The sequence below is a fragment of the Linderina pennispora genome (genome assembly GCF_002104995.1).
Source record: "Linderina pennispora strain ATCC 12442 chromosome Unknown DL89scaffold_3, whole genome shotgun sequence".
Classification (NCBI taxonomy): Eukaryota; Fungi; Kickxellomycota; class Kickxellomycetes; order Kickxellales; family Kickxellaceae; genus Linderina; species Linderina pennispora.
The window spans coordinates 51,674-305,908 of record NW_024468251.1 but is presented as its reverse complement, the minus strand read 5'-3'; the positions used below and the strand labels follow the sequence as shown (position 1 = coordinate 305,908).

General features: G+C 53.2%; 105 protein-coding genes and 1 non-coding gene across 106 annotated transcripts in view; 44 read left to right on the top strand and 62 right to left on the bottom strand.

The window, feature by feature from the left end:
* DL89DRAFT_221587 (GroES-like protein) overlaps window positions 1-191 on the top strand; it is a gene marked incomplete at both ends in the record, with an annotated part of 1,069 nt that extends 878 nt beyond the window's left edge. The window contains one exon of the mRNA XM_040884527.1: window positions 1-191. This exon is cut by the window's left edge and continues 79 nt beyond it. Within this exon, the coding sequence (XP_040745318.1) occupies window positions 1-191 (191 nt within the window).
* A 60-nt stretch (window positions 192-251) lies between these two features.
* On the top strand, window positions 252-973 carry DL89DRAFT_103235 (uncharacterized protein). Its single transcript, XM_040883017.1, has one exon. It carries the CDS (start codon window positions 465-467, stop codon window positions 837-839), a length of 375 nt encoding a protein of 124 aa, XP_040745317.1. The 5' UTR covers window positions 252-464; the 3' UTR covers window positions 840-973.
* A 981-nt stretch (window positions 974-1,954) lies between these two features.
* Window positions 1,955-2,371, top strand: DL89DRAFT_255612 (uncharacterized protein; the record flags this gene model as incomplete). The annotated part of the gene is made up of 1 exon (XM_040885373.1): window positions 1,955-2,371. One exon carries the CDS (start codon window positions 1,955-1,957, stop codon window positions 2,369-2,371), a length of 417 nt encoding a protein of 138 aa, XP_040745316.1.
* Window positions 2,372-3,033: 662 nt separating this feature from the next.
* On the top strand, window positions 3,034-3,783 carry DL89DRAFT_274195 (ras-domain-containing protein; the record flags this gene model as incomplete). The annotated part of the gene is made up of 3 exons (XM_040889153.1): window positions 3,034-3,047; window positions 3,185-3,607; window positions 3,630-3,783. The coding sequence occupies 3 exons, from the start codon at window positions 3,034-3,036 to the stop codon at window positions 3,781-3,783; spliced, it is 591 nt and encodes a 196-aa protein (XP_040745315.1).
* A 381-nt stretch (window positions 3,784-4,164) lies between these two features.
* DL89DRAFT_103176 (uncharacterized protein) lies at window positions 4,165-5,053 on the top strand. The gene has a single exon (XM_040883016.1). The coding sequence runs from the start codon at window positions 4,518-4,520 to the stop codon at window positions 4,998-5,000; it is 483 nt and encodes a 160-aa protein (XP_040745314.1). The 5' UTR covers window positions 4,165-4,517; the 3' UTR covers window positions 5,001-5,053.
* DL89DRAFT_103156 (uncharacterized protein) lies at window positions 5,054-6,198 on the bottom strand. The gene has a single exon (XM_040883015.1). It carries the CDS (start codon window positions 5,946-5,948, stop codon window positions 5,106-5,108), a length of 843 nt encoding a protein of 280 aa, XP_040745313.1. The 5' UTR covers window positions 5,949-6,198; the 3' UTR covers window positions 5,054-5,105.
* On the bottom strand, window positions 5,962-7,146 carry DL89DRAFT_265600 (chaperone J-domain-containing protein). The gene is made up of 6 exons (XM_040886740.1): window positions 7,024-7,146; window positions 6,963-6,998; window positions 6,522-6,924; window positions 6,386-6,490; window positions 6,286-6,347; window positions 5,962-6,263 (listed from the first exon to the last, which is right to left on the bottom strand). Exons 1-6 carry the CDS (start codon window positions 7,060-7,062, stop codon window positions 6,042-6,044), a joined length of 867 nt encoding a protein of 288 aa, XP_040745312.1. The 5' UTR covers window positions 7,063-7,146; the 3' UTR covers window positions 5,962-6,041.
* Window positions 7,147-8,668: 1,522 nt separating this feature from the next.
* On the bottom strand, window positions 8,669-10,555 carry DL89DRAFT_265599 (uncharacterized protein). Its single transcript, XM_040886739.1, has 8 exons — window positions 10,021-10,555; window positions 9,949-9,995; window positions 9,722-9,837; window positions 9,476-9,662; window positions 9,361-9,441; window positions 9,229-9,320; window positions 9,111-9,203; window positions 8,669-9,088 (listed from the first exon to the last, which is right to left on the bottom strand). The coding sequence occupies exons 1-8, from the start codon at window positions 10,520-10,522 to the stop codon at window positions 8,836-8,838; spliced, it is 1,371 nt and encodes a 456-aa protein (XP_040745311.1). The 5' UTR covers window positions 10,523-10,555; the 3' UTR covers window positions 8,669-8,835.
* Window positions 10,556-11,706: 1,151 nt separating this feature from the next.
* DL89DRAFT_282080 (uncharacterized protein) lies at window positions 11,707-12,364 on the top strand. The gene has a single exon (XM_040889666.1). The coding sequence runs from the start codon at window positions 11,921-11,923 to the stop codon at window positions 12,272-12,274; it is 354 nt and encodes a 117-aa protein (XP_040745310.1). The 5' UTR covers window positions 11,707-11,920; the 3' UTR covers window positions 12,275-12,364.
* Window positions 12,365-13,151: 787 nt separating this feature from the next.
* DL89DRAFT_265597 (oligopeptide transporter 2-like protein) lies at window positions 13,152-15,685 on the bottom strand. Its single transcript, XM_040886738.1, is given in 5 exon segments — window positions 13,152-13,467; window positions 13,487-13,511; window positions 13,539-14,620; window positions 14,724-15,170; window positions 15,220-15,685. 5 exon segments carry the CDS (start codon window positions 15,532-15,534, stop codon window positions 13,198-13,200), a joined length of 2,139 nt encoding a protein of 712 aa, XP_040745309.1. The 5' UTR covers window positions 15,535-15,685; the 3' UTR covers window positions 13,152-13,197.
* A 600-nt stretch (window positions 15,686-16,285) lies between these two features.
* DL89DRAFT_265596 (uncharacterized protein) lies at window positions 16,286-17,544 on the bottom strand. Its single transcript, XM_040886737.1, has one exon. It carries the CDS (start codon window positions 17,083-17,085, stop codon window positions 16,339-16,341), a length of 747 nt encoding a protein of 248 aa, XP_040745308.1. The 5' UTR covers window positions 17,086-17,544; the 3' UTR covers window positions 16,286-16,338.
* A 614-nt stretch (window positions 17,545-18,158) lies between these two features.
* DL89DRAFT_291167 (uncharacterized protein) lies at window positions 18,159-18,680 on the top strand (the record flags this gene model as incomplete). Its single annotated transcript, XM_040890170.1, has 1 exon — window positions 18,159-18,680. One exon carries the CDS (start codon window positions 18,159-18,161, stop codon window positions 18,678-18,680), a length of 522 nt encoding a protein of 173 aa, XP_040745307.1.
* Window positions 18,681-19,469: 789 nt separating this feature from the next.
* On the bottom strand, window positions 19,470-19,980 carry DL89DRAFT_291165 (uncharacterized protein; the record flags this gene model as incomplete). Its single annotated transcript, XM_040890169.1, has 2 exons — window positions 19,470-19,559; window positions 19,594-19,980. 2 exons carry the CDS (start codon window positions 19,978-19,980, stop codon window positions 19,470-19,472), a joined length of 477 nt encoding a protein of 158 aa, XP_040745306.1.
* A 1,424-nt stretch (window positions 19,981-21,404) lies between these two features.
* DL89DRAFT_265593 (MFS general substrate transporter) lies at window positions 21,405-23,281 on the bottom strand. The gene is made up of 9 exons (XM_040886736.1): window positions 23,181-23,281; window positions 23,075-23,158; window positions 22,994-23,041; window positions 22,676-22,972; window positions 22,577-22,651; window positions 22,521-22,543; window positions 22,480-22,495; window positions 21,787-22,418; window positions 21,405-21,697 (listed from the first exon to the last, which is right to left on the bottom strand). Exons 1-9 carry the CDS (start codon window positions 23,247-23,249, stop codon window positions 21,655-21,657), a joined length of 1,287 nt encoding a protein of 428 aa, XP_040745305.1. The 5' UTR covers window positions 23,250-23,281; the 3' UTR covers window positions 21,405-21,654.
* Window positions 23,282-24,600: 1,319 nt separating this feature from the next.
* Window positions 24,601-26,842, bottom strand: DL89DRAFT_265592 (MFS general substrate transporter). Its single transcript, XM_040886735.1, has 2 exons — window positions 24,994-26,842; window positions 24,601-24,907 (listed from the first exon to the last, which is right to left on the bottom strand). Exons 1-2 carry the CDS (start codon window positions 26,395-26,397, stop codon window positions 24,716-24,718), a joined length of 1,596 nt encoding a protein of 531 aa, XP_040745304.1. The 5' UTR covers window positions 26,398-26,842; the 3' UTR covers window positions 24,601-24,715.
* Window positions 26,843-29,645: 2,803 nt separating this feature from the next.
* On the top strand, window positions 29,646-30,581 carry DL89DRAFT_265589 (uncharacterized protein). Its single transcript, XM_040886734.1, has 3 exons — window positions 29,646-29,849; window positions 29,945-30,186; window positions 30,209-30,581. The coding sequence occupies exons 1-3, from the start codon at window positions 29,670-29,672 to the stop codon at window positions 30,534-30,536; spliced, it is 750 nt and encodes a 249-aa protein (XP_040745303.1). The 5' UTR covers window positions 29,646-29,669; the 3' UTR covers window positions 30,537-30,581.
* A 372-nt stretch (window positions 30,582-30,953) lies between these two features.
* Window positions 30,954-33,662, top strand: DL89DRAFT_282071 (uncharacterized protein; the record flags this gene model as incomplete). Its single annotated transcript, XM_040889665.1, is given in 5 exon segments — window positions 30,954-31,922; window positions 31,942-33,085; window positions 33,127-33,218; window positions 33,278-33,439; window positions 33,468-33,662. 5 exon segments carry the CDS (start codon window positions 30,954-30,956, stop codon window positions 33,660-33,662), a joined length of 2,562 nt encoding a protein of 853 aa, XP_040745302.1.
* A 1,811-nt stretch (window positions 33,663-35,473) lies between these two features.
* Window positions 35,474-36,464, bottom strand: DL89DRAFT_265587 (membrane-associated progesterone receptor component 1). The gene is given in 2 exon segments (XM_040886733.1): window positions 35,474-36,158; window positions 36,170-36,464. The coding sequence occupies 1 exon segment, from the start codon at window positions 36,018-36,020 to the stop codon at window positions 35,544-35,546; it is 477 nt and encodes a 158-aa protein (XP_040745301.1). The 5' UTR covers window positions 36,021-36,158; window positions 36,170-36,464; the 3' UTR covers window positions 35,474-35,543.
* Window positions 36,164-36,465, bottom strand: DL89DRAFT_265586 (uncharacterized protein). The gene is made up of 2 exons (XM_040886732.1): window positions 36,399-36,465; window positions 36,164-36,376 (listed from the first exon to the last, which is right to left on the bottom strand). The coding sequence occupies exons 1-2, from the start codon at window positions 36,426-36,428 to the stop codon at window positions 36,170-36,172; spliced, it is 237 nt and encodes a 78-aa protein (XP_040745300.1). The 5' UTR covers window positions 36,429-36,465; the 3' UTR covers window positions 36,164-36,169.
* An 813-nt stretch (window positions 36,466-37,278) lies between these two features.
* DL89DRAFT_265584 (uncharacterized protein) lies at window positions 37,279-37,975 on the bottom strand (the record flags this gene model as incomplete). The annotated part of the gene is made up of 2 exons (XM_040886731.1): window positions 37,279-37,633; window positions 37,768-37,975. 2 exons carry the CDS (start codon window positions 37,973-37,975, stop codon window positions 37,425-37,427), a joined length of 417 nt encoding a protein of 138 aa, XP_040745299.1. The 3' UTR covers window positions 37,279-37,424.
* A 591-nt stretch (window positions 37,976-38,566) lies between these two features.
* DL89DRAFT_265582 (uncharacterized protein) lies at window positions 38,567-39,611 on the bottom strand. Its single transcript, XM_040886730.1, has one exon. The coding sequence runs from the start codon at window positions 39,518-39,520 to the stop codon at window positions 38,612-38,614; it is 909 nt and encodes a 302-aa protein (XP_040745298.1). The 5' UTR covers window positions 39,521-39,611; the 3' UTR covers window positions 38,567-38,611.
* Window positions 39,612-40,039: 428 nt separating this feature from the next.
* Window positions 40,040-41,128, bottom strand: DL89DRAFT_255595 (uncharacterized protein; the record flags this gene model as incomplete). Its single annotated transcript, XM_040885372.1, has 1 exon — window positions 40,040-41,128. The coding sequence occupies one exon, from the start codon at window positions 41,126-41,128 to the stop codon at window positions 40,040-40,042; it is 1,089 nt and encodes a 362-aa protein (XP_040745297.1).
* A 278-nt stretch (window positions 41,129-41,406) lies between these two features.
* DL89DRAFT_265581 (uncharacterized protein) lies at window positions 41,407-42,289 on the bottom strand. The gene is made up of 3 exons (XM_040886729.1): window positions 41,720-42,289; window positions 41,551-41,678; window positions 41,407-41,472 (listed from the first exon to the last, which is right to left on the bottom strand). The coding sequence occupies exons 1-3, from the start codon at window positions 42,236-42,238 to the stop codon at window positions 41,469-41,471; spliced, it is 651 nt and encodes a 216-aa protein (XP_040745296.1). The 5' UTR covers window positions 42,239-42,289; the 3' UTR covers window positions 41,407-41,468.
* Window positions 42,290-42,955: 666 nt separating this feature from the next.
* DL89DRAFT_265580 (cytosolic branched-chain-amino-acid aminotransferase) lies at window positions 42,956-44,455 on the top strand. Its single transcript, XM_040886728.1, has one exon. The coding sequence runs from the start codon at window positions 42,962-42,964 to the stop codon at window positions 44,063-44,065; it is 1,104 nt and encodes a 367-aa protein (XP_040745295.1). The 5' UTR covers window positions 42,956-42,961; the 3' UTR covers window positions 44,066-44,455.
* Window positions 44,456-46,128: 1,673 nt separating this feature from the next.
* On the bottom strand, window positions 46,129-47,625 carry DL89DRAFT_221403 (cytochrome P450; the record flags this gene model as incomplete). The annotated part of the gene is made up of 1 exon (XM_040884517.1): window positions 46,129-47,625. The coding sequence occupies one exon, from the start codon at window positions 47,623-47,625 to the stop codon at window positions 46,129-46,131; it is 1,497 nt and encodes a 498-aa protein (XP_040745294.1).
* A 12,365-nt stretch (window positions 47,626-59,990) lies between these two features.
* DL89DRAFT_255591 (uncharacterized protein) lies at window positions 59,991-64,264 on the bottom strand (the record flags this gene model as incomplete). Its single annotated transcript, XM_040885371.1, has 2 exons — window positions 59,991-63,244; window positions 63,400-64,264. 2 exons carry the CDS (start codon window positions 64,262-64,264, stop codon window positions 59,991-59,993), a joined length of 4,119 nt encoding a protein of 1,372 aa, XP_040745293.1.
* A 2,774-nt stretch (window positions 64,265-67,038) lies between these two features.
* Window positions 67,039-69,651, top strand: DL89DRAFT_255590 (Mak10-domain-containing protein; the record flags this gene model as incomplete). The annotated part of the gene is made up of 1 exon (XM_040885370.1): window positions 67,039-69,651. One exon carries the CDS (start codon window positions 67,039-67,041, stop codon window positions 69,649-69,651), a length of 2,613 nt encoding a protein of 870 aa, XP_040745292.1.
* A 49-nt stretch (window positions 69,652-69,700) lies between these two features.
* Window positions 69,701-70,678, bottom strand: DL89DRAFT_274190 (hydroxymethylbilane synthase; the record flags this gene model as incomplete). Its single annotated transcript, XM_040889152.1, has 1 exon — window positions 69,701-70,678. One exon carries the CDS (start codon window positions 70,676-70,678, stop codon window positions 69,701-69,703), a length of 978 nt encoding a protein of 325 aa, XP_040745291.1.
* Window positions 70,679-70,865: 187 nt separating this feature from the next.
* DL89DRAFT_102675 (uncharacterized protein) lies at window positions 70,866-71,875 on the top strand. Its single transcript, XM_040883012.1, has one exon. It carries the CDS (start codon window positions 70,955-70,957, stop codon window positions 71,837-71,839), a length of 885 nt encoding a protein of 294 aa, XP_040745290.1. The 5' UTR covers window positions 70,866-70,954; the 3' UTR covers window positions 71,840-71,875.
* On the bottom strand, window positions 71,787-72,554 carry DL89DRAFT_102654 (GRIM-19 protein). The gene is made up of 2 exons (XM_040883011.1): window positions 72,527-72,554; window positions 71,787-72,366 (listed from the first exon to the last, which is right to left on the bottom strand). Exon 2 carries the CDS (start codon window positions 72,324-72,326, stop codon window positions 71,913-71,915), a length of 414 nt encoding a protein of 137 aa, XP_040745289.1. The 5' UTR covers window positions 72,327-72,366; window positions 72,527-72,554; the 3' UTR covers window positions 71,787-71,912.
* A 646-nt stretch (window positions 72,555-73,200) lies between these two features.
* On the top strand, window positions 73,201-73,591 carry DL89DRAFT_265568 (uncharacterized protein; the record flags this gene model as incomplete). The annotated part of the gene is made up of 2 exons (XM_040886727.1): window positions 73,201-73,404; window positions 73,427-73,591. Coding segments are annotated over 2 exons (321 nt in total), but the record flags the coding sequence as incomplete, so codon positions are not given.
* A 907-nt stretch (window positions 73,592-74,498) lies between these two features.
* DL89DRAFT_277579 (uncharacterized protein) lies at window positions 74,499-78,917 on the bottom strand (the record flags this gene model as incomplete). The annotated part of the gene is made up of 8 exons (XM_040889454.1): window positions 74,499-75,419; window positions 75,538-76,390; window positions 76,440-76,602; window positions 76,667-77,222; window positions 77,260-77,415; window positions 77,447-78,406; window positions 78,476-78,592; window positions 78,642-78,917. 8 exons carry the CDS (start codon window positions 78,915-78,917, stop codon window positions 74,499-74,501), a joined length of 4,002 nt encoding a protein of 1,333 aa, XP_040745287.1.
* A 678-nt stretch (window positions 78,918-79,595) lies between these two features.
* On the bottom strand, window positions 79,596-80,903 carry DL89DRAFT_265566 (uncharacterized protein; the record flags this gene model as incomplete). The annotated part of the gene is made up of 5 exons (XM_040886726.1): window positions 80,538-80,903; window positions 80,239-80,497; window positions 80,119-80,210; window positions 79,873-80,087; window positions 79,596-79,850 (listed from the first exon to the last, which is right to left on the bottom strand). Coding segments are annotated over exons 1-5 (1,142 nt in total), but the record flags the coding sequence as incomplete, so codon positions are not given.
* A 1,147-nt stretch (window positions 80,904-82,050) lies between these two features.
* Window positions 82,051-82,871, top strand: DL89DRAFT_265565 (thioredoxin-like protein). Its single transcript, XM_040886725.1, has 2 exons — window positions 82,051-82,352; window positions 82,375-82,871. The coding sequence occupies exons 1-2, from the start codon at window positions 82,129-82,131 to the stop codon at window positions 82,775-82,777; spliced, it is 627 nt and encodes a 208-aa protein (XP_040745285.1). The 5' UTR covers window positions 82,051-82,128; the 3' UTR covers window positions 82,778-82,871.
* Window positions 82,872-85,407: 2,536 nt separating this feature from the next.
* DL89DRAFT_102571 (uncharacterized protein) lies at window positions 85,408-87,295 on the top strand. Its single transcript, XM_040883010.1, has 2 exons — window positions 85,408-86,505; window positions 86,596-87,295. The coding sequence occupies exons 1-2, from the start codon at window positions 85,747-85,749 to the stop codon at window positions 87,166-87,168; spliced, it is 1,332 nt and encodes a 443-aa protein (XP_040745284.1). The 5' UTR covers window positions 85,408-85,746; the 3' UTR covers window positions 87,169-87,295.
* A 2,241-nt stretch (window positions 87,296-89,536) lies between these two features.
* Window positions 89,537-90,905, top strand: DL89DRAFT_291143 (uncharacterized protein; the record flags this gene model as incomplete). The annotated part of the gene is made up of 2 exons (XM_040890168.1): window positions 89,537-89,869; window positions 89,925-90,905. 2 exons carry the CDS (start codon window positions 89,537-89,539, stop codon window positions 90,903-90,905), a joined length of 1,314 nt encoding a protein of 437 aa, XP_040745283.1.
* On the top strand, window positions 90,668-91,861 carry DL89DRAFT_265563 (NAD(P)-binding protein). The gene has a single exon (XM_040886724.1). It carries the CDS (start codon window positions 91,042-91,044, stop codon window positions 91,798-91,800), a length of 759 nt encoding a protein of 252 aa, XP_040745282.1. The 5' UTR covers window positions 90,668-91,041; the 3' UTR covers window positions 91,801-91,861.
* Window positions 91,862-92,441: 580 nt separating this feature from the next.
* Window positions 92,442-92,591, bottom strand: DL89DRAFT_211896 (GATA-domain-containing protein; the record flags this gene model as incomplete). The annotated part of the gene is made up of 1 exon (XM_040884212.1): window positions 92,442-92,591. A coding segment is annotated over one exon (150 nt), but the record flags the coding sequence as incomplete, so codon positions are not given.
* A 2,465-nt stretch (window positions 92,592-95,056) lies between these two features.
* DL89DRAFT_102313 (uncharacterized protein) lies at window positions 95,057-95,809 on the bottom strand. The gene has a single exon (XM_040883007.1). It carries the CDS (start codon window positions 95,556-95,558, stop codon window positions 95,103-95,105), a length of 456 nt encoding a protein of 151 aa, XP_040745280.1. The 5' UTR covers window positions 95,559-95,809; the 3' UTR covers window positions 95,057-95,102.
* A 592-nt stretch (window positions 95,810-96,401) lies between these two features.
* On the bottom strand, window positions 96,402-97,821 carry DL89DRAFT_102323 (uncharacterized protein). The gene has a single exon (XM_040883008.1). The coding sequence runs from the start codon at window positions 97,664-97,666 to the stop codon at window positions 96,491-96,493; it is 1,176 nt and encodes a 391-aa protein (XP_040745279.1). The 5' UTR covers window positions 97,667-97,821; the 3' UTR covers window positions 96,402-96,490.
* A 1,474-nt stretch (window positions 97,822-99,295) lies between these two features.
* Window positions 99,296-100,045, bottom strand: DL89DRAFT_277577 (ADP-ribosylation factor-like 1-like protein; the record flags this gene model as incomplete). The annotated part of the gene is made up of 3 exons (XM_040889453.1): window positions 99,296-99,724; window positions 99,833-99,942; window positions 100,042-100,045. 3 exons carry the CDS (start codon window positions 100,043-100,045, stop codon window positions 99,296-99,298), a joined length of 543 nt encoding a protein of 180 aa, XP_040745278.1.
* A 219-nt stretch (window positions 100,046-100,264) lies between these two features.
* Window positions 100,265-101,168, top strand: DL89DRAFT_102393 (uncharacterized protein). The gene has a single exon (XM_040883009.1). It carries the CDS (start codon window positions 100,511-100,513, stop codon window positions 100,967-100,969), a length of 459 nt encoding a protein of 152 aa, XP_040745277.1. The 5' UTR covers window positions 100,265-100,510; the 3' UTR covers window positions 100,970-101,168.
* Window positions 101,169-101,784: 616 nt separating this feature from the next.
* On the bottom strand, window positions 101,785-102,669 carry DL89DRAFT_255576 (uncharacterized protein; the record flags this gene model as incomplete). The annotated part of the gene is made up of 1 exon (XM_040885369.1): window positions 101,785-102,669. One exon carries the CDS (start codon window positions 102,667-102,669, stop codon window positions 101,785-101,787), a length of 885 nt encoding a protein of 294 aa, XP_040745276.1.
* Window positions 102,670-103,438: 769 nt separating this feature from the next.
* Window positions 103,439-104,204, bottom strand: DL89DRAFT_291139 (uncharacterized protein; the record flags this gene model as incomplete). The annotated part of the gene is made up of 3 exons (XM_040890167.1): window positions 103,439-103,520; window positions 103,560-103,801; window positions 103,833-104,204. The coding sequence occupies 3 exons, from the start codon at window positions 104,202-104,204 to the stop codon at window positions 103,439-103,441; spliced, it is 696 nt and encodes a 231-aa protein (XP_040745275.1).
* A 362-nt stretch (window positions 104,205-104,566) lies between these two features.
* Window positions 104,567-107,302, bottom strand: DL89DRAFT_255574 (uncharacterized protein; the record flags this gene model as incomplete). Its single annotated transcript, XM_040885368.1, has 6 exons — window positions 104,567-104,755; window positions 104,781-105,053; window positions 105,095-105,497; window positions 105,553-106,324; window positions 106,359-106,867; window positions 106,902-107,302. 6 exons carry the CDS (start codon window positions 107,300-107,302, stop codon window positions 104,567-104,569), a joined length of 2,547 nt encoding a protein of 848 aa, XP_040745274.1.
* Window positions 107,303-107,610: 308 nt separating this feature from the next.
* Window positions 107,611-108,993, bottom strand: DL89DRAFT_265560 (AB-hydrolase YheT). The gene is given in 4 exon segments (XM_040886723.1): window positions 107,611-108,146; window positions 108,184-108,685; window positions 108,705-108,869; window positions 108,904-108,993. The coding sequence occupies 4 exon segments, from the start codon at window positions 108,972-108,974 to the stop codon at window positions 107,742-107,744; spliced, it is 1,143 nt and encodes a 380-aa protein (XP_040745273.1). The 5' UTR covers window positions 108,975-108,993; the 3' UTR covers window positions 107,611-107,741.
* Window positions 108,994-109,608: 615 nt separating this feature from the next.
* Window positions 109,609-113,172, top strand: DL89DRAFT_282043 (cytochrome P450; the record flags this gene model as incomplete). Its single annotated transcript, XM_040889664.1, has 3 exons — window positions 109,609-110,088; window positions 110,111-110,555; window positions 110,641-113,172. 3 exons carry the CDS (start codon window positions 109,609-109,611, stop codon window positions 113,169-113,171), a joined length of 3,456 nt encoding a protein of 1,151 aa, XP_040745272.1.
* A 178-nt stretch (window positions 113,173-113,350) lies between these two features.
* Window positions 113,351-115,055, bottom strand: DL89DRAFT_244322 (general substrate transporter; the record flags this gene model as incomplete). The annotated part of the gene is made up of 1 exon (XM_040885060.1): window positions 113,351-115,055. Exon 1 carries the CDS (start codon window positions 114,872-114,874, stop codon window positions 113,351-113,353), a length of 1,524 nt encoding a protein of 507 aa, XP_040745271.1. The 5' UTR covers window positions 114,875-115,055.
* A 451-nt stretch (window positions 115,056-115,506) lies between these two features.
* Window positions 115,507-115,839, top strand: DL89DRAFT_265559 (uncharacterized protein). Its single transcript, XM_040886722.1, has one exon. The coding sequence runs from the start codon at window positions 115,602-115,604 to the stop codon at window positions 115,755-115,757; it is 156 nt and encodes a 51-aa protein (XP_040745270.1). The 5' UTR covers window positions 115,507-115,601; the 3' UTR covers window positions 115,758-115,839.
* Window positions 115,840-120,516: 4,677 nt separating this feature from the next.
* On the top strand, window positions 120,517-122,032 carry DL89DRAFT_265558 (uncharacterized protein; the record flags this gene model as incomplete). The annotated part of the gene is made up of 2 exons (XM_040886721.1): window positions 120,517-121,459; window positions 121,542-122,032. 2 exons carry the CDS (start codon window positions 120,517-120,519, stop codon window positions 121,943-121,945), a joined length of 1,347 nt encoding a protein of 448 aa, XP_040745269.1. The 3' UTR covers window positions 121,946-122,032.
* Window positions 121,992-123,223, bottom strand: DL89DRAFT_265557 (mRNA capping enzyme alpha subunit). Its single transcript, XM_040886720.1, has one exon. It carries the CDS (start codon window positions 123,170-123,172, stop codon window positions 122,066-122,068), a length of 1,107 nt encoding a protein of 368 aa, XP_040745268.1. The 5' UTR covers window positions 123,173-123,223; the 3' UTR covers window positions 121,992-122,065.
* Window positions 123,224-123,390: 167 nt separating this feature from the next.
* DL89DRAFT_265556 (uncharacterized protein) lies at window positions 123,391-125,317 on the top strand. Its single transcript, XM_040886719.1, has 2 exons — window positions 123,391-124,330; window positions 124,437-125,317. The coding sequence occupies exons 1-2, from the start codon at window positions 123,423-123,425 to the stop codon at window positions 125,149-125,151; spliced, it is 1,623 nt and encodes a 540-aa protein (XP_040745267.1). The 5' UTR covers window positions 123,391-123,422; the 3' UTR covers window positions 125,152-125,317.
* Window positions 125,318-125,584: 267 nt separating this feature from the next.
* Window positions 125,585-127,268, bottom strand: DL89DRAFT_265555 (uncharacterized protein). The gene is made up of 2 exons (XM_040886718.1): window positions 126,477-127,268; window positions 125,585-126,433 (listed from the first exon to the last, which is right to left on the bottom strand). Exons 1-2 carry the CDS (start codon window positions 126,985-126,987, stop codon window positions 125,835-125,837), a joined length of 1,110 nt encoding a protein of 369 aa, XP_040745266.1. The 5' UTR covers window positions 126,988-127,268; the 3' UTR covers window positions 125,585-125,834.
* Window positions 127,269-129,167: 1,899 nt separating this feature from the next.
* DL89DRAFT_265554 (uncharacterized protein) lies at window positions 129,168-129,485 on the bottom strand (the record flags this gene model as incomplete). Its single annotated transcript, XM_040886717.1, has 1 exon — window positions 129,168-129,485. A coding segment is annotated over exon 1 (166 nt), but the record flags the coding sequence as incomplete, so codon positions are not given.
* Window positions 129,486-131,897: 2,412 nt separating this feature from the next.
* Window positions 131,898-132,233, bottom strand: DL89DRAFT_255565 (uncharacterized protein; the record flags this gene model as incomplete). The annotated part of the gene is made up of 1 exon (XM_040885367.1): window positions 131,898-132,233. The coding sequence occupies one exon, from the start codon at window positions 132,231-132,233 to the stop codon at window positions 131,898-131,900; it is 336 nt and encodes a 111-aa protein (XP_040745264.1).
* A 690-nt stretch (window positions 132,234-132,923) lies between these two features.
* On the bottom strand, window positions 132,924-134,541 carry DL89DRAFT_102139 (cytochrome P450). The gene has a single exon (XM_040883006.1). The coding sequence runs from the start codon at window positions 134,421-134,423 to the stop codon at window positions 132,984-132,986; it is 1,440 nt and encodes a 479-aa protein (XP_040745263.1). The 5' UTR covers window positions 134,424-134,541; the 3' UTR covers window positions 132,924-132,983.
* Window positions 134,542-144,032: 9,491 nt separating this feature from the next.
* Window positions 144,033-144,300, top strand: DL89DRAFT_265552 (uncharacterized protein). Its single transcript, XM_040886716.1, has one exon. It carries the CDS (start codon window positions 144,037-144,039, stop codon window positions 144,205-144,207), a length of 171 nt encoding a protein of 56 aa, XP_040745262.1. The 5' UTR covers window positions 144,033-144,036; the 3' UTR covers window positions 144,208-144,300.
* A 191-nt stretch (window positions 144,301-144,491) lies between these two features.
* Window positions 144,492-144,935, top strand: DL89DRAFT_265550 (uncharacterized protein). The gene has a single exon (XM_040886715.1). The coding sequence runs from the start codon at window positions 144,496-144,498 to the stop codon at window positions 144,712-144,714; it is 219 nt and encodes a 72-aa protein (XP_040745261.1). The 5' UTR covers window positions 144,492-144,495; the 3' UTR covers window positions 144,715-144,935.
* Window positions 144,936-144,975: 40 nt separating this feature from the next.
* On the top strand, window positions 144,976-145,047 carry DL89DRAFT_t42. Its single transcript has one exon. It is a non-coding gene; the product is annotated as a tRNA-Glu (tRNA).
* A 2,572-nt stretch (window positions 145,048-147,619) lies between these two features.
* On the bottom strand, window positions 147,620-148,402 carry DL89DRAFT_209850 (ribosomal protein S2; the record flags this gene model as incomplete). The annotated part of the gene is made up of 2 exons (XM_040884171.1): window positions 147,620-147,917; window positions 148,002-148,402. Coding segments are annotated over 2 exons (699 nt in total), but the record flags the coding sequence as incomplete, so codon positions are not given.
* A 249-nt stretch (window positions 148,403-148,651) lies between these two features.
* DL89DRAFT_102024 (uncharacterized protein) lies at window positions 148,652-150,628 on the bottom strand. Its single transcript, XM_040883003.1, has one exon. It carries the CDS (start codon window positions 150,561-150,563, stop codon window positions 148,734-148,736), a length of 1,830 nt encoding a protein of 609 aa, XP_040745259.1. The 5' UTR covers window positions 150,564-150,628; the 3' UTR covers window positions 148,652-148,733.
* Window positions 150,629-150,674: 46 nt separating this feature from the next.
* On the bottom strand, window positions 150,675-153,013 carry DL89DRAFT_265545 (MFS general substrate transporter). The gene is made up of 2 exons (XM_040886714.1): window positions 152,575-153,013; window positions 150,675-152,542 (listed from the first exon to the last, which is right to left on the bottom strand). Exons 1-2 carry the CDS (start codon window positions 152,982-152,984, stop codon window positions 151,018-151,020), a joined length of 1,935 nt encoding a protein of 644 aa, XP_040745257.1. The 5' UTR covers window positions 152,985-153,013; the 3' UTR covers window positions 150,675-151,017.
* DL89DRAFT_291127 (bola-like protein) lies at window positions 150,709-151,011 on the top strand (the record flags this gene model as incomplete). The annotated part of the gene is made up of 1 exon (XM_040890166.1): window positions 150,709-151,011. The coding sequence occupies one exon, from the start codon at window positions 150,709-150,711 to the stop codon at window positions 151,009-151,011; it is 303 nt and encodes a 100-aa protein (XP_040745258.1).
* An 822-nt stretch (window positions 153,014-153,835) lies between the features above and the next one.
* DL89DRAFT_265544 (uncharacterized protein) lies at window positions 153,836-156,002 on the bottom strand. Its single transcript, XM_040886713.1, has 2 exons — window positions 154,663-156,002; window positions 153,836-154,588 (listed from the first exon to the last, which is right to left on the bottom strand). The coding sequence occupies exons 1-2, from the start codon at window positions 155,687-155,689 to the stop codon at window positions 154,071-154,073; spliced, it is 1,545 nt and encodes a 514-aa protein (XP_040745256.1). The 5' UTR covers window positions 155,690-156,002; the 3' UTR covers window positions 153,836-154,070.
* Window positions 156,003-156,034: 32 nt separating this feature from the next.
* DL89DRAFT_265543 (uncharacterized protein) lies at window positions 156,035-156,544 on the bottom strand. Its single transcript, XM_040886712.1, has one exon. The coding sequence runs from the start codon at window positions 156,345-156,347 to the stop codon at window positions 156,183-156,185; it is 165 nt and encodes a 54-aa protein (XP_040745255.1). The 5' UTR covers window positions 156,348-156,544; the 3' UTR covers window positions 156,035-156,182.
* Window positions 156,545-158,136: 1,592 nt separating this feature from the next.
* On the top strand, window positions 158,137-160,852 carry DL89DRAFT_265542 (uncharacterized protein; the record flags this gene model as incomplete). The annotated part of the gene is made up of 5 exons (XM_040886711.1): window positions 158,137-159,281; window positions 159,313-159,446; window positions 159,472-159,775; window positions 159,816-160,111; window positions 160,155-160,852. The coding sequence occupies exons 1-5, from the start codon at window positions 158,265-158,267 to the stop codon at window positions 160,849-160,851; spliced, it is 2,448 nt and encodes an 815-aa protein (XP_040745254.1). The 5' UTR covers window positions 158,137-158,264.
* Window positions 160,853-160,934: 82 nt separating this feature from the next.
* Window positions 160,935-162,884, bottom strand: DL89DRAFT_265540 (uncharacterized protein). The gene is given in 7 exon segments (XM_040886710.1): window positions 160,935-161,128; window positions 161,163-161,185; window positions 161,240-161,444; window positions 161,480-162,214; window positions 162,234-162,503; window positions 162,555-162,630; window positions 162,775-162,884. The coding sequence occupies 7 exon segments, from the start codon at window positions 162,837-162,839 to the stop codon at window positions 161,072-161,074; spliced, it is 1,431 nt and encodes a 476-aa protein (XP_040745253.1). The 5' UTR covers window positions 162,840-162,884; the 3' UTR covers window positions 160,935-161,071.
* A 435-nt stretch (window positions 162,885-163,319) lies between these two features.
* On the top strand, window positions 163,320-163,802 carry DL89DRAFT_255557 (uncharacterized protein; the record flags this gene model as incomplete). Its single annotated transcript, XM_040885366.1, has 1 exon — window positions 163,320-163,802. The coding sequence occupies one exon, from the start codon at window positions 163,320-163,322 to the stop codon at window positions 163,800-163,802; it is 483 nt and encodes a 160-aa protein (XP_040745252.1).
* A 935-nt stretch (window positions 163,803-164,737) lies between these two features.
* On the bottom strand, window positions 164,738-166,684 carry DL89DRAFT_265538 (uncharacterized protein). Its single transcript, XM_040886709.1, has 6 exons — window positions 166,216-166,684; window positions 165,467-166,122; window positions 165,210-165,411; window positions 165,142-165,177; window positions 165,013-165,107; window positions 164,738-164,980 (listed from the first exon to the last, which is right to left on the bottom strand). The coding sequence occupies exons 1-6, from the start codon at window positions 166,639-166,641 to the stop codon at window positions 164,764-164,766; spliced, it is 1,632 nt and encodes a 543-aa protein (XP_040745251.1). The 5' UTR covers window positions 166,642-166,684; the 3' UTR covers window positions 164,738-164,763.
* Window positions 166,685-167,039: 355 nt separating this feature from the next.
* DL89DRAFT_265537 (Prp18-domain-containing protein) lies at window positions 167,040-168,178 on the top strand. Its single transcript, XM_040886708.1, has 2 exons — window positions 167,040-167,387; window positions 167,444-168,178. The coding sequence occupies exons 1-2, from the start codon at window positions 167,086-167,088 to the stop codon at window positions 168,138-168,140; spliced, it is 999 nt and encodes a 332-aa protein (XP_040745250.1). The 5' UTR covers window positions 167,040-167,085; the 3' UTR covers window positions 168,141-168,178.
* On the bottom strand, window positions 168,164-170,028 carry DL89DRAFT_265536 (amino acid transporter). The gene is made up of 2 exons (XM_040886707.1): window positions 169,305-170,028; window positions 168,164-169,279 (listed from the first exon to the last, which is right to left on the bottom strand). Exons 1-2 carry the CDS (start codon window positions 169,971-169,973, stop codon window positions 168,209-168,211), a joined length of 1,740 nt encoding a protein of 579 aa, XP_040745249.1. The 5' UTR covers window positions 169,974-170,028; the 3' UTR covers window positions 168,164-168,208.
* A 5,862-nt stretch (window positions 170,029-175,890) lies between these two features.
* On the bottom strand, window positions 175,891-176,153 carry DL89DRAFT_265534 (uncharacterized protein; the record flags this gene model as incomplete). Its single annotated transcript, XM_040886706.1, has 1 exon — window positions 175,891-176,153. A coding segment is annotated over one exon (173 nt), but the record flags the coding sequence as incomplete, so codon positions are not given.
* Window positions 176,154-177,766: 1,613 nt separating this feature from the next.
* DL89DRAFT_265532 (uncharacterized protein) lies at window positions 177,767-178,132 on the bottom strand (the record flags this gene model as incomplete). Its single annotated transcript, XM_040886705.1, has 1 exon — window positions 177,767-178,132. A coding segment is annotated over one exon (196 nt), but the record flags the coding sequence as incomplete, so codon positions are not given.
* A 1,683-nt stretch (window positions 178,133-179,815) lies between these two features.
* DL89DRAFT_101925 (uncharacterized protein) lies at window positions 179,816-180,461 on the bottom strand. Its single transcript, XM_040883001.1, has one exon. It carries the CDS (start codon window positions 180,266-180,268, stop codon window positions 179,900-179,902), a length of 369 nt encoding a protein of 122 aa, XP_040745246.1. The 5' UTR covers window positions 180,269-180,461; the 3' UTR covers window positions 179,816-179,899.
* Window positions 180,462-181,905: 1,444 nt separating this feature from the next.
* DL89DRAFT_265530 (POP1-domain-containing protein) lies at window positions 181,906-184,301 on the bottom strand. The gene is given in 6 exon segments (XM_040886704.1): window positions 181,906-182,159; window positions 182,200-182,214; window positions 182,234-182,275; window positions 182,310-182,477; window positions 182,509-182,880; window positions 182,921-184,301. 6 exon segments carry the CDS (start codon window positions 184,271-184,273, stop codon window positions 181,947-181,949), a joined length of 2,163 nt encoding a protein of 720 aa, XP_040745245.1. The 5' UTR covers window positions 184,274-184,301; the 3' UTR covers window positions 181,906-181,946.
* A 931-nt stretch (window positions 184,302-185,232) lies between these two features.
* DL89DRAFT_255551 (cytochrome P450) lies at window positions 185,233-186,460 on the top strand (the record flags this gene model as incomplete). The annotated part of the gene is made up of 3 exons (XM_040885365.1): window positions 185,233-185,638; window positions 185,685-185,882; window positions 185,940-186,460. The coding sequence occupies 3 exons, from the start codon at window positions 185,233-185,235 to the stop codon at window positions 186,458-186,460; spliced, it is 1,125 nt and encodes a 374-aa protein (XP_040745244.1).
* Window positions 186,461-187,349: 889 nt separating this feature from the next.
* On the top strand, window positions 187,350-188,910 carry DL89DRAFT_255550 (cytochrome P450; the record flags this gene model as incomplete). The annotated part of the gene is made up of 5 exons (XM_040885364.1): window positions 187,350-187,605; window positions 187,641-187,935; window positions 188,040-188,130; window positions 188,193-188,366; window positions 188,440-188,910. The coding sequence occupies 5 exons, from the start codon at window positions 187,350-187,352 to the stop codon at window positions 188,908-188,910; spliced, it is 1,287 nt and encodes a 428-aa protein (XP_040745243.1).
* A 311-nt stretch (window positions 188,911-189,221) lies between these two features.
* Window positions 189,222-190,912, top strand: DL89DRAFT_255549 (P-loop containing nucleoside triphosphate hydrolase protein; the record flags this gene model as incomplete). Its single annotated transcript, XM_040885363.1, has 2 exons — window positions 189,222-189,679; window positions 189,787-190,912. 2 exons carry the CDS (start codon window positions 189,222-189,224, stop codon window positions 190,910-190,912), a joined length of 1,584 nt encoding a protein of 527 aa, XP_040745242.1.
* A 444-nt stretch (window positions 190,913-191,356) lies between these two features.
* DL89DRAFT_221119 (ubiquinone biosynthesis O-methyltransferase) lies at window positions 191,357-192,220 on the bottom strand (the record flags this gene model as incomplete). The annotated part of the gene is made up of 1 exon (XM_040884493.1): window positions 191,357-192,220. One exon carries the CDS (start codon window positions 192,218-192,220, stop codon window positions 191,357-191,359), a length of 864 nt encoding a protein of 287 aa, XP_040745241.1.
* A 28-nt stretch (window positions 192,221-192,248) lies between these two features.
* Window positions 192,249-193,410, top strand: DL89DRAFT_101801 (uncharacterized protein). Its single transcript, XM_040883000.1, has one exon. The coding sequence runs from the start codon at window positions 192,388-192,390 to the stop codon at window positions 193,126-193,128; it is 741 nt and encodes a 246-aa protein (XP_040745240.1). The 5' UTR covers window positions 192,249-192,387; the 3' UTR covers window positions 193,129-193,410.
* A 142-nt stretch (window positions 193,411-193,552) lies between these two features.
* DL89DRAFT_221153 (Metallo-hydrolase/oxidoreductase) lies at window positions 193,553-194,990 on the bottom strand (the record flags this gene model as incomplete). Its single annotated transcript, XM_040884498.1, has 3 exons — window positions 193,553-194,176; window positions 194,454-194,696; window positions 194,850-194,990. 3 exons carry the CDS (start codon window positions 194,988-194,990, stop codon window positions 193,553-193,555), a joined length of 1,008 nt encoding a protein of 335 aa, XP_040745239.1.
* A 2,463-nt stretch (window positions 194,991-197,453) lies between these two features.
* On the top strand, window positions 197,454-198,320 carry DL89DRAFT_255545 (uncharacterized protein; the record flags this gene model as incomplete). The annotated part of the gene is made up of 1 exon (XM_040885362.1): window positions 197,454-198,320. The coding sequence occupies one exon, from the start codon at window positions 197,454-197,456 to the stop codon at window positions 198,318-198,320; it is 867 nt and encodes a 288-aa protein (XP_040745238.1).
* A 192-nt stretch (window positions 198,321-198,512) lies between these two features.
* DL89DRAFT_233101 (snare protein YKT6) lies at window positions 198,513-199,475 on the top strand. The gene is made up of 2 exons (XM_040884932.1): window positions 198,513-198,644; window positions 198,746-199,475. The coding sequence occupies exons 1-2, from the start codon at window positions 198,541-198,543 to the stop codon at window positions 199,230-199,232; spliced, it is 591 nt and encodes a 196-aa protein (XP_040745237.1). The 5' UTR covers window positions 198,513-198,540; the 3' UTR covers window positions 199,233-199,475.
* A 440-nt stretch (window positions 199,476-199,915) lies between these two features.
* DL89DRAFT_291115 (uncharacterized protein) lies at window positions 199,916-204,325 on the top strand (the record flags this gene model as incomplete). The annotated part of the gene is made up of 1 exon (XM_040890165.1): window positions 199,916-204,325. The coding sequence occupies one exon, from the start codon at window positions 199,916-199,918 to the stop codon at window positions 204,323-204,325; it is 4,410 nt and encodes a 1,469-aa protein (XP_040745236.1).
* Window positions 204,316-205,362, bottom strand: DL89DRAFT_265527 (Scramblase). Its single transcript, XM_040886703.1, has one exon. The coding sequence runs from the start codon at window positions 205,084-205,086 to the stop codon at window positions 204,373-204,375; it is 714 nt and encodes a 237-aa protein (XP_040745235.1). The 5' UTR covers window positions 205,087-205,362; the 3' UTR covers window positions 204,316-204,372.
* Window positions 205,363-205,429: 67 nt separating this feature from the next.
* Window positions 205,430-206,330, bottom strand: DL89DRAFT_265526 (uncharacterized protein). Its single transcript, XM_040886702.1, has one exon. The coding sequence runs from the start codon at window positions 206,255-206,257 to the stop codon at window positions 205,589-205,591; it is 669 nt and encodes a 222-aa protein (XP_040745234.1). The 5' UTR covers window positions 206,258-206,330; the 3' UTR covers window positions 205,430-205,588.
* A 258-nt stretch (window positions 206,331-206,588) lies between these two features.
* On the bottom strand, window positions 206,589-207,316 carry DL89DRAFT_265525 (uncharacterized protein). Its single transcript, XM_040886701.1, has one exon. It carries the CDS (start codon window positions 207,257-207,259, stop codon window positions 206,672-206,674), a length of 588 nt encoding a protein of 195 aa, XP_040745233.1. The 5' UTR covers window positions 207,260-207,316; the 3' UTR covers window positions 206,589-206,671.
* Window positions 207,317-208,545: 1,229 nt separating this feature from the next.
* Window positions 208,546-210,309, top strand: DL89DRAFT_311102 (uncharacterized protein; the record flags this gene model as incomplete). The annotated part of the gene is made up of 1 exon (XM_040890975.1): window positions 208,546-210,309. A coding segment is annotated over one exon (1,764 nt), but the record flags the coding sequence as incomplete, so codon positions are not given.
* A 58-nt stretch (window positions 210,310-210,367) lies between these two features.
* Window positions 210,368-211,227, bottom strand: DL89DRAFT_265523 (uncharacterized protein). The gene has a single exon (XM_040886700.1). The coding sequence runs from the start codon at window positions 211,177-211,179 to the stop codon at window positions 210,424-210,426; it is 756 nt and encodes a 251-aa protein (XP_040745231.1). The 5' UTR covers window positions 211,180-211,227; the 3' UTR covers window positions 210,368-210,423.
* Window positions 211,228-211,922: 695 nt separating this feature from the next.
* DL89DRAFT_101721 (uncharacterized protein) lies at window positions 211,923-212,999 on the bottom strand. Its single transcript, XM_040882999.1, has one exon. It carries the CDS (start codon window positions 212,665-212,667, stop codon window positions 211,948-211,950), a length of 720 nt encoding a protein of 239 aa, XP_040745230.1. The 5' UTR covers window positions 212,668-212,999; the 3' UTR covers window positions 211,923-211,947.
* A 301-nt stretch (window positions 213,000-213,300) lies between these two features.
* DL89DRAFT_217853 (uncharacterized protein) lies at window positions 213,301-213,504 on the bottom strand (the record flags this gene model as incomplete). Its single annotated transcript, XM_040884339.1, has 1 exon — window positions 213,301-213,504. A coding segment is annotated over one exon (204 nt), but the record flags the coding sequence as incomplete, so codon positions are not given.
* Window positions 213,505-214,392: 888 nt separating this feature from the next.
* DL89DRAFT_291112 (uncharacterized protein) lies at window positions 214,393-214,756 on the bottom strand (the record flags this gene model as incomplete). Its single annotated transcript, XM_040890164.1, has 2 exons — window positions 214,393-214,548; window positions 214,586-214,756. 2 exons carry the CDS (start codon window positions 214,754-214,756, stop codon window positions 214,393-214,395), a joined length of 327 nt encoding a protein of 108 aa, XP_040745228.1.
* Window positions 214,757-215,522: 766 nt separating this feature from the next.
* DL89DRAFT_255534 (uncharacterized protein) lies at window positions 215,523-215,912 on the bottom strand (the record flags this gene model as incomplete). The annotated part of the gene is made up of 1 exon (XM_040885361.1): window positions 215,523-215,912. The coding sequence occupies one exon, from the start codon at window positions 215,910-215,912 to the stop codon at window positions 215,523-215,525; it is 390 nt and encodes a 129-aa protein (XP_040745227.1).
* A 777-nt stretch (window positions 215,913-216,689) lies between these two features.
* DL89DRAFT_101668 (uncharacterized protein) lies at window positions 216,690-218,887 on the top strand. The gene has a single exon (XM_040882998.1). The coding sequence runs from the start codon at window positions 216,729-216,731 to the stop codon at window positions 218,766-218,768; it is 2,040 nt and encodes a 679-aa protein (XP_040745226.1). The 5' UTR covers window positions 216,690-216,728; the 3' UTR covers window positions 218,769-218,887.
* A 990-nt stretch (window positions 218,888-219,877) lies between these two features.
* DL89DRAFT_265519 (uncharacterized protein) lies at window positions 219,878-220,138 on the top strand (the record flags this gene model as incomplete). Its single annotated transcript, XM_040886699.1, has 1 exon — window positions 219,878-220,138. A coding segment is annotated over one exon (173 nt), but the record flags the coding sequence as incomplete, so codon positions are not given.
* A 1,091-nt stretch (window positions 220,139-221,229) lies between these two features.
* Window positions 221,230-221,751, bottom strand: DL89DRAFT_265517 (uncharacterized protein). The gene has a single exon (XM_040886698.1). The coding sequence runs from the start codon at window positions 221,589-221,591 to the stop codon at window positions 221,391-221,393; it is 201 nt and encodes a 66-aa protein (XP_040745224.1). The 5' UTR covers window positions 221,592-221,751; the 3' UTR covers window positions 221,230-221,390.
* A 317-nt stretch (window positions 221,752-222,068) lies between these two features.
* Window positions 222,069-223,775, bottom strand: DL89DRAFT_101655 (Ribophorin I). Its single transcript, XM_040882997.1, has one exon. The coding sequence runs from the start codon at window positions 223,529-223,531 to the stop codon at window positions 222,110-222,112; it is 1,422 nt and encodes a 473-aa protein (XP_040745223.1). The 5' UTR covers window positions 223,532-223,775; the 3' UTR covers window positions 222,069-222,109.
* A 118-nt stretch (window positions 223,776-223,893) lies between these two features.
* DL89DRAFT_255530 (glutamyl-tRNA synthetase) lies at window positions 223,894-226,344 on the bottom strand (the record flags this gene model as incomplete). The annotated part of the gene is made up of 2 exons (XM_040885360.1): window positions 223,894-226,214; window positions 226,299-226,344. 2 exons carry the CDS (start codon window positions 226,342-226,344, stop codon window positions 223,894-223,896), a joined length of 2,367 nt encoding a protein of 788 aa, XP_040745222.1.
* On the bottom strand, window positions 226,306-228,407 carry DL89DRAFT_265515 (uncharacterized protein). Its single transcript, XM_040886697.1, is given in 3 exon segments — window positions 226,306-227,151; window positions 227,183-227,444; window positions 227,464-228,407. The coding sequence occupies 3 exon segments, from the start codon at window positions 227,927-227,929 to the stop codon at window positions 226,572-226,574; spliced, it is 1,308 nt and encodes a 435-aa protein (XP_040745221.1). The 5' UTR covers window positions 227,930-228,407; the 3' UTR covers window positions 226,306-226,571.
* Window positions 228,408-229,689: 1,282 nt separating this feature from the next.
* DL89DRAFT_291108 (glycoside hydrolase) lies at window positions 229,690-232,266 on the top strand (the record flags this gene model as incomplete). The annotated part of the gene is made up of 8 exons (XM_040890163.1): window positions 229,690-230,166; window positions 230,213-230,574; window positions 230,613-231,027; window positions 231,068-231,310; window positions 231,339-231,593; window positions 231,622-231,990; window positions 232,068-232,172; window positions 232,216-232,266. 8 exons carry the CDS (start codon window positions 229,690-229,692, stop codon window positions 232,264-232,266), a joined length of 2,277 nt encoding a protein of 758 aa, XP_040745220.1.
* A 358-nt stretch (window positions 232,267-232,624) lies between these two features.
* DL89DRAFT_274174 (alkaline phosphatase) lies at window positions 232,625-234,043 on the top strand (the record flags this gene model as incomplete). Its single annotated transcript, XM_040889151.1, has 1 exon — window positions 232,625-234,043. One exon carries the CDS (start codon window positions 232,625-232,627, stop codon window positions 234,041-234,043), a length of 1,419 nt encoding a protein of 472 aa, XP_040745219.1.
* Window positions 234,044-234,859: 816 nt separating this feature from the next.
* DL89DRAFT_291106 (acetyl-CoA synthetase-like protein) lies at window positions 234,860-236,526 on the top strand (the record flags this gene model as incomplete). The annotated part of the gene is made up of 7 exons (XM_040890162.1): window positions 234,860-235,255; window positions 235,290-235,454; window positions 235,498-235,572; window positions 235,634-236,044; window positions 236,088-236,201; window positions 236,262-236,440; window positions 236,496-236,526. The coding sequence occupies 7 exons, from the start codon at window positions 234,860-234,862 to the stop codon at window positions 236,524-236,526; spliced, it is 1,371 nt and encodes a 456-aa protein (XP_040745218.1).
* Window positions 236,527-238,571: 2,045 nt separating this feature from the next.
* Window positions 238,572-239,315, bottom strand: DL89DRAFT_221550 (P-loop containing nucleoside triphosphate hydrolase protein; the record flags this gene model as incomplete). Its single annotated transcript, XM_040884526.1, has 1 exon — window positions 238,572-239,315. A coding segment is annotated over one exon (744 nt), but the record flags the coding sequence as incomplete, so codon positions are not given.
* Window positions 239,316-241,577: 2,262 nt separating this feature from the next.
* Window positions 241,578-244,935, top strand: DL89DRAFT_265511 (uncharacterized protein). Its single transcript, XM_040886696.1, is given in 2 exon segments — window positions 241,578-242,413; window positions 242,432-244,935. The coding sequence occupies 2 exon segments, from the start codon at window positions 241,582-241,584 to the stop codon at window positions 244,780-244,782; spliced, it is 3,183 nt and encodes a 1,060-aa protein (XP_040745216.1). The 5' UTR covers window positions 241,578-241,581; the 3' UTR covers window positions 244,783-244,935.
* Window positions 244,936-248,483: 3,548 nt separating this feature from the next.
* DL89DRAFT_101482 (uncharacterized protein) lies at window positions 248,484-248,986 on the top strand. Its single transcript, XM_040882996.1, has one exon. The coding sequence runs from the start codon at window positions 248,575-248,577 to the stop codon at window positions 248,923-248,925; it is 351 nt and encodes a 116-aa protein (XP_040745215.1). The 5' UTR covers window positions 248,484-248,574; the 3' UTR covers window positions 248,926-248,986.
* Window positions 248,987-249,588: 602 nt separating this feature from the next.
* DL89DRAFT_221165 (glycoside hydrolase) lies at window positions 249,589-251,697 on the bottom strand (the record flags this gene model as incomplete). Its single annotated transcript, XM_040884499.1, has 1 exon — window positions 249,589-251,697. One exon carries the CDS (start codon window positions 251,695-251,697, stop codon window positions 249,589-249,591), a length of 2,109 nt encoding a protein of 702 aa, XP_040745214.1.
* Window positions 251,698-254,235: the final 2,538 nt, after the last annotated feature.

Below are 254,235 nucleotides of genomic sequence, written 5' to 3'. Positions count from 1 at the left end.
AGTTCCTGCTTATGAACCCGGATGGCCGTGCTCTTGAGACGGTCTTTAATCCGCTGCTCACCACCGGCAAGATCAAGCCCATGATTGCCAGTGTCTACCCGTTCACTGACGATGGTGTTAGAAAGGCGTTTGCCGAGCTGCGTGATGGCCATGCTACCGGCAAGATCATCATCCAGGTGCGCGACGACTAAACCTCAGTATATCTTTCCCCATACCTCACCATCCAACTTTCCATGTCTTGGAGTTACGTTGCTGCTTTTCTTGTGTTCCATAGTAAACGTATCTTTCTCGTATACTTGTGCACAAATCCATGGAGCTAGTAAAGTGGCAGTTTCGCAACCCCTACCACGACGCGCAGCACGACTCTACGCGGACATTTTTATTCGGCCCGCACACCGTCACGCTCTCCCAGCAGCCTGAGCTGCAGATTGACCGTCACCACAACACCGGCTTCCTGGTCTGGGATGGCGCGTACATTCTCTCCACATTCATCCACCACCACCTGCAGCTCTCTGCCAAATCCTGCCTGGAGCTTGGTGCTGGCAACGCCCTGGTCTCCATTGTTGCCCGCCTCAAAGGGGCCGAGCGCGTCATCGCCACTGACCTGGACGACTACCTCGATTTCATCAAGGGCAACATTCAGCAGAACCCGGTCCCTGCTGGCGCTCCCTGAGATCGAAGTCCGCCATCTCAGGTGGGGTGATGACCACCAGGGCATAGGGAAAGTCGATGTGGTGTTTGGATCTGAGATCCTGTACCTGCGGGACCTGCACCAGGCGTTGTTGGCGAACACTGCAGCAGCTCATGCACAAAGACTCGGTTGCATATTTCATTTATAAGGATCGCTCACTCGGCGAGCACGCATTCCAGGCAGCCGCTGCACACAGCGGATTCAAGATTGTTGAACTTCCAAAGGCTTTTCTGGACAGCGAGTTCCAGGACGATCCCGTACCATTTGCTGCGCCTGCAGCTTTCATAGAATCGATGAATATAACTCTAGTTCTGTGGCGATCCGAAAACCACATTTGGCCTGTAATATCACCACCTATCGGAGCCTTGTCGATACTGGCCAGACGCAGGGGTACGTTAACCACCTGGTAGTTGGTATCAGAGTTCACACGCTTCGCTTATTGATTTCATTCTGTTTTGATACACAGGCATAAACTGCGGGCATTGGCAGAGCTCCTGTCTGCAGGCATTTCATCTAAATGCCAATTTCCTACGCTAAGACATCGGCCTTAGAACCACAGTCTTGTTCATGTGGGATAGAGCTGCATAGTAGATAATCACCTTATTACTGAAGAACTGGACAAAGCTGGCCATGACCACTGCTGAAATGCACTCGTCTGCATTCAAGAGCCGCTGAGTGATGTTTGGGTTTGCTGCACCAAGTAGATAAGGGATCTACCAGTATGTCACTTCTAGCTTCATCAGGGCGGGGAGTGCGGCTGCGTGGTTGGCAATTCTTTGCTTGGCCAGTTCCGATCTTTTGTTTATGATAGGAATTCTAAGCCATTTCTTGGCAGCCAGGTATATTTTGCACTCACAGAATATAAAGCAGCCCAAATGGTGAACCCCCTGTCGTGAAAACAGCCTTTTGCACATTTTGCAAAAAGTGGTCTGACTGTTTCAAACCGCAGCTCCATGAGCCATACGTTGATTCGCCCCATCAAGTGATCTAAGCCACATCGGCATCACCACCGACTGATGTCTATAACCGATGGTGGCCATCTGTGGTGCACAAAGGACAAGCTGCGGTTTTGCCGCTCATCACCAGGTGGCAATTATGAATAGATAAAACTCCCAGTCAAATTTCTCGTCATGCAATGATATCACCAAATACGACATCTCCATGCTGGCGAATTTGCATGTACAAAACCCTGCTTCTACTGCTCATCTGGTGGGAGTGGCCCTTCCAAGTTCTTGATTTCTAGACTCACCGTGTACATTTCGTATGATTTTGCATATCAACAATCGATCCGACTACCCGCTGTTTGTTCTGCTGGCAAGAGAGGTTAACGGTGCACACTCTCCATGGATGCAAGTCAGCTCACACTATATGGCACTGCTCGACCCCACACCGTATGTAAACCCCAGTCTGCAAGGGTATATCCTGATAATTGCTTCAGCAAGGCACTACCACCGTATCATCAGAGGAAAGGCGCAGCTAGACATTGAGAATGACATGTTGGTCTACCGCACTGAGGAACTCGCAAGCGGTGAAAAAGTCATGATTACCGACATGATGGGCGATGACCCAAGCACAGATGGGATCACACAAATGGGATTAGACACTGGCTATCCTGCAATTTTACCGCATGACAAGGCAGAGCACATACATCCACGAGTCCACCAGGATGTAGTGCCATAGGCGCAAATCGAGAATTCAGTGCTGGCACAGCATGCAACACACTAATCCTGTACGCCTGGGAGTGATACCTGGATCCCTTGATTATATGCAGTGGTACCTAGTTCCATTTCATATGACTGTAGCTCTTAGCAACACCAGAAAAACAGCCACTGCAAGAACCAGGTATACTGGAAAAAGCCCATGTCGACATTTCTATAGCACTGGGTTGCTATTCCATTTCTCATATACAAACCCACTACTTTCCAATGGTGCGAATCAAGGCTGTCCCTAACCAGGCGTCATGCGGACGAAAAGTGGTGATATAACGCATCATGGAGTCACTACATATGTCGCCTTTCGCAGCATGTGCATATGCAGCGCAAGGCCAACGGCGAGGCCAGCAACGGCGAGCTGGCCCTGTGCAAGGCCGTACTTCGACTGTACCTGGCCAGCGTGGCCAGCGCTGTCTTCCATAGGTCACGTGGTTTAATTTCTGGCGCAGATCCGTGATCAGCTACCGGGCGTGATGCCGAGTGTGCCACGACAGCAGCCAGCTGATGGTTTGCGCTTTTCCCACCACCTCGCATTCCTCTTCTTCATTTCGCCAGCACACTTTATTTCTTTTTGTAGTTTGTCCATTCCCTTCTTGTACACGACTCGCAATCTACAATTCCATACATACAATGAACCCCGAGTAGTAAGTGTCTCGCAGACAAGTGTGCCTTTTTTATTTTCCTTGCCAAGACCTGGAGTGGGAGTCCGAGAATTCGCACCCACATCCCGCAGTATTAGGGTGTACTAAGCAACCACTCTATACTTTGTGTTTTTCTGTAGCGACTACCTGTTCAAGCTTCTGCTCATTGGCGACTCTGGTGTCGGCAAGTCGTGCTTGCTGCTGCGTTTCGCGGACGACACGTACACCGAGAGCTACATCTCGACGATTGGAGTGGATTTCAAAATCCGCACAATTGAGCTTGAGGGCAAGACGGTGAAGCTTCAAATTTGGGACACTGCGGGACAGGAGCGGTTCCGTACGATCACGTCGTCGTACTACCGCGGTGCGCACGGCATCATTGTCGTGTATGACGTGACGGACAACGAGACGTTCGGGAACGTGAAGCAGTGGCTACAGGAAATCGACCGGTACGCGTCGGAGGGCGTGAACAAGCTGCTGGTGGGCAACAAGTGCGATTTGGCGGATGCGCGCCAGGTGGACTATACGGCAGCGAAGGAGTTTGCGGACGGGCTGAGCATTTCGTTCCTGGAGACGTCGGCGAAGGACGCGACCTAATGTGGAGCAGGCGTTCCTGACCATGGCGAAGCAGATCAAGGACAGGATGGGAGCGTCGAATGTGCAGCAGCAGCAGCAGAAGAAGCAGGTCAACCTGTCGCAGGCGCAGAATGTGCAGCAGAACAACGGCGGGTGCTGCTAAGCTGGCTCCCAGTCCGGAAGAAGACATCTGGGGGGAGCTAATTTCCAAGCTCTTGGCGCAACTCCGCTTTTCTCTTTCTAAACCCCTCGTCGTTTTCTTTCCAACTTTCCTTTCTCTCGAGTTTTTATTTAGCCCAACAAACAAACATTTTTATAAAATTCAGGCTTATGTATCGGTCAAGACATGGAACAGATGATACACGTTGTCGGCGTCCACGACCCCGACGCTTGTGCCGCACTCGTCGCAGACGACAGCCCGGTAAACGTCGCTTGGCCTGGCTTCCCTCTATGCTGTCGATCCGGGTCAGACCCTTCCTTTTGTACACAAACAGCTGGCTCGCGTCGATGTGGCAGTGGACGATCGACAGCGCGCGGTACTGGCCAGGAAATTTCACATGGCTCTGACACGTAAAGCACACCTGGGTGAAGCACATTGGGCAGCTGAGCACAGCGTCGGTTTTGCCCGGGTGCGTCCTGGCTGACGTACTGGGCGTCCTGGCTCATCTGCCCTGTCATCATACATCCAGTCAGTAGCGGCCGGGGGCTGTGGGGAACTGTCGCCGTCCATGAGAGACAAAAGTGAAAAGTACACGAATATCTGGACACCTGCTCGGGGGAAGAAATGCCGCATAGTTTTGTTTGTGCTTGACTTCTACGACGCTTCTGGGTCTGCAGGCAGAAACAAAAAGCAATCAAGGTGCTGCAATTGGTTGCGCTGCCTAGAGGGCTGCATAAATGAATCGGCCATCTGCGAGCCTTTTACGCTTTGGCTATCTGCCGCGCCTACCGGATGCAGCCCGATTTCTGCCGCGGTTCTGCCTCCTGCCTGTAGGAGCTGGCTTCAGCCTGCTTTTCCGATATGCTGTCGCTGGGCGAAGACCGCCGGCGGCCTCGAGGAGAAACGCCGATCGGCGGATGGACTCCCATGCTCTGACGCACTTTGCCAGCCAGGCGCCCTCTGCTTCCAGCGGCCTGCGCTACATACATAACGGCGCGGCGCAGCTCCTCTATGCCATCATGGCTTTCACGCGGAGCGCCGCCGTGGCTGGCCATGCATGCTTCGTCCCAGGAAACCAGCGACCGGGGGCTGTGGAACGACGGATACAGGGAGAACTGCGGGTCGGCCCACTGGCGCGCAATCCTGGACATGCGAGTCCACCGGCTGCTTGGTGTCCAAGCTGCCCAGAACCGTTACATCCGATACGCGGATACTGGTGAGGCGCTCGTAGGTCAGCGCAATCTTTTTCTTGTCTACCGCCGCGCCGCAGGACAGTGGTGCTATGGCAGTTCACAACAATATGCAGAGCGCAGCCGGTGGCCTTGTCAGCTGCCTGTGCTGGTCTGGAGGGCGGGCGGAGGCCCGGGATATTGGGAACCATGTCGGCTGCACTGGCCAGGAGCTGCGCCAGCGGCAGATTTGCAGGCTGGCGCATCGGTGACTACCAGCAGCGTATCGCAGATCTGCAGCATCAGCGTGGCCAGCTGCAGGTCGTTAGCGTAGTCGCGCTTCTCCTCGTGCTTGCGTGCAGCGTGGCATGCCTGCCGAACGCACCCTGGAGGCCAGCATCGGCGGCGTATCCACCAGCAGCACGCCGGCCCCTGCCACCCAAAAGTCCACGCCCAGGGTCCTATCTGCCCCGAATATGCGGCTCGAGTACGGCCCGGCCAGCCTGCGCCATCACCAGGGACTTGCCCACGCCCTGCATGCCAATGACGCCCACCTGTCGAGCTGAGCTGCACTGACCCCAGATACTTGCGCGCTGTCTGCAGGTCCAGCCGCCCGGACGCCGAGATAAGCGGCTTCTTGCCGAGTGCGCGCTCTGGAAACAGCTTCTCTGCGGGGACCCTAGGTGGAGCTGGGCGCGGTTGCCCGCTGGTGCTGGTGGCTGGCCGGGTCGGTGCTGGTGTCGCCGGCACTGCCTGGCTAGATGGGGCGCTGTGCTGACGGACTAGCAGCTGGACTGGCCGCGAGGCACCGTTGCTGGCGGTAGTCTTGGCAGGCGCGTCGGCTGGACGGGCCAGGATGGTCGGCACTGCAGGCGTGGCCCTGTTTCGTCTGTTGCTGGCCGGCTTCATCGTGCTGGTAGCTGGGTCAAACAGCTGTTTCTTGCTGCCCGAGCCTCGTTGTCGCGGCGGTCGTTCGTTTTCATGGCCCGATTTGTGCATTACCGTCAAACAAATGATTGAAGCGTCGCATTTAGAGGAAAAATTGCAAAAAGTGAAGAGAGAAGAAAAGTGCCCCTGTGAATGTGCGTGTTTTTAGACCACCGGCATGCGGCGACGGCGTGCCTCCAGCTTCTTGGCCTTGTTGGACGCCTTCTTGACCCTGGCCTCCAGATCCTTGCTGTCCATATCGTTGGCGTTCTGCGCTGCCAGTGCATCGCCGGCGACCTGCTGCAGAATGTCCTTGCCCGAGCGGCCATCGGCAGTCGTCTCCGATCCGCCGCTCACCACGACTTCGTCATCGTCCATCGTCCTCCTCTGCAGGCTTGTATAGGCCTACAGCACCCAGCACAGTCTTCGCGACCCACACGGGCAAGCGCAACAGCCATGACCCGGCGGATGCTGGCAGGCTTGACCGCATAGGGGTTGATCACGCCAACCTGTGTTGATCTGGTTCGCGTCCAGCTCGTCATTATTGCCCTCAAACCCCGAGTCCTCATAGTCAGTGGTGGGCGGCGAGCCGCGCTGCTGTCTGCGCATCACGCCTGTTTGTCTGCTGCTGCGTCTGCTCGGCACGCACCTTGACTCTGCCGCCGCGCTTCCTCTGCTCCTCCTCCAGCGCCTTGATCCGCTCCTGCGCGCGCCAGAACGACAGCTTCTGGAACAGATACTGCATGGCCGAGACAAACACCACCAGGCCGGTCACCACGGAGCCGAAGCCCGGCCGCCACCTGCTGTACATGTAGCCGGTGCCGCGCCACATGGGCACGCCGTTCTTGCGGAAGAAATCGTACCGCTCGCGCGCGTAGCTGTCGCGCAGCACGCCGACCACCAGGCCCATGCGCTCGAACCGCTTCGTGTCCGCCTCGGTCAGCTTCTTGGCGCTCTGCTTGCGCTTGTCCGGGTGGTACTTCATCGACAGCTTGCGGTACGCACGGTTGATCTCCTTCAGCGATGCTTTTGGCTCAATGCCCAGGAGCTCGTACCAGTCAGGATGTCGCCTCGTTGCGCTTTGACCGAGTCGTAGAGCTCAAAGATCTCGTGGTCGATTTTCTCCCATGCTACCGCCGCCGTGGACCAGCGCCAGGAACGCCAGAAGCACAAACTTTATTCTCATTGTCGTGTTTTTTCTTTCTTCAAACTATGTAATTGAGGAAGGCTACGAAATTCCTGAACAGAGATGAGCAGAGAAGGGACTGAATTCGTGCTAGCCTGCTGATTTTTCCCTTTGATGAATCCCAAACTGATTTTCCATTTTTAGCAGCCTGGTTTAACCGTGAGACCGCCTGGTAGTAGCACTGCTGATACTGCACATCTGGTGTTGTCGCCGTTGCGCCATCCTGGAATACACCGCTGCTAGTCTCCACCCATGGGTGAGCTGCAAGACCAACAGGTGAAAAATAGTTCAATACGTCGATGTCGCCAAGGCAGTTACGGCGCTTACCTACCACCTCCACTTTGAAGCTGAAGTTATCGCTGGACTCCTGCACCAGATTGCTTGCACTCAAACCACGGCTAATGTAGAGAATTGTATTGTGCTGCTGGCATATATTCCAAGACAGTATGACCTCAGCTCTCCTGGTATTAGCATACCCGGAAGGGTGTGCTGTTTGAATATGTAAACATGTAGGGGCCATATTTGATGATACGCTCCAAAACGAGGGTGGCCAGATTTACAGCTATTGATAATTGCAGAGGATTGTTGCGCCTGTCCTCCGGGCAGTAATGTTCAACCTATGCCACTTGGCTGCACGAACTACTGACCCTTCTCGCAATGAAACAGATAACTTGGCTTGGTATATTGTGAGATATACAGTCAATAGGCCTATAGATGCCCAGGTCGTTATTGCCATCTCCTTTTGCCGCCCTCATGAAGGTGGTAGAAACCATTCATGCTTTATGATATAGTCCGAAAAGTTGATTTGTTTGTTTCTGGATCTGCGAGTATGTATGTAGGTTTTGTAAAGGAGGCTTTACTTCAAGAATATCCTCAATTTAATGTATGTTCGAGAGGTGGCAGGCTCTATATACCTTGGAAATACAGACAGCTCTTCTTGACAGTGCGCCTGTGCTGCCGGTGCTTGTGAGGAGGACAGAAGGAGGGTGCAATGCTCACTAGCACAAAACAGCTTGCAGTGACTACGGAGCTTTATTCAGTGGCAATTCCAAGAACTGTGCCTAACACGCCGACAGGTGCTATTTGTGGGGGCAGGATGTGGCCAAAAACTTCGTCCAGCTCCTGTCTGCAGTAGCATCATCGGCCAGTAGATTCTCGCAAAGCACTCCCTTTACACAAAAGTCTCGCCCTCAGCATTCGATGCTGCTGACCACCGACACATTTTAGAGGTTGGGACGATCACTATTCACGTTGCACATGTGAACACTCGGCATCCATTCACAAAGGCACCTCATGATCAAGGCAGAGTCGGCCAACCCACCTCATCCATGAAACCACTTCATATAGGTTCTACCCGGCTACATGGTAATAACCATATTCGTTAGGCGCTTGACCAAGCGAATGCGATTACCTAGGCCTAGTCAAGTCCGATGCTAATATAATGCATTTACGTGGTGCTATACACATTGTACTCTTGGGCTAATGTCTCGAGCGTGAATTAGATATAGTGCAGGACTCCTGTCTGCTAGCGTTTTGTCCAAACAAGGGTTCCCAACGCTGTTTATTAAAACGTAAAGAAATGCAATCTAGAAGTGGGGCAAATGGGCTCTCCTTGCATGCCAGGCAGTGGCTAATATATCCTTGCGTCTGCCGCACAGTAATATCATTCGGATCCCCGCATAACTACAGCCACATTTATCCATGTGTCATGTACTGGTGCATTACTTCCACCAAACATCGGTTCAGGTGGTCATATTATAAATTACCCTTTCACTAGCCAAGAGAAAACCACGAGCGAACAATAGCTGGGACGTATCTTTGTATGATACTTGAGTGCGAACTTGTCGCGTTGGCCAATGCATCACTGCGGCTCTGGAGGAGATGCCCGTAGCGGGGAACCACTGGCCTCCAAATGTAGATGTTTTTCCCTTCTCTCTCAACAAACTGGACAAACTCATTGGAGTATTCCACTGGCAGGTCGAGCTTCAACAGGGATGGGGTTCGGATGATGAGCTGCCGGAGCCAGCTGGTGTTCATAATAGCTTGACCACAGGCAATTGATTGTGATTTTGAGGTGCTGGAGGGTCGTGCTAATTGGGGATGTGGATTGAGCAGTGTCGGCACTTGGATAATCCCAGTTACTTTGTATACACCCAAATTGAATACTGGACATTAATGTGGAGGTACCAGAGTCGTGGAAGCTGCATGAGAAGGCAGTCGATGTCATGGTAAGGGATATCTCGCAAACCCAACTGAAGCTTTTGGAGGTCTGGCCAATTGACAGCTTGGCTAAAACACTGACTCGAGCGAAACCAGTACTGCTGAGCGAACAGGCGATGCTATGGTCAAAAAAGAATTGGAGAGGCCCGTATCTGTCCTCTGTCGGTTCCAAGTATCATCGAAGAGCAGTCACCTCTAGAGTGTACACGCTCTGTATAAGTACAGGCTGGATATACGGCAGGTTGTGCGTTCTTTCCGATACTTGCAGACAGCATAACGGCATGTCAAGGAAGGGCTTGTAAAAGTCCCGGAAGTGGTCGAGTGCATTGTATGCGCAAAGCCTCTGAAGTTTAGGAAGGTGCAGATTGCATTCAGCAAAGCTGTGGACTGGCGTTTGGAATTTGGGAGCAGCTAAATTTCAGCGATAGCTCTCCTCAACTCCGGAAATACGATGGGCTTGCCTGCAGGATGCTGGAATGCTGACCACATAGCCTTATCAATTTGGCCAGCGATGCACAAGGTCCGTAGACATGCCACTGGGACGTTCCTGGCAGCCTGTTAAAGCGGCTATGCTCTGAGCACCAACATCAAGACGTGTTATACTTGCAAACTTTTCAGGGAGTCCTGTCCAGCGAATATGGGCTGTAGGCAGAATATGCCTCTAACTGGTGTGGATAAGTGAGCGAGCAGTACGTATATAAACCTGGCTTTGTCTGCCTTGGTGATGAGCTATCTCACCACAGGTGATCCTAGTGAGGGCACTCAGATTCTGAGCTAGACATGCGAGTGCATCGTCGTGCGGGGTTCTCCCAATAGCCCCGATATGCAGTGTTTTGATGCTGTCCCAGCTGCTCGCACTGAACTGAAATTCCTCCAGTGCTTGAGTAAATGATGCGTTCCATCCCTGGCTCCCGTTATCGATGAGAAGACTAGTGGTCTCTCGTGACATTCCCGCTGATGCAATGAATCCAATGTTTGTCACCCATTTGTACCTGGTGGCAATAGCACCGGGAAGGTATTGGTCCATACGCCCCTTACAAACAACAAATGCCGTACGACACATGGGCTTTTTTAAGCACTCCATCCACTGGTGGCATATGGTAGCAAGCTTGAAGAGCTCCAGATATGAGTCCACGGCCTGGTCGTGGCACAGTGGGTACATGGCGACGAGCTGCTTCAAAATGTTCTCAATAATGCTGCCTCCCGCCAGGCTATTGATGGTCAAGGAAATAGTGGACATCGTCGTACGGGAAACGGTATAGTATGTGCAGAAATGGTAGAGTGGAAAAGAACTGGGTTTTGTTTTGACATCTGCCGCTGCAGCCCGATAATCGAATGCACAGGCCGATCCATTTTCGAGGATCTATCACATTATGTGATCAATCGATTTGCGGACATGGGCGCCACCCAGGTATTCTGTGGCAAATAGCACATATGCACATCGGCAGTAGCCTCCAGGAAGATCTGGACATGGGAGACTGACAAGTCGCCAGAGGGGCTTTGGTCTGCTCGGCGACCACTACGTGACGACAGAACTGCAGCCTAGAATAGAAATCTGATTGCCGTTCCGCAGGAAATGCCGCGCCTGCCCAATGCCAAGTCGCAGCCAAAGGAACGCAGAGAAAGGGAGACAACAATGGGGGACAGATTGGCGGCATCTAAAAATCGTGTGTTGCCACATGTCACTGAACGCTAGGCCTGCTAGCTACTCCCCCAAAGCTCCTTATCTTTCGCGACCATCTCTGCTCTTGGTATTTGCCAGCAGCCGCAACCCAATAGCCTGGGCTGAACGCTCTGGCCGATCTCCGTCGCCCAACTCTAAGGCGCGCTGTTGAGGCAGCTGTCTTTTTGTCCGCTAGTGGACTGGCCTATAACAGCACGCGCGGCTATGTAAAGGAATCCTACGCTCTGGCATAATGAGGTCATGGCGTGAAGACAATCACGCATGTGCTCCATCTCATATGCGGCTGCTGTAATGTGGAGTCCGTAGATGCTGTCAAGGATATGCGCTAACTTCAGCGTCGGTATTAGCACCCTCACGTCATTCATAGCGCCGCATAGCCGGTGATTGGGCTGCGGGGTCAGTGATCGAGCTGTTCAATTCGCTGCACTGAAAACTGTCCCTTCTATGGCAGTGTCTCACAACTAATTGGCTGGGCTCTGGAGCTGCGCACGGCCCAAGCTCAGATGAACACAAACCACCAGCCCTTGAAGAAACAAAAAAACAAATATCGCGCACTTGATTGCCGCTTTATCTGGCCCGAAAGCAGCGTTCCACTACGGCTTTTCCATATACACCCCTGACGTCATTTTTTTTTTTCATTTCACACCAGAAACCGGCTTCTTTCCACTGCCAGTCAGCTGGACCTCTACCTATAAATGGGCGCCTCCGTTCCCCCCGGCCTGATCGTTCGTCCATCCTTTTTTCCCTACGCAAACTTTAATCCACCCCTTATTCCTGTTTCCATTTTCGCTATTATTATTTTGTTAAAACCTGTTGCTGTAATTTTTCCTGTTGCATTTAAGCCCTCTATGAGTGCTCCTTCCGATAAGCACCAACCACCACCACACCCAGATATTGAACAAAACATTCTGTCGCTGCAGACGGGCACCCCTGGACACAGCTCAGCACCCGCGCATGAAGCAGCGCGCAGACTCGGCCTACAGCGAGATGGAGATTCCCAACGGCCTCCAGATCGAGCCGACTGCGTCCCCGGCATCGAGCGAGCTGAGCAGCAGCGCTCCCCACGCCTACTGCAGTGACATGGACCCGCTGGTGAAGCAAGCACTCGAGAGCGGCGACCGCATGAAGGAGCGGCCGCTGTCGATGGGCGAGCCGGGGGATTACCTGGACAACCTCGACCGGTTCCTGCAGACAAACTACGAGTGCTCGTTCTGTCCGATGGAGCAGCCGACGTTTGAGGACATGCTCAAGCACATCAAAATAAAACACCCGTGGTACGATCTCAAGATTCACAAAAACATCCGGTAGCCTGTGCTAGAGGCACCCCTCACCTACACAAACCTGGTACTCTTTCTGTCCATTATTCCGTCCTTGTAAATTTGAAAATAAAATACTCCCACTCTTTTTCGTTCACCCGCTTGCGCTCCATGCCCTCCCCCACTCTTGCTCTCCGGCTTCTTTTTACGTCAGGATGATGCGCACAACCCACGGGGCTTGCTGTTCTTGCCGACATTGCACTTTTGAGTGCATTACAAAAAGCACAAAACAGAAACGGCGAAAACAGGTTTATGCACATGAGATGCATACAAAGCGCCCGCACAATGGACAGCGACACGCAACATGTGTGTATCCCATGTGCACCCACATCTTGCGATGACGAAGAAAATTTTTCTCCTGATACTGTAGCCACATCGTCATCAGCTGCAGTTCCTTTATCTCTTCGGCACCTTCTACTCTGTTTTGTTTGCCAGAGTCGCAGTGGAGGAGGATCGGTAGGGGGCACAGTCAGCCTTTGAGATCATTTGCTGCTGCTGGCTGACCACTCAAAAACTGGCTACTTCAGTGTGGACAAAGCCAGCTGTTGGTGAAGACTGTCTGCCCCTGCTCAACCCGCGGCAGAAATCTCCCAACCTCCCAGTGAAATTAATTGCTACTATCTGCGCTCCTGGCCGTTGGGCTACTCGCTACGCACAATGCGGGCGAGCGGGGAAGGACGGCATAGCGCAGGTATGCCTCCGTTTTTTATTGGAAGATTCCGCCCATCCCGCCACGCACTTCACACAGGGAAAGCAACAATGAGACTTGTTTTTGGCCACCTTTTTTGTCCCACACGCATATGCACTGCAGCCCGGCCGATCAGAACTGACAGGTACCGATATGGCCCTACCCATCTGCACGTATTACGTAGAGCACAATAGCTTGCATTATAATCTAATATTCAGTTGAAATTGCTAGGAATTGGGCCGGTTGAGGAAACCACCGGAGGCCGCCAGCGGACAGTGGTTTGCCTCAGAGCCCCAGTACTTGGGCATGGTCAGCTTGGTGAATAGGCCGAATTGCACTATTCCCGAGATTGCAAGGCCGCTGTCGAGACCCGCCGACAGCGAGAAGGCGTACTTTTGCCACCAGGCGTTTCTGTAGCGGTGGAGGTACCAGTTGAACACAAATGCACCAATAAACCAGTTGACCACACTGGCGGCAGGCATCGGCGGCATGGCCGCCTGAGATGGAGATGGCAACAGGGATGTTTATGTGGCGCCAGGCGCTGTTCGGATAGCGCTTCTGCATGTACCACACCGGCACGGGTAGGATCAGTCCGACAAAGAACATGTACAGCATTGGGTGGTACGGGCTGCTTGATCCGAAGAGCTTGCCGGGTCCGATGAGGCCCCAGAGTACCGAGGCTGAATAGAAGGTGTTGGCGCCAAGGCAAGTCCAGGGGTAGCCTTCTGGCGTACATATGTTTTTTATGCTGTTCATGAGCCAGAACGCGACAGCCAGCTCGATAAACGACGACAGGACGGTGCCTGCGAGCTGCACGACAAACATGTGCTTGGGAGGGATCTTCATGTAGTGGCCCAGCTTGAGATCAGAGACTAGGTTCAGCGCCTGTGTCATTGTGATGTAGCCGTATACCTTGAACGTGACGTTGGCAATGGGGTTGCCCGGCATCCCGTAACCGATGATGAACTCTGTGATCACGTTGAGCCCTGGCTGCTGATTGCTGATAGCCTGGATGATGCCAATGGGGATGGTGAAGACGAGCGGGACGATGACCGAGACCAGGACCCATGTCCAGGGCATCATGTGGTAGACCTCGCATACGATGATGGTCGCGGTAAAGGTCACAGCAAACAGCAGGATGTACCACCACTTGGGCACCTCGTCGTATTTGCGCATCAGCTTGGCGTGGATGTCCTCGTCCATTGAGCGCGACTGCTTCATGCGCATGAGGATTTCGCCGCCATGGTGCAGGCCAATGTATACAAGCAGACAGATGATGGCGGCAAAGCTGATGCCGTACGACATGGCAAACTGGAAGGTCATGCGCACAGGTCCGTACGCGGCATACCGTGCCGCATCAAGGTGCTGGTCCTCGCTCATGATCTTGTGGATGTCGTAGGCTGAACCGTTGGTCTGGAACAGGTGGGACGTGTAGATGGGCAGGTTGCCTGATCCCCAGGTGTTGGAGTAGTAGCCGATCGGCGTGATGATCCACATTGTGATCACAAAACCAGCAAACAGGTTGCATGCCATGACCCACGGGTACGCGATAGGCGAGCCCATGTTGCTTGAAATGGTGCTCCAGTCCAGTGTAAACGTCATCATGCCGAGCCCGTTGTAGGCATCACCGAGCTGCTGGGCAATGACGCTCTTGGGGGCAATGTAGCACAGCAGCGTGATGTATGTGAGCGCAGGCATGATGAAGTTTGGCACAAAGAACCAGATGAAACTGCCGATGAAGCAGATCCAGAACATGCGCGTGCGGAGTCATCTTGCCGCCAAAGTTCTGCACCTCGTGGAACGTGCGGAACAGCGTCACGCTGATCAGCGTCGACGGCCAGATCATAGCCGCCGGGTACACCAGGAACTCGCGCGTCAGCCCGGCAAACGAGTAGCCCATGATTTGCGACGTCAAAATGAACAGCAGACTGGCTATAAAGCCCAGGTCGGATTTGTACCAGATCTTCTTGATCGTGACCACGTCGATGGCGTATGGCGAGCCCGAGGACGCCGTGGCGAAAATCGAAATGAGCACGTGCTCTTTGATATTAAACGGGCCCGGGTTCATGGTCCACTCGAACCCAAATGTGCGGAATGTACGTGTTGGTAGCACGCGCGACATGACGTAGCCGGCAGGAAACGCCAGCAGCTGCACCACGGAGCCGCCCAGCGAGAGCTGGTTCTGGCGGTAAAAAAAGAACTGGTTGACGAAAGACAAGATGCCGGTGAACAACATGCCCAGAACCCACACACGGAAAGTCAAAGGAGTACATGGACGGGTCGTCCTTGTTGGACACAGAGCAGCGCACGAGGTCGTAAGGGGAGTCCTCTTCCTCCTCCTCCTTGTCCAGTGCCGTCTCGATGTCTTTCGGCTGCTTCTCGGATGCCTGCATCTCGACGGGTGTCATCTCATCATCGGGGAAAAACTGCTCGTGACCACCGTCCTGCTGCAAGTGGCCGGCGGTTTCGGGCGGAGTCATCCATTGTGCTGAATTGATGTCTGTGTAGCTTTGGGCGGCCAGGTCCTGGATACTTGGATTGGCAATATCGGTCGCCTTGGTCATCTTGTTTAGGAAAAAGTGGCGAATGTAGTAGTAGAGGCGAAGTAAAGGAAATAAAGCGAGGGACGAGGGCGAAATGTTAGTAGAGATAAAATAGGAAACAAAAGGTTCGACTATCTCAGAAGGCGTGGGGGGAGGTGGGAGGGGAGGGAAGTATAGAAGAGGCGTTCGGATACACATTCACGGCAGAACATGGTTGGGCTGGGGAGAGCAGAAATTGCGACACTATTTATTGCCTGAAGCGCCTCCGTTATCTTGGAAAGCAAAAAGGTTCTCCACCACATGCTGATTGTATGCGCTGCGTTGTTTGACTTGTCCCCATCACCCGGACAGCCAGAGGGACCCCTCACTAAATTGCAGCATTTTTCTTCTATCGGGACATTCAATGCAAATGGTGGCCCCGTATATCGGGCAAAAAACCCATGACAAAAAAGAACGGCCGAGACTGACCAAGGGACAGCCATTTCGTTCACTTTGGCCATTGAGCCATTTGCCGAGGCCTATACATTCAAATGGTGTCTCGCAGTTATCATATGATCGGCAGTATGCTAATTTTTAGCCGTGGTTGGACAGGGCAGGGCGGGTTCATGGCTGGCCCCCTCTCTCCTCTACGACGACAGAGAAATGGCGACTATCGCAAGGTCTAGAAGGCACGCCAATTCATTTTACTGTGGACATTGGTGGAGAGTCCAAAATAGACCCTGCTGTTCAGAAATGGCTGGTGCGCTGCAAGAGAAAAAAAAATCATGGTGTGGGGAAGGCAGGCTTTTACACGATGCTAAATATTGAAAAATAACTACTCCCGCTTTAGTTGTCGCTGTGCGCCGGCGACTGGTCAGCGGCGTTGTCGTCGTAGGAGTCGTGGTCCTGCTTCGGCTCGACATCATCGCGGCCATCGTGCGCCGGCTCATCCATGCGCTGGTCATTCACGGGCGACCGGGAGCGCACAGGCGAGCGAGAACGCGCAGGCGAGCGAGAGCGCACAGGCGACCGGGAGCGCACGGGAGACCTCGACGAGCGGCGCATGGGGGACCGGGAACGCACGGGAGAGCGGGAGCGAACCGGTGATCTGGAGCGGTGGCGGCTGGTGCTGTACTGCCTCTCCTCGTCGCGGCCACCACGGCCGCTCGTGCGCTCGCGCCTGTAGTCGCGCTCCGCGGGGCTGCGCGAGTAGCGGCGACTGCGGGACTGACGGTCGCGACGCGACGGGCTGCGGGACCGGGAGAACGAGCGCGAGCGCGACCGGCGGCGGCTGCTTCCACCACGGCGACGCTCCTCCTCCTCATCGTAGCGCCACGAGCGGGCAGGCGGGCGCTTGGCCCACTGCACGGAGATGCGGGCGCCATCAATGTACTGGTCGTGCATGCGCTCAAAGGCATCCTCGGCGTCGCGCGAGTCCTCGTACTCGATAAAGGCAAACCTAATGCAATGTGTAGAGCCATGCAGGAGGCCCAGGAAAATTAGGAAAAGCGTGATGATGATCTCCAACGGCAGGATGCAGAGTTCAGAAACTGATGTGTATTTGGTGGTAATATAAGACCAAGGCAATGGCATATCAGCAAAACTACGCACAGGGAAGATTTACGCCCGACATGGGGAGAGATAGCCGCCAGCAGTCGTGACATTTCGCGGCTGGCGAGCGGGAATGGCTCCGGAAATACCCACTATCCCTCCTCAAAGGTCGCAGTAGAGGGAAAGGCAGCGTGGCAAGCGCTTGGGCGTGTATTGTGTTGGTGGCGAAACGGGCGGGTTTGAAAAGAACGCACAGCGTGAGAAATATCGAAGGTCGACAGATTGTTGCGTTTTGGTAACATTCATAACAGCAGCGAAGCCGCCGAGATTGCATGTGTGTGACAGGGAGAGAGATGCCGAACGTACGAGCGAGCCGTGCGTGCGTGCGAGCGACGTTTATTTGCGTCGGGATGGAGGGGGATGGAGGGTGAGTATACAATAGGCAAATCGCTCGTCAGTACGTGTACTTACAGCTTGTTGGAGTCGCGGCGAGAGGCCGGAATGTCGCAGCGAACCAGGCGTCCGTAACTAGATCAGAGGTAGGTGATGTGCGCATGCCGGTCAGCGAGCAAGTGTTTTTTGGGCGGACACGCCAATGCGAATCTCAAGATTCCGCAACTGTAGAGATATTTGTCAGCTTACCGCTCAAACTCGCTGGCCAGATCGCGGGCGCGCGTGTTCCGGCTGAACCCAGTGGCGAACAGAATTCTCTTTCCCATTGCTAGCAAGAAAGTGTAAATAAATGACAAGGGCGTGGTGGATAGAGGAGAAAAAGGCACCGCCGAACTGCGTTGTTGTGGCTCAAGAGTGAATGCGCCTCGCAAGCGACACCAGCGATTTTTTGTTGGGGAGTCGCGGCTCGCCAGCACGCAGGAGGTCCACGAGCCGTCCACGGGTCAGAATGGGGCTTGAGAATGTGTTTCAGCATCAAGCGAAACAAGGCGCTAATTTTCTTTTTTTGTTTTCTTGGCGATGCAGTGCGGATTTCCCCTGTGGAAGCATCCAGCATGAGTCAAACAGGCCTTAAAAGCGTAGCTGCCATCCCTTGCTCAAGCAGCACAAAACTCTTTTCCACATCCCTCATCTGTCCAATTCCTCCCTCGCCCAATATAACAATGTCAGACACGAGGCCGCTGCCGCCCAACTACATCGCACAGTTCGACGAGCGCTACAAGCGTAGCTTCTTTGTCAATACCGCCACCGGCCAGTCATCGTGGGATGACCCGCGGCCCGCATACTACGCGCAGCAGCAGCAGGGTGGCACGCGCGGCATGGGCGGACCTCCTCCTCCCTCCTACTACCAGCAGGGCCCTCCTCCCCAGCAATACCACCAGCAGCCGCCCCCCCAGCAGTACTACCAGCAGCCGCCTCCACAGCAATACTACCAGCAGCCGCCTCCACAGCAGTACTACCAGCAACCGCCCCCGCAGCAGTACTCGCAGCCGCAGGCGGTTGTGGTGCAGCAGCAGCCGGAGCAGAAGCAGAGCTTCTTCAAGCGCAACCCGATGATGACCGGCTTGGCCGCCGGTGCTGTTGGCATGTTCGCAGCCCATGAGATCGGCGAGCACTTTGAAGAGGAGCGCCAGGAGGCGTATGACGCTGGGTTTGCGGACGGCGCCGATGTCAACGAGTGGTAAACTATACTTTTATGATACCTTGAATAGATGTAACATCTGTTATGATGCGTTTTGCTGGCGCTTCTGGGTGTAGCTCAGGGGCTGCTAGTGCGCAGCAATTTCTATTGTGTATCGACAGCGCTGCATCCACTTGCATGCTCTGCGTTTAGCCTGCGGGCGATGCAGGCCTGGTTGTCGCAGCCGGCATTAGGGCAGAGCCAGCAACAAGCGAAGAAATTGCGATGCAAGGCGAAAAGAAAACAGGGGGCTGGTGTCCAGTGCACATGACTAGGGATGATGACCACTGCATTCGGTCAACAAGAATGATACGGGCGGGACAGCCGGCAGGTAGCAAGCATTGGCCAGGTATAAATGGGTACAGCGGCGCAGAGGAGGCCGTCGCGTGTGCTGCTCTATCTTTCGGAGAAATAACTCTTCTACTCCTCCAGCAAAATAAACACCACTAACCACATGTTCAACTTTTCAGGACTCCTCGACGGCAGCGTCTTTCTGCGTCGCCGCGAGATCGAGCGCCGCCAGCAGGTAGAGCTTCGAGGCACGCGAGGCCGACCGCAAGCACCGCGAGAAGGGCGCGCGAGCGCAAGCTCAAGGCCATGCCGCGCGACAGCCAGCTGCCGCCGCGGTTCCGCCGCAACACCATCAACATACCCGTCATCATGCGCACCAGCAGCTCCGACAGCTCAGGCGTCCGAGGAGCCGTGCAGCCCCACCACCATCCGCTGGGCCGACTGAAAAAAAAAAAAAGAAAGAAAGGAGAATGCGTATATGTACTTTACTAATAAACAACTATCAGACGAGCAAGGCAGCAAGCAGCATACCAAACACTAGTGCCCTGCCTGCAGACAGGGCGGATGGCGCGCGCGAATAGCTAAAGCCGTCCTTGCGCACATACACCGAATACTTTGTCTGGCACCGGGCTCCTGCGCTTGTACGCCTGGCTGCACTCGGGCGACTTGCCAACCTTGACATTGCATCGCTGTGTATTCTCGCGCAGCGCTGCATCCCACACCCAGCATGTGGCCGAGTCCTCGCCCGTCATCACGCACTGCGCCTGGCTGTTGGCGTCAAGCACCTTTGTGATACCCGAAAAGTCGTGGGCGTTGACTGGTATCGTGTTATTGCGGATTACCACCTGGCTCAGACTGACGCCTTTGAACTGGTCGGTTTTGTTTTGAAGCGCAAGAGCGTCGCATGTGCCGCTGTCAAAGCCGGTGCCGTCGTACACCCCGATGCAGAGGTCTTCGGAGAACTGGTACTGGCCGACCTTGTATACGACCACGGTGGAGTCGATGTCAGACATGATATATGCAGTAAGAGGTGGGAGATGGGAAGTGGAGCGGTAAAGGGCGGGTGAGAAGAGGGACGTGCTGCCTGGAAAAGCCCCTGGGCCTGGCTGGAGGTACCTGCTGGTGCTTCTAGCGACGTCAAACAGAATCGCAAGTGCCCTTTTGCGCTGATTTTCAGGCGAAATCTGACAACCCCTCCGCCTTCGGCCCTGCCTATTAATAGCGCGGGTCTAATTGGCGGGGCAGATTTGATTTATGCATGGCCGGCAGCAGGTGAGTAGGCGACAAGAGCACGCGAACACGGGACACAGAACCCACACGCGGTGCCCAGTCGGCGTTGTTCTATTCTGGGCCACTGGTAATGACGACAAAATGCCTTCCCACACAAATCAGGTGCCCGACACGCCTTCCCTGAGCTCGATTCCTCCAAGGCAGTAGCAGCCCGCCGCATATATAAGTGCCGTCTCTGTTCCCAGCTGCCGCCGAGCTCCTTACCCCCACCGCCCCCTCTACCTCCCGTCAGTTTTTCCTGCTCTTTTGCCTTTCCGGTCCTGCTTTACCTCTATTCTTACAACCTCGTCTCTCAGCAATATTCCTTTACCCGCCACCTCATCTCTTTCTACCACCAACGCTTTTTTTTTTTCGCTTTTGAGCAAACTGGGATTGCATCTGCAGCATCCCAATACCCCAACATTACCTCATCCTATACGCATCTTATCCACCGTCACACACCCCCATTCCATACTTATCCCATCACCCTACGTTATCACACAGCAGAAATGAGTTACGCCGGTTCCTGCTCGCATTGCCCATCGATACATCTCCCTCCGATGAGCCCCACCGCACCACACCCCCAGCTATACTACCACAAGCAAACACGACACCCGTCTCATTCTCATATATGAGACCCACCGCCACACCACCGCTGGCCCGTGGCATTCGGCCAAGGGATGTTGGGCGCTGTGCCCATTCCCCTTTCTCGAGTTTGCCTGCTCCAGCCCCTGCCATGTGTAACTGACAAGCTGATTTTATCCTTGCACGCATGGCCCCATTCCCCTCAGGTTTCCCCGCCCGCGGCGCCAATATCGGCAGTCCAGGATAGAGCGCACCCATAACAAGGCTTCTTGTCCGTACATGCGTTCCTATGCGTTTCCTGTATGCATGCTACTGCCACATCCCGTTCCACATCATGGCATGTTAACGACACACACTTGCACACTCACAAGTTCCAAATACTCAAGCGGCCATACCCACACACCTGCACACAATCAACCGCAACACCACGTCGCCAGTGCCCCAAGTCCTCTCGACCGCCGTTTACGAACCCTCCTCCCTTTCATGTTGAAATTACGTTCTTTCCCTTCTTCAACCCCCCTTACCCAATAAACCGCATAATTGTGTCGCGCCGCAATAGCAGCAAACGTATTCCATTGTTATCTCCAATCGGCTCGAGTGCCAAGAGCGCGTTATAGGTCCAGCAGGGAGTGCGCTGCAGACGCGTGACTTCAGGTGATAGACTGCATTGCAGTGCATGTGCATCCTTTGGGGAGGGGGCAGGGACGACATGTACATCACGACACCAGCTATCGAAGCTGATCAACGCTATGCATGCTGCCCCTTGATTTAAGCCCAGCGGCATTGACCTGGTTTAAATAGTTTACATTTTGAACATACCATCGCAAGCGGGTCTAATAATACTCTTCGCTCTCGTCGCAAATCTCCTCTAATGTCCTTGCCCTTGCTCTCAGGAATCCAGAATGTGACTCCCAGGCCGATGAGCATGAACAGGGCAAAGATCTCGAGCAGATGGTTCGATCCACGCGTTCTTGCCACCAATGTCTTTGAGCTGCAAGAAGCCGCCCTGCGCAACAATGGCGCCAAGCTTGCCAGCAGCCGCTGAGATGCCGTGTGCAGTTGCACGGAATCGTGTCGGGAATACCTCACCAGGGATGACAAATGAAGTAACGTTGGGGCCAAAGTTCTGGAAGAACTGGGCAAATGCAAACAAAACAATGAAGGCGACGCTCGAGTTGTCCAGTAGCCGGTTGTAGGCGAAGCCGAGGATAACGTACAGAATCGTAAGCATAACGAATCCCAGAATCTGGATCTTCTTGCGCCCAAGCCGCTCGATTGTGAACACAGAGACCCAGTAGCCAGGCACGGAGCCGAGCATATTGATGATGATGTTGCCGACGCAGTTGCGCGTCAGGTAGTGTGACGGGGTGTCCTTGTCCATGTCGCCAGCGAAGCCGATGGCATCGATGACCACGGACGAGTTGAGGTTGATTCCGTAGAATGCGACATCCAAGGCAAACCAGGCGATGGATGTGCCCAGGAGCACCTTCAAGTGCCTCCACTCGCCAAAGTACATCTTGAATGTCTTGATGCGGCGCTGTCCACCCACGTGTCCTGCGGGCCGAGATGCCACTGGTACAGCAGTCTCGATGGCGTTCTCGATCGCTGCCCATATCGCCACCAGCATGGTGCTGCTTGGCCAAAAGCTTCTCCTGCACCGTGTCCTCCTGCGCTCTATTGGCGGCATTTTCCTGCGGACTGCTTTTGGAACCGCGCCGACTCCTTCATTGTCAGGCGCCAGTACAGAGTGGAAACGCCAGGAATGCAGCCGAGGCCGATAATCAACCGCCAGACATAGTCGAGATTCTCTACGTCCTCGTCAATCTTGCCCTTGAAGCATGCAATGAGGATAACCGACACAATCGGAGCGAGCACGTTACCGAAGCCCTGGAACGCAAACACTGCAGCCATGAGCTTGCCGCGGTTGTGTACGTTGGCGTACTCAGACACGATGGTAGCAGTGATAGGATAGTCGCCACCAATGCCGAAGCCGAGCAGGACACGCCAGATGAACAGGACGCAGAACACATTCATTCCCTTGACCATGCTGTTTGAAAAGGCGCTGGCGATGGTGGTGAAGATGGCGATCATCAGCGAGGCCGCATACACCGTGGTGCGGCCGATCTTGTCGCCGAGACGGCCCATGACAAGCTGGCCGAGAAGACATCCGACCTGGACTGCAATCTTGATCAGCGTGTCCCACTTTTGCGGGACCGTGTTCTTCGCCGACCCTGTTGCGTCATGATAGTATACAAACCCCATGATCATTGCCACGATGTTGATGGCGAACATGTCGTAGGCGTCGTTGAGGAATGCAACGCCACAAACTGTCAGTCTCTTGATCCATCTCCCAGTTGACTTTGGTCGCGGCATCGAGCTCGGCCAGCTCGCGTTGCCGGTGCTCGAGATCGGGATCATGGGCATCCATGTTCTCGCCGTCGATGGGGTATTTTTTGTCTTCCTTCTCGTCGTCATACGGGGTGATTTCTGATGCAGTTAGACTGCATCGCCATATTGCCATCCCCATATATCTCTTGGATACCCCGCAAATCAGACATGGGAAAAAAACTATGAGCTGCTGTGGAAAGTGGTCTGAATGAAGGAAGGGTGAGGAGAAAGAAAAGAAACGCTAGATGGGGGAATTAGCTGATGGCTAGAACGCTTAGCTTGAATGCATCCTGCCATCCCCTGCCCGCATTTTATACACTGTCGGGAGACACAAGTCACCCAAGATGCAGAGGTGGTAATGCTAAGAAATCTAGGCGAGTGAGAAGAGTTTTGGCCATCGGACATTATTCAAGCTCACGAGGTTTTCCGCCGCACCGCTCTGCCTCTGCCTGTCCCCCCAAAAAAAATGCACCGGATATAGCCGGTGAGCGGCAAGCCAAGCACACAGTTCTAGGCACGTCCTCTCGCTTCACCCGTGCCCATCACGCCTATGGCACCCCTCCCTGCTCGGATGTATTTCGTCTGAGCGTTCTAGTGCCTTAATCAAGACTGGTGTAGCGAGTCCGGGTTACTTGCGGAGACTTCCCTGCCCCTCTTGTGCTTCTCCGCGCGCGGGATCGCTGTGCGCCCATTCCCAACTAGCCAGCGACTAATCTCAACTAGTGCAATAGGCGCAGCTCGTAGGCCATCACGAGACATTTTGCCAGTATGGAGAGACTGGTCCTCCTGTGGTGCCAGATGGCACTGAGCGTACTGATGCTGCCCTAGCAGGTCCTCAAATCGGCTCAAGAGGCTGTGCACACGCGCGCCTTTCTTGCCTGTGTACTGGCCAGGCCCCTTATTCCTAGCCGTCCTCCCCCAAGGAATATGCAGTGGCTGGCCTGCGCATTATTTTAGCAGAGATGCAACCGCACTCTAGGCTTCACGTGGCGGGAGGATCTGTTTCAGCACACACAGGTTTCTCATTCCGCTTGGCAGCAAGTGCATCGCCAAGAACAGGCTGTCTGCCGCCACACTCCGGCGCCGCGGCCAAGGGGCTGTGGAGGTAAGGGACACGTTCCCAGGTCCAGCCAAGACATTTGGGCATGCGGTGTATAGTAGCCAGCGCATCCGGGTGACATGTTTGGACAATTGCGAGCGCCGGGGGCTCAAACAACAAACAAATGAGCCTCGCATCGGCAAGGTATTCCTGATGGAAACACAATTTATGGGGGGCTATACGCCATACATTTCAAAAAGTCCCCACAGGGGACCTGGCTTCCCTCACGAGATCTGAAGGTGGCTGGAGTCAGCAGGTCGCGCTTCTTTGTTGCTTATAAACGCATGTGTCGAGGGGCTGTATGGATGAGTAATGTATAGTAAAGATATTGAAATAAAGGCTAGATAACAAGGTTGGAATGTAGTAGTTGCAGAAGGCAGGGCGATCCTTTTTGCGGGCATGAGCGCTTAGTAGTACTCCTCGCTCTCGTCACAGATCTCCTCGAGGGTCTTGCCCTTGGTCTCGGGAATAAAGAAGGTGAACCCAAGACCGATCAGCATGAACAGAGCAAAGATCTGGAGCAGGCGGTCAATGAAGGCGTTCTTGCCTCCACGGTCCTTGAGCTGCATGAAGCCGCCCTGCGCGACAATGGCACCGAGCTTGCCAGCAGCAGCCGAGATGACCGTGAGCAGTCGAGCGGAAGCGCGTCGGGAACACCTCGCCGGGGATGACGAAAGGTGGTGACGTTGGGACCAAAGTTCTGGAAGAACTGGGCCAGGGTGAACAGCACAATGAAGGCAGCCACCGAGTTGTCCAGGATCTTGTGGTAGGCAAAGCCGAGGACAACGTACAGGATGGTGAGCATGATAAAGCCGACAATCTGGATCTTCTTGCGGCCGAGCTTCTCAATGGTGAACACCGACACCCAGTAGCCAGGCACGGAACCGAGCATGTTGATGATGATGTTGCCGAGGCAGTTGCGGATGATGTAGTGGTAGGGGGTATCCTTGACGATGTCGCCGGCGAAGCCGATGGCGCCAATGACCACAGACGAGTTGAGGTTGATTCCGTAGAAGGCAACATCAAGAGCGAACCAGGTGATGGAGGTGCCGAGCAGAACCTTGAGGTGCTTCCACTCGCTGAAGTACTGGGTGAAGGTCTTGGCGCGACGCTGCTTGACCGGGGCGGCTCCACCAGCATTGTACTGAATGGCATCCGTGGTCTCGAGCGCAGCCTCGGCATCCGAGCCCTCGAGCAGGCGCTGCTTGGCCATGTACTTCTCACGCATGAGGTCCTCGTCGGCGTTAGCGGCAGCAGCCTTGGCAGTCTCGAGCTGGAAGCGCTTCGAGTCCTCCATGGTCAGACGCCAGTACAGAGTGGCGACACCCGGAACGCAGCCGAGACCCAGGATCAGACGCCAGACGTAGTCGAGGTTAAGCACGTTATCCTCAATGGGGCCCTTGAAGCACGCAGTGATGATAATGCCGACAATCGGGGCAAGCACGTTGCCGAAGCCCTGGCACGAGAACACGGCCGAAATGAGCTTGCCGCGGTTGTGCACGCTCGAGTACTCAGACACAATGGTGGCAGTCAGCGGGTAGTCACCGCCAATGCCGAAGCCGAGCAGGACACGCCAGATGAACAGGACGCCAAACACGTTCATGCCCTTGACCATGTCGTTGGAGAAGGCGCTGGCGATGGTGGTGAAGATGGCGATCATCAGGGAAGCAGCATAGACAGTGGTGCGGCCGACCTTGTCGCCGAGACGGCCCATGACAAGCTGGCCCAGCAGGCAGCCCACCTGGACCGAGATCTTGATCAGCGTGTCCCACTTCTTGGGCACAGTGTTCTTTGCCGAGCCGGTGGCGTCGTTGAAATACACGAATCCGAGGATCATGGACACAATGTTGATGGCGAACATGTCGTAGGCGTCGTTGAGGAAGGCAACGCCGCAGACCGTCAGCTTCTTGATCATCTCCCAGTTGACCTTGCTGGTCGAGTCAAGCTCCTCGAGCTCGCGCTGGCGATCAAGCAGATCCTGGTCGCGCGGGTCAATAACGCCGCCGACGATGGGCTCTGTGGTGGAGTCAACATAGGCCTTCTCGAGCTCCGAGATGCCGGTGTTGCTGGCTGTGTTTGAGGTGTGCATGGTGAAATGCGGTAGCCTTGATTTCGCAGCAGGTAGATGGAAAGCCTGGAATATACACCAACGGGTATGTGCGCGTGGTTGGCCGGTGCACTCTGCTGCAGCTGAGGATACTAGATGAGCGTCTGGACAGAAGAAAGAAAAAACCGGCTGGAAGGCAGTTCTTCTGAAGAAAAAACGTAGGAAAAACGGAAGGGCAAAGAAGCACTAGTAGGAGTTGCAGGAGAGAGCACACGTTGTCTGTTGGTGGTTCAGAATGAAAGGAACCCAGCGGCCGGCACTTCATTTATACTCCCTGGGAAAAGAACGAACAACCGGCTTTTCTTGCAGGAAGCTTCCCATCGCTTCGTGCCCCACATTGACACTTCTACTACCGAACCCCCTTTCACTATACGGCGGTTTGAAAACGGGGCACTGGGTTGGCTTGGTTGAGAGATGTGCGCTTGAGCTCGGTCGTATATGGCGATTGCACAGAAATGCAAAAAGCGGAAGGGCACGGCTGCTGTAGGAGGAACGTGCTCCAGAAACTGACCACGGTGGCCAAACGAGTGGCCAGAAATCGTCCTCGCCAGCCTGTATCTTTCCAGTCTGATCGCCAATCCTTTTGAGCGGAAGGAGCCGATGTTTTACTCGCCTTCCTCCTTTCACACTTGGGCACATCTGCCACTGGCTAGCACTCGGTTCACTCCGCCTGCTTGTCCAACAGAAAAAGTAGCATTTCTCTCAACCCATGAAAAATGGACGTTTCACGCAGAAGCTTTGGGGGATTTTGTTTGAGCAGGTCGCGAGTGGTCCACATCGGCTCTGGAGCTTCTCCAGGGAAGGTGTTTCTCAGACACAGGACCTTTTTCTATTTACGGGCCGTTACTATCGTACGGTGTGGGTGTTTGCCATGCTATGGCCCCAAACAACATGGGCCATAGCATGGCAGAGTAGTAAACAGCATGCTGCGCTGGCTGATGGAAAAGGAAACCGGCACATCTGCATATCCCAATCAGCCTGGAATCGCCGGTGAACGTGTACCAATCGATTCACACATGCCCTCAGGAGTCCCTTTTTGTATGGTTGGCAATTGTTCCCTCGGCCGGTCCTCTGCGCTGTCGGATGCAAAGCTGCAACGATCGGACCCATCCATCCTGCAGCCAGGGAGGGTTGATGGAAGGGGGATGCGCATTGTCAACACACATGGGGAGTCAGGACCCAGCTTCATGCTCGCAAGGACAGCAGCAGTGGTCGCGAGGCACAACACGCGACCGGTATCCTCCATCCACTTGACATTTGTGCCACACAGTTCCGCCTGCATTTTGGCCACCAGAGCTGTGGGCCTATGCGCTTTGTCTATCAAGCCCCGTCGTCCGACCACCCCCTCTCGGGGGAGCTGTGCACTGGCTGAAGGCTAGCCACCTGTAACACCTTGTGAAGTATCCCTTATATCCACTTGTAGTTGTCCTTCCAATACACGCGGTTCGGCCATTTATTTCATGTCCAGTGACACGACGTGTGCAATGGCCCTACGCAGAGGTGTCACCAAAACATCCCACCGCAGTGCTCCAAGGAATGCTGGGACAAGGCCCATGATTTTTTCGTTGGCTGACTCGAACCGCAGGTCCATTCACTGACGTCAGATACACATGCAGCCAGGGGAAGCACTGCCATCCCCACGTGTGCCTTCGTGTGGAGCTAGGACGCACGAACCAATTCGCAGCGAACTTTCGGGATAGACATGTCTATGCAAGCAGCAGATGCATACGGCATTTAGTGCACATCATGTGTAGGCCATGATCCGCTGTTTTTTTGCTCCAGGCATTGGTAGCAGCAGCCAGAACATTTGCATCAGACATGTCGATTTCCTTGCCCACTAGGCGTATGACATGGCCCATCCGGCCGGAATTAATTGGAATTGCACCCGATGCCGACCTCAAGCCGTGGGTGGCAGACAGAAATAATGGCACTACAGACTCCAAATCATGTTTGAGCCAGCGGCCACGCCAATCGTGCTGCAGTGCAGCAGAAGAATCTTCTCTTCAGAACAGTGCACCTGGGCACTACATGGTAGCAGAACCTCCCCGGCTTGGCGCTTGCCCAACTAACGGGTAGCGCCAGCTCCAACTAGTTTTCCGTAGACCTGAGCTAGCTCCTCACCCTTGGCTGGAGCCGTTCTGCAACCCACATTGTGATGATTTGCGAGAAGCGCTTCGCAGCCAGCCAGCTCCCTGCCCCTGGCATTCTCCGCCAAAAGATCCCAGTCAATAAGCGATGGGTTTTCCCGGAGATTGACACGGTGGCAACGGCTACGCCAATCTATGGATTTGCCTAGCACAGAGTCAACCAACTAGGCATCTAGCAGGGTGCCTCAGAGAATCCACGTGTCGCACCCTGTCGCCTGGATTCGATACGTGGGCTCTACACGGCTGAACCAGTGGATCCATCATTGACTCGGCGATACAGCATGTTATTGAGCCTGTAGGTGAGGCCCCACTCGTCGGACATTAGCATCGCAGCCGCAGTGAATATCGTGGCTGCACTCCGCTTCCGTTCTCCGTGTCAGTCCCACTAGTCACGGCGCACACCGAAATATTGGCTCTTTTGAGGAACATGTAGAAGAGGGAAGTTCGTTCCTATTATCTCATGTTTTGAATGTAGTGTGAAACCAGCCTCGTTTGCCACTCTGCACCAGTGGCTAACGTGGCAGCTGCAGCACAGGCACCATGTCGCACTACTACTCCAAAACTGATTTATATGGTCCAGTTATCACGTGGCTAAGAAGCTATCTTCCAAAGGCGTGCCATATGCAACAGGCCGATGAATATTGGACTGCAAAGGGGCTGTGGAGAGGAGATATTCCAGGCTGCCTTCGACAGCAACGGACACCCGACGTCGCCAAGGCTGTGCGCAGTCTGTGATACGGCAGCCTGCCAAACTACAACGGGCAGCCGGATTGTGACAATCCCAAGTATACGCTGCCTGCCACAGGCCAGCAGGGCTTCTGATAGCGCAGCACACGGCCGAGTATGCCAGCGAGTGGTTTTTTGCGGTCTTTTGGGGGACAGCGCAGACCGAGCAAGGGTGCGTAGGCGCGGGGGTCGGGTTGGCTACGACGGGTACTGTTCTGAGCTTTGGTGTGCCACTAGATGGAATCAGCTCAGAGTGATCACCAAACAGACAATTAAATCCCGAACCGCTATAATTTTTTCCAAGCAAGCAGTCTGGCGAAGCCAGCCTTTTGTTGCTTCTCCACAGCACAAGTTTATTCCATTTTATTTCGAATTCTTACCATGGGAAGAAAACGGCAGCACTCTGACGATGAGGCGTCAACCAGGGACATTGAGAACAGCGACAGCGGAGCCAGCAGCGGCCCGGAGAGTGACTTTGAGAAGGACCTGGTGGACGTGGACTTTGAGTTCTTTGACCCAAAGCCAATCGACTTCCATGCGATGAAAGCGCCTACTGATTTCGTCGTTCGGCGACGACAACGAGGACTTCAACATCAGCGAACTCGTGGATCTGATCCTGGAGCAAAACACGATCGGATCGACGGTCAAGGTGGAAGGGGGACGACGACCCGTATGCATTCATGACGGTGCTCAACATGGACGTGCACAAGGACAAGCAGGTGATCAAGCAGATCCGCGAGTACCTGCTCAAGAAGGCAGAGAAGGCGGGTAAGGGCGGCGATTTGCTCGATGTGCTTGATGGCTCCGGCGATGTTGGACTATTGCTCAACGAGCGCGTGGTCAATATGCCGCCGCAGGTTGTGGCGCCAATGCTGGCCATGTTGATGGAGGAGCTCGAGTGGGCCATTGAGGACAAGGAGCCGTACAACTTTCGACTACTATCTACTCTTGGCTCCCACATACAAGGACACAGCGGCGGTCGAGGATGAAGACGGGTCGTCGTCGCGGCGGCCGAAGGATAAGGAGAGCCTGATTGACGCATATCTGCATGCGGAAGACGAGTTTATTGAGGAGTTCGCGCAGGTAAAGTTTGACTACAAGTTCTCCCGGTCAAAGCGCGTGTCAGAGTCTCGGAATTCGTTTGCAGAGACGGGTGTTGCGCCAGCCCGGCGCTGTCTGATCATCCACAAGAGCAAGATCCGGGCACTGATCGACCGGTTACAGTCAGCACTGTCGCCATCCAGCTAAATGCTATGAATACACCTTTTTCGAACAAGCTATTCGTAAACCCGGTATTATTGCCGACATATCCTCCATATGTGGGACTGAACAGCTAGTGCCAGTAGGCAATGGATGTGGCAGGCCGAGCAGCCCTTGCTATGCATGTCTGCGTGCCCTCCTCATCCGCCTACGTTTTAGACATCAGTTTCAGATGTCGACTGTGATCATTTAATCACCTATCACGCTTCTAACCAACACCATGCTGATCAAGGTATATGGGATCTGATTATAGCCCTGGATTTAGCCCGTGAATTTTTTTCCCTGTGCATTAAGGGCCGCAGGCCGAGTTGGCTGAGCTGCGCTCCCCTTTCGCTTCTATTTCAACAGCAGGCGCCTTTTTGCTGTTCTATTATTTTCATATCTACCTTCCCTATTTGAATTAACATGTCTCAGCAAACACCCGACTTTGCGCAGGACTTTGACGCAGGCATCAAGGCAGCGTTCGACTCGCTGGCCAAGGCCACAAAGGCAGCGCGGCGACTGCCAGACGACGTGGACTTCCACCGCGCGCTGGACGAACAGCTGGACGCAAAAATTGCCAATATCTCGCAGCGCACACTCAGCCTGGCGAATGCGCTCTGGGCGCCCACTGGCAGCTCCCGGATCCAGAACATCGAGGACATCGCAGTCAAGGGCGAGAAGGGGTGGGAGATGGGACCGGGGTTCCGCTCGGTGGTGGACACAGTCGACACACTGTTGGAGAAGATCGATGTGGGGCTAGATGAGGTTCTGCGGACGCCCGCGCACGGGTTCCGCAGTTCGGTAGGAGCGCAGAGCACGCCGATGATTGCAGCGGTGGCGACATCGGATCGGCGGCGGACGGAGGTGGATGTGGTGCATGCGCGCAATGTGCCACGGCCACAGATCAACTTTGCCGACAAGCCCGACAACTCGGCCAGCACGCCGTTTGTGTGGAAAATCCGCTCCAAGCCGCATGCACGCGTCCCGCTGGACTATGGATTGCCCGGAGCCGATGTGGTCGGGACGCCGCTGGGGTCGCACCTGGAGGCCATGGGTATCTCGCGACCGACGTCTCCGGGAGAGTCGGCAGCAGCGACACCCAAGGTGGCCATGAATGTCGCGCTCAATGCGGAGGAGCTGGCCAGAGCCATGAGCACAGCCGAAGAGAATGCAGTGGCCTTGCCGCACCCGTACGAGTACGAGATCTCCCATATCAACTACCCGCGCCAGCTGTTCGAGCAGCAGGAGGCGCAGGAGCCGCGTAGCTGGGATGAGACGCCGTTTGTGTTTGTCGATACGCCGCAGCAGCTGGTGGAGATGGTCGAGCACTTGAAGACGGCGGGGGAGATCGCTATTGATCTGGAGCACCATAGCTACCGGTCGTTCCAAGGGGTTCACGTGTCTGGTGCAGATCAGCTCGCGTTCCCGCGACTACGTGGTGGATGCGATTGCACTGCGCAGTGAGCTGCAGATCCTCAACGAGGTCACGACGGACCCAACCAAAGTCAAGGTGTTCCACGGAGCCGCCAGCGACATCCTGTGGCTGCAGCGCGACTTTGGCGTGTACATTGTGGGTTTGTTCGACACGTACCATGCGTCCAAGATGCTGGCCATGCCCGAGCACTCGCTCAAGTACCTGCTGGCCACGTACTGCGACTTCCATGCCGACAAAAAGTACCAGATGGCCGACTGGCGCATCCGCCCGCTGTCCAAGGAGATGATGCACTATGCGCGCGCCGATACCCACTTCCTCCTGTACGTTTTCGACCGCATGCGCGACGCGCTGCTTGAGCGCGGCAGCGAATCGCTGGGCCATGAGATTGCCAATCCATATGTGCGCCAGTCCGAGAAGAACTCTGGCACAATCCTGATCTCCGAGCCCACACAGCTGATGAGTGTGGCGCTGGAGAAGTCGGCTGAGACTTCGCTGCGCGTGTACCAGAAGGACGGGTACGATGCCGAGTACGGGCTGGGTGCGGGCGGCTGGGCCAATTTGCTGCGCAAGTGGAAGCACCCGTTCGACACGGTGCAGCTGGCAGTGTTCCGCGTGCTGCACCAATGGCGCGACGCCAAGGCACGTGAAGAGGACGAATCGACCGGCTACGTCCTGCCCAACCACATGCTGTACGCCATCTCCAACGCCATGCCCGAGGACGTGCCGTCACTGCTGGCCACATGCACCCCGGCGCCGACGCTTGTCCGCCTGGAGGGTGCCGAGATCGTCCGGCTCATCGTCCAGGCCAAGCGCACCACCGAGGCTCGGCTTGGTGACATGCATGAGCTGATCAAGCAGGCCGAAGAGGAGGCCGTTGGCGTGCGTCCTGCGCACACGCGGTTCGAGGACCACGATGCCGACGCGGATGGCGACCAGACTATGGACCAAGTGCCCAGGGTCGAGGACGACGTGCTCAGTGGGCGAATTGCTGGCAAGCATCGGCGATATGGTGGCTGCCGAGTCCGCGCTGTTCGGCGCTTCGGTCATGCCTGGCATGGCCAAGGCGGGGCTACCGGTCACGCCGGAGGCTGCCAGGGCCCAGGAGATCCGCTCCACGCTGGTGCTGGCCGTTGCTGTGCCCGACCAGGTGCTTGTTGGCAGCCAAGACATGGATGTCGACGAGGAGCCCGCTGTGGAGGAGATTCGCCAAGCCTAAGCCGCAGCCCACTGGCCCGGTGGTGCTCTCCGAGACCGTACGCCAAGTACAAGCCTGAGGCGCAGCAACGCCAGCCCACCTTCCACCCCTCCGCAGGCCGACAAAACCGCCCTGGATCTGCCAACCATCGCCCTGGGCGACATCGACGACAGCGACGACAGCGATAAGGATTCTGCACCAGTCGCCAAGCGTCCCCGCAAGAGCCGCTCGCGCAAGCACGTGGACATGTCCGCAGTCAAGCCATTCGACTACGACAAGGTCCGGCACTGCTGATGTTATCGGCCAGTCAACCGTAAATGTCGAGGGCGGATCAAAGAAGGCGAAGAGGAACGCAAAGGCGCGTGACCGCAAGGCCGCGAAGGGCAAGGGCGGCTTTGACCCCTACAGCGAGATGGCCTTGTCGAGGGATTTGGCGAAGCGACCGAACAAGACGCGTGTTAACACCAACTCCGGAAACCGCTCCATGTCGTTCAAAAAGTAAACTAGACTGTCCTTTATTGCTTTTTCTTGCCCATGCTCGAGAGTTGCGAAGAAAATTCATGGTTTCTCCCCTCTTACATGTTGGAACATGTCAATCCCTAACGTATGTGGCTTGGTGGATGTGTGTGTGCGCGATGTGTTATCGAAGGTCGGTTATAAATGCGCAGCCCTCTCCCAGCTATCTGATTGCCTCCTTATCTTCACTCGACCTGGCTTTATTGTATCTTTCACCAGCCATGACCTTCGATATCTCGCAGTACCTTGACGACAAGGATTATGTGAACTCCAACCACCCGATGGCGCGCAAGCACGCCCAAGGCCACACCAAATTCTTCACCCTCGACGGAAGCCCCCCGCCTCCGGGATATGCAACCACGTTCCTAGCCTGGACAATGCGCTGGAGATCCAAGTGCGGCGATGCTCCTGTCAGCGACGCCGTCCTGGCTGCTGTGCGCCAGGCACGGTATGCGCTCATGGACGATTATGAGTACTGTCGGATGCGTGAGCGTGAGCTCGACTTTCACTGGAACGTCTATCTGCGGATCCAAGCAGGTACGCTGAGGCTTTCGGACGACTCGGTGCTTCCTGCGTTCCGCAACGACCTTAAAGGAGAGAACCTGATGAGCATTTCGCAAGCAAGAGCTGTGTTGCTTACAAGTACTCCCGTGAGGACCCCGAAGTGGCGATCCAGCGCGTTGCAGATATGCTGCGCTAGGCAATAGCAGGCAATCTGACCACACCCACTTTCGTAAAATTTTTGTAATCGCTGTACGAGCAGCCTTGTAGATTTGTATTCTGCTCTTGTAATCTGGGACTAATGCTGTTTATTGGAATAAGCTCGATTTTTGCTATTTCGCTTGCCTAGCTCTGCACCAAGATGTGGGTACCTCCTGGCACAAGGGTTAAATATATTGTCCACACATCGACCCACGAAATCCGCAGCATCTACTGGCAAAAAAGATACTGCACACATAAAGCAAAGCGCGAATGGTATGAGCTAGGAAGCGCAAATCACAGGGCATTAGGAATTCAGCCATCTGGACCCTGGTTGATGTAGTTATATCGGATTCATTCCTTCCATATACGTCGGTGCTACAAGTCTAATTCCCCTGCGGATAGAAGTGGTATGCGTGCTTTTTGTGCGTTTTTGGCTAGGCATCTGTGTATGGTGTGAGAGGTTCAGTTCGATTTTAAATGGCACTGTCCTTTGCAACACCTTCAATAGCTTTGCCTCTACCCGATCTCACTCTTTTCTTTTTCAAGTCGTGGCAGCCGATATCCAATCCTGATCTCGACAAGCCGGATCTCAGAGCCGGTGGAATATCCAAGGGTGGTGCGCGGGCGCACGGTGTCTAAGGGATACTACACATTGGACGGACCTTCCTCCACCAGCCAACTACGAAGCGGACATTTTACATATGGATGGCAAGGTACTTGGACAGCCACGGTAATATGCCAGTCAGCAGGTGTCATTTTGGCTGTAGGCCATGATATGCGTTTGAATGTTTACTTGTATAATGTGTCATGAGTGCTGCACATGGAGGACCTGATCCACAAATTGCTCCAATTTGTGGAGAGCAACAGGAGGGTGTTGGGCCAAGGACACATCCATAGCTCGCAGCTCAAGTATTTTGATGATTGTGCAAAGGAGCTGGCGCCCCGCAAACTTGGTATCCATGTCACTGAGACCTGCACAGCGCTCCGAACAGGCCATGGTGCGTGTCAGCAGCCTGCTGCACTAAATACCATTGCTTGGATAGCCCTAATTATGCCTATATGGTCTGCAACAGGCCATGTCTCCCACATATGCAATGCTGCGTATCCTGTTCATTTGTAGAAAAAAAAAGCTCGTATTAAATAAATCCAGTTTTCCACGCTTTCACTACTCTTTGACTGCCAGGTCCGCTGCGGTGGGCTCAACCAGCTCACCCACACACAGATACTTGACATTGAAAAGGCCTATATACGCGTCCATCTGCTCTAGATCATCCTCCGTCAGCCCCTCCAGCTTGTCAATCGGGGCATCGAGCTCCTCCTCTGTGATGCCCTCATCAAACGACTGCGTTGCCAGCAGCCGCGACGCATCACGGCCCGCAAACAGATTGTAGGGACCGCCTGGGCCATAGAACCCGCGGCCGGCCGATACGTCATACACCTTTCCGGCGAGGCCGATAAGAACCGGCGTGTTGTTTTCGCCCGTGAATTGCGACAATTCGCGCTTCGTGTATTTGCGGTACGGCAGGGGCGCACGCCTGCGCGACTGGTTCTTGGTGTCCTTTGTCCAGAGATAGCACACGGCCTTATAGCTGTAGTAGAGGGCAATGAGCGCCACGACTGTCTTCACTGTCGACCCGGCCATTTGGAGAGAGAAGAAAAAGGTTGCGAAAATGAGGGGTAAAGTCGAATTCACCTTCAACAAAAGAAATAAGAAAGCAATATCCGTCAGCGAGACCGCTTTCTGCTGCCTTATCTCCAGTGCTGCTGCCGACACCTATTCCTGCTTATTGTTCAGTTGTCCGAAGATCCACGCGCCTCAACAGGCCGGTCGCCACACTGCACCTTTTCGTGCCACACGCACTCCATTAACTCCGTGTCGAACAGCAGGTCGCCTGGGCAGTCCTGCAGCCACCCGAATCCGTTGGCGCACGAGTAGAACCGTGAGCACGATCCCTGGAACACGTAGTTGCCGTCGCCGTTCTTGACGCAGAACTGATTCTTGCCCTAGGGCGAGTCCAACAAGAGAGAGGATGATAGCTGAGCTGCGCATTGTTTTTTACCTTCAGAGATGCACAGCTATTTGAAAGATGCAAGGAATGGTGCTGCCGGATGGGCAGGATAACATATACAGGGCAAATATATTGTTCGTTTATTGGCAACAGGTCATAGCCGCTAGAGGTGTGAAGGTTTCGGACCGAGCCTTTGGCAGGCTGGCTTTCTCCCTCTCAGTTATTTGGGCCAGGTTTTCACATCATCCACATGGGAGGTGGGGGGAGTAAAACAAAGATACGCGGGCACGGGTTGATACATGGTTACATTGAGGTTCTAATGTGAGCAAAACTGGAGACCAGCTTAAGAATACAGCTTTTCGGTAATGTTTAGAATATTCCCCAGCATATCGCGGTTCCATTCTGGTCTCGCTAAGGACGGTTTCCTGGAGGTTATTCAAGTTCACCACTCATGCCATTGATCGGTATCAGTCAGCTCTCGGCGCATGTCGTGGTGGCTGAAGCGGCCACTGCTTCCACCAGCGCTTATTCTCCTGTGGAGGGTATGTGCCTAGGGGTTTCGGATCTGCTGGACGCCAGTCGATGGACTATATGGCCAGTCCTATATTGGTAAGTCGCTGTGTTAGGAAAATCCTGCCTTGGCGACTCACCTGACTATGTAATGCTAAGCAGTTCTCTGAAGAACTCTCTTCTCTTTCTTTTCTTTTATCGGTTTAGCTGCTTAGCATTTCTCATGTCGTATTCTAAAACGCCGCGTATAACGCCTGTTTACTTTAGTAAACGCACATAGTACAAATGCTGTCCATGTGCTAGAGGATGCAGCATAGTGCTATTGCTGTTGATGCTCCAGCGTGTAGTGGTTGGATTCAGTTCACAGCACATTTACTCGGTCATTTTTATGACAAAATCCTATGCTCTACCATTGCTAGTGCTTTGTTGGCACACCTCGGGTAAGTCAAAACTATGGCAGCAAGATGAGACTATCTAGCCTACTTCATTTACTTGATGCCTGCTGTTCCACAAATAGGCATGTTCTTTTATTGCTTGCTAGTCTTGGCTGCGTGCTCACGTACGGTTTTTTGGTAGGGGTCAGGGATAATTTTGAGTAGCTTCTCAGGGAACTGGTCAGCGTGCTCTATGAGCTCCTTCAGAGTATCCTCAATAATCTTGTCGGCCTTCTTGAGCCCATGTGAAACTGACCAGTCCTGCATCGAGCTCATCTGCTCTACATCCTTCTCAGCAGCGTCTACAGTATCCAAGGTGCATCATTCCATGCTGTATATGTCAGTCACTGCCAGCTGCTGTTACATACAAGATGTGCTACCAAGCGGACGCATTACGATGCTTGTGGCATCGCTCTTTATCTCCGTAGCAACCTACCCATTAGCTTTGCGATCTCATCCTGCGACTTGCCCACCGAATCCTCCTTTATGGCCCTCCTCTTGCGTTCGATGTCTGCTGCCTTTCTCTCGTTAAGTTTCTCCTGATTTCCCAGCTCCATTACACGCTGGAAGTGGCCCGTTCTGAACTTCACGATCAGTTCGTAGAGGTCATTGTATGAGAGGGCGGGGCTAGCATCAGTGTCCATTGCGCTTCCTAGGGGTGCCAGTTAGTGTAGGATAAAGCTGCGAGAATAGAGAACAAAGGGCACAGGTCGAAGAATCAGCAGCTGCACCCATTTATTGTCCTCGGCCGGCAGGGGCGCTGACGTACGCGGCCGCCGCGATTTAGGAACCGGGAACGCAGATCCATGCCGTGGCGTTTTTGCGTTCATTTGCTACAGCAGGCGCTCTTTCTGCAACTCGGATATTCCGCGCTGTGCGGAGCTTCCCATGTAGCTACGCACCATCGCATCCACGATCTCAGTCCCCTGTATTACCGTCCCGTGGATTACCCTCTCGTGCCTAAAGAGTCCTTTTTTAGGCAGGTGATAGTGTGTTGCAAGCCACCTGACAACTCGAGGATCTGGTACTGCGCAGTGACCTGACCTGACCTGACCTGATGTTCCCCTCAGCTCGGATTTTAGGCATTTATTGGGGGACAGGTTGGCGATGTGCTGCAGCTGTGTGCAGTGCCATTATCTAGCAGAATCCAAAAGGCAGTTGTTTCCTCCAGTCTGGGAAGCAAAAAAGTACAAGGCAAGGGCAGACATTCTTGCATTGTATGATTAGAAGCTATTGAATATATTGACAGAATCCAAAGAGCATCAAAGAGAGCATGCATCCTATGCAGCGGCTTTTAGGACATCAACGGTCAGCCCCTTGAGATTCTTTATTGCGCACTCCTTGCCAACGCTGGCACTCTGTTTCTCAAGGGGGAACAGGAGCTTGAGCGACCTGCGCCTGTCTATAGTTAGACTCATGTGCTTGCCCTTGGCTATCTTCTTCGACTTGGTATCAAGATTTGTGCAGCTCGAACTCTTTAGCTTGTTAGGGTATACCATGTTTGAGCGCATGCACCGGGTACGCACCGACTCGCGGTTGACATCTGTTGGCCTCACTGCATACATGACGCATGCTGGGTGGTCGACAGAGTGCGACAGTGATACACGACTATAAGGGCTACGCTCGTCACGCAGAGCAGAATCCATCCATGCCTGCACGTTGTCCTTGGGCAACAAAACAAGCGGCGAAAAGTACTGCGGCCGTGCGCCGTCCACATCAATGACAGTCATATCAGACTGCTTGCTCAGTTGGCTACTCTGAGTAGCAGGATTATTGTGGATAGGGTTGCATGGTGAAAACATGTCCACCACATTAAGGAATGGCGTCGGTGGGACACGCAGGCCGTAGGTCGGCAGACACGCTGTAGCGATCCTCATGTAGCAGAGGCATGGCTTCAGTGTAAGTGTTAACAAGAATCCGACGCAAGGGATCATACCGAGAAACAGTATGCTTGTGATTTTGAGGTAGACCAGGAGGATCTCAGAACCAGGGATCACAAACAGGCTATTCACAGCATGCACAAACCGCAGGGTGTCGATAAACACCATGATGTTGCCAGCAATAGGGACCAGCTGCCAGGTCGGGTGCTTGGCAAACGGAAACCACAGCTGGTACTGGACCCGGTCGTTGTCGTCTGCGCGATGAGTCAGCTCGTTGGCCTGAAGAGCGACGTCGCCGTTGAAGGGCATGAGTCAGAGATGGGGGACTGAGTGAAGTAAGTGAATCGGTAATGAAATAGGGGAAATGCAATAATGGATGAGGCTATGGAATGCAGAGGAGTTGTGCCATAGGGAGAGACAGGCCGTGGTCGTGCAAGGCACTCGTTCTTTATAAAAGCGGATATGGATGCACTGCTGTGGAAATTAAAACTGGAATGAAGCAGCTCCGGTATAGTTTGTTTGCAGCAGGATTCGAGACCAAAAAGCAGAATGTCACTTACAGCCTATTTTTGCTACATTAGCAGAGGGCTTTCAGTTGCTATTGTAACCCGGACAAAATGCTCTGCAGAAAGGGCAGTCGTGACTTTAAACAAAATAGCGCAATCGCAGGCAGTCACGACGTAGAAAGCGGGATTCATTGAACCAGGCGCTAGCGAATTCACTATGAATCGCGACCATGTCAAGAGCTGATGTAGACTCGGCGCGCATACTATTTCCGGCATGTGTTTTCATGCTTGTTGATGCTGCTGTTTATTAATGCACACTTATCTAAGGTGACGATGGTGGCCACAAGTACGAGTAAAAGTATTGCGCCACTGCAAATGGGGCGCTGGTCCAGCCTGCAGGCGTAGGTGTGCTCGATGGTACTCGCATACCCCGCTTTTCTAAAATCCGGACATCCTTTCTGTGAAGGCTTTCGGCAGACTGCTCGCGCCATTGGCCCAGCTCGTGATCTGATGTGTCGCTTTCCGGCGTGATTTCTAACAGCGGGGTTGGCATACCCTCGCGCATCTGCGAAGCTGTGACGCTAGCTGCGCTGGGTGTCTGCCGGCCAGTGCATTCACTTACCACTGTAGTTACACGGACCACGCGTGTAGCGCCCGCGGATGGTGCTGACCATGGATTACGGGATAGCTCGCTGGTGGCATCCTCGTAGACGCTATCTCCACCTGTGCCGAGTTCAGATTGAATAGACCTAGGCATGCTAATATCCACGCTTACAGCCGTGTTAGTAGGCGGCGTTCTGGTAGGTTTGGTTGCCGGCTTGATTTCGTGTTCAGATCCTGCCAGTGTCACATCTGTAGACGACCTGGACTCGCAAACATCTACTACATGCGTCAACCAGTTGCTCTCTTTGAGCTCCATGGTCGCATTGGGTCCATATCTCGCCGGGCGCTCGTACTTTGGACAGCTATCAAACAGTTTCTCCACATTCCTCGGCAACGGTACATCATCAGGCGGACTCGTGGTACCAAACAAGAACCTGCACTCCTCTTTGCGCAATGACCGCTCGACCAGCCGCATATTGCGCTGATTGCATCTGAACTTGCGCGTCCACAGCACATTGAATATAGGAATGAAGCCAACTGCAGCTGTTTTCAAAAAGTTGCGGAATATCTTGCGCTTGGTTCGTGTGTGCGTGTGGCCAAACTTTTTGAGTTGGTAATATTGCCGGGCGTTGCGAATGATCACGATGGGGTTGAATAATGGGCAAATTAGGAGGTATTCGTTTAGAGTGAGCGGAAGGATGCCAATGCGGGTATTGTCAAGGAGCTCAGTGCCCTTGCGCAGTGCCTCAACCGTATGCTGCTCGTCCTTGCTGAGGTGTTTGTAGACATAGCCCGTGATGTCTGCCATCTTTGATGGGAAAATATGAATAGTGTGCAAAGTACTGGAGAGAAGACATGCAAATGGACTCGAGAAGAGAAAAGTAAACGAGCAGGAGGTTTGTATTTTTAAAGTGCCAACGTCACTGCTTGTATGCGGGGGTGGGTGCCGGTGCATTAAGAGGAAGGTGGCTCTAGAGCCCGCCGCAAGGCCCTTTTTGCCGACTTCCCTAGACTTGGAGCCGCTCGATAAACGCTTTCCAGGATATCAGATGCATGGTTTTGTGGCTTTTGACATGTTTTTATTGCCACATTTTAATACAGGGAATTGTTTTTCTTTGTGTGAAGGAAGCCACGAATGGTTCGCATTTTCAGCTACGCTGCTTGAGTAGACCTTTTAGCCCTCCGCGCGATTCCTCAGAGTGCGTCGGTGAATGTAGGTCGAGAAAGCACTCGGGGTGTGCTTTGCGCCCCATGCCCTCCAGCTTGGTCATGGTAATGGCATGGCTAACAGACCGCGAAGCAGCAGTGGAGTTTGTCCAGGAAGTAGTCGGCGTGCCTGAACCGGTATCTCCAAGGTACTTTTCGTCCCCGGGAGTGGTAGAGGGTGGGGCATGTTGACAGAGAAATGCGTGAAGTCGCTGTACTCATCAATGACCGCTGCCAAGTCGTAATGCTCTGCCACACCGCTCTCGACCGCATCCTCCTTGGACACAACATCAGCCGTATGCGATGGATACTCAGCTTGCATGCCTCTCGTCGACGGTCCCGGAATAAGATTAGCCTCGTCGATGGCCTTGCTAAATATCAGCCACGCCCTGTAGATTGGACGCAGCTTAAACGTAGCCCAGACACCTACAAACGGGATAAAACCTAGAACGAAGACCACCAGAATCACCGGCAGCATTGACCAAATTGGGTGTCTCTGGAAGCACCTGAAGTGCAATGTGCGAAGCGCAAAACGCATGGACAAACCAAACACGACTAGGTTGCCGATAATTGGGATGCACTGGATCTGGGCGATTTTGGTCGCCTGCGGACACACGCTGTCAAGCGTGGCACACAGCGGCAACATGTGGTCGTCATAGTGTCGGGCCATCTCGCTCAGCTCAACGAAGCACCTGTGCTCGTCGTCGAGCATTGTGCGTGTCGGCAGAAAGTCGCGGGGGTTGACTGTAGAATTGCTTGTCGCCATTGCGATGCTATTATGCTTTTGTATGTATGTGTAAGATGACAATAAGTTATTGTGGAGTAAATGTGCTATGTGCGACAGGAAAAGGTGGATGGGTATTGTCTACAAAGTCTTGGAGTGCGCATTCAATATATACATCACCAGAGCTGGCTAGCGTTCAGCCAAGCTTTGGCACACGTCTGTTTCTTGAATTAGAGCTAGGCGCCCTTTTCGAGCTTTTCTTTGCACACTCTTGGCAAGACTTTCCCTCTCCCCTGATCATGATCCGCTGTGTTTGAGTCTGCTTTGTAGAAACACAAAGCCAGGCTTGCAAGGAGTCAGCTGGAATGGATATCTGTTTACAGAGCTTCCAAGAGATGAGAGAGGCACCGACCCCGCGCATAATCACCAATCAAGGCTCCATATGCCTACGTCAGCACCGAACGATTGTGTTGGCACCGGAAAATGGAAACCCCGGCCAGGAACCCGCCAAAACCAGAGAAAACCACGCGGCATTAAATGTGAATCATTTACCACATGCCTTCCACCGTATAAATGGTGGGTGCCTCTTCCAAAGCGTCGCTTGACTCTTCTGAGTATTCGTCCTTCGCTTTCTCTTTCTCCGCTTGAAGGCCTTGCTTTTTGCCACTCATATCTCGTACTTCGTAGATAGACAATCGTGAATCTGTAACCATGGCGAACGGCACTATCGACGCCTCCAAGCTGACCACGACGCTGACTACGACGCCGAAGACGATTCCGGCACTGGACAAGCTGAGCTTCGGCAAGAACTTCACAGACCACATGCTGCTGATCCGCTACAACGAGGAGACTGGCTGGCAGGCACCTGAGATCAAGCCGTACGGCCCCCTGGAGATTGACCCGGCGGCCTTTGTGCTCAACTACTCGGTTGAGGCCTTTGAGGGCATGAAGGCCTTTCGGTCCGCCGACGGTACAATCAATCTGTTCCGGCCCGAGAAGAACATGCAGCGGCTCTCGACGTCGTCACAGCGCATCATGCTGCCCGAGTTCGACCACGAGCAGCTCCTGCAGTGCATCAAGGAGCTGGTCAAGGTCGATGAGCGCTTTGTGCCCAACGAGTACGGGTACTCGCTGTACATCCGCCCAAACTTTATCGGTACTGAGCCGAACCTCAATCTGCAGTACTCGCGCGAAGCCCTGCTGTACGTATACCTGTCACCTGTTGGTCCATATTTCCCGCGCACCGTGCGCCTGCTGGCCAACAGCAAGGAGGCACGTGCGTGGCCTGGTGGTGTCGGCAACTACAAGCTGGGTGGCAATTATGCGCCTGCCATGCGCCCTGCAATGGAGGCAGTGAAGGAGGGCTTCGACCAGATTCTGTGGCTGCTCGGTGACGACCTCTATATTACAGAGGTGGGAACTATGAACTTTTTTATCTTCTGGGACAATGAGGACGGCGACCGCGAGCTGGTGACAGCGCCTCTGGACGGAGTCATCTTGCCTGGTGTTACCCGCGACTCGCTGCTGGAGCTGGCACGCAAATGGGGGGAATTCAAGGTCAGCGAGCGCCGCGTGACCATGCCTGAGATGATCAAGGCGCTGGAGGAGGGACGCCTTGTGGAAGCCTTTGGCGCCGGCACTGCATGTGTCGTGTGCAGCATCGAGGACGTCTCGTATGAGGGCAAGGTCTACAAGATTCCCGTTGACCCGAACAACCCTAAGGCAGTGTTTGGCCCCCTAGCAAAGCGTCTGCATGCCGAGCTCCTGGATATCCAGTATGGAAGAGTTGCGTCGCCGTGGCTGGTACCTGTTTAAGCCAATGCGAATATATTCCACACATACACCAGCAACACAAATGAATCATAAAGCTATACCAGAATTACTCTGCTCGCGATGCGAGCTCGGCTGCTAGCCAGCATGGGTTGACACGTCGATAAGAGTATCACGGCGAACCGGCCATTTGAACGTGTCGGATGGCTGTTGGTGCAATGGCGATCATGGACATCTCCCACCTTGGTGGCCTGCTCAGCGCAGGCGCTTCAGTGCTGGTTCGTTGCTGCTAGTAGCAGAATCGCCTGCTGCTGCACGCCTCTTGCGCGGCCTCTTTGTAGCCGGAGTGGTGCCGGAAGCATCGGCAGCAATGGCTGTAGAACGACAGAGCTGTTCAGGAATACTGCCTGAATCACAGAGTGACTGGAAAATGAGCCTGAAGTTTAGAACTGCTGCGAGATCGCGGTTCAAGAGCCGAGATGAATAGGCTCGCCTGAATTGTGCCATGGCCTGCTTACATGACTCGCTTGTACAGCGGAGAAGGCCATGGCACTTCACAGTTGGGTTCTTCGATCTCTGGTAGGGCCGCGGGTTGGGAACATGCCGGAATGTCTGCAGCGACTTTTCGCAGCAGAACGGGTACATCGACGATGTCCGGAATTCGTCGATCAGATAGACTTCAAAGCTATGGTGTTTGAACTTGTCGCGCCATTCCTTGCCACGAATTGGCGCATGGTGCCGGGCCATCGGCGCACTCCAATTGCCCATGATCAGCACTGGATCTGGACCGAACTTGCTCCGGAGTTTTGCGGCAAGCCTGTGGTCTGCACGGGCCTGGTTCATGAATGAATCAAGGCGCAGCTTGCGGTGAAGCGGGTACACCTTGGGACTGGTCCCGACACCCGGACGGGCCTTCCAGCGCCTCTGGTGCTGCTTGTTTGACTTAGTGAGTTGCTGCTCTGGTAACCTTCGCGCTGTCATTGTGCTGGCATAAAACGGTGCTAGGACACACCGCACAGATGCACGGGCAGCAACGCAGGCACGGAATTTTGCTGGGCTAAGGGTCCGGCAGCAGTGCTTGGAAAGCTCTGCCTCTGCTCTGCGGACAGCATCTTCTGGGACTTGATCCTTTGTAGCCTGACGAATCCTGTCGTAGTGGCGCAGCTTGAGCTCCTTATTGCGCTGTTGCCGTGTGTAGCGGTAGAGCATCTTTTCACCCTCCTTCCCATTGCTGCTATTTTCGTGCACCATATACAGTAAATTGCCCCGATCTGGATCGATGAATACACAGCAGCCTTTCAGATTCTGCAGCTCTGGCTGTGGGATTTGGTAGGCGTAGTGACAGTCAGCTGTAGCATTGCCTGCTGTAGGTCTAGAGCACATGGTGGGTGATGTAGGGCAAAAGGAATAAACAAATAGCGAGTAACGAAAAATACCTGGTATATGAATGTGTAACTTTCGTGTAGCGCGAATTCTGAACAAGCCGTTAAGCGATGGCATTGCAATCCAGAGATGTGCGAGCGGTGTGACCATGTCAGCAATAGAGATTGACAGAGTCAAGGGATATATATTGATGAAGAAAGCTAAAGAGAAGTAGGAAGGGAGATGCGAGCGCAAAGGTTTTACACCATCGCTCAGGTGGCAGAGCCAAAAATAAAATAAAATAAACAACAGGATGAAAAACTATGTAGTTCACGGTAGTCGGATCTTGAGATTCTAGCGTTTGTGGCCACTACAATAACAGCGTGTTACCCTAGTTTTTTGATCTTGTGCGGCATCTGACCTCATGTGTAAGAGTTTACAGAGCAAGTCACCCAAACTTGCTTTGAGGTTTAGTAGTCTTATTATTTAACCAATTATAAGGGTTCTAGCGGATGGTAGGACACTTTTTGGACTATAAAATCTTGTATATAGGTAAAGACAGTGTGTCCAGTGATCACAGCCATCCTTGTGTGATATGTACCAGCTCTGTTTGTGGAATATAATGCCCATGCAGATACTTAGATTCCCGCTGTTCCTTGACCAACCAGCATCACAGCCTCGTGCACGGTATGTTTATATTACCAAACACAGTAAAAAGTTGTGACAGCCCCTTTAATGAAGGCGACTTAGCTGCTGTGCTTAGTCACAACGATATTGCAATCACGGTCTGGGTGCCATGGCCCGGCCGTGAGCCTGTGCCTGCGCGGCATGGGGATCGGGTTTCCGTTGTCATCGAGTCTGTCGGGCCCAAACAGCGAGCCCTCGGGCAGCTCAAGGTCGTAGTCCTTGAGAAGGTTTGCCAGGATGGTGAACATTTCCATATAGGCCAAGTTCCGTCCAGGGCAGATGCGCACACCGGTACTGAATGTCATGACATTCTGCTTCAGATCTGGGCTATCAATGAACCGCTCTGGCGTGAAGCGCTTTGGGTTGGCCCAGACGCTGGTGTGGTGGTTCAGCCCAGCCACGCTGGCACAAACCACTGTGCCTGCTGGCAAGAAATGGCCCTGGAACCGAGCCCCTCCTGCAGGCACAATGCGAGGCAAAGTAGTCCCGGACACAGCCCTGATGCGCAGCACTTCGTAGATGCAAGCCTCCAGGTAAGGCAAACTGGCGCGGCTCTCGGCATAGGTAACCAAGTGGTCGGGCGAAAAGGCTGCACGCACCTCCGCCGTGGCGCGCTGGTAGCACTCGGGGTAAAGCATCATAAAATGGACGAACCAGGTCATGGTCAGCGACGTTGTATCCGTTCCCGCGATCAAGAAGCTGACGTTTTCAGCTGTGATCTCATCGGCCGATAGCTTCATCTTCGAATCTGGGTCTTCAGCGTCAATAAGCGCCTGCAGAATATCCTTTGGGTGTCCCTTTCCAGCCTGTACCATCTGGCGGCGTCCGTCGATGATTTGGTTGTTGAAGTCGATGAATGCTTGGTGGCTCTTAGTCAATGCCGCGGTCAGCAGATTCATTGGGTACCGCCGGGCAAATGGCAATAGTTGCGTGCGGATAGCAAGCTTGATAGTGTTGTCGACCCACTGGATTATCTTCGAGTCGTTGTTCGCCAGCGCGTGGAACTGCTGGCCAAACCCAAGAGCGCTGATGACGTCGAAAGTTGCTAGGGAAAAGTCCTGACTAAAGTTGATGACTGCTTTGCCGTCGCCCTGGTCCACCTGCCTGTTCCATTTCTTCTTGATCTCGCCAATTCCGCACTCCAGCACCGTTGACTCCATCTGCGCAAGATATCCATGCGTGAACATGGGTCCAAACTGCCTGCGCCGCATGTTGCTGACCTCAGGCTCAGAGGTGGAGAACATGGTTTCACCAACCTGTGCAAAGAAGCTGTAGACCTTTTTGTTTTTGCGGAACGCGTGCGAGCCAAGCACCCGCCGGCAATCGGCAGGGTTTGATAACACAATGACGCCGGGGCCAACTGCGTAGATATCGCCATACTTGTCATAGTATTCTTCAGCCATGTCCGCTTGGTATCCGCGTGCTGCTCGCGACCTATACATGAGTATTGTGAACCTCGCCGACAGGTCTCCGGGGATACGACTTTCAAGCGAAAAGAACATCCGATAGACAAGATATACCGCTAATGACACTGCCGAGACGAGTCCCAGGGCCATCATCTGCGAAACCTCATAATCAGCAAATGCTTTGTTGATAATGTTTACAACTACCATACTCGTCGCATAAAGAAAATACGTCTATTTAAAAGTGGGTTAAGGTCAGAGAAGAAAGGAAGAATAGGCGGCCTGTTTTATATCTGAGCATTCTGCAAACATGGGGTCTTTTTGCGGAGGAATAAGCAACGGTATCTGGAGAAGCTTTTTTTTTCTCGTTCAAGCGGAGCATCATTCTTGGCACTCGGCTTCACTCACAGTTATCTGCCGAAAGGCAGCCGTATGCGGTGGTATTTTATGCCAAGGAGGGGTTTCATGTGCAGCTGCGTGACAGGGCATGTTGGGCGCACATGCCCGGATTTTCCATCTTTGGGAGTGTCGGCTCCAAGGCAGTGCGAGAGCGATTTACACAGCTCGTTCTGCTGGTAAATCCGGATATCAGAGCAGCATCATCGCATTTGACTGTACAGCGGACTATGGGGCAACACAGTCGCCCGTGGTCGCACATACAGTGTTCTGCTTGCATTTAAAGAGACATATCAGTGTATAAAAGTGATGTCATCGGCCAACATATGGCAAATTTTACCACCACTGTATTCGCTACCAAAAGAATGTTGCAGGTCTAGAGCACACAGTAGGTGGTGTAGGGCAAGAGAAAAAAAGAAACGATAAATACACATTCATATGTGGTGCCAAGTGCCTTTCTTCTGTCAGCACTCATCGTAGCCCACAAAATATACTTAAATAAGACGGTACGTGCCTATTACGACCTCGGTCAAATGTCAGGGAAGAAGATACTAGGTAGCGTGTTCTCCTAGTGATGACAATAAGAGTACTGATGAAACCAAAAGCGTTCACAAAAATATATTGGAAAAACTAGGAGGAATCCCCGCTGCTAGGAGCCAGCAAGGGGTATTTAAGCAAGCGCCGAGTGCGCATACTGAGCCCTCATCTAAGCTGCGTACGGCCTTGGATAAAGCTGCACTACTCCCAGTGAGTAAACCGCCTTGGGTGAGTCGGAACCACCCTAGCGGCATGACACATTATGTATTTTCGTTATTAATTTTTCGCTCCTTTTTCCTCTTGCCCCACACCACCCACCGTGTAATGGGTAAAAAGTGTTGTAGGTCTAAAGCACACGGTGGGTGGTGTAGGGCAAAAGAAAAATAAGAAACGAGTAGCGAAAGATACCTTATATATGAGTATGTGTGTAGTTTTCGTGTAGCGCGGATTCTGAATAAACTGTCATGTTATGGTATCTTAATCCAGAAATATGCGAGCGTTGTGAGCGTATCAGCAATAGAAAGTGACAAAGTTAAGGAACATACATTGATGAAGAAAGCTAAAGAGAAGTAGGAAAGGAGAAGCGAGCAAAAAGGCTTTATACCATCGCTCAGGTGACAGCCAAAAAGAAGAAAAAAGAAAAAAGAACAGGATAAAAAACTATGTAGTTCACTGTAATCGGATCTTGAGATTCTAACATCAACGCCGCAGCCTATAATAATCGGATCTTGCTGTGCCAAAACACCCTGTCTAAGCATTGGCTCGAATAGTTTGCGGTGCATATCGCTGACTTTGGGTGATGTATTTGAGACCATATTTTTATCGATAGTTTCAAACACTTGGTACCTACTCATTTGAGAAGGAAAAAGAATGGTACCAAGTATGCACTTGCAATTGGCAGGATCGGGAATCGCCACAGCGTTGAGGCTAGAGAAGTCAGTATCGCCAAAACAATAATAATTGTCTTCGCACCTGTCACCACGATATCCAGGAGCAGTTATAGTCCTCTCGTAGTAGGATGTAAAGCGAGCAAGGAGGTGACCAAGGAATTAACTGCCAAAGGAGAAGAATAGAGTGAAGATTACATAGCCTACAAAAAACTGCCGCTGTCGCTGTGACTGTACAAGTGGATAGCAAATTTTCCAACTCAAAAGCCGAAATGATACCCATAGCCAGCGTTAGAAATGGGTTGATGGAATGGGGCAGAGGAATGGGGCGTATGCTTTCCGATGAGAGAGTTTCAGTTTGGGCTATGGGCTCGCATCATTTTATATTCATGAGGTTGGGGTTACTGATATAAAACAAATGAATATGAAAAATACATAGAAACATAGAATGCAGTCCGTCATAGCACTACAATGCCATTTACTTTTGTACAATGTCATTTGAGAGCGCACAGATATTAATGCTGATCGACACTAGCGACGATAGTGGTAATTTTCTGACCTGGTACTTAGACTTGACCTGAGCTGGCTTGCAGCTGATTCGATTCATCTTGATGATAGCCATGTAGATTACATGATGCATAGGCAATAATGAGAGATAAGCATGAATGCGTTATATATAGCCATCATGAGATATCTATGATGTCATTGAAGGACCATCTTGCTGTTAATATCACATTAACTGAATGTCTGCTGCTGTAGGTCATTGTGCTTTTGGCCACCAGTATTGCCATTATTAACAATATAAGTATCAATGTCACGAATATGTAATTGGCGGGCACTTGGCAATTGCCACTTTAATATAATAGCTCACTACAGTTGAGCGTTGGTTGACATGTTGAATATTATTCCAAAGCGCCATCTCAAGTTTGCACTGCAATCAAATGGCCCACCAGCATACCCCTTTGTCCTCCCTTACTCTGTGCCAATATTATTATTATCCTTTATAGCTATGAATTTTTCAAGCCTGACATTCATCCTCGCATTCTCTGCGAGCACCTTAGCGGCACTGCTGCCTGATGATGTGATATCCTGTCCAGCTGGATACCACATAATTTGTACAAGCAAGCGGGTGTGCCACTGCGTTCCCAATTAGCGCCATTATTATAAACCAGTTTAAATAAATTGTTGGCATGGTACTAGTGTAGCTGGGTCGATAAAAACGGTTCAAGTAGCCTAGAAATAGCAGCTGGATCCTGCACTACCCGTGGACCCACTTGTGCCCGACCATGATAATCTGATCCCAAGTATTATGATCCATACTGGAGACATTATCAACAAAAAGAGGGAGCACATATGCACGGTGCCAATTTCTAGCTGCCGAAAATGCACATGTGGTAATGTTTCTGACAACCACCCTCCCGTTTTTGTGGTTAAAAATAGGGACCGTGCTAGATGAAAATAATTCCCACCCTGCCTTCTTCACAGCGGTCGTCAACCATGTGCCTGCAGGATATATTGGACAATCATTGCAGTTTCTGATTGCGGACATAATTTGGAGGGACCGCTTTGGACGATCCCCCTTGTCACATTTGCTATCAGCTCCTTGAGTGAATGACCTTTCACATCCTCCCTACTTGCGAAAGGAGTATTCAGCAGCTGGTATTGCTTCTAACACGTGTATGCTCTTTGCAAAGAAGACATGGCAAGCCTTAGGAAACTAGGATATAAAGCGTGGAGCTGAGCCCGCACCATACATCATTCATCAACACATCATCTTTCCTATCCTCTAGCCCTCGCAATGAACTTCGCTGCCCTCTCTGCTCTTATCGTCTCTGCCGCCGCTGTTGTCTCGGCCGGCGTTATCGAGCCCAAATACCAGTGCCCGCCGCCCCTGAAGTGGGCCTGCCCCGAGCCCAGGATTTGCGGCTGCTACTACGTCGGATAAACCTGCCGAGGTGATCCATTGCTAGACATTGATCACAAGCAAATTGGTTTAATAAATTACATTCTCATGTATTGGATTATATTGCAACCGGACATGATTGGGTCTGCAGCTGGTTCTACATCCGAAGGAGCGTGAGGAAAAACACATGTAGTCTGTAACCCGACACCAAGTGTCATGTGCCGAGGGGTTGTCAAGTTGGAACCTGGCTCGTTCTGGGAATGGGAGGTCGATCAACCACGCACTGCGGAGATGGAAACAAAAACATGTATGGCCGACACTCCGTCCACCCCATATATCCCTGGCTGCTAAACTGATTGGCTCGCTTCTCCATCTGCTGGATGTGGATTATCCTCGAGACAATTCCGAGCACAAATAACTGTGGGAACCAGCACATTCCCATTTTCGAGCACTCCACAGACACGCAGCCAAAGGAATGCACATAGGGGGCATGCAGCCCAGACCTTGGCACTGCAGAGCGTGGTATGTTCTCTCACGGCTGCAGCTACTCCAGAGATCTGCACTGCAGAATCTACTTCTGCCCATATAAACAGTTTTTTGACAAAGAGCGTGTAAGATTGCATCTGGCATATCGGGGCATCAGTTTTATCCCAAAAAAGGAATATTCACTGCATTAGCCAAAAGTAAAATGTATGAAGAGGGGTAGACGGAATTGCTCTATGACCAGCGTCTGCGAGAGACAGGTATATAATGCTACGACTGAGCGGACTATCCAATTCACCATTATCATTGCTTCGTATATTTTTCGACTAGCCTAGCTTTTTCTTTCGCCATGAAGTCATTTGCCATCGTCATTGCCGTAGTTCTCGCGTCCGCCGCATCCGCTGCTGTCGTCGCGCCCCGTGCTGCCTGCCCTCCTGGGTGGTATCAGGAATGCACGGGACCCCACCAGTGCAAGTGCTATCCTCGCTAAGAGCACACCAGAGATTCAATTATTCTCCTTTTTTGTTTGCTCTTGTTGTGTCTCGGGTACGATACACTTGGATAGACAGCCTCCTGCAACTGTCTAGAACACGTTTACTTTTCGAGCACCTTTCCACGACGTATATTGAACGTATGAAATATGCTGTATGAAAGAAGGAAGGAGGAATCACCAGGTGAAAGGGCAGGTGCCCGTCTAAGTAGTGGCGCCGGTCGCCCAGAATAGTATGGCCGGCCATTGTGGCCTAAAGGTCTTGATCCATGGGTTCCTAAGATCATAAGGATTTGGAACCACATCTCTCTCCGCTCAGCTTGGAGCCTTGGCTCGCGTAGTCAGGAACCGGCTTAATGCGCTCAGGATTCCTTTTCTCTGCGTAGGGTTGCACGTCTCTGCATAGGCCGCGATGATTGTCGGGTCTACGAAGTGTTTGATGGGTTCCCATGAGTCTTCATTATCTGATTGGCCCCGCCAGTGCACCTTGAACTGCCACTGCCTGTGGCGTTGGCGATGCCCGTGGATGTAATCGATCTCCTGGTGACCGTCTTGCGGTGCTGGGTCGTCCTCCAGATGGACTAAGTGTTTTGGTGGGACCCGCCGGGTTGGTGGTTCTGGCGCATCGTAGCCCTCTGCCTTGGTTAATTCGACTGCACCACTCGGGGTCACTTTATGGACAATGAATGGTCCTTCGAACTTGGGGGCTCCCTTGGGTGGTTGCGGCATGATGCGTGCCAAGACCTTGTCTCCGGGTCGGTATACTGCTAGCGGTCGCGAGTTGTCAAATGTCGTCTTCAGGCGCGCTTGGTACTCCGATAGGTTACGTGCGACTGTCGGGTGAATCACTGCATCTCTAAAATGAGCTAGCTGTTGGATAGTGAGTTCATCTGTCAGTTGGTTTTGTTGTCTCGTAAGAATGTGCGGGGATAGCAGGTCGCGGCCGAACATCGCCATTGCTGGAGTCATTCCAATAGCGCGGTGGAATCGGGCATTACATGCGTACTGGACCAGTGGCAAGTGGGCATCCCATTCGGTCATTGCGCTAAGGCCCATGGCTTGAAGACGTTCCTTGCAAATGCGAACTGCTCGTTCGGCTAATCCGTTCGCTGATGGGTTATATGGCGTTGTTCTCCTGTGCTCAATCCCTGTGGCCTGTGTTAGGAACTCGAGTGTTGCATTCACGAATTCACGACCATTGTCCGACTGTATGACTTTCGGGAAACCAAAGGATGAGCCTATGTGGATGAGTACTCTTGCTACTGATACCGCCGTCTTATCTGGTAGTGGATATAAGAACATGTACCGTGTGAATACATCCACTCCAACGAAAATGAAAGTATTGCCTGCCTCAGTTATCCGCATTGGGCCCGCAAGGTCAACGGCAATATGGTCCATCGGTCGCTTCGCTGTGACTGGTATCAGGGGCTGCGGCCTTGGGTTCTTTGCTGAGAATGCCTGACATATCTTACACCGGTCTGCTGTGTCCTTACACTCCTTCTCTAATGTAGGCCAATCGTAGCCATCGCCCCGTACTGCTGCAGCCATTGTTGCGCCTTTGAAGTGACCCAATGCGTGCGCCTGCCGTATGATCTCCTCGCGTAGTTCACGTGGTGGCATGGCAGTAATGGTGTCTGTCATCAGTGCTGTGACATCTGTTGATCCGAAACCATTCACTCCCCTGGTGGTCCCGTGGAGCTCCTCTAAGCATGGGACTGCCGTTAGTGATGTGACTGGTGCCAGCTGTTCGAAGAGTAGCTGTGCAATACGCATGCCCCGGTGGATGCGGAATGGCTGAGTTGTGGTATTGATCATAAGCACAATGATCTCACCACGGTATGATGAGTCCACTACTCCTGCTGCGATGTCTATGCCCTTTGAGGCTAGTCCGGATCGTGGAGCGATGCGGGTGTAGCAAGATGGGGGTATCTCCAGGAATAGACCCGTGGGTACCTTACAGCGTTGCAGTGGGGGAATGGTGGTATCCTGAGCTGCTGATATATCCCACCCAGCATCTCCAATATGCCGTCTCGTTGGTAATGCGATATCCGGGTATCTCTGGAAAGCACGCACTGTAAAGGCAGAGGATGTGTGTATCGCTGCTACCGTTGTGTTTGCGAAGAGGCGAGAGAGGGCATCCGGGAGTATGTTCAATATGCCGGCACGGTGCTCGAGCCTAAAATTAAACTCCTGCAGTATGGTATACCACCTGGCAAGCATGGGCGTAAGTTCGTGTTGCGAGTGTAACCATGTCAGTGCTGCGTGGTCAGTTATCGCAGTGAAATATCGGCCGTAAAGGAACTCACGAAAACGGGTAAGTGCAAACACAAGGCTCAGTAGCTCTCGCTGCGTGATGGGGTAACGCTGTTGGCTCGGGGACAATGCCTTGGCTTGGAAACTGATAAACCGCTTCTGTCCCGCTGGTGTTTGCTGGTATAGTACCGCCCCAATACCTCTGTCAGATGCGTCCGCTGCCACGAATAGTGGCCACTCGGGGTGAGGGTGGAACAAGGCTACCGACTGGGCAATAGCTTGTTTAACTATGGTCACAGTGTGCTTGTACTCAGGCGTAAGCGCTAGTTTATCTCTGCCTTTCCCTGTGCGCAGGTCGTCGAGTGGTGGCAGAAGTCGGTGCAAGAATGGTATATGCTCACGGATATAGTTGACAGTGCCCAAAAATGAACGTAGCTCTGTGCGCGTCGTTGGCAACGGCCAATCAAGTAACGCTTGAACACGGTTTGGGTCAGATTTGCGGCCGTCACCAGAGACTATGAAACCAAGAAGTTTGACCGACTGCTGGGCAAAATGACACTTGTCAATGTTCAGTGGTAGTAGTGCCGATGTGAGTAATGCTACCACCTGACGCACATGATCAATGTGAGATGTAAGGTCTGGTGAGAATATAACGATATCGTCAATATATGCACGTGCGAATGTGCATCTGCGCAATAACCGTGAAATGACGCGCTGAAATTGGGCTGGCAAGTTCTTTAACCCAAAAGGTGCTCGTGCGAATACATACTGCTCACCGGCCCAAGTGAACGCCGTTTTTGGCTGGTCAGCCTCAGCGACAGGGAAACGATGATATGCCTGTGTCAAGTCAAGGGTGGTGAACAATGTACTGCCTGCCAGATCTTGAAAGATCTCCTGTGGTGTGGGCAGTGGGAACACATCGTCACGTGTTAGCTGGTTCAATGCCCTGAAATCAACAACTCCACGTTTTCCCGTCAATCGCCCCTGCAGGTCCTTCTTCGGCACGAGGAACAGCATCGAGTTGGAGGTGCATCCGGGTGGTGCTTGGACAATGACCCTATCTGTTAACCATGCTGTCACCTGCGCATCACAAATTGCCGATTCGGCTGGTGCAAAGCGTGGCTGCCGTCGCTGGTTGTGTGGGTTGACAGTCGTCGGTATATGTACCACTGCATCAGGTAGTGGGCACGGTTGTGACCGATCGAACCTAGCATTGGCCTCCAGTTCATTAGCGAGTGCAGCTTTGACTTTGACAGCAGTCTCAGAGAGCGGCATCGGTTCTGGATCCGGAATGTCTGGTAATTCTGATGCTATCAGCGGGTGGTCGCCTCTGTCCTTTGTGACCGCCATCAGCTCCTGTAATCCATAGGTACTGATAACATCCCGGCCGATAATGACTGGTGGTGAGCAGGAGCCTGGTAGGACCTCGACCATGAGTGCGATGGTATGCTGAGTTGTCTGCAGTGTGATATTGGTAGTGCCGAGTCGTGGAACACTTGACTCGGCCACAGCCAAAACGATGGTGCCACTGGCTGGGGCAATCTCACAGGACAGCTCTTCCGCTAGTGCTCTCGTGATGCATGTATGTCGTGCGCCTGTGTCAAGTAAACCCTGTGTGTGGACCTGTGCTGAATGCCCTACTAGTGTGATGGGGATGATATATGGATCCAGCTTGGTTATAGTTGGCAATGGAGGTGTTACCCTATCCGCTGTAGCTACTTCAACATCAATCATGAACAGGTCGATGGAGTCGTCGTCGCTGGCATAGTCCACATAATCCTCCTGTGCCTCTGTATCGCCCACATCTGACTCGTTATCATCCAGGTCATCGCCAGAATCTGTCCGTAGAGTCTCGCTAGTGCTGATGTCCATGTGCTTTACATGTACATGCCTGGGTGTCGTCGGGTCATTGCGAGGTCGCTGGTTAGTGGTCCTGGTGCGATTGGGTGCATTTGGGCGGGGCGTCCTTGCTGCGGCACTCTGTTCTGGGGTCGGCATATGCTGGCCAATCCGACCTTGGTTTTGTTTGTACTGGGTCATATACGTGGACTGGTATGTGTGACGCTGCTTCCATTCCTGGCCAGCGCGTCCATGTCCAAGCATAAGAGCAAAGTCGGTCTCGGACTCCATGACAAACTTGTAGATCTGTGAGAGGTCCTGGGCATCAGCGGGTCGGGCATTCATAAAGTTGAGTGTTAGTCCACGTAGCTGCAATGGTAGGGCCTCCAAGAAGAGCTGAATGGTGCCTGGTTGCGAAGCACGGTATAATGCTGTCAGGCGCAGTTTCTCAAATTCATCAATGAAATCAGCGAATGGCTGGTAAATGTCCAATCGTAGCTGTCTGATGACCTCCTGTGCATATGTGGGTGTCAGCATTGTCGGGGATGTCTCTAGCAGTCGCAGTTTAGTATCATCCCATGAGCGTGCCGGGTTAGTCCGTAAGGCATCGAGGAACCTGCGCTGTGTCGTGGGTTTCAGGCCAACCAGAATGGCACGTGCGCCCCAGAACTGTAGCGGGTAGTTATTACTGAGCAGGATTGTCTCGATTTCCGTTAGGTAGTCAATGGGGTCGCTCACAAAGTTCCTATCAGTAGGTTTCATTGATGGCAACTTATCAGGCAATTTGCGACGGTTCGCATCAGGATCGAATGGGAGGACCTGGTTCAGGTCACCAACTGCAAAACCACCAAGGAGTGCACCTGTTGCCCGGAGTGGGGACTTGTGCTGACCAGTGGGTAGCGGGCTCGAAAATGGATTGGATCTGTCATCCATAATCACACCATCACTAAAGTGGGTTGGCTGGCTCGGGTGAAAAGGCGGGGCCTGGGCTGGGGTGTACCATGTATCCGGTTTGTTCCCAGCTTGTCCTGAAAATCCCTCAACACCACCCGAGTTCATACGGTCTGGGGATGCATAGTGCACAAAGTGCAGACGATGGGCCCCACGATGGTAATCTTGGTAGTTGACTTGGCGGTCACGCTGGTTGTTGCGGGAGGGAGTGCCACGTACATTGCTTGCAGCTTGATTGTCAGCAGCATCGTGCTTGTAGTTACGGACATCATCGGACTGTCCTCGGTTGCCGTTGCGGTAGGTTGCTGGGCGTGCTGCCGCTAGTGGACTGGGTGGGGTAGGGGCAGTTTCATCCACAATGTGCGTACGGGTCTCTGTAATGTCCGGAGGCTTAGTGTTATTGTCGACCTCATTGGGCTTAGCATCTCTGCGAAAGTCATCCAGTGCCTCCGTAATTTGCTGGTGGGTGGCGTCGGTCACTACTCGTATCGCTCCATCCATGGTATCCCTGACATGGCCTACCTCGCTCTCCGCTCTTGCCGTACGCTCCACAAGCAATGACACTTGAGTCACTAGCTGCGATATCTGGCTAGAGTTTGTTGCTAGCATCTGCTGCATATCGCTGATGCGGTGAGTAAGCTGTGCAATATTCGCAGTGGTCTTAGCAGACTCGACATTCAGCGCCTGAATCTCAGTGGTGTTCATACCAGTCTGCTCTTCTAGGGCCATCATGTGCTCCCTTGATGTCGTCGCGAGTTTCTTAATGCTGTTTTCAAGGTCGTCGAGGTCCTCGCCAGTCTTACGGCGCCAGTTGGTCAATGCTCGAGAGTGTTCATCAACCCTATCTGCCGTACGCTGCATGTCTCCAGCCATCTGGCCTAAAGCCAAATTCATCTTATGGACCTTCTCAGCCGCAGGTACCTCATCGTTGAGTGGGAAAATGAATGATTCGAGCTCCTCAGTGTCCGGTACTTGGGCTTCAGGGACAGTTGCTGTTGGGCGCAAGCGGTGGTGGCTAGCCTGGCCACGTTGCTTGTGACTGGTGTTTGGGTGATCAGTCATAGGAATAGCAAAGGGAAAATGCCAAAAGCAAAATAAAGAGAAAAAATAAAATAAAATAAGCAGTATGCTTCCTCCGGTACTCGGTAAGTAGGGGGAAGGTGAAAAAATATGTTGTGTCTCGGGTACGATACACTTGGATAGACAGCCTCCTGCAACTGTCTAGAACACGTTTACTTTTCGAGCACCTTTCCACGACGTATATTGAACGTATGAAATATGCTGTATGAAAGAAGGAAGGAGGAATCACCAGGTGAAAGGGCAGGTGCCCGTCTAAGTAGTGGCGCCGGTCGCCCAGAATAGTATGGCCGGCCATTGTGGCCTAAAGGTCTTGATCCATGGGTTCCTAAGATCATAAGGATTTGGAACCACAGCTCTTAATAAATCGTGAACCCATCGCCGATGCATCGCAAAATGATTATTGTACACATTTTGGTCAATGTTGAGATTGCCGATACACCAACTACTCTACTACATGAAGTCCGTTAAAAGGGAGGAGCCTCGGAACGGGGGACCGTCCACAAATTGATTTTCGTTCTCAAGGCAACGGAATTCAGAGACATGTGTCCGATAGAAAACAAATGGGGCCGGGTATATGCGGCCAAGACATCTATTGTTAGATTCACCTATCGACGCCGGCAATACATTTACATCTCTTCCTGTAAATTGTACCTAGAGCAAATCCAAACCTCGGACATTCTCACGATACACCGAGACCAGAAGGGACTGCCAAATTCGAGACCTTCCCATGAGCGTTTGGCAAAATTGCTTTGCTTCAGTATGAGAGCACTTGTTTGCTGCTTCGCAGGATATAAAAGGGCACGCGTGCTTCACAGACAACAAACAATTGTATCGTCAAGAATTCCTTCGAGTTCCCCACATAGCCAAATGTATCTCAAGACCGTCGTCCTTCTTCTCGTCTCTGCTGCTGTCGCCTCGGCCGATCTTGCGCCCAGGGCCAGATGCCCTCCTCGGTTCTACTGGTCGTGCGTGGATGGCATCTGCGGCTGTGTCGCCGTCGGCACTGGATAAGGCAGTCCCATGCCATTGTACTGCCACATATATGTGCTGCACCTGTCCACCATTATTTCAGCTCTAGCGCCTTTTATTATATTGAAAAATATATTCAGGAGTTGAAAAAATGCCATGAATATGCTGCTGAGATACGTGCCTGAACGGCGACTGATGATATCGGATTGAAAGTAGGACTAGACAGCCCTTGCTCATGCGCATTCGTCACAGCGAAAAATATGACTGTTGAGAGTAATGGCCGCTGCTGCCATATATCTGGAAAGGGAGTTGTGTGATGTGAGACAGGTGGTGGCAAGGCTTGACGCTATTTCATCATAACTGCGTGTTTGTGGAAAGTAATCATAACTCAACACCATGAATATGTGCGAGTGCAAAAATCGCCAAAATGGACTTGCTGATTAGGCATCGGAACCACCCCAGCACCAAAGACGACCGAAAGAATGCATCAGATGAGCCAGGATGCAACCGACTACGACTATCGGAACTGTACATCGTATTTTAGCAACTGCACGGATAAAGTGTTCCACATGACACACTGCCGCCAGGGCGATCAGCGGTCGTGGCCTCACTGACAATAGCCCACATTACAGAAACACCCACCAAATAAGAGTGTATGTAGTAGGCTGATGATATGTGTTCTTGGCAGTGTCAAAGATTGGAAATATAACTAGGGGATGGGAGTGCCATTTCAAACATTGCTCTCCTCCTCTTCGTCGGCATGGTAGCCATGACGGCGCATCTCGGCAAGCCTCCTCCTGGCAGCAACCAGATCCTTCTCGAGCTTCAGGATCATGACCTGCTGGTCCATCTCCTTGCTCTTGAACTCGAGGTTCGACATCTGGTCAAAGTCCTCCTGAGCGCTCTGCTGCTCCTTCTCGCTGAGACGCTGGGTGGCACGCACCAGGTGTGCCGAGGCTTCCGTCACCGCCTTGGCGGCCAGCTCCAGGCGCTCCTGGGTCTTCGAGTACAGCTGCGACTTGACGCGCGATGCGGCCACAAGCTGCACAGTGGCCGCCGACACCTCGCGCGCAGCCACCACCAGGTGCTCGATGGTCAGCGTGCCCTTGATCACGCCGTCGGCGGTCTCAACCAGCATGTTGGTGGCCATGGCCACAGCCTTGGCAGCCGAGATCAGACCCTCAGTCCACCGGTTGTTCTTCTTGTAGAACGCTGCCTTTGAGCTCGTGCCGCGGCCCTGCGCGACGATCTCCTGTTGCGACGCGGTTGCGGCGCGGATCAGCTGCGCGATCGCGTTGGTCATGGCCATGGACGAGTCCAGGATCGCGTCATGCACCTGCACCTGGTGGTCGGTCAGCGACGAGTCACGTGGCTGGTTCGCCAGTGCCTGCAGGCGCGCCACAGCTTCGTCAATGGCGCGTGCGGCATTCAGCATTTCCCGCTCGACCAGATCCGACACGTCCTCGCTGGTCGTGGCCACCGACACGCGCGACGCGTCCTGCGGCACAAGTCCCTCGGCCAGCGCCGTCAGCGTGCCCAGGCTTTGCTGCAGCTCGCGGTTCGTGTCGAGGATCACGCCAGGGCGCTCGGCAGCCAGCAGGCGCTCCATCGCGGGCGACTGGCCCTTGATGAAGAACTGGCGAGCGACCAGCGCCGTCTGGCGCGCAGCCTTGACAATGCGCTCGACGGTGTCCTCGCCACTGGCCAGCCGCGACACACCCTTGATGTTGGCCAGCAGGTGCTCGACGTCATTGGCCAAGCCCACCGCCGTCGAGATAACCTGCGTCTGGTCGCCGTCGGGGTTGGCCAGGTACCCGGCAAACGACGCTGCCAGCGCATTGCCTAGGTCGTGGACCTGCTCGATGGTAGCCAGAACGTGCTCCACTGTCGCTGTCATATTGCCGGCGTTGCTCGGATCGTTGAGGCTGAACACTGCCTCGTCTGCCGTGTCTGCGCATGCCCGCAGGATCGAGTCCAGGATGCGGCGCAGCTTCTGTGCGTGCTCGGCCATCACCGCGTCCAGCCGCCGCTGCAGGTCGCCCTGGCTGCCGTCGGCCTGGTTCTTGAGCTTGGCCATGGCCACGATGCTCTGGTCCATGCCCGCCTGCAGCACAGCGATCTCGTCGTCCTTGGTCTGGCGCAGATGCTCGTGCTCAGCTCGCAGGTCGTCGAACCGCTTGCGCGCACCATCTGCCTCGCGCAGCTTGTCATCCAGCAGCCGCTGCAGCGCGTCCTTCTCAGCATTGAACTTGGCCAGCATCTGCTGCACCTCGGCACCCTTGTTGCGGCTCAGCTCGCGCACACGGTCCTCGCTGTCCTCCAACTCGCGCCGGAGCCGCTCCAGCTCCTCCACCTGCCCGTTCTCCATGCGCTGGAGGTCGGCACGCGCCTTGTCGCGCTCGCGCATCATGTCGGCCAGCTCCAGGTTCTTGCGCTTCATGTCGGCCTGCAGGCGGTCCATCTTGGCCATGACCTCGTTGGCGCTGTTGGCCTTGAGGTTGACGGCCTTGAACTTGGTCAGTAGCTCCAGGTGCTCCTGCCGCAGCTGGGCATACAGCTTGGCCAGCGCCTCGTATTTTTGCTTCCACTGCTCGATCTGAGCCTGCAGCTGCCGGATCAGCTCGTCCTTGCCCTGGTCCTGCTGCAGCTGCAGCAGCTGCAGCTGCCGGATCTGCTCCTCCAGCGCTGCCACCCGCTTGTTGTACTGGTCGATGGTGAGCTGGTCGCGCTCGTGCTGACCGCGCATCATCAGCATCTGCTGCTCAAACTCCTGCATCTTGCCCTGCACCTGCCGCGACAGCTGCTCGCGTTGCAGCTGCTCCAGCTGCTGCTGCTCGCGCTCCCGCTGCTGCTGCTGCAGGAGCTCAAACTTGCGCTGCTCTTCCAGCCGCTGCTGCTCCATCTGCTGCTGCAGAAGAAGCTGCCGCTGCCGCTCCTCCTCCTCTTGCTTCAGCCGCAGCGCCTCTGCTGCCTGGCGCTCGGCCTCCAGGTCGATGGTCGGCTCAGCTGGTGGCGGCGGCGAGGGAGCAACCGGCGAGGACACATCCCGTGCCGACTCGGGGCGGTCAGGCAGTGGCGGCGGAATGTAGTCGTCGCCAAACAGGTTGGGCGGGTCCTGCGGCAGCCGCGGCACCGTGATCAGACTCGTCAGGTACCGCAGGTTTGAGCACTCGTAGTAGAACTTGCGCAGCGCATAGTGCTGGCCGTTGTACCGCGTGCGCAGCGGCTCCAGCGCCTCCTCGGCGCCGTCCACACGCTGGTGCATGGCAATAAGCATGCGCGTGGCGAACTTGTAGATTCCATACGATTCCTCCACCAGCGGCACCAGTGATGCAATGCGGCACTCGTTATTGGACCCGGGCTGGAAGTTGCGGAACACCAGCTTTTGGAACTCGTCCAGCCGGTCCTGCAGGCTCATCAGGTCCGCGATCGTCTCGTAGCCCTCGTTCGGGTCGTTGGTGCCGCGCAGGCTCACGTACTCTTCGTAGTCGAACATGCCGTTGAACTCGGGGTGCAGCCGGTGGTACTCCAGCTTCGCCAGCAAAAAGTTCACGTATGCGCGAATCAGCACGCTGTAGTTACGCCACCCGCTATACCCGCCGGTGTTGCCTGCACGCTGCCCCAGTGTCTCCAGGAATGCCGTCTGCGTCAGCGCCTCAGGAATGCACACCTGGTGGCCCTCACGAATCATCTTGTGCAGCGAAATAAGCGCCTTGTAGCACTGCACCTCGTCGGCCAGCAGCGGCTGCGCCTTCAGGCCCTCCCACACCGGCACCGACGTCTTGAAATCCCAGCTGAACATAATCATCTTTCTCACATGCTTGCGCTTCGGTGACGTCTCATCTACATTCGTCGCCTTGCGAATTGACACGAGCAGCTCCTGCTCCGCCTTTGCACGGTCGCCCACGCGGAGCGAAAAATGCGACAGATTCATGGTGCTAAGGTTTAGAAAATAACTGAATTGGAGGAAAGTGAGGAGAATGCCTGGTCGTCGCCAGCAGCCAAAGAAATATGCGCTTTGGCCCTCCCCTACTCCGCATGCACAAAGCGGGCACTGACAGCCACAGCACTAAAACGAAAACTCCGCCGGTCATGCCAAGGGCTGGGCAAAGCAGAAAACACTGCTCACTTGGACGCACGCCTGATTGCTCCCGCCAGCGCCGCCTCCGTCTCATCGAGCTCGCCAGCGCCTTCATCGCTGGGCGCCAAGTCACTGTGGGCCGGCACCAGCGCCAGCGCCTGGAACGGCAAGTCCGCATTTATCTCTGCCATCATATTAGCCCCAGCTCCCACATTGATCGGCTCACGTTTCACCGCCGCGTTCTTGCGGATGACCTGCAGATGCCCCTGCTCGTCGAACGCAAGCGGTCGCGGCTTCATATGCAGCCGCAGATATAACCCGCAGGCATTGCACAGCATCGTACCGGTGTCCGGGTGCCGCCGCCAGCTCGGCGTCTGGGCTGCCCCGCAGTTGCTGCAGCACTTGAGCGACCCATCCTGGTTGATCGCCGGAATCACATACTTGCTGCCTCGTCTCTTTCCGCTTTTCTTGGTGATCCCGCCAGTGCTCCGGCTGCCGTGCAACTTGGCTGCCAGACGCAGCTTGCGCGGGCTGCTATTCAACGGCTGATTGGCACTCTCAAGCTTGCTGACGGCCGATGGCTGCGGCTGGCTGCCAGTGTAGCTGGAATGCAGCACAGAGGCTTCGGGATTGTCGCTGTGTTGCTCACTTACCCCCGTAAATCCGAGTCCATCGAATACGGCGAATGTGGAAGGCATCGCATTGTCCTCCACAAAGGGCATCGGGGTGATCGGTGAGCGAAGGCTAAAATCCATATCCGATATGAGGATATTCGTCGGAAGCGGTAGCGGTTCCTCCAGAGTAGGCTGAGACAGTGCGCTTGGCATGCTCGCGCCAGGTGACAGTTCCGCTATAGCCATCAAAGCATGGTCAGAAAACAACGCTTCGGGGCTTGGGCATCTGTCTGCGCGGTCCTGCTGCATGGCTATACAGGCCGAAGTAGAATGTTTTCAGCCGGTGACTAAGCCGTCGGCAAAGTTGCTTGTGAATGGGTTTCTGATGTGTCGGTTTTGTTGGGCAGTGCGTAGCCAAGTTGGAGCGGATGTATCTTCAGTGAAGAAAAGGTGAGGTTGTGCTCAGAAGCAAAGCCCGGACAGGCTTTATATCTGCACTGGTATCGGCCTGGGAACGGAAACTACAAGTACATGGGAGTACAGAAGGAAGAAGGTTTGATATACTCTTCTGCCGTTACCCCTACGCATTTTGCCCAGCAATAAAAAATATCAGAGCCTCTATAAATGCTTCTTTCGCTCAGTACCGACTCGGTACAATCGGCCTACATCATACCTGTTCCCATACCCTTGATACTGGCTGTCGGCAATAGCAAATACCTGGATACACTGAAACTGATATATCACCTGTCCTTTTGCTTTAATCTGGGCTATTACCAAGCCTAGTGTAATCACCACTATTGAGTTGGGACATAATTGCGTGGTATTGCGCGCTGCTGTCTCTGAGTAAACAGCCGCCTGGCTGCTAGCAATGCGCCAGCTGATCTTGCGTACTTGCGTTTGGTAGCTGATATAGCAAATAACCTGCGTATTCACAATGTTTTCGTAGCTATGCAGTTTATTTGGCTCAAGACATCGCCTATCACAGTTGAATATTCTGCAAACCACGGGTTGACTGTCCGATAGTTTATGTAGGGAACATAAGAGAGCTGGAACTAATGGCCAGCATGTGTGTCGCATCAATGAAGTATCAAATACTATTGACCAATGAGCTCTTTTGCCTAACCCTTCAAACATGTTATGTCCAGTTAACCGTATTGATTGGGTACAGGTGAAGATACCATTTCAACACCGCAATTCCGATGAAGCAGGTTGAATTCCTAGCTTGTCGCAAGCTGGTGAGGAGAGCGTGCTCACTAAATGGGGGCAGCTCTCTATTGTCAGTAAGGCTGTAGCACTTTACTCCTGCTCTTGTGCAATTTAAAAATCAAGAGCTGAACTGCAGGCACAACTCGGGCCAGATTTTGCATGGTGTTTTCGCAACTGCGATTGTTTTCTATAGAAATGCCAGCAGCCGCTACCCATGCCGCCTGTTTTGGTTAAAATGTGGAATCCTGTACAATATCAGTTTGCCCTTTTCGCACACTTTTGCACCAGCCCATGTAGCTGGGCGGTGGCAGCTCCGCAACCCCTACCATGACACGCACCATAGCTCCACACAGACATTCTTCGTTGGCCCGCACACCGTCACTCTCTCCCAGCAGCCCGGTCTGCAGATCGGCTGTCGCTGCAACACCGGCTTCAAGCGTACTGAACTCTCCAAGAGCTCTCTGGGTACCAAGGTTCAGTGCTATCTGTACTATTTGCTTCGCACGTAACTTTCATAGGTGATGAATACAGTAATAGTTGTATCCTGCCTCCCGCGCACCGGCCTTATACAAAGGCCAGAACCACTTCCCTATGCCAGCAACACTGCAGTCGGCAAGACGCAAACTACAGCCGCCAGCACAGAAGCCGGGTCCGCCCTTCACCTAGGGGCGTTTTACGCTACCGTCTGGAACCGATTCCTGTCGGAAGGCTCCAGTCAGCTTAGGGAAATCGGGAATGCCATGACGGCATGCCCATGCAGGACAGGTTGTTGCTCTAGCGCGCCAATGACTCAATTTGAATCGATAAAACAGCCAGGAAAGCTGCTGTGCCTCTAAACTCATGCACGAAAACAACCTCCTCACCACACCCACCAGCTCCTCATCGAAATGAGGACCGGCCGGCGGGCAAAGAGCTGCATCGCACAAGAATAAAACAAAGCACCAATTCAAGATCTAAGGAGCACGCGAAATGAAGAGAAAAAGAGCTGGCGCCGCCCGACCATGCCATCCTACAAATTTATACCTAATTTTTTCTCTGGGTTGAGTACCTGATTTTATTTCTGTAAATATCTAGATCTGGTAATATCTAAATCAGGGCTAGCGCTGTAGCCAGACTGGTGTCTTTGGCCCAGCAAAGTTTGTATTGTGGCCACTCCTGTTTGGACCAGCGACTTGAGGGGAGCAATGCTATGCTAGATATATCTGGGATGGAGTGGATAGACGATGCCTTGTTTGACTGCTGGTGCTTTCATATAGCAGGTGCACACCACAACCTAATGCATACTAAGTGGGAGATAACGAATAAAAGTGCATTTATACCGTTATGCGAAAGCAGGCGACTCCTCTTTCAAGCTGGTACGACACTTGGTAGACCATCTACAAGGTAGGAGCACTGCACTTTAGTTAGCCGCAGGCGGATAGGAATGCTATTTTGCGTTTAGATGATAAGCACGGTGATAAGCACTCGACATGCTCACTGATATTGTCAATATACATTCAGCATAAAATTATACCTGTCTCTGGCATGCTGGACTGTGCTGTTACCGTCTTGTACATGATATATGTGGTATCAGTGCGTCAATAGCACCAATGCTAGCAAAGAGAACCTGGTGTCGAGGACAGGAGAAACGCGCTGCACAAGCCTACTTTGTGTGATTCGCTGATGAGTTGCTTAATCAGGCCCAGTCTTGCTTCCTGCCACTGGGACAGACCACTGGCACAATGCCCGTGACAGCTTTGCATGACCATGGCGCCGATTCTCACAGTGTAGCCAAAAGCCTTTTCTTTCCTTTTTCCTTGTCTTGAGAATCCGCCTCATTGAATTTCTGCTTGTCCGATTCAGCAGTTGCCAGGGGAAAGAGTTTGAGGAATCTGGACATGTCCAATACAGACGACGCTGCTACCGCGACCGAGCACTTGGCTCAGCTCTCGCTGTCTTCATCGAGCCCACCTATCGTGCACGACGAGTACGGCACAGAATGGCTCGATATAACCCAGCTCATGCAATCCACAACGGCCGAACTAGCCCGGGGCGAGCTGATCCGGCCGCAGACTCTGACGCTGTTCGACGCCATGACATCGATAGAGGTCATGGACCCACGACTAGACATGGGCATGCTGACGGAGCAAGACGAAGAAGAGATCGGCAAATGGGATATGGAGCGAGTACTGACAATGCGCGAGACGCTGTGGATTATTGAGACCATGTTCCAGTGCGAGATGACGTGGCAGGCCAGCGCGTCGCTCCTACAGACCATCTATATGTGCCGGTACTTTAGCCAGGACGATATGCCTGAGACGGCAGGCAAGGAGGAGACAAAGAATCCGTGTCGTGACCTGGTACTGTATCCGTACTTGATCGCGCTGGGGCGGTGCTGTCGGCTTGTGTGGGCAGAGTACATGAGAGAAAACATGTACAGCGAAGAAGATGTGTATTTCGGGTCGTACGTGTCAAAGTTCTTTGACGAGTTCTCTCTCGCCGACGTCATTGCGCTCATGGGGAAGGCAACCGCGTTCCTGGACGGCTGGCTTGCTGACAGCGGTGTGAATGCCGACGAAGACGAGCGCAAGGCGGCTCAGCAGATACAGGACCATCTGGCATTGCGGGACTCGTGGCTCAGCACTCTGATCCACACTTCGGTCGACTACCTGCTAGAAGACCCGTCGGCGCTTAGGAAATCGGGCGAGGAATTGGCCGAGCTGCGGTCTCTGCACACGTCGATGCAGCAGGCCAGCACCACACAGTCGGTTGCGGTGGAGGTGCCCGGTGTGTTTGACAAAAAGTGCATGCGCAACTACCCGACCATGGCGCCCATCAAGCCCAAGCCATTGAAAACCTTGGCCGAGTCGCATTCCTTCTTTAGTTCAGTGATCTCTGAGCTGGGACTTGTACAGCAGCTCATGGATGTCGACAATGTCGAGTCGCTGCTACACCTGACACTGCAGTTTGCGCAACGTACTCCGACAGCATCGCCACTGGTGCGGTCGCTGGTGGCTTCGCTGTTTGTGTGCGAGAACCGGATTCTGCTTCGCCAGCCGATTATTGCGTTTACTGAGAGAGCGATTCGCGAATGCACCGGCCCGTATATCTGGAACATACTTGAGGCTGGTGCTGGACAGTTGGTTGGGCCGCCAGGCAAGGCCATTCCGAAGGCAGATGATCTGGTAGGCGCCCGACAGCGAGTAGGCGAGTTTGTTCAGGAGGCAGCGAGAATGGTGATTGACTGGGTCAAGACACAGTGCCAGAATGCCCCGCGTCAACGTCGCATCGCTCTGAAATACCTCGGCGGGTGGGACTCGCTGCAGGGCGAGGCTGAGCAGCTCGATATCTGGCTGTTCACAGTGCTGAACCCGCAGGCTCAAAGCGGAGCTGACGATCCGAAGCACAACCCGTTCTGGTTCAGCTCATGGGCGTACCACATGAAGCTGCTGATGATGGAGATCAGTGTCATGGCGGGGATGCGCCTGGATGTGTATTTGGAGTACGAGTTCAGCCAGGTCTTCTGCAACGCAACGCAGGTATTTGAGGCGCATTTTGCCCACCTGACTCGTATGGAGACAATGCTGGCATCCAAACAGGGCCAAAATGTAGGTCTTGTTCAGCCAAAGGCACCGCCTGCTCTGCCGGCGCTGTGGACGATGCGACCGGTTTCGGACACCGAGTGTCTGGCGCAGATTTCAAGGTGGAAGCTGCTGGTCATGGCGCAGAAGGACTTGGCGACGGCCATGTGGCTCGTGACGCATGCGTGTGAGCGGCTCGGCGTGTTCAGGGCGCCATGGGCTCAGAGGCGCAACATCCTGGCGCTGACGGCATGCAAGCAGCAGGAGACGCCAGAGGCCCATCTGGCCCGGTATGCCCTGCGCTTCCGTGTGTTCCAGCGGCTGAACTCGCCCACACCCCTGACATTCGACGGGTGGCAGAACACAACGCAGCAGCTGGACGGGTACCGGATCTGCGATCTGTTTGCGCACGCAGCCCAGATCCTCGCTGCCACCAAGAACTCTCTTGATAGCGGCCGGAAGCAGGTTGTCAAGAACGGAGAGCACGGGCGGCTGCTGGCGCTGTGGGAGAAGAGCTACAGGTCGCTGTACTTTGTTGTGCTGTCAAATACTCTCAGTCTGGCAAAGTTGGCAGCGGATCCTGCCATGAACTCGTTGGCTGCCACTACCACTGGCCACGACGCGCTGGCATTCCGTGCCCAGATGCTTGACGCCGACATTGCTGCATTATCGCCGACCCCTGCTGGAAACGAGACCCAGCCGGCTGTAGCAGCCCCAAAGTCCAAATCCAAGGCGAAGCGCGACAAGCAAAAGAAGCGCAAGGTGGCGATGGCTGCCAAGCACGAATCCAGTGTCCTGGCCAGCGCCAGAGAATGGAGAGCCAGCGTCGACGAGCTGATGAAGCCGGGCAAGGCCCTGGATGTTGTGTGCAGGTGCATGGCCGACAAGCATCCAGACTGGCCGGTCTTTTCGTTTGGCCCGTCAAATTAGACACGTTTTACGTGGGAACCACCATATATAGATTTTTTGAAACCTCTAGCTAGTGCTCAATGGCGTCGAGGATCTCGCCTGCGCCCTTCTCGCGCATGGCCACCGACAGCTCTCTGCCCAGCTTCACAGCCCGCGCATCCTCTTCCTCGTCAGATCCACCCAGCACACTCGCAGTCTGCTCCGCCTCAACGGCCTTCTTGCCATCAGGCGATGCCACAATGGCCTTAAGCAACAGTCTGTCCTGGCTCCACGTCGTGCGCACGCCAATAGGCACCGAGCACCCGCCCTCCAGCGCCCGCATCAGCTCGCGCTCCGCCAAGCACGCAAGCCGCGTCGGCCTGTGGTTCAGACACTTCACATACTCCAGCGTCTGCGTGTCGTCAGCGCGGATCTCAATGCCCAGCGCGCCCTGGCCTACTGCATGCAGCAGCTCGTCGAGCGGCTGCGAAATGCGGTCGGAGAATCCGAGCCGCTTGATGCCAGCCACTGCCAGAATCAGGGCCTCGTACGGCGAGTCCTCGGCATCGAGCTTCGCCAGCCGCGTGTTGAGGTTGCCTCGCACGTCCTTGAACTCCAGGTGCGGGTACAGGCGCCGCAGCTGTGCTACGCGCCGAACCGAGCCCGTGCCGATGACGCTGCCGGGCGCCAGGTCCTTCAGAACCTTGCCGCGGTTCTTCTGGCTCATGATCAGCGCGTCGCGCGGGTCCTCGCGCTCGGTAATTGCCACCAGCTGCATGTTCTCGGGCAGCGCTGTCGGCATGTCCTTCAGCGAGTGGACCACCACGTCGATGGCCTTGGCATCCAGGGCCAGCTCCAGCTCCTTGGTGAACAGCCCCTTGTCGCCGATCTTGTTCATGGCCACGTCCAGGATCTTGTCGCCGATCGTCTTCATTGTCTCGAGCTCGGTGGTCACGCCAGCATGGGACGCCTTTATCAGGTCGATGACGTGCTCGGTCTGCACCAGCGCAAGCTTGGAGTCGCGAGAGCCAACGCGCAGGACCGGCTGAATGTCTGTGGTAGTGGGCATTTGAAGGGCGTATTTGGGTAAGCAGAGAAAAATAAAACAATGGCTGTGAATATGCAGAGGGAAGAATGACCGTATTTCAACGATACGGCGATGTTTCCGCATAAGCTGCATGGGTTCAGATTAACTAATCAGCAGGGTTGGCCACAAGCTGGACACTGGACAGACCACGCTTCCTAGCCCTCACTCCTTCAGCAGCCTTTTCTAACCCCTCGCGTTTTTTCCCATTTTTATCCCTTAGCCGCGTATATTCTTATAATTCACATAGTACTAGTAATAATGGACCCCTCGCACAGCACCCTTGGCCGGTCAGCCCGCAAGAACGCCCCAGCATATCGCGGCTCACCGCCGCCTGGCTCACCACCGTCGCAGCCATCACCACCGCCGCCAGCATCCCTAGAAACCACGACCAATACCAACAGCAGCAGTGACTTAGACGATAACGAGGAGGAGGGCGATATCGATAGCGAGACAGCGCTCAACACAGTCTATAATCTCCTCAGCGAGCTTGGCGACCTGAACCGCAGCAACAGAAAGGCAGCCGAGCAGCTTGCCGAGCAGTTCAACGCGCTGCAGGCCCAGGTGGCAAAGGCTGAGACTCATGGTTCAGAAAACTCGTCATTAAACCATGGCATGGATGAAACGCCAGACGAAGCCCTGCTGCCACAACCACCCATCACGCCGTCCCAGACCACGCCGCTGAGCACATCGTCGTTTGCAGATTCTGTGTTCCACACGCCACCGCTGGCCCCAAGCAGCGACATTTATGAGCACATCCAGCCGGCGCGTGTGCAGACCGAAGACAGGGATACACAATCTGATATGTGCGGCAATGAGATCGGTGCAATGGCGGCGCGGATAGCGGAGCTGGAGAAGGAAAACGGCGCGATGCGCAGAGACGTGCAGCTCCTGGTTGTCTCGCACAAGGAGCAGCAGATAATGGCACGCGACTACGAGGCAGCATTAGCAAAGGCGTTGCGTGCATTGCGAACCACGGTGTTGGATCGCAGCAAGGGGATCGTCGAGGCACAGGCACGGTACAAGGAGCTACTGGCAACGGAGCAGGAGCTGACAAAACGGCTACAAGCAGAAAATGCCGATTTGAAAGACGCCTTGAGCAATGCTGCCAGCGCCATCCGGCTGACACTAGCCGACAATGCCTGATACATGTCTCGGGAGTTTGAAATGATACTTATATAGTGGTAGAAGGAAGCGTGTGATAAAATAAGGATCATTCTTAGTCCTTCTTGAAGCCTGGCTGCTGGTGCAGCGGGACATTGGCAATGACATCCGGTACATAGCGCTTTCCGTTGTACACGCTCTTGCCGGCCTCCCAGCCAGGAACGTCCTTCATGATCTCGCGCTCGCGCTCTACCGCCGCCGCCTTCCTGCGGTACTCGTCGCGGTCAGCCTCGGCAATCAGCATCGGAATCAGGTGGATACGCGACCACGCGTTCTCGCGGTCCAGCTCGCGGCGCTCGTCCAGACCCTTGTACACCTTGTACCAGCCGTACGCCATGATACCACCACACATGGCGAACATCGCCAGACCGCTCGGGCCCTTCTTGGGCAGACGCCGCTCGTAGTGGATAGTCGAGTATCCGCCCTTGGGCGGCAGGTCCTGTGTGGCTGTCGTCGTGTTGTTGCTCATAGTTTCTGTTTTCTTTGGTTTGTGTTTTGCGTGTAACTGCCTATGTGAATTGAGCCCGTTGTTCACCAAGTAGGGAGAATTGAAAAAAGGGGAGGTTGATTTCCGAATTAGTCCCAATGCAGTGCTCTGTTGCTGTTGATTCCGCTTTGCTATCGCAGGACCGTCGTCGCTGGGTCTCACTTACTCAAGGTGCAATATACAGAATAGAATATGCGCGATTGGGAGAACGGAATAAAAGGCGTAGCAAAGAAACAATGCGCGTCTAGAATTCAAGGCTAAGGTCACGCATCAGTAGAGGGAAATTTGAATTGCGCTCGTCAAACATATGGCTCTATCTGGCGCTGATTATCTCTGCTCCGATATTTGGCAATCAGCTAATCGGCGATTATGCGTGATTAAAACCGATGATAGGCATATGTGGACCAGCCTCCAGCTAGTAGACTTGGAATGGCCAGCCAGATATTTTAAAAGTAGCACCCTCGAAATACCGCCGGATCATGGCTTGCGTGGATGGGCAGCCCTGCAACCGTTTTGACCGAACGTTTTCCATGTCCCAAAAATACAGTGAAAAACAGCCGGCAAACGTTGGGCTGCCTTTGTAATCGCGGTGTACTTGCATTTCCTGCGTTTTCTCTGGCTATTCCTCCGGATTATGTGTGGAGAACGCAATAATTCGATCGGCTGGTACACGTGTGGCAGTAAATCACCATTCCCCAAATGCTGCGCAGACAAAACTGCGTAGACACATATGGCCCCTTTTTTTGCTGCGCACAACCCTCCTCATCCGCCGCCATATAAGATGGGCTTTGAATAATGCCAACCACACCAGCTGCACAGCAACAACAAGAACAGCAACAAGTACTTTTCAACTAGCATATTCTCCATCCTGCCCACTACCTCCTCATGCGTACCTCAATCTTTCGCTGCCATCTTCGCCACTGCCTTCGCTGCCGAGCGCCTCCCTCCCAATGACCCCAGCGTGACTGTCTCATGCAATCCCCAGCAGTGGCAGCCGCGTTTGGCAGGCCGTCGCATCGTCGAGGAGCATCGTGAGGGCTGGCGCGGAGATTTCAACAACGTATACTTTGTCCAGGACCTAGCCCACCCTCCACCGCATTATCAGGCCTGGTGACATGACCACCCTGGACTACCGTCCAGATCGCCTTACTGTGCGTATCAATGACAAGGGCACCGTAGTTGAGGTCAAGTGCAACTAAGGGATTTGCAACAGCTGGTCTTGTCTGAATCTTTGAAATAAAAACGCGATATGGATCGTATCGATATGCTGCTATATATCAAGTGTGGATTGAACCATATGTCTGGATATTTCCTCTTTGCCTCGGTTCATCAGTGACTGGAAAATCTCAAGAAACAAGCAGCTTATAGATCACTACAGAGCACAGGTCCGGTATCTAAAAGCATGCACTGCATCACCACAATCCCTAAACGCAGACTCCAGCAAGCCAGCCAACATATTTTTAGCAATCCGCATCATTGTTCGCACTGAGTGATTCTGTCATCTACACAAATCAGCTAGAATTGTGGAGCTGAATAGAAGCGCTGTTCCTGGACGTCAGTTTTCGTGAGCTCCTTCTTTCCCACTCTTAGTCCGTTCTGTTTCCCGCATAATGCCCTCTAGAATCGAAAATCATACAGACTATCCGCTATTCTTCACCTTGTGTCGTGGAAAGAAGTATACGGAAGTAAAATGGTCGATAGTCAAGCGTAGGCATGTAGCAGAGATTATCATCGAGCCATTTGTCGACCCAGAAACCGACACTTGCGACATAGTTATAGCTGGCAAAAGTTTTTACTCCACATTCATTAGCCCTGAAATAGCCATCGAGGTTGATGACTACATGGTTGTCCACAAGAAGCGGCAGGCCAGGGGTAGGATGACCTTGATTGAGTCTAGGGTGCTTGGCGACGCAAGGAGTGAGACAGCGATGATGGTTCTTGGCACCAATTTTGATACAGTTGAAAAGTACATCACTCGGTCACACTTTATGAAATTCTTTTTCGAGAGGATGCAGGGCCAGGATAAATATTATAGCGACGATAGCGACTGGTAGCGAATGAGAGCATGCTGTTAGTAGAAAATTTCCATCACCAATAGTCACAAGCGCTTTGAAGTGAGCTTGATAATGGAATGGAAAAATATGTATATTATGTTCAGCGCTTGTTGACCTTGTATACGCGGACCATCAAGACAGTAAAAGCAATGTTGAAGATAGCATATCCGGCGAGAATGCCCCAGTTCCTCCAGCGGTGATCAAAGGACCAGCTGAGCGTCTTGTAAAAGTCGTCGCCATCCTTGAACTGGCAGTACTCACAAGAGGAGGTGGCATTCGGGTTGTTGATGTAGCCAATGGCCTTGCTGACCCACAGGCCAGCGTATTGCTGGCAGGTCATCCTTGGCGGGGGATTAAAAATGTGGTGCTCGTGGGGCTTGCAGTGCACTGGGGAGCCGTGCAGATCGTTGACGACGACAAGCTCGATGTAGTAGTGGTACGGCGACAACCAATAGAGGAACTTCCAGAACTTGGGGAACTGCGAGAAGGGAATTGCCACACCGCAGAACATGGCAGAAGGGACAGTAAAGATGGGGTTGAACAGACTGACAACCACGTCATTCGGCGAGAAGGAGGCGATGGCCTGGCCCAGCGTCAGCGAAAATATGCCGTAGAGCTGGTACGACAGGTAGAAGCACCCAATGCGGCTGCTGATTGAGTTCAGGCCGACGGTCCAGTAGAAGCACAGGAAGAAGACGGTGTTGGCAACGATTGCAAACGGCCATTCGGTAAAGATGATTGCGAATGCAAACGCCTTCCAGCTGTATTGGTTGGATGACGACTCGCGACCAAAGGTCAGCCGCTGGCGGAGGTACTCGGGCTGGACCTGGTTGATAACGAGAACACCAAGAATCGAGGTAAGGAACACTGCAAACACCTTGTTCTGCAGATCGGCTGCACTGTCGCTCAGGTTGATAAACGAGAAGCCAACCACCAGTGCACAGACAACCTGCAGCGCGATACGAGTCAGATTGTACGATGGATTGCGCCAATATGACAGGAGCATGCGTTTGGTGACCATCTTCACCTTGGTATCCCAACGATCGAGCATAATCCTTTGAGTCGTTCTCAGAGCCATGGTCATTGCTGTGCTCGTGCTCCAGTGCGTTGATACGGTCGATCTCGTTCAGCTCATGCACCTTCTCGCTCGAGTCATTCCAAACCTGCGGCCAGTCGATATTGAGCGACCTGTTGCCCACAACATCGAGGATATACTCGGCAGGGTTGGCGGAGTCAGAGCATTTGTCCGCCCCATTCTTTTCGAAGTAGCCGGTCAGCGTTTGCGAGTCATAGCCTAGGTTGCCAAAATAAACAGTCTGACCACCGCGGGCGAGCAGAAGCAGCCGGTCGAACTGCTGGAACAGCATCGACGATGGCTGGTGGATGGTGCAGAGGATTGTCTGGCCTTCGGCAGCCAGGCGACGCAGGAAAGAAACAATCGTAAACGAGGCCTGGGCATCGAGACCTGAAGTGGGCTCGTCTAAGAACAGAATCTTGGGCTTGGCCACAAGCTCCACACCGATGGTCAGGCGCTTGCGTTGCTCGAGCGAGATGCCCTCACCACTATCAGGCAGACCAACCATGCAGTCAGCAATACCAGACATGCCGAGCAGGCGGATGACATGCTCGACATCGTCATTCTTTTGCTCGTCAGGTACCGAAGCAGACTGGCGCAGATAGGCAGAGAAACGCAGAGCCTCGCGCACAGTCGAGTGTGGGTTGTGCACGTCAAGCTGCTCAGCATAGCCTGTAATACGACGGAAACTGGCAGACTGCTGGGCGCCATTCATCAGAACCTCTCCCTCGAGCTTGCCGATAGTCTTGCGCATGGCCAATGAATCCAGAAGAGTGGTTTTACCGGCACCCGAAGAGCCCATCAGCGCAGTCATGGTTCCGGGTTTGACGTAACCAGAAATGCCATCTAGCAGCTGGCGCTCGCCACCCTTGACTGGAACCGTGTAGCTGACATGCTTCCAGGTGAAGGACAGTGCCCTTTAGAATCTGATCGTCAGCGGGACCGCTCTTGGGGACCCTGCCAAACCCTATCGCCTCCTTTGTCATCTCAGTATCCTCGTCGTTGACTGTGCTGACCTGTGGCAAACGGCGCTTGTAAACGTTGATCGAGTAGCCAGCGTTACCAAACTCGATGAACTCCATTACAATAGCAATCGCGAATGTGAACAGTAGCCAAAAGCACAGCACTGCTACAAAGTCCTTCCAACGATCCTCGACATAGAACTGGAAGTTAGGCGGCCAAATACGCCTTACCAGAGATGTAGTCCTCACCTGGAACCGCACCAAGAATCGTGCACACCTGGTAGTTGCGGTTGGTGAACATGGGTCCGGAGGGTGCAAGCTGGATACCAGTGCACTTGAGGCTCAGAGACCTAAACTCGTTGCACATAAGCGACTTGAAGCTGTAGGCAAGCGGGCTAATCCAGTACACCCACCACAGGTATCTCTTCATGGAGCGAGGCGGGATCAGATAGCCGGCATAGAGACACAGAAACAGCAGCGAGATTCCTGCGATCGTATGAGCCACATCCAGCGACGCCGAAATGTTACCAACCAGTCTGAAGAACCCAGTCAGACACATCGCACAGACGAAGAGGTAGAGGATGAAGCAAAAGAAGTTGTCTGCGCTCGAGTAGAGCCCAACGGTGAAATACAGAATTGACGAGAACACGATGACTTGGAACAGCATGAACGGCAGATCCATGATCGTTTGCGCAAGCGACAGTGCAGCCGGATGGTAGAGGGCAAAGGCTTTATGCTTATACACCACCTCTCGACCACTGATAGCCTTGGGAACCTCGGTCATTGCCTGTGAACGAGTTGAACAGCAGGGCAAAAAAAATTACTCCACCACGTGTAAACGCGCTACTCGAATCGTCGGGCAGATTGATGAACAGAGTGCCGACGATGATGGCAAATGCCACGTTGTAAATAAACTTGAACACAAGCAGCCTCACATTGTGGATGAACATATCGATCTCTCGCGCGAGCAGCAGGCTGAACTGGTAAATGAAAGTCGTCGTATATGGTGACATACGGCGAATCCTGCTTCTCTCCGTGCCCATTTTTGGTCTGGTCAATGAACTGGCGGATCTCCTCGCTGCGGTTGTCGGCGGCAACCCGCTTCTCAAAGCTGGCCACTTGGTCCCTCAGATCCTGGTACTGCTGCGATTGCCTCCATGCAGCCTCGAACTCCTCAACTGTCTTTGGCGCCCTCTCTTCCCAGCCTGGCAGAACTGTGCGCTCGTGCAGCTGTGTGACGCCAGTCAAAAAGTCCGATGTCGTCTGGCGAGGTGGCTTGTAGATACCAATCGAGGCAAAGTACTCAACAGCCTTGGTGGCTGGGCCAAAGTAGAGCTGGTGACCATCTTCAATGACCATGACCTTGTCAAACAGATCGTAGATGTTTTCTGATGCCTGGTACAGCGATGCCACCGTGGCCTTGTGCAGAACATCAGCTGAAATACGCAGGGAGCGCACATAATCCAGAGCTGAGCTCGAGTCGAGACCACGCGTGGTACCGTCCCATATATCAACAGAGGCACCAGTAGCAACCTGCTCAGCAATACTGACACGCTTGCGCTCGCCACCGCTCACACCGCGCAGGAACGCATTACCGACAATGGTATCAGCACAGGCAGACAAGCCGTACATCTCGAGCAGCGTTGGGAGCATCTCGCGCTGGTAGGCACCGCTGTCATGGACTAGGTTCTTGTTTGGTGTCTTGCACTTGATGGCAAATTCCAATGTCTTGCGCACACTCAGCGAGGGGAAATGCATGTCCTCCTCCTGACTATAAGCAACCTCGCCACGGTAGTGCTTGGCGACCTCCTCGGGTGTCAGGCCGCCGTATGAGACAGTGCCCTCAATCCTGCGGTAGGTGCCACGACGATCGCCCAGAACACGCAGCAGTGTTGAGCAGCCAGAGCCGGGCTGGCCAAGAACAAGCAGCATTTCGCCATCCTCAACAACACCGGACATGCCGTGCAGGATCTGCTTTGGGTTACGGTACTTCTCGAGCAATGACCGAATGCCAAACCCGCGAAACAGGCTCCTGCCCACCTTGTAGAACGGCGTAATCACTGTGCCAATGTGGCGGTTGGAAGTGTTGTCGCCATAGACAGAGAGGTCGTTGAACACAAGCCCCACGCGCTTGGAGAACGGCGGGCTGTGCACCTCCTTGCAGCCACTCAGCCAGCCTGGCCAGATCGAATCCGCCGGGACCTACGCTAGCTTCCTCTTCGCCAGCATCGCGTGGCTTGCTTAACGAGCGTTGGATCTGCTGGAAACGCGATGTGGCACGCGAGATGCTGACGTGCAATGGTTCGCCAAACGAGGTTAGCGCTTCGGGTGGATCGTTTGTTTCGCTCGAAACCTTTGACGAAACGATCTCTCCAGGGTCGCTCACAGTAGGTGAGCGGATAGGATCGAGTTGGGGACTATGTGTGAGTGATAGAGCATCGGCTTTATTGCCAGACGCTCGCCCATGTTGTCTCGAGTCCATATTGGCAGAAATGTGCAATCTAGAAATAAGAAATAAGGAATTGAGTTACCATTGTCGGTCCAGTTTAAATCCTTAGGATTGGCCCTCCTGAACCCTAGGTGCTTTCAAACTTACAGATATGCCTAAAGTGCTAGCAGTAATGGATTTGTGGAAAATTGATGGTTGAATCTTGACTCTGCCATGTTGCCTGGTGGCAGCAACTTCTTTTATGCAGCTTCCTTGGCCCTGGCTTGTAGCATCTCCGCCGTATTAGCAGCGTACCCAGTAATCCATATTTCATGAGACTGCGGCCCGCCTCGGCTCCCTGGCCAAGCCGAGTATGGAGATAAGCCCGCTAGGAAAAGGAGAGAAAATAGGTCACCCCATCTGGTAACTGGTGGTCTGATCACACTATCAGACGAGTTTTTTCTCCCTCCGATTCCTGCGAGGACCTCGGGTATGACAGCAGGGGCACAGCCATGTGGTTGTACACTCTGAAGGCGATTGCTTAAGTGAAAAGAACAAGATAGTGCTTTTTTATAGAAATTGTGTTCGAGGTACAGTGTCGTGAGTGCTGATTGCCGCCGCCGGTCGCGTCGGCCTGCGGCTATGGGCGCAAATTCACATGATAAGAATTTTCATATACAAGTGTGTGTAACTTGGAAGGAAATGCGGAGGCGGCATACGTTTATTGTCAACTTGGGATATAATTCGAAGGTAGGGGTCGGGGTGGTCAGCTGCGAGATCGGGAACAGGCGAGTGCAAAGTGCAAGTCTGCAGGCCACCTTACCACTGCTCTGACACCAGCATGTTCTGAACAAGCGCTTAAAATTAGGGCCGCCATTTATACTCACGCAGAGGCTGTACGAGCCATAGTCCCAGGGGGTTGGGGCAGGCGGGGTGGTAATCGGATCGATGCTGGCAGAAAGTGGTCTCGTGAAGGTCGGGGCCACACTGGTGCTGGCTGATGTTTGACCGGCGGACCAGCGGCGGGGGATCACGGGTCCGAGGCTGTTCTGTTGATATAGGGATATTGCTTGAGATGTGCGGTAGTGGGGGTGGATGCGGACAGTTCTTCATAGTGCAAGCAACCTCACCGTCGTAGCCGCAGATGCACAGATTGCAATCAGCGTAGAATGTCCTGGATCCGTCGTGCGCATCCAGACATTGCTCATAGGTATCATATGTGAGCTTCAGGCCGCCTGAAGACTTTCCCTTCAACGGCTCCTGAAAGGCGAACGTTGTTGGTACGGAATTTGCTACCCATGTTAGAAGTCTCGGGGGTTGGGTTGTGCGCCAGAGGAATCCATTTTACTAGCCTCTTATCTCGTGGGGATAGCACAGGAAGCAATGCGGCCCCTGCTACTGGGATCTACTGCAAGCACGCTCCTCGTGCACACTTTGTTCGTGCACATTACAACGCCATCCTGCCTGCACACGCAGCGGTTGCACCCACGCAAAAACACTCGGCTGTGGTTCGCTCTGACACATGCCTCATAGTTGACATAGAGGCCAGGAGCACGAACACGCATGCTGTTGGACTCAGGCATGTCCTGCGACGAGCGCTTTGAAAGTCTAGGCGCCATTGCCTTTCGCAAAACCTCGGCAGCATCATCACAGTCAGGTCTGAATACATCCAACGCGCTGAGTGTTGGGTAGGCAGAAGCACTGGCTGCAGACTTTCTGTGGCGGCTTGACTCCGCCAAAGAGTGGCAACCGGCTGACATCAGGGCCCGTGGTTTCTGCCCACTGGTCACGCCCGTTGTGTGCCATCTTGCATAGCAAGTAGTTTGTCTGCTGGCGGTCGTCTGTAGTGAATGCTGGCTGGCGATTGTACCAGATTGGGGCTGTGACATCTGCTGGCTGCAAGGTCGGCTGGGTGTCGTCGATACCGCGGGTTGTTGTGGTAGTTCCACTCGCTCTGGATGTGACTATAAGCGCGAGCAAGACAGCAATATTCATTTTCAATGCTAATAGTACGAGATAATACACAGAATGCAAACAGAATTAGAAAAACAAGGCATGATGCAGGGTAGAGCCACGCTGGGTGTGCATACATACTGGGTGGTTATAATTCTCTTCAGCATCGTTTACGAGCAGAGAACTACTATCAAAGAGAGATGAGGATGGCTTGCACGCCATGCAGAGAACCACGCATGTATCACAGATGTGGTATATTACTGCTTGGGAATCCAATGACGCCAAGACTGCGCAACAAGGAGGGATGCCTCGTAAAAAGAAGTGAGGATTAAGTATTGCTAAATATTTATTTCGGCTATCACCAGATTTAGGAGCAGGTCCATGACGTACATGCCGCGCTTCCGCCTGGGATGCAGTACGCAATAGTTGCAGGCGCTCTTGAAGAAGTGGCTATTGTGCTCGGCCACACACTTGCAGTGCGTTCCCGTGGAAGAGGCTCCCGAGTGTGGTACACTCCTGTTGGGAGGGCACATCCACAATGGTTGCTGCACTGATCGAGGCAGCAAACAGGAAAAAGGCAGCAGAATTCATTTTAAAATCTGAATATAGGTGGGAGAAACATTAATATCCTATATAGCCACAGGAGCAGCAGGTATGATACACCTTTTTGGGAGCAACGGGCCGGATATTCTTGCATGCTACGCAGCCGCGCCGACATTATATTGCTGGTGCAAGGAAACTATTAGGCGGCTCAGCCCTACATCTTGATATGCGACAGCGTAGCAGCAAAGATGATATAGCGGATCAAGAGACCTGTTATAGGAATGTGCAGCATTATCAAGCTGAATAAACGGCTGAGAGTGGGTGCGCTTACATACGCGCATGTGGGTGGTGTGCAGGACTCATTGGTGATCAGCCGAGCCCGGCTTAATCACAGCTCAGGCATATCGTCACACGCAGAATATCGGTAAGAACTCCAGTCCAGTGGCTAGTGGCCGGACAGCTCAACCGGTGGCCCGCCGGATCCGGCTTATCGGCCGCTGCCCCTTTTTATTTCGGAGCGTGCCCGAATTTACACCTGCCCCCGCACGCGTGAGTGGCCGTGGGGTCTCATTATTACTAGTCGCTACATGTGATTATCCTATGCCGCTCGCAAATCGCTGCCCTAATAGTTCGCCGCACTGGCCAGTGCCAAAACTATTTAATCGCAAACACTGGCATGACAGTAGCTAGCCCAAGCCACGAAGCACCTTCTACCTCCGCATTTCTTTACTCTCAGCAGACATTCGCCTTGTATTTTTTATCATCACACATGGCGGTCCCGGAGATCATCTTCTACTTTGAGTCGGCGTCATCGTACAGCTACATTGGTTTCGAGTTCATGGAGCGGTACAAGAGGCTGTGGGACGTCAAGGTCGACTACCGGCCATTCAACCTGATGCAGGTGATGGCCAATGCTAAGAACAAGTTCAGCCCGTACAAGCTGCCGTTCCTGTTCACTGACCTGAAGCGGACATCGGCGATCACAAAGATCCCGTTCCGCGGCACCCCCAAGCAGTACCCGTATGATACCAACGACGGCGCTACGCACGCTGCAATTCATTAAGACGCAGCAGCCGGAGAAGATGCCCGAGGCCATGCGCAGGCTGTGGAATATGGAGTACGTGCAGCTGGTTGCGCCGGCCACGCCCGAGCTGGTCAAGCAGGCGCTCGAGGGCGTGGTTGACCCGAGTGTTGTTGATGAGGCTCTGAAGAGCGAGGACACGCTAGAGGCAGTGGTGCAGAACACTGAGGCGGTCAAACAGCTCAAGGGATTCGGTGCGCCGACGATTCTTGTGTCCAAGGGCGATGGATCGAAGCCCCAGTTCTTCTTCGGCTCGGACCGGTTCGAGCACATTGCCATTTACCTGGACAAGGAGTTCCTGCCCAGCAAGCAGCTGTTTGCGTCACCGCGCATCTGAGCCGCCCCTTGCTTGTCTGCACGCTTTCTGTCCGCCAATTCGCCCCCACTGCTTTGATCAGATCAGATCAGATCAATATATCCATGTCGCCTATCTGTACATATCTGTGCCGCCCATGTATCAGCTTCTGCTATTGCCTTTTCTGGACATGTCATGGGGGTTGTCAGCGCCATCACATGGACAAAACCTGCTTCGTTCTGCTGGAACAATGCATGTATTTATGTCACGCTGCTGTTCCATGGCAATGTTCTCTGCCGCCGGATTTGCGAGACACCCGTGTGGCTATATCCAGCCCTATGAAAATCCTGAGATCTTTTGTGAGGACAAGGGAGGTGGAGAACAACCAGAATGTGTGTGTCGAGGGCGGTGCTATTTTTGAATTTGCTGGTTTTCCTTGTACGCCATGCCAGCGCGTAGCGTTGTTGCTTATGCACGCCTGGGTGCCCTGGGCACCTCGTTTTGCAGACATGGGCTTTGCAGCCTCATACGAACGAGCGGATCAAGACGATCATTGTGGCGATCGCTATAGATTCATCCATATCGCTTCACGCGATGGATCAAAAACATCTGCCAAAAATGGCAACCACACAGCTTAATGTTGTAGTATTCCAGTGCAAAACGTGGTCGCACAGGCACATGCGGTTATGTAGTAGACCCATCACATACAGCGACGAAAGAGGGAAAAGACGGAAACGCGTGGAGGGAGGTGTGTGCCGACCAGTATGAATGGATGGATGCAACGCTGGCATGGCAAGGCCGCATTCTCAAACGCATGGCAAAAGGACTGAGCGACAGAAAAAACAGCACCAATGGTTGGGTTTGTTGACATGTTCGCTCCCTATAGGTGCTATTTTGTCCGCATGTGTGGTTTGCCCGCGTAGATGAACATGCCATTGTACTGTGCAACATATCTTTGCCTTCGCGTACTTTGCGGGATTCATGCGTGCATTGTGCTGCCAGTGTGCCAAGTGTGCCAAGTGTACCATAGCAGCAGGAGCAAGGGGAGGGACGGGCAAGACAATATGGCCATAAATATCTCTGTGCACTCGTGAACGGCCATGAGGCGCATGTGGATGTACAGCTTGAATGCTTGAGGACAAGCGGTGGGCATGGGTCAGGCCAATTCGGATATCGGTGTCCAAACAGGCAGAGCAATAGGGCGAATGGCTGGTTCTCTTGCAGGCAGGTATCCGATTATCACAACTCCGCAAGCGGCTGCAGCAAGAAGCGAGGGCTCGGGGCAAGATGGGTGAAATAGCTTGTCAATTCAACTTTAATTCCAGCTACGTGAAATCTCTCCACCAAGAGCATTTTTTGGGGGAGGGATGTAGAGCAGAATGCACCAGAGCAGAACTGCGGATGTGGATCTATGACTCGGAGTAAAGCGTTTGGACATCAGCGAGGAGGTTAACCTGCCAAGAAAAACGAGCCAAGACGCCTGACAGAAATAATGCCCGTGAAGAAAATTACGCTAGCACAGGTGGGTTTTTACATGCGGTCACACATCCTTGACCCACGCAAGGCTGGTCACTCGCCGGAAACTAAGTTTTTTTGGGGAGAGTCTATCTGTGCCTGTTTGCAAAAAACACCCGTGGTGGCTGCAGCAAAAGCAGAACACGCCCCACCACAGCCCAGCCGAGAACAGAGACGAAATGCTGACATGTAATGCCACCTACCCAGCCACTTACAAGGACGTATCCCACGCCACGGATGATCCATACCCATGCTCCACTGGTTGCAAAATAGCCTGCTGGGATCGCGGCCAAGTCCGCATTCGCAAGGGCACCATGATAAAACCTATGCTCTTTAACCAACAGAGCGGCACACGCTTATCGATCGGCTCTAATCCACAACGCCAATGCTCGCCATGCGTCAGAACGCAGGAGCAAAAAGGGGGAGGAAATCAAGAGCGGTAGAGGATGGTTGTGTCAGCTGCAATGGGGTGGTGCATGCATGTCGCATACTTTGCTTTTTTGACATGCCACTCACAATTCAAGCGTGTGGGTGGGTTTGTGGCCCAAAAGTTCTGGCGTGCAATGGTTGCGGATGTGCTTGCAATAACTGGGGGAGGGAGCGAGCATTCCACACTCTTGAGCATATATCTGCTGCCTGCTGATACCCCCACGATGCCAGTTTTTGTTCAGCTGCACCTTGCCGTGCGTAGTGCTGCTCTCTACCCAGGGCTGGGGGTTGGTGTGGCCGCTGGAACAAAGTGTCAGCCTGTCACAAAAAGAAAAATAGGTGTGCTGGCCAAAAAGATAAAAGCATTAAGGATAAACCAGGCCAAATAGACAGGCAGCAGGGTAGGGCGGGGGTCATGGCACCACCCCCCTTACCCCTGAACTCTGCTACACCAGGCATAAGGATGACATAGCTCTTCTGCACCAGATAGGAGAGGAAATCATTTTGCAGTCAATTTTTCATCCACTTTTTTGACCAGAACCACTCCAGCAGGTAGATGTTATGCTGGACATATCGGATACTGAATAAATAGCGGCCATTGACCTGCGCTCTCCCAGCTCCCTTTCTGTTTTTCAACTTCCATTCCTCTTTAGCCAGACACTTATTTCCAAAAAAAATCCTCTTGGCCATTCTGCCTCTACGCAAAAAAGCCTAGATATACCCATCTGTATTTAGTTTGTCTCTTATCCACACTCTACGTCTATTGCCTACCAAACACAAAAACACGCGCTCTGGCGTCGTCTTTCCTCATCTTTGTATTTGAAGTCCGACAAAAAAGGCTTTGTGTTAATTAGTAGGCATACATCAGCACCGCTTTCTACCCTCCACATCACAGCACAAGTATAGTAAAAAAATTCCCTCTATTGCTCACTTGGCCCTTATACTTTGGGAATCCAACCCGCGCGCCATATTTCATATACATTTTTTTCTCAAAAGTCGGCCACCCCTTTCCAGCTCCCCCTTTCAGCCCCATTTGGGTTCATAATTCATTCTTTTTACCAAGCAAAATGGATCCCAACCAAGGATACGGATACAACTCGTATTCAGGATACCGCGGGCACGCGCATGCCGAGCAGGGATATGATTCAGCCCAGGCCAGCTCCTTCAACGCGGGGGATCTCAGCACACAAGACGGCGGCTGGGGGTGCACCGGGCAGGACTCAGACAGGGACTTGGAGCGGCGTCTGCATCTCTCGGACGCCAACAGCGCAATGCTGGGCTTGGGTACCAGCATGGTAGCAATGGGCGCGATGGTGCTCAAGGGGGCATTCTCCGAGAAACCAAAGTACCGCCCACCTCAGCACATTCAGCATCCGGACTACTCGCAGACCTACCATGGTCGGTACGAGGACTATCAGCATGGGCACAACCCAAACGCGCATCTGATCTCGTCTCCCAACACGTCGTATGAGACGTGCGGGTCGACGGCAGCTACATACAGCGGCAGTGTGCAAATGCCCAGACCGCAGCCGGTGAAGCCGCAGAAACAGCGGCCCAGCAAGCCTAGCCCAAAGCTGATGAGCGCCAGTGCGCCGGTCATGGAGTCAAAGTACGGTCTGTACAATTCCAGCAGTGTGCAGAGGCCGCCCAAGCCGCGCCCGAATCTCTACCAGTCGGTGCCAGCCATGGGAGCGCACCAGGCAGGATCTGCGGATGCTGTCTACCAGGGGTTCAGCGCCAGCGGGCCGAACCAGCCGGTGACGGGGTCAGTTCTGGCCCCCAGCGCCCACCAGGGCATTGCTGCTGCGGCCACCGCAACATCAGCAGCCGCAGGGCCAGTGCCTGGGGTTGGAGCACATGACCAGGGGGTTGCCGCATTTGGCCAGCCGCACGGCTACGTCAGCCAGCCCCAGCAGCCAGGACCCCACAGCCCTTACTACCAGAGCCCGCCGCATAACCAGCACCATGCCGCGCCACACGGGCAGAGCTGGTCAACCGAAGCGCACGCCACAGGCCTGCCCCAAGCAACCTTGTCTATGCAGCCGCATGTTCCAACCCCGCAGCCCAGCGACACCATCAGCATTTCGCCCAGCGCTCTGGCGCACGATGCTGCCGAAGCCGGCTTCTTCTCTACCGCCAGCATGTACCGGCCGGGGCAGCGGCCACGGCGCCAGAGCGCATCCCCGCGCATGCAGTCTGACCACAATGCCGGCAACGAACGGCTTGGAAATACCAGCCATGCCATGGTCGCACCGTCACTGCTCAGCACGGTGTATATGGAGACGACTATTGCCACACAAAAAAATGAGGCCAAGAGATGGCAGCAGATGGAGCAGCTTGCGCAGAGCTCTCCAGCAATCACGCAGCAGCCGCTGCATGCTCAGCAGCAGAACTCATACCAGCAGAACTCATACCAGCAGAACTCATACCAGCAGACGGGCCCAATGAGGCGGGCCAAGAAACAGGTACAGTTTGCCTCTGGCGTCTGACATACGAGCACCATTTCACATTTCCCCACCACACAACTACATAGCATCCTTGGTACAGAGCACATAAACATTGAACAAAGCACAGTTGGAAATATCAATATCTTTATTTGTTGCAAGCAAGATAAAGAGGGGTGCATATAAAGTAAGCTAAGGAAATAGTTGATGGTACATTGGGCAACGCTATACATAAACCACACACCACTCTAAAAGATTTGGAGCGGGGGGCCGCAGTCAGAGAAGAAGATGGTCCATGCTCACAGCTGGTCGCCGAGCAGGCTGATGAACAGGTCTACTTGGTCCGAATTGAGCTTGGACACAATCGCATCGATGTCAAAGTCCATCTGCATATCGCTGGTCGGCGACCCCGGGGCATCCATCGCCACATGGTCGCTGTCCTGCACCGGCAGCTGGGGCTGGAGCGGACACGAGTTGCTTGAAATATGCTCTACCACGTCCTCCAAGCACTCAAACATGCGCGTGCACGCCAAGCACTCGATGCCGCGGGGCAGAGCAGCAGCCTGAGTATCCGTCGCCATGATTTTATGTGGTTAGAGTAATGTACAAGAAAGATAGAATGCGGATAGAAAAACGGGGGCGATTTTTTTAGTGAGGAGTGATCATTGAAAGAGCTTTGCTGCAGTTCTAGTTTATGCCAAGAGATGGGAGGAGGCGACTGGGGGTTTATATGCATTCTGCCTGGCTTTTGTCACCCAGGATTAGCTTTCCTAACTGCACTTGCGCCTGCGGATTCCCAAAGCAAGCGCATAGGGAGGGGAGGAGACGCAGCAATGCACAGGTGGGGGCTTCCAGAGATCGGCAATTGGGCTAGCGCATTCAAAGAGAGAACACCTCATGCTGCGCAACAATAGTGCGGCACAAAAAGAATAAGCAAGGTTCTATCCCGCCAGTCGGGCAAGCCGAGAATGGGGTGAGGACATTGTGAAGAAATCAATGAACGATGACGAAAATAAAATTTGCGGATTCCAGAGCGGACTTATTTTTGGAATTCTGCACACGCAGCTTGCCGGCAATTGCGAATGACTAGCAACAATGGCCATTGTTCTGCTTGCCCCTTTCCTCCCCGCGGCCAAGCAAGCGAGCCTTCGCTTTTCTCTCTTTCTGAAAGGCTGCGAATCCGTGCCAGAACATCTATGACAATCCTCCAGAAAGCTGCGGCCAGTCAAGTGAGCAAAAAATTTATGGTGGTGTTTATAGCGCGAAAAATATGCCGTGCGAACCAGTTCTTGCCACAGCGAATGCTGAACGCATGTGACTTTATTCCGCTGCAAATGTGCGAGTCTGGAGCCTTTGTGCTCCTGAGGTCACTACCGCGAATGCCCCATGTAAGCTCTGCGACATATGCACTTGCTATTGGCAGGGGAGATGCGAGTGCTGATGTTCATGTGACATGCGGCAAGCAGCGATAATTTATTTGGCTGGTGGATTAGATCTGCAGCCGTGTGGCTTCTATACGGCTTTTTGCTGGTTCGACAAATAGGCTGCTGGCTTTGCAGCCCGGATTTGGAATTTCGGTTTGGGCGCAGCGTCGCGTATTCACTTGTTCTCTTATGCACGATTGTTCCTCGAAGCAGCAGAAAATGGAGCACAATAGACGGGCCAATATATGAAGTATTGCCAGGCAGTTTGCTTCTCTTGTGTGTGTGAATCACATGGACTGCTGTAAAAGGCACAACAAACAGCAGCGCCCGGGTCAAGTCAGCATATATGGCATAAGGTGGAGCTTTGGCAAATAGGTTATATTGTCATCTGGGCGTATTATTTTGCCAGTGGTTCTAGCAATTTGCCTGGCTGCAGGGAGGTGGCAACAATGGGTATTCTGCGGTAGAGGTTCAGTAGGGGTTATGCAGACATGTACGGCAAGAAGCTGCTCTACTAACGAGGGGAACTGCGTGGACCGGAGGTAAATCTGCACCGACAGGGTAAGCAGAAGAGGTAAACAAATGAACAGAACATGGTTGAGGCGATGTACAGGCAATGTTTACTTTGTCGATCAGCATGCTGGGTGTTTGGAACTAGAAAGCGTGTATCCTGTCTACTCTGCCGGCGGCTTCTCATGATGAATCGCAGTCCTGTCCAGCCAGGTCCCCCCCCAAGATCATTGCAGAGCCACATGCATGTAAAAGGGACAAACGAAGAGTGGGAGCGCCACCTTTGTCCCGGCAGGCAAAGGGCGGCAGCTATTTTATCCATCGACAGAACATCCTTTCATCAACATCTTTTTTGCATTAATACACTTTTCAACGTCTTCCTTACCAGCAAGGAGCAACAAAACGCATCAACAGGATCCATGCCAGATACAGGGAGCTCAGTTTTGCCATCCGGCATGCAGACGATCAGTATATCCAGCATGGAGCGCACGCAGGGCAGCGATTCAGCAGAGACACAGGCAGACAGCATCGTTTTCGACCACGTCACGGTCAAGCAGCCGGCTGGGGTGCACCCGCTGACGCTGCGCATCGACCGCGGTCAGCACACGCTGGTAGTTGCACCCACATCGCACCACCGGCACTTGATCAGGCTTCTGGTCGGCACCGACCAGGCACAGCAGGGCGTCTTGCGGGTGCCCAGCGGGGCCGGGGAAATCGCCTGTGTGACCAGAACGCCCTACATCAAGCCGCACAGCGCGCTCTGGGACCAGCTGGTGTTCCCGCACGCCAAAGCGCAGTCCCTGGCACGCAACGTGACCGAGCAGCACCTGCACTTTTTTGCTGCGATCGCTGGGGCTGGACCGCGAGCTGCTTGACGCGTGCGAGCACGACTGGGGCCGCGCGTGCGACTGGGCGAGGGTTCTGTCGGCGCATGGGCTTACGGCATTGGCGGTTGCGCGGATGCTGTATTTGGCGCCCAAGTTTGCGGTGGTCGAGGACCAGGCGCTGGGGGTGCTGGGGGAGGAGGCAGTGGGGAGGCTGGCGGAGGTGAGTGGACAGCACCACGTAACCCTGATCATCCTGGCTGCGCCCGGCTCGCACGCATACCAGCCGCTGCGCGGCGCCCTGGCGCGCGTGCTGGAGATCCACGACGACGGCTCGTGGCGGTTCAGCGGCGTGGGCGGCGAGCACCGGGCATTCGACGTAGACGAGCCAAAGCGAGCGGTCTGGGGCGAAATGTCCGGGCAGCTCGTGCGGCGGGCGTCGACACTAAGCCAGTGCTCGACGACCGAGCGGCGCTGGCTCCTGACGCCGGAGGTTCACGCGAGTCCTGGGCGGCAGTCGCCTGCGCTGACCAGCAGATCAAGCGTGTCGGATATTTCCGGTGATCTGGCGCGTCTATCGGTCAGTGAGCGGGTGGTGGTTGCGGTGGTTGCGGAGATGCGCGCGCCTGAGGAGGAGCAGCAGGACAGGACGGAGGTGAGTGGAATTCCGCGGCCCGGCCAAAAGGAGCCCGACAGCGATCCACAGCGCGGCCACCGGCAGTACGCGCGGACGCCGCGCAGCTACGCCCGGCCGGGGTCGCGCACGGAGCGAGCCGCGCCGAGCCGCCCGTTCAGTCGCGCCGATGGCGAGTCGCCCGAGGTCGTGCAGGAGAGCGCATTTGCGCAGGCGCTGTATGCCAGCCCGACGCGCATCCCGCGGCCGTCGGCCAGGCGCCAGGCGGACAGCGCCAGCATCAGCAGCGTCAGCAGCAGTGCCAGCAGCACACGCCCCACAGCCATGGCTCCCCGTGTGTATGTGGCGAAGAGTGCGATCCGCGCTGACGACATGCTGGCGCTGCACTGAAGCCCTCGCCTTCCCTGATCCTAAAACAAACGCTATCGTTAAGCCTGACTGAATAGGCATGGTTTTTTTTTTTTGAAACAGAGACTATGTTTTCTCCCTCTCCCTCTCCTATCTCCCCACCACTTAGCAAAAAGCCATGAGTAGCAAGGGTATCGTTATTGTCACCGGCGCCTCGCGCGGCATGGGCAAGGCCATCAGCGAGTTTCTGGTCAGCCAGAACGTAACGGTGGTGGGCATTGCCCGGTCCGCCAGCCATCTCGCAGCCCTGGCTGCCTCCCTGGGCCCGCATTTCGTGCCGCTCGCGCTCGACGTAACCGACGACTCCAAGCTCCCGCAGCTGGACTCTTTGCTGGCGCAGTTCCCCAGCCAGCCCCTGCTGGCGCTGATCAACAACGCGGGCGTGCTGGCGCCGCTGGAGAAGCTCAGCGATGCGTCGCTGAAGGATTGGCAGCGGAACTTTGACGTCAATCTGTTCAGCGTGCTGGCGCTGACGCAGCTGTGCCTGCCGCGTCTGCGCGCAGCCCATGGCCGCATCATCAATGTCAGCTCGGGCGCTGCCGTCAACGCCTACAGGGGGTGGTCTGCGTACTGTGCGTCCAAGGCAGCGGTCAACATGCTGACGTTGTCGCTGGCGGTCGAGGAGCCCGAGATCGTCGCCGTGGCGCTTCGTCCGGGGGTCGTCGACACGGATATGCAGGGCGAGATCCGCACCGACGGCGGGAGTGCCATGGGCGATGTCCACGCAAAGTTCCTGACCTACCACGCGAACGGTGAGCTGCTGGCGCCCGAGGTCCCCGGCAATGTCATCGCACGCCTGGCTCTGGGCGCTGGCAAGGAGCTGTCGGGCAAGTTCTACTCGTGGAATGCGCCGGAGCTTGCAGCCTTCAGAGATTAGTTTCTGTAGTACACGCAGGACAGCTGAATTAACAAAACAAACAAAAAATGAAAGCGAGAGAATAAACAGGAGCGGGTTGTGGAATGTATGTGCAGGGAGGAAGCGGACACTGATCGATGAGAGGAAGCAGGAGCTGGTCTGGCTTAGTTGGAGGGTGGCTGGTGGTGCGGCATGCTGCGCATTGTCTGGGCCATGCCGGGATGCGGGCGCTGCTGCTGCTGCTGCTGCTGGTGCGAGAGCAGCGGGCTGTTGCTGCTGCTCGCTGGCATTGTCATCGACTGCTGCATGTGCGTGCGAGGCCCTGCAGCTCCACCCACAGGCATCGTGGGCGCATGGGCAGCATTGGGCCGCGACAGCGTCACCGGATGGTGGATTCCGCTGTGCTGCTGGGGTCTGCTACCGGGCGCATAGCGCTGCTGCTGCGGCTGGTGCTGCTGTTGCGGCTGCTTGGGGACATGGCTGCCGCTGGGCTGCATCTGCATCTGTTGTTGCTGCTGCTGCTGCTGCTGCTGCTGCTGCTGCTGCTGCTGCTGCTGCTGCATGGGGCTGGCTGCTGGCTGCTGGAGTCTATTCTGCTGCTGCGGTGGCGGCTGCTGCTTGTCGCCATTGCTGCTGCTGCTGTTGTTTTTCTTGGAGCCATTGCGGTTGCGCTTCTTGATCACGTTGGTCTTCAGGCTGAGCGGCCTGGTAACGCCATGCAGCTTGTAGAACAGCCCGCACGCATTGCACAGCGGCTTGCCCTCAGGATCGCGTCGCCACAGCGGCGTGGTTGTGGTTGAGCAGTTGGAGCACACAAGCGGGTGGCCGTTCGAGTTGCTGGCTGATGCATTGCTGCTGCCGCCTGCTGCTGCTGCCCCTGCCACGTGCTTGCCATTGGGAGTCGGCGACTGCCGCTTGACTTCCCTTTTCGCCTGCTTCTCCTCCTTCTTTGCCTGCTTGTCGCCGCCAGACACCTTGGTGCGCTTGTTCTGCACTGCCGCCGGCCCCGAGTCGCTTGCCGCTGCCGACGCCGACCCGCGGCTGCGCTTGGCTGGCTTTTTCATCCCCTCCTCTGACGACGCCGTCGCCGGGTCCACCTCCATGGGTTGGAACGCCAGCTTGTTGTTGCTCAGCACCGCCTGCTGCTGCTGCTGTTGCTGCGCGGGCATGTCGATGGCGCTCGGGTCGATTGTGCGAGGCACGTCGGCGCCATAGAGCGACGACTGCGCTCCGGAAACCCCCGCCAGCGCCGCCGAGGTTGGGATCGAAACCGAGCCCTCGCTGGTGGCTGCTGCTGCTGTGGTGGCCATCTGGCTAAAGTACAGCATCTGCAGCGCATCGGTGCTGGGCTGCTTACTGCCAGCGCTCTGGCTCTTGTCCTTGCTGATGGCTGACAGCATTGAGCTTAGGTCATGCGTCTCCGACACACGTGCTGCGCTCTGCACATCGTCGCCCGGCATGGCCATCGAGCGCCAGCCGCGCGTCAGCGTCGCATCTGCTGGCACTGCTGCGGCTGCCTGTAGCCCGGCAAACGACGGGTTGACGAAGCTCTGTGCCTCAATGGCCTTGACCAGTGCCGAGTCCATGGCCGAGGCCACCGGCAGCTGCGAGCCGAGCCCGAACGCGCTGTAGAACGCGGCTGTGATCGGGTCGCTCTCGTGCGCTGGCGCCTGGCCGTTGCCTGCCAGCATGAATGGGTTGGTGTTGGGCACTGCCGTGGCTGTGGTAAACGGGAACCCGCTGCCCAGCGCCCCCGATGTGCCTGCCCCCAGCGCCCCCAGCGCCGAGCCGCTGAACCCGAGTGACCCCGTGGGGCTCGCCAGCAGGTCGCTGTCCAGCAGCAGCCCGCCGCTGACTGCCGTCGGTGCCTGCTGCCGGCTCGCTGTCGACGACCGCCGCCGCTGGTGCTGCTGGTGCTCCTGAGCCGAGTCGATGTTCTTTGCTGTGACCCTTGGCTGCTGCAGTTGGTGCTGCTGCAGTTGGTGCTGTGCCTGCTGCTGCGCAAACGCATCAGGGCATCTCGATGTCCTGCTGCTCCTTCTGCACGTTGCTGTTGCTGCTGCCCGAAGCAGCGCTGGACCGCCGCCGCATGCTGACCTGCCGGGTCAATTGGCCGCGTTGTCGGCGACGTGCGCTCCTGCTGCCGCTTGACGTGCATCCGCAGGAATCTTGTGAATCCGCCGTCGTCAAAGTACATCCCGCTCGACGTCGCAATGTGGTTTGGGTCCACAAAGAATATGTTGCTGTGCTCGTCGTCATCAGACTCGATGTGTGCGCGCTGGCCCTGCTGCTGCTGCTGCTGGTTCTGCTGCTGCTGCTGCTGCTGTGGTGGGCCGGCTTGTGATAATGTAGTCTTTTCTGCCGGCTCCTCGGTGCTGCTCTCCTCGCTTTCCTCATCCAAGGCTGCTGCTGCCCTGTGACGGCGATGCTGACCCTGATGGTGACTGGCTTGCTGCCCTCTCATTGTCGTCCTGCACTGGCGAGGTCCGTCCCGACACCATGGCCGATGACACTGCTGTCGAGATTGGCCGCGACTTGATCGCCGACGCAATCGCCACCGCTGCTGCCAGCGATGGCCGCGTATCCCGCTGGTATTCGTCCAGCAAAAACAGCGCATTGGACGGCGCAAACACCGACGCATCCGCAAATAGTGTCTCGGTCGCGCTCATCGAGAACGTCTCGGGCCGATCCGACGACTGCACCACGAACGATTCGGGGTCTGGAACCGAGTCCTCGTCATCAAAGTCAAGCTCGTTGTCCGGACTCGCCCAGCGGATCACGTCCGCTTGCCTCTGCAGGCTCTTTGCCGTGCGCCGACTCGCGCAGCGACGAGATCAGGGCATATGCGATGTCTGCTGCTGGCTGGTGCACGGCCGACGATTGTGCGAGCAGTCCTAGAAACATTGTGCAAATGGGGGGTTTCGGATAATGTAAGTACGCAGGGGGGTGTCTGAATAGCGGCAGTAGTGGAGTTAGAGTTAATTTAGAAGTACAAGAACAGGAGCCGTATGTGTTGCAAAAGGAGAGATCTGTGCGGAGCAATAATAACAAAATAACTGAATAGGAGAGGAGAAGAGAAGAAGAGCTGGTATGTCTGTTCTGTCTTGTCACCGCAAAGCACACATCCACATCAACAGAAAGAGTCTTTGGAGAAAACGACGGGTGCGGGAAGGATGGGAGAGGATGTGGATACTAGAATCGCAAGTCTGCGCACGGGCGGTGGCAAAAAGAAAGAGGAAAATGGGCGATACTTTTAATATGCGGGCGACGCAAACACGCAAAATGAAAGAGGTGCGCCAGGCGCGCCCCGCCCAGTCAGGCATTTAAGGACTGGCCACACGAAAGAAAACGGTCGGGAAAGGCAGGAGGGGCGGTTGCAAAGAGTGGAAAAATTTGCCGCTGAGAATATTTTCACTGTGTGAATCGGGCAGTGGGTGGGCTGTGTGGGGAGGGGTCCACGGCCGGTTCTGGAACCCCGCCCGCCTATAAGCGCGCTTTGCGATCGAGGGAAACAAAATTTTTCGATAGCTGCAAGGAGCAGAGGCTTTTATCCTGGACCCACTGCTGCTGGCGCCGGATATAAGCGCACTTTTACTCGCCACAGCCGGCGCCGTCCCCGGGCAAAACGCGAGTTCCTTGGAACCGCACCCTTTTTGGGGCTTGTGAAAGCCGTCACAAAGGCGACGGACCTTGTGCAATTCTGTGTGCCCGGGCTGTGCAAGCGCGGCTGTGTGCGAGGAGGCAAGAGAAGCAGAGATCCAAAACAAGCTCCGAACCATACGTGGTACGCCAGACCGGTGAGCCAATGGTGGGCCGGGTCCGGCAATACGAAGAAAAAGACAGCGCACTGACTCCCGGTGTCCATTGGACGCAGCTCCGCAACCGATACCAAGGCAAAGAGAAGGAAAAAGCGACAAAACTGGAGTGCCAATCGTAGATCACAGACACATCATACCACATTCTGTGTTTGTGCGCCCATCCCCTCCTCAGGCACTGCCGTAGAGCGTAATCACAAGCCAGCACAAGCCAGCCAGAGCAGCCCGCCGCGCCAGCACGCCTTCCGCCCGGGCCCATCGCCCCTTTGGTGGATGACCCGTGGTGTTCGGCGCCGCCACGTACGCGGCAGCCCGGGGCGGTGAATGAAAAAGCCCAGGAGAACCAAACAAACACGGGGCCATGTGCTTGTGCAATGCCAGTGGAGGACGGAATCACCCCCGTCACTCGGTGGCTACCACATTGTGCTGGCCAGGACATGAAACCAGAAAAGCAGTCCCCTCACCCGCAGACCCAGGCGGGCATTGGATGCGCGTCGTTGCGACAGAGATTGTGCTGCTCCGGCTAACGCATGCAATGCAATGGCGGGCATGCTCGGGGATGCGCCCGGGGGAAGATTGGGGGTGGGTGCGAACAAACTATAGCTTTCGTGCGATAATCTCTGCTCCTTCCAGAGATAAAACACCAGTCCCAGACATCATGTCCGCACGCATGGCCGGCGGCGGTGATGTTGCTGGCGGCAGGCCAGGTGGTGGATGATAGGGAGGGGCCACGGCCGAAAGCCCGCCCACATGTGGCCAAGTCACAAGCAAGTACTAATTTCGCCATGCAGGAGTGGCCCGTCCTCTCCGCATTTTCCTCTTTGCATAACCAGCGCTGCGTATCGTCACAGCCCTTCCGGATCAATCCGCACTCACTCACATAGCAACACTTACCTTCAGCCTGCTTCTGCACGGACGACGACGGCGGCGGCGGCGGCTGGCGATAACGTCGCCGGCTCGGGGCGGCTGCTAGCTGGGCCGCAGCCATGGCTGGGCGTGGACCTACTGAGCCCCATGTGTGGTGGCTGGTGCATCGACGACCCAATGCCCACTTCGGCAAACCTGTGGCTCCGGTGCTGCTCCAAGTCCGAGCCGCCGCTCTGCTCCTCAGACCAATGCAGCGGCACAGGCGATTGCAGCGGGTTACTCGACAGAAGCCCGGTCTCCTGGCCCCCGCTACTGCTGGTGCTGCTGTCGCCAGGCTGGGCCGCAGCCTCGGACGGTGTGCTCTGACCCAGTGCTGAGGCGCGGGCATCGATGAACCGCGTGTCAAAGATCGTGCTGGTAATTGCGTCTAGCCCGGGTCCGCCCAGAAGGGCGCTTGGCATTGGGAATCCAGCAGATGTTGGCCAAGTCTGTTGCTGGGCCTGCTGTTGCTGTGTCTGCTGTTGAGGGCCAGGAATGGCTGCTGACTGTGTACCTGGCATCATAAACAGCGAGGCATCGAACGGCGTTGCGCCCCACAGCTGCTCCAGCGGCCTCGCCAGCTCCATATCCAAATCAAAGTCCAACAATGACCCGCTGTGGTTCTGCATCAGCTGCTGCTGCTGCTGCTGGTGAATCGCGGCGAACGCACTCTGGCTATGCTGCATCATCTGCATAGGCTGCTGCTGCTGTTCGCCAGCAACAACGGTCTGAGACGATGCCCTCCGCTGCATATTCCCCAGCTGCGGGCCTTGTGTCCCGTACATCGCCGCAGCAATCGGATTGTTGACCAGCGTGGCCACGCTGCTTTCGCGCCGATCTGAGCGACTATGGCCGATGTCCATATTCGCCGCTGCCAAGGACTTGTTCTTGCGATCCATTGCCTGTCTTGCGCGCTGGCGCTTCTGATTGAGAGCCCGCCGGGTGCTCATCCGCCACAGGATGTTGCGTGTCCGCTTGCCGTTGGGCAAGAGCGACTCGGAGCGGTTGTACAGCTGCATGAGTGCATCAGGAGAACACGCGGGATTCTCGTCGATCGGGCAGTGCTGTGGCCCGCTACGCCGCGCCTGTGCGCCTGCTGTGACTGCTGTGTAATCCATTGTGGAACGCGCCAGGGTATCGCCCGCCTGGGCTGGCGGACGAGGCATCTGGTCTGCCAGCGGACCAAACTTTAGCACTACACGGGGAAGGGGGAACGCAGCATTGCCAAATACGGCATAAAGTCCACCAGCGCTGCTTCGTGGTCAGTGTTGACGAAAGTCCAGACATTTGCACTGCACACTGGCTTTGGAGGCATAGGATCCGATATCCAGAACAAGTAGCAATATGTGCAATACACGCTGCGTGCGCCTCCTGCCCCATTCACATGGCCGGCTTTGTTGTTGCTTATGCACTGCCAATGCCGGCAGGACCCCCACTTCATTTCAGGCATCCCCAAGCCGGTCCCTGTCGTGGCATCAACGTGCTATGGCGATGTCTGCCACCAGACAATGCAGACAAAAAGCCAGAAAAGGAGGCCCGCATCGGCGGCACTGGCAAAAGGCCAGATCCGGCGCCAAGCTGCCTGCCCCTCTCTTCTCCATGACACAAGACACAGACACACGACTATTTTCTTGTCGCAGCAACACGTGAAACAACATACCTTGGTCCATGATTTGCGCCAGTGATGTGTATCCCATGTCCACAGGCTGCTGCTGCTGCTGCGGCGGCTGCTGCTGATGAGCTCTGTTGACCGGCGACATCATGGCAGGGTGACTGACCGCATGCGCGTACGCTGCCGATGTGGGTAGCGACGGCGTCGGACTATGAATCTGCACGCTCGGACCGCTGCTGGAGGGCACGGAAAGAGCATTGCTGAGCCTGGGAAGAGCACGTCGGTTACTGAGCGGCCGCTGCTGTTGTTGATCATTGCCAGACTTTGCGCTGGTGGTGCTATGTGTGGTTACTGCTGTGCCCCGAGAGCGATTATGTAGAGCACAAAGGGGTGGGCGCACCAAAAGATACACCGCTAGGGTTAAAAAGAGAAAAAGAGAAGTAATACGTGCGCTCGGACTATATGCCCTGTCTAGGGATATGCGCTTCGCTGCTGTGTCCAGGAAAGAGAAGAAATAAGCACCGCAGGGGCAGCTGGTAAGCAATAAAGGCTGTGGCTGGCGTGGGCCTCCGTCCTAGTTATATGGGAGATAAGAGCAGCGGCGAGGTTTGTGGCCGCAGAAATGTGTAGAGAGGAAGAAAAAATAAAACGCTCGAATTGACGTGCAGGTGGAGAGGGGAGAAAGAGCTGCTAATTGATGGCAGCCGTTAACCGCCAGCTGCTCTGGATAAAAAAGCGTGACTGGCCTTTCATCTGCGCCCAGGTTTTTCTTTTACCCATGGAATGCACGGGCCTTGCCCAATGGCGTTGGACCAGCTGCTGGCCCCGGCTGGGCTGGTGTGTGCGAGCGCGCCCGCTTTTCGCTCTTCCCTGGCGCTATACTCCCGTCTGCGCGCAGACCGGTTTGCTTGTGTTCTGCTGCTCCCACCACCAAATACCCGGCCCGCCGGGGTGCTCCTGGATTGGGCACCCGCCCCTCAGGCCAGGCACAGAGCCAAATACAGGCTGAACTGGTCTGACTCATTTCAGGCTGCCCGCCCTTGATCCGTAGAGCCAAATCGGGCGAACCTGGCTCAAACCAGGAGCAGCGGACAGCGGAGATTGCCGCATTTTCGCACAGGATTCAATGGAAGCACAAGTTTTTTTTCTGGTTCCAAGAAGCGATTAAAAATGGCAAGAGGCTTCAAGTGCCCTTGATCGCGTTGACCAGCCAGTCCAAGCCCTCGTCAAGACCCTCGCCCTTCAGCGCGCTGGTCCGGTATATGCTCCACTGGCGGTTCTTGAGGCGCGGCAGCCCCAGGGCCTCCGACACCTCGGCTGCGCTCATGGCGCCCTTCATGTCCTGCTTGTTGGCAAACACCAGCAGCACCGACTCCTTGAGCTCCTCCTCCTGCAGCATCGAGGCTAGCTCGTCACGTGATGTGCCTATCCGGTCACGGTCGCAGCTGTCCACCACGTAGATCACGGCATCCGTGTTCGCGTAGTAGCACCGCCAGTACGGCCGGATGCTGGTCTGTCCGCCCAGGTCCCACACCTGGAACTTGATGTTCTTGTATGTCACCGTCTCCACGTTGAACCCGATCGTTGGGATTGTCGACACGACCTCTCCGACCTACGGGGGACACGTTGTGCAATGAGCCCAGCGATTCTGTTTTTGCCAGAGATCACGCCGTGCGCCCGCCCACCGCCGCGTGCGGAGGCGGCTGATGTGTATCCTTACCTGCAGCCGGTACAGAATCGTCGTCTTTCCGGCGCCGTCGAGTCCGAGAATCAGAATCCTGACCTCCTTGTCGCCCCACAGGTTGCTGAACAGCTTTGTAAAGTACTGGCCTACAGCAAGCTTGGTGGAGCAGGGTAGGCATTAGCCACACGGAAAACGCTGGGTCATCTTTGCATGCCTGCTCACCTCGCTGACAACAGCAATCGTACCCATCTCAGAAATGCAGAAAATGTAATGCTCCTGTCGCGTCCTTGTCGCTCGATTCGGCGGTGTACCCAGGGTGCAGTGCAAATAAAAAGGGCAATTGAAGGAAATAGGAACGCGGGGTGATGAGAGAAGAAAAGAGAAGAAAAGAGAAAGGAGAGACAAAAGAGCAGTTAATTTTCGTGCTGTGGCTTTTAGCAAGACACCGAAAACGCCGCACCATGCCACATAGCAGAGCTTCACATGTCGTGTATTGGAAAACGGTTCGATACTTGGTAAATGTCTTTATGTTTTTGAAAGTCGCGCTCGCTTGCACTGCCTTAGATGTGGGCCGGCGTGTCGGCAACCTTGGTAGGCAGGAAGGTGATGCTGGACTCGGCATCGGCGTCCTCGGTCACCGAGGGCAGCTCAAAGTCCTTGATCTCCTTGGCGTAGTACTTGAGCAGGGCGTCCTTGGCCGCGCGGTGCTCGGCCATGCGCAGCGAGCTGCCAAAGCCGTTGCCCACCATGCGCGTGCCGCTGAAGATGCCCACAATGAACACCGGCGACGCCGTGAACCGGACCAGTCTCCTTCAGGATGCGCGCCACAGGGAACTCCATGCCCTTGCGCTTAGTCAGCGCAATCAGCATGCGCTTCGGATACTTGATCTGCATCACGCTCTCGACGTCCACCGGCTTGCTCAGGATGTGCTTGTGGATGAACTGCTTGGCCGCCTGCTGCGCCCTGGTCGTGGTAGATTGCGCCCACCAGCGCCTGCACGCCCTTGCCAAGCACCTTGGTCAGGCCCACGTTCGGCGCCTCCTTGCTTGACGCCATCCACCGCATCGCCGGCTTCATGCCAAAGTGCTTGGCCACCTCCGCCAGGCTCGTCAGACCAAAGTTCGCGTGCTGCACGTCCTGCAGCGTCTCCGTCGGCAGGTTCGGGTACTTGACGTGCAGGTACTCGCCACATACAGGTTCAGCACCCGCTTGCCCATCCACTCCAGCCGCTCGTTGGACGGCAGCCGTCCGTTCTCAAACGACTTGTGTGTGCACACCTGCTCCATGAGCCCGGCGTCCTTGAACTTGAGGTTCAACCGAGCCTCCAGCGCCGCAAACGTCGTTGATCCAGCCTCTGCCATCACCGGCTGCCGGCTGCCCTCGCCCTTGGCTGTGGCCAGGAACCGCACCGATCCGCTGATCGTGGCGGCGCCGTTGCTGCTCAAAAAGTGCTGGCCGATCGAGGCCGCCAGCCGCCTGCGTGTAATCGAGGTTGCGGAGAACATCCTTGTAAGTGAGGGGTGGTTTCTGGTAGTAGTCTGAATCAGCCGGTCAAAATAATTGGCTGAATTTATCTGGGTCTCCTGCGGTTAAGGGCACGTCCGGGTCTTCTGCTTATACGCCTGGGGCAAAAACAAACGAGGCAAGGATCAGGAGAGAAGGAGGCTGCGAATGCGTTGTGTTTGAAATGTAAAGGAAAGTAGCAAATTGGAGTGCACCGCGAGGGGAGAGAAGGGGTGTCGGAGCCGGCTTTATCTTCAGCACTGCGATTTCGCTCATCAAAATGCACCAGGCACAGCGAAAAAATATCAGGCGGGAGATCAAGGACCGGTGATCGATCACGGATGATCAGGCACCTATTGCCTGCTGCTTGGCGTTTGCATTGCGTGTCCTGTCTACAACGTCCATGGCAGATGCCATATATATATGCGTCCATTATATTTCAAAGCCTTAAACATGCGCATGAAATAGCGACCACTATCCTGCCTTACGCCGTGATGATGCTGTTGAACACATTCCAGTACTGCCTGCGGGTGTCAGACATCGACGTGCCAATACCGTTTACAATGTAGTCCTCGAAGCTGGCCTCGCTGCCCTCAATAAGCTTGGCCGGGTTGTTGTAGAAGCTGCTTGCCTTGTGTGTCAGGAACCAGAAGCCGGAGGCGAAGCTGTCGTCATCGTTGAGGACCAGCTCGCGCACAGCGTTCTTGGTGCTATCAGACGGCTCACCGCCCGCTCCCAGCAGGGCGTTGGCCTGCTCAGGATGCAGGGACTTGGCGTACTCCTCGACAAAGTTGTAGAACATCATGTTGCGCGTGCCCTGGCCGGGGCGTCCAGGCTCGGGATAGTGGTTGATATTGAACATCCAGTCAGCCGACTCCTGGGCCATCAGCGAAAGAATGGCCACGGCCTCGCTGCGACGCGTGATGTTGTACTTCTGCAGCGCCTTGTTGATAGCGGAAAGTGCACGCGCGTTTGACGCACACTCGGTGGGCCGGGCAGAGCAGTTTCCGTCGCCAACGCGAGCCGGAACAGCACGGTCAAGATCGGCTGCCTTCACCTGGAAGACGCCGCTGGGCACCGACGACGGCACTGCCGTGGTGTAATCGCTACCGGTGCTGCTGGGCGGGACCGACACAGCACTGCTCGTGGCTGCTGCAGTGGACTCGGCAGCGCTGGTGTACGCAGGAGTCGGAGCACTGGTGGGGACTGCGTCAGTGGTGGGAGCAGAAGCAGAGTAAGCGGGCGTGCTGCTGTATGCGGGGGCCGAGGACTGCGACGAAGCAGAGGAGGCAGGTGGCACAGGGCAGCGCCCAGCAACAGTGACCTGGGCAACGAGGCCGAGAAGCGCGATGGCAGAAACAAACTTCATTGCTGAGGGTGCGAAGCTATGTCAAGGTTGCTAGCGATTTTCGTTAGAAAGAGATGAAGAAAGAGTCCTGCTCTATCTAGAAGAGTAAAAGGGTGCAATGCTGCTTTGGAGAGATGGGGTGAAGTGGAGGGAGGAGAGACAATGCGGTCCGGCAGCTGGTCATGTCTTTATATGCGCACGCTTGCAGGGAGCGATGTCTTTTTTTTTTTTTGCGAACGCTGAATAGGTTCAAAAATAAACGTAGCCTTTGGCTCTTTGGTCGGAAAAGAGTATTGTTCCTGCACCTGGGATGCCTGGTCCAATGGCGGATTCGCGCACCGGTTTTTGGGCTTGCAAGCGCAAAGAGCTGCACCGGTGTTTTGTGGATTTTCAGCAAAGGCGGAGACAAGGCGAGGCAAGAGGGATTCTGTCCACACAGGTGCAATCAATGCCATTGCCTCCCAGACCCGGAAGCCAACAGCATGGCTGTTTGCCGCCGATCCGAGAAAGTGTCGACAATGCCACCAAGGCTGGCGTGTTTGCCAAACCCATGGCCGGCTTCACACCAGGCTCCCAGCCGCACCGGCTGTCCTCCAGCTTCATTAGCTGCATTGTTTGCGCAGGCTGTCTATTTAGCCTGCACTTTCGAATTCCTGGATTATATACGCCTATTTATAGCCAGCCTGTTCCGAGTATAAACATGATTTTGCAGCATTGAGGGTGCCATTCTATTCACAAACCCCCTCCCTGGACCCCCCAAAAATCAGCAGGTGTCTGCTACTGGCTGGTTTCAGGAGAAGGAAGGCAAAAGTGCTGCAGCTGCGATGCAGGCAGTGGCAGACCACGACGCGCCGATCCAGCGAGGCGGGCCGCTTGCAGCGCTGCTGCCCCGATTTGTAGTTGAGGCTGACAGGGCATCAGCAGCGGCCGAGATGGGCTCGACTTCGATCAGTGATAAGACCGCGTCGTTGACCGCATTCCACGTGACATTGCGCGCATCGTCCCAGGACGCGCCCACGCCATTGACTATGTAGTCCTTAAAGTCCTGCCACTGGCCGTCGCGCAGCTTGTCCGGGTTGTTGTAGTAGCTGCTTGCCTCATGCGCCAGGAACCAGAAGCCGGAGCCGAAGCTGTCGTCATCGCCGAGGACCAGCTCGCGCACCGCGTTCTTGGTGGCATTGGACTGGACTCGACCCTGACGACTCCAGCAGCGCGTGGGCCTTGTCTGCATACAGGTACTTGGCGTACTCCTCAATAAAGTTGTACATCAACATGCTGCGTGTGCCCTGGCCGGGACGTCCAGGGTCTGGAAAGTGGTTGATGTTGTACAGCCAGCTGGCCGACTCGAATGCCTCAAGCGCAAGCACAGCGACGACCTCGCTGCGTCGAGAGATCCTGTACTTTAGCAGCGCGTGGTTAATCGCCTCAAGTGCCTGCGAATTGGTCGCGCACTCGCTGGTCGCGTTTCTGCAGGAGGTCGCGCTAGCGCGGCCCGGAACTGCAGCATTGAGCTGCTCGATGGTGATGGCCGACTGGGCGTGCACCATACTGGCCATGGTACACAGAGCGCCGAGAACGGCGAGTGCTGAAGCCATCGCTTTTAGAGGAGAAAAGAGCATGTTGGAAAAGTGGATAGCAGCAGAGCAGCAAGGAGCTGAAAAGTGGCAGAGGGCATGAATGCGGGCTTCTCACTGCCGGCGTTCCTTCTCCCACAGACTGACATCGCTTTTAAATGCCCAGGGTGGCCCACACGTCACTGTCCAGGCTAGGAAAAAAATTGACAACCCCTCTCAGATCTATTTTCGACAAATGTAGATCTTTGGAGTGCAAACTGCATGTGTGGAAGACGAGACCAAATGCTGTCTTGCCATCTACAATAGGCGAAAGTAAGAATAAAAACAGACGCCAAACGGCATATCTAAAAGCTCTCTAGCACCCACTTGGCGTCAATGCCACCACCGCGCTTCATATGCCAGCCAGGCATGTAGTGGTCGTCAGTGCGGAACTTGCGGACAAAGACCTGGCCTCTAATGTCGACCAGTTTGAGCTTGACATCACACCCAGGAACCGTAGTGACACGTCTGCCAAGTCCTGTCGGCTGCAACGGCTTTGTTGAATTCAGAGCTGCTCACGGTCAGCGTGCGGATGATCCTGATAAGGTCGTCGATGGTTTCAACTGCCTCGTTGTTGAGCTCGGTGATGAAACCACCACTGCTAACGGCCACATTCTCGCCTGGCGAACCGCATTTATAAAACGACGTGAAAGCTGTCGACGGGATCGAGGCTGATGAGCGGTACGCAGACACATATGGCTCCTGAATGAACAGCCCTGCCCAGTACAAGTAGCGGCGAGTATTGGTCTCGCAAGGATGGGTGGTGCTGACAGCGACAGCTATCTCCTGGCCCTGCCGCAAGACGGTGAGGTCGGACGCTTCCCTTTTCGTACAGAAATGGCAACATCATCGATCCGGCGAACAAGATTGTTGCCAACACTCAGGATTATGTCGCCAACTTCAACGCCCGGCGCCTCCACCGCACCCGGAATGTCCAGCTGCTTGACCAGGAACACAGAGCTTTCGCAGTCTGCAACTGCCAGGATTCGCGCAACCCATTTGTCAGAAAGCCCGTATCCTCTGGCTTCGGCCAGCGAGATCCTGGAAAGACGGGCATTCAGCGTCCGTACAATGTCTGGATACTCGCTGCTGGATCTCATCCTCTCAGCGAGCTTGCTGATATGAACCAGATCAACACCAGTGAATACCTTCGGATGGTGGTCCTTGTAGCAAAGCGGTAGCTGGATCCAGAGGCCGAGTACATGGCCGTCCGAATTGCAAATGGCACCCGAGGAGCTGTTTTCGCAGTTGCTTGCGCAAAGAACATCGATGATATCGAAAGTTGAAATACGTGGTAGCGTCATGTTCCTTGCAGGATTTATCGCCCTCGTAGAGATACCGGTCAACAATCCGACTGTAGAAGACCTGGGGCTGCATAAACGGATTGGTGCCAAGAACCGTGATCTCCTGGCCAACCGTGAGGCGGCTTTCCCCGCACCAGTACTTAGTGTCGACTGGAAGATCGGAAACCAGGGCATCTGCAGCGGGGCCGAGATCAGAAGGGTCGTACTTGAGGAGGATCAATGGGTACAGCGGATGGACATAGACAACCGTTGCAGACACCTGAAGGGTGTTGCGTATGGTAATCAGCACATTTGCTGCCGATCCGTGGAATGCGCTGGCACTGCACACGACGATGCCAGCCAACCTGTCAAGCACGAACCCTGTATCTGACGCGGCTCCCCCACTGCAGTTATCAGCAGGGAGACATGCTGCTGAGGTAATACGGACTATGCTCCTCCAAACACTGTGCAGATTGGCGTGGGCGCTTGACAGGGCACGCGGGATAACATCAGCTGTTGGTAGCAATAGCGCAGCCTCTGAAGCATTGCTGCCAGCCTCCTTGCATCGCATCTCGACGTCTTCCACCGACCAGAATCCGCTCTCCATGCTCCATGTAAACAGTCTAACAGGACCCATGTTCTCGGCCAGGCTCGTCGTAGCCACAACATAGTCGAGTGTGTTCTGATAATTAGCAACCTTCATTACCACGTGTTGGCCACCCGGAGCAGAACGGAATGCATCCAAGAGTGCCGTGAGATTCGGTGTGGGAGTCCCGTTTACTGACAATATGAGACGGTATGTCTTTTTATCGACAGTGGGCAAGGAACATGGTAGTGCTTCCTGCAATAAAAACCCCGGTGAGCACAGACGAATGGCTTAGAGCCAGCGAAAGGGACATGTCATGAAGCGTAGCCAGTGCAAAGTGGAGTAGCCGGGTAGGTGTGGCGTCATACATGTCTTGCACACAAACAGTGACAGGAACCAGCTTGCCCTTGCGCCAGACGACAAACTCAACAGTGCAGCCAACGCTGGCATCCAGCACCGACTCCAAGCCAACGAAATCGCAGATGGGCTTGCCGTCCATGTCAATGACAATGTCGCCGACTTCCAAGGCCCCGTCTGCAGGGCCCTTGTGCAGAACCTTGTCAACAACTATCATGCCCTCCGACTTGGGGTTGGCCAGGCGAGACTCTTCGATTTCCTGCTCTGGCAGTCCCAGACGCTGCGCCTCCTGGTACGACTCGAATAGAAACGCTGTCTGGATAGTCCCGCGGGGGGTGCGTTCGCCACGCCTCACATACTCCGAGCGAATACACCACTCGCTCAAGCGGCAAGAAGAAGCTAGAGTTTTCGTACCGAGATACTGCTGCACTCAGCGCTATGGCATTGCCGCCGATGTCCAAGAGCGGCGAGCCAGAGACACCACCTGTAGAAGTGGTTGATGCCTGGCAATAAAAGGTGTTTACGTCATAGCCGTCAGTTAGAATAGGCGGATTCCGGTTGACCTGGGATAGTGTGCCTGCGCACACCGTCATCTTCTCCCCGGCTGCATTGCCAATGAGCTGGAATGGAACACCAGGTCTAGCACCGTCGGGAAACAGCCTTATTGCCTTCGGCTGGGTGTGCTTCAATGCTGCAGGGTCATAGCGGAAGAAGGCAAAATCATGGATCGGGTCGTAATGGACTGGCTGGAGGTAGACGTATTCGTTCGTGTCAAATGTGGCCTTGTGGATACCAGGGCCGGACTCCAAGGACATGCCTGTTCGACAGAATAATCCCAAGGTCGCAATCTACAACGAAGCCAGTTGCAAAGTTGCAGGCGGCAGTGGTAAGGCTGAAATCGAAAGGGAAGACTATCTCAATGGCCACGATAGAGTTGCGGACCTCGAACATGGACGTCTTCCCACCTGCGCTCATGCCCCTGGACTAGATGTGGGCGTGCTCGACGGCTGCGGGTGCTCGGTGATGGTGTCAATAGTCATGGATATCTCTAGAGAGCCAAAATCAAAACTGTGCAAAGGCTGGAGAAGAAGAGGTGACATCTGCTAGACCATGACGGGCATTGCTTATGTAGTCGTTGGCGATGGTTGGGAGAGCCTGCAAAATCAAGCAGGTCACGTTTGATTTGACAACCTGGATGACTGCCAAGACATCGCTCAGGGCTTTCTGCTGCGAAGCGTGCATGTCTATTCGTAATCACAAGACACCGCTTTTCCTGCCGGCTACTGCACCAAGGGCAACAAACTCCGCAACCGTGTCCAGATACCAGATCCGAGGCTGCCACCCTGTCAAGAACCCGAGGTGGCCGCCATGCTCTGTCAGCGCCAGGACTGTGTTGGGGTTTGCCTTGAACTTGTCGAATGGAATGCCTTGAACCGGCGTGATCTGGTCATCCAGACTGTTGATGGAGAGGTACGGAACGCCGATGCGGTCTATGTAGTTGGCACTGCAGGCTGCATTATAGTACTCGTCGCTGGTTTTGAACCCAGCGTCCTTGAGGATGAATATGCGCTCGACGTCGGCCATGGACTGGCAGTTCCTGATGGTGTCTGCATCGAATCCTTGATCGCCTGACAGAATGACGTCCTTGTTTCTCTCAAACTGGCGAAGCAGCGCCCGGCGGATGAGTGGCTTGAACAGGTAGGTATTGAGAATAGGTTTTTGCGTTGAACATGCGTCTGACCACCGTCAGATCGAACGGGCAGCTGATGGCGATGGCGGCAGTGAGCTTGCATGTGTCGCCCTCCTCGCCAAGATACTTTGTGAGCAGGCTGGCACCCAGTGAGAAGCCAACTCCAAAGACCGGCGCTTCTGGGAACCGCTCGCAGATCGAATTCACAACCTCACGATAGTCGCTGGTATTCACTGCGTCGTTCTGTCGCCGGTTAGTGAGCAGGGTGCGCGCGCACCCACGGAAGTTCATGCACACAAACCGACAAGGCGTGGCTCTGTCACAGGCGACGCGCTTTGCAACACAGCGAACATGGTATTCTTTGGAGCCACCTGCAATGCCCGTCATGGCGACAACAATCGGTGTTGATCTGCCACCGAATGAATCTGGCCCCGGGTACCAGTCCAGTGACACGGTGCCGCCATCGCTCAACACAAAGAGCTCGCGATTGTACTTGATGTTGCTGAACCTGTCACGCCGACGCGCACAGAGAATGGCTGTACAAGGACTGCATCATGCACGTGTAGAGAAACGGCGTTGGAACCATGCGCGCTAGACGCTTGTCCACTAGTGATGGGCAATATGTGTTGAGCAGCTGCCGCATCGAGCCTGCCCTGCTGCCAACGGATTTGGCATATCCATATTCGACTGCACTATTTTCAGCCATAATCAGCCTAATTGACCCACCTTTCGGCGAATCGGTTGGCAAAGTAGACTGCAACCACGGCAACGGCAACCAGAATTAGAAAGTGCAGCATGGGAGGTGCGCGTCAACTTCGGAGACGAGGTGCTGGGAGAGACAAAAATGGCAGCGCATTTCCAGGCGAATTCCGTCTACAAAACTCCGGAAGAGCGATGCAATTTGCATACTTTGAGAAGAGCTAACCGGGCCTTAAAGCCATGGCAGTATCAGGCCATTTCAATTTCGTTTGCCGCGCATTACTCCGAACTGTGGATAGCACAGACATATGTGTTAGCGCGGAGCCGTCGCAGTAAATCTCTACTGTGTGTGCCTGAGACTCAACGCTAGCAGCAAGCTGGAGTTTGGAGATATTTTCCTTTTTTAAAAATTGCCCATTTCAGTCACAGGGTCGATCACAGACAGATGGTTGGTCAATGAAGAGTATTAGCCAAGCTTCGACGGAACGGGCAGGTTTCCTGTTGACCTCACACGGTGATCCTATTCCACGGAGTTCAGCCTCGCTGTGCGCACATGTGAGAGCACGGCCAGCGTCGGCGGTAGCGCGGTTGAATCTCTCTATAAGGCGCCCATCGCGGCCGCTTAGCCAGCAGTGGGTCTGCCACCTAGCCTTGCTTTCTTTCACATACACTTCCTATCGGTGTAATTTCCAAACAATCCGGAATCGCATATGACAACAGCCGAATATCCAGATGCAGCTGTGGACAGTGGCGCAATGGTGTGCCCGGCCATGCATGGACAGGGCCGAAGAAGTAACGGCATTTGTGGTTGTCGTCGAGCAGGGCAAGTCGGTTGAGGAAGGCGTCATCGTATCGTTCGGCAGCAATTCGTCAATGAAGCAGCTGCGCCAGTCTGTTGCTGCAAAGCTCAAGATTGCCGACGCCGATGGAATCACGCTTCTCAGCAGCCAGGAGGGCAGCGAGGTCACCGATGTGCGCCAGCTCCTTGATCTGAAGGCCACCTATGTGCAGACCGCATCTGTGCGTCGCGCAATCCCCTACATAAAGGGCTACCCGGTGGTTGGGATCGTGCCCATGATTATCCGTGACACGCGCGAATGCCTATCTGCGCTGTTCGGCGACCATGACACGATCCAGTTCTATGTCTTCTCTACACACGTGGTGGCCACCCGCGATCCGGCCGGTGGTCAGCTTTGCGATCAACGACAGCGAGTATTTCTACAAGAAGGTCCAGTTCCCGTTCTCCGAGGTTCGCCAGGTAGGCGGCACCGGCTTGTTTACCAGTTCGTCGACTGATCCCCAGTGGCAGCTGGCACACCGACTGCTTATGCCCGCGTTCTCGGTCAGCGCAATGAAGATTTACAACGAGGAGATGGTGCAGGTTGCGCTCGACACCAACAATCTCGTGTCGCAGTATGCAGCCAACGAGCCTATTGACGTCATGACGCTTGCAACCAACATTACCTTCCAGACCATCGGAATGGTCGGTTTCGGCTACGATTTCAAGTTGCTGGAGAGCAAGGATGCACCTATGAGCCCATTCCTGATCGGCATGAACTACTGTCTGGGCCAGGTCAAGACGCGCATAACTCGCACGGCATACTGGAAGCACCTGCCGCTTGCCTCCAACTACCGCTTCGACGCTGAGATGCAGGGCATGAAGGGACACAGTGCGCCAGGTGATTGAGGAGCGCCGAAAGTCGCTGGATGCGACCAACATGAAAAAGGACCTGCTCGGCTTTATGCTCAATGCCCGCGCCCCAGATGAGAATGGCAACCTGGTTGGTCTCAGCGACGACAACATCTACGATCAAGTCATCACACTCGGCATCGCTGGAAGCGAAACATCGGCCAACACGCTCGGCTGGTGCCTGTATTTGCTCGACAAGCACCCGAAAGTCCAGGACGCGGTGCTGCAGGAGATTGTTGACCTTGGGATCAAGCCCGGTGTTCGTCCCGAGGCAAAGCAGCTGAACAGGCTAAAGTACCTGACGCAGGTAATCAAGGAGACTCTGCGTCTTTTCCCTCCTGTCAACAACATCGACAAGTACTGCGAGCAGGACTGTGTCCTTCCGGGCGGGCACCTAATCGAGGCTGGGACCATCATTCGGCTGCACGCGTGGAGTATCCACAGAAACCACCGGATATATCGCGATGCAGACAAGTTCGATCCGGACCGTTTCAACGAACAGAATATCAAGGACATCCCGTCTGGTGCTTGGATCCCGTTCTCGTCGGGCCAGCGGGCCTGCATTGGCCAGTCGCTTGCGCTGATGGAGCTTCGTGCTGTGCTGGCCATAATGCTGTGCAAGTACAAATTCAGCACCGTTGGCAACAAGACCATCGATTACGACCCCAGTGCTATCACTACTCGTCCGCTGGACCTGTTCATGACTGTCGCCCAGCGCACCGAGTACCCCGAACCCCGCACCGACACGTCGGCTGAGCTAGCAGTCGGTCTTGATGCTTCGTCGCTGGACGTTGGCAAGCTTTCAGCTGCTGCAATCGCGGGTGGTGATTTGCCCAATGTCACTGTCGCGTTCGGATCCAACATGGGTGCCAGCGAGGATTACGCAGTGCAGATGACTGAGCAGCTGCAAAAGATGGGCTTCCCTCAGGTGACATTGACGACTCTGGACGATTGGGATGTTGCCGCCGCTGCACCGTCGGGTGATGCCAAGCGCCCGCTTGTTATCGTCATTACCAGCACATACAACGGTGTGCCACCAGACAATGCCGGCCAGTTTGCCAAGTTCCTTGAGACAGAGACTCGCACTGACGTTCTGGATGGCGTCGACTACCTGGTGTTTGGCACGGGAAACTCGATGTGGCGCACGTTCCAAAAGTTCCCCCGCTATGTCTTTGCGCGTCTCGGCGAGCTGGGTGCCACATCTCTGGGCGAGTTCCAGTTTGGCGACTCCAACGAGGATCTTGAGGAGGACTACATGCAGTGGTCATTGCGTACATGTGCTATGCTTGCTGCCAAGTACGGGTCCAGCAGCGAGGGCTATGCCGAAGCAGTTGCTGTGCCCAGGTCGCTGCCGTTCAATATTACCTTGGTTGACAGCACTGCCGCGGCTCCGTTCAGAATCGCTTCAGAAAATGCCACTATCAAAGCCAACCAGGAGCTGCAGGATGTCGGCAAGAGCGGCCGTAGCACTCGCCACATCGAGATTGTGCTGGACCAGTCCTCGGGCATTCAGTACCAGACCGGCGACCATCTCAACGTGTACCCAGTCAACAAGCCCGGTGTGGTGCGTGAGGTCTCAGCAATCCTGGATGTGGACCTGGCATCAGTTGTTGAGCTGGAGCAGACATCGGATTCCTCGCGGTTCAGTCGCTCAGCTGCCGCTGCCATGCAAGGGGCATCGTGCTCGGTGTCTGACGCACTTCAGTACGTGTGTGACTGGAAGGAGGCGCCCTCGCGTGAGCTGGTTGTTGCGCTGGGTGAGGTTGCTGGCGACGATGCTGCATACCATGTCCTGCGCAAGGCCGCTGACGACGTCAACACGCTGGGCAAGCAGTCGCCTGGCTGGAGCGGGTTCGTTTCGCAGACTCGCACAGTGCTGGATGTGCTTCGCCGCTATGCCCCCCTTGTGCGACAGGTTCCGTTCGGGTCGATTCTGCACTTTGTGTCAGCCATGACTCCTCGTCGCTACTCGATCGCCAGCTGCCAGCCCGTAGTTGGAAACGAAGTACATCTTTCGGTTGCAATCGTCGATGACATCGTCAATGGTCGCTTGTATGGCGGCCTGGCAACTGAGTACCTTGCATTGCTGGAGCCCGGTTCCCGTGTTTCGGTTTCTCATCGTCCTGCCCAAGCAGCTTTCCACCTGCCATCCCCACCGGGTGTCCCAGTCCTGTTCGTCGGTGCCGGCACTGGAGTCGCGCCGTTCCGCGGCTTCCTGCAGGAGATGAAGCAAGCAGGTACTGGCGATGCCACACTGTACTTTGGCTGCCGCAGCCCAGAGTACGATTACCTCTACAAGGACGAGCTCGAGCAATATGTGCAGAGCGGCACACTGGCCAAGCTACAGCCTGCGTTTTCGCGTGTTGGTAGTGAGCGCAAGTATGTGCAGCACCACATTTGTGCCGATGGTGCCAAGATCTGGGATCTGCTGGACAGTCAGAAGGCGCATGTTTACGTGTGCGGCTCTGCAAGCAAGCTAGCCAAGGACGTTGTCAACACCATGCTTGACGTATTCCAGACCCATGGCCACCTCTCGTCCGACGATGCGAGCAAGTATCTTGCTGACCTGGTCGCAGCTGGTCGGTACGTGGAGGACGTTTGGTAAAAACTTGTCTTCAATACCCTGGTCTGCGGCGTCTGCCATTTCAGTATTTTCTATCCAACATATCTGCTACAACACCCGCATGTGCGTTTGCAGACGGAGCAAAATGTGGCCGCTTACGGAGCGCAAGTCCGCTGGGATATGTAGAAATTCTCCTTTTATGCTATAGAACGGCTATGATATTACGCGAATTCGCTAGACTTGGCAACCACTTGGGTAACCTTGTCTTCAGACAGCACATCGTATGCACGAGTGCGTTTGCCCAGCACAATGTGGAAACCGGTCGAGTGCTCGGCAACAACATCCTCTACCCTGCGGCCCTTGGTCTCGGGCAGGAAAAGCAAGCAGAAGAAAAACGCGGCAATGTTGAAGCCCATGAAGAACACGAATGTGTAGTCGCCCAAGCCATCCTGCATTGGCGGGAAAAACACTCCAATGGCGAAGGTAAAGGCGTAGTTGACTGCACCACCAATAGCCGCCATGGCTGTCATCGCGTAGGCCGGAGTCATCTCAGATGCCGCCGCCCACGGCAGCGGGCCAACACCAAAGTTGAAGAAGATGTTGAACAAGAACACCATGGTGATGACAAGAGCGTCGACGCCCTTGATAGAGCCGATGGATATCAGCAGGCAGAACAAGGCCATTGAGCCATGTGACACCAGCATCAAACTGCGGCGGCCGAAGCGAGCGCCAAGAAGCATGCCGACAAAGGTGAAGACGGTAGCGACGATCGAGATGACGCAGGTCAGGATCTGTGCTGTAGTCGGAATGTCTGCAGGATTATCCTTGGTAGTGCGGTTGAAGATTTGCGTCGAGTAGAAGATGACTGCGTTAATGCCGGACATTTGCTGGAACATCATGATCATGCAGACAACAATGAATTGGTGGCGCAGGTTGTCTGGCGTGCGGCCAAGCACAAGGTCAAGCACATTGGCCTTGGGCACCTCTTCCGCCTGGGCCTTGGTCTGGGCGTCAAAGTCGAGCATCTCCTGGAGCTCCAGCTCGATGTCGGCGCCTCTGCGCAGCCGGGCCAGGGCATGCCGGGCCTCCTCGACACGGCCCTGGGCCACCAGCCATTTGGGCGACTCAACACAGACCGGGAACAGTAGCGTGGTCACAACTCCAATAACACCGGTAATTGCAAACAGAATGCGCCACAGTGGGGGTCTGGAAAGCCCGAGCGAGATTGTCTGCGACAGCAGAATTCCAACGTTGGTGGCCAGCTGGAGAGTTCCGCCAAGAATGTTGCGCGCTCTAGGCGTGGTGATTTCGCCGACATATACCGACAGAGCGCCGTTGCAGAAACCAGCGGCGAATCCGACGAAAATGCGGCCAATGATGAATTGGGCCAGTGTCGTCGTCAGCGACAGCAGCAGCGCTCCGCCCAACGCCAGCAAAGGCCCCCAGGTCAGAACAAACTTTCGGCCGTACTTGTCAGAAATGGGATTGCCAGCAACCGTGCCGACAAGCGCGCCTAGCGCGAAACAGCCCACGGCCACGCCCCACACGGTGCCGCCGGTTGGGATGCACGAGGGGAAGGGCCCGTCATAGTGTTTTTCGCCAGTGACGCAGTTGGCAATGACATCACCAGGAATGTTGATAACCCCAATGTTCCAGCCAAAGTTCACGCTGCCCAGCGCGGCCATCATTGCGCAGAAACACTGGTACCTTGTGACCCCGAGTGTACGCGAGTCGGTCGTCATCATGCTGTGTAAAGAGGAAATAAAATGAGTCGAGATGAAGGAGAAAAGTCAGGATGTGTTGCAACAGGAAGGTGAAAGAGATGGGAGCAGCGCGTCAAATATGAGCTCGGTTGCGAAACTTTCAGCATTGCCTAAAACCAGGGGGCGAGCGTGGACCATCTGCCGCGTCTTCGGCAGTAGCTGCGTCATTGTCCGGATGATATAGAGATAGAGGGTGCAGGTGTCAGATAGCGGGCCAGCCGAGCCTACTGCCGCACCAAGGCATGCGAATAATGCCCGATTGTGCTCACCTGTCTTCATTCCCAGATGGTCAGCAGCGCCAGCAGCAATTGCGGTGGCGGACGCCATATCCATTGTCTGTGGCTGCGCCTGACAAGTACGCAGTGGCTATGGGGCCAGATGCAGGCCAGGAGTTTTGAGAAACCAGCTTGCTGCTATTTCCGCATGGTGGTTTTCGCGCAACAGCACATCCGGGCCACAAAATGTGCCCGGTAGTTTCACTCTCATTTCACGAAATGTATGCTTTTGTGGGGAGACAGAGATGGGGATGGATCATACATGCAACATGTCTTTGCATCATAGAGCCATAAAATGGCAGTACCAGGTGCCCTACTCATCTCGCGACCGATACCACCCCGCAAAATAGCGGGATGGCGCCAGATCGTCAGCGTCACCCTCCACATGTCTCCCCACACCTACATGGAGTAGTGCAGGGTATCCTGGGTAGAACATGGGGAAGTGCGGCGCACATCTGGCACTTGTTAGTGTCTACCTCACAGCCTTGGCAGGCGCGACACTTAAACCATTTAGCACGTCCTTCTTTTTGGACAAAAAGAAACCTGTTGTTTGTTCGGCATCTGCTTTTCACGATCATCATCGGCATTGATACTCATCATCCCTGGATAATCAGCTACAACATCTTCACATTAAATACTCATAGCCATCTATCTGAGCCCAATACTTGCAGCTACAAGGGAAGGCTAGTTTTATAGTGCTTCATCGTTGCATAAACTTTACTACTACTACTATTATTGAACTTCTTTGGATCAGGTGCAGTTCCAGACTTCATGGGATTGTTTGATAAAAAGAAGGACGCAGCAGGCGACCCGGCTGGCGTAGGCAGCATGGTTGGTAGTGGAGCCTACGACGCAGCAGGCTGGGGCAGCCACTATGATGAAAACGATGGCAGCCGTGGCATGCAGGCAGAGCAAGGCGATCCGCGTTACCGGAGCAATCCATCGACAAGCCAGGCCAGCCCATCGCGGGTGACAGTCAGCCGCGCGCTTGGCGACAACGACACCGACGACGACATCGTCCTGGGTGCTCACCGCATGAGGCAAGCCAATGCTTCACGTGCACACACTGGCCCGCCCAGCATTGCACAAATGTCCATTGCAGCTGGCAGCGAGCATGCAATGGGCGATGCAATGACACCCGAAAAGGTGGCAATGTCAGTGGCAGCGTGTTTTGCCAATGCCGTGCCATACTACCGCCTGTCGTCGTCGATCCTGGTCGCGTGCCCGTCGGAGCAGGCCATGTCTGGCGAGCTGTTCTCTGAAGAAGCAAGCCTAGTCTACAACGAGGCCTGCTACCAGGGACTGAACTTTGCAGCGCGGGATTCGCTTGAGCCGCACGTGTTTGAGCTGGTCTCCGATGCCTACGCGCACATGCGCCGGCTGACGCAGGACCAGCTGTTCATCCTCAGTGGCGCTAGCGGCAGCGGCAAGTCCGAGTCGGCCAAGTTCATCAACGACCAACTCTGCATCCTGGCGTCGCATGCGGGTCGGCACAACACGCGCGCGCAGCACCAGCTCAGCCATGTGACAGCCGTCGTCGAGGCATTCTCGAACGCTTTGACGCTCGAATCGCGCAACTCGACCCGAGTCGGGCTGTGGCAGGAGATCCAGTTCAACGAGCGCGGCCGGATTTCGGGCAACAAGGTGGTTGCGTTTGGACTGGACAGATGGCGAGTCAGCACGCGTCTGGCAGGCGAGCGCAACTTCAACATCTTTTACTACCTGCTGCACGGAGCAACGTCGGCTGAGCGCCAGAAGTGGCAGTTTCGCCACAGCGGTGATGAGTCGTGGTTTACGTATCTGAGCTGCGAGCGTGCGTCGAAGAAGCTGGTTGCCCAGCACGTGATCAAGGCTGCGCCGCCGCCGCCCACGCACTATGCGACAATGATGGACCAGCTGCGCATGTCGCTGCGTGCCTGCGGCATCACGCCGCGCATGCAGAACTGCATCTTCCAGGTGCTTGCTGCTATCATGCACCTGGGCAATGCCGAGTTTGCCGACGCTGGCGACAAGTCGGAGGAGGCGGCCACTGTCAAGAACATGGAAGAGATCGACTTTGCTGCGCAGTTCCTGGGCATCTCCACTGGTGCTCTGAGCGCAGCACTGACGTACAAGACTACCCTGGTCAACAACGACCTCTGCACTGTCTTCCTGAACAGCCTGGGAGCGCGCAACCAGCGCGATGCGCTGGCCCGCACGCTGTACCACCTGGTGTACTACTGGCTCATCGATGCGGTGAATCAGCACCTGAGCGACCCCGATGCCGTCAACCACATTGCTGTGCTGCAGATGTATGGGTTCTCGGGTCTAGCGCTGACCAAGCCAGGCGCAGCCAGCGGCACCAAAGCAGCCAATGCAGGCTCGTTTGAGCAGTTTGCATTTAACATGGCCAACGAGCGCCTGCAGGGCTACGTGCTGCGTGAGGTGCTTGGTGACGACTGCGGCATTTCGCAGGAGCTGCACGATGACTCGGTGGGGCAGCTGTCGGTGCCTTGGGTGCACCGCCTGGACTGCATGCGTATGCTGTGCGGCGAGTACACTGGGCGCCGCGGGGGCATAGTCGGCGCGATTGAGGAGCATGCTGCTGACGACGAGTTCTCCCACGACGACATCCAGCTGATCAACAACCTCAACCGCAACCACGGCCGCAGCGCCTGCTACGTCCCGGGCCCGCCGCCCAACAAGAGGGAGAAGAGCCCCCCGCTGTTTGGCATCCGCCACTTCATGGGCACAATGTCGTACAGTGTCGACGGGTTCTGCAAGCACAACATGGACCTGGAAGTCAGCCCCGACTTTTACACGCTGTTCAAGGAGGCGAGCCACAGCAAGTTCGCCCACAAGCTGTTTGGCATCACACAGATTGCGCTCGACTTCCACCCCGAGGAGGAGTCGACCATCGTCGGCACCTTCCTGTCGACGCGTCCTGCCTCGTACCCGTCGGTGCGCAAGCCGTCGCAGCTAGGCTCGTCGCTCAGCGACCCGGTCGAGCTGGAGCCCCTGGACAACGCCGATCCTGCCAACACCTTTATTGGCGAGATCAGCAGTGCGCTCGAGGACATCTTTGCTGCTGCCGACTACTGCAAGGCTTGGCATGTTCTGCACGTGCGCGCCGAGGACCCAGCCAGCATTACCAGCCAGCCGGGCGTAATTGACCATAGCTTTATCCAGCGACAGGTCAAGGCCATGGCAATCGTCGAGATGGCGCAGCGCCGCGGCCCCAGCGAGTTCAGCGTCTCGTTCACGTTTGAGCGCTTCATCGACAAGTACAGCCCGATCATCAATATTGCTGTGTCTGACCCGGCAGCAGTGGTAACTGCGGCGACGCTGGTCCCGCAGGTGGCCAGTGCCCGCGAGTGGGTCAGCGGCGTGCACTATGTGACGGGCCACCAGAAGATCTTTATGACCGAGCGTGTCTGGCGCAGCATCGACATGGAGCTGCGCGCGTACGAGAAGCAGCGCCATGAGGCTAGGCGCCGCGGTGGGATCATTGCCGACTCGGAGATGTTTGAATCGCTCGACGGCCAGCTGCCGCCGCCGCACATCCCCTTCGATGATGCTGCCAGCTCGATCTTTGGCAGTGAGGGTGGGGCCGAGAGCCGCGGCTTCGTGCCTGAGCGCGACCTCTATGCCGACGACGATGGCAACGAGAGCGACGACATGATGAGTGCTGGGTATGGTGGCGATGAGAAGGGGGACTGGGATACCAACACCGAGTTTGGCGAGCACTGCGACCGCGATGGCAACGGCAACGGAGACAGCGAGAACCGCGGCGTCAAGGGCGAGCGCGAGGGCCTGGTCGAGGAAATCGACACGTCCAACTCGCGTCGCTGCTGGTCGCGGACGACCAACTGCCTGACATTCATGATCCCTAACTGGCTGATGAACTGCTGTGGCATGAAGCGCGAGGACATCCGCATGGCGTGGCGAGAGAAAGTGGCCATCTGCTTGATCATCTTCTTCATGTGGTGCTTTGTGCTGTTCTTCATCATCGGGCTTGGGTGGCTGATGTGTCCGAAGCAGTTCGTGTACAACCTCGATGAGGTCGGCGACCACACCGAGCGCGATGACGCCTACGTTGCCCTGCGCGGCAAGGTGTATGACATTACCAACTTCCTCAACCAGGAGCATGGCAAGAGTCGTGGTGGTGCTAGCCCCGAAGACATGCTCATGTATGCTGGCCAGGATGTCAACGCGTCGTTCCCGCTGGCGCTGCGCATTGCCTGCCCCGGGCTGATCACCCAGCGGGAGGACCCGAACTGGCTCATGTACCTAAAGTCCGACCCCGAGACCGAGACGCAGTATCCGTTTGTGCACAAGGCCGGGTCGCTGGCCAACTCCAAAATGATGATGCGGCAGGACTTCTACTTCCGCCACGTGCTGCCCAAGATGAAGCTGTTCCAGATGGGGGATGTCGTATGGGAGCTAAAGTACATCAAGAGCATGCACCACAAGGGCGGCGCGTACTGGCGGGTGATCAACGGCGAGGTCTTCAACCTCAACTCGTACTTCATGACGCGCGACTCGCCCGAGAACGTGGACATCAAGAAATGGCGGTTCCTGCACCGCCTGGTCGAGTCGATCTTTGAGGACGCGGGTGCCCGCGACACCGACATCACAAAGTACTGGAGGATGCTGCCGCTGACCAAGCAGGTGCGTGCTGCAAACTACCATTGCCTGAAGAACCTGTTCTACGTCGGCAAGGTCGACTCGCGCCACAGCTTCCGCTGCCTGTTCCCCAACTTCTTGCTGCTGGCCGCCGCCTGTCTGCTCATGGTGGTGATCGGCATCAAGTTCCTGGCATCGCTGCAGCTGTCGTCGCGTCGCAGGCCGCAAAAGCACGACAAGTTTGTCATTTGCCAGGTCCCCTGCTACACTGAGGGCGAGACATCGCTACGCCGCACCATCGACTCGCTGGCAACCCTTGGCTACGACGACAAGCACCGGCTCCTCTTCATCATCTGCGACGGCAACATTGTGGGCTCTGGTAACGACCGCCCCACGCCGCGTATTGTGCTCGATATCCTGGGCGTCGATCCCAAGCTCGACCCGCCTTCGCGCTCGTTCCGCTCGATTGGCGAGGGCGGCCAGCAGCACAACATGGCCAAGGTGTATTCGGGGCTGTACGAGTACGAGGGCCACGTTGTGCCGTACCTGGTTGTTGCCAAGATCGGAAAGCCGACAGAAAAGTCCCGCCCTGGCAACCGAGGCAAGCGTGACTCGCAGATGCTGCTGCTGCATTTCCTGAACCGCCTGCACTTTGAGGCCCCCATGTCGCCACTTGACCTCGAGATCTACCACCAGATGAAAAATGTCATTGGCGTCCACCCGTCCCTGTACGAGTATGTGCTCATGGTCGACGCCGATACCGAGGTGTACCCAGACTCGCTGACTCGGCTGGTTGCCTGCATGGTGCACGACGCCAAGGTCATCGGCATCTGTGGCGAGACGCAGCTGACAAACGAGGACTTTTCGTGGACAACCATGATCCAGGTCTACGAGTACTTCATTTCGCACCACATGGCCAAGGCGTTCGAGTCGCTATTTGGCTCGGTCACCTGCCTTCCTGGCTGCTTCTGCATGTACCGTCTGCGCACGCAGCGGGGATCCCCGCTTATCATCTCCAAGAACGTCATCGACGACTACGCCGAAAACCACGTCGACACGCTGCACAAAAAGAACCTGCTGTCGCTTGGCGAGGATCGGTACCTGACCACCCTGATGATGAAGTACTTCCCGCAGTACAAGATGACGTTCACCGCCGATGCAAAGTGCAAGACCACAGCCCCAGACACGTGGTCGGTGCTTCTTTCGCAGCGCCGTCGCTGGATTAACTCGACAGTGCACAACCTGGTTGAGCTCGTGTTCCTGCCTGAAATGTGCGGCTTCTGCTGCTTCTCGATGCGGTTTGTCGTGTTCATCGATCTGTTTGGTACGCTGACCATGCCCTGCACGCTGTTCTACCTTGCGTATCTGATCTACGTCGGCGTGTCGAAGATCAGCGACATCGGCTACATCTCGCTTGTCCTCATTGGCGCCATCTACGGCCTGCAGGCCGTCATCTTCATCTTGAAGCGTCAGTGGCAGCACATTGGCTGGATGATCATCTATCTGTTTGCCTACCCGCTGTGGTCGTTCTTCATCCCAGTCTACGCCTTCTGGCACATGGACGACTTTTCCTGGGGCAACACACGCATTGTCGTTGGCGAGGACGGAAAGCGCCAGATCTTTGTCAAGGACGAAGAGCCATTTGACCCAAGCGAGATACCGATGAAAACCTGGGCCGAATATGAGAGTGAGATATTTGAGCGCCAGCGCCAGATGCAGGATCTCGAGGCAGTTTGCACAGGCTATCGACGAGTTCGGAATGGGCGGAGTGAGACCCGTCAGCCGCTTCACCCAAGTCACCGGGCTGGGCGGACAGACGGCGATGGACAAGGCGCAGTCGGTGATGGGCCAGAGCTTTGAGAACCAGACCATTCAGATGCAGATGCCTCGACTTGGCACGCCCGTGCAGTACTCGTACTACAGTAGCAGTATGCCCTCGCCACAGCAGGCCGCAACATCCAACCACAATCTGCTGCAGATGTCGGGCTCGCAGATGCCGTCTGACGAAGCCATTGCTGCCACCATCTCCAACATCCTCGACAACTCGGACCTGTCTACCATCACTATGAAGCAGGTGCGCGACGAGCTGTCGCGGATCTTTGGCGTTGACCTGTCGTCACGCCGCGAATTCATCCAGTCGACAATCCAGTCCATGATCCAGAGCCGGGTGTAGATGCTGGGTGGGCGCGCGTTTTTCACTTGCACACATTTTCCTTTCATACATTAAACACTCTTCATTGCTCATAATCCACATATCGCCGATAAAAATTGGATTGGGTTCTGCCAAGTTGCTTTACAGTGGAGCGTTGTTTCGCTTCATCCATTCAGTGCGAATGCGCGGCATTTCTGCCAGCAGCTCATCGAGCTCCATACTGTCGTTGATGCTGGCGATGATCTTGTCGACTACAGATATATGGTTGCCGTGTGGCTTGTCGTTGCGGAACCGCATAAACTTCCACACGTGAGGCGGGCAGTAGTCGGGCGTGTAGCTGACTTCAACGACCGATCCGTTGAAAGAGGAGATGCGGCTAAATGTCCGATCCCAATCTTCTGGCCGCATCGCCATCTTTGCGAATGGATGGTAGTCGTTGCCCCCATGCCACGCGAGCAGCTCAATCTCTGGCGGACTTGTCGTTGACGACGCAATTACCCGCACCCTGAAGTCTATCGAGTTTTCGCCCGCTGGCTTCCACTTCATGATTTTGTTGCACGTCCCGGGCGTGTATGGCGCTACGCGCGATGTGAATATCAATCCATCCGACTCGTGCTTGAGTTTTGGTATGACCTCCCTCTGTATCGTTTGCACCGCAAAGCTGTTTTCGAATCGCTTGAACTCGGCCATGAACGGCTGCCCTCTGCAGTATGTCGGGCAGGTACGGCACATTTCCTGGTACGGGGCTATAACATGTCTGTTTAGGTAGTCAAGGCGCCTGTCAAGCGGGTGGTTCATGATGTTCTTTCCGTTGATCACCAGCGCGTCAAACCCGAGCAGCTTCATGACCCGCCGCCCGTCTGCCTCAACATCAACCACCAGCTCCGCGTCAATAAGTGTGTTATGATGGTATTTCTCATATGGGGTCTTCTGGTATGGCGCTGGGAAGGCCACATTGCGAACATAAAAGTACTCGTTCTTGCGAGTCGCAAAGAACGTCTGTGGCATGTCTTTGTCAAACAGCATCAGCACCAAGACCCGCACGCCGTCCGACTTTTCGCATACTAGGTAGTCCGATGTCATGAGCTCTGCCATAGCCTGTGTCTTCGTGAAGCTCACCGGCTGTGACCCCGGGAACGTGAATTTGCCTGTGTTCGCGATGTCGCCAACGCGTCTCCGCAATGACTTTGTTTCCTCAAATGGGACGCGGACGCCGGGAATGTCAGGAATAGGGACATGGGCACTCATTTAAAATTTGGAGTACGAAGGTTCCGAGGTGAAAAGAAAAGCAGGAAAGAGAGAGGCAATGTCGGTATGCACGCACGGTTCGGCGCTTGTCAAGCAGATCAAGCACGGTACGGCTGGGCAGTGTTGAAATCAGATAATCACCGGATCGGATCAGCATCGCCAATTTCCATGTCGTTAGGCTAGCGTGTGCTTAGCTCACCCCTTGCTGCTCTCCCAACATTTGCAATTACACACGAACCAATTCCACATAATGCTACAAATGAATGACGCCATATTCAGGCCGTCTGCGCCCTATCAGCCAGTCGACAATATTCCCAACGAGCCTTTCTCGCCCGACGACACAGCTCGGATCCAAATAGCACTCAGCAAAAAGCTGGGTCCTGAGCACATCAGCTCACGTCGTGGAATGGGAAGCACGCGCCTGGCATACATCGAAGGTTGGCGGATCATCAGCATCGCCAACGAGGTTTTCGGGTTCAACGGCTGGAGGTCGAACCTGTTCAACATGGTCGTGGACTTTGTCGATGTAGACCCAAAGACAAACAACGTCTCTATCGGCCTCAGCTGCATGGTGCGTGTTACTCTGCGCGACGGCACCTACCGGGAGGACTGTGGATATGGAATCATCGAAAACTGCAGGTCGAAGGCACAGGCTTTCGAAAAGGTCAGAAAGGAGGCTGTCACGGATGCGCTGAAGCGTGCGATGCGCCAGTTTGGAAACGTTCTGGGCAACTGTATATACGATAAAGAGTTCTTGCGGCATGTTTCCAGCGAGCCCAAGCAGCCGCGGACGACCATGTCTGGTAGTACACTGTTCCGGAATTGCGATCTGGATGGCAGGTTGGTCGCAGCAGGCCCTGGTGCCGTAGCAACACCTACAAGCAACCAGCAGGTATCTCCAGTACCCGTCCTCACCACGACGCCTGCACAGCCTCCACTTGCAGGCCACACACAAGCCACACCTGCCCACGAGGTCCGTCGTATGAATCCAGCGCCTGAGGTAGTACCTATGCCTGGCATATCTGCTCAAGCAGCCAACAGTGTGGCGGGTGCATCTATAGGCACAAGATACACAGCTCCGCCCAAGAGCGAACAACAGCATGCTAGCACATGTGCAAAAGCCACCACAAAGCATCCCAAGCAACAACGCATTGCCAGGTAAGTACCGTTGTTTTGCAGTGAATTCTTGGATCGCAGCCACCGCTGATTGCCTTGATTTTTCCTTTCCACTGAAAATTTTTCGTCTCTTTGTAGCCGCTGCCAGCGCAGAAAACAACAACATTGAAGCCGACTTGGACGACATTCTTTCTGGGATTGATGGTCTGACAGACGACGATCTGCTTGACGTAGGCGAGCCAGGAGCTAACCGCCGAGCGAGCACAGCTAGCGCAGCATCGTCTTCTACTGAAGCATCGCTTGAACAGAGCCAGCTAGAAACTCCACAGACACGTGCGCAGTTACCCAAGGGTGGTTGTGGTGATGCTGTTGACCTTGACACCGTGAATGGAATTCTGTCTGACATTGACTGGTCGGATATCGGACAGGCCGATTTGTTTGCCGACTTGGAATCCAACCGCCCTGTCGTTCCTGAAAGCCCGGTATTCCCCTATACCGATGAGCCGCCGCTCTATGATTCTGCCGACCCGCAGCAGATGCCAGAAAGCTCCACACAAGGGCCATGTACCAGGTATAGTGGCGGTGCACAGTCATCACTAGCCGCAGGCAGTATGACGCGTGGCGGCAACCTTACTACTAGTAGCACAAGTAGGCCCCAAAGGCCATCTGTGCCACCGCCAAATGCGGTACGCAATGTAACACATGCTGCAAGGCATCGGGACTCGGATCGTACGTTATCAAGCAATGCTCATCATCAATCATCTACGTCAAGCGAAAGAACTATATCAGCTCAGACACACGACCAACGGAGTAATGATTCCACTGAAGGCAATGGGCGGTCAAACTCTGACTTTTGGGTCTGACATTGACTGTACTTAATCAGGAGGCTCGTTCAGCATCAAATCGACGGTGTAGCACTTCTTGGTTAGGGCACAGCTATTGTCTATAAGATATATCTCCTTGCCCTTTCCCTCTTTAATTCTGTTTTGTTGTTCGTTCGGAACATTCCAAATATCAAAAATATTAAACATCTAACTACTCTCTACCTAACAATATATTTTAAGATTATATATTGATAATGGTACTAGAGATGTACTGAATAGAATAATAAAGTCACCTAGAATATCCTGAAATTATTCCTATATGAATATATTTGTAGTTTGCTGATAGGCTTTTATAATTTATTAAATTCATTTAGCTATATAATATAAAGTTGATACTAATAATGTCATCCTGAACGAACGTCTCGTGACGTTCTGGAAACATTAGTCGAACAGCAGTGACTGCTGGTTGGGAACCTTTCTGTATTAAAGACCGAAATTAAGATAGAAATTTAAAATGAAATTTTAGATGAAATCATAAATGAAACGTGGAGGGTGAGCTTCTGAGTATCATCCGACACGTATAAAAAAGGGGAGCTAGTACCTCTATGGATGAGCTCCTTACCGGAAAATTTTTCGGAAGAGAGGGAGAGGAGGGAGGGCAGCAGTCACTGCTGTTCGACTAATGTTTCCAGAACGTCACGAGACGTTCGTTCAGGATGACATTAGTCATCACAGCAGTGACTGCTGGTATGTGGAGAAGGTGCTCGCAGAGCAAGTGTCGTCAGGTTGGTCTGTGAGCGGCGGTTAATGCGGTAGTGGGTATCAAAGACCCCTGCCGCAGACCAAAAACCTTGTGTCAGTACTTCGTCAAGAGAGGCTCCATGTTTAGAGGCAGCGTCTGAGCCAAGGGACCTCCCTGAGATTCGGCGAGAGGAAGTGATAAGGGACATAATGGCCTGTATATGTTTGGAGATGCGTTGAGTGCCAATACCATGGAAGGGGCGTCGTTGATCACGGATAAGTGGTGTGAATTTGAGATGAGGGGCCGTCGGGTGAGTTGCTGGGGCTGCTGGATATATATCGAGTATATTGGCTTTGTAAGCCGTTAAGCAGTCCACAGGGCAAATGAGAGGGTCTGGATGCCTATGGATGTGGACTGGCCATTCGATTTGGCGACCTCTGCGTAGTTCCTTAGGAGCAACAATTATTAGGTAAGCATGATCTGCGTGTATGGCTAATCGGGAAGCATCAATTCTGGCAATGTCTGATGGGCGCATAAAGCCAGTGACAGCGAGGAGCCAGCACAATTTGCGTGTAAGGTCTGGTATAGAGAGAGTTGCAGATGGGCCAAGTGAGCAGGAAACTAGTAAGGATAGGGGAGATATCTGGTGCAGATTTGTCGAATGAGAGTAGTGCAGAGTGATCAATAGCAGTGAAGAATGCTGAGAATGCCCCAGAGTGGGTGAGTCGTGAGGGGTCATCTTGCATATCAAGAAGTGCGGATCTGTAGTTAAGGATAGTGCTCGGCTCCCAGTGTAGGTGGACCCGTCCTTCTGCAAGGAAATTAACGATGTCGGCTGCTGCTGCTTTTGTAGCCTGAATGGATCGTTCCTCACACCAGGTACTGAACCGGTCCTGGATAGAAGAATAGGCTCGGGTTCGGGCTGTTTGTGCTGCTGGGTGGAGTGCAATTGAGATAGCATCACTGCTTAGTCCAGCTTCTGCTAGTTGCTGGCGCTGACGCAGCAGGCGATGAGGGACCACTGGGGGTTGCGGCCTAGTGGATGTTGTTGTGTTGTGCTGGTTGGGCAAATGTGGTCGGGGGGAATGTGCAGTAGTTGGCCCTGTTGGAGCTGTAGAAGTATCGGGAACCATGGAGCGGATGGCCAATAGGGGACAAGAAGAACAACGTTGTGTAGGTGTTCGCGTTGAATCTTCTGTAGGATGGCTAGGATCATATGCCATGGTGGGATGCAGAGGAGATGCTGGCCGTGTGGCCACTGGTGATATAGCGGTTGGGTGATTTGTAGCTGTGGGAGGTCGAGCTGTGGTGCATACGGAATTTGCACTGCTGGCGCCCATTGCTGGCAGATCCTGTGGAATGTGTGTGGGTGTAGGTACCACGTAGTCTTGCTGCTCTGTGCGTGGGATGGTGCATCGGCTGGGTTCATTGCTGATGGGATATGCACAACCTGTAGTGATGTTGCTGACTGGAGGCATCGGTGCCAGATTGACTCTGCTAGGTGTGAAAGCTGAGGGGAGAATGTGCCACCTTGGTTGTTCATATAGGCACGGGCTGTACTGTTGTCACAGTGTACTAGGATATGCTTCCCTTGGCATTCCTGTAGTGTTGCTGCATAGCTGAGGACCTGCAATTCCTTGTAGTTGATGTGTCGCAACCTGTCGTGCTGTTGCCATTTTCCTTGGATAGTGCGTTCTGGTGTAACGATGCCCCAGCCATCTGAAGAGGCGTCTGTGAAAATCTCCATAGATGGGCGTGGAGGCAGAAAACACTGGCCGTTCCAGAGGAGTAGGCGTTGCTGCCACCATTGCAGTTCGTGGAGGGCATCTGGTGGTAGGGGAATAGTTGTATCCCAGGAGTGGTGGCCTAGGGCTGCATTCTTGGTGCGAAGGAGTGCCCGAGTGAAGAGTCGTGAGGGTAGAATAGCGGGCATAGTTGCGCAGGCTTTGCCGATAAATGACGCTAGCTGGCGAGGTGTGGCATGTCCTATATTGATGAGCTTCTGTGCACTGCGGCGCAGGTCGCGGCGTTTGGCTGAGGGTAGATGTATAGACATTGTCCGTGAGCGGATCATAAAGCCCAGGTGCTCGATTACTTGTCGTGGGTGCATTGTGGATTTGTCTGGGTTGATAAGGAATCCCAAGTCTTGCAATGTGCGGAGAACTCTGTCGGTGTGTTGCTGGGCCTGCTGTTTGGTTTTGGCCATGATCAGGAGGTCGTCCATATATGCTGTTACTCGAATTCCCTTGCTGCGCAGATGGCGTAGTGCGGCGGCCATGACCTTGGTGAAAATAAGCGGTGAAAGAGATAGACCAAAAGGAAGGCATTGAAACTCGTAGTGAGTGCCTTCCCAGGCAAAGCGTAGTAAATGGCGGGAGTCTGCAGCCACGGGCACATGCAGAAAGGCATCGGAGAGGTCGATACTTGTCATCCAATCCTTCCATTGCATCATGCCAAATATCGTCTTGATGCCCTCCATCTTGAAGTGACGGGGAGTAATATGATTGTTGAGGAGTCTCAAATCAAGGACTGGGCGGCGCTTGCCATTCTTTTTGGCGACGGTGAAGAGAGGGGAGTAGAAACCAGGTGTTGATGGGTCGACTTTGCAAATGGCAGTCTTGTCTAATAGAGAGGCGACTTCGGTGGTGATCAGTGCTCTGTCGCTGTCTGAATATATACGCGGTGGGGGGCAGTTGGGTTGGATAGGCTTGGAGAGGGGGATATGGAAACCAGAATATAGAATAGATCGAATAAAAGCTGGCGGCGATATTCTTTGCCAGGAGCTGGTAAAATGTCAGAGGCATCCACCAATATTTAGTGTTGGGTTGGATGGCGTGGGGCTCTTTGGTTGCGCTGTTGGCCATTGGTATTGCTGGTACTGTGATTGCTCCAGTTGCGCTGAGGTTCTGCTGGTTGTCGGCTGTGTATAGGAGGGGGTGGGGTACCCACGTTTCCCTGGTTCTGGAAGCGGGTTTTGTGTCTGCGGGTTGCCATAGGGCATGCCAGTTTTCGAGCCACTTCTTTCTGGTGGAGAATATCCTCGATGACATCTGCCATGCCCTTAGCTGGGTCAATGTTGCGTGGTGGGGGCAAACCATGAGCCACATATATGCGCCTAATGCGCTGGGCTGTGACAAATGATGCTGCATCTGCCGCCAACAAATAGAGGTTGTTGGCAAGGCGTGCGAAGTCACTGAGGGGAAAACCATCTGGTCGATGTGAGGCACGTAGTAGGGCATCATCCAGGATACGAAAGATCCCTGAGATAAGAAACTGGATTTCTGTAAGGGCTTTATCTGTGGCCTGGTCACGTATAGCTGGCCAGTGGATGCGAAATTCTGGAGTTTCGAAGGAGCGGTCTCGGTTTCTTGCTGTGGCAGCTAGCAGGTGACGGCGATCTTGGTCTTCTAGTAATGATGCGTAGACAGGGAGGGTAGCTGCAGGGACTGAAGATAGCGTGTCTTCGTCAAAGGAGAAATCAGAGCTAAGCGGTGATAGTGTAGCGCCAGGAGTTACGCCCATAGCGGCTAGGGCGTGTTCAAGTTGTTGAATGCGGATTTGGATGTCAGACATTGTGAAAGTTAATTAGAGATAATAGGGTGGCCTTTAATGAAAATTTGGCGATTTTTGCCGAAAAATTGAAAGGTAAGGAGCTCATCCATAGAGGTACTAGCTCCCCTTTTTTATACATGTTGGATGATACTCAGAAGCTCACCCTCCACGTTTCATTTATGATTTCATCTAAAATTTCATTTTAAATTTCTATCTTAATTTCGGTCTTTAATACAGAAAGGTTCCCAACCAGCAGTCACTGCTGTGATGACTAATCTCAGTAGAAGCATATTAATTGTGTATCAACTGAAATTTTTCAGGATGCCGAAGGGGGTTTCGTAGAAGCACCATATTTGGCATCTTTGTTTGTTTGTTAATCTAGTTGCTAGAATCTTTTTGGCCATTGCTAAACATTCTGTTTTTTAAAATATTTATCTACTGTTAGTAATTGATTTCTTATTTGTTAATTGGTTATTCTGTTAACAGATATTTAGTTTCTTTAAACTTTTATATTTATGAATGGCCTCCAGTCTAGTTAGCTTAATATATAGACCTATATAGTAGTTGTGCTATAGCCTACTTACTAATAGCATATCCTTTTCAAATAGTATCTATTATTAGGCCACTCTAATTTTCAGCTATAGTTATGAGACCCAATATTATACTGATTGCCTCAGCTCTTACCTTATACTAACCAAATCCTATGCACATACATATCTGCTTCCTATAATCTGATTTTATAAAAGGAGATGATTATTGGGTATGCTATCCTCCTTGCTAGAGCCATAGTATCCTAGAGATCTACCAAATATCATAGTGCTACTCTATAGTTAATACCTAAATCAAAACAATTGCCTTAACTATAGAACTAAAGACTGTAAATCAATTATAGGTTTTCTACTAGAGGCAGGCTTCCTAGTTGAGAGGTACTTAATATTCTGTGATAATACAGCAATAGTAGCAGATCTATAGGATGGCAAAACTACTTATTACAGCAAGTGCTATATTTGTGGCATTATCTTAGCTAGTCAAATATTTGATGATAAGCTTATCAATATCATCATATTCTGACTAATCATCAAACTGCCAACTTCTTTACCAAAAGGCTCCCATTATAAAGTTTGAATACTGTAGGAGAGATATTAGAATTAAAATGATTTTGTCAAATGGGGGTACATTAGTAAATTTAATCAATTCTCCTTCTCTTTTATATATTCTTTTATTCTCAAATTGGTCTAGTTACTGGTCAGCTTGCTCTTTCCTTTTTTTTTTTTTCACTAACACCCTATTTCTCTTTAAGACTGCCTTAGTATGTCCTTTCCAAATATATTCTCTTTTCTATAGGCAATACAGCCTAACCCAATTTAATAGTTCATATCCTCAAACATACTCACCAATGCAACATACTGGTTTAGGCCATTCAATAGTGTCATACCATGCTTACCAAGCTCAGTCTAGTCACTGGCAGTCAGAGTCTGCAGATTGGGTTTCAGCATACAGACATACAGTGATTCCTCATAGGGCTGCTAATTATAAAGCTTACCAAACAGGATGCTCTCATAGATGGTGGTATTGCACAGCTATGCCTCCTATTGAATAGCTGATCCTGATCCCTAGATCTATGCCACAGTGCTTATACAGGAGTATATTAGCTCTACTATATAGTTCAGTACACACCAGTGCCTCTGCTGCTCTCCTCAGTTTCTTTATAGTCACTAATTATATGCTATGTTAAGTTACTAGTATCACAACATGTGTAATATAGGCAATATTGTGAATCACCATCTACTCACACAGCAACTTGATAATGTGTTGATAATCCTAATTCGAAGTGGTGCTCTGGTCAGCACTGACAGTTGGCAGCTAAATTGATCAGCTAATCAATCACATCTTGCCAATAAGCACTGAGAGCAACGATGAGCTGCTACTGCCCAGCAAGCTAGCAATGACCAATATCCTGTTAGTAGGGAAGTGAATATCAATGTCTTTGAGCCTGAATGCAACCTTTTCTGGCTGCTCCTTCTGGTTCTTCCTACTGGCTGTTCAACGAAGCATCTGAATGGGTCGAAGTGTCATCTAATGGTGTATTCTTGTCGACCTTCACATTATACTCCAAATTAATCGAGTTGTCCTTCCCCTTTATGACCCAGACCAGTCTGGCCTAGACAAATCCCAGAATATCACCACTGCCATCTACTTGACAGATCCACACTTCGAGGTCCTAGGCCAGAGATATCGCAAGGTATGAATCGATATGTTTCAGTAACACATAACCCAAAATGACCCAGCTCAAATAGTCGGGGAAATGCTCTAATGATATTTGCAAGAGCTGAAACACCGAGATCATTGTGAATGCAATCTCAGCATTGATCTAATGTCCAAATATGTTGGTATATGATGCAATTGTCAGTGCTATGATGATCATCAGCGATAGTGTGGTGATGATGGATGCATAGGCCCTCCTGAGAAACCATCTCCACATTGAACCCAGCTACTTTTCATGGTACATATCGATCTTTTTGTGGAACTGAAACTCTAAGCCATAGTTTTCTGCATCCTTACTTCCTTGCAAAAGCCCTGTTATCACTTCCACATGCTTGTCACTCAGCTCTGAAGTTTTCTCCTCTAGATCCAATAGGTAGCTGAATAGTTTCCTTGTCAGTGGGTAGTAGGGAATCACAATCAAGAATCCGATGAGCAATAACCATTCCAGCAGCTTGAACATGTAAATAGCACCAATGGCTGCTGATAGAGGCAGCTTGTATAGTTCATCCAGGTAGGTGATAACTTTGGTGACACAGTTGAGAGTTGTAGTGAGCTGGTTCATTATTGTTCCATTTGTCACTTCCTATGCCGACTACTATCCATTGTCGCTGATATCCTCATCACCATCGCCAATGGTGCCCCCAAGTGATCCCTTTGAATGATGATTCAAGGTCTTGGTAGACAGCTCGCCAACCAAGAGACCCTTCATACGGAAATCAATATGCCAGCTGATCCACTCCAGCTGGTCAATACGCTGCATATTTAGGAGTGTGAAGACGAACAGCCTGAATGCATCTAGATATGCACTATGGATTGTTTTTGCTGGAGTGCCACCCACGGTAGTGTTTGGTAGATTTTATCTGTCCACGGACTTTCTACTATCTTTCGTTTGTGAAGTCGATTACCTTGCTGCAGGTCAATTCCTCTCTCTGCTTTGCGCCATTCTTTTCAGCCATATATCTTTCATAAATCATCTAAGCCTCGCTTTTTCATCAAATAAACTCGAGTTCCACTCTCACTTTTCGTTTATGTGCACAATAGGCCTTTTCCATTTCTTTACTTTCACTTAGCTTATACCACGTTAAGTTTACCTGTATTCCAACAATTCCACGTTTCATATTTTATAACTTCACGTTTATCGTCTCAATTGGTTTTGCTATTGCACCATACTCCTATTATGAGCGCTTGGTAAGAATCACACGACAGTCACGCTTTGGGTTTGCAGGCTCAAGGATTGACATCCGTGCAAGCTCCATCTTCTTCGGGAAGCCATTCCTATCCTAGGACATTTGGCCCAAGATGGGTATAGTCCTCAGGCAGCGCCATATCGAAATCTTTCAGCATATTTGACAGGCATGGTCAACATTTCGATTTTGGCAAGGTGCCGTCCAGGACATACGCGGACACCAGGGGCAAAGGTGAGCAGGTTGCGGTAAGCTTCTTCGTTATTGAGGAACCTGGTCGGATCGTACTTTAGCGGGTCCGTCCATGTGCCGACATGGTGGTTGGCACCAGGGAAATTGACATGAATCTCAATTCCAGGAGGTATGAAATGGCCCTGAAGTGTGATGCCACCTGGAGGTGAAACACGGGGAAGATAACCACCGAATACAGGGCAGAGACGAAGGGATTCATATAGACATGCTTCGACGAATGGCAGCTTGCTTCTGGCTTCAGCATAGGTGATGATATGGCCGACAGGGAAGTTGCTGCGAACCTGATCTCTTGCCTTCACATATATCTCAGGGTGGACCATCAGGTGGAATACAGTCCATGCGAGCGAGACTGTCGTCGTATTGATGCCTGCAATCATGGCAATGATTGATTCAACCTTGACTTGGAGGCTGTCCATTCTGGTCTTCGACTCCGGATCCTCCGCATCAATAAAGGCCTGAAGGAGGTCCACAGGCTTTTCTGTGCCAGTACGAAGCAGTTCCTTGCGGCTGGCAATTGCCTTGTCACAGAATTCGGATAGGCATCTGAATCTCACCTCCAGGGGTCGGAGAAGCAGTGAGAATGGGAAGTACTTTGTGAGTGGGAAAGCTGCACGAGCGACATTCAAAATGATTGTTGCAGTGCCCCATTTGGCCACTTTGTCGTCGTTGTGCTTGAGACTATTGAATTCTTGGCCAAACGCTAAAGCGCCAATAATATCGAAGGTCGCCAGACTGAAGTCGTTCATGTAATTGATGTTGACCTTGCCATTGGCACTTTGACCAATCTGCTCTTCCCACACATCCTTCAACGCAAGGTATCCATGTTTCATAACTGCATGCTCCATCTTCCCTAGGTATACTGGGTTGAAATATGGTCCTAGCTGACGTCTTCTCATGACAGCAAAGCCCGGGTCTGTGGCACTGAATGTGTTTGGAATTCCAAAAATGTCCACTGCTTCATAAAAGCTGGCTTTGCGGAAAGCATGTGAACCAAGGGCAATGCGAACATCTGATGGGTTTGAAATAGCCACAGCATAGGGTTCCAGCAAGTACAGCTCGCCGTATGTGTCGTATTCGTGTTGCGCGTATTGTCCACTTTTGCCCATCACACTGATTATCTGGTTGCGTTTGCTTGTAATACGTGCAAGAAAGGGGCCAGGAATATGGTGAAGCGGCGAAAAGCACAGTGCATAGATGGCTTTGTAGCCTATCAGAAGAGCTCCAATAGAAAATAAAAGCTTGGTGAGACAAACGCTGCTGAGGTGGTCTAGCAAGATATCCACACCATGAAAAAAGATGCTGAAAAGTATCGCCATTATTGCCTACTATAGAGAGGAATGATATATAAATGCAGTGCGTTCTATGTTTTACGTTTTAAAAATGGATGAAGCTAGAGGGAAGAAAGACAAAAGATGGGTTTAATCGCTCGTGAAACAGCTTCATTTGCAATAAATTATAATAGCAAGTTCTCCGTGCTGGCTGACATTTGATAGCTGGTGGAGTTTCCTCTATTAGCGTTTGTCAATTTTAATTGGCTGAGCACCAGCCTCCATATTGCCATTTGGTATTGTCTGATTAGCCACCTCATAACTCTTGCTCGGTCATCCGAGCAAACAAGATTGGTATATATCTAGCTGATGGTGCTCTAATGGCTAGAGGCATAACACAGGGGCCATTGTTGTGTTGTAGGTCAAGAGCACATGGTGGGTGACGTAGGGCAAAAAGAGGAAGCAAATACCAAGTAGGGAAAAATGCATAATATGTGATTGTATGTACCTTTCATATAGCACGGATTATGCATAAGCTGTTAGGCAGTGATATCTTAATCGCGATATGTGCAAGTGGTGTGAATGTAACAGTAGAAAGTGATTGAGTCAAGGAACATATACTGATGAGAAAAGCTAAAGAGAAAAAGGAAGGAAGATGCGAGTGCAAAGGTTTTATAACATCGCCCAGGTTGCACAATCAAAAATAAGAAAAGAATAGGATAGAAAAAGTGTAGAAATCACATTAATCAGATCTTGAGATTCTAACATAATCTGCAATAAAATGCATCTATCGTCTCTTCTCTGTCACCGATGATCGTCATGGTAATGATACATGTGTCGTATACCGGCATATTCAGATATTAAACCAATGCTGAGATTGCGTTCACAACGATCTCAGTATATCAGCTCCTGCGAATTTCACTGGAGCATTTCCCCAACTATTTGAGCTGGGTCATTTCTGGCTATGTTGCTGAAACGTATCTATTCATGGCCCAGGACCTCGAAGAGCGGATCTGTCGAGTAGATGGCAGCGGTGATATTCTGGGATTTGTCTAGGCCAGACTGGTCTGGGTCATAAAGGGGAAGGACAACTCGATTAATTTGGAGTATAATGTGAAGGTCGACAAGAATACACCATTAGATGACACTTCGACCCATTCAGATGCTTCGTTGAACAGCCAGTAGGAAGAACCAGAAGGAGCAGCCAGAAAAGGTTGCATTCAGGCTCAAAGACATTGATATTCACTTCCCTACTAACAGGATATTGGTCATTGCTAGCTTGCTGGGCAGTAGCAGCTCATCGTTGCTCTCAGTGCTTATTGGCAAGATGTGATTGATCAGCTGATCAATTTAGCTGCCAACTGTCAGTGCTGACCAGAGCACCACTTCGAATTAGGGTTATCAACACATTATCGAGTTGTTGCATGAGTAGATAGCAATTCCCAATATTGCTATTGTTGCACAGGAGGCCTTATATAGCCATAGCATTGTCTATAAGGAGTTTCTGTTTGGTGTGCTAGAGAATTAGCAGTAGCATAAGGAGGTGTTATATATCTATGGGGGTTATACAGAGATACCTATCTACCCATCAATTATTTATATATGCTGTATCTAGTGGCAATTTCAGTGAAATAAAAATTTCACCCAAACTGCCATTAACATCTTGGAAAAGATTCAGTGAATATAATTTCAACCAGAAAGAAAAACTTTGCATATTAGGGGTTAATTATCATTGGGCAACAAAATTCAATATTTCAATAGATGTGGCTAAGCAACCACAAGGAAATTATGTTCACTGAAACTTTTTAAAAATGCCGATGGCAGTTTGGGTAAAATGGCAAAAAAAATATTTATATTTTTAAAATCAAGTACACTGAGCGGCAAAATTGAGTCACAAAATATTTTTTCAACTTTTTGATGCTCTATCATTGCCATCAGATAACATAGATACTTCCATTCGATATATGTGTGATAGGGCTTGACATAGTATAAAAGTATGTAGTTACATGTTCTCTAACTGTTGTACCTCGCATGATATCGAAGCAATCGTAAAAAAGTAGAAAAATTGGAGAGGCAAAAATTTGACTCACTTTGACTTCATACTGCCATTTCTACACCTTATCTTTTTTCGAATAATGTGAAATCACTACCCATAACTCTGTTGCACTCGCTCTTCAATAATAATATCTCGTCCACAACGTTGCTCAACTACGCATGGTACTATCATGTAATCAATATGTGAAGAAAAATATGAAGGAAATGATCAACGCTTCAGCACTGCCATCACTCTTATAGATGTTGATTGCATAGTTGATATTCGCATGATTAGTACTCAACGATGACAAGAAATGAGTTTGATAGCTAGTTCACTGAAGGAGTAATCAACTATAAATGATGTACAACTATGCTTAAGCTCTCTATTGAAGCAATGTAATTCTATGACATGATTTTTTATAGTAACAATATATAGATAGGTAGAGAGATTACTACTGTGGCTACCTGCTCTATGCTATGAGATATCTATATGTAATCTCTGTGCCTAATGATAAGCCGTTTAATCTGAATCACAAATTTTGCAACTTTCTTAATCCTTCTTTAAGCAGCTTCATACGATCAAAAACATATTAGATCAAATCAAATGTACTTGCTATACAAAGCACATGCGCCACAGGTGATAGTGAGAATGAAATATCCTATTGAAAGTATTCTATTCTGTGAACACTGTGAAGAAAACCAGAATCTAATAATAATAGAAAAAGCAGATTCTGAGTTCTGAGCAGTGTATCTCTACACAGCTATGGCTATTGCTTCCCTAGTAGAGGGGGATGGGACACACTGACTAGTATGCATATGGTGATATAAAACATACCTTGACTACATACCCAGGATATGAAGCAGGAAAGTGCAAAGATTATGTCCGAAAAAGTCATCCACACATAAATGGCAAATTGTGCTATAAGTAGGCTAGATATGTATACTGTTTCTACTGTATGATGATCAGTGGCATCCCCTAGATACGATGCGCCATTCACTTATAGGGCTTCATTATGAGTATGATCTGATAAAAGTCAAAATTCATCATGTTTGGCACCTACATTGCGTTGGCCTAAGAAATTATAAATAGGTAAGTAAATGAAACCGTTTATTTGTGATTAGTGAACTCGATGCCTGTGCGTATCGCTGTAGTCAAAAAAACATAAGGTGGTTATGCTAGTTATTGAGAAAATAATCGACGAATTTTGTGAGCAAAATTGAGTCAAAAATTTATATTTTTAAAAAGTCAGTTTCTCGCTTATTTCAAAAGCGATAAGCGCACAACTACAAGAAATAGATTAGTGCATGGCATACACCATGATTTAATTTTATCATATTCAATGAACGTCGTTCTGAGAAATTATTTAAGATTATTGATGGATTTTATTTTTGTGACTCAATTTTGCAGCTCAGTGTATATAAATACTTTTTAGAAAGAGGAGTTGAAAAGAAAGATGTTGTTGATGATTTACGCAAGTCTGGCTCTAACTGTATTAGCTGGTTTACAAAGAAAGGAGATGTTAAAGTTAAGAACAAAATTTACAACAAGTTTATTCAGCTTCTTGAGAGTGGTGAAGTTCGTAATCCTCTTAGTTCTAAAGGAGGTCATTCAGAGATAGTTATCTGCACAACAATTATTTATACATGTTGAAACTATTGGCAATTTCAGTGAAATAAAAATTTCACCCAAACCGCCATCGGCATCTTGGAAAAGTTTCAGTGAACATAATTTCCTTGTGGTTGCTTAGCCACATCTATTGAGATATTGAATTTTGTTGCCCAATGATAATTACCCCCAAATATGCAAAGTTTTTCTTTCTGGTTGAAATTATATTCACTGAATCTTTTCCAAGATGTTAATGGCAGTTTGGGTGAAATGGCAAAAAAAATTTGTATTTTTAAAATCAATTATAAGCACAGAAACATTCTGGACACAACAATTATAAATATCTATTCCAAAAATATCTAGTAGCAAAAAATGGTTCTGATAACGATTATTCAAATATATATCTAACAAAATTGTAATTTACTAAATTTTATAAGTCCAGGAATGACCCCCAAACTTTCAGAATTTGTTATGCCAACTTTGCACAACTTTGGAGAAACATTGTATGTTTATAGAAACTCTGGTTTAACTAGGGTAGAACTAACTGTACATTCTTCTCAGATGCAAACAGTTGAATGGAATAGTAACTTGCTTCTTAACATAGTTCAGTTTATGAATAAATGCAGAACATTTGCAACTTCTTATGAGAAGCAATGGATGGCACTTGTTGATATAGTTAGTAGTTGTATACTGTTTGTATTTATGTGAGACAACAGCATACTCTAGCATATTGTCATTGGTTTAACTCTATCACATCAAAGAAGCAAGGAATTATTAAGAAAGCTAAACAAGAATGATGATCCAATGGTAGTTGTAGCTAATCTTTCATTCAACAATAGACCTACACTTTATCAAATATATGATTCACTTAAGAGTGGTCTTGAAACAGAAAAAGTTCTTAGAAGAGTTGATGAGAATATAACTATTGTTCCAAGTCAGAGAAACTCCTTCTGGTCAACTTATCCTACAACTAAGCAGTATCATACTTTTGAAGAGATGGGATTAGCTAACTACAAAGGAATGCATATTGGTTGGATAGATAGTAAGCAAGCAAAAAGTAAGATATGTTTATCAGAAATGTCAGAGGTTGAATATTCTGCAGATGAGGCAAAATATCAATCCACTAATAACAGCAATAGACAATATCACACTTGATGAAACTAGCCATATATTTATCAAAGAGAATACAGATCTGAAACCATTCATTGTATAGAGTTGCTTATAATGTTCTTCAGTTAGGTAATGAATTTACAGTTACACATTATGCACTCCATACTTTCAGAGGATATTCATACTTCTATGCTAGATATTCTTATTAAAGGGAGAGATAAACAGCCAACTCTTATCAGGACACCAGCAGATAGTTCAATTGGAAAAGCAATTTCTCAACAGTTAGGAGAAACAAAGCAACAAAGCTATCTTAAGAGTTATAAGTGTGGGATATAGAACAATCACAGTTCAATAGCAACCATTTTAAAACAAAGCATAAGCAACCATTCTCTCCATATCTCTATGGAAAGTTTGACAAACATCATACACATGTTCAACCCTTACCTCACAATCAGTAGCAATATGTTGGATCCAATTACGCACTTGTATTGCTAGGTCATCACTCATATCAAAGTCATGAATAAGTAGCAGAGTAAGCATATCTCTTTCTTCCTCACACATCTCAGCTAAATGTTGCTTGAAGAAGTTCTGGAATGATCCCATTTTCTAAAATTGATAAAAGTTGAAATTTTTTACTTATGACTACCTCACACAGATGGACAATCAATTACAAGAATTAAGAGAGAAGGAGTGGAATGTGCTCTACACAACAAAGTGGAGATTTCTTGATGAAGACTGGTTAGTACATAAACAACAGAAGTACTATAGGAGTGAAGCTCATGAAGTGAAAGAAATAAAGCTTATCAAAGATACACTTGTAAAGCAACTTGGAATGATCCCTGTGTTCTTCTTCCTAAATGTTCTATTTGGTGGAAAGCAGTATCCATGTCCATACAGAAATGTTGAGAAAGGACTCTTGATTTTGTACCAGTTAGTTGCTGGGCTATCAATCAATGAGATGGAGAGGTTTATTCCTAAGAGCAGTTATCAGGTAATTCATAATATGTTCTATATCTCAGAGTTAAGTGAGTTGAACAAGAAGCTTTCACACTACTTGCACACAATGTTCTCTACTCCAGAACTAAGAGTGATCTCAGCAAAGATTCAGAATCCACAAGGGTTTAAGCATATTACTCTTATGCTAGATGGACATGACTCACGAGCTCTACATAATGGTGCATACAAACCAAATCTTTATTCCTTCAAGTTGAAGAAGTCAGGATATAGAACACAAGTTTGCATAGATTTGAATGGAATGGTTGTCCTTGTTTCACCAACAGAGGAGTGTAAAGACCATCCAGATTCTAAGATGATTAAGAACATGTCACTATTGAAATATATCTCTCCAGTAGATTGTGTTGTTTTAGATGGTGGTTATCCTCAAAGTATTCTGGAGGAGTTAACAGAAGAAGAAGAGAATGAGAATTTTGGAATGCATAACTTTTGCTTACCAGTTAGAAAGCCAAGAGGAACCAACTTAAGTGAGGCAGAGTTAGAATATAATAGCAAACTTGGGTCATTTAGATCAATGGTTGAGAGCACATTTGGAGAACTAGGTAACACATTTAAGAGACTTTCAAATAGAGAAGTTGTGAGAATTAGAAACACAACTGTATACAATGTGCAGTTTAAACTCTGCTGCTTACTCTACAATATGAAGAAGATCCTAGCAGCTAGTAAAGTTCCTGTTGAACATCACCACACACTTTGGGTACTATCTAACTTTGACTACCCAAGCAACAACCAGGAGAGATCAACACATGCTGAAGTTGGAAGTAGTTTACCACAAAAAGTAGAGTTAGAGGCTTCAATGAGAGAACTACAAGATAGACTGATTCAAGCTAAAATTGATGAGTCAATGAACTTCTATGTTGATATGTCATAAGCAACTTTTAAAATAGGAATTTTTTACAAACTTTACTCAATGATAGAAACATCTTCAATAAGGGGGTTATACAGAGATTCTTATCTGCCCATTAACTATTTATGCATGCTGGAACTATTGGCAATTTCAGTGAAATAAAAATTTCACCCAAACCGCCATCGGCATCTTGGAAAAGTTTCAGTGAACATAATTTCCTTGTGGTTGCTTAGCCACATCTATTGAGATATTGACTTTTGTTGCCCAATGATAATTAACCCCAAATATGCAAAGGTTTTTCTTTCTGGTTGAAATTATGTTCACTGAAACTTTTCCAAGATGCCGATGGCGGTTTGGGTGAAATGGCAAAAAAAATATTTGTATTTTTAAAATCAATTATACACACAAAAACATTCTGGACACAACAATTATAATTATCTGTTCCAAAAATATCTAATAGCAAAAAATGGTTTTGAAAACGATTATTCAAATATCTATCTAACAAAATTGCAAATAACTAAAATTTACAAGTCCAGGAATGACCCCCTTAAGTTTGTGTTCCATTCTACTTCTTTCAACTCAGGAGAGTGAACAGTAAGCTCAAGCCTCATTAATCCTTCATTCCTACAAGCAACAAGTGTTTCACCAAATTGCTGAGAAGTTGGCATCACTAGCTCTGATAGCTTAGAAGTAAGTTGATTGCGAACCTCACCACTTTCTAGAAGTTGAACAAATTTATTATACAACTTGTTCCTAATTCTTATTTCATCTTCATCAGTAAACCAGCTAATACAGTTTGCTCCAACTTTATCTTCATCATCAAGAATATCATTGCTATTGATTCCATTATCAAGAAGAAATTCCTTAATCACAGCCCTAGAAGATATGTTTAGACAATCCATTGTAATATCATAGTTCAGAAGAAATACATGTTCCTGATGCATCCTAAGAAAGATATCAGTTAGTGCAGGATCAGCTATTGCAACATTTGGAGCAGATACTTTGTAAACAGAGACTTTACCATTTCTCACACTTACCATGCACTTCATATACTTAAATCTGTATCCATCACCAAAAACTCTATGCAATCTATCAAAAGGAGTAATATTGTTAATCTGATCTATAAGAGCATATGATTCAGGTATCTCAACAACACATGAATCCATAAAGATATCAGAATGCTGAATAAATCCTTGCTGTTCAATGCCATTACTAGTATATCTTGCATCAGATATATCAGGCATATTATCTCTATTCTTCAACTCAAGTCCCAAAAGGGAGTTAAGATGTACTCTTAAGGAGGCCATTCATAAATATAAAAGTTTAAAGAAACTAAATATCTGTTAACAGAATAACCAATTAACAAATAAGAAATCAATTACTAACAGTAGATAAATATTTTAAAAAACAGAATGTTTAGCAATGGCCAAAAAGATTCTAGCAACTAGATTAACAAACAAACAAAGATGCCAAATATGGTGCTTCTACGAAACCCCCTTCGGCATCCTGAAAAATTTCAGTTGATACACAATTAATATGCTTCTACTGAGATAGAGGCTGCGTCCCGAGAAATCAACTGAAATTTTTCAGGATGCCGAAGGGGGTTTCGTAGAAGCACCATATTTGGCATCAGAACAAGAAAACAACAAAAATATTAATAATTATTAAATAGCTAACCATTTCTGACTGATCTCCAATGATGGCTATCTACAGTACACAAAGGTCAAATCTGAGGTTTGTTGTTCATCACCAGGTAGTAGTTATAAATAAATATAATCATTAGACAAATATTTATGATACAATGGCATCACCAACTATGACATGTCTATGCTGGTAATCAGCATATATAAGATTCTGCTTCTGCTGCTTATCTGGTAGGAATAGACCTTCTACATTCATAGCTTCTAAACTCACCATATACATTTAGTATGACTCTGCAGATCAATAATCAATCTGACTATTTGCTATTGGATTTGTTGCCAAGAAAGGTTAACAGTGCACACTCTCTATAGTTGTAAGTTAGTTCACATTAAATGACACTGCCCAACCCTATACCATATCATCAAGGGAAAGGTGCAGCTAGAAATTGAGATAGACATACTAGTCTACTCTGCTGAGGAACCTGCAACTAGTGAAGAAGTCATAATCACTAGCCTAACATGTAATGTGATGGCACTCTCAATATAATTTTGCATGTCCTAGATTAAAACTATTGAAAGAAAACATATTAACTAGTGTACTATAGCTATGAATAGAAGAACACTTGGCCACCATACTACTAGCTTGTATGTTGATATATATGTGGCTGGTAATTTTAACATGACTTTGTCATCCAGCTGCTTGTTCACAGCATTCACTGAGTTTGAAAATGATAAAAACTAGCACCTGCAATTAAAGAACCATATATTAGAAAGATTTACATTCTGGTGCAGCTGACATATAAGCATATATAGTGGTGTGCCTGTGTGGTGGTGGTCTTAGCGAGTACAGACTCAGAAACAATGGAAAATGAAAAATATAAGCCCAATATTATCCATATGTTTATGTATCATTTAAAATTTAGTGCATTTCTGTCGTGCGTCTGCGATGTCTGGGCTTGAAGCTCCGAGTCGAGTCCCCGAATTGCCCGAAGGCCCAATGACCGAGTGATCGCCAATGGCTGGCTGCTGCTGCACCACCCGATACGCCATATATGGGTGGTATGTATGTCGCAACCTTCCACAGTTGTGCATAAGTGCCCGATGCTGACAAATGTAGTCGATGTCGCTGTGTTGTGCAGGGTAATATCCTACTATAAAAAGTATAGATTGTTGATAGACAAGACAAGAGGGGGAACAAGACAGAGAACGACAGACGACCGCCGAACAGACTTTCTATATTTGTGATCTCAATCTATTTATTTTCCAAGCACTATTATGATGACGCCCACTTCTGCGAGTATGCCAAGGGGCGCAGGTACCGCGAGACCGAATGCCCCCAACCCTCTGTGGAAGCAGTCATCCCCGACCAGGAGGAAACACTACTCACTACAGACACAACATTTCATTGTTATGCTCGAATCCGATAAGCATGAACATGATGACTCGGCTCCAATTCCCACATCATCACCCGACCCGGCTCCCACGGATCCAAGTCTGCATGTGGTACAACAATGCAGTACCTTTATGCCGCAAAGACCAGTGGCCGGTATTCCCGTCGTTCATGCAACGCAACGTCACTAGCAAAACACTAGTGCATCGAAGCATATACATGCTTCGATTCGACAAGACTCCAAGACAATTCATCATCCAGTGTCTACTAGAGTTCCCTACTCGTATATTCTGTTTCAACCCATTTTACCCCTGTTTTAACTTTGAATATTATTTATTTGAACTTCAACCCAAACCTGACAAGATTCCCCGATTCCGTCCTCCTGCCATCTTATCTGACTCAGATACGTCCGCGAGCAGTCTATCCAGCCCCGAGTTCCACTCCGTTGCTTCCTCTGCTACGAACATAGTATCATTGTTATGCTCAACTCGGATGAGCATGAACATGACGAAGCCCACCTGCAAGATCAAGGTCAAGATCAAGACCCGGGTCAAGACAACGTCACACACGCACAAGGTTCCACTCGCAATATAAACACAAGTACACTGCCTCGTCTACGGAACAAGTCCGCCCTTTATGCTCCTCTTACGGATCCTAACACAGGAATTCCTATCGTATATGCTATACCTAAAGCGTAGCCAAGACACTCGTTGACTACTCCATATATATGGAGAAGTCAGACCGACAGGACAAGACAAGAACAACAAGCCCCCGAATATTCCTTGACTCAGAACCTGTTTCCCAATATAACCCGTTACAATCCCGACCTTCTCTCCCCGACGTCTGAGCTCCGGTTCGAGCTCTTCCAACGCTAGCTCCTTTGCTAGCATATTATCACTCCCACCGAGCGATAACATCATCAGCTTGAGCGATAATCGTCGTTAAATAAGCGTCTCAAATCCGCAATGGTCCAGTGGCTAGGATCCGGCGCTCTCACCGTCGTGGCCGGGGTTCGATTCCCCGTTGCGGAACTTTTGCCTCTATTTTATTACCCTCTTTTTGCCATTTGGGTGAGACTGTACATTTCTACATAAATCCGGAGATGAGGATAGGCATCGTGAACTTGCTGTACTGTCGATTGTGAAGGCATTCTGTATTCTTTCTAGATTTCATTCTTGTTATCCTGACATCCGACTAATTTGCCCATGGAAGGCTACAGATAGCGGTGCTGGGATAGAAGAAACAGATAGTTTTAGCTATTTTCAGTATTTCTGCCAATGGCTAATATTGGAGGGAAAAGCAGAATGAAATAACAACACCAAAAGTTTATACGCAATGTATTGTAACTGAGCATAAATGTCTCTCCTTCCAGCTGTGCTTGCACAGCCAGTGGGCGACTGGAATGGCCACAGGGCCTGCTGGCAGAACTTTTCTTCATTTTCTCCTACTATTCAACTGCATTTCTCTAGTATTCTTTTATTGCCTATAGTACACAAGAAGTATCTATCCCTATTGGCTTGACTGCATGTTAGATTTAGCCGGTAGTCACAGCCACCGAGTAGTTGGTGTTAACCTTCAAAGTCCAGTAGTTATGAGCTTTATGGAATGAATATGACGAAAGATTGTTGAGGAAAAAAGGGAGAATTGGGTCGTTCCGGCCCACAATGTTTATGCAGGTAGAGATTTGGGTCTGCACATGGTGGTGAAGGGCATGGGATTGCCCGAATGTCAATAGGTGGTGCTCTATTTTTGCGTTTAAGGCATGTTTCTTCTTTGGGCTAGCAAATTGCTTAACTAAATGATCCTTCTTGACTAGGTCTATACCCCTCATATATAGCATGCTGCTGAGTATAATGTATAATTTGGTATGCGATGTCGGTGCGTTCAGGTGGTCTGCTATTGACCTCGGATATTCATCATATATAGTCTACTCTGCCATCTCAGTATTGGGAGGACTATCCAGTTTTTAAGGATTAAACGGCTGGCTTTAAGAATTTGGTTCAGCTTAGTGGTTGTAGATTCGTAGCAGCTTTTATATCCTGTGGAGCTGTTAATGATTTCACAGAGTACTCGCTTAGCTACATACCCTGAACATATCACTGTATCTAATATGCCAACTGGCTCAATGTAGAATTACTCTCATGCGATATAAGGACTGATGAACTCTATGCTAGTGGGTGAAAGGTCTACACCATTCGTGGCATCCGACTTTTGGTCTTGGCATTACAGAAATGGTACTGGTTTTAGAGTGTAAATATATCGGAATGTTTTCAATAGAATTGTTTGCCAATTGCCTCGTATGCATATTCCATTGTAGTAGAATCTGCCTGGGTCCCATAGAACACATACTGATGTGGGCTGCGAAAAGCACTACAGGCAGCGTGCTACCCAAAAAGGTCGTACTGGTGGCAAGCGGGTTGCCATTGGGTTCATATATTAAAAAAATACCTGCATCATAAAACATCATAAAACTTCTGCGCAAGATCGAGTGTGATACTCTCGTCCTGGTTCCTATTGACATCGCATTGTTGTGCGTTGCGAAGAGCATTACTGGCGGTGGTAACTTTGATAAACATTATATGTAAACTGTAAGCGACAATATTGGTAGTGTACGTATTGATGAAAGCGATAAAGGTAAGACTATGAAACACGTAGTGTGTACGACATGGCAACTAAACATATTCTCGTTGCCTTCTCCCTCGATACCCACCATCTCTTGGCTGCTGAGCTGGCTCTTTTGTCCAAGCCAACACCAACCCTTGTTTAGTGAACTCCAAGTCTGTTGTCCCGGTATTCGCTGCCAAGAGCCCAGTTGCCTCAAGGGATTGTTTTGGGATTGTACTCTACGTGCTGCCTAGTTTGGCACCTCAACGTGCTCTGCCTCTCTTTATGCACCAATTCGGCCAACGTGAGCAGTACGTCTTGCATACCGAACTCTCCTTTGTTGTCAAGGGGCATGTGGCTTCCTCCGAGGGAAAGATGCTGGCGCCATATTTGGTGTGGCAGGGCATGCCACTCGTCATTGATCCTCTATCTGAATGTGGGATTTCCACGTCATTTTTGATAGTTTTAGATGCTGTTGTAGTGTCACTGGGCGCTGTATGAATATCTTGGCATTGTCCTCCTGTGGGTGAATCGGCGCTTTGCTTCATATTGTTTAAGAGTTCAAATGAATAGGGTAAAATACAAGGCCAGTACTACTTATGAGGCAGGAGCTTGGCGACAGTAGCGGTGTTTTCCATATTAATATCAAGGATCTCAGCCCGCACTACATCGCCAAACCCGTTGGCCACCATGCTGCTGTCCAGCTTCGGGAGATAGTGGAGCATCTCGAGAATGATCTGCTCCCCTCAGGCATTGGCAGATATGACTTGGGGACTTGCAGCCCTTGCTCAGGAAATGTCCCTCAAAGTTGGTTACACGGCTAAAGATTGAGATACGAAGATCCAATGTAAAGCAATTATTAGAGTTTAGGCAATAGCGTTTTCATATTGAATTTTGTTTTGAAGAAAGTCACTGTGGGGGAAGGTTGGCGGGATTGGAGGCCTGGCTGGCAGCGCGATTAATCTCGTTGCGGTTATGGAGATCGGCGGCGGCAGTGAGCTGCTGGCGACGGAGGTCCATGCCGTCACGAGCGGCGCGTGCTAGAACGCCAGCAACGACGGAGACAGCGCGGAGGCTGTCGTCATTGCAAGGGATGGCATACGAGACGCAACGCGGGTCGCAGTTGGTATCGACAATGCCGACGGTCGGGACATGGCGCAGACGGGTCTCGGCCAGCATGGTGCGGGACTCGAGCGGGTTCAGGGCCACGACCAGATCGGGCGCAAAGGTGCGCACATTGCCCGCATCCTCCTTCAGCTTCGCCTTCTCGTCGGCCAGCTTGCGCAGATACCGCGACCTCCCCTCGCTCACCTCCTCCGGCGCCTGCTGGTAGTCGGCGAACTCGCGGGCCTCGGCCACATCCCACACCTCGCGCATATACAGCTGGTGCTTGGCCAAAAGCGACTGCGGGTTCGTCAGTGTGCCAGGCACCCATTTGCCAGTCACAAAGTACTGGTCGGAGAAATGCGCAGCATCCACCGCCAGCTGCTGGTGCTGGGAGCGGGCGCCCGCAAACAGAATGATGCCGCCGTGGTAGGCCACTGACCGCGTAAACTGCGCGGCCCGCCGCAGCGCCGCCAGGGTATGCTCCAGATTGATTATATGCACGCCCTGGCGCTCGCCGAATATGTGCGGCAGGTTCATCGGGTTCCACAACGACGCGCAATGGCCCACATGCATGTTCGCGGCCATCATGGTCTCCAGGGTCACGTTGCTCGATGTGTGCTCCAGCGACATCGACGGCTTCAGCATCGACGTGTGCTGCGTGCCGATTTGCTGTAGGCCCGGCACCAACTTGCGCAGCTGCTTGCGGATCTGCTTCTTCTCCTTCAGGGTGATCTTCGGTTCGCTGCTGGGGGTGGCGGCTGAGGCGAAGGCGCGGGAGGGCGTGGCGGCGACCCGGCTGCTGGTGCGGGCAGCGAGGCGAAGTGAGCTGGCCACAAACGACATATTTGAAATAAGGGTTAATTGGGTAGAATTCAAGTAGAGTGAAGAAGAGGGGCGAATTGCGGTTTGCGGTTTTTGCCAAATTCAACAAACAGAAGGGGTTCGAAAAATATTGCGATCTTGGGAGCTTATCGAGATATCGGCTCGGCTCGCTTTAGAGCCCGGCTCACTGCAGAACACTTTGGTGCATGCGCAGGAGATTCCACGTGACAAACAAGTGCGCCAGCTGCTCAGCCTCGGACTCCTTGGCGCACTGCTCGCGCACAAACCGCGCTCCTTGCGCCAGCAGGTTCTGCTTGCAAGCAGCAGCGGCCTCCTCCAGAATGCCCTCCAGTACGTGCTCGTCCAGACACCCATCGATCTGGTCCACCAGCCAGCGGTAGCTGGTCACCGGTGGATGCACGTAGTCGAGCGCTGTGCGCTGGTCCTCGGGCAGCTGATCAAGCATTGTCTGGAGCACGTTGGCATCGGAAATATGCAAGGTGCGGCAGGCATTGAGCCACTGGGTGGTGGGGGCAGGACTGGAGATGCGGAAGGCCGAGATATGCGCGTGAATAAACGACTGGGCCTTGTAGGCAAGCCGCTGCTGTGCGTCCTGCAGGGTATGGTCGATGGCCGCGTAGAAGGCATCCAGTCCGTGTTCCTCCAGGCCGCCGGCATCCTCGTCGTAGTCGGGCGCTGAGCGTTGGAACGTCAGGAGAGTCAGGCTGAGCGAGGCCAGCACGTGGACATCCGATTCATGGATGATCAGGGGCCGCACATGCTCATAGAACGCAGCCATGGTCTGATCAAGATGGCCGCGCAGCATTTCGACGTCCTCGGGCTCGACTTCAAAGAACTCGCTGTAGAGCCGGTGCTCGTCGGCACACAGACCCATAGTGAACGCACACCAGTCGCGCATAGCGTCTACAGGTGCATCCCCAGCCTGCGCCGATTCGCTCGAGATGCGATCGAGATTCCGCTTGAGATGCGGGCGCAGGAAGGCCCGGCGCGCAGCAAAATACGCAGTCACCACATCCACCCACACCTGGCGCTCGGTGGGCTGGTGGGCACGCGTCTGCAGGGCACGCAGCAATGGCGATAGAGAGCGGCTCGCAGCCTGGAACCGCGTGTGGGCGGACTGCGGCTCGCGCATTGACTCGTTGGACAGACTGCGGAAGACACGCAATGCGTGGATTTTGATTAGCGTCAGGGCGCGCATGCGGCACTGGGAGAACCGCATCAGGTACAGTTCGCTGTCACGTGCCGGGTGCTGGCCCAGGAACTCGATGGCCGACTCACACCGGTCGAGCGCCGGCAGAAACCCCTTGTCCAGGCACACGCGGTCGCCGGGCCGATTCACCAGCTGCGCAATGGGTGCCAGCGAGTCATACACACGCAGAGTCTCGGAGATCCGCCCCGACGCATCGCTCAATTGCGCCTGGCGGCTTTGCAGTCCTTGGCAGGCAGTCTTGACGCTCTCGGTCTGTGCGCACACGCGGCGGTAGCCATCCGACATCAGCGTCAGCAGGCCTTGCACGTCTTCAATGCACTTTTGCATGTGGGCGCACTGCGTGGAGCGCTGGCGCAAAAGCTCGGCGAACGCATGGGCCTCCATGTCCTGGCCCTGCGCCAACTGCTCCTCCACTGCCCCGTACCATTCGAGGAACTGCGCGGTGCTTTCGATTGGCCGGCCGACGTACTCGACGTCGCTGTCAGGCGTGTGGGCCGTGCGCATCGACGTGATCGGCTCGGAGCCGCTGAAGGGCGTCGGAATGAGCCGTGGGCTGGTCGGCGAGGGACGGGCCAGCGCTGCCAGGTTGCGCAGCGACGCGTTGCGGCGGGCGCTGAGGGCCGGGCTGGTGCTGCGTAGGAAATGCGGCATGGGCTTGGGCACCGGCTGTATCAGCTGCTGCGGGTAGCTGGCGCAGTGCTCCTGCAGCAGCGAAATGGACGGCAGGAAGGCGCTGTCTACCGGAAACCGCGAGTCCCAATCGTCGTGTGCGGCAGAATGCATTTGGAATTCTAGGAAGAGTGCGACGAGATGCGGGAGAAAAGGCGAAAGGAATAGGCTTTATTCTAAAACCGCTCTATCTCTCCCCTTCTCTTTCCCACATATTCGTTTTTTTTAAATGCGCGTTCTTTCTGCCCTCCGCCAGAAAATGACCACTGCGCCCGGGCCCCTGGAGCAGCTTATCCGGCAGCGCATCGAAGCAGCCTATGCGCCGACGGTGCTGGAGATCGAAAACGAGTCGCACAAGCACCGGCACCACGCGCCCATGCAGGGCGTAACCAGCACCGAAACGCATTTCAAAATCAAAGTCGTCTCCTCGCAGTTCGCGGGCCAGCGCCTGCTACAGCGCCAGCGCAGCATCTACAGTCTGTTCAAGCACGAGATGGCCATGGACGGCGGCATCCATGCAATGGCCCTGGTAACCCGCACGCCCGAAGAAGAACAGAAATAAATCCTCCTACTCCACCCAAACGCTCTTGTTCAGCACCCTCATTAGATGCCGGCGCTGCAGATACGGCAGCAGCAGGGCAGCAATGCCCGCCAATATCGACAGCCCGCCGCTGATGCCAATCAGAAACTGCACACTGCGGTTCTGGCTGGCGCGCTGCTGGAACTCCACGGCCATGGGCAGTGTGGCCAGCACGCCCACAGCCGCAGCCATGGTAGCTATGCCCAGCATGGTGAAGGCCCGCGCAATCCCAAACATCTGCATGATGCTGGCCGGTAGTACCGCGCCCAGAACCCCCATAGCCAGCCCGTAGCACACGACGTACGCGAAAAACACCGCCGGTCCGCGCGCCGGTAGCCACAGCGCCAGTGTGAATGCCCCCATGGCCAGCTGGCTCAGCCCGATGCCGGCAATGTATCCGGTGCGGTCTGCCACCAGTCCGCCGGCCACCAGACCCACGCACGCGGCTGCCCCTAGCGCATACACTGCATGCAACCGCTCCGTCATCCCCAGCAGATGCGCAAACCCCGGCAAACACAGAAGCTGCAGCGTCAGCGACGCGCCTGCCAGCAATGCCACCAGAGCCAGCACTGCCAGCCGCATGTCATAGAAGACTTTCCATGTGATTCTTCTCGGCCTGGCCACTGCCACGCGCGTCTGCAGTCCGGCGCTGCCGACGCTGCCGGATACCAGTGCCACCAGCGCCTGCACACGCATGGCGGTCTGCATGCCGTGACGCGAAAGCAGCGCGTGGAGCGCCGGCGTCAGACAGGCTGTGCCCAGGGCAGTGCCGGCCAGGGACAAGCCCGAGGCCAATGCGCGGTGCCGCTCGAACCAGTGCGCAGGCACCATATACGCAGGCACCGCAACCAATGCCACACCCACGCCCTGCACGGCGCCCTGGACGATGCTGAGCATTCGGAGGTCGTCCGAGTACGAGCCCACCAGCAACGCCAAAGCGCTGACAAACGCCCCGGTCAAAGCGCTGGCGCGCGGGCCTGTGCGGTCCGAGAACGCCCCAGCCATACCTGACGCTGCCGCACAGACCGCCATTAGCAACGCACCGATCAGCGAAATATACGTCAGCGAGGTCTTGGTCAATGCATGCGTGGTGTGGGCTGACTCATCGAGCATGGCTGGGTCGCGCTGGCTGGCATTGTCCTGGTAATGCACCTGGAAGGCCGCAAATGTGCCGGGCGCCGAGCCCACGCCGAAATTACATAGGAACGCCCACAGAACGCACTCCCACCCGCGGCCTGCGTCCATGCGGTGGTACTCCCACTCGACATTGCTTCCTTCTTTGATCTCGGGCTTGCTAGACGCCGCCCGGGCCTGGCCGCTGCGCTCCATGTTGACCTCGACCAGCGACGGATGCAGAGGCGTGCGCCTAATGCGCTCGGCGTGTCTCAGGCGGTTCTGCCTTGTGGCACCAGCAAACAGGCTGTCCATGCTGCCCGAGTGCTCGACGGGCGCCGACTGCGGCGAGGTGCTTTTGAGCCTTTGGCTCGTCAATGTCCGCCCCACGGTTCTGTAGCTAGGCGACAAGGACGGGAGATTGCGCAGGACATTTGCTTGGCCAGCTGCTTGGGCATGTTCAGGAACCGGCTCGGCGATTTGTCCTGCTTGGCGATGGGCTCTGGTGGCATGGAGCGCGCGGGCTTGATGCGCGGCACCGTCGGTCCGATGATCGGCTGCTCCAGGTATACACGCGGGTCATTCCTGGGCTCTGCTACCGGCGTGTACAATGCCGACGGCCTGGCCGGCGAGTCGCTGAGCACCCGCCGGTGCGGGGCGTGCGGGCTTTCGGCGTATTGCGGCGGGCTGCCGATTTCAGGCGAGTGCTTGACCGTGTCGCTGTCGCTGTCCTCGAGCCACTGCCGGTACGCCTGCACCGTGCTTTCCGACCCCGCTTGCTTGGGGCTGTTCTGCAGGCTGACGTCGTCAAAGGGATTCGTGCCTTTTTGCTTTTGGTCCATGGTCTAGTAATCGAATTGGGAGATATAAATGATTCGTCTTCTGGTGGCCTACCGCCCGAGCAAGTGTTATTTATATCGCTGCTCATAGAGGCGAATGTCGTTTTCTTGGCATGGTCACGGCAAGCCTAGGCCAAAGTCCACTCTATCATGGCTAGTCTGCGTGCTTTCCAGGTGGCGATGTTTGTGTTTGTGCCATGTAAACATACCAGCCACTGCCAAAGCATATCCGCCGGCTTTGCGATATCCGGTCCCGACACCATGTGTATCAGCTAAAAGCCAGAATCAAAATCAAAATCGAGCTGGTCCCAAGCGCAATCAATGCGAATGAGGGAGCATGTGCTTCCCACCGCCAGACACATAAAATACATGTTTTATCAACTTTTTATCTAAACACAAAAGCCACGCCTATTTCCCTGCATCGGCCAAGCATCCCTTGTAGAAGAAAAGCGAGGCCTCGCTCTCGAATTGCTTCGGTGCTGTTCTAAACATAAAACACAGATGGTTGTATAATTAGTAGGTTTGAATCGCATCCTGGTTATTTTTGTGGAAATCTACCTACCACCTCGATGTGGTATTTGGGTCAGTAGTAGACAAGGTGTAGCCATAGCACCCGAGTGGTATCTCGGGCTGTCCTAAAGACTAATCATATTGTGCATCATTCCAAAAGAAAAAGAACAAAACTGCCTAGGCAGGAGAAGATCCGACTCTTACCTTTACCGAGCCACTATACTAGCAGGAAGCAGTGGAGCAGAGAAGCCTCGATCTCTCTACAGGCACGCCGTCGCAGAGCCCGCATCCACGAGAAACTAGAGCTAGACAGCCATCAAAAGTAATAGTACAAAAAATCCCTAAGAAAAATACATTGTGAAGGCAAAAGGCAAAGCGAAAAATTTTTTCTAAACCCCGCATAACCCTTGCAGTCGCTTCACGAAGCCGATTGCCGGTTCAGCTTGCCTGCGCTTCCCGAGCCGATCGCATGCCATGCAGCCGCTCGTAGCTTGATCGGCCGATCCATACCATACAGCCTATTCATTTCCAGTGCTTCGTATTTCGACATATAAACCAACCACGGAACATGCAGAATATCTAGCTGGACAGTGAGCCTCGCCGCTTGAACCACTGCGGGAGCCGCGACAATAGCCCCTCGGACTCGTCTGCCTGCCCGCCGACCGCGTCCAGCGACGGCTTGCTCCCAGCACTTTTCTCCGCCCTGGCTAAATGCTGCTTTACCATATTCTTGCCCCTTGGTCGCCACCCGCGCAGTGTCGGCCCCATGCTACTCAATGACATAGGCATAATACTGGGCGGCATTGGCCACTCGGCGCGCGAAATCGTCGAAACAAACGACCTTGACCGCCGCAGCGACAAGTCCTGGTCGGCCGCAGTGCCATTGCAGATGCTTTCGAGGTCAAAGTAATCCGTCTGCGAAATGCCGCCGATCCCACACAATGCGTTTAGCCACCGGTCGCGTTGCGGCTGCGTGCCAACCTCGAGCCACAGCAACTCGGAGACATCGAAGAGCCGCACAATGAACCGGTCGCCGTGCTGCTCGCCCGCCACAAACACCGCCATTGGATCAAGCACGATCCGGAAATCCGCGGCCCCTCCAGCTGCCCGTCGCTAAGCCCCGTAGGGTCCTGCCCGCAAAACCCATACAGAGCCCCAGGCACCACTGCACAGTGGCATAGTTGCAGCCCGATACCGGCGCGCTTGCGGTAGGCCGTGGAGACGAACCTGCGCAATGCACCCATTGTCGGGCTGGAGCTCGAGACTGTGGTAGACGCCAGCGATGGAGTGCGCGGGTGGCGCGGGCCGCCTGATGGCATGGAGGAGCGCCGCGACGACCCCCGGCTGCCCGCCGCCTGCCGGAGCGCCCGCCGCCAGTAATCGTAGTCGACCAGGGACTGTGTGCAGAACACATGGACTTTCTTCCCGCTCAGCACCAGCAATGGCGCCCCGTCCCCGCCCATCTGCCGCCCGTGCGCGCTGGCCAGCCCCAGCGCCATCTCAGCACTGGCGTCGGGGAGCCTGTCGCTGGTAGCCGCCTCCCGGCTGGCCTGCCCGTTTTGGTCGATAATGCGGAACTTGTGTGTCAAATCCACCTCCACCTGCGCCATCGAAATGTCGTCGCCTTTGCGTCGGCACACATACAGCGTCTGGTTGCGCAGCACCAGGTACTTGAGCTTCCACGCCGCGCCTACGCCTTTATTCTGCAAATGGTATATCAGGCCCTCGGCTGCTGGCGCCTCTACTTGCTGCAAAACAATGTCTTCGCGGTCCTGCAGTTCCAGCACATCCGCTGTTTCAAACCCATATGAACTGAGCAGCCGGTTGTTCTCGAGCCACAGCCCGCGCGCCGCCCAGTACAATCCGAACTGCTCGCGCACCGATTCGTTGCTTGTACTCGAGACGTTCCCGAGCGACTCTGCATTCGATGACGAGGAATGCACCGACTGCGCAGTGTCCCTGACCAGATTCTGCCAGACGCTGAACCGCAGCATGCAGAGGTCGCGCGCCTGCCCCACCGTGACATTTGGCGGAAACGTGATGCGCTGCCAGCGCCCCTCGCTTGCATACATAACCATCATGGTCGTTGGCGATGCGCGTGTGGACGGCTGGCCAGCGTCGAATGGATTGCTGGCTTGCCGCGCGCCGGCCTGCGGGTTGATTACTGGCGCGGTGCGCGCCGGCTGTGCCGTTACCATCGTGAGCTCGGTGCTTAGTGTGGAGAGTGAATGCGCGTATTGGAAGCTGCGGCTTATGTTTCTGCTGCTGCCACTGCTGCTGCTGCTGGCGCTACTCGTCTGACTGGTGCGGATGTTTATCACTGCAAATGTCCTAGGGTCTTTTGGCTTTTGCGGCCCCATCTAGCATATAGAAGGATATGGAGACTAGTGAGGTAGGAAGAGGCGAATGCTGTCACCAATACTGTATGTTTATAAATAATATAAATAGAAAAGACTGAAGGTAATAGAGACTAACGACATGGATGCATACCAGAATAGATACCGGAGAAAAATGCCAAGGGAGTGTAGGGCAAACGAGTTTGCTTGATAGCACGGATTTATACTTAAAAAATGTACATTCCATTTTAGAAGGCGTCACCGTTGCTTGTCCGCAACAAGACAATTTATATGTGCTCACCTCCTCGGGGATAGGGAGCGTGAGGATATCAAAATAGGCACCCATTCTCCCTGTTTATTTTTGTTTCACGGCACATCTGTCCGCCAGGAGAAGGTGCAGGCGAGACCACTCACCACAATCCAAATATACTCGATTGCTCGTAGAATTGTGCCCTGTTGTTCCCGGGGAGACAGCTGCATTGCAAGTGCGTCCTTCCACGGACGCTGAAGCAGAACACATTGTCCTCCAGCCGAATTTGCTTGCTCTGCCCAATGCCTGTTGCTACTTTATCTCGCTACTCTATCTATTAACACGAGCCTCCTCCGCAACCCATTAGCTCCGTCGAATTTCAAAACAACACAACATGGAAGCCGCAACACAGAAAACTCTTATCGCGCTTTGCCGCAATGTGGAGCAGGAAAAAAAACACGCTGAAGCCTGCAAAATTGCACCTCCTCCCCAAGTGACAATATGGATGGGGTACATACCTATGCCCTTTTTCGGAAAAGGCGGCGATTATGCGCTCAAACTGAACAAGCAAGGAGGACAGGTTCTTTATTTGTCGTGCAGCTCCCTGGGCACCTTGCAAGCCACACTCTGCAGAATCCAGCGACAATATACATCTGCTTTCTGTATACGGTAGCAGCCCGTGTGGACTCTTCTCACACTAGGCGCCATAGGGCGTTTTTTTCCAGGCGCTGAACCGACTGTGACAAACCAGAAGCCGGCCGTGTACTGGGCATGAAATTAAGCACGAAATCCGAGTGCTGTTTAGCCCGCCTGCCCGTGTGGCTCTAAGCCACCAGTTGCGTGCTGCCTTGTTTTTGTCTTGCCTCCATCGTATAGTTGTGCTAGGTGATCCAGTTCCACTTCGCAAAAGCTTTCTTGGTTGTGGCTGTGGGACCCAGCTCTCATGGTGGTTTATTACCAAGTGTGCTGGATTTGTGTTCACCCGTCGACCTCATAGTGGTTCGTTTGGACCATAGGCGAGCAAGGTCAGTGATCTGAGATCCAGACAGTGGAGGTGGACCACGCAGACACATGCAGGGGTTTTATATTTTCTCATTGCCAATGGGCTCGCTTTCCCGTATCTTGCAGTGTATGCAGCGAGCCCTCACTACGATTCTGAAGTGAACACCGAAATCACCCACGTTTCCACCATGATCGACCGCAATTGGTCCAAATCCCCTGGCCATCACAAGCACAGCTCTCCTCCAAAGATTCTGCACGCAGCCGGAGCGTGCGCTGACGACTGCCCCTGGATGATGTAGAAAATCAAACACGCAATATATGCATACAGCCCCTTTCCTCCCCTCGTCAATCCCACGCGCCCACCCAGATAACCTAGCCAGCCCGAGGCTGCACCAGGGGCTTGGCACGTTCTGGCTATGGTTGGGATCGGTTCTGTGAGCGACTATGTGAATCATGCCTCCCGCCCCTTGTTTCGCTGAATATCAGTAAGGTATTGGCGCTACCAACCGTCCTGCACCTGCGCAACATCTTTTCTTGCCCTAGAACACAGCTGGATAAAGACACATGCGCACTGCCATTGGTTGCGCTCCCCCGTTCTCTACTGCTGTCAAGACGTGCATTGAGGGAATAAATATATGGTCGCTCTTACCTTTTTCTATACTGTCTGCCAGCCCTTTTTCAAACCAGAAGATGCAGAATGGAGTGCTGTGGTTCTCCAAAAAGCGCATGCCATGGATGGATAGGTGGTCAGTCTACCATTTGAAAAAGGCAATATACAGTGGCCGTGGTGCATGAATAGGATTGGGGCTATCTCTCTCTGCTCGCGCTGCCTGTCTGCGACACGACAGCGCACACGCAGACCCAGGGGAACTCTCCCACTACTGGAGGCATACTGCAGTTTTCTGCCTCCTTGCGTCCTTCTTTTTGCCGACGTGTGTTTCAACTGTTTTTCTCGTATCATTTGCATTGGCATGTAGCATGCCCAGCTGCTAATATAAAGAGCCTGCGCGGTAGGAATGCGCCATCCTTCTCCCATTTTCCCTCCGTCTTTCAATCCCAATTCCCTATCCCTAATAGTGTCCAGATTATAGCACTATATCCTTTTTTGGTTTTATTTTCCATTTGGCTAGTCAATAGTTGGGGCCAGTTCGCAGTCACAATCAAGTCAGTTATTTTGTTTTTACGATGAAGCCTTCTGTATCTGAGTCCCAAATACTCGGATGCGCCAGCCGCCCGCCCCTGCTGCACATTGCAATGCTGTTTCTTGTACTTGCATCAGCTGCAGTGGCTCGCGATCTGTCAAATAACGACGCATACATTGCGCCTGGGCAATATTCGGAAATGCCGTCCCAGAATAAGAAGCGGGCTGCAATTGGATGCGCCTTGCTGACGCTTGTTGGAGGCGCTGCCTACGCCGGTATTGAGCGGCTCAAGACTGCTGTCAAGTTTGCCTACAACTGCTTCTTTAAGCCACTGGGGCTGCACACGAACCAGCAAGGCCGCCTGGACGCTTTCTACGAGGGCCAGGCCGACGTATACGATGCTACACGCGGCGGACTATTGCGCGGGCGCACTACTATGCTAAAACTAGTGGCTGCTGAGCTTCGCAGTCGCGTGCAGAACGGCTCCAAGCCGATTTGGATTGATGTTGGCGGCGGGACCGGGTGGAATATCGAGCAGATGGACAAATACTTTGGCATCAAGCAGTTCGAGCGTGTGTATCTGATTGACCTGTGTCGTCCTCTGTGCAAGGTAGCTGAGGACCGGTTTCGTGAGCGCGGCTGGACCAATGTCACCGTGCTGTGCCAGGATGCTGCCACTTTTGAGCTTCCTGGTCTGGCGGATGACATTGGCAAGATCGATCTTATCACGATGTCGTACTCGCTGTCGATGATTGAGTCATTCAACCCCGTGGTCGACCGCCTGTCTACACTGCTGAAGCCCGCCGTCGGTTTGTTGGGAGTTGTCGACTTTTATGTTTCCGGTGCCTCAGGCCCATCGGCCCAGTCGGAGACAGCAGGCATCCTCAACTACCAATGCAACTGGTTCACACGTGTCTTTTGGCAGCACTGGTTCGAGTTTGACCACGTATATCTGCACCCGTGCCGCCGCAACTATCTTGAGCACAAGTTCGACACGCACAAGGTCCTGAATGCCCGCAACCACTTTGTCGTGCCGTATCTGATCCAGATGCCCTACTATGTATGGCTCGGAAATGCACCACCTGCGGCAGGCTGCGCATGTCTCGGCTATTGGCTCGAATGTGCTGTATGACACTGCCTGTGGACACATAGGAAACATTGGCAGCAACACAGATAATCGGACAGGCCACGGCGTACATGGCGCAAACACAGCCCCTAGCAACCAGTCAGGCTCAGAATCATCCGACAAGTCAACGCTTGAGTGCGATCACCCGTGTCGATTCCGGCTATCTGACACCCGGCAATTCCCCCAAGCAACTTCCAACCACTGATGTCACCGATACCCCCGCAAGTGTCATGGCGCCGGAAATCCTCGGGGTTCCAGCAATTGCGTCTTCAGCTAGCAACAAGCACACGCACGGCTGGGTGCGTATGCCCTATACCCCATCCAAACCCGAGCACGCCCAGTTTGCGACATACATCTATGGGTTTACATGGGAGGATCCAAGGCGCGATGTCGAGGTTTTGGAGCTGACAGCCAACGACAATGTAATGGTGATTACATCGGCCGGTGACAATGCCCTGGCATATGCAGGCGCACCAGCCAGGACTGAGGATCCAGTGCATCGATATGAACCCGTGCCAGAACCACCTGCTGGAGCTCAAGCTGGCTGCACTGCGCACTCTTGACTACGACGAGTTCTGGCAGATGTTTGGATGCGGCCTGAAGAGCGATTTTGTCGACATTCTGGATTGTAAGCTGTCAGCCCACCTCTCATCCAGCGCATACCAGTTCTGGAGAGGCAATGCCGATACTTTTGCACCAAAGTCGTCGCCTGCTCTGGAAATGCTGCTAGGCGATCTGGCCCACCGCAATCTGTACACGACAGGGTACTCTGGCCTGGCCCTGCATTGCCTGCGCGCAATCTGCAAGTTGGCTTGGCGTGCACAAGTATACACAGTCATTGGTTGTGGCCAAGTCCTTAGCTGAGCAGCGTGAAACATGGCTAGACAAGGTGCGTGGACGCATTCTCAGCACCCTGGCAATCCGCATCATGGACAATCCGGTGGCAATGTGGCAGCTGCTGGGTGTGCCCATCAACCAGTGGAATATGCTGCGCAGCGAGGGGTCGATGGGCCAGTACATGGCAGACACGATTGATCCGGTTGCCACATCAACGTCGTTTGTCAACGACAACTACTTCTATCACCTTCTATTCAGTCGCAGCTACTCGGAGCAGTGTCGCCCAGACTATCTGACACCCGATGGTTTCAGAACGCTGAAGCAAGCTGCGAACGACACCCACACCACGTTCACGCTGCATACGTCGACTATTCTGGATGTCTTGCGTAAAGTGCAGCCGGGTGAGCTGACCAAAGCTGTGATTATGGACCACATGGATTGGTTCACTGAGAAGGATGCGGATGAGGAGGTTATTGCACTGGCTCGTGCTGTGCGCACTGGCGGATTCGTGCTCTGGCGGAGTGCTGCTCGGGTTCCATGGTATATCGAGGTGTTCAGGAAGCATGGGTTTGCAGTTGAGGCTCTTTCAATCCGTAAACCTGGCTCACTGGTGCCGATTGATCGAGTCAACATGTATGCAAGCTTCTACAAGGCGACTAAGCTCTGAGGCCTGTTTATCATAAATCCTAATACAGTGTTGTAATGTCAGTAGCAGTCCAATACACGTTTCAAATGTCACTTGCATTCAGATAGGATGTGCCAGAATCTATTTCCTATTCACGCATCAGCTACTAATGCCAACAGTTTTGCCTCCAGTTCCTTAAATTCCGACGTACTCTTGAAGCTGGCTGCGGTGTATGGTGTGAAGGCTACCGATCAAACCACCATCAATAGCTGCGCAAGTTAGGACATAGAAGGAATAAGTGAACAAGGGTCATGCAGAACTTGGCAAGGAACAGATCCCTTCTAAGACTGTACATGTTGAACGTAGAGGTCAAGTCCTGGTTAGTCGCTCGGACAGTGGGTGGTACGCTTTGTAAAGTTCCTCGACATACTTGCTATCCGTGCAGAATAAGGCAATGTGGAGTGTGGATAAAGCGCTCGGATATCATTTGTAGGGGTATCATCTGAACCATGACCGATTCCATCTGTCCTTGGCACAGCACATGTGGCACTGCAGCCAGCATGCTCTGAGCACTGGCTCATTTGCTCGTCTGGTAAATCGACTGCGATTCCCAATCGACGCAGGAATGGACGGGTCTTAATGAACCTAGAGCCTCCTCAATCGTGGCTACCATAAATGGCAGTCGAAGGGTCTGAACATGCGGGTTGAGATTGTCAAGGTCGAGTAGATGGTCATCAAGCCAAGTGATAGTATCACCAATCACCATGGCATTGCATGCGTTGCGGCAGAGTCGAAGTGCAAGGCTGGTCGGATTCAGTGAAGGTTCCGATGTATCCCTGCTGCCATCATATGCAAACAGAATACTTTTTATCGCCGGGTAGCGCTCTGGGTTGAAGAAACCATACCGAATTAGGCGCTCAATCGTCGAGTGATTTGAAAAAAAGTCAATTTTAGTCAACAATCTCCCAGTTCCTCGGGCCAGAAATTCATATAGGCCTGGAGATTGGGATGTAAACACGAGTGACTCCAGCATTGGGAACGTGGAACCATCTGACGGCATAAGGAAATTGTTAGCGTATGTGATCTGCTCACAGTGGTCCACTATGTACAGAGTAGTTAGCCGGTCATAAACAACTGGTGTGCCGTCGTTGTTGAACAGAATCGTGCGGACTACATTAGGATCCATGGTGCCAAAATGAAGTACTTCCAGTGTCCCAGAGTTCCTCCTAATTATTTCACCCACTGGGGAGCCTTCGCCTATCCCAAACGCAACGAGCGTACGGAGGGGCCCGGTACTGTGACAAAGAATGCTGCCTGGATCAACAGAATACGATGTTACCTGCCCATCACCGATTCTAATGCAGGTTTTGCCTCTCATTAGACCGGAAAAGAGTTCGTCAATAAACTGCCCAGAAATGTCGGACCCAGTTCACTAGGTTGGCACACTGGATGATCACACGTTTGGCTCCAGGAAAGATGTTGTCCACGGCGTTGCAAAATCGGATGGCGTTTGCTGTTTCCTCGAGCAGCTTTGCACCAATATCGGCAGGTGTCGAGCGAAGGTGCAGGTGGATAACAGCGACAGATGGGAATACGTGGCCAACGAGGAGCTCATCAATAGCTGTGCCATCGAGAATGTCGCGCAAATCGAATGACAGCATCACAAATCGGACACTAGTAGCAATGACCAAGTCCTGTAGCAAGTTCCAGGCTGTGGTCCACCATCACCGAATTAAGCCAGCGACCAGGCTCGGTGCCTCTGTGATGTCTGCCGACAGTAGCATATCTGAAGATGGCTCCAAGGGCCACATCCCGCCAATGCTGGCAGCAGCCAGTCAAGGATAGAGCAGCTGCAACACTAAGCGACTTCCCACTTTGACCAGTCTCCGTGAGGTCCGTTCTCTAACTGCTCCTCCTCTTCCTCCTCGCTGCTGGAAATGAAGCTATCCACCTCAGGGTCAATACCAAGCAAGCTTCAAAAAGATAGGCTCAAGAATGAGTGTTGGTAAAGTTTGTGCTGTTGAGTACATATTGAAACAGTTCGAGTTGGGATAAGGCAAGGAGTACGAGTGAAGGGTGAGAGCAGTGTCTATACCTCTATTCAAAGTGGTAGAGTTTCCAGCATGAAGTCAGCTCTTGTAAAGTGCACCGTGAGTCATTGTGACGGGCCACCCAGCCCACTAGTCCCCAGATCCCTCTACTGATCAATCTCTCCGATCTGATCACTCTCGTCCCTAGTCGCTAGTCTCATTTTAAACCGTCTATTCAAATCCCGCTAATGATAAACCGGCTCTCTTCCGTTACGTTATGTGGATGTCACTATCTATATAAAAGACACTTCATCAATCAACCAGGTGCTGCTAGACTACAATGGTCTAACAGTAAAGCGCGCCATAGTCTACGACGAAATGGTCACCTAAGAATTGCAACAGCAGCGGTTGCTTTTCGATGGTTGTCAGATCGACCAGGTGTATGACCACGTATATGGCGCAAAAAAAAAAACGCCTACTATGGCGATCAGGAGCTGGAAAAATATGGCAATACTGAATGCTGGTCTCCACGAGTCAAACTCCTCTATGCCTAGGGTATGGATGCCTACGAGGCTATATGCAATGATGAGACCAATGCTGGACCCAAGCATGCTCAAGGACAAGGTCTTTGTATGCGACCAGGTGTCTGCGCAGCCCTTTATCTTTTCCATAAGCTCTGTTCCTTTTCAATTCTTCCCCATGGTCACCTGCCAGGTGCATGTCTGCAAAGGAATTCGGCTCGAATCGTTCCTGCCCAACATCCAGCTTGCCAACGACATGCGCGGCTTGGGCTGCCTTTATCACCTCACCGATCTTCGATGTCATATTTTTGCATCCCAAGACCCAGCACTTGAACGATGGCCTGTTTTCCAATTTTTTGTCACTCGCTACATGCCGCCTTCAGCCAAGACATGTGATAATTTTATACAGCCGACCGCACCAGGTTCCTTACTTTCCATTTGATATGTGCTTCCCTGGTCATTATCCATTAGGGGCAGATCCAGGATGTTGTCTGGAAAATCTGTTAGTGCAGCTCGATTCAGGTGTCGTTTGGCGCATTGATTCTGACTGATGTATTGGCCAGGAAGTAGTCTTGTGCATGCTTCACCAATGCTACATATGCCCTATTGCCTGTTCATACTGTTGACGTTGGAGTGCCGAACCACTTATGGGTCACCAACGATTAAAATACATGATCAAAATACATAAAACTGAGCCTCAGGCCGACTGGACCTCCATTTTCTTCTGTCAATATTAGTTTTCGACCTAAATGTAACCATTTCCCCACATAAGCCATATTCACATACGATACCTTTGATATATTCTTGAAATTAACACTACGCAAGTATTACATTCCAGGTATACAAAGCAGTGGCTGTTCACTATAAAATCTCCTTTTTATAGTCTGTCACCCTAACCAAACTTCCTGTGACGTTCTGATACCAATAGTCGTCATAGTAGTGACTGCTGCCCTCCTGCCTCTCCCTTGTTTCTAAAAAAAGCCTGATAAAGAGACTGGACCAAATTTGTAATAGCCTCCTCCCAATTTTATATGCATCTGGTGATGTGTTGATTGCCCGCCTTCCACGTTTTGTTAATGTTCACTTAAATGTCTATTGCTCGCTCCCTGTATATATGAAAAGTTCCTATTTGCACAGGGACACTGGCATTATACTACATCACCATACACAATACCGAGCCCACAGTTAAAATAACCCCAATAACCTGATAGTCCACTTTTCCCTTAGCTTTTATTTCACGATTCGTGCTATATGTATACTGATAAGCATCGATTTTTTTTTTCGTTTGTTAACAGTTCTCATCACCAGTCACCGCTATGACGACCACTACAAACAATAATCCAATATACATGTTTTAAATGTCACTTTGTATTCAGATAGGATGTGCCAGAATTTATTTCTATTCACATATCAGCTACTAATGCCAACAGTTTTGCCTCCAGTTCCTTAAATTCTGCGTACTCTTGAAGCTGGCTGCGGTGTATGGTGTGAAGGCTACCGATCAAACCACCATCAATAGTGCGCAGGCTAGGACATAGAAGGAATAGGTAAACTAGGGTCATGCAGAACTTGGCAAGGACAAACCCTTCTAGGCTGACATGTTGAACATAGAGGTCAAGTCTGGTTCAGTCGCTCGGACAAGTGGGTGGTACGCTTTGTAAAGTTCCTCGACATACTTGCTATCCGTGCAGAATAAGGCAATGTGGGATATGGATAAAGCGCTCGATATCATTTGTAGGGGTATCATCTGAACCATGACTGATTCCATCTGTCCTTGGCACAACACATGTGGCACTGCAGCCAGCATGCTCTGAGCACTGGCTCATTTGCTCAGTCTGGTAAAGTCGACTGCGATTCCTAATCGACGCAGGAATGGACGGGTCTTAATGAAGCCTAGAGCCTCCTCGATCGTGGCTACCATAAACAGCATCCGAAGAATCTGAACATGCGGGTTGAGGTTGTCAAGGTCGAGTAGATGATCCCCAAGCCGAGTGATACGATCACCCATTACTAGGACATTGCATGCGTTGCGGCAGAGTCGAAGTGCAAGGCTGGTCGGATTCAGTCGAAGGTTCCAATGTATCTCTGCTGCCATCATATGCAAACAGAATACTTTTTATCGCCGGGTAGCGCTCTGGGTTGAAAAAACCATACCGAATTAGGCGCTCAATCGTCGAGTGACTTGGAATCCAATCAACCCTAGTTAACAATCTCCCAGATCCTCGGGCCAGGAATTCATGCAAACCAAGGGATCTGGATGAAAACACAAGCGACTCCAGCATTGGGAATGTGGCACCGTCTGATGGCATAAGGAAATCGTTAGCGTATGTGATCTGCTCACAGCGGTCTACTATATTCAGGGCAGTTAGCCGGTCATAAACAACTGGCGTGCCGTCGTTGTTGAACAGAATCGTGCGGACTACATTAGGATCCATGGTGCCAAAATGAAGTACTTCCAGTGTCCCAGAGTTCCTCCTAATTATTTCACCCACTACGGAGCCCTCGCCTATCCCAAACGCAACGAGCGTACGGAGGGGTCCAGTACTGTGACGAAGAACGTTACCTGGGACCACAGAATACGTTTTTGCATGTTCACCACCGATTCTAATGCAGGTTTTGCCTCTCATTAGACCGGAAAAGAGTTCGTCAATAAACTGCCCAGAAATGTCGACCCAGTTCACTAGGTTGGCACACTGGATGATCACACGTTTGGCTCCAGGAAAGATGTTATCCACGGCGTTGTAAAATCGGATAGGCGTTTGCTGTTTCCTCGAGCAGCTTTGCACCAATATCGGCAGGTGTCGAGCGAAGGTGCAGGTGGATAAGCAGCGACAGATGGGAATACGTGGTCCAACGAGGAGCTCATCAATAGCTGTGCCATCGAGAATGTCGCACAGATCGAATGACAGCATCACAAATCGGACACTAGTGGCAATGCCAAGTCCTGTAGCAAGTTCCAGGCTGTGGTCCACCATCACCGAATTAAGCCAGCGACCAGGCTCGGCGCCTCTGTGATGTCTGCCGACAGTAGCATATCTGAAGATGGCTCCAAGGGCCACATCCCGCCAATGCTGGCAGCAGCCAGTCAAGGATAGAGCAGCTGCAACACTAAGCGACTTCCCACTTTGACCAGTCTCCGTGAGTCCGTTCTCTAACTGCTCCTCCTCCTCCTCCTCCTCGCTGCTGGAAATGAAGCTATCCACCTCAGGGTCAATACCAAGCAAGTTCAAAAAGATGGGCTCAAGAATGAGTGTTGGTAAAGTTTGTGCTGTTGAGTACATATTGAAACAGTTCGAGTTGGGATAAGGCAAGGAGTACAAGTGAGGGTGAGAGCAGTGTCTATAACCTCTATTTAAAGTGGCAGAGTTCCCAATATCGAGCCGCTTACTGTAAAGCTTACCATGAATCATGCATGATCATGGGCAATCTGATGTGAATCGGCATCTAAATCATCTTGTGGAGCCATGCTCAGGCCACTGCCTTTTTTCCAGCAGGCAGGGATGTTGTATTTGCTGGTGACAGTGCAGGGGAATACTTAGTATGTATATGTGAGCATGCCCAGCAATGTACACTATGCCCTGGATGAAAAATTATATTAGCGATTAGATTAAATATAGCTGGCATTTGCTAGGGCTGGTTTTCTCAAACGGGTTTTCTGCGTTTACTCCCTTTTCCACTACAGCCTTACATTTCACGAACCTTGTACACTAACTATTTTGCCGAGAATGGACGCGCTAAGGGCAGCAATTTCAAGCGAGACCAAGAAGCGCAAACAACAGTTCGACAAGGTCGCTGCAAAGAACGCCGAGAGGAGCGGTGAAAAGCGCAAAAAGTATGTGCGCGCTAGCGAACTTGCTGAAGAGGAGTACAGACAGAACGGAGGAGCTCCAGCCAGACCTGTGCCATCATTTGCGCCACAGGAAGTCCCTGCAGATACAAAGAACGAGGACGTGCCGGTGGTTGCCGAAGCCGACGAGCCAAAGGTCAGCAGCGCGATCAAGCAACGAGGAGGTGATCAAGCGGCTACGTGCGCGCGGCGAGCCGATCCGTTTGTTTGGCGAGAGCGACTCGAAGCGTCCGCAGCCGGCTACGCAATCTGGAGCTTCACGAGGAGAAGCTCGATGGGCAGGGGAACGAGTTCCGGCGTATGTTGGCGCAGGTGGAGGAAGGCGCGATGATGGCGGATCTGAAGCGGCAGGCGAAGATGCAGGACGACGAGGAGGAGAGACGGAGAGCACAGTACGCCCAGTTAAAGGAATACGACACAGACAAAGTCTCGTTGGAGCTGCTGCGGACGGACGCAGAGCAGCTCAACACATTGCTGCATGCGTACTTTAAGCGGACTCTTTATGAGTGGGAGGACTATCTGGCGAACCGGCCCGAGGACGAGCAAAGGTCAACTGAGGGCAAGTTGGCAGCGGCGACGATGCGGCAGTCGGCAGACTACCTGAAGCCATTCTTCAGCGGGTTGAAGCTGGGCAAACTCGAGGCCGATGTGGTGGCACGGGTGACGGAGATTGCACGCAACATGATGGATCGCGAGTACATGAAGGCACAGGACGCGTATCTGCAGCTGTCTATCGGCAATGCGCCGTGGCCAGTCGGCGTGACGCAGGTCGGTATTCATGCGCGAGCGGCCAGAGAGAATATCTCGGCAAGCAAGGTTGCGCATGTACTGAACGATGAGACGCAGCGCAAATGGATCCAGTCGATTAAGAGGCTGATGCGGTTTGCGCAGACAAAGTATCCGCCAGACGACCTGGCCAAGATGGTTGGATAGAAGATGGTTGTGAGTGTAATGCTATTAACTAGTAAAGGATACATATGTATGTAAATGAAGTGCTGGGTTTAGTAGTTGCCGTGGTGGCCGTTCTTTGGCGGTGTGTAGGGCTCAGGCAGGTCGTCAGGCTTGGCCGGGCAGATGGCCAGGTACGGATCATGAGGATTCATAGGCGACGGCGGCATGTGCGACTCAATGTGCGACTCTACTTGGGAACCCTTTGTCACGACAGTAACGCCATCCTTGGACGAGTTGGACTCGGCCGTGTACGGCTTGGGCGGGAACATATCCTCGTACTGCTGAGAGGCGTCCTCGCTGACCGTGCCATCCTTGTAACGCAGGTGCGAGTTGCGGATCGAGAAGGCAAAGTAGATAACGATGCCAATGGCCATCCAGATGCATGTGCGCAGGATGTTCTGGCCGCCAGACAGGACGAATAGAGCAATGCAGATGATCGCGCCCAGGACCGACAGAATCGGAACGCGGAAGATGGCAAGAGGCACGCTGAACGTGCGGTCGGCTTCGGGCTTGGTGAAGCGGAGCACAACGACGCTGATATGCACCAAAAAGTACGACAGCAGGGCAGCCAGCGACGTCAAATCAGACAGAATATCAACAGGAAGGAACGCGGCAATGACAGCAGCAATGATGCCACAGATCAGCTGTCCGTTGATGGGCGTCTTGAAGCGCGGGCTCAGGCGGCCAAAGAAGCCGGGGAACAGGCCATCGCGGGCAATAGCCACCCAGATACGGGACTGCACCATCTGCAGAACCATGGTGACAGTGGTCAGACCGGCAATGGCGCCAATGCCCACCAGGATACGCAGCCACTTGGTGTTCGCGTGTACCTCCAGAGCGGTGGTCGCAGGCGAGGCAGTGTTGAGGTTCGGGTACTTGGTAAGGCCAGTCAGGACCACGACCATGGTGCCGTACAGGAGCGTGCACACAATAAGCGAAACACAGATACTGATAGGCAGGTCACGCTGCGGGTTCTTGGCCTCTTGTGCGGCACTAGCCAGGGCATCGAATCCAATGAAGGCAAAGAAGAACTGCTGGGCGCCCTTGAAGATTCCAACCACACCGAAATTGCCGTCATGCGTGGGAGGCATAAACGGCGTGTAGTTGTCGCGGTTAATGTACTTGATCGAGGCAAAAATGAACTACCAGAATGACGACGACCTTGACCACGGTTACAACATTGTTGACCATCTTTGACTCGGTCACGCCCACGCACAGAATCGTCATGGTAGCAAGCACAATAAACATCGCCGGGATGTTCATGATCGCACCACTGTGGACCTTGAATGAGTTGTTCGTAGAGTCCCAGTACACAGGCGCCATGGTTGTCTTCTCTGTGAACTTTACGTTGAAGGCGTCCTGGAAGAACCGCACAATGTAGCTTGACCAGCCGACGGCCACAGCAGCACAGCCGACGAGCCACTCGAGCGTCATCACCCATCCGATCAGAAACGCCAGGAACTCGCCCATAGTCGTGTAAACGAAGGTATATGAAGACGCGCCGACGACCGGAACCATAGTGGACAGCTCGGCGTACGAGAACGCTGACAGCATCGAGGCGAGACCAGCGATGAGCACTGAGATCACAAGAGAAGGACCGGCCAGCTGCGCGGCAGCAGTGCCCGAAACGACGAAGATTCCGGAGCCAATGATGACGCCCAGACCCATCAGGCACAGGTCGAAGGCGCTGAGAGTCCGCTTCAGCTCGCCCTGGTCTCCCTCGAGCTGCGACAGCATCATCTCAAGAGACTTGCGCCGGCCCATAGCCTGCAGAAGGCGTTTCCAGCCGGGAACGACTGATGTAGTGTCTGCCATTATGTGTAGGAAAGTATGAGGGGCAAAAAAGACAGGTCGTATGCGCGTATTTGTATGTGTAAAATTTTTCCTCTCACATGCGACTCAAGAGGACGGGCCGCTATTTATACTATTTTTGCGCTGGGCATTTGGCTCGGCGCTAGTATTTCCTTCGGTACGGCCGATTACCTGCAAAGGAAGGACTGGTGGGGGCTAGCACGGACGATCCTACTGGTCGTGCCGAATGGGTAAATATTTCCAATAGAAATAGTTTTTTATATTTTTCGCACCAGGCTCCCATTTTTCCTATGAGCATGAGGATGCCAAAAGGTAGAAGAGCGTTCAACCTGTTCACCTCCTCAACCAATTCCAGCCACACCGGTGGCCCCCCATTTCGCAAATACGGCTGGGTGCATAAGATGGAGACCACACTGTGCCCTCACTGGCTGGTACCCTGGAGAAAGCAGAGAAATAAAAGGGCCGAGCCAGCATTTGGTGCGCACAGACTCCATTGGCCGATGGGCAGAGTTTGGAGACAAGCATCCGTAGAAGGCAGGTTGCCATCCCCAAACTACGAGCTTTGAGCAGCATGCAAAAGGAAACATGCCCTCCAGTAGTTGTGTATATGACTCCTATGCTGCCAGCACTCGCTCAATCGGGCAACGGGAGCCCCAAGAAACCCCCTTGGGGACACATGCAAAACTTTTCGTCAAATTTGAACTGCGACGATTTGACTCTGTGGGTACACCAGAACCTGTCCCCAAATGATCCGGGGGCAGATCCACTCTGCCCCTGTGCAAACTTTACGCTCGACCCCTGGGTGGCAGCCGAGGCAGAGAGCTAGCGCCTCCTGCCCCTCGATCGCCGACCTGCAGCTGTGAGGAGGCAGATTCTGGTGAAACCCTCGGACTCCCGGATCCAGATCCCGCGACCCACCAGTGCTTTGTTTCCACTGGTACTACACATTTTCATTGCATGACTGAGCCAGCGAGCCACTCTCCCGGCTGCTCAGAACACTGTCCAGTGAAGCTACTATCCACAGCCTGACCAGTATCGAGCATGAACTATCTCGCAACCCAAGGTGGCATGTGCATCATTTCTCCTTTTCCCCCTAGACTAACATTCCGCTCAATAGAACAGTCGACTAGAGCTGGCGAGTGTATATAGTAGATTTTGTGCGAGGAACGGAATCTATTCACCGAGTAAACGAAGGGGCGTATTCATAGGAGCAAATTGGCGAGCATTATTTACTTGAGCTATGTTTTTTTGTCCCACCACAAACTGTAGCGTAGAGGTCATGTTTTGCCAAGAGCAGAGTTATTCTATTGCTTGCTATTACTCAAAGGGTCGGCGGTTTCTCGTTCTAGAGGCCACCTGAGCGCGAAAGGCAAAGATCAAAAGAGGTTTGCTATACGGAATATTCGAATGGGAATATACAGCGGAGCGCTTCTATGCAGAATAAATCCCCACACCGATTCTCCAAGAGATGGCTTGTAGACCTTCGTTGGTGTTGTTTTTGGTACTATGTGGCAATAGCAGCTATATGATAATAGCTTATACACTGGATGTCCAACCGTCAGTGTGTTGCGCGCCCGCTGCGGCTGTCCCTGACGTCGACATGTCAGCCGAATCAGGTGACAGCAAGCCAGGCGCCAACGAGAGCCCCGCTACAGCCTACAATACAGCCGTCTGTGCAACTTATCAGAGGCTAGACTCTACCTCCATATTGAAGACTCCCCTGCGCAACTCGCCTATTCCCTTTTCTCTCTTTTCTTCAGTATTAAATATAACTTTTAAAATCCCTACACATTCAATAAATACAACACACTGAGTACTCGCTTAGCTACATACCCTGAACATATCACTGTATCTAATATGCCAACTGGCTCAATGTAGAATTACTCTCATGCGATATAAGGACTGATGAACTCTATGCTAGTGGGTGAAAGGTCTACACCATTCGTGGCATCCGACTTTTGGTCTTGGCATTACAGAAATGGCAATGGTTTTAGAATGTAAATATATCGGAATGTTTTCTGTAGAATTATTTGCCAATTACCTCGTATGCATATTCCATTGTAGTAGAATCTGCCTGGGTCCCATAGAACACATACTGATATGGGCTGCAAAAGGCACTACAGCCAGCGTGCTACCCAAAAAGGTCGTACTGGTGGCAAGCGGGTCGCAGCACAGCCATCAGGCGGGTACATAAATAAGACCAAGTAGCCCACTCGTCTCTGGTCCCTGGCTCACAACCCTGGACGTTTTCCAGTCAATATATTATCGTATACCACTATATTTTCGCATAATAGCGAAGGTCTTGTTGCGCGCCCGATGCGGCTGTCCCTGACATCGACATGTCAGCCGAATCAGGTGACAGAAATCCAGGCGCCAACGAGAGCCCGCTACAGCCTACGATATGGAGGTAGAGTCTAGCCTCTGATAAGTTGCACAGATGGCAGTATTAAAAACTCCCCTGCGCAACTCGTCTATTCCCTTTTCTCTCTTTTCTTCAGTATTAAATATACATTTAAAAACCCCTACACAGTCGACCAACACAACAGTCTTAACGGGCAGGAAATCAATCGCTGTGGAACCTATGGGGAATTGTAGAAGCAGGTGCTAACAACTGACGATATTTCTTGGTTTGGAAAGGGGAGTACGTCAATCACATAACGTCAATGGGAAAATAGTTTTGGACACCACATTATTAACTATGTTCAGTGCTGGCCATTGGCATTACAGGGCAGTTGATGGGTTGCCATTGGGTTCATATATTAAAAAAATACCTGCATCAAGAAATGTCATAAAATTTCTGCGTAAGATCGAGTGTGATACTCTCGTCCTGGTTCCCATAGATATCGCATTGTTGTGCATTGCGAAGAGCATTACTGGCGGTAGTAACTTTGATAAACATTATATGTAAACTTCAAGCGACAAGATTGGTAGTGTACGTATCAAAAAAAAGAGAAAAAGATAAGAGTATAGAACAGGTATTGTGTACGACATGGCAACTAATAAAAACATTCTCGTTGCCCTCTCCCTCCATGCCCACCATCTCTTGGCTGTTGAGCTGGTATTTCTGTCCAAGCCAACCCCAACCCTTGTTTAGTGGGCTCCAAGCCTGTTGTCCTCGTAATCATTGCCGAGAGCATTGTTATTTCTGATAATTGTCCTACGGCCATTCTCTACCTCGTCTTGATTGGCTATGGCAAATATTCAAGTATTTCGCATGGACAAACAGTATAACCTATCTTAGTCATCACAGCAGTGACTGCCGGTCTTTAATACAGAAAGGTTCCCAACCAGCAGTCACTGCTGTTCGACTAATGTTTCCAGAACGTCACGAGACGTTCGTTCAGGATGACAATAGCATGGTATGGATAGTATTGTTGTGTTGGTCGACTGTGTAGGGGTTTTTAAATGTATATTTAATACTGAAGAAAAGAGAGAAAAGAGAATAGACGAGTTGCGCAGGGGAGTTTTTAATACTGCCATCTGTGCAACTTATCAGAGGCTAGACTCTACCTCCATATCGTAGGCTGTAGCGGGGCTCTCGTTGGCGCCTGGATTTCTGTCACCTGATTCGGCTGACATGTCGATGTCAGGGACAGCCGCATCGGGCGCGCAACAGTATCTCGCCATTTGTCCACGACAAGGATATTAGCCTAGTTTCACTGCGAAACATCGTTCCTGTAAAGGGTTCAACAGGGGTTTGTATATCTGGTAGACAACCGAAGCCCCATCCGACCGGTTTTGTGAGATGGTAATCCATTCTGAGCAGTCGGTTCTGTCCTGTATGGGATCAAGCTCCTTATGTACAATCACAGGTGCTTGCTGCAGCAACCTACTGCCAAGATAGCTATTGGACTCCTTTTAACCACTACTAGGCAAGCACTGCAGGGAAGTATCTGCTCGCAAATTTTCATCTTGAACAACGATGGTGCCAACGAAGCATTTATGGCATCCACTGTGTCCACCGTTTGCCTCTGGTTTTACAGAGTAGTTAAATGTTTGTGACAGCAAATATATTAAAGGCAATAAAAACATAGTTATAAGCCAGAATAATCACGGGCAAGGTCAGATACATGAGTCACATCCTGAACCCCATTGATCTCATATTGTTGTGCGTTGCGAAGACTATTACTGATAGTGGGAGACATTTTGATATATATTATACGTAAACTGTAAGTGATAGCACAGGCAGTGTCGTGTTGATAGAAGCAAAAAGATAAAGACTATGAAACAGGTAGTGTGTAAGATGAGGCAACTAATAAATGCATGTTCATTGCCCTCTCCTTCGGTGGCCACCATTTCTTGACTGTCAAAGTGGCTCATTTGGCCATGGCTACCCCAACCCACGTTGAGTGGGCTTCAAGCATATTGTTCTCGTATTCGTCATCTAGAGCATTGTTGTTTCTGAGAATTTATTTGTAGTCATTCTTTACCCCGACTAAATTGGCAGTGGCAAATATACAAGCTATTCGCGTGGGCAACAATTACAAAAAAGCATCGCTTGAAGTCTTTTTAATCTATATTGTTTTCCGCTCTTACATGATGCGAAAGTTTCTTTTTCTTCGTGTTGTAGATTAACTCAATTTTAACCATGGGGTGACACGAACCAGGGATCCAGACGAGGGGCCCAGTACTGGCATTACAATTCTGAGAGTGAAACGCAATATATGAAGGGTGTCTTGCTATTTGTCGACGATAAGGACTGTGTATTAGTTTTGCTTTAGTGAATCTTTAGTAAAATATTAAACAGCATGCAGATATTATCATAAACAAATATTTGGCCTACTAAAAACCATGCGTTCCCGGTTGAGGATTAGAACTTTGTCCAACCAGCTGCTGAGGAACGGTAGTCCATTTTGATCAGTTGCCTCTGACCTGTACGGCTTCAAGCTCCTTGCTTCTATTTACTGCTGCTTGCTATGGCAGAATCCAGTAAAGGTAGGTGCTGGATTCCTTTAAACCATTATTTAGCAATCATTGCAAAGAAATGTCCGTTAAGAAATTTCCACATTGAAAATAAGATACTGTCAGCAAAGTGTTTATGTCATCCCCTGTGTCCACTGTTCGTCTTCGGCATTACAGGGCAGTTGACAGTTTACAATTGAGTCAATGTTTTAATTAAAAATCATCAGGAATGATACCCGCAATAATCACGCGTAATTTCTATCGTTGTATGCACGTCCTGCTTCCCGTAGAGGTCATATTTGCTGTGGGTTGCGAAGGGTATTACTGGCAGTGGAGACATCTTGAAACACATTATATGTAAACTGTAGGCAATGGCACTGGTAGTGCAAGTGTCGATGAAAGCGAAAAAGATAAGATTGTTGAACACCTCATGTTTAAGACGTGGCAATTAATAAGCAGATATTCTTCGCCCTTCGCTTCCTCAACGTCTATCATTTTTGGCTATCAAGCTGGTTCGTTTGTCCAAGTCTACCCCAACCCACGTTGAGTGGGCTTCAAACCCATTGTTCTCATATTCGCCACCTAGAGCATTGTTGTTGCTGAGAATTATTTTATGGTGATTCTCCACCTCTTTTCTTGATTGGCTATGTCAAATATTCAGGTAATTCGCATGGACAAACAGTAGTCTATCATCGCACGATATGGATAGTATCTTGTCATTTGTCCACGACAACGATAGTACCTTAGCTTCACTGCGATATGTCCTTCCTATAAGGTGTTCAAAAGAGTTCAGTATCTCTAGTAAACATGTAGGTTGATAGAGAATATACGCTGTCTGATAACAAGTAGAAAGTTATCTGACCAACTCTCACTAAATAATAGCTCATTTTTGGCAGTTGCGTCTATCTATGTCATTTAAAGTTCTTTGCTTACATTTACAGCTGTTCCTTACAGCAGCCTCTGTTCGAATCTCAAGATCCGATTACTGTGAACTACATAGTTATTCATCCTGCTGTTCTTTATTCTTTCTTCTTCTTTTTGGCTGTGTCATCCGAGCGATGGTATAAAGCCTTTTCGCTCGCCTCTCCTTTCCTACTTCTCTTTAGCTTTCTTCATCAATATATACTCCTTGGCTCTGTCACATTCTATTGCTGATACGCTCACAGCGCTCGCATATTTCTGGATTAAGATACCATCGCTTGACAGCCTTTTCGGAATCTGCGCTACACGAAAGTTACACACATAATCACATATAAGGCATCTTTTGCTACTTATTCCTTAATTCTTTGTCTTGCCCTACACCACCCACCGTGTGCTTTAGACCTACAACATATTGAACCAACTCTCACTGCATGATAGTTCATTTTTGGGCAATTAGCTCAGTACCATGCCATTTCAAGCTCCCTGCTTAAGTTTCCACCTGCCTGCTGTAGCAGCCTGCTGTCAAAGTAGCCAATAGGCCCCTGTTATACACTATCAAGTAATCACTGAATGTGAATATTTGTTCACCAATTTTTGCCATAAAAATGACGATGTCAGCAAAGCAACTATACCATCCATAGAGTAAAACTCTCGTCTTTGGTATTACAGGGCACTTCATGATATATGGATATCAAAATATATTAAAAACATGTTTAACAGAGCTATACCCTAACATAATCCAGAGCATCCTCGAATACGTTTGACGCTTCCTGAACCCCATAGATCTCATAGAGCTGTGCGTTGCGAAAGATATTACCAACAGGAGACACCTTGATAAACATTTTATGTAAATTGTAGCCGATAGTATTGGTAGAGTATGTATCAATGAAAACGAAAAAGATAAGAATATGAAACACGTAGTGTGTACGACATGGCAACTAATAAACACATTCTCGCTGCCTTCTCCCTCGATGCCCACCATCTCTTGGCTGTTGAACTGGTATTTCTGTCCAAGCCAACCCCAACCCTTGTTTAGTGGGCTCCAAGCCTGTTGTCCTCGTAATCACTGCCGAGAGCATTGTTATTTCTGATAATTGTCCTACGGCCATTCTCTACCTCGTCTTGATTGGCTATGGCAAATATTCAAGTATTTCACATGGACAAGCAGTATAACCTATCATAGCATGGTATGGATAGTATCTCGCCATTTGTCCACGACAAGGATATCAGCCTAGTTTCACTGCGAAACATCATTACTATAAAGGGTTCAACAGAATTCTGTATCTCTGGTAAACAAGTATGTAGTCTACTACAAGGTATACGCTCTCTGTAGACAACCGAAGCCCCATCCAACCGGTTTTGTGAGATGGTAATCCATTCTGAGCAGTCGGTTCTGTCCTGTATGGGATCAAGCTCCTTATGTACAACCACAGGTGCTTGCTGCAGCAACCTACTGCCAAGATAGCCACTGGACTCCTTTTAATCACTACCGAACAATCGTGATACTCAAGTATTCTATTCACATATTTTCACCACGAAGAGCAACATTATTTCAGCAAAGCCCTTATGCTATCTACACTGCCTGACATTAGCTTTTAGTATTAAATAAAAGCTAGTGGTTTATAATTGAGTTATTATATTAAAATCAATCCCATCAGTCGACATAAACAAACTCGTGGACATAATCTAACGTGATACTGTCATCTTGCCTTCCATCGATCTCATATTGTTGTGCGTTGCGAAGACTATTACTGATAGTGAGAGACATTTTGATATATACTATACGTAAACTGTAAGTGATAGCACAGGTAGTGTCGTGTTGATAGAAGCAAAGAAGATATGACTATGAAACAGGTAGTGTGTAAAATGAGGCAGCTAATAAATACATGCTCGTTGCCCTCTCCCTCGATGTCCACAATCTCTTGGCTGTCGGACTGGCTCTTTTGTCCAAGCCAACCCCAACCCTTGTTTAGTGAACTCTAAGCCTGTTGTCCTGGTATTCGCTGTCAAGAGCCCTGGTGCCCTATGGGATTGTTTTGGGATTGTACTCTACGTGCTGCCCAATTTGGCACCTCAACGTGCTCCGCCTCTCTTTATGCACCAATTCGGCCAACGTGAGCAATACGTCCTGCATGCCGAACTCTCCTTTGTTGTGAGGGGGCATGTGACTTCCTCCGAGGGAAAGATGCTGGCGCCATATTTGGTGTGGCAGGGTGTGCCACTCGTCGTTGATCTTCGATCTGAATGTGTGATTTCCATGTGTGATATTTGATAATTCTGGAAGCCGGCAGTGTCACTGGGCGCTGTGTGAATATCTTGACAGTGTCCTGCTGTGAGTGAATAGATGCTATGCTGCATATCATTTAAGTGCCTAAATGTACTAAGTAAAATATATGGTAAGAACTACTCGGGAGGCGGGAACTCAGAGACGCTAACAGTACTGCTGCTGTTCCGTTTAGGAAGTTCAGCCCGCACCACATCGCCAAACCCGTCGACTACCTTGATGCTGTCCAGCTTTGGGAGATAGTGGAGCATCTCGAGAATGATCTGCTTCGCTCTAGCATTGGCAGACACGACTTGGAAGACTTGCAGCCGCTCGCTCAGGAAGTATCCCTCAGAGTTGATCTTTGGTCTTCTGCTTCTTGTTCGCCTGAGTTCTTGCTTGGCAGTGACCTCTTGACAACAGGCTTACGGGATACCTCTGGCATAACATGTGGCATCCCTTCGGGCCGTGGTTGGATTTGTCGCAGGTTCTCTGTGAAACAGTAGTGATCTTGGAGCTGTTTCCTTACGGCGCTTTTTGCCTGCTGATTTCTGCGGACTCGCCAATACTAGGCACAATTCCGAACCGGTGCGGTGCTTGACGCTGCCTGTGGACGCGGGTGACTGGTAGGTGAAGCTGATATATACGGCTGGTTGGTTGACGCTTTCTGTGACCGCTTCTGGCCCCTTGAAGCAGCCTTCTGAGCCCTCTGTCTGCTGCGCAGGATCTCGCTCGAGTGATTCTTGGCGATTTCGCGAATGGTCAATGCATCCAAATTAGCAGGCCCAAGCTCCCAAGCACATTTATGAAATCCAGGCATCATCAATGCTATGCAAAGGAGCCGTAGACGCCATAGACACGGAAGTTGGACAATCATACTTGCCAGATGACACATGTCAGTCATTGCCAGGTCGATTTCCAGAAGCTTCAAGTTGATCCATACCGTAGTACCTGAAAAGACAAGGTCGCTTCCAATAAGTCTTGCTTCTTGGACGCTGGATGGAGCCGTGTAAAACCGGGTCAAGATGTCGCGCGGCAGTGGGAGTAGTCAAGCCAGCAGGTGTCTTCATAAAAATTTCCAGGAATTGGACATTTCCTGACAATCTGGGGGTCTACCCGACGCAGACCCTCAGCATCCTCAATCATTCGCAGGGAACTGCAGGTTGCAGCCATGGAAACATTTGGATAGAAATCGACATGTAGACCTTGGACGAATTCGGCGATTGTCAACGTTCCGTATGCTCGGGAAATAAACCATGGCAATTTCTGTCGGCAGCTGTCGGTAGGCACCGTTTCATGGTAATCTCGAAAGCGTAGCGTGATGGTCGTGAGGTTCTTGAAGTTGTACGTCCACTGGGCTGCTTGTTTTGAAGTAAGTTTCATCTGATGTGGCCCGTTCAAGCATAAAGACTTGGAGCTGCATCAAGATCCTCGATTGGGATATTCTCGTTTCGCACCAATGCTCTTCAGGTACAAGTAGTCGATGATGAGCTTCTTTGGGCCGGAACAACGCTCCTGGGAATGGAGATGGCTGAACTGGACAGGTTACTTGTACACCAAGCAGGTTTCCTCGTACAGCTTGTGCAGCTGCTTGATGAGCGGGAACAGTCCTCTGTGGGATCCTAGTGCTCAACCACTACAGGGATATGCCCATGGCGGGACAGGCTGTGAGTGAGAGATGTGATGTTGGTCAGGAATGACTTGAACTTGTCGAGCTCGCCATCGGCATACTCGCCCAGCTGGAATGGAGGAGAGTCGGTACCAGGCTCGTAGATACCGGGTCCAGCGAAATGAATGGATCTGATGTTTTTCCAGTCATGTACTTCGAAGCGGAACTGTTTCATCACATCCCTGAGAGTCGGCCTGCACTCGCATCCGCTGTCCATGATGATGAGGAGCTTCTTGGCCGACAGGGTAGCCTTGAGCTTGATGAACTCGTTGACGTTGGACCGCCACTTCGATGCCATGGTTCCCAGCACCGTTGCATTGGCCAGTGCGGACTGTGCTCGAATGTGACGGTGTCCACGGCTTTCTCAGGCAGGGCGTCCTTCCAGGCACGGCAGCACCAGGATAAGAGGAGAGCAAACTTGAGCCTGTACCTGTTGTCATAGCTGGGCTTCGAGTCCGAGGACAGACGTGGCTGAATATCTTGGACAGGACGTGGGTGGGCACCTTGGTGAATGGAGGGGTGGGGAGAACTGTAGCATATCATGTTGGAAGTATAAAAGTGGTGGAAGTTGCTATGTGCTATGGGGAATGGAGGGAGTGGTGAGGAGGGCCGGGGCTATTTATCAGGGATTCCCATGGCAGGCGGTGCGTGTGCTGGCTGCCTCATTGTGCGTCCTGGCCAAAGATTATTTCAAAATGTAAAGTAGCAAAAATACACGAAATCCTTCCCATTGTTCAGCCTTTCCGTACTCTCTGGGTGCTGGCAAGGTGTATCATGCGCCAGCGTACATGCAGCGGGATGAGGGGGAAACACAGAGAAAACAGGGCTGATGTGCCGGTGTGTAAGGATACGGATGTGAGGTCATATCCAGAAACTGAGAGAGCCAGGCGTGACATCTAGGCTGCCCTAGGAGTGTCAGGTGTTGGCCATATGAGCAGGCTGCAGCATGCTGCATGGGAGTCGGAGAGAGCGGGAGGCAGGTGGAGCCAGCCCCTATGCACGTACCATGGGTTTCTCCTCATGTTGAGCCGGAGGATGGCGACAAACAAAGGAGTGTGCTCACTGCAAATATATGGTGATACAGACGGCTTGTTCAGGTACCTGAATAGGGAAGTGTGATATGTAGGAGATTAAACAGACACCAAACCCGTCAGTTGTGTATGTGTGCTCCACAAGGCACAATCGGGTAAACGCTAATGAACTGGAGGCTCACACGACCGTGGGACCTGGTTATTCACAAGGTGTGTGGGGTGGAATATCCAGAGGTGGAGTTGTGGCAAAAGCACCTATTGCTTCAGCATTTTCCTGTCAGCCATGCTGTTGTATAAATACAGTATTCAAGTGGAAGCCGGTTCCAGCTCCAATATTAAAAATGGAGGAAAAGGCGGTCAAGCAGAAACAAACCTAGTGTCCAGAAGAAAGGGTATAGACAAAGTGAAAAAGGAGGTAAAGAGAAGAGCCAGGGTCCAGCGCCATCGCCAGAGTACTGGGCAGTGGGAAAAAGATCTCTAGGTGCTGTTCCAAGTTCACAACCTCCTTTATGCTTACGACTCAGACTTCCTTTGCAGGGATTGACAACCCTGGTCATTCGCTATGTGCATGGTGCCACCATCGCCTTGGCTCAGCACAGAGCAGCATATGTCGCAGGGACCCTGAAGCAGAGCCAGAGTCCGCAGTGGAGTACAGATGGGTGCCCCGTCCCAGTTAAGTCTCTCTTCTGTGGGCATGTCCCGAGCCAGTCTCTCTCTTGAAGATGCCGCTTGGCGGCTGACTAAGGGCACATGCACGAAGGTTGTCAAAACTTGCATATGCTGATTCGGGATCATGGACTCACCTAATCTGGCGCTGTCTCACACTCACACCGCATGCCTAGTGGCAGCTACTACTACAATACTACATGCCAGGTATGCCTGCACCTCTTGGTTTGGTCGTCTATAGATGTACCACCGGGTTGTTGGATCCTTTTGGTATATTCCATATTTGCATTCCCAATCATCTACTCTGTCAAGCGTGTGTCGACTGACAAAAGAGGACGACCCTGATGGTGCAGGGCCATTGCCCGTTCTCTCACAGACTGCTAGTGTCTGGAATAGAACAGGCCAGCATTGATGACATCATGTAGGACAAGGGATAGTGTCATAACCTGCCCATGTAGAATACCAAACAAATGTGTCTAATAAGCGCGTTCTAGCGTGTTATATATTGTCAAATCGATATCTCATCATGGAAGAACCTTCAAATATGCACTACGTGTTGGCCCCCCGTTATTGTTCTTCACAACAACAGTGTGTGCCTCACGCCTCCACATATCATAAAGACCACGCAGGGAGCATGCACCGATGGCCATACCCGATCCACGGGCCAGCGAAAACGACCCTGTCATGACATACCCGATCTGCTCAGAGTCACCTTCGCTAACGCAGACACGGGCGTTCTTGTCGGGCGTTCCACGGCCACTGCAGTCCAGTCCGCACGCGCACCAGACAGCGCTCAAGTAGCAGGGGTTACTTCAGAGTCTGCCAGCTGCGCTAGTACCGGCTCGGCCCATTGCTCAAACGGAATGACGTCGGATCTCGGCCGTTACCAACATTCTACGAATAGCCAGCGCGAGCCACTCGCCTGCAGCCACCCAGATCGGGTCCAAAGAGGAATTGTGTTCGTCGACAGATACCTGCATCTCTGCATCCTGGCTGCTGCCCTCTGCAGCTTTGCTCTTCTTCTCCTTAATTGCACGGATCCGGTCCTTGCGGCACTCCAGGTCATCGCTAGAAACAACAGGGTACTGGAGCCGGTATGCCTTGTAGACCCAGCAGCTGGTGGAATGGCGGGAAGAACGGTGACTCCACGCCATGCTTCAGGTAGTTCTCACGCTTGGCCATCGGGCGACGCGACCACCGCAGGTAGTCGTCATGGGCAATCGGCCCAGTCCAGTCGTCGTAGGAGCGCGTGCCAGGCCAGTGCAGCGGGAAAATCGGTAGCCCAGCCTCGAATGCAATGTGGTGGCGCTCTTGGTAGCCTTGGGCACGCGCGCCCGCGAAAATAAACGACAGCCAGAGAGGCATGCCCCAGCCGCGCGGTGCAAGTACGGTCCAGCCATGCGCCAGACTGTCAACATACTCGGAGTCCAGAGTAGACGAGGGCGACCCGAGCAGAGCCTCGGGACCAGTTCGGATTAGAAGCAGAGGGACAGGTGACATCGATTAGGGGGTCGGGTGTGAGCTTGGTCCCAGGCACCAGAATGTCACGACGCCGCTCGTTGAGCTGGTGCTCCGAGACCCGCCGCTCCAGATCGCTGCGTGTCTGCGCAATATCCCAAATCCCTGCATCGTTAGAGTCCTGCGAAAACTGGTTGGTGTCCTTAGGCCAGTGAAGCATCAGATTGGCCAGCTCCTTCTGCTCGTGCTCCGCTGGACGTTCATCTGTTTTCTCCAGCTTGTAGGGGAATTTAAGCCGCGGGTCATGGATACGCAGTGCAATTACAGAACCTTCGGGCAGCGATGCCGGGCTTGGTTTGTTGGCAATGGTGTTCACAAGCCTCCCACCAGTACCCTCTGGATCACAGATGTTCGGGTTAATAATCGACGCCAGCAGCGGGGTCGACTGCCCGCCTAGCAGTTCGAACGCTACCAGATCGGTCGTGATGTCCTCTACCGATACACCAGCACAGCTCTGCGATTGGCACGCCTTATTGATCTCTTCGACAACAGAGGTGGAGATTGCTGGGTGCGCTCTGATCCACAGCGTCCGGCTGCTGTCGCCACTCTGCTGCGGCTTCCAGATCGCCAACGCCGGACCAAGACAGTCTAGCGGCGCCTTGCCCACACGATAAAAGGTAACAGGGGCTGCCCTGCTACCGCTCAAAAACCGCTCCATTGCCACAGTTGCCACTCCCTTTGCCATCATGGCCTCCAGTGCCTTCACGATCTGCTCCTGCGGGCCCACCACCTGGAGCATGGCAAAATACGACACATCCTCGACGAACGCTTTTTCCTTGGCTGCCCGGTATGCGGCACGATGGCTGCGCTCATTTGGCGTCCTGGCAACCATCGTCCCCCACCGCTCCTCCATATGCATGCGCTTCGCATGCCACACATGCGTCTCCAGCCACCGCTTCCCGCGCTGCCGCAGCTCGTACTCCTCCCGAACCGACCGTGTGCGGCGGCGCTTGTACCGGTTGCCGCTTTTGGCATTCGTCAGCTTTCCAGTGCCATCTAGCTTCTTCGATGACATGGCCGACTTCTTCATCTCCGAGATCGCCTTGTCGCGCAGCCGCTTGGGGATCCGCTTAACGTTATGGCTGGCGGCGCGGCGGCGCAGATGGCGCGGCAGGGTCTGGAATGCGCGTGCCATGCCGTTGTTACTGGAGTTGTCGAGCGAGCGCTGCAGGGCGTTGATTTCGAAGCTGCGCGATTCGACGAACCCCGTGACGTCGACTGAGCGCGCCTTGGCCAGCGAAAAGTTGGCCGTGGCCTGGGCCTGCTGCTGCTGCGCAGTTGCGTGTTGGTACTTGCGCTTGCCGCTGGATTTTGAGTTGCCTGGCCCTGCCATAGTTGGTCGTGTGAGAAAATAAAACCGGGATCGAAGAGGGAGAGCAAGGGAAAAGTTTTTCTCCCGCTGTTGGCTACTCAATCGCGTGTACAATCAGGGGTTATGGTTCATACCGGCCTATTTCATGTTGATCTGGATTACGTGTACCCCGAGTCATATCTGTGTACCTTTATTTTTCATCACCACATGCATGTGGGTGAAAACGTCCGAGGGATTCAGCGCTCTGCAAACTGGTTTCTTTCATTATCTGGATTGACAAACTATATCAACCACAGCATGTGGCTACTATTGCAATTGAGCACGCCTTTTTTTTTTTTTTACATGACTTGTCAATTTTTTTCGCATTCAAGTAGCATAGTCCGACTGTAGTTAGATTTGTCTTCTTTGGTTCTCTAGTATTCAAATTTATCTCATTTCTACACTACACCATCGTTGTTGTCTTTATTGCATGCCAGTGACTTTAATCATGAGTATATCCGTGAGTGGAAAAGATGACAATGTGTAAGTGGCTGTAAGAACATGGGTGCGAATAGCATCGTAGCCATGTGCCTTTTGTGTTCTCATCGTTGCCACTTGCGAATATATTCATGGTTGGAGTTGTTGGCAGCAGATGCGGATCTATCATGATTATGAGCTCGGGCTTGGCGTTGTCTGTTTTTCCACCATGAGCCACTCCGGCGCGATAGGAATGCGGTGGATGGCGGTGGTCATCTGGTGCGATTCCCACAGCCACCCTAATATTCCTCCAAGCACCTAAAGAATGGAGCAGCATCCAACAGCGGACTGCCGGTTGGACATCCGCTCTATGAGGCATGAGCCACCAACGTAATTATGAATGCCGCAGGCCACTACATGCTTTGCCTCAAACTGTCCGATTACATAAATAGTGGTTTGGAGGAGAGTGGGGTTGCCGAAACTCTTTTTAGTGCGTTGAAAGTAGTTGCTTGTTTCTCTCTAAAATGCGTGCCAGTCAGTATTCACTTGCTCTACCTGACGCTGCGCTGGTCCTTGGTTGGCCCAGCATCCTCGCTGCGATAGCCACTCTGGTGGTGGTACATCGCGTAGTTTACGCCCTGTTTTTCTCCCCACTCCGCCACATTCCCGGCCCCTTCCTCGCGCGGCTGACTGGCAAACGTGCAGATATAATCGGCTTACTTGGCCAGACGGTGAAATACTCAAGCAAGGAGACCGAACGCTATGGCGACATTTACGTCTACCGGCCCAATGCAGTTGTGATTTCGCATCCAGCCGACATCCGTGCCGTGTATCGCTCGCACAATTTCCGCAAGACAGAGTTTTACCGTGGCGTTGACCTTCAGCGGTATCGAGACTATGTTCAGCACACGCAACCCAGAACTTGCAGATGTGCGTCGGCGGCAGATGCGGCCATACCTCAACACCGCGCATTTAGCCAAGGTCGAGCCGATTTTAGCCATGCATGGGCCGGAGTCGCTGAAGGCCAAGTGGGACGCGCTGCTGGCGCAGTCCACCGACGGCAGTGTGGAGATAAACTACAACAAGGATTTCCTGCTCGCCACATTTGATACAATGCAGTTCACTGGCGTTTGGACGGTCCACTGGAGCACTGGCCAGGGACGATTGGACAATTGTCAAACTGGATGAAGGACACGTTCACATACTTGGGCTTACGGTCAAAACTTTCCAGTTCTCAACATATTTCCATTCTCGACCTTGCTGTATCCATGGAAGCACGGGTACGACGAGGTAACCAGGTACACGGTTGAGTCTGTCAACATGCGCCACGAGTACCTAACTACGCACAAGGACAAGCCGGTGGACATTCTGCAAGTATTTGTCGACGCCGAAGATCCACAATCCAAGACCCAGCATGACCTGAGCGGCAAGTTCAAGGTGGAGAGTTTGAATACGCTGCTGGCAGGCAGTGAGGCAGTGGCTACTACAATGATGTGGACAGTGCATCTGCTGATGCTCCACCCAGAGCACTACCGGCGTGCAGTGGATGAAGTTCGAGGCGAGTTCGGCCTGGACCATCTAGTCACAAGTGTATCGAAGCGCATACCAAGCTGCCGTTCTTGGAAGCCTGTCTGTTCGAGTCCATGCGGTTTCACCCAACATCCGGCGGGCTGTGGCCCAGGAAAGTGCCTAAGGAGGGCAGTAACGCTACAGGGCCATTTTCTCCCAGGTGGCACTGAAATCTTCACCTAAGTGTTACCGGCGCGCATCATAACCCGAGGGTGTGGGAGAATCCGCTGAAGTACGACCCCAGCAGGCTTTCTGCATAACGACGAGGATAGACGCAATCTGTTTATGTTTGGTGGCGGCGTGCGGGCGTGTCCGGGAAGGCACTTGGCGATTCTGGAGATGATGTCGATTTTGGCAAACATGCTCAAGGACTATGATCTAGCAGTGCCTGAGGACTATGTGCGACGTGGTCCCCAGCGTACTCGATGAGAATGGATGCGCCACAACTGATGGAAAGCCTGCACTTCTTTGTCTCAATTCCGATGGACCCGTAAGCGTGACTGCCGGCTGGTTCTCACCAAGCGCACAGCGTAGCATTTTAATAGGTTATTTTATATAGCATGACATAGTAGATGTTGCTTGGAGTTCTATGTAGGTAATAGGTGTGTAGCCAGGCGTGGTACTGATTATAGCAAATCAGATATATACCTCCCAAGGAACAGTCCTCTTGAAAACCTCATTTATCCCTGATCCCTAGAGATAGGAATTGCTGTATCTTTTTCTGGATTTCTTAATCGTGACCACAATTGTAGCATGGGCCAGCGACGAGTACTATAAATATATGGATGGCTGTGGATATCTGGTGTGCTTCCCACAGCCACCCTTATGTTGTCCCTCCCGAGAATCACAAAAAAGCAATGTAATACCTTCCTCCAGGTGGCTGGCATGCTGACATTTATAGGCCAAATGAGAGATGATTCTGAGCACTTGTGGAAAACAAAGGCACTGTATGCCTTGGCGCCACTAATAAACAGTACAAGTTGAACCTGCATAATATAAGCGAGAAAGAGAAACCTGAAGTATTGCCCGTTCGTGTTCAGCTCATTTACCTAGCCCTCCACCCCTCACAAACATGTTTTTCACTCAATATTGGATAAACAAACCTGACATAGTGATGGGCCTTGGTTGGTCCAGCTTCCTCGCCATTGCAGCTGTCCTAGTAGTTCTATGCCGCGTAATATACGCGCTGTTTGTCTCCCCACTCCGACACATCCCTGGCCCCTTCCTCGCACGTCTCACCAGCAAGCGCGCCGGGCTCATCGGCTCGCTCGGCCTTATGACCAAGTACTCGCGAACACGAGACAAGGCAAATACGGCAACATCTACGTGTACCAGCCCAACGCTGTCGTGATCTCTGACCCAGCCGACATCCGCGCTGTCTACGGCTCGCACAAGTTCCGCAAAACCGACTTTTACCGCGGCGTCGACATGCTCGGCATCGAGCACATGTTCAGCACACGCAACCCGGACCTGGCGGACACGCGCCGAAGGCAGTTTGGGCCGTATTTGAATACCGGGTATCTGGCCAGGGTTGAGCCGATTCTGGCTGCGCATGGGCCTGAGTCGCTGAAGCTAAAGTGGGATAAGCTATATGGAGAACGGCAGGGTGGAGATAAACTACAACAAGGATTTCCTGTTCGCCACATTCGATACGCTGAGTTCGCTGGCATTTGGACGGTCCACTGGGGCACTGGCCAGGGACGATTGGACGATGGTTAATTGGATGAAGGACACTGTTCACGTATCTTGGTATTTGTTACAGCTTTCCTCTTCTCAACACCTACCCGTTCTCGATGCTGATGCGCCCGTGGGAGCGCGGATACGACGGGGTGACCAAGTACGCTATTGAGTCCGTCAGTCTGCGCCGAGACTATCCTGGCCACACACAAGGACAAGCCAGTGGACATTCTAGCAGGCGTTTATTGACGCCGAAGATCCACAATCCAAGACCCGCATGACCGAGCGGCAGGTGCAAGCAGAGTGTCTGAACATGCTTTTGGCAGGCAGCGAAGCGGCAGCAAACACTCTGGCGTGGACAGTACATCTGCTGATGCTCCACCCAGAGCACTACCGGCGCGCGGTGGGCGAGGTCCGAGGCGAGTTCGGCCTGAACCACCTGGTTACCAGTGTCGAGGCCCGTGCCCGGCTGCCGTTCTTGGAAGCCTGCCTGTTCGAAGTCCATGCGGTTGCACCCGGTGTCTGGCGGGCTGTGGCCGCGCCGGGCACCCAAGGAGGGCGTTAGGCTACAGGGATATTTTGTGCCGGGCGGCACGGAAATCTTCATTAACGTTACCGGCGCGCATCATAACCCGGGCGTGTGGGAGAATCCGCTGAAGTACGACCCCAGCAGGTTTCTGGATAACGAGGAGGCTAGACGCAACGTGTTTACGTTTGGCGCCGGCGTGCGGGCGTGTCCGGGAAGGCACTTGGCGGTTCTGGAGATGATGTCAATTTTGGCAAACATGCTCAAGGACTATGATCTGGCAGTGCCCGAGGACTATGTGCGGCGCGGTCCCCGTGTACTTGACGAGAACGGCAACCCGAAACTAATGGAGGATGTGCAGTTTCTGGTGTCGATTCCAGTGGACCCGAAGCGCGACTGTCGGCTGGTTCTCACCAAGTGCACGGCGTAGCAACTCGGCTATATGCTGACAGGGATACACAGCAAATAAAAAGATCAGATCTCCAGATCACTCGGCAACAGTGTTGTAAAAATGGGCTTCAGACAGATCAAGGGGCAAAAGGCCAGCTTTACTTCTGCTAGCATTGCAGCTTATCCGTTTCTTCGCTTAAATTTCAGACAAAGTAGTAATGAGCAGGCTACTGGTCGTCACAGCGCTGTCGCGAGCACGATCGGCGATCCACTTTACATCACGCGGATACAGCGGTGGCTCACGGAACACGGCCCAAAAAGCATGATCGCACGCCGCAGTCATTCGCCGACATGCACCTGGACGCACGGCTACTGGCAGCAATCTCGACGCTCTACAACATCAAAGAGCCCACGGCACTGCAGCGGCGGCTAATGCCACATCTGATGTCGCCGCGCAATCATGTGGTAGTGGTGGAGGCGACAGGCACGGGCAAGACATTCACGATGCTCTTGGCCATGCTGTCGGCGACAGTGGCCGAATACAAGGCATTGGCGGGCGAGAAGAAGCCGCTGGAGTACTTGAAAATGACCAGCCTGTTTGTGGTGCCGAACCGCGAGCTGGCGCTACAGATTGAACAGTGGGCGAAGCAGATTCTGAAGGAGGCGTATCCGGAGCTGGGCGGCATGGTGCAGAGCTTTGTCAGTGGCGAGCCGTACCAGGCGCAGCAAATCAAAGTGCTGAAACGGCATGGGCCGCCGGCGATTGCCGTGGGCACGCCTAGAAGACTACTGGAGCTGCTCAGCGACGAGTCGGCGGAGCTCAAGATCGAGCCGCCGGCATTGCTGCGCGCCATCTCAGGAGCAGCCACAGAGCAGCCATGATTCGGTGCTTAGCCAGCTGCGGGTGAGAGCGCAGTGGGAAGGCCACGGGAGCCAAGGATTTCGTAGGGTTGCGGCGGCTGTACATTGACGAGGTCGACAATCTGGTCAAGATCCCGGGCAAGCACGCGACCGAGAAGCAGCGCAAACTGCGTTTGACCAAGCCGCGACCAGGGCAGGTTCTGGTCGACACAGTCTTTGAGATGTTTGGTCTGGCGGCGCTCGCCAGAGCACAGCAGCCCAAGCGCCTGGCGCCCACGCCCAGCAGACAGCACAAGATAGGCTGGCACAAGGACGACATGGCAGTGAGCAAGCAGTTTGGTGCGGCTATGGGGGCGGTCGAGCGGGGCATAGAGGCGGTGGAGATTGACCGGGACATGGGCAAGGGGATCGTCGGCGCACGCACGCTGCAGGTGGTGGCATCGTCGGCGACGGCATCGCGGGCGCTGCGGTCATGGATGGGGCGGCGCGGATGGGTCGGGCCGCAGCCCGTGTGGGTGACCAGCGAAGCGCAGCGCACGCCGCCACAGATCAAGCACTTCTGCCTGGTGGTCGAGAACGAGCACAAGATCCGCAACCTGCAGATCAAGGACAAGTCGCCCGAGGCAGCACTGGCGCGGTACCGCGAGGCCCTGGACGCCAAGGCCGCGTGGGTGCCGGGCGCCACGCCCTGGGACTCTGGCGTTGAGGTGCGGTCTGAGCAGCAGCAGCAGACGGTCATGGAGATCATGGCCGAGGCCGCCAGCAATGTGATCCGGGAAATGCAGCCGGCGGGCACGGTGGTGATATTCACGCGCGCCGACGCCAGCACCGCACAGTTTGGCCATGTCCTGGAAAGCTACGGCGTGCGGGCACGCGACATTATGATGCGGTTCGGCGATTCCGCAATGTCGGGCGGCTCCGAGCCGGCGGTGTTTCTGGCCACCGAAGAGGCTGCGCGCGGCTTGGATATCCCCGACGCCAGCTTGGTGTTGATCCTGGATGTGCCCAAGACTGTCGGCAGCTACTTGCATATGGCCGGGCGGACCGGCAGGTGCGGGCGCGCGGGCAGCGTGGTGACGGTGGTGCCGGTGGGACGATTGGGGTACTACGAGAGCAAGATGCGCGGCATCTACGGCGCTTTGGGGGTCCAGCCCTTGAGGGCTCCGTTTGTTGAAGACTGAGGTAGTCTTTTTGGCGGACAAGTTACCAGGCACCTGACACAGTTTCACCACATATAAACCGTGGACCAAGGGGCTCGGCCCTGCCACTGCCTCTTCCTTTTCTTGCTCAAACAAAATACGGGTTTACATTCTTTCTCGCTTTCAAACATCACATAGACAATGTCTCGCGGCGCAGCCAAGCAGCAAGCAAGGTATATGGCGCTGACCATGGTATACATGAGCACCCCACAACATAGTCATTAAATGTTTATTGCTAGGGAGAAGGCGCAGAAGGAGGCCGCCAAGCACAAGCCCGCCGTGTCGCAATTCAAGGCACGTCAGAATGCCATCCACTTCACCTGCCCGGTGTGCAGATCGCCCAACGCCTTCTATAAGAACCTGGTCGTCCACATGGAAAACAAGCACCCGAATGCCGCCGTCCCCGCCGAGGCCTGCAATTGCCCACTAGTTCTTCCTAGCCATCATAATATAATTCGCCTGCACGCCTGCATTCCGCACCAGCCCCATATCCCTGTCCACCAGGTGGCATTTGTTCATAATCGGATCCATCACCAGCCCCTGAACGTCCAGAACCCGCGTGCCCAATGCCTGCAGGATCTCGGTCAGCTCCTCGGGCGCAATAAACTTGCTGTGCTGGTGCGTGCCCCTCGGCACCATATTCAGTATGTACTCGGGCACCACAATGTCCACCAAAAGCGACAGCACCGTGCGGTTCATTGTCGAGATGAAGATCGGTGCGCCGGGCTTCGCCAGCTCCACCAGCGAGTGCACGAAATGCACCGGGTCCCTGACGTGCTCGATCACCTCCAGCGAGACCACCGCGTCGAACTGCTGCTTCTCCGCCACCACCTGCTCGGCCGTGCACTGCCTGTACACCAGATTGCCAGCCAGCCCTGGATCCTGCTGCGCGTGGATCCGCGCCACTGCAATGTTCTCCTGCGCCGCATCCACGCCGGTGACGTGGGCGCCCAGACGTGCCAAGGCCTCGGACGCCAGCCCGCCGCCGCAGCCCACGTCGATAATCGTCCGGCCCGTGAGCCGCGCCAGCTCCGGGTGCAGGTCGCGCAGCCGCGACCGAATGTACTGCGTGCGCGTCCGGTTCATCGTGTGCAGGTACTTGAATGCCCCCTGCGTGTCCCACCACTCGTTGCTGACCGATGTGAACTTTTGCAGCTCTGCAAGAGACACCGTGTGTGATGACGACGTGTCTAGATCCCGTGGCGCTCCGCCGCCGGTCGTGAGTAGGCGCGTGCTGAGTGCTGATGGCAGTCGCCGCGCTGCCGCGAGGGTGCGAATTGTGCTGAGCATTTCGGTAAGCCGTGCAGAATGCAAAAATAAAACTCTGATTACTACGAGAAATAAACGTGATAAGCTAGCCGTAAAAAATCGCCTTGTCACGCCACAGCCAAGGCGATCTGCGGGGTCCGAGGGGCAACGCACGTTTCACAGGCTCCGCGACAAGATGGTTCTGGTCTATGGATTTTAAAGAGAAAAAGTACAAAGAAAAAACGAATATGTGGTCTAATTGCAAAGAGAGAGAAGGAGAGGGGGCCTCAGAGGCCCATGGTCTGGGTGACGAACAGACTAAGGCTGCTGCCGCTAAGCAGCACCGCCAGCAGAATCCTCGCCACCTTCTGCTGCTGCACCGCGCTCCAGCTGCCCGCCGTCGCAACCGCCGCCGTGCTTTCCACACGCTTGCTCTCCGGCGCCTTGGCGATCTCCCCGCCCACGCACTGCACTATCTTTGTGCTGCCTGCATCCGCCTGCCTCTGCTCCACCTTTCCCCCAGTCTGCCCGATCGCTCCATCTTCGCTCTTGGGCTGCAGGTATTTCTCCGACGCCCGCGACAGCGCGCTCATCACGCTCGACGCATTCTGCACCACCATATGCAGCTCCTCCAGCTGCTGCCGCGCGCGCTCCCGCGCCTCGGCTGCCGTCCGCACCTCTGCCCGCTTCGCCACCGGCGACTCCAGCGGCTTCTGCCCCAGGATAAACTGCAGACGGTCCAGCGCCTGCGGCGCCTCCGGCATCGGGCCCTGGTGCCGGAACGCATACGGCTTCTTTGCTTGTGTTGGCGCCATGCCGCCCAGCGGCGGAATCCCCGTGCCCCTGGGTGTGTGGTGGGTGGCCAGCACGCTGGCGAACCGCCGGCCCTGGCGGCCTGGTGTGAGGCGGGGCAGGGAAAGGGCTGTGCGAGTAAACTGCGACATTATTAGGCGTAGTAATGGGTATAGTAGTGTGGGTGCTTAGGTTGTGTGAAATGAAAAACAAAAGCGAGTCATAGAATGCTGGGAAGAGGACGGAGCCGGTCCTTTATAGGCAGCCTTTTCCACGCTATAGGCGGGACTGTAAGAAATATTTTTGGCTCATCACCCCACTGGAAGGAGAAAAGCCTGGGCGACAGGGGCTTTTGATTCGTCTACACGCCTATCATTGCCCGGCAAACAGAAATATCTTGGGGCATGATTTCTCTACATTTTTCATTCAGTGGTCATGCGCTTCCCGCAGTCAAAGGGAAGCCGCAAAAAAAAAATACCGAAACTCTCGGATTTGACAGCAAGCACAAACACAAAAGAAAAACGCGGAACTCTGCGTGCCTAATAGACAACAAACCGAGTCAACCTGGCCAGCCGGGGGGCGCTATCGGCAGGGTCCGTCGTCAAGCCTCCCCCACTTGTCCTGAGCCGAGCCCGCGGTGCCGACTGGCCGAAGAAACCCTCTCTTTTTCTCCCTGCCAATGCTGGTCCACTCGCCGCCATACTCGTGGCCGGGATAGACAATGGTAGCGTCGGCGACAGCGCTCAGCCTGGTCTGCAGGCTCTCGACCATATCGGCCATCGACCCGCCCTTCAGATCGACCCTGCCGCAGCTGCCCGGGAACAGCGTGTCGCCGCTAAACAGCCTGCACTCGTTGACCAGCAGGCACTGGCTGCCGGGCGTGTGGCCCGGGGTGTGCATGAATTTAACCTCGGTGCGCTGGCCTAGCCGGAACGTGAAGCCGTTGGGCGTGGGCGTGAAGTGCTGCGGCTTGAGCTGCGGGTTCGACGCGGCCACCTCGGGCATGTCCAGCGGATGCACCAGCAGGGGGAGGTGCGGCAGCCGTCGCTTCAGCTCGCCAACGCCGGTGACGCGGATCCGCAGGGACGAGAAGGGCGCTGGCGGAATCCCGCCTGTGTGGTCAAAGTGCCCGTGCGTGATCGCTGCCGCCGCCAGCAGCAGCTGCTCGCGCTCAATCACTGCCAGAATCCCGTCGACGTCCCAGCACTAGCGCAGAAAGTGATGTAGCAGAAGTGGTGATCGGCGGGGGTTAGCTGGTTTTGTTCTTGGTCACGTTCTTGGACTCTGAGTTGTTTTTTTCCATTTGGGCAATGCGACCTTCGGGGCATGACCAGCCGATCGCTTTTTCTCTTCGGCATGTTTCAAGAGCACAGACCAGCGGCAAACCTCCACCTGTATCCAAGCACTGCGCCCTCGTGGACGAGCAAGCATGGGTGCCATGCACATGCCTGCTCTTTAATAAGCTCGTGCACATATCACTTACCGCATCAACCACTATGCACTTGCGCGTGTCGCTGTCCACCACCAGATATATGTAGTTTTGCATGCCCACGGCGAACTCGAAAATCTTGCTGCGTATCGGATGCAGCCCTTTCGGCTTCAGCGCAATGTCTCTGCCCGGCAGCAGCTGGATCACGCGCAGCCCCATCTCCTCGTTCCTGGCCATAATGCGCGCCCGCTCGCAGCTCACCCGCACATGCGGATCATTCGGCTCCATCGCCACCGCCTGCTTATAAAACCCGTAGGCGTCACGCACGCGCGCCAAGGCCAGCAATGCCTCGGCCTTGCGGAAATAGCCCTACGCAGCAAAACCCATTTTGTCCCAGTGTGCAGATGAGAAAAAGTTACGCCAACGCTCCCGCATGACCCCCCGGCTTACCTTTGCCCATTCCGGACGCATCGCAATGGACTTTTCGGCGTCACTGATGGCCGCCGTGTATTTGCCTAGGGCGAATGCCGCCGCCGAACGGTTGCTGTAGAGAAGCGCGCACACTTCGCTGCGCTCTTCCTCGTCCTCCATAACCCACGGATCCGCCGCCTCGCTGCTGACGGCCCTTCCGCCCTCCAAGATCTCCAGCGCCCTCTCGACATCGCTCTTGCGCCTGACTTCATCCTCGACCTGGCTCAACAGCGCCTGCGAGAACTCGTACCGGCCACAGCCCACGGCCGCCGGCAGCGGCTGGTCAATGACAGTCGGCTTGCTGCGGCGCGGGAGCTTCAGCCATGACCTTCTCACTGCTGTGTTGCCCGGCTGGCTGCTGATGGACGATCTGGGCGACATGCACGCCTCCTCGCATTTCCACCCGAGTCTGGCCAGCTGCTTGCGCGTGGGCTCCGATGCCAGCATCTCCCGGGCCGTAGTGCCTGCGCGCGGGCTCAGCAAAAGCAGCGCCCAGGAGTACAGCTCATGGGCGTTCTCGTGCTTGCCTTGCTCGAACGTCTCGTTGGCCAAAGCGCCGAACCGGTACACCGGGTGGCGGGCCCGCCTGGCCCGCTCTACTACCGGAACCGATTTCTGCGACTGCGGCGACACCGAGTAGATGACCGGCTCGGGTGTCTGGCTCAGCACCTGCATCATGCTGAGCTGCTGCGTCACCGTGCCCATTGGCGGCACAGGACTGTCATCAAGTGCCGGGTCTGCTGCCAGCTCGTTTATGGAGCTGGCCGGTGACTGTGCTGGCAAGGATGACAGGGCCGTGCGGAACGACAGGGCGTCGGACTGCGGCTCGTTCGGCGGGCTGAACCGGCCCAGCACAGGAAACTCCTCCGCCGCGTGTGCCCTATCCCCCTGCTTGGCGTCGCCGGACACAATCTCGACTGACAGCCGCTTGCTGGATGGCGACTTTGCTGGAGCATTGCTGCCGCCCAGGAACTCGTCGGTCAGACCGACCATTAGCTGCGCGATTGTTGCCGTTGAGGTGTTTGGTGTTTTCGTTGTTTGGTGTTCGCCCACGCCACTGTCGCTGCTTGCCGGTTCAATCAGCAGGTGGTTGTTTGTCGGCAGCGGGATGCACGGTTTGTTGTTTTGGTGAAATAGACGTAAAAACGCCGGCGGCGAAAGCAGGTTTTCTGCAGATACGCTGCCGTCTAATAATAATAATAGCTTGCACAGGGAGAGAGAGAGAAAGAGAAAAAAGTCAGCACAAACGCTCCTGGGCCATTCTGCAGCAGCACCCAGACTCTAAATACAACGCCGACAAATAATCGAAACCGGACACCAGCGCAAAAGCCAGAATTGCAATTACGCTCTTTTTTCCGTTCCAAAAGAAAGCCAATTACAGCAGTAAGCGCCTCCCCCTCGAGCTACTTTACCTTGCCTGGCCGCCACCGCCCGCTCGTAATTACTCCACATATCTGCAATATCCAGCCCGCATGTCGCGCAGTCCTGGTCGCTGCACTGGCACTCGATCCTAGCCCCCAGATCCGCCGGCCGCTCCGACGCCCTCCACGGCATGTCGTACCGGAGCTTCAAATGGAACATGGACGTCGGCCGAAGGCTCTTTGGCAGCCGGTAGTCGCGCCGCTGCTTCTGGCCCTCGGTCGAAAACGGCCGCCGCGAAAACGTCGTGCGCGAGATCGCCTCGCGGCTCATCTCGACCGAGCAGATCGAGTCCATTGAGCTGTTGCCGTGCATCGTGCCCATGTCGAGCGAGGCTGTGCGATGCGTGCTTGACTGTGATGCTGCAGGGCTGGCATATATGTGATGCTGGCCATGTGTGGACATTAGCTGTTAGTGGGCTATTATTACGAGGCGAGTGGAAAGAATGCGAGCAATAAAATTGATTAGAAAAACTGTGGTTAGCAAAAATAGTGGAGGTGAAAGAAGTTCCTGGTGCTGATCCGCACACGTCGTTCTTTCCGTATTGCACCCCAGGCTATGTTGCTTGTTATGACAACAAGAGACAGAATGGCCCATCCTTTTTCTCCTTCCAAAAACCGACATTTTGTACTTGTTCGGATCTACACGCTGGCACAAAGGAAAACCTGCTGGCCTGCTTTGCCAGTATCCACATACCCTGTGGCTTGGCTGCGCGATCCATATTGCCGAGCCGTGCTACCCTAAAACTTAAAAGATAATCTTGCAATGCTCGCCGCCTGCATTCTCGGTTAACTCCCTGCGCTAGGAGGATTCTGGAAAGCGATGAGTGGTATCCCCCGCCGGACTTGCTCCCGTCTCTTGGGGGAAGGACATCACGCCACCTGCTGGAAATCACCGTTCTCCTTTCAATGGGTTCTTTTTAGCTGTCAGACCACCTGGCGGATCGTCCTTTAATGGCTCTTTCTTGCAAGCAGACTCTTGGCCGATGGGTGCGCGATAGTAACAGAATCCCAAGGAACAACAGCCGTGCGATATAAATGCGGCTTGCTCCTCCCCGCAGCCTGCCATCTACCAGAATGATAGCATTCCCCCTTCATCTCCCGGCCATACATTTTCTGTTTTTACCCTGTTCATTTGTTCACTATTCTCCAGCCTGCACATAATATGAGCCTTTTGAACCAGACCCTGCGCAACATAGCTCCCCGGATCACCGCCCACGGGTTGCGGTTCGCCAGCGTGCTTGCGCCTATGATGCGAAGCACCACCACTACATCCGCCACAGAGAGCTTCCACACTGGGTACCCTGAACTACTGGCAGACCCGATGACCCCGCAGATCATGGACGAAATCCAGTACATTCTGAAAGACGCCGGAAGCAAAGAATACGAGCCCCCTAAAACCCCAGCCGAGGAAACCGAGGAGCTACTACGCGACCTGCAAAGCGCTGTCGAGGTCGCCACCGGCATGGTCGAGACATTGTCACAGAGCACACAGCCCATTACACAGCCCACAGAGGACTCCCAGAAGCTGCACGTGTCCCGGATTCTGTCAGTGCGGGACGAGCCCAGGGCTGGCGGAAAAACGATTGAGCTCGAGATCAGTCCGGCCGACCTACATCGGTTTTTGGGAACACAGGCTGTAGGTGTTTTGGGCAAGCACCGGCCGAGCATGCCTGCTGGATTAGGTAAGCAGGGGACTGCCGACAGGAGATTCGCCAGTGCGCGCGCCTTAGCATGCACAAACTGCCGGTTCGCGTCGTCCTGCTCGAGGGCCATTAGCTTCTCCGAGTCTTGGTCCATGGACCAGCACTGCTTGGCCCGGAATGGCGTGATGAGGGTGCGGGGCTCGCAGATTCTGGACCAGATCGATGACCGCAAGGCGCTGAGGTGGGCGATGGCCATTGCCGGGCTGCTCGGCCTGGGTACAGCTGTGGAGTGGGCAACCGGCCAGACTATGCACGAGCTTCGGAGCCTGCCGTGTCTGGGCGGGATCCCTACCACGACTATCAGCAATATAATGTTCTGTCTTTGAAAATGCGCCTGAGGGATTTGGCAGGCTGCTGTGATAAATAAAAGCCCCCTTCTTGTCTGCCGATGACGGCTGAGAGAAATGACGCTTGGGCCTTGTCCAGCTTCGCGGGACGTTTTTCTTTTTTCAGGTGTGATCGCCAAGCTCCAGCCATTTTTCTAAACTCCTCCTTTTCTTCAACTCTTCGCATTTTTACATATTCCAGCCTATTTTCTTACTCCCAATGAAGGTCTTCCATTTGTCCGTTGTTCGCACCACACCGACGCCCAGCGTGCCACTCGCCACTGCCAGCGACCTGTCATCGTTCAGCTTCTTCCAGCGCGGAAGGTAAGAAACAATTGGGAGGCGAAATTCGAAGAGGCAGAGAGCCGCGAGATGCAGAAAGCACATTCCCAGCAACTAACAACTCCGGACATCTGCAAGCTTAGCATCCAGGAGTTCATGAACTTCTTCGCAACAACGGTGGCAGAGCGCACGCAGGACGGGCAGCGGCAGGGCGTGGACCAGGACAACTACGTGGCATACGTGTACCGGCAACCAGGCGGGCTGTCGAGCGTGGCGGTGACGGACAAGGAGTACCCGGCGCGCGTGGCACTGTCGCTGGTGGCCAAGATCCTGGACGAGTTCACGAAGGAATTCAATGCGGAGCGGATCGCGAGCGCCGACAAGATTGCGTTCCCGGCGCTGGACGACTACGTCCGCAAGTACCAGGACCCGAAGCAGGCGGACAATATCATGCGGGTGCAGCAGGAGCTGGATGAGACGAAGGTGGTGCTGCACAAGACAATCGAGGGGATTCTGGAGCGCGGCGAGAAGCTCGAGTCCCTGGTTGACCGGTCGAACCAGCTGTCGGACCAGTCGAAGATGTTCTACAAGACGGCCAAGAAGACTAATGCGTGCTGTATCGTCATGTAACAAGAAAGAAGAACAGACTCTTCGTTTGCCTGTTTTGGAACTAAATTTTTCTTTTCGGTCCATGACGCGGCAGCGTGCTCACATGAGGAAAGCGCCGGCTGGTGGTGAGCTTTTTAAACATCCGTGCGCTTGCCACGCAGCATCAGTGGAAGAAGCGGTCGTGCTGCAAGAACAAGGAAGAGGCGAGGCTACAAAGCTCGTTTCTCACAGCGGGTTGCACAGGACGGAACCAGGCTGGGATTCGTAAAAGCGCTGCGAGCTACAGCCGCGAAAAAAGGCTTTGATTCTACAGTGACAGGGATTTGCCTGTTCGCTGTTTCCTGGTGAATTATTTTTCTTCTACGCTTTCTCTTTCTTTTTCCAAGCTATTCAAATTCCTACTTTTCTCTTTTTTGGAAAGGCCATTCTGGCTTAGAGCTTTCATTCGGTAGACTCAGAGCTCCCCCGACAACAGCCTATCCGAAGCCAGATAGGCGGCATATACACACACCCTTTGCTGTCCCCTACCGAGGTTCCTTTTTGTTCTGTTCCAACGGGGGAGAGTTCAGTGAGCGTCTTATTACTCAACAGGGAGAGAGGGCTGGTACGTGCTGTGTAGGAAAAAAGCAGTTCGTTATACGCTTTAGAGTATTTCCTGTTATCGACTGATAGCAGGAGAATACTGTAGTCCTTTTTTTCTTCTAATGGAGGATTCGGGTGACGGACCGAGGCAGAAGGAGGAAACAACAACAACAACAACAGAAGCAGCAGCAGCGCGGACCGAGGGCGAAGAGGCGTTGGGGCAACAACCGTCGCTGTTGACAACACTGGGTGGGTTCTTTCAGCGCACGACAGACACCGACGCCGAGCGGATGGCAGATGCAGCAGCACAGGATGCCGGGTGGCAGATTCCGTGGCCACGCCTACAAATGATGTCGCAGTCGCCTGATCTCGTGGCCACGCCCGCGACAACAAGCGAGGAGCCAGGCAGGCAACCAGCCCGGACAGTGTCGAGTCAGGCAAGGAAGAGCGCCTGGACGCAGCTGCAGAAGCTCGTGTCCGAAGTAACCGAGGTGTTTGGCGGCTCCTCGTCGAGGGCGGACGGCGAGAAGAGCGAGGATTCCGGAATGCTGGCAGAGCACAGGAGGGCGAACGTGGGCGACCTGATGCTGGACGACGAGGAGCAGTTTCATGGAATGGGCGAGATCCAGGCTGCTTCAGTTCACGGGTTTGCGCCGTCGTTTGTCGGCGGCAGTGCTACTACAGCAGCCAGCAGTAACCGCCGGCTGAGCGAGACCGCGGGCCAGCAGGGCGGCATGCACCTTGCAGCGATTGGGTTTGCACGGAGCCACCCACTGATGGCGCTGGTGCTGGCGTGGCTGGCGATGGTGTTTGCCGACTGGTTCCTGACCAGCGCTGCAGTGCCCAAGCTGGTGTCGTGGGTGACGGCGCGGCCGTGGTCGCCGTTCTCTGAGTCGTTTGTATTGCGGGCTTCCGTGATGCTTCCGGAGCTGGTGGATGATGACAGCAGTTTGCGCATGCTCCTGCGACGGCGAATACTGAGCAGCGAGCTGTGGATCGACGATTTTGTGTGGCGCATGCAAATGTACGTATCTGGCACATTGGTGCCGATGACGCGACCGTATGCCGTGCAATGGCTGTTCTTTGGGCTGTTCTCGCTCAAGGTCCTGAAGCGGTGCTCGGCAGCTGGCTACCGTGCGGTTCTGGTGTACGCGGGGTTCTTTGTCATGTCGGATATGGTGCTGTGGCGCTTGCTAGGCCCCGGATCGGTTGGCAGCAGCCAGTATTTTGCCGAGCAGCATCTGGCAGCGTATACAGCGCCCTCATATGAGTGTCGGGATGACGTGTGTCGAGTGGCTACTGGGATTACAACACCACCGCCATTGATGGTCCCAACGCTCTCTATAGACCACCAGGCCGACACGCTTATTTGCTCCGGCTCATGGGATAGATTTGGACTATGCTCAACCACCGGTGCCACCGACGCAAGCCCTGGCAAACTCGATGCAGAGTCAGTGGATACAGTCCAAGAAAGTGCTGATAGTGGGTTGCCGCGTAACATCCGGTCGCCGTTTGCCAATGCAGTGGAGGAGGCCTTGGAACGCAAGCGGGCGATGGTAATGCGGCGTAGCGAGCGGATGCGGCGACTGCATGAATGGAAAATGACCATGCTCTCTGGCAATGACGACGACGACGACGACGACACTGGAGAGATTTCGCAGGCGCGCAATGGCTCGCGGCTGCTGCCAGTGCTGGCAACGCTCTCCGTGTATGTGGTGCTGGTGTGGCAGGCGCGCGGGCCGTCGTGGCAGGCAGTGCAGTTAGTGGCGGTTCTCCTGATGCTTGACATGGCTCTGCGCAACGGCCACAGCTCGCTGGGCGGCTGCGCAGGCGCCTGCACCAAGCCGATTCGCGACAGCAGCTCCTACATGGTGGACAGCGTGGGCGCCATCAGCAGATGCAGCATATGGACAAAGGCGTTCTGGAACGCCGAGCAGCAGGCGACATTAGCAGTGCTTACTTGTATATGGGAGGTGGCGGTCGGCGTGTTCCGGTTCTGCGGTTGCCTGCTTGTGGGCAGTGGGACGTCGCTGTTTCCGGCATGTTCGGGCGCCAGCTGCTTGTTGCCGATTCACACAATCAGCGTGTTTGCCTTGCTGGCTTTGCGAGAGGCCGGGTATGTGGTGCACAATGCCCGGGCGTGGTATGCAACTGTGGTGCGGGAGCGCAGGCGCGGGCCGTATATGGTGGCCAGGACGGCTGGACGCAACACACGGAAGATCACGGTCACCAGCGAATTGACTGCGGCCAGCGATGCTGAGAGCAGCGATGACGGCAAGGCAGATCCGGGCAGTAGGGCAGCATATGCACGGCGCGTGTGCTTTTTGTGCTTGAGCGGGTACTGCGAGCGGTGTCTCCTGTCGATGGAGATCTGGCCCACCGGCAACCCCGGCAACCATAGCCACCCCCAGTCGGCCCAAGGCGAGGCTGGCAGCAGCGGGCATCAGCGCGAGGGGAGCGTCAGTGGCTCGGACCACGGCTCGTTGATGGTGCGGCGCAAAGGACTGCGTGGACCCACAGCTGGCGGATCGGCAGGACCCGGCAAGGGTGGAAAGCCAGCACCGGTCGCTATCCCGACCAGCGACCCGCTGGCGGTGGAGCCGGCCAATGGCCTTCCACCGCTGCGCGACTCGCTTTTGAGTCTCGGGCTTCTGAACCCCGCGCTCAATGCGCCGACAGCTCCCCTGCTGGCTGCCTCCGGGGGCAGCAAGCGCGCCAAGGCATTGGATGCATGGGTCGTCTCGAGCGTCGCCCACTGCCCCTGCCGGTCAGTACATGGCGTTGGCCCCTCGGCGTTTGTATCTCGCACGGCGCGGCAGGACAAGCAGCACGAGTTTTCCTCTCCTATCGGCACTCTGCTGCCGTTGGTGCAGTATGTCAGGGAACTGAAGAGCCTGGGGCTGGTGCGACCTGTAGATCCGGCATCGGTGGTGTTTGCCGACGAGGATCCGGCGTCGTCGGTCCTGCCGCTGATCTTTGGCCGGTTCACTGTGCCTGCGAACCCGCGCGCTGTGGCTGCTGCCAACGCGCTGCTAGCATCGTCGGCGACCTCGTATGCGCAGCTGGCCCAGCCCACAGCCAACGGCCACACGCCCGGCAGCAGGCCGTTCATTGGCGCTCCCGCCGGTGGCCACGGAAACGCCGACAGCGGGCAGGTCAGCTATCGGCCCGCGCGGATTCTGGTCAAGCCGACGCCGCTGGGCTCTGTGCGCGCGCCCACTGCTGGCACATTCCGCCTGTGCCTGGAGGATATTCGCCCGCAGGAAGGTGTGCTGCGCGTGAGCATTGCGGTGACGCCGGTATTGGCGCACCTGCTGCTGGCCCATCCGCGGACTGCTCCCACGGCCTCGGTTTGCGTACCTGCGTCGCTGGTCAGTGCGGTGGCGGCCCGATCGCGCGCCATACACTCTGCGAGCTTGCCGCTAGCCAAACTCCCCGCGTCATCGGCGAGTGATGTGGCGGATCCGCAGTTTGACTACACGCGGGTGCAGCTGGCACGGTCTGACGTCGTGGTTCGTGTCGATGGCGTGCGCTGGGCCGATGTAGAGCTAGGGGCGTCCTTGAACCACGCGATTCTGGTGCGCGGGCTGGCCGTCAACGCAACGTACACTATCTGCGTGACCGTTTGTGGCATGCGCAGCGAGGAACTGCGTGTGGTTTTGCCCTCGGAAGAATCTGTCCTGGCCAAGGAGCAGCGCGCCGAGCAGACCCTGCAGGCTCTGTACGTCAGTCGGCTCGAGGACGTCGAGCGGGCCCGGGCAGCTGCTGTCCAGCGGCTGCGGAAGCTGAAGCGCGAGCTGCCCAAGCAGATTGCGCACTGGGAGAGCGAGCTCGAGTCGGTGCGGCGCGCGATCGTCCGCCAGACGCAAGCCGAGCAGCGGTTCCGCAAGCGGCACGGTCAGCTCGAGGAAACTATTGCGCAGCTTAACCGCGAGGTCGAGGAGCTCAACCAGGCGCTGCAAGAGGCCGAGCCTGACGACGCTACCGGCGTGGCTGATGACACGGATTCCACGGTTGTCGCGCAGCAGCCGGCCGGCGTCTTTGCCGTGCTGTCTGCGCTCGACGACGAGTCGACGCCGGAGGTTTCCCCGAAGCACTCGCGCCGCACTTCCTCCTCATCATCGGGGTCTGTCGAGGCTGTGCGTGTCCAGCTTGCCCAGGCGCTCAGCCAGCTGCGCCATGTTGAGCACCTGGTCAGACGCGCCCAGGATATGCACGAGGACTCGCTGCAGGAGCTCAAGCAGGAGCGCGCACGGTGGATTTCGGGCTTGGCCAAGATCAACCAAAAGATCGAGCCTGCTGATCGCGCCTTGGAGCCCGTGCGCAGGGATCTTAAGGAGGTGTCCAAAAGACTGATGGTTGGCAAGTCCGTCCAGGGCAAGCTGGAGAGGCAGCTCGGCCAGATCGACTCCAAGGATACTGATGGACGCAGTGACAAGACGGCCGCTTTGGCCGACCGTCTGGCGAAGATCCGCGAGGCACTCGCAAACGAGAAACTATCCATTCGGCAGCTTTCGGCTGGGTTGCAATAAATGTATTTCGAAAAAATAACGAAACCCCCCACCATGTATCATGTTGTCTACGTGTCTATATCTATGTCTTGGCTGTCTGTCAGCTCATTGCTGCCGCCTCCAAAGAACGGGAAGAACCCAAACCCCCCGCCACCCATGCGTGAATGGCGGGAGAAGTAGTCAAAGTCGATCGAAATTGCCGCCGCCAGCACTGCCGCGCGCTCATCGAGGTTCAGATCCCTATCGGCCATCTGCGGGCTGGCTGCCTCGCCCTGATACCGCTGCGCCAGAGCCAGCTTGTCAAAGCAGATCGCGTACAGCCCGTAGTCCGAGAACAGCTCCATGCCGATGCCTGCAAAGTCCCTGAACACCCCCGCCATCACCTCCCCGCTCTGGTCCACCATTGGAAAATCCCACGACAAGAACGGCGCATCCACGCGTGCAAACTGCTGCCGTTCACTCCCTGCCGCTGTCTCTGTAAACAAATCATACCGGCGTCGCCACAAGTGCCACTCCTGCTGCGACTCGCCGATGACCTTGCCTGAATGGTCGCTAATCGTCACTCGCGAATTGACCAGGCTGAATTTCCGCTCGGCGCGCATCACAAGATGCCCGTTCAGATCCACAATATCCACCTTGAACGGCCGGTGCAGACGGAATGCCTGCCGCATCAGCTCATGCGCAAACGTGCGGTGCTCCAGCATAAACCCCACCGGGTTGCTCTGCGAATCCATCAGCGCATACCGGTTCGCCTGCTCGTAGCTGAGCAAGATGTTGAGCATCTCGAGCTGCCGCGTTACTCGCAACGACGACTGCGAAAGGATATGTGCAGCTGGGCTGCTTTCTGTCAAAACATTGCCGGATGGTGCTATCGGCAGACTATACTGTGGTGGTTGCTGCTGTTGCTGCTGTTGCCGCTGATGCCTCTCGTTTTCAGCTTGCCGCCGCCGTAGGTAGGCCGTACGTGGCTGCTTGCCCCGCTGCACATGTGCTAAGCGCTGTGTCATTTGCTGGCTGCCAAGTGGCTGCCTGGCTGCAGCTAGTCGCTGGATCGAGTGTGGAAACATGGCGGTATATGGGATATATTGGAGGACAGGTTTTGTTTTTTTTTTTGGTGTGGCCCAACGCCGACTACATGTCTGGAATTTATACGATCGCATCGATCGTTGGCAATTATACCCTTCAGTGCCCAAGCGCAGATCGTTCGCTGCCAAGACACTGGAAAATATTTGACGCGAAATGTGATTAGTCATGCGTTTTTTTTTCTAATCTCGCTGTTTTATTCTAGACGTTTCTCACTGCGGCCCTCTCCGGTACTGCTACTTCGGGCTGTGTGCTCCTCTCGGCAACACCACTCTGCTGTTCCGCAGGTGCTGCAGTCTCCGCTGCCTGATCTGTGCTGTGCCGCGGGGTGTCGGCATTGATTCCAAGCGCAGCCAGCACCGAGCCCTTGCATAACGGGCACTGCTCGGATTTGGTCGTCAGCCATTTCCGTATGCAGTCATAGTGGAACCGGTGGCGGCATGGCAGCTCCATCATCACTTCCTGGTATGCAATCTCGGCTAGGCAAATGGCACACGGATCCGTCTCGTCTGAGACCTGCTTGTCCTTGACAGTTTCAGCGTGCAGCATTTTGAGCGCGTGCTCGGGCAGGAGCGGCAGTTTGTGCTGCATTCGTCGCGGCTCCATTTCTATTGTGATATGGCGGGTGTGCATGCCGTGACTTGCTGCCTGTGTGGTTCGTCGGCTGCGTGTGGTGTACTTGGACATGTAAACCAGCGATATTGTTATTAGGACAACACCACACACGCCGATGATTATTCCCTGCCTTGTCGACAGCCATCCGGAACCCATACTTTCGGTGGCTACCGGGTAGCTGGTCGCTGACGGCAGCGTTTGACTGGCACTGAAGTCTGCTGCCCCACTGCTGAAGGTATTTGACATTGAGGACATGGTTTGGTAGTTATCTGGCTAGTATCAAGTTGAAAAATAAAAGTGATGAAAATAATATTATAGAGCTGTGGTGTGATGAAGAGAGGAAATCGATGTCACAAGCATGTCGCTTTGCCGCTTTTTCAGCATCATCACGCAAGCTGTCGATGAGGATCGGCTTGTGAATGAGAGGTTGCACAGACTTGAAGGCAGCCAGTTTTTTTTCGCGCAAGCTGCATTTTTCGCCATGGCCCAGCAACCCCCGAGACGCTGTTCCAAAAACAATTGCCAACCATTTGTTGTGAGCACTGTCTACTCTTGTTCTACATTACCATTCAGCAAGATAAAGCGCAGTATATGTGGCGTATGCCCGCCGGTACATACTACATGTATTTGTCTACGAAAACGTAGCGAGGCATGTATTCTATTTTTGCTCTAACCCTCGCTGTGCATTCTATCACCATCATACTCACTATCCCTAGTGCTGCAAACCGCAGTCAACATACCTAGTCCCGCAAGCACCGACTTTTTGCACAACGGGCATTTTTCAGATTTCTGCACTAGCCACAGTCTCACACACTCTTGGTGGTACCCGTGGTCGCACGGTAGATAGACCATGCGATCATCGGCCTGAATGTCGACCAGGCATACAGCACATGAATCGGGCTCCCGCGCCGTGCGCTCGGCATAGAACAACTGGCCTTGGGCAAACTCGACATGTAGCATACCGAACTGCATTTCATCCATCAGTCGCAGCTCTGACACCTTGTTCCGCACGCTCAGTTCGATACGTGCATCTTCACCGGCTGTCCTTTCGGCTTCCTCCTGCTCGCGTCGCCGCTTGTCGCACTGGCGCCTCCTGAGGAAGAATATGATTGCCCCGATGCACACACATCCGACGATGGTAAAAGCTAGTGTGATAGGAATTGTAAATGTCTTCATCGACAATGGCGATTGGTCGTCCACTTGTCTGGTAGCACTAGGCATGGCTGCTGAAGCCGTCATTGTAGGTTCCAGCGACATGGCATTCGACCTGTCAGAAAGAATAAAAGAGGTGACTAGACGGCGGGGAAAGAGAAAGGGATATGATCCATGCAGACAAATATCAAGAGAGGCTGAGAGGTGCTGCTGAGGATTTTGAATGGAGGTGAGCGACAGGCATGTGGCTCGAAGGAAAAACCACAATTGCGATGTGCAATAGCGGGCCGAATAGGCTCCCTTTTCCCAGAGATTCCCGCTGCATTTGTGTGGTTTGCTCAGTTGCGTCGGACATGCCATGTCGCTTTTTTCTACCATAAATTGCACGGCCACTAGAGATTTTCTTTGTTCAAACTGCCCAAAAAGCTCCATACCTGTTTTGTACTTGTCGACTAGCATCAGTATAGCACACATGTGCTAGTGCCACGCGCTCACCCATCACCTGGCAAACTATGGCCAATTATAACGTAGGCAGGACAGCACCTACTGGGTTTGTTCACATTCACAGAAGCAGGCTGATATAGCATCCATGAGTGCTGGCCACACTGTGGCGGTGGCGAACCCAGCAATTGCTGTTTACCCAGCCTGTTGCCCATTGGGTCTTTGGTTCGCAGAGCTGGCCCGTTGCAGACAGAGCGGTACATGCGTCCAAAAAGGGATCCATGTGTATAGTGTGCGGCCACTTTGTTTTGTGGATTCCCAGGCGAGCATTGACTAAAACACAACTGCTTTTCGCCCCAGGTTCAACAATGATAGCTGGCAGTGCCTAAACCACGCATTTGCTCCCTTTCTGTGGTGGCTGGTGTGTGCGGGTCTCAGTTACCATTTTTACATTTATCCTGTAGTATCGAGCAGGAACCTGCGCTCAGTGCATTACGGCTGAAGGAGACGTACTTTTGCCATCATGCAAGTTTTATTACCAATTGTCTGGGTAGTCGAGCTTGCGCCATAGCGTCAACAGCACTATTTGAGGTCTGCCACACTTGATAATACTAAAGGTAATCATGCTGCTTTCAGCGAGACACCATTATTCTCTACAAACCCTTGTCAACATGTCAACCACCACTCTACATGAGACATGTAACCCTCTAGAAGTGTGCTATTTGAATCCACACAACGCAAGTGACTTGTATTGTCCAATTTCTCTTACAACCTATCCCCCACCTCCCCACCGAGCAATGGCCGCAATAGGGGGGCAGTCAGGAAGACAGTGTGCCAGTACACAAGACAGCTAGGCAGTAGCCTCTGGCGCTATTTCGTGGCAGCCAACCGGTGTCCTGCTTCTAGATGCCGCTCCTAACAGACGGTACACCAATAACCGCTGTGGCTTGGTCGCTTATCTGAAGTTATTGTTCAAGCGAGGATCCTCACTCGCAACATGCAGTACAGCAGGGTGTCCAGGTTCTCAGTTAAAAGACAGCAGGGATAGAATTTCTTCCAGTGCACACACAGACACCTACAGCTTGAATTCACGACTCTCTCTCCAATCTATCTCAACAAATATCAGCAGTACAATGTCCAAGACCGTAGCCAATATCAACTCGGTGGCCTGCGACAGAATGCTGGAGGGCATTTTACTTTATGCTGCCCAAGGAAGCCACGAGGAAACAGGGGTGGTGGGCTCATTCCTGAGAATGATAGAACTAGCCTCAGTCTGCCGTCAGTGGAGGTTCCGTCTTATTGCGCACATATGCCGTACAGCTATAGCTGAATGCAAGCGGGTACCACACCAGAACGCTGGTAACAATTCACCTTCCAGCTACAAATGGATATCCAACATCAAGCTCATTACTGCAATGGGCCTGTCTAGTAAAACGAGGGAGCTATACATATACGATATCGACGGCAAGGGCACTTCTTCGTTTTCGGCAGCAATGGAAGCCACCCGATTTGGCTCATATTCTTGGGACAGGGTAAGCCTACTCAAATTTGGGCGGGGCGCATTCAAGGATACGGAAGCTGGGAACCCTGGCGTCATTGGCTCGGTCTTTTCTATTCTCACCTCCAATTTTCCTTCCATCAGCAATGTCAACTACTTGTTAGACAGCCTACCACGGACCAGCGGGACCACGCTACGTGCAATGCTGATTAACCATTACACCTCCCAGTCAATGACTGTCTGCATCCGGGAGTGGAATCTGACAGCCTCATTAGGGCTCCTCCGCCAAGATATCACGAAGCTGGATATTAGCACCTCGGTCATGGCTGGCGCACTGCAAGATTTACGGTTTCCAAACTCCTCTCTACAGTACCTACGAGTAACCGATGTAGAAAGATGTTTCCGATGGGACTGGTTTCGGAGCGATGCTAATGAGTGGTACGTCGTATTCCCAGAGTTGAAGGAACTGGTGCTAGAGTTCGTGTGCATGGGGGACGACATGGGTACTATGAGCATCGCTAGATTTGGCTTGCGTTTCCCCAAGCTGCTAATGCTCAGAGCGTTAAATGGTCTTCTATATTATTCAGACTTTTACACTGCGTTTGTCGACTCGCCGTTGGAATCGCTGTACATAGCCGAGATGGGAACCCATTTGGAGTATGTAGACTCCAGAGTGATAAGGAACGTGCACGCTTTGGAAATACGCCCCATGGAAAGTACCTCGTACCTACTGCATATGGTAAGCCCTTACTCTCATCTGCTATCTGTTGATTCGATGGCTCAGGCGGCCATTCTAGTCAGCATTCCACCGTACATGCTTCCTGCGATTAACTGGACGAATCTTCGGGAGGTCGAATTGGATCTTGACAGACTGGAATTCGAGCCAATTGATGCTCTCTTGTTGCGCCTTCCATTCATCAAGAGCCTTTCGATCAATTACTTTGTATACTCGTGGCAAACTACAGATGACTACCATCCTCATTGTACCAGCAGTGATTCGCCCGTAGAACTGCTGAGCATGAGTCTTCAGTACGTTTCGCTTGCCATCAAAGACAAGAATTTGGGCCCAGTATGCGTGAAGTGGCTATGCACCTTGATTCCACACATCCCATCGTTGCTGACAGCCCGTGTTCCCCATACATGTGTGGACGAGATCAAGCAGTTTGTCCAACTGTCTGGAAAGGATATCGGTATCCGTGAGGCAGCCTGTTATTGATAGTTTTATATAAAATATTTTAATATCCTCCACAATTATGTGAATATGATCAATATATGTCGCAGAAAACACGCAATTCATCTGACCTATTTGGAATATGTGCTATTTCCTGTGTTACAGCATAGGGACAACCGCTCTTGGTGGTGACTGGAGAGTGCTTGGATTGACGCTTGCTGGATCGATGGCTGGAGTCCCAAGGGCATCTAGCACAGACTTCTTGCATAAAGGGCACCGCTCCGACTTTTCAGTCAGCCATATCTGGATACAATCCTGGTGATATTTGTGTTTGCACGGCAGTTTCAAAAGTTTCTCATCATCCTCGATCTCTGCAAGGCATATTGCACAGACATCTTGCTCTGCTTTTTGCACAACAATCTCAATCCCGCCTGTGCTGTTCATGGCTGACGAGGAAATAAGACGTTTGAACTGGTCGTCTGTCAAAGTGCGCAGCCGGGGCTTCCTCCATCCCTGAGGCCGGGGCGCCGTGTAGTTGCTGAAGACAGGCATGTTTTGATGATTCAGATGAAGTCTCCGATACGCCCTGCGCAATATGTAGAAAGTGAACATGATGAATATTCCCAAACTCCCAGTTACTAAACCAATCACACTGGCTGTCGACATGCCCTGCGTGCCGCCACGACTGCCGCTTGCAACATTTGCTGTCGCCTGGCTTTCTGTACCGCTGGAAATGGCCCTAGTATAGAGACGGCCGTGCTGTGTGGTGCCATCCGCTGTCGGCAAATGATTCTCTGAAATTGTCCGTATGCTGCAACTCGTTGGAGAGACTGACGTCATCCAAGGCACCGACGATGTATCGTAAAGACTAGGCACAACAACTGCCACATGGGTGCTCCTTGGTATAACTGGCATGGAGTATAGTACGAATTAAAGCAAGTAGAGTCTACAATTACTGGAAAGGGGCACAGCGCAGAGATGAAAAGCAGAATGCGGAGAGGACGCCTTATGTATCACACTGTCTTGCCTGCAAACCCATGAATATCTGGTGGATTCTAATCGAACAGTCCACTCGGGTGACTGGCTGGCGGGGGTTAAATGCTTTTCCCTGAGCCCGCGGATAGACGGCTTGGCAAAATATGCATGTTAAAGGAGTGTGTAGAACTCTGGAAGTGTCGGACGAACATTTCTTTTGGAGGCATGATCAACAGAAGACCGCCAAAATGTACCCAACTATGCAAGGAGGGATGCGACGTCACCACCGAAATCCATAGCAAGAGTATCTGTGGAGCCAGAAGCCTTCCTTCTATTGGCGCTCATGGCAGTCCACAAATAATAAAAATAACGGGACGTGTCTAAAGAGACCTTAGTCACAATTTCTGAGAAAAGCACCAGGTACCGTGTTTTCCTAGTAGTAAACTATGCAGGTACTGGTAAAGCCAGTCATAAACGTTCACAAAAATATATTGGAAAAATCAGGAAGAAACCCTGCTGCTAGGAGCCAGCAAGGGGTATTTAAGCAAACGCCGAGTGCGCATACGGAGCTCTTACCTAAGCCGCGCACGGCCCAGGATAAAGTTGCACCACTCTCAGTAAGCTGCCTCGGGCACGACGGAACAGCCCTAGCGGCGTAACATATCTTGGTCGCTCTCAATATTCGCTAATTCCCAGATGGCACGACGCTTAACTGTGCTCTTGCACATGAGCTGGGCGGCCCTGAGTATCTGGAGCCTGCTCTGACAGAGATACAGCAGTGGGCTCTTCGACCTTTAATCCAAGTGCAGCCAGAACTGAATCCTTGCACAGCGGGCATTTTTCGGATTTCGTGGTCAGCCACGTCTTGATACAGTCCTGGTGGTACGAATGACTGCATGGAAGGAACAGAGGACAGCTGGTAGGATTGTCAAACCCCGACAAGCAAATGGCGCATGAGTCCTGTGCCTCCTTGCCTTGGTTATCCACCTCGCACAGCATTCCAAACTGCTCCTCGCTCATGACAGGGAGTTCGCACTTCCTTGCCACAACACCCAACTCGACGTTCCTGGCTGTAGGAGCCATTCGATTGCCGATACATCCTCGTAGCTTGAAGTACAGTATCGCCATAACAACCAGCGCCGCAATGAACCCAAACGCAAACCAGGGTACGTGGCTCCCTTGAGACTGGCCTGTGGTGCTTGAACCTGTGGTCTGGGTAGGCACTGGGCCTAAAGAACCTGCCGACGTCAAGGATGACAACAGGTCGCTTAAAGCTCCATCCATAGCCGTCTCAATATCTCTGTTTGTGTTAGGCGAATTCACCCATGTCTCCCCATGTGCCCCGCCAGCTGTGCCCTGCCTGACCAGCAACGTGGCAGGAAATGTCGGTGTGAGCTCAGTAGGTGATGGGGTGGTGAAAAATGGCATTATTGTGAGATACTATGTTGTTTGTAGAGAGGTGAAAAAGACAAGCTGGTCCCTTTTTGTTGCTGCTACCTACGCGCCTGCTGGATGGGCTGGGCAGCTCTGCAAATCACACGGGTTTATATCTGGAAGGAGTAAGTCGATGCCACGGAATTTTACATCTAGAAGAACAGGGCCAAAGGGATGTAAACCTGTTTGCTGGCATCCAAACAGGTATGCGTGTCCTATCATGCTAAGTGCCTTGTCCGCATGCACCGCATGCACCACATGTACCGCATGCTAGCATACAATCATTGCTGCTGATTCGCCACAAATCGGCCAATGATCAGCATGCTGGTACTGATCATCCAGGGTGTCGTTTCTGGATCACAATGGCATTTAAAAGGAATGGATTACTAAACCTAACTTGATCTCTGGCACCCACCATACACAGTCCACATAAATGCTAAGGGTGGCAATATCTAGTTTCAGGCTGAACGGTACCAGCTGCATGGCGTCCCATGCCCAGCCGCTGCTTCATATATTCCGCATCTCGTGGGACTCTGGCACAGGCTCGCGCTCAGGCTCGGATGGAGCCACATGCTCCACAATATCGATCGAGCCATCGCTGTCCTCTGCAATGCCAAGCCCAGCACAGACAGACTCCTTGCACAGCGGACATGTCTCGGACTTTTTGGTCAGCCATGTGCGGACACAGTCTTTGTGGAATACATGGCTGCATGGCAAAGTGACCAGGATCTTGCCTGCCTTAAAGTCAGACAGACAGATCACGCATGTCTCGGGGTGCTGCTCACCTTTGGGCTTGGATACTTCAGTGGGCAAGCTCTCAAATTGCTCATCGGTGAGCAATACCTTCTTGGGTTTCTTTGCAGAGGTTGGCAGCACCTGGCTGGTTTCTGGCGCATCGTTCCGCTGAGTGTACTTGCGCCACGCAAAGTAGAGTGCCATGAGGAAGATGAATCCGATAAACGCAAACACTGGGCCCAGCGCCATCTTGAGGGGAAACCTTATCGACTGGTCATCGTTATGATCGGGGTTTGATGACCATGCTTCGGGCATGTCTGCTGGCCTGTACCATGTATGCCTGTCAGCGTCAACTGTTACAAAAACTCCATTTGTGGCCGAAGCTGGCGGTCTGTTTGCCCATGTCTGTCTCTGAATAGCTGTGACCAGTGTTCCATCGGAGTTTATCGTGGTGGTCGCCTCCACTAGCATCATTGACAGCGACCCGTCGGTAGACACTGCAGTGGCTGTGCCGATGGGTAGTGTCTCCGATAGCAGTGGCGCTTGCGGCGTGCTCATATCTTCAAAGTGTGGTGAATAAGGTTAAAAGTGATAAGTGCTATAAACTTTAGCGTTTTAGTAAGCGGGCGGAAAAAGGGGGCGCAAGCGCAAGAGCGCGGGGCTTCTGGGCCCGCAGGGAAGGCGTCGATGTCGCGGGCCATGGGATCAAGTCCGCACTGCGCATTGTATAAAAAAGGTGTGGAAAGGTAGCAAAGTGTTTAGTGCAACTGCCTCAAGGAAAAAGGGACGAACCTCGGACAACCTTTATACTTGCCGCGCGGCGATGGAGCCGAGGGGACACCAGGCGATCTAATTGCAAGTGCGGACTTGGCACACGCATCGGCATCCGAGTGCTTTCGGATTTTGCTCGTGGGGACATTCGCAGAATATAATTTATTAAGCCGATAATCTGCCTGTAACAGACCGCAAAAGTTAAGGGCCAGCTTAGAGAGCAAGGCCAGCAGAGATGACGCCGAGCATCAGCGCAACCACTGCCTTGGTCGACACGGCGGAGCCGGTCTTGGAAGTATTGGTCTTGGCAGCACTGCCAGTGGCGGAGGCGCCTGATGACTCGACTGAACCCGTGGGGGCCGCGCTGTCCTTGACCATGTACCACGTAGCCCCAGACGCATCGGACCGTCTTGATGAAATGCTGGGATGCAGTTGCCGGCAGGTAGTTGTAGAAGGTCTCGGTGAAGGTGGAGGCAGAGCCGCTGCTCGGGGTAACAACCACGGTGTTGAGCGACGTCGACAGGGTCGCGGGCGTCGGGCCGGCAATCGGAGGGAGGGTAGCGCTGGACTTGGACATTGTTGGCTAGGGCCAAAAAGGGGCTGAAGAATTTCGCTAGAAAAACGATTAAGGAACACAAGAGGAGCGTAGGGAGCCTCGGGAATTTATATGCTCGCTCCAGCACCCACGACGCTAAACTGCGCCTCTCTCCGTCGCCTTGTGCTTGCTCGGCAATTGCTATTTTGCAAGGCTTTTCTATAAATGGAAGCAAGAGAATTTGTCTCTCCCCGTTCGCACTCAACCGTATGCGCTGGAAGCTATGCCGACAGCAAAGCAATTTCTCATTCTTGAATGCCGATGTAGCAGTGGGGGTGGGCCAAAATTAAAAAGCAGGATTGATAGCTGCACACAATAGCGAGTGTAGTGGCCAGGCCTATATATAGACTGATCCAATCAGCGTTGATCTGCACACAGGTCATGACGCTATCCCTTGTCCTGCACGATGTCATCACTGCTGGCCTGTTCTATTCCAGACACTAGCAGTCTGTGAGAGAACGGCAATGGCCCTGCACCGTCAGGGTCGTCCTCTTTTGTCAGTCGACACACGCTTGACAGAGTAGATGATTTGGAATGCAAATATGGAATATACCAAAAGGATCCAACAACCCGGTGGTACATCCATAGACGACCAAACCAAGGGGTGCAGGCACACCTGGCATGCAGTATTGTAGTAGTAGCTGCCACTGGCATGCAGTATGAGTGTGAGACAGCGCTAGATTAGGTGAGCTCATGATCCCGAATCAGCATATGCAAGTTTTGACAACCTTCGTGCATGTGCCCTTAGTCAGCCGCCAAGCGGCATATTCAAGAGAGAGACTGGCTCGGACATGCCCACAGAAGAGAGACTAACTGGACGGGGCACCCACTGTACCCACTGCGGCTCTGGCTCTGCTTCAGGTCCCTGCGACATATGCTGCTCTGTGCTGAGCCAAGGCAATGGTGGCACCATGCACATAGCGAATGCCAGGGTTGTCAATCCCTGCAAAGAAGTCTGAGTCGTAAGCATAAAGGAGGTTGTGAACTTGGAACAGCGCCTAGAGATCTTTTTCCCACTGCCCAGTACTCTGGCGATAGGCGCTGGACCCTGGCTCTTCTCTTTACCTCCTTTTTCACTTTGTCTATACCCTTTCTTCTGGACCTTGGTTTGTTTCTGCTTGACCGCCTTTTCCTCCATTTTTTAATATTGGAGCTGGAACCGGCTCCATTTGAATACTGTATTTATACAACAGCATGGCTGACAGGAAAATGCTGAACAATAGGTGCTTTTGCCACAACTCCACCTCTGGATATTCCACCCCACACACCTTGTGAATAACCAGGTCCCACGGTCGTGTAAGCCACCAGTTCATTAGCGTTTACCCGATTGTGCCTTGTGGAGCACATATACGCAGCTGAGGGTTTGTGTCTGTTTAGCTCCTACATGTCACACTTCCCTATTCAGTACCTGAACAAGCCGTCTGTATCACCATATATTTGCAGTGAGCATACTCCTTTGTTTGTCGCCATCCTCCGGCTCAACATGAGGAGAAACCCATGGTACGTGCATAGGGGCTGGCTCCACCTGCCTCCCGCTCTCTCGACCCCCATGCAGCATGCTGCAGCCTGCTCATATGGCCAACACCTGACACTCCTAGAGCAGCCAGATGTCACGCTGGCTCTCTCAGTTTCTGGATATGACCTCACACCCGTACCTTACACACCGGCACATCAGCCCTGTTTTCTCTGTGTTTCCCCCTCATCCCGCTGCATGTACGTTGGCGCATGATACACCTTGCCAGCACCCAGAGAGTACGGAAAGGCTGAACAATGGGAAGGATTTCGTGTATTTTTGCTACTTTACATTTTGAAATATTTTTTGGCCAGGACGCACAATGGGGCAGCCAGCACACGCACCGCCTGCCAGGGAATCCCTGATAAATAGCCCCGGCCCTCCTCACTACCCCCCATTCCCCATGCACATAGCAACTTCCACCACTTTTATACTTCCAACATGATATACAACAGTTCCCCCACCCCTCCATTCACCAAGGTGCCCACCCACGTCCTGTCCAAGATATTCAGCCACGTCTGCCTGGACTCGAAGCCCAACTATGACAACAGGTACAGGCTCAAGTTTGCTCTCCTCTTATCCTGGTGCTGCCGTGCCTGGAAGGACACCCTGCCTGAGAAAGCCGTGGACACCGTCACATTCGAGCACGTCCGCACTGGCCAGTGCAACGGTGCTGGGAACCATGGCATCGAATGGCGGTCCAACGTCAACGAGTTTATCAAGCTCAAGGCTACCCTGTCGGCCAAGAAGCTCCTCATCATCATGGACAGCGGATGCGAGTGCAGGCCGACTCTCAAGGATGTGATGAAGCAGTTCCGCTTCGAAGTACATGACTGGAAAAACATCAAATCCATTCATTTCGCTGGACCCGGTATCTACGAGCCTGGTACCGACTCTCCTCCATTCCAGCTGGGCGAGTATGCCGATGGCGAGCTCGACAAGTTCAAGTCATTCCTGACCAACATCACGTCTCTCACTCACAGCCTGTCCCGCCATGGGCATATCCCTGTAGTGGTTGAGCATAGGATCCCACAGAGACTGTTCCCGCTCATCAAACAACTGCACAAGCTGTACGAGGAGAACCTGCTCGGTGTACAAGTAACCTGTCCAGTTCAGCCATCCCGCTCCCAGAGCGTTGTTCGGCCCAAAAAGCTCATCATCGACTACTTGTATCTGAAGAGCATTGGTGCGAAACGAGAATACCCAATCGAGGATTTGATGCAGCTCCAAGTTTTATGCTTGAATGGCCCGTTTCAGATGAATTACTTCAAGACAACTAGCCAGTGGACGTACAACTTCAAGAACCTCACGACCATTACACTGAGCTTCGAGATTACCATGAAACGGTGCCTACGACAGCTGCCGACAGAAATTGCCAGGGTTTATTTCCCCAGCATACGGAACATTGACATTACCAACTCGTCCAATGTCTACGTCGATTTCTACCAGATATTCCATGGCTGCAACCTGCAGTCCTTGCGAATGATCGAGGATGCCGATGGTCTGCGTCGGGTTGACCCCCAGATTGTCAGAAACGTCCAGTGTCTGGATATCCTAATGAAGACACCTGCTGGCATAGCTGCTCCACTACCGCGCGACATCTTGACCCGGTTTTACTTGACTCCGTCCAGCGTCCAAGATGCAAGACTAGTTGGAAATGGTCTTGTATTCTCAGGCACTACGGCATGGATCAATCTACTGGTTCTGGAAATCGATTTGGCAATGTCTGACATGTGTCACCTGGCAAGTATGATTGTCCAACTTCCGTGTCTATGGCGCCTACGGCTCCTTTGCATAGCACTGGTAATGTCTGGATTAAACAAATGCGTCTGGGAGCCTGAACCTGCTAATCCAGACCCGTTGACGATCCACGAAATCGCCAAGAATCACTCGAGCGAGATCCTGCGCAGCAGACAGAGGATTCAGAAGGCTGCTTCAAGGGGCCAGAAACAGCCACAGAAAGCATCAACCAGCCAGCCGTATATATCAGCTTCACCTACCAGCCACCCGCGTCCACAGGCAGCGTCAAGCAGCGCACCGATTCGGATTGTGCCTAGTATTGGCGAGTCGCAGAAATCAGCAGGCAAAAAGCGCCGTAAGGAAACAGCTCCAAGATCATTACTGTTTACAGAGAACCTGCGACAAATCCAACCACGGCCTGAGGGTATGCCACATGTTATGCCAGAGGTATCCCGTAAGCCCGTTGTCAAGAGGTCACTGCCAGGCAAGGACTCGGCGAACAAGAAGCAGAAGACCAAGATCAACTCTGAGGGATACTTCCTGAGCGAGCGGCTGCAAGTCCTCCAAGTCATGTCTGCCGATGCCAGAGCGAAGCAGATCATTCTCGAGATGCTCCACTATCTCCCAAAGCTGGACAGCATCAAGGTAGTCGACGGGTTTGGCAATATGGTGCGGGCTGAACTCTTTGATATTAACATGGAAAGTACTATTAGTGTTTCTGAGTTCCCGCCTCGCGAGTAGTTCTTACCTTTATTACTTTATCCATCTGAAATCTTAAACAGTATCCAACATAGCATCGATCCACTCACAGCAGGACACTGTCAAGATATCCACACAGCGCCCAGTGACATTATGACGGCTTCCAGAAGCATCAAATATCACACATGGAAATCACCCATTCAGATCGAGGATCAACGACGAGTGGCACACCCTGCCACACCAAATATGGCGCCAGCATCTTTCCCTCGGAGGAAGTCACATGCCTCCTCACAACAAAGGAGAGTTCGGCATGCAGGACGTATTGCTCACGTTGGCCGAATTGGTGCATAAAGAGAGGCGGAGCACGTTGAGGTGCCAAATTGGGCAGCACGTAGAGTGCAATTGCAAAACAATCCCATGGGACAACAGGGCTCTTGACAGCGAATACCTGGACAACAGGCTTAGAGTTCACTAAACAAGGGTTGGGGTTGGCTTGGACAAAAGAGCCAGTCCGACAGCCAAGAGATTGTGGACATCGAGGGAGAGGGCAACGGGAATGTGTTTATTAGTTTCCACATCTTAGACCCAAGGTGTTCAACAACCTTATCTTTTTCTCTTTCATCGACACTTACACTACCTGTGTTATTGCCTACAGTTTACATAAAATGTTTATCAAGATGTCTCCACCTGTCAGTAGTACCCTTCGCAACCCACAGCAATGTGATCTCCACGGGAGGCAGGAGGCGTCTCACTTATTCGAGGATGCACGGGATTATTCTGGCATATAGCTCTGTTAAACATGCTTTTTATTATTATTTTTTGATTTCCATATACTATGATGTGCCCTGTAATACTAAAGACGAGCGATTTGCCCCGTGGATGGTATAGCTGCTTTGCTGACATTGTCATTTTTAAGGCAAAAATTGGTGAACAAATATTCACTTTCAGTGATTGCTTGATAGTGTATAACAGGGGTCCATTGGCTACCTTGATAGCAGGCTGCTACAGTCAGCAGGTGGAAACTTAATCAGAGAGCTTGGAATGGCATGATGCTGAGCCAATTGCTCAAAAATGAACTATTATGCAGTGAGACTTGGTTAAATATGTTGTAGGTCTAAAGCACACGGTGGGTGGTGTAGGGCAAGAGAAAGAAATAAGGAATAAGTAGCAAAAGATACTGTATATATGATTATGTGTGTAACTTTCGTGTAGCGCAGATTCCGAAAAGGCTGTCAAGCGATGGTATCTTAATCCAGAAATATGCGAGCGCTGTGAGCGTATCAGCAATAGAAAACGACAGAGTCAAGGAATATATATTGATGAAGAAAGCTAAAGAGAAGTAGGAAGGGAGAGGCGAGCGAAAAGGTTTTATACCATTGCTCGGGTGACACAGCCAAAAAGAAGAATAAAGAATAAAGAATAAAGAACAGCAGGATGAATAACTATGTAGTTCACAGTAATCGGATCTTGAGATTCGAACAGAGGCTGCTGTAAGGAACAGCTGTAAATGTAAGCAAGGATCTTTAAATGACATAGATAGACGCAACTGCCAAAAATGAGCTATTATTTAGTGAGAGGTGGTCAGATAACTTTCTACTTGTTATCAGACAGCGTATATTCTCTATCAGCCAACATGTTTACTATAGGTACTGAACTTTTTTGAACACCTTATAGGAAGGACGTATCGCAGTGAAGCTAAGGTACTATCGTTGTCGTGGACAAATGACAAGATACTATCCATATCATGCGATGATAGACTCTACTGTTTGTCCATGCGAATTACCTGAATATTTGGCATAGCCAATCAAGACAAGAGGTGAAGAATGACCACAAAGCAATTCTCAGCAACAACAATGCTCTAGGTGGCGAATATGAGAACAATGGACTTGAAACCCGCTCAACGTGGGTTGGGGTAGACTTGGACAAAATACAGCTCGACAGTCAAGGGATAGTGGATATCAAGGGAGAAGACGAAGAGCATGTGTTTACTAGTTGTCACATTCTGCACACTATGTGATTCACGGTCGTATTTTTCGTTTTCATCGACACTTACACTACCAGTGCCATTGCCTACAGTTTACATATATTGTGTTTCAAGATGTCTCCTGCTGCCAGTAGCGCCTTTCGCAGCACGCAACGATATGACGTTTATGGGAACCAGCATGAGCATGTTCCATACGACCGTACACGTGAGTTTTTTTGGTGTTAACTGATGAGAGTTTTCTCAATATATCTACATTGCAAACCACAAAATTTTCCATAGTACCAATGGTTATAGTGGGATGCAGTAAATAGCATAAACGCTGCTAACATAGTGTCACTATTCATGGTGTAATTATTGCTCGATATTGATTAGAAGGAGTCCAAAAGCTACCTTGGCTGGAATTTGTCATAGCAAGCAGCAGTAGATGGAGGTAAGGAGCCTGAAACCGTGCAGATCAGAAGCAGCTGGCCAAAACGGACTACCATTCTGGAACAACTGGTTGGGAGGAATTTCAGTCTTCAACAGATGGCGTTTATCTTCTGTCAGGCTGCACGTTTGTCTACCCGGATGCTGCACTTGGGTATCGTCACTACAAACACGACGGTACTCTAAACAACTAGCTCCCGTTCCATATCCTGAGCAGATAATGAGAAACTGGGTACACTTGACATTCTACAGGACTACACAGAACTCTCTACCCGCCTTGCTCCAATCTCACATTCCACCGGAGCCAATTCCTCCGGAGCCTCAAGAATTCCCAAAGCAACTCTAACCGACCGTTTACATAGCGGACACTCCTCCGACTGCTCCAGCAGCCACCCCCTAGCGCACATTTTATGAAACGCGTGATTGCAGGGCAGCAGCACCACCTGCCCGTTCATCGCGCAAAGGCAGATTGCGCAGTCATCGAAAGCACGCTTGAAAAATGTAATAGGGCGGACGCGCAGCATGTCGAACATAGGGACGGTGAGCACAGGCCGTTTGTTGCGCAGTTCAGTGCGGCCTCGGGCATGTACCGACGGCGGGCGTAGTTTGCCGCGGAATATTATGGCGGCCCAGACACTGCCAGTGAGGAACAGAATGCCAATAACGACAAAGAGCGCGATGAGCGTGGTGTTTGGGCGGCCGCCCTTGGATAGGGCACTGGGAGATGCTGAGAGTGTGAGTGGTGGGGCCGAAACACTGGCAAAGGAAGTAGTCTGCGACATTGTAGAAGAGAAAGGGGGGAGCTTTATAGAGCTGAGAGTACTCTCTTGTAATGGCCCACTGGATGACATGGTTGGAGGGGGCGGTTTCGTCATACAGGAGCCGGCGTGACTACATGATCTGCCATCATGTGCATGAGGGGCTGGAAAGACACTAAAAATGATATATAATTTTTGTGTGAAAAAGACATCTCTTATGCGCTCTTCTTCTTGTTGGCCGCCTGCGCCAGCCCGAACCGGACCCTGCCCACCGCCATGGCCACGGCGAACACACCAAACACCATCAGCGCCACCACCGCCGGCTTCTGCCACACGGCCACTGCCGAGTACGAATACATCACCAGCACATCGCCCAGGTCGCCTGGCGCAACATTCCCGGTGCTCACCACCACAGTGGTGCGGCCCGTCGAGTCCAAGTAATACCAGGTCGGCTCGTACGCAATCTCGGCACGCACCGGCGCCCTGACATCGATGTCGGTAGCGCCCTCGGGCAGCGTCACATGCAACTCGTACGACTCAACCGCGACGTTCTCCGCCACAGCCATGTCGACGGTCAGCTCGCTCTTGCCGCTGGCCGACGCCGCAATATGGCCGATAAACGGCACCTTCAGGAAATGCCGCGCGCCCTGCCTCCTCAGATACGCATGCAGTGGCAGGCTGTAGCCGTGCCACCACGTGTACTGGTCGCCGCCCGACAGCGGGTACCGCGGCTTCAGCTGCAGGATCCGGAACTCCTGGCCATGTGCCTCGCGCGGACTGGTCACGGCCGAAGTCGACACGTTGCCGATCTCGTCAACATAGTACATGTCCCGGGCGGTCACCGGCACAGGCACCAGAAGCGTCTTGATGAAGTTGTCGCGGGTCCGCATGAACTTTGCGATCGTCTCGCGCACCTTGTCGTACTGCGGCGGGCGCGGCGCCAGGCTCTTCAGCTGGTAGTGCTCCAGCACATTCAGGTCGTCGCCCAGATGGCTCACGAAATACTCGCGCCGATGCACCGCCGCTGCCTGCTCCTTGTTGCTCCTAAACGCAACCTCTGCCGGCCCATCCTCCGCCGTCGCGTTAAAGGGCCCAAACACCACCGACTTGCGCTGCAGCACGCCTGTATGCCGCGTCACCCTTGGCGCATTCACCACCGTCTTCTGCTTCCGTGTCTCATACACCGACGGCACCAGCGCACGATCCTCCCACACCCACTGCTGGTCGTCCGCAGGCTCCATGACCGCGGGCTTCGCCGACACGAATCGGCTCAATGTCATGTCCACGTTCAGGCTCAGCTTGTCGTTGGGCGCCAATGGCGCGCGCAGCGTGGCCCGGTACAGATACGCATTGCGCTTTGTGTCAAAATCCAATGGCACCGTTGGCAGCTCCACGCCCGACTTGCGCTCATGCACGGTCAGTGACGCCAGGTGGGCGTGCTTGGAGGCAGGCACGGCGATCGTGTAGGATTTGTATTGCTTGCTGGCGTGCTCATTCTGCACCACCGCTCCGATTTGCTCGCGAATGAACGGCGCTGAGGTCAGGTCCACCGTGCGGATTAGGTTGGTGTGCACGAGCCCGCTGGCTGCTGCCAGCAGCGAGAGCGTGTACAGGCTGCCTGCTACCAGGAACCGCATTTTCAGTTCAGATGTGAATTGGGAAAAGGTATGGAAGAAGAAAAAAAGAAAGGCAAGGGGACAGAGACTGGGTGGCCCGCCAAGTTCAACGCCCGATGCATGATTTATTCCTAACCCGACATGCTGGGCAGCGGTGATTGGGCAGGGAGGGGTGGAAGTAAACGCGCTCTCCAGTTGATCGTGGCCTATTTTCGCTGCTGGCCAGAGACCGGCCAGCCTGGCGGGCAGACGATGGTCTGGGGGGCTACAGTCTATGGATCCGGCACATGGAGCTTGTGCTGGCTGGATATGGCAGACAAGCTACCGCAATGTGGAGGCTCTTTCCTCACTACGTTTTATTCAGCGGGACTGTATATGAGCGTTTAGTAGATCCTGCTGGTCTCGTACATGTCCGAGGCCTTGCCCGCGGCGTCCACCGGCACCTCGCCGTACACAGGCTTAGTCTCGTACATATCGACGACCTGCTTGGGCTTGGGCAGATTCAGCGATGCATCTGCGTCCTTCTTGGCCGGCTTGGACATGTTGCCCTTCGACCACGGGCTGCCCTTGCCGGTATCCTTCTCCTTCTTGGCCTTCTTGGCACCAGGCTCCTCCTTGTGCTTGCTCGCCATGGTGCTCGCCTTGCCGTCCGGAATGCGAATCAGGGTCAGCGCGCCGTCCTTCAGCGTCTTGTCCACAATGTAGTACCCGCGGCGCTCCAGCTGGATGATCGACTCGCGCGGCAGCTCGGCGACGCTCGCGTCCACCAGCGCGGTCTCCTTGAACTCGCTGACGGGCGTCAAGATGTCCTCGACCGAGTCGTCCTCCTCAAGCTTCTTCTTCGTGATCAGGTAGTCGTAGTCCACCAGCACGGCCTCGGTGGCCGGCACGGCGGGGTCCTGGCCCAGCCATGTGATCTTCTTCTTGGTCGCCTTGACATCGCCCTCCAGGTGCAGGCGCAGCGTCAGCGCACCGACAGTCTCCCCGTCCTTCTTGATCTCCTCAACCACGGCGTTGCCCCAGTCCATCAGCGTGATCTCCTCGCCGAGCTCGAACGACGCAGCATCGGCCTGCTCCACGAGCAGCTGCGACGAGAACACGGTCGGCTTGGTGCCGAGCTCCTTGTTCTTCTTGTGCTTCAGCATCTGCTTGACAAGCGGCTCGGCGGGGCCGCCCGTGAGCGTCACAGGCACCAGGCCCTGCTTGATCAGGCTGGTGTGGCGTGGGGCAACAGGATCAATGACCTTCTTGTTGAGCGACCAGATCTTGTCCCACTCCAGCAGCATGTTCTTCTGCGACGCGCCCTGCATCAGTACGTACTGGCGCAGCGCCTCGATGGTCATGCCGCGGCGGCGGATGCCACGCACCGTCGGGAAGCGCGGGTCGTCCCAGCCGCCCACCAGGCCCTTGTCAACAAACCACTGCAGCTTGCGCTTCGACAGGAGCGTGTAGACAAAGTTCATGCGCGAGAAGTCGAGGATCTGCACCGGCCGCAGCTCCAGCGCCGGGAAGAACCACTCGTACTGCGGGTTGCGGTCACGGTACTCCATCGAGCGCAAGGCGTGCGTCACGCCCTCGATCGAGTCCACGATCGGGCAGCAAAAGTCGTAGGTCGGGTACACCTTCCACGCCGACCCTGTGCGGTGGTGCGGCGTCAGGTTGCACCGGTAGATCACCGGATCACGCAGCGCCTTGTTCTTGCTGTCGACGCTCATCTTGGCGCGCAGGCAGCACGTCTGCCCAAACTCGGTCGCCTCCGTCATCTCCTTGAACCGGCGCAGGTTCTCCTCCACCGACTGGTCGCGGCACTTGCTCGCAATGCCGTCCATGCGCTCGGCGCGCATCGTCTCCTGGTCGGTGTCGTCGGCATAGGCCAGGCCCTTGTTGATCATCTTGATTGCGTAGTCGTAGATAAGCTGGAAGTAGTCGCTCGTGTGCGTCAGCGCATCGCCCTTGATGCCCAGCAGGCGCAGGTCCTCGATGATCGACTCCTCGAACTCGACCTTCTCCTTGTTCGGGTTCGTGTCGTCGAAGCGGATCAGAAGCTTGCCGCCGTTCGACCGCGCAATGTAGTCGTTCAGCAGCGCCGCCTTCGCGTGGCCAATGTGCAGGTAGCCGCTGGGCTCGGGCGGGAAGCGCGTCACAACCTTGCCGTGCTCCAGGCCCTTGAACCCGAGCTCAAACGAGCCCTGCTCGCCCTTCTTCTCCTTCTTGTGCACGTTCTGGTGCCCGGCCACCACGCGCTGCGCAAACTCCAGCGACGAGATGTGGTTGTACCACCGGATGACGTGGTCCGGCAGCATCTCCGCCTTCTGCTTCAGGTTCCGCTGGAACATCATCGACGCCTTCAGCGCTCCCCACACCGCCGCATCACTGCCGCTCAGCGCATATCCCGCCACAAACGAGCGCATCACCAGGTGGTGGTCAAGCTCAGCCAGTGCCGCCTCGAGCGCCTTGAAGTCGTTGCCGCCCAGGGAGCCCTGCGCAAAGTCCAGCCACTTGCTGTCAGACGCCGTGATCAGGTCGCTGTGCGCCGACACAATCGACGCAATGGTGGCAGTCTCGCCAACCACCTCGCCGCCGGAGGTCGTCAGCAGGGCGCTGGCCTTCTTGTCGCCGTCCTTGGCGCTGCTGCCCTCGATCCACGACACGGCGTATGTGGCAGCCTTGGAGGCATTCACAAACTCAGCCAGCGACGCAGCAACTACACCAGATATGCGAGTCAGAACACATGGCGACAGGCGTCAAGAAAGGCATTCCTGTCCTCCTAAGGCTGCCGGCTACTTACTGTACGGGTGGGGCGAGCCTTTCTGCGCTAATGTAAGAGTACTCATTTTGGAATAAGAATAGAGCAAATCTGCCAATGCTTTTAGTGGAAACAAAGAGAAGAACAGGGAACAGAAAATGTTTGGGTGCACGCCCAGATCGGTCCTTCGAAATAAAATTTTTTTCGTCGGCCCCAAGCGTGAGCCAGCTATTTCCAAAATGCGCCTGCGCGATGTCTGAGTCACATATTATATCGAAAAGCACCTGACTCGGATGCTGGTATTCTGCAGCAGCCTCACGCAGAGCTTACCGCGTCGCACACAGCCGTCAAAAGCAGACCAGCCGCAGTGAACGTGACCAGTGGCATATAGTACACGCCACTGCCGACGCCTACAAACAGCCAGCTGCCCACCGGCACCCCCACCGCCACGCCTGCCACCACCGCGACATTGGCCCACGTATTCCGCACACATGCATCACCTGTCACGCCCAGACACAGCCCATACACGGCGCTGAACCCGCACACCATGCCCCAGCTGCTGCCCGCCGGCAGCCACAGGCACCAGACCGCCAGTGACAGACCCAGCCGCGCCCCGCACCGCACCACGCTGGGCTGCACGCCAGACCATGTCCGCAACGGCTGCGCGCTGCATCCGCCGACCGCCATCCCCAGGCCAATCACAGACACCGGCAGCGCAGCCGACAAATGGTGTGTAACAGGGAGCTGGGTGGTGACATAGCCAGGAAGAAACACGAATGGCAGCAGATACATCATGCTGTGCAAGAGCAGGCCGAAAAGACTAGCAGCCTGCCGCCAGTCCACAGATAATCGCAGCGCACTGGGGGCCTGTGCATTCCCGCAGTCACTAGGCCGTCTGGTCTCCAATGACTCCTTTAGCGTAGCACGCCTCGATACTGGCAGGCCACACAGGTGCGAACAGAAATGGCACCATCAGCACCTGCGTGCCTGCGCACGCCAGCGCTGTCCATCGCAGTGCCCTTCCTGGCGACGTATACACCGCCAAATGCTGCCACAAAACACCCATGGCCGCTGCACCAACCCCTGCCGCACCCACCCGTGGCCGACCAGCTGCATGTGCGCTCACTGACGTGCCTGCGCCTACCAGCATATACGCCAGACACAGCTGCCAGAATTTGCTCTGCATAGCTGGCAGCCATCAACCCACCAGCTGTGGCTAGCGCGCCCAGCGCAACCATCACACGCACGCCCATCCGGCATTGCGCCCACACGGCCATTCGGCAAACAGCAAAGTAGCTGGCAAACTGCATTGCTCCAATCAAGATGCTAGTGCGCGACCGCTGCCAGTCCCATGGAGGGCGCTCTCGGAATCCAAACAGCAGCTCAAGGTTGTCCTCTAGAAGCCCGTAGACTAGCGGCAGCCCTGCACCCAGGCCCGTGACGACAAAACAAGCGCACACTGAGAGCGCCTGCTTTACGTCACCTAGCTCTAAATGCTGCGTGTGCATCAGCTTGTAAGGCAGGGAGTAGCGGGAGAGTGAGGAGATCGTGCTGAGGCCGCTGGAGCATTCCGACTGCGTATACATGTAGCGCTGGTGCAGGCCTGTGGAAAATACGTCATGCATAGGCACCCGCTCGTCTCCTATTTCGGCACACTGCGTTATCTCATTCATTGCATCGATATTAGTATGTAGGCTTTTAGACTTTTGTGAATGCAATCAGCTCTCTTGTCTACCCTGGTGCAGTGATATTTCCCAGTGATAGAGGGTATGCGATGAAGGAAAAGAGATGTCTCGCTAGAATTGTCCACCAAACCACAGCCAAGATCATTGCACATGTGCTCAAATCTATAGCTGTGAGGTTGCGTACACCCATATACAGGGCTGGCAGTGATAGCATGGGGAGGAATTTGAGTAGCCGCCACATCTGCATTGACAATATGGTGTGGCCATACACAATCTGCTTGCTCTACATATTCATAGACTCACGCCCCAAATTGCAGTCTACATCTCCTGATTCGCTGATAAGTAAAGCATATCGTACTTGACCTGTTTGCGCCTTCTTATGCTGTCTCTAATGCAGCTTTGTCAATACCCTAGCCGAGATAATGTTGAAAGTTAAGGAAGAGCGGCCGAATGCCATCGATTCCGGATAGGGGGTTACTTCAAGTAAGGGAGAAGAGCTGGGTATTTACAAGACGAGTTTGCCGAGGTTGTCCCGCAATGGCCTCGCTCTCTTTTATACTCGCAGGAGATCCATCTCATTCACAAGCTGTGTATCCAACCCACCTACTTATCACAACATTATCAATGTTCGGATGACATCAGTGGCGTTTGTTGTTATGAACCTCATTGTAAGCGTCCAAACACTGCTGGTGGTTCCATCGGAAGACGGAAACAGAGAAGCCCCTTGCATTTGCGCCCTGAGCCGGGCCACAGGTGATCCAGCTCGGTGTGCACAGGTGCCAGTACATCATCTCTCTTGCCTCTCCACCTGTGAATACAGGTTTGAGCTTCCTTTCTTTCCTTCTAGAATGCCTGCGGGTCTGTGTGGGTGAGCTACCGGCTTGCTGATGCTGTGCATGGATTGCTGCCATTTCCCCGTGCCCTGTTTCCCGTTATTTGCGGAGTTCGGTATCTGGCTGACACTTGCCAGACATCCTTCCTCGCACACGCCAAGGGTGGGGGATTGCCAGACACTACATCTCTCGGACTAGAAATACACGTACTGTGGCCATGAAGATTATCCATCGTCACGCGCCCATCGTGGCTCAGGCAGATTTAGCAGCTATATTCCTGTTTCAAAAAAAAGAAGATTCTGCGCTAGTGCACTGGCACTTGATGAGGATCCTGGCGCCCTCCCCTCAGCCATCCAATGGCCAATGCCATCACCTGCAGCACCTCCTCTACCCCCGGGTACGTTAGCTGAGACAGACGGACAACAAAAGCAGTGCCCGACCCATGCAACGCGTGCATGCGCAATCATCCCTACAACACTTTTTGTTTATATTCTCGTCAGAAGAGTAGCGAAAACCGACAGCAGTAGCAGATCGGCGCTGCCTGTTTGCCTCCCCCTTCAATGCCGGTCTTTCTCAATCGCTATTTTTCCCGTCTCTATTATCTGAACCTGCTCGTATTAGCAGCAATATTGAGTCCGCTTCCACCCAAACCCAGCGCTTTGTTGTTTTGCGTCCTTGGTCTCCTAATCTGGTGCATATAAAACGCCACCCCATGGAGCGCCTTGCTGCTTAGTTTCACACAACAGCTTGGTCCTTGTAGCTTTTTCTCTGTCCAGCACTCCATATCGTTTGTCTCCCATCCTCTCTTTACCACCTCTTGCTTGCTTTAATATCCGAATACACCGTCCGACGCACCACCAGATGAAATACGCACCACTCCTTTATCTGGCACTTTCCTCGCTGGCCATAACTGCAATGGCAGACTATTCAAGCGTGGCAGGCGATGCAAGCGCCTCAGTTCCAGCCTCCGGCACCAATACCGCGCCTGCAACTCAGCCAGACAGCAGCCCCTACACCTCCAACTCTGCCGATTCCGCCTCTGCCGTACAGACCACCGTCACTCCCACGGGCACACCCGTGCCGTCGGGGACCGTAGCTGTTCCCAGCGCTGGTTACTCATCATCTGGCACCGATGAGCTTCCAGCAAGTACCGCCTTGCCCTCAGACAAGTGCACGTGGGATAAGGTACAAATCCCCGACCCAGTCATGCTAAACCCCGTAAAGTCGTACTCGTACCAGCCCGAGAGCAGCGTAGTTCAGGCACCAGGCAAAATCGACAAGGACATCATCCAGATGGTCCGTGGCCTGACGCTCGAGGAGAAGATCGGCCAGATGACCCAAATCGAGGTTGGCCAGATCATTGACTGCAACGGGAAGCTCAACCGGACCGCAGTCGAGTACTGGATTGACAAATGGAAGGATTGGCTCGTTCCTCGAGTCGCCCGGCAACCACGATGGCATCTACCAGTGGTACTCGGCTGAGAAGTTTGCCGAGCTCACTGACGCAGTCCAGGAGATTGCTACCAAGAAGGGTGCCAAGATCCCCGTCATCTGGGGGCTCGACTCGGTGCGCGGCGCAAACTATGTCAAGGGCGCAGTCATTTTCCCGGCGGGAATCGCCACTGCTGCGACATTCAATCCGCAGTTCGCCTATGATGCCGGCCGTGTCGCTGCCAAGGACACTCGCGCTGCTGGTGCCCACTGGGCGTTTGCGCCAGTATTGGACATTGGCGTCAACAAGTTCTGGTCGCGCACGTACGAGAACTTTGGCGAGGACCCCTTCCTGTCCTCGCAGATGGCGTACAGCTCGGTGCGCGGATTTCCAGGGCGACTACAAGACTGATCCGCTCGCGCGTTGCTGCCTGCATGAAGCACTTTATTGCATACGGCAACCCGTTTGACGGCTCGGACCGTGCTGACCGCCACGTAGCCGACCACGAGCTGCTCGAGTACTACGTCCCGTCATTCAAAGCGGCCATCGATGCTGGCTCAGCCACTGCCATGGAGAGCTACGGTGCGGTCAGCGGCGAGACTGTGATGCTGTCAAACTTTTACCTGCAGACCCTGCTTCGCGAGCACCTGGGCTTCAAGGGCTTCATGGTCACTGACTGGGGAGAGATCTTGTCGCAAGCGACGATATATATGACAGCACGCGATCCCGAACAGGCTGTCGAGGGTGCTATTTTGCGCACGTCGACCGATATGTCGATGGTTGCTGATGACGCGTCATTCAGCAATATCACACTTGCGCTGGTCAGAAGCGGCAAGGTGTCAGGAGCGCCGCATCGATCAGTCGGTGGCCCGTATTCTGCAGGCAAAGAAGGATCTGGGCCTCTTCGAGAACCCGTACGCCGACAAGGAGCTGCAAAAGACTGTTGGCTCAGCACAGGACATTGAATCGGGCCGCGACACCGCACGCGAGTCAATCACGCTGCTGAAAAACGAGAACAGCGTTCTGCCGCTCAAGACCTCTGAAAGCGTGCTGTTCCTGGGCCCGACCCTCAACTCGTCTCGCTACATGGGCGGCGGCTGGAATGTGCACTGGCAGGGGCCGTCCGAAAAAGGAGGGCGACGCCGTGTACCAGGGCTTTGCGGATACTGTGCTCACTGGGATCAAGCAGGTGACGGGGTCAGAGCCTAGCTACATGCCGGCCGTTGATATTGATGGCACGACAAGGTACGACTGGGACGGCGTCATCGCCGCCGCGAAGAAGGCCGACAAGGTTGTTATTGGTTTAGGCGAACGCACGTACGCCGAAAACTTTGGCAACATCGACGAGCTGACTCTGCCGCAGGCTCACATTGACCTGGTTAGCAGCGTCGCTACGCTGTCGGGCAAGCCCGTAGTCACTGTGCTGGTCCAAGGACGCCCCCGTCTCCTCGGCAGCATCGCTAATGACTCCAAATGCCATCGTCAACGCATATCTTCCGGGATCGTATGGCGGTCTTCCGATTGCTGAGATTCTGTACGGCAAGGTGAACCCATCAGGCCGTCTACCGTACACATACCCGGCCCATTCATCGCAGGCTAGCCACACCATCTGGCAAGCGTCCTATGTGCCGTACAAGCCGCAGTGGCAGTTCGGCTTCGGTCTTGGCTACTCGACCATCAAGTACTCGAACGTCACGGTGTCGAGCACCACGCTCGAGATCGGATCCCCAATCACTGTTTCGGTTTCCCTTACCAACACGGGCACGTACGATCAAAAGGAACCCGTGATGCTGTTCACCCACCAGACGTACCGCTTTGGCTATGCTCCTGACAACTACCGTCTGCGCTGCTTTTGAAAAAGGTCGAGGTCAAGGCTGGCCAGACTAAGCAGGTTGAGCTGACGCTCAAGGCCGAGGACATGGCGTTCTGGGACAGATACCTGCGCAGACGCATTGAGCCCTCGCCTGTTGTGGTTGCAATCAACCCGTACACGCACCCTGACATTCCAGGCCACAGTGCAGTTGGAGGCGGATCCGCAGCAGGTGCTTGAGCGCCTCTAAACCGACCTTTATGCTGTTTTTCGCAGTACATGTATGTGGCTCTATCCTCCTCCGCACTTCATCCCAGCGGCATGCAGTTTTGGTCTCAGGTATGAGCACCCCCCGCATCTATTCCTTTGCGATTGGTGTTATTTGCCCACGAGTATTTGGATTCTGCAGCCCAAGTTCTCCGGCCTGCTTGTCCACCAGCACCATGAGGGACAGCAAGCAAGGGGTTCAGTACATCGAGGCAGTGAAAGGAGTCAGCTTTAAATACCTGCTCTGCTTTTGCTAGAACAGTCACCACACATAGACGACCTATAAACTATTTTGCCTCATACCTGAAATGAAATTTGCACGACTACAGGCGATATCGCTCATGCTGCTGGCATATCCATTGTCAGTCCATGCCCAGAAGCGCAAAAATCTTATCTTTATGATCTCTGACGGCTTCGGCATGACATCCGAGGCTATGGCGCGCGAATTCATGAGGTATGGAAACGAAGACACTATGAATTGGGCCAGCACCATGGACACAATGCTAGTCGGCACATCGCGAACGCGCTCGAGCAGCTCACTGGTCACAGATTCAGGTGCTGGTGCAACGGCATTTTCCTGCGGCACCAAAAGCTACAACGGCGGCATTGGAATTACCAGCGACAAGAAGCCATGCGGCACTGTGCTCGAGGCAGCAAAGTCCAAAGGATACAGGACTGGATTGGTGTCAACAGCCCGCATCACCCATGCAACACCCGCCGCATTTGCAGCACATGTGGCTAATCGGGGCATGGAGGACCTGATCGCACTGCAGGAGATCGGTAACAATACAATCACCCATAGCGTTGACCTGATGTTTGGTGGTGGGCGGTGCCAGTTTTTGCCCAAGAGCCACGACGATGGGTGTCGGTCGGATGAGATTGATGTTTTGGAGCTGGCGAAACGTGCAGGATACACCCGTCTCGCAGACCGAGATGCGTTTGACTCTTTGGATACTGCCAGTGTCCGTCTACCCGTCCTGGGGCTATTTGCAGAGAGTCACATGTCATTTGAGATTGATCGCGATGAGAAAGAGCAGCCATCGCTGGCTGAAATGACCACCAAAGCACTCCAAATCCTGGACCGCAACAGCCAGGATGGTCCGGGATTCTTTATTATGATCGAGGGAGCCCGTATTGATATGGCTGGACACGACAACGACCCGGCAACGCATTTACGTGACATTCTGCAGTACTGGGAGGCAGTAGCAGCAGTGCGCAAGTTTGTCGATTCCCATTCGGACACATTGCTGGTAAGCACATCGGACCACGAGACTGGTGGGCTGACCCTAGGGATTGATCCACAGTACGAGTGGCACCCTGAGGTGCTGGCGCCGGTAAGAAAATCGGCAGAACTCATCTGCAGCGAGATGAAGCGCATGTCATCAGACAAGCTGCGCGATCATGTTGTCAATTCAGTTCTTCCAAACTATCTTGGCATTAGCGACGCTGGCGATGGCGAGGTCTTGAATATCCTAAGCGCAGCAACATCACCGACAAAGCTCTGCAAGAGGATGGTTGGCCAGACTGTTTCGGCGCGAGCTCACATTGGCTGGACCACGGGCGGACACACTGGTGCTGACGTTGGTTTATATGCCTACGGCGCCGGTGCAGGCGGTTTGCGCGGCAGCTATGAAAACACACAGATCGGCGCATTCCTGGCCAGATACCTAGACGTGAGCATGGGCTCCCTAACCAAGGCCCTGGTAAACGAAGTGACCGAGCAGCACGGATTCAGCGACGGGTCCAGCGATAGCGCGTAGCGGCTGTCTACGAGGTTTGGATCGATATATTTTTTATTACCCCGAGGATGGCAAACACATAGTTGTAGGCACTAAACAGGGTCTACTGTGCAATGGAATATTCATGAATCCAAGCAGCTCTAGCCACGCCAACTACGTACCACCAGCAATGTTTGACGAGCAGCGAAAATAGCCTGGATTGGCAGCAATCGCGATAAGCAAGGATATGTACCAAAGGGCAGGAATAGTGGAGTAGTGCTAAGAGAAGCAAATCTCCATTCGCCTTTTTGCCAACGGAATTCGCCATTTGTGCCGAGCATTGCAAAGAGCAGCAGCAGCGTGTGCTGCAGGTGCAAGCTGAATAGCGCCGGCAGGGGGACCGTGCCAGGCAGACTTGCAGGATCATGTGGCCAACCCAGTATGCATAGACGGGCAGCTGCGGAGGAAAGGGGGGTTAATTGGTAGTCCGCGTTTGCCGAGCCTAATCTCTCACAGACCACTCCAACCACAAGTCTGCTTAGCAGCTGGCGCTAACCTCCCGGCCGAACACCACACGGGTGGTCAATGGCTTAGGCATCGACAAGCGGTGGCGGCGGTGCAGAGCAGGGTCGTTGGCAGCATTATGTGAGGCGCATTGAGAAGAAAAAAAAAAAGAAACAAAAATCATTCATCCACTGCACGTATTCTTTTCGACATGTGCTACTTGCAGCATCATTGTGCCATTCACTGCCTGCAAAGCAGCTGCCAGTGCATATAAAAGGAACTCGCCCGCCTGTTCCTTTCTCTTTCTCCACCACACCCTACTCCAAGCATTGCTCTTTTCTATCCTCTTTCCAGATGGTTTTCACCTCACCACACGCTGACATTACTGTCCCGCCGTTGGACTTGCCGACGTTCCTGTTCTCCTATGCTGAACAGCACTCTGTGTTTGGAACGCAGCCCGATCTGCCCGCATACATTGACGATGATGTCATCATTAGCTACGCGGAACTAAAGCACATGGCCTCGACGTTCGCGGCCGGGCTGGTCAACAAGCTCCGGCTCAAGCCCCAGGACCATGTAGCCCTAGTCTTGCCTAACACGGCGTTTTACGGTATCCTGGTGCTTGGCACGCATATGGCTGGGTGCGTCTGCGTCACGACCAATCCGCTGAACACGTCATCAGAATTGGCGCACCAGTTCCGCATGACCCAAACCAAGGCGGTTGTCACGACCATGGGCGCTCTGGCCACTGTGCGACAGGGCCTTGAACAGGCGAACCATAGAGTTGGCCGACAGCCACATTATGACTATCGACGGCAATGAGGACAACTTTAGGAGGGCGTGTTCGTCAAGGCCGTTCCCGCACGCCTATATTGCAACGAAGAAGCAGGCAACAACCACGCCGGCGCTTGTCGTGTTCAGTTCTGGTACGCAGGGCCTGCCCAAGGGCGTGCAGCTGTCGCACAGCAACATCATTGCCAACATCCTGCAAGACCTCAGCAGCGACAGCAAACGACCCGGTGATTGCCGAGGCGGAGCGTGAGCGGAAGCCGCGGGCGACGATTGCGGTTCTGCCCTACTTCCACTGCTATGCATTGACGAATGACACTGCTGGCATGTGTTGCCAAGGGCTATACGCAGGTGGTGATGCGCAGGTTCGATGTAGAGGAATTCTGCGCATTGGACGCAGCAGTACAGACCGACGTTTGCTCATCTGGTGCCGCCTGCCTGTGCTTCTCCTGGCAAAGAGCCCAGTACGTCAAAAACTACGACTTGTCGAGCCTCGTGTACCTGAACTGCGGAGCAGCGCCGCTGGGCCGTGAGCTGCAAGACGAGGGGACTCGGGCTGCAGGCTGTGTCATCACTAACGCGTACGGCCTGTCGGAGGCGTCGCCAGTGACGCACCGCTCACAGATTCATGGCACACCTGTGGGTTCTGCTGGCGTGTTGCTGGCATCGATGGAGTGCAAGATTGTCGACGATGGCGGCAAAGAGTTGGGTGCTGGACAGCAGGGCGAGATATGCATCCGTGGGCCCAATGTCATGATAGGCTATCTAAATAACCCGCAGGCGACCCGTGAAGCTATTGATAGCGACGGCTTCCTGCCACACAGGAGACATCGGATACGTCGATAGCTCCGGATACTACTTTGTCACTGATCGCAAGAAGGAGCTCATCAAGTACAATGGCTTCCAGGTTGCCCCCTGCCGAGCTCGAAGGACTCTTGCTTGACCACCCGGCCGTTTTGGACTGCAGCGGTCATTGGCGATACCCGATGCCAAGCTGGCGACGGAAATACCCAAGGCATTCGTCGTGGTTCGTCCAGAGCACAGTAAGCCTGGGATTGCAATGGACGTGAGAGAGTGGGTCGACGACAGGGTTGCATATTACAAGAAGCTGCGTGGTGGTGTTGCTATCGTCAAAGAGATTCCAAAGTCAGTCTCCGGAAAGATTCTGCGTCGGGTGCTGCGCGAGCGCGAGGCGGCAAAGCGTAGCCAGCAGCTCAAGGCCCAAGCTCTAGCAGCTATTTATGAGCATTTATAATGGTAGTTTATTGCTAAGCGTCCTCATTGCGTATGGTCTCGACAATGGCAGTTTGCCAGCGAGCAAGACGGTCCGGCAACTTAGCCAGCGGACTGGCGACCCGGAAATTCATAATCTCTTGCAGCACTGTTGCGCATCAGCACCAAGACAAGAGCTGTCTTTGCAAAGCACTTGCCAGTCGATCCACCGGTTGATGGTCAGCAGCTTCGCCTTGGGCCAGTAGGTCCAGCGATCGGGCAAACAGAGCGACGCCAGCTAGGTTAACCCTTGTCGACATGTTGGCGAATGTTGCATCGCCGGATCCGGATAGGTTGGCGGCAACGATTGCATTCCGGGACGTTAGCGGGTGGTCGGGGGAGGCATTGACTGAGGAGCGGTCGATGACGACAGGCCGTGTAGAGACGCGCCCGCGTTCCTCGATCTGAATCGCATGGCCAACACCACGCACCTTCCTGGCAACAGCGACTTGGGCAATTTCAAACCCGTGTCCAGCTTGCAGCTGGCATCACAATGTGGTCGAATCCCGGCGATGATGGCAGCATAGATGATGTTGACGTTTGTGCCATTCACGTTGGTATTCGCAGGTGGTTCAGTGAACCCGCCCCTGAATCCGGGAACATCGTCCGGCCCTGGGCCGGATCAAATGGCTCAATGGCACGTGTTTGTTGTGCTCGCTGCGTTGGATTCGGACCAGGTTGAGATCATGCAGCATGCGGAGGTACTGCTCGCGGTAATCTTCGAGCGCATCCATAGCATCCCTGTTGATCCAGTTCTTCTTGCAAAAGTCATGCAGCTGCCGACGAGTTCTGCCTGGAGCGGACGCAGCCTTTCGCCAGTCCTCATACGCAGACAGCAGCAACCAGCAGATCAGACGCCTGCCTGTCATCCGCGTATGCAAGCCATTTGTACTTTCGGTATTTGGCGTGTGCAGCACTGGCTGAGACGCGCTCGTCAGGGTCAAATGGGCGAATGAGCATGGGCTTGCCGAGCGACATAGCTGCAGCAAGGGTGAGCACGGGGTCCATACAGTTGAGCATCGTTCCAACGATTAGCATCTTGCCAATGGACAGGTCAACAGGCAAAGTAGCAGAGATGCCTGCCAATGGGTGTCAGCTCTTCGGCCTCATCGAGGGCACCTGCCTCCTTGAGCTCATGTATAGCCTGTGCTACTGACGACTGCAGTGGCGGATCGATGGCTTCAGCGAGGAACCCCGAGATATCGTTGAATCCGTGCATCTTCACCATCATAGAAATCCCGATCAGTGGCAGACGATGCATCTCGGGGGCCTCATACTCTGGCATAAGCGCGTGCTGCTTGCTGCTGAACAGGCAGAGCGTCAGCCCCTTTTGCACACGGCCTGCACGCCCGCTGCGCTGTTTGACATTGGCCTTGCTGACTGTGGCAGTCTCGATTCTGGTCATCCGCCGCTTCTTGTCCCAGATTGCCTGGTTGGCAACACCCGAGTCAATCACAATAGTGACATCCGGGATGGTGATGCCGGTTTCTGCGATGTTGGTGGCGAGCACTACCTTGCGCCTGCCCTCGGGGAAGATTTCAAACGCAACATCTGTATACGTCTTGGTCGTTCCAGGGCAGGTCTCGTTGGACAACGCAGAGTGCAAGGGAACGATGCTGGCGATGTGGTTGATGGAGCTGTCGCTGCCTAGCATTCCGTGCAGCTTGCGGATCTCGAAAATTCCAGGCAGGAATACCAGGATGGCGCCCTCAGAAACATCAAACTTGGCGCACATATCCTGGAACACATCATCAGCGCCGCTGCAGATGCAGCGGATCAGGTGGTGGATCAGCTCCAAGTTGACGACATCTGTGCGCATTTTTGATACTGTCGACCACGCTGCCACCGAGACATACGAGGGGTCCTCTAGCGATTGCTCTCGGTTATAGTCGCTGCTACTGGCAAACGATACGCGAGTCTCATCGAACGACACATCCACATCATGCCTCGCCAAGTTTCCACCGCGCGTAGTTACGTTGAACGAAAACGACTGGTTGTTCTGGTCCACATATTTGGGCCTCTCAGCGAAGAAACTCTGACTATCAAGCACATATCCAGACATCTGGATGACGTTCTCCAGATACATGTTGGTGACAGGGAATGTTCGGCCAGGGATGTCGACCACCGGGCAGCTGTCAAAGTAGTAGGTGAAGATGCTGGTGTCGATGGTTGCACTCATCAAGATGACCTTTAGATCAGGCCGCCTGGCCAACAGCCGACGCAAGACGATTAGCAGGTAGTCAAGCTCCAGAGTGCGTTCCTGCACCTCGTCACAGATCACACAGCTGATACCTGCTAGCTTTGGATTCTCAACCAGCATGCGCAACAGCACGCCCGTGGTGCAGAATACAAGCGGGTTCTCGTCAACTGCACGCGCGTTAAGTCGCACCTGGAATCCGACCAGCGAATCTTTGGTTCCAAGCTGCCCGTCCCCAACTTCCAGAGAGACGCGCTGAGAGATAGATGTAGCAGATATCCGGCGCGGCTGCGTACACAAGATACGCCCACCTTTGTACTTTGCCGACAGTAGCAGCCGCAGGGCAATCTGCGGCACCTGGGTGGTCTTGCCGCAGCCCGTGGCTCCACGGATTACCACTGTCTGTGAGCCAGCCAATGCGTCAGCTATGGTTTGCATGTACTGGCAGGCCGGCAGCGCTGCCTGGGTCGCTGCATACTTGGACTTCCACTTGTCGGTACTCTGGCGCTCCGGGATGACATTACGTGTCCATCTGGCTGCGCGTATCCGCATGGCTTTCTTAGCATAGTGCTCTTGCTGCGACCAGCTGACCTTCTTCTCGCCGCTCTTTTCGGGTGCATCGGCAGCCAAGCTTGCTGTTGCCATCTCCACATACTGGCTGCGCAGTTGGCGAAGAAAATCGACCCTGCTCGTCGTCTGAGCAGCGGCCTTAGCACGCTCAGCTTCGCGAATATGAGCGTCCCACGTGTCCCACTCGCTCCGCAAAGATGGCGGCAGACGGTGGGCAAGCTGTGGAGAGTGTGCCTGCGCGAAGAGATAGACAAGAGCCACATAGTCTTCGGCATCGCGCCGCGTCCTGCCAAAAACACCGCCAGGCATTTCATACACCTGTGACTGGCCGTGGAATGCTATGCATGGCTGTGGATCAAGAGGAATCGCTCTTAGTGCACTAGCATCGGACCGGGATGACGCGATTCCTGGTGTGGACCACGTTACTGTCAGACTCGAAACATAGCCTGACCCACGCAAACCACTGCTGTACTTTATCGCCGCCTGGCTATCAATTCGATGTACAGATTCAGTAACGAGATCTCTCATGCTAGCGCCAGCCCAGCCTGCAGGCGGAGCAGTTTCGACGATTCGTACTGAGCTGGCTGAGGCAATCGGTGCGCTATCATCTGCCTCAGCATCACTATCGCCGAAGCCGAAGCCGAGCCCTATTTCGCTGCCGCTATCACAATTGCTATCTGCGTTATCGGCAAAGAAATCAGTCTCTTGCTTCGCCGAGGTATTCACGTTCTTTGCCAGCCTCTTCTCCTCAACAGCAGCATTTGCCTGCATCCTGGCCATGTCGACAGCCTCCCTCTCGACCTCATGGTCCTTGAACGCGCATATTTCATCCAGCAACGCATTGTGGTATTGGGGCCAGATCCGGTCGTATTCTGCTGCAGCCTGCGCTCCATCGAACAGCCAATCGTCCTGGATCTCTGCCAGCGCTTTCGCCTCCTTATTGACCATGTCTGATAGCTTTGCAAGATAGCTGCCATAGCGGTTGCGCTGGTTGTTGGTGCGCAGGTAATCGGCCCACTCCTCCATTGCTGCCCGACGTACACTGCGCCGTGCGTGTACAATTCCAGGGTCTTCGTCGCTGTCATAGGCATCCGCATCATATCCATCAAGCCCAAGACTTTCCATCGCACGAGCCAAAAAGCCGTCGCCATCCGCATCACTCGCCTCGGGCTCACTATCTTGCGCGCCAGCAACATTGTCAATGAATTCTGCTGACTTTACCTCAGGCTCAGGCTCAGGTTCAGGCTCAGGCTCAGGCTCAGGCTCAGGCTCAGGCTCAGGATCAAGTTCTGGTACAGGCTGCGGTAACGGATCTACAGCACTCATGGACTCAGAAACGTCATTCCCGCTGTCTGTTTCAACGACCCCTTTGTTGATCTCAAGTTGATCAAACTCCAGCTTGTCCCTCATGTCCACCGGCAGCCGATCTGCTGGTACATGGAAGCACAGCCATGACAGCATATCGAGGATATCACCAGCACCCTTGGTTGCCTGCATTGCCTCACGAACATCGTCCTCGTTGAAGCCATATTTGACCAGCGTCTCAAATACAAAGTTGATCGACCGGGTCCAGTCCTTGGCATCAACCAACTGTTCGACATCGGGAACTGGCAGCTCCAGTTCGCCAGACCGGATCTTGTCGATAATCATTTGCTCACTCTTTTCGCTGAGAACAACAGCAGGCCCCTTTGCAGGCATGCGGTCCTTCAGCTGTAGCTCCTTGTTGACCCGTGACTCCGCCTGAGTTTGCGCCAGGCTCAGCGAGACCCAGCCGGCAATATCGCAATTGCTGTCGCTTTGATCCGCCTGCCCCTCCGTTTCAGTGGCTCTGTCGTTTGCTATCATCGCCTCTATGGGCGGCAGGGCCGGGTTCTCTGCAATGATCCCAGCTGCGTCACCCGCTGTTGCTGCTGTAGCAGCTTCAGTCTTCGCTGCCGCTCTCGTTGCCGTTCTTGACGGCATACTGACTGTTGCATAAGCACTCGGGTCGCGCACGACCTTGGTCTTTTTCTTTTTGCTAGGCATTCTTGAAAAGTAGAGCTGAGGTGAATGCAGAAGGAATCGGAACAGTAAAGCAAGGAGCAATCATCATCGCTTAACACCACTGCGGCTGGCTTTGGCTGCAACGCATCAAGCCACTGATCAGGAGAATCAACTCGGATCAGAGCTGCTGTTGACACTAGGACTAAGCTCGATTCCTGCGCAACTTCCGCGTTGGTTTTCGCTCAGCTTCCCCTGTACTTATTCGATGTCTGAGCCTAATTCCTCTCCATTCTCCGAGACCAATGCACCGCTGCCAGAGGAGCAGCTGAACAGCAGTGGCCCACCCAGCAGGATAGTGGACTTTGCAGCCTTCGAACACCAGAAGGAAAACATCCAGCCGCTTCGCCGCGGCCGCGCAGCCAGTACTCTTGCCATGCTCTATGGCACTCCTGTGCCAACAGCAGATGAGGAAAACACCAATCCTGAGCCCCTAAACAGCATGGCCCGGCAGAGCTTGCAGCCTGCACGACCCCTGAGTTCTGAGCCGCCACAGCAGCAGGCTGCAGAGCAGCACAACAGCCCGTCAGAGATTAAGGTGACTGGAAGGTTGCAGGCCCAGAATGCGCAGTTTCAGGCTGAGATTTCTGCGATTGATCCGGTCGAAACCGAGGATCCGTTAGATGTGTACTATCGGTATATCCAGTGGCTGTTCGAGGTGTTTCCGCAGGCATCTGGCCACCAGGCAATCATAAAGCTGGTGGAGGCCCCACTGACTCTATTCCGCGGCCAGGAGCGGTATCGCAATGATGCGCGGTACGTGAAAATGTGGCTATGGTATACCGGACTGATTCATGACGGCCAAGAAGCAGTGTTCCAATACCTGCTCTCTAACAAAATTGGCGATTCGCTAGCAGTCTTGTACGAGGAGTATGCAAAGCTTTTGGAGTCTCGAGGGAAAACTCCTCGTGCGGACAAGATTTTCCAGCTGGGCATTGCGCGAAAGGCACAGCCGTTAGCTCGGCTTGAGCGGAGGCATGTCGAGTTTCAGCGCAGGGTCATGGCGCGTACCATGCAGAATATTGAGCGGGAACAGCACCAACACCACGAACACCACGAACACCACCAACAGCAGAGCGGACGGGGCATTGCTGGCAGCCATGGAAACGCGGAGCGCACAATGCTTGGAACAAAACGATCCAGTCGGGCTACACGGTCTGTTGCCGCAAATACTCTATCTGCATCGCACCGCGGCCTACCAGACCAGCACCAGCAACAGCAGCGGAACACAACTCTACGCCCAAATTCGCGAATTGCAGTGTTCTCCGATCCAGGCGGCAGCCATGCAGGTTCTATGTCGGTTAACAGCGAAAACAGCCACAGCGATGACGCGACGCCTTGGCGCGATGTTGGTTCAGATGAGTGGCGACGCAAGGAGAATATGCCTGAGGCAACCAGTTGGCGCGGACAGACATTGGAACAGCGCCGGACTCTGAGAGATGGTACACCTGGAACGCCAGCGGTTGAAAAGTTCGCTGTGTTTTGTGACGACACTGGCGATGCCTTTTCGGCTGCATCGGCGCAGATATTAGATACGACAGAGCCTGTGGGTTGTGTCAGCTCGGCCCTCACCCCCCGGCGTAGCCGTAGCCAAGCGGCGCATACGACGGTTGAGAATCTACTCAACTCTTTTGACAATTTGGATACACCGTCAACAAACAGGACTCGGCACATGGTAAAGGGCAAATCCAAACAGCTGGCTGGAAAGAACCCAGAAAGGATGGTGATGCCTGCCTATATGTTGTTTCCACATGGTGGCGACGTGCCACAGTGCGCGGAGGAAGCCCGTGCGCAGCTAGCCAGATATGCGTTTGACTACGAGGCGTGGCATGAGGATGAACAGCGGAAACTGAAGGCGATAGAAGCGGAGCGCGTGGCAGTATCTGCTACAAAATTGGGACGCGAGGCTTTACAGCGTAGCAATATCCCGCTGAACGATGATGACTATAATGATGGCGAGGACGACGAGGACGATGAGGACGATGGTATCGCAGATGAGTCGGCCTCGCCATCATTGCTCGGAAAGCGGAAGGCTGCGGCATCTTCTCCAACAATCAATACCCGTGCAGCCCAGGAAGGTATGTTGGAGATTTGGAACGACATGTCGGACTCGGACTCGGACTCGGAGAGCCTGCAAGGGCTGCAGGCCAAGACCAAATTGAGAAAAATATCCAGCGTGGTTGACGACGACTACCAGTTCACCATGGGGCCAGTTGCGCCGAATATCATGCCAGAGGGCCTTGCAGAGAAGCCGGCCGTGATCCCAAGCTCGACGCGCTCGACACGCTTTCGGTCATTCCAGGACAATGCTGATGCCAGCTCGCGCATAGCAAAAGACGAGAATGACCCACCGACACTGATGCTGAGGGGAGTGCACTCGTTTACTCAGCCGGACCTGATGAGTCCAAAGGCGAAGGCCACACCCTTGGCTGCGCGCAGTCAGTCACGGCCGTTGTCGGGTGCTGCTACAGTTGGTGTGGTTCGTCGAAGCCAGCCCCACTTTAGGACGAGTAGCGTGGATGAAGGTGGTGCACCGCTAATTTCAAAAACACCAATAGCGCGACGGGTATCTGTGTTCAAAGATAGTTCGCCCCTTCACCCGTCGCTATCGCCGATTCTTGACTCAGACCCCTCTCCTCTTTTTGTGTCATCAGCAGATGCAGCATCCACACCAGCCCCGCTTGGAAAAAGATTCGCTGTGTTTTCAGATTCGCCATCGGCTGTCAGCGATGTTGTAGATGCAAACAATGCTGATATGCACCAGGGTGTGTACGGATCAAAGGACAAGCCCAGCGGCTTATACTACTCAACACCAGCACACGGCCGCGCGCGTTTTGTTGGTAGGAGCAATTTACTTACCCCCGCACAGAGGCCTGTCTCGAATTCGGCTTATCCACAAACCCCTGGACATACTGCCAATGCATCAGGCTATCTGTCAGGCAGTGGCGCTGAGCTGACGGGAGTCACCGGATTCACGGGGCTGTCATCGATTGGCAGCTCTACAGCGCTGCTGCTTCGTGGAGAGCTTGATATAGAGAGCGAGAGGGACGCTGATGCTGGTAACAATCACACCGACGACGATGAGCAGCACTCCGAGGACCCTGTGGCACATACACCCGTGCGCAAGCGCCTGTCAATAGCCGTCAAAGATCTGGGGAACATCACGCCACGGTTCCCCAAATCGCCTACTGATACCAACAGCCATTTCATGGGTCTTGATGATGACGATGAAGATGAAGATGGCGAGGACGACGAAGATGAGGAGCCACATACTGAAAATATTGGCGAGTTTGGCAATTTGGACAGTCAAATGCATGAGCTTCAAGCGGAGCTTGGTGGTGGTCGGTTTGCACAACCTAGCACACCTGCCCAACAGCAGGAGCGCCCGTTTAGCGTGTTCCGGGACTAGAGTTTCAGTTCACTTATATTTGCATAGCCGAATGGCTCACACTACACTTACTATATCTTCCAGCGGAAACCAATATAAATGTACTAGAAATACTCTGCTCGCGATGCGAGCTCGGCTGCTAGTCAGCATGGGTTGACATGTCGATAAGAGCATCACGGCGAACCGGTCATTTGAACGTGTCGGATGGTTGTTGGTGCAATGTTGATCATGGACATCTCCCACCTTGGTGGCCTGCTCAGCGTAGGCGCTTCAGCGCTGGCTCGCTGCTGCTGGCAACAGAATCGACTGCTGCTGCACGCCTCTTGCGCGACCTCTTTGTTGCAGGGGTGGTGCCAGAAGCATCGGCAGCAATGGCTGTAGAGTGACGGAACCGTTCAGGAATACTGCCTGAATCACAGAGTGACTGGAAAACGAGTCTGAAGTCTAGAACTGCTGCAGCGGCCTCTGTTTCATCTGATGGCATCTTCGCTGCTTCGTGTGCAGCCTTCTTGGCCAGTTTTTCGCCCTTTTCTGCTGCTTTCCTTGTCTCTGCCATTGCCCTCTTTGATGCGTTGATCTCTGTAACCTGCTCGCATGTTTTCGAAATAAACGCCTGCTTGATTATTTGCTTGCCACTGCGGACATCATGGATCCCAGGCCATGTACGGTTAGACAAGCAAATAATCAAGCAGGTGTTTATTTCGAAAACATGCGAGCAGGTTACAGAGATCAACGCAGCAAAGAGGGCAACGGCAGAGACAAGGAAAGCAGCAGAAAAGGGCGAAAAACTGGTCAAGAAGGCTGCATGCGAAGCAGCGAAGATGCCATCAGATGAAACAGAGGCCGCTGCAGCAACTGCAGCAACTTGAAGTAAACTGAGGCGCTATACGCGAAGCTTTATAAACAAGAAATGAGAAAATACTAAGCGGCTACACCGATAAAAAAAAAAGAAAAAGAAAAGTACTTCTAGCGAGAAGTTCAGAGTCATATAGTTGGTGAGTTGGCGAGTTAGGATTTTTCTCACAGTGACTTGCCGATTTAGGACTAACCATGTAGTCAATCGACTAGTGTCCAACACAACTGCAGCAGTAGCGGTTGATTCACTTGCTGCTGCATCGGCGGCAGCAGTAGACACTGTTGCAGCACTTAATAATGCATATGCACCAGCACCCCCAGTCTGTGCACACGACCCGGTCCAAGGGATCACACAATCTGTGTGGGATGTGTGGGGCCGGGTCGCAGATCTAACATCAAAGCCATTTAAGGCGCATGATGATAGAAAATTCCACGGAATGGCGACAACAGATGGTGTAACGATATGCATTTTGTTGCAAGACAAGGTACCCAAGGCTGATGGTGCAGTAGATGCTGATGCTGCGGGAGGCGATGCTGCAGGAGGCGATGCTACAGCTGACTGTCGCTATATCCACCAGATCCCACAGCCAGAGCTGCAGAATCTGAAAGGCCGCTGTGTATTCATCGATCCAGGTCGGGGCGATTTACTGTATATGATGCACGAAAATAGCAGCAATGGGAAAGAGGGTGAAAAGATGCTCTACCGCTACACACGGCAGCAGCGCAATAAGGAGCTCAAGCTGCGCCACTATGACAGGATTCGTCGGGCTACAAAGGATCAAGTCCCAGAAGATGCTGTCCGCAGAGCAGAGGCAGAGCTTTCCAAGCACTGCTGCCGGACCCTTAGCCCAGCAAAATTCCGTGCCTACGTTGCTGCCCGTGCATCTGTGCGGTGTATCCTAGCACCATTTTATGCCAGCACGATGACAGCGCGAAGGTTACCAGAGCAGCAGCCCACTAAGTCAAACAAGCAGCACCAAAGGCGCTGGAAGGCCCATCCAGGTGTCAGTACCAGTCCCAAGGTGTACCCGCTTCACCGCAAGCTGCGCCTTGATTCATTCATGAACCAGGCCCGTGCAGACCACAGGCTTGCCGCGAAACTCCGGAGCAAGTTCGGTCCAGATCCAGTGCTGGTCATGGGCAATTGGAGTGCGCCGATGGCCCGACACCATGCGCCGATTCGTGGCAAGGAATGGCGCGACAAGTTCAAGCACCATGGCTTTGAAGTCTATCTGATCGACGAATTCCGGACATCGTCGATGTGCCCGTTCTGCTGCGAAAAGTTCCTGCAGACATTCCGGCATGTTCCCAATCCGCGGCCCTACCAGAGATCGAAGAACCCAACTGTGAAGTGCCATGGCCTTCTCCGCTGTACAAGTGAATCATGTAAGCAGGCCATGGCACAATACAGGCGAGCCTATTCGTCTCGGCTCTTGAACCGCGATCTCGCAGCAGTTCTAAACTTCAGACTCATTTTCCAGTCACTCTGTGATTCAGGCAGTATTCCTGAACGGTTCCATCGCTTTACGGCCATTGTTGCCGATGCTTCTGGCACCACCCCTGCAACAAAGAGGTCGCGCAAGAGGCGTGCAGCAGCAGTCGATTCTGTTGCCAGCAGCAGCGAGCCAGCGCTGAAGCGCCTACGCTGAGCAGGCCACCAAGGTGGGAGATGTCCATGATCAACATTGCACCAACAACCATCCGACACGTTCAAATGACCAGTTCGCCGTGATGCTCTTATCGACATGTCAACCCATGCTGACTAGCAGCCGAGCTCGCATCGCGAGCAGAGCAATTCTAGTACCTGGTGTATATTGACTGCTGCATCAATGGTTGGCACACTTGACAGCCAACAAAAATATATCTAAGAATTCTCTCCAGGCAGTGGCCGCTGGTGTGGATCCACCCTTATCAGCAGCTACTAGGTGAAGATCTGGTTTACTAACCAGTTTGCCACCGCCACACAGCTAGCAGGAAACAAATAGATACGGGACCCGCTGCAGCTACAATCACACAACTCGAGCTGCGTCTGAGAGAGCCGGGGGTGCTACGGAAACATGGCCAGCCGACCTGAGCACTGACTGCTCGGAATCTCGTTTCAACACTGCTTGTAGCACTTTAATTCCGCCCTGCTATGCCGAATCAATAAAGCCCCCCTTGCTATACTCTCTCCGCCCCCTGCTTCAGTGTGTACGCCATGAGATCCAGACATCCAATACCTATCATCAGCGATGGTGCAAGAGACGCATGTTCTACTGCACCATACGGCAGTGGCACTACTAGCACATAATATGCTGTGGTATTTGCGTAACTATTCTAGACTAGCACAGGTGGAAGTAGCCAGCTTTTTCTTTACAAAACTCTGTGCATTGGAGCCAGGCAGGATGGAAAGAGAGGCCCGAAAGAATGTACCAGGGCTTGGTGCGTGATCCACTCGACCGGAACCTTAGTTCTAGTCTGCGCAATCATCGGTCACCGCTATCAATCTCACCACGTGCCTCTGGATCTGCATGGTCGAATTGGATGTCCGCAGTGCACTGAGCTCAGTTGCCACTGGCCTAATCGCCCTGTTCCTGTGTAGTCATGAGACCAGACTTGCAAATAAGGAACGTACGGGAAAGAATTGGGTCATCCGGACAGGCTCGACGAGCCAACCCTCGTCGAAGACTGACGAATGGGGAATTGGACAAATATTTAGAGGCAGTGCGTTCGGCATCAGCTTCACGGAGAGTGACGTTTGCCGAACAGACCAGGGTGGCAATTTATGCGGCAGCATTCTCCTCTTCCCCTTTCATAGCTTCAGCTGGCAGCTCGCGGCATTACACTGCTGAGCATGGAATTATGACCCCCTTTTTACAGCCAGCACATTTCCAAGGCGCCCGTCCCCTTTTTCGCCTTTTTCTTCTGCTCTAGCCCTTTTCTTTTGTTTATTTTACTACTTTCTTCATTCTACACTATATGTCGCCAGTCCCAGTAGACTCGGACTCTGACCGTTCCTCCTTCAGTGTGGTCGACACCCATAGAGACTGGATTCGCCAGAGCCTCGCCACCAACAACTCTGCTCCTCTGCGGACCCGCCTTCAAGATCTTTTGCGCCATTCGCCAGTGTTCACCGAGAACTGCGACCTGTACCCGCAGCGCATGCGAGACGTGCTGAACCAGCGGAGCCAATGCATCATTGTTTCCGATGACGTGAGCCCAAGTAGAGCTGTGGCGTCGAACGATATACTCCCAATGCCCAGAGCCGACCTCGAGTCGCTGCTCCGCTTGTACCCAGCGGCAGCACGGCATCTACAGCTGCATCTGTAAAAAGTAGCACCATGCACATCCGTTTATCCTGTCTTGCACGTTGAAGGAGTAAAGACGAGCCTACGTCACTGGCGTGTGGTCTTGGAGACATACCCGTGCCAGCTGCATGCCTCACCCCTGAATTAATTGATTTCCAAATATATCCTGCTTTTGTCTGGAAAAGGACCACATGCCAAACAGTTCATTGGATAGCGTGCAGTGTGGCAATATAGAGCAGTAGCATACATGAGGATACTGGGTCCTGCCACTCTCACAAAACAAGTTTGTAATGCAAAGTCCGGCCGCACTCTTAACGCAGCAATGTATACATATAGCTGCAGCATCTTCGTGGCTGGAGTTTCAGCATGTAATAGTGTAGCTATCTGGACAGCAGCTCAAAGTATGTGCTTTTGTGGAATGGTGGCAGTTGACGCTGCCAGCTGTACAGAATGATGTGCATCACTGTCAGCCCCTGGAATGTCACTGTTTAATTAAAATAATAGGATATATATTCAAGGATAGAAATAGAACGATAGGCTGGTTGGTTGGTTGGTTGGTAGGTCAATGAGTCTCGCAAAAAGAACAAGTGAAGAAAGCTAGATGAAATGAGATGAGCAAAAGAAAATGAATGAAAATGGAGCACAAACAAGCTATCTAGGCTTGCTTAGCAACAAATGAGAGGTATTAGACCGACAGTCTGATGGAAATGGTTCTCTCCTGAGGGGTCAGGGCGTTAATGGTGATATTAACTGGTGAGGGATCAATGACCTTGACCAGATCGCGGTTGTAGTAGGCGAGCTCCTCGGCAGTGAGCGTGAATGAAACCTCGGTTAGAGTTCCCGACCTGATCTCGACCTTGTTGAAGCGACGCAGACGGAACAGCTCGGGCTGGTAACCAGTACGGAAGCTCTGTGTTGTGTACAGCAAGACCGCCTCACGCTGGTCGAACGGGCCAGTGTTCTGGATCGAGAGGCGAACAGTAATGGGCTTGCCAGGCCGCAGATCGGTCGAGTCAACTGAAATATTCGAGTACACCATGGTGGAGTAGCCCAGTCCGAAGCCGAAAGGATACTGCGGGGCATACTCGTTCCACATGCCCTGCCAGATGGTGTCGCGTGCCTGGTATTCGTGTTTTGGATACGAGAACGGCTGACGTCCTGAGGGGCTGATCTTGCCGTAGAGGACCTCGGCAATAGGAACACCACCATACATACCAGGCAGGTAGGCATTGACGATACCGTCGGCGAGCTCAGCAACATCCTTGAGCAAACGTGGGCGGCCCTCGACGAGGATAGCGACGATGGGCCTGTCGACAGCCTGCGAGATCCTGCGTACCAGCTCGATCTGGGGCTCAGGTAGCGACATGTCGTCGACGTCACCCTGGTCATCGGCGTAGTTGGACTCGCCGAGACCAATAACAACCTTCTCGGCCTGCTTGGCGATATCTATGATGCTCTGCAGTATGTCCTCCTGGAGCTCGGAGCCTGTGGCGCTGAAACCCTCCATGAACACAGGGCGGTGCTTGGTGATTGACTCGATACCAGACATGATCGTGTCACCCAAGCCCTGGTAGATGGCATCACCCTCGATCTCCGTCGGACCCTGACGGTGGATGTTCCAGCCCCCGCCCAGCAGATGGGTTGAGTTCAGATGCGGGCCAATAAACAGCACACGGTCATCGTCCTTGAGTGGCAGCACGTTGTTTGCATTCTTCAGTAGAGTGATCGACTCACGCACAGCATTGCGCGCCAGCTCGATGTCCTGTTTGGCACCGACCGCCGTGAATAGGTTTGGATCCGCGAACGGCGTCTCAAACATCCCCAGGTCCTTCTTGAGCTGCAGGATACGTGCAACAGACTCGGTGATGCGGTCTTCGTGGATACCGCCGCCGCGCACCAGATCCAAGGTATCAAGGGTAAACTCCGCATCGCTAGTCGCCGCGCTCATATCAACCGAGGTGTTGTTCAGGGTCAGATACACAGCATCGGTGAAGTTGGCTGCAGTGTGGAAGTCCAGGGCTTGCGACCTGACCTCCTCGTAGTCGGTGAGCATAACACCACGGAACTGGAGTTTGTCGCGAAGAAGCTTTTTCAGGTAGAAGGATGACTCGACCAAGGCCTCGCCGTTGAGATTGCTCAGGCTCTCCATCAACGTTGTTGCGCCTGAGTTCAGAGCAGCCTCGAATCCTGGCAGATAATACTCAAACAGGATGTTGTCTGGGATAAACTGCGTACTACGTTCTTTGCCGTTGAAGGGATACGAGGCACCGATGAAATGCTTGACACATGTGGCAACTCGTGTACGGTCAGACTTGTAATCACCCTGGTAGCCGCGAACCGAGTACCGGACCATCTCGGACAGAAGTGCCGGATCCTCGCCAAAGCTGCGGTAGTTCTGGGACCAGCGCTTTTCGACGTTGAGATCGGCACTCGGCGCGAATGCCCACTGGTACCCAGAGGCACGGGTGTCCTTGGCAGCGACACGGCCGGCCTCGTAGGCGTACATGGGCTGGAATGTGGCAGCCAGTCCAATACCCGCCGGGAACATGGCCGCACCCTTGACATAGTTGGCGCCGCGAACCGAGTCCATTCCGAAAAGGACCGGAACACGAGACCCCTTGGCCAGCGCCAGCTCCTGGATAGTGTTGGTTATATTTGCCAGTGTCTGGGGGGCATACCACGCATATTTGCCACCACGGTTGCCCGGTGTGTCGTAAATAGAGCCAACCTTGACCTTGTTGATCCAATACTCCGCGGCAGTACGGTTCAGCGTGCCGTCACTGCCTATGAGCATGCCGATATGGACCTGCGTCATCTGCCCGACCTTTTCCTCAAGGGTCAGGCTCTCCACCAACTTCCACACATCCTCAGCAATGCGGTCTGGCTTCTCGGGCGCTGACTCCATATTGGCCAGGGGAACTGGATAAAAATCGATACCACCAGGTGCCAGTGGATCAACGCGAACAACATTCGGCGACATACCCTCATCGCTGTCCTCAGGCATCAGCAGGCCTGGGGGCGTGATGATCGGCTTGGTCAGCAGCTCGGGCAGATGCGCTGTCTTGGTCGGCCGCAGCATAACGGCCCAGTCGTCAATGTCGTTGCTGAAACGGGGAGCACGGCTGCCTCCACCCCTGACGCGACCGCCAAAGCCTCGGCCAAACGAGGTCGACTGAGTAGCGACTGTGGTCTCCTGCGGCTCGGCAGAGCTGGTGGTCATGCCAACCTCAGGCCGGCGCGGTGCAGCCCCTTGTGTGCGCGGTTCAACGGCGCCGCGAGGATGCCTAGTGGCTCCGGCGACTGGCCCGTTGATGTTTAGATCAGTGGCACCAACACGTGGGGGACGTGCAACGCGAGGCACAAGATTGTCTTGAGAGTCAATCGAACCTGCTGCCGCTGCGTCCATTGCAAGGATTGGTGCTGCAGGGGTTGGTACTGCATGTGCTTGTGCTGAAAGTGCTTGTGCTACAAGCGTTTGTGCTGCATGTGCTTGTGCTGCAAGTGTTTGTGCTGCAAATGCTGGTGCTGGTGCTGCAAGTGCTGGTGCTGCAAGCTCTGGTACTGCAGGTTCTGGTGCTGCAGGTTCTGGTACCGTAGCTGGAACCAGCGGATTGCCGGCAACTGGAACTGCCAATGGATTGCCAGTAACTGAAACCGCCAGCGGACCACCAGAAACAAGCGGGCTGATCCCAGCTAAACTACTAGCGCCAGCCAACGGCAAACGTGGGTTCGTCAGCGGGTTCGTCAGCGGAGTTGTCAGCGGGTTTGTCAGTGGAGTCGTTAGTGGAGTCACTAGTAGAGTCGTTAGCGGCTGTGTACGGCCAGCGATGACCTGGCCATTGGGTCCTTTAATCAGCGAGGTTTCTAGCGGAGGATATTTGGCTCCTGCTCCAACAACCAAGTTGGGAGCTGTAGCCCCGGGTCGAAACGTACCTCCGATCCGACCTAGCCCCCCAGTGGAGGTATGACCCATCTGAGCAGCAAAAAGTGAACCGCTTTTACTAAGAAGCTGCTGTGCTCCAGGAGCAAACATGGTCTGCATAGCAGGAGACACAAACGTTTGCGTGCCAGTTTGCGGCAGCGTCTGCACGACGGTCGGCACTACAATCTCCATAAGAGATGTCTGGGGTATCTGCGTGCCAGCGAGCGGAGCGGTAAGAGCATCAAGCGCTGCTGCGGCGTCCTGCGTGGGGGTCGCAAGGATGATGTTGCCTGTGCCGTTGTCGGGGAACACAATCTGTCCGCGCCTGTAGTTACTGGTTCCACTGCTGGTAGGCTTTGACGTGGTCGCACCGCCGTATGTAGACCCATTCGGTCCAACGATGCTGACAGCTGAGTACACAACTGTTGCGACAACCTGTGTTGTGGAACCATAGCCAGCTGTAGAAGATGCCTGCCAACCACCAGGTGGCGGTCCGGTCCCCTGATAACTACCGCCGCCTCCACTAGAGTAGTTAGGAGCAGGACCACTCTGATAGCCACCACCGCCGCCGCCGCCGCTGCCGTTATAACCGCCACCACCACCACCACCGCCCCCACCTCCACCGCTACTGTAACCACCACCGCCCCACCTCCACCTCCATTGTAGCTACCACCGCTGCTTGAGTAATTAGGAACAGGAGGAGCGGTCCCTTGGTAACCATCACCTCCACCTCCACCTCCACCTCCATTGTAACCACCACTGCTGCTTGAATAGTTAGGAACAGGAGGAGGAGCCCCTTGGTACCCACCACCGCCACCACCATCACCATACCCTCCACCGCTTGAGTAGCCTTGGGTAGGTGGAATAGTTGCTTGGTATCCACCGCCACCACCACCACCACCACCACCGTACCCTCCTCCTCCTCCGCCGCCGCCGCCGCCGCCGCCGCCGCACCCTCCGCCACCACCATGGCCACCACCTCCGCTGCTCCCACATCCTCCACCACTGCTCGAATAGATAGGAGCAGGTGGAGTAGTCCCTTGGTAACCCACCGCCGCCGCCACCGCCACCGCCATTATAACCAGCACCTCCTCCGTCATTGTACCCTCCACCGCTCGAATAGCTTGGAGTAGGAGGAACTGTCGCTTGGTATCCTCCTCCGCCGCCGTAATCGCCTCCACCACTGGAATAGGCACCACCGCCCTCCACCCGTTATAACCACCGCCCGCCTCCACCCCTCCACCTCCACCATAGGGCACAGGGCCTGCAGAATAACTAGGCGGTGGGAGAGGAGGGCCAGCACAGTATCCGATAGGCCTAGGAGGAGGTCCACCGTAGTATTCATTAGGTGGAGAAGGGTTACCTGAGTACCCACCGCCGCCGTTATGTCCACCGCCTCCACCATTATAG

Excerpts from the sequence above, each read along its gene's own strand:
- DL89DRAFT_265552 (XM_040886716.1), top strand. The coding sequence starts at position 144,037 with ATGCTCGAATCCGATAAGCATGAACATGATGACTCGGCTCCAATTCCC.
- DL89DRAFT_101721 (XM_040882999.1), bottom strand. The coding sequence starts at position 212,667 with ATGCCATTTTTCACCACCCCATCACCTACTGAGCTCACACCGACATTT.
- DL89DRAFT_265587 (XM_040886733.1), bottom strand. The coding sequence starts at position 36,020 with ATGGCCGGGTCGACAGTGAAGACAGTCGTGGCGCTCATTGCCCTCTAC.
- DL89DRAFT_265536 (XM_040886707.1), bottom strand. The coding sequence starts at position 169,973 with ATGGCAGACACTACATCAGTCGTTCCCGGCTGGAAACGCCTTCTGCAG. Across the intron at positions 169,280-169,304 it reads TCAAGGTCGTCGTCATTCTG|TACATTAACCGCGACAACTA; the intron begins GTAGTTCATTTT and ends GCCTCGATCAAG.
- DL89DRAFT_103235 (XM_040883017.1), top strand. The coding sequence starts at position 465 with ATGGCGCGTACATTCTCTCCACATTCATCCACCACCACCTGCAGCTCT.
- DL89DRAFT_102675 (XM_040883012.1), top strand. The coding sequence starts at position 70,955 with ATGGACCCCTCGCACAGCACCCTTGGCCGGTCAGCCCGCAAGAACGCC.
- DL89DRAFT_265556 (XM_040886719.1), top strand. The coding sequence starts at position 123,423 with ATGCTACAAATGAATGACGCCATATTCAGGCCGTCTGCGCCCTATCAG. Across the intron at positions 124,331-124,436 it reads AAGCAACAACGCATTGCCAG|CGCAGAAAACAACAACATTG; the intron begins GTAAGTACCGTT and ends AGCCGCTGCCAG.
- DL89DRAFT_102571 (XM_040883010.1), top strand. The coding sequence starts at position 85,747 with ATGGATCCCAACCAAGGATACGGATACAACTCGTATTCAGGATACCGC. Across the intron at positions 86,506-86,595 it reads CGGCCACCGCAACATCAGCA|CCAGGACCCCACAGCCCTTA; the intron begins GCCGCAGGGCCA and ends CAGCCCCAGCAG.
- DL89DRAFT_101655 (XM_040882997.1), bottom strand. The coding sequence starts at position 223,531 with ATGCGGTTCCTGGTAGCAGGCAGCCTGTACACGCTCTCGCTGCTGGCA.
- DL89DRAFT_102393 (XM_040883009.1), top strand. The coding sequence starts at position 100,511 with ATGCGCAGCGAGCTGCCAAAGCCGTTGCCCACCATGCGCGTGCCGCTG.
- DL89DRAFT_101482 (XM_040882996.1), top strand. The coding sequence starts at position 248,575 with ATGTCGCCAGTCCCAGTAGACTCGGACTCTGACCGTTCCTCCTTCAGT.
- DL89DRAFT_265592 (XM_040886735.1), bottom strand. The coding sequence starts at position 26,397 with ATGCACACCTCAAACACAGCCAGCAACACCGGCATCTCGGAGCTCGAG. Across the intron at positions 24,908-24,993 it reads TCCAGAACTTTGGTCCCAAC|CTCGGTGCCATTGTCGCGCA; the intron begins GTCACCACCTTT and ends GCTGCTGGCAAG.
- DL89DRAFT_265530 (XM_040886704.1), bottom strand. The coding sequence starts at position 184,273 with ATGGCAGGGCCAGGCAACTCAAAATCCAGCGGCAAGCGCAAGTACCAA. Across the intron at positions 182,881-182,920 it reads CACCCGACCCCCTAATCGAT|GCTCTGCTCGGGTCGCCCTC; the intron begins GTCACCTGTCCC and ends ACTGGTCCCGAG. Across the intron at positions 182,478-182,508 it reads TACAAGGCATACCGGCTCCA|TGCCGCAAGGACCGGATCCG; the intron begins GTACCCTGTTGT and ends GATGACCTGGAG.
- DL89DRAFT_265580 (XM_040886728.1), top strand. The coding sequence starts at position 42,962 with ATGGCGAACGGCACTATCGACGCCTCCAAGCTGACCACGACGCTGACT.
- DL89DRAFT_265593 (XM_040886736.1), bottom strand. The coding sequence starts at position 23,249 with ATGGATGCCCATGATCCCGATCTCGAGCACCGGCAACGCGAGCTGGCC. Across the intron at positions 22,544-22,576 it reads GCCTCGGCTGCATTCCTGGC|GAGTCGGCGCGGTTCCAAAA; the intron begins GTTTCCACTCTG and ends CTGACAATGAAG. Across the intron at positions 21,698-21,786 it reads GACATTGGTGGCAAGAACGC|GACATTAGAGGAGATTTGCG; the intron begins GTGGATCGAACC and ends AGCAAGGGCAAG.
- DL89DRAFT_265557 (XM_040886720.1), bottom strand. The coding sequence starts at position 123,172 with ATGAGTGCCCATGTCCCTATTCCTGACATTCCCGGCGTCCGCGTCCCA.
- DL89DRAFT_265515 (XM_040886697.1), bottom strand. The coding sequence starts at position 227,929 with ATGAATGAGATAACGCAGTGTGCCGAAATAGGAGACGAGCGGGTGCCT. Across the intron at positions 227,152-227,182 it reads TGGCCTGCCAGTATCGAGGC|ACGGCCTAGTGACTGCGGGA; the intron begins GTGCTACGCTAA and ends ATTGGAGACCAG.
- DL89DRAFT_265543 (XM_040886712.1), bottom strand. The coding sequence starts at position 156,347 with ATGTGTTCTGCTTCAGCGTCCGTGGAAGGACGCACTTGCAATGCAGCT.
- DL89DRAFT_282080 (XM_040889666.1), top strand. The coding sequence starts at position 11,921 with ATGAAGCAGCGCGCAGACTCGGCCTACAGCGAGATGGAGATTCCCAAC.
- DL89DRAFT_102024 (XM_040883003.1), bottom strand. The coding sequence starts at position 150,563 with ATGCATTCTGCCGCACACGACGATTGGGACTCGCGGTTTCCGGTAGAC.
- DL89DRAFT_101668 (XM_040882998.1), top strand. The coding sequence starts at position 216,729 with ATGATATACAACAGTTCCCCCACCCCTCCATTCACCAAGGTGCCCACC.
- DL89DRAFT_265544 (XM_040886713.1), bottom strand. The coding sequence starts at position 155,689 with ATGGTAACGGCACAGCCGGCGCGCACCGCGCCAGTAATCAACCCGCAG. Across the intron at positions 154,589-154,662 it reads CGGGCTGCAACTATGCCACT|GGGCCGCGGATTTCCGGATC; the intron begins GTGCAGTGGTGC and ends GGGCAGCTGGAG.
- DL89DRAFT_265596 (XM_040886737.1), bottom strand. The coding sequence starts at position 17,085 with ATGCCATTGCCTTGGTCTTATATTACCACCAAATACACATCAGTTTCT.
- DL89DRAFT_265581 (XM_040886729.1), bottom strand. The coding sequence starts at position 42,238 with ATGCTCGACGACGAGCACAGGTGCTTCGTTGAGCTGAGCGAGATGGCC. Across the intron at positions 41,679-41,719 it reads GCGACTTCACGCATTTCTCT|TACCTTGGAGATACCGGTTC; the intron begins GTCAACATGCCC and ends GGGGACGAAAAG.
- DL89DRAFT_265560 (XM_040886723.1), bottom strand. The coding sequence starts at position 108,974 with ATGCTGCACTTTCTAATTCTGGTTGCCGTTGCCGTGGTTGCAGTCTAC. Across the intron at positions 108,870-108,903 it reads GCCAACCGATTCGCCGAAAG|TGCAGTCGAATATGGATATG; the intron begins GTGGGTCAATTA and ends GGCTGAAAATAG. Across the intron at positions 108,147-108,183 it reads CCTATTCTCAATACCTACCT|TTTGAGAGAAACAAGGACGT; the intron begins GTTCAAGCCACT and ends CTGCTTCGCCAG.
- DL89DRAFT_233101 (XM_040884932.1), top strand. The coding sequence starts at position 198,541 with ATGAAGGTCTTCCATTTGTCCGTTGTTCGCACCACACCGACGCCCAGC. Across the intron at positions 198,645-198,745 it reads AGCTTCTTCCAGCGCGGAAG|CATCCAGGAGTTCATGAACT; the intron begins GTAAGAAACAAT and ends CTGCAAGCTTAG.
- DL89DRAFT_265511 (XM_040886696.1), top strand. The coding sequence starts at position 241,582 with ATGTCTGAGCCTAATTCCTCTCCATTCTCCGAGACCAATGCACCGCTG.
- DL89DRAFT_102313 (XM_040883007.1), bottom strand. The coding sequence starts at position 95,558 with ATGGTTCGGAGCTTGTTTTGGATCTCTGCTTCTCTTGCCTCCTCGCAC.
- DL89DRAFT_101801 (XM_040883000.1), top strand. The coding sequence starts at position 192,388 with ATGGATTTTAAAGAGAAAAAGTACAAAGAAAAAACGAATATGTGGTCT.
- DL89DRAFT_102323 (XM_040883008.1), bottom strand. The coding sequence starts at position 97,666 with ATGCCTCGTCCGCCAGCCCAGGCGGGCGATACCCTGGCGCGTTCCACA.
- DL89DRAFT_265599 (XM_040886739.1), bottom strand. The coding sequence starts at position 10,522 with ATGTCCACTATTTCCTTGACCATCAATAGCCTGGCGGGAGGCAGCATT. Across the intron at positions 9,838-9,948 it reads TCGCTCACTTATCCACACCA|GCTGCCAGGAACGTCCCAGT; the intron begins GTTAGAGGCATA and ends CCGCTTTAACAG. Across the intron at positions 9,442-9,475 it reads AGAGCGTGTACACTCTAGAG|AGGACAGATACGGGCCTCTC; the intron begins GTGACTGCTCTT and ends TGGAACCGACAG.
- DL89DRAFT_103176 (XM_040883016.1), top strand. The coding sequence starts at position 4,518 with ATGAATCGGCCATCTGCGAGCCTTTTACGCTTTGGCTATCTGCCGCGC.
- DL89DRAFT_265540 (XM_040886710.1), bottom strand. The coding sequence starts at position 162,839 with ATGTACTCAACAGCACAAACTTTACCAACACTCATTCTTGAGCCTATC. Across the intron at positions 162,504-162,554 it reads TCACAGAGGCACCGAGCCTG|GACTTGGTCATTGCTACTAG; the intron begins GTCGCTGGCTTA and ends AACTTGCTACAG. Across the intron at positions 161,186-161,239 it reads TTATTCTGCACGGATAGCAA|GACTTGACCTCTACGTTCAA; the intron begins GTATGTCGAGGA and ends GCGACTAACCAG.
- DL89DRAFT_265517 (XM_040886698.1), bottom strand. The coding sequence starts at position 221,591 with ATGAACGGGCAGGTGGTGCTGCTGCCCTGCAATCACGCGTTTCATAAA.
- DL89DRAFT_265582 (XM_040886730.1), bottom strand. The coding sequence starts at position 39,520 with ATGCCCTTCAACGGCGACGTCGCTCTTCAGGCCAACGAGCTGACTCAT.
- DL89DRAFT_102654 (XM_040883011.1), bottom strand. The coding sequence starts at position 72,326 with ATGAGCAACAACACGACGACAGCCACACAGGACCTGCCGCCCAAGGGC.
- DL89DRAFT_265555 (XM_040886718.1), bottom strand. The coding sequence starts at position 126,987 with ATGGTTCCCGATACTTCTACAGCTCCAACAGGGCCAACTACTGCACAT. Across the intron at positions 126,434-126,476 it reads TATCTCCCCTATCCTTACTA|ACCTTACACGCAAATTGTGC; the intron begins GTTTCCTGCTCA and ends TCTCTATACCAG.
- DL89DRAFT_265597 (XM_040886738.1), bottom strand. The coding sequence starts at position 15,534 with ATGACCAAGGCGACCGATATTGCCAATCCAAGTATCCAGGACCTGGCC. Across the intron at positions 15,171-15,219 it reads ACTCCTTTGACTTTCCGTGT|TTCTTTTTTTACCGCCAGAA; the intron begins GTGGGTTCTGGG and ends TTCGTCAACCAG. Across the intron at positions 14,621-14,723 it reads AGATGACTCCGCACGCGCAT|AGCGTCATTGCCCAGCAGCT; the intron begins GTTCTGGATCTG and ends ATTGCCCCCAAG.
- DL89DRAFT_265527 (XM_040886703.1), bottom strand. The coding sequence starts at position 205,086 with ATGCTCAACATCTTGCTCAGCTACGAGCAGGCGAACCGGTATGCGCTG.
- DL89DRAFT_265589 (XM_040886734.1), top strand. The coding sequence starts at position 29,670 with ATGGGAAGAAAACGGCAGCACTCTGACGATGAGGCGTCAACCAGGGAC. Across the intron at positions 29,850-29,944 it reads TGAAAGCGCCTACTGATTTC|GGGGACGACGACCCGTATGC; the intron begins GTCGTTCGGCGA and ends TCAAGGTGGAAG.
- DL89DRAFT_265523 (XM_040886700.1), bottom strand. The coding sequence starts at position 211,179 with ATGCCAGTTATACCAAGGAGCACCCATGTGGCAGTTGTTGTGCCTAGT.
- DL89DRAFT_265600 (XM_040886740.1), bottom strand. The coding sequence starts at position 7,062 with ATGAGAATAAAGTTTGTGCTTCTGGCGTTCCTGGCGCTG. Across the intron at positions 6,491-6,521 it reads CGGCGGCAGAGTCAAGGTGC|GCGTGATGCGCAGACAGCAG; the intron begins GTGCCGAGCAGA and ends GCAGACAAACAG. Across the intron at positions 6,348-6,385 it reads CGCGAACCAGATCAACACAG|CATCCGCCGGGTCATGGCTG; the intron begins GTTGGCGTGATC and ends CAAGCCTGCCAG.
- DL89DRAFT_265550 (XM_040886715.1), top strand. The coding sequence starts at position 144,496 with ATGCTCAACTCGGATGAGCATGAACATGACGAAGCCCACCTGCAAGAT.
- DL89DRAFT_102139 (XM_040883006.1), bottom strand. The coding sequence starts at position 134,423 with ATGGCGATACTTTTCAGCATCTTTTTTCATGGTGTGGATATCTTGCTA.
- DL89DRAFT_265586 (XM_040886732.1), bottom strand. The coding sequence starts at position 36,428 with ATGCGCAGCTCAGCTATCATCCTCTCTCTT.
- DL89DRAFT_265538 (XM_040886709.1), bottom strand. The coding sequence starts at position 166,641 with ATGTACTCAACAGCACAAACTTTACCAACACTCATTCTTGAGCCCATC. Across the intron at positions 166,123-166,215 it reads CAGCTATTGATGAGCTCCTC|CAAACGCCTATCCGATTTTA; the intron begins GTTGGACCACGT and ends TCGAGGAAACAG. Across the intron at positions 165,412-165,466 it reads CCGGCGATAAAAAGTATTCT|CCTTGCACTTCGACTCTGCC; the intron begins GTTTGCATATGA and ends GAATCCGACCAG.
- DL89DRAFT_265526 (XM_040886702.1), bottom strand. The coding sequence starts at position 206,257 with ATGTCCTCAATGTCAAATACCTTCAGCAGTGGGGCAGCAGACTTCAGT.
- DL89DRAFT_265545 (XM_040886714.1), bottom strand. The coding sequence starts at position 152,984 with ATGGACCAAAAGCAAAAAGGCACGAATCCCTTTGACGACGTCAGCCTG. Across the intron at positions 152,543-152,574 it reads AAGCAGCTGGCCAAGCAAAT|CTACAGAACCGTGGGGCGGA; the intron begins GTCCTGCGCAAT and ends CTTGTCGCCTAG.
- DL89DRAFT_265563 (XM_040886724.1), top strand. The coding sequence starts at position 91,042 with ATGAGTAGCAAGGGTATCGTTATTGTCACCGGCGCCTCGCGCGGCATG.
- DL89DRAFT_103156 (XM_040883015.1), bottom strand. The coding sequence starts at position 5,948 with ATGCACAAATCGGGCCATGAAAACGAACGACCGCCGCGACAACGAGGC.
- DL89DRAFT_265565 (XM_040886725.1), top strand. The coding sequence starts at position 82,129 with ATGGCGGTCCCGGAGATCATCTTCTACTTTGAGTCGGCGTCATCGTAC.
- DL89DRAFT_101925 (XM_040883001.1), bottom strand. The coding sequence starts at position 180,268 with ATGATATGCTACAGTTCTCCCCACCCCTCCATTCACCAAGGTGCCCAC.
- DL89DRAFT_265559 (XM_040886722.1), top strand. The coding sequence starts at position 115,602 with ATGGGGAAGTGCGGCGCACATCTGGCACTTGTTAGTGTCTACCTCACA.
- DL89DRAFT_265537 (XM_040886708.1), top strand. The coding sequence starts at position 167,086 with ATGGACGCGCTAAGGGCAGCAATTTCAAGCGAGACCAAGAAGCGCAAA. Across the intron at positions 167,388-167,443 it reads GGAGGTGATCAAGCGGCTAC|CCGGCTACGCAATCTGGAGC; the intron begins GTGCGCGCGGCG and ends AAGCGTCCGCAG.
- DL89DRAFT_265525 (XM_040886701.1), bottom strand. The coding sequence starts at position 207,259 with ATGTCGCTGGAACCTACAATGACGGCTTCAGCAGCCATGCCTAGTGCT.